At 34.1% G+C, this 259,929-nt stretch overlaps 7 protein-coding genes across 8 annotated transcripts; 5 read left to right on the top strand and 2 right to left on the bottom strand.

Annotated features, from left to right (window-relative positions):
- Window positions 1-23,509: 23,509 nt before the first annotated feature.
- LOC147072723 (uncharacterized) lies at window positions 23,510-35,563 on the top strand. Its single transcript, XM_085946156.1, has 8 exons — window positions 23,510-23,713; window positions 24,835-24,974; window positions 25,556-25,659; window positions 27,305-27,505; window positions 30,261-30,474; window positions 33,386-33,597; window positions 34,066-34,197; window positions 35,271-35,563. The coding sequence occupies exons 1-8, from the start codon at window positions 23,625-23,627 to the stop codon at window positions 35,439-35,441; spliced, it is 1,263 nt and encodes a 420-aa protein (XP_085802282.1). The 5' UTR covers window positions 23,510-23,624; the 3' UTR covers window positions 35,442-35,563.
- Window positions 35,564-54,341: 18,778 nt separating this feature from the next.
- Idh3a (isocitrate dehydrogenase [NAD] subunit alpha, mitochondrial) lies at window positions 54,342-67,086 on the bottom strand. The gene is made up of 7 exons (XM_085945787.1): window positions 67,016-67,086; window positions 66,425-66,592; window positions 63,443-63,621; window positions 60,754-60,969; window positions 59,695-59,830; window positions 57,824-57,937; window positions 54,342-57,257 (listed from the first exon to the last, which is right to left on the bottom strand). Exons 1-7 carry the CDS (start codon window positions 67,040-67,042, stop codon window positions 57,021-57,023), a joined length of 1,077 nt encoding a protein of 358 aa, XP_085801913.1. The 5' UTR covers window positions 67,043-67,086; the 3' UTR covers window positions 54,342-57,020.
- A 387-nt stretch (window positions 67,087-67,473) lies between these two features.
- Vps33B (vacuolar protein sorting 33B) lies at window positions 67,474-72,107 on the top strand. Its single transcript, XM_085946150.1, has 2 exons — window positions 67,474-67,706; window positions 69,059-72,107. The coding sequence occupies exons 1-2, from the start codon at window positions 67,549-67,551 to the stop codon at window positions 70,884-70,886; spliced, it is 1,986 nt and encodes a 661-aa protein (XP_085802276.1). The 5' UTR covers window positions 67,474-67,548; the 3' UTR covers window positions 70,887-72,107.
- Window positions 72,102-109,227, bottom strand: Pi3K59F (phosphatidylinositol 3-kinase 59F). 2 transcript variants are annotated; one of them, XM_085946148.1, is made up of 16 exons: window positions 109,053-109,227; window positions 108,780-108,968; window positions 104,997-105,153; window positions 98,831-98,968; window positions 97,806-97,928; window positions 95,868-95,963; window positions 92,279-92,519; window positions 89,753-89,858; window positions 87,970-88,076; window positions 87,412-87,546; window positions 85,424-85,550; window positions 83,485-83,693; window positions 81,074-81,706; window positions 77,164-77,377; window positions 76,061-76,168; window positions 72,102-74,047 (listed from the first exon to the last, which is right to left on the bottom strand). In XM_085946148.1, the coding sequence occupies exons 1-16, from the start codon at window positions 109,121-109,123 to the stop codon at window positions 73,924-73,926; spliced, it is 2,778 nt and encodes a 925-aa protein (XP_085802274.1). In that variant the 5' UTR covers window positions 109,124-109,227; the 3' UTR covers window positions 72,102-73,923. The 2 variants fall into 2 exon arrangements, with proteins under 2 accessions (XP_085802274.1, XP_085802275.1); XM_085946149.1 differs by lacking the exons at window positions 104,997-105,153; window positions 108,780-108,968; window positions 109,053-109,227 and adding an exon at window positions 102,083-102,252.
- Window positions 109,228-110,239: 1,012 nt separating this feature from the next.
- On the top strand, window positions 110,240-141,203 carry LOC147072719 (ubiquitin-conjugating enzyme E2 Q2). Its single transcript, XM_085946159.1, has 8 exons — window positions 110,240-110,501; window positions 118,036-118,152; window positions 119,082-119,182; window positions 120,177-120,315; window positions 120,937-121,111; window positions 123,619-123,810; window positions 125,738-125,965; window positions 138,733-141,203. The coding sequence occupies exons 1-8, from the start codon at window positions 110,340-110,342 to the stop codon at window positions 138,762-138,764; spliced, it is 1,146 nt and encodes a 381-aa protein (XP_085802285.1). The 5' UTR covers window positions 110,240-110,339; the 3' UTR covers window positions 138,765-141,203.
- Window positions 141,204-148,452: 7,249 nt separating this feature from the next.
- RpS17 (ribosomal protein S17) lies at window positions 148,453-149,309 on the top strand. The gene is made up of 3 exons (XM_085946144.1): window positions 148,453-148,482; window positions 148,678-148,829; window positions 149,018-149,309. Exons 1-3 carry the CDS (start codon window positions 148,480-148,482, stop codon window positions 149,256-149,258), a joined length of 396 nt encoding a protein of 131 aa, XP_085802270.1. The 5' UTR covers window positions 148,453-148,479; the 3' UTR covers window positions 149,259-149,309.
- Window positions 149,310-153,644: 4,335 nt separating this feature from the next.
- Window positions 153,645-174,218, top strand: LOC147072717 (ubiquitin carboxyl-terminal hydrolase 3-like). Its single transcript, XM_085946230.1, has 10 exons — window positions 153,645-153,902; window positions 159,672-159,816; window positions 161,900-162,284; window positions 163,495-163,899; window positions 165,114-165,262; window positions 167,244-167,373; window positions 168,442-168,693; window positions 169,634-169,776; window positions 170,653-170,799; window positions 171,774-174,218. Exons 1-10 carry the CDS (start codon window positions 153,812-153,814, stop codon window positions 171,940-171,942), a joined length of 2,016 nt encoding a protein of 671 aa, XP_085802356.1. The 5' UTR covers window positions 153,645-153,811; the 3' UTR covers window positions 171,943-174,218.
- The last annotated feature ends 85,711 nt before the right edge of the window (window positions 174,219-259,929 follow it).

Here is a 259,929-nt window from a genome sequence, read left to right as displayed (position 1 = left end):
AGGATGATTCGACGATGAAGACGGTGATAAAGTTTTATTTTATACTACAAAATTCAGTGTATTACTGTGTTTTGAATGTGGATAAATTATCTCATATTGTACCGAAATCATTCGTCAGTACTTTAAATACTATATTTAACTTTAAAAGCATTTATTAAATTGTCTAGTGTTCCGATTGAAGTTGAAAATTGTTGTGTGATCATTCCCGAGTTTGACGTTTCTTCAAAAATCAAAAATTATCAAAGCTTGACCTTCCAAGGGTTCATCTAGATTTGAATTCCAAGGGTTCATCTAGATTTGAAAAAAAAAAAAAAAAGTTATATTAGACATTTTCACAACAGTTTATATGATAAATATTCGTTTTTAACTGGCAGTTATACATTAAACAAACTTTTTTGTTGGCCATGCGTATTGTTTGCTAAAGAAAAGTCTGCGTGGAGATCTACTGTCATAAGTGATTTAAATAATTTGACAAATTCAGCGGTGAAACATATGACCAGTGTGTCGTTGTCATTAGTGTGCACCTATTCATCTGTAGTAATATCGTAAGTATTATCTTCTTATTTCCCGTAAGTTACGTGACAAGTGTGCTCTTTTTCTTTGATCTCCACAGCTTACCTCTTTCCAAAAGTCCCGCTTCAGGATGTGGGGGCCATGTATTGAGCATAATAATTCAACAGAAATTTTAAAAATGTTGTATATAAAAAGTTCTTTTTATCTTGTAATTATGTATATATTATATTTATTTCCATAATATATTATGTTTGTATTGATTGACTTAGTTAGGCAAATGTCTATAATCCTTTTTAAATGTTATCATTTTTTCTGATAATGTATCAACCGAAAAGCAGCTGGTGCCGGTATAATTTATGTCACAGCTATAGCTATACAGAAAAATCGATAAAAACTAGTCAATATTTATTTACAGGCAAGGTACCTGGCGATCGAAGATTACGTTTTAACCCTATCTGTACCAAAAATCTTTGATAACACAATATATATTTAAATTTGCATTGTTAATAATTTATTAATGATTAGAAGCTATTACTTGCATAATTATATTGCAAATGTCAGCTACTTTCCAGTTTCTCCTGTAATCTTTTTTATGTATCAGATAATCTCTCATGTTTTCCAAATAATCTCTTTCGCCAAGACACAGAATAACATTAATATATTATAATGATATCTAAAGCCAGGATTATCTCTTAGGTTTGCTTAAATACTGTAGTTTAATTACTAGACCAGTGGTTCTCATGTGCGGCCCTGGTGGATTTTGCTGCGGCCACCAGCGCTTTACAGAAGAATATTTCAAAAATGTATTTATAAAATTGGTTAAATACACACGACTTGTCTTAAATTTCTTTCCACGCTCAAATCATCCATTATATCAATCGATTTTTCCTACTACTGTATACTGCGAAAGATCATTCAGTTTAATGCCTTCATAAAAAACAAATATGAAAGCCAGTTGACAGATGTAAACTTTGAAGGAGTAGGTATTGAGGAATTTCCATTTGCATTATTTTTAAATACCTAAATATATTGTACAAAAATGTTCAAATGTCTTTTATTAAATGTACTTGTTTATAAAAAAATTGATCCATTTATTAGTAAATAAAATTTAGCTTTAATTTTTTTAATCACAACAAAAGTTAAATTGGTACTGTTCGGTTATACCGGAGGCAGCGGAAAACGCATTTTGAAAATAGTCGATAAACTGGATTATTTGTTAGTTTGGGTTAGTTTAGGTTCGGTTAGGTTGGGTTAGGTTAGGTTAGGTTAGGTTTGGTTAGGTTAACCTAACAAATAATCCAGTTTATCGGCTATTTTCGAAATGCGTTTTCCGCTGCCTCCGGTATAACCGAACAGTACCGTTAAATTTTGTGCGGCCACCAGACGTTTCCATCTACTGTCAATGTAAATTGTGCGGCCACAGTTAAATTTCCCGTGAGAACCACTGGTCTAGGCTCTCTCAGCTATCAGTTCATCAAGGATTCTGTGTTTCGAAATATTATACGTAACATACATAATATTATATTGATTAACAATGACAACCAGCAGGATTAAAACACGGTAGTCTGAAATGACACTGTCAAGTTACATGACTAGTGTTTTGCTGGCTTAAACGCATGGGCAGGTCGGTACTGAAACAATACGGTACGGAAGTGTGTAAATATACCAACCATGTTGTTTGTGATTAATGACTGAGTAGGATTAAACCGGGTCGCATATACCTATAAACTCATCCGATTGCATTGCAAATGTCGCAAGACATTTATTTTACCTAGCCGCGTGACGTCACTATACATACCGGTACGGCCTCACCTATGCGCAAGAAAGAAAGTTGCAACATTGTGCTTAGCCGGCTCTCACATCAAAACTCGTCTCGCCTTAAAACGTGTCGAATACGTCGATGTGACGTTATCGTTATTTAATATAAATAACAAAATACACGTCGCCAAATGTAGGTCCGTAGATTGGTCGAATGTGATTGTTTCGTTTGAAAAAAACATCTGGCTGTTGCAATCGACAAGTTGCATCCTTCTCGGGGTCCGAGTCAAAGAGTCGAAGTCACATGCAAACACCTACGAATTGGTCATTCCTATACCGGCTCGCCGATTACTGCATTCAAATATTATATACGTTTCGAAGGCTACGGGCGACTGTCGCTGGGTAGATGTGCGCGGTATTCACAAGCAACATTGGATCTCAGTTCTCGGAAGGTTTGTTCGGCACACGGACGAGTTTTGATGTGAGCGCATCGATTTCCAATGTGCGACTAAGCTTAGCGTTACAGAGTTACTACTGCGATGTGCTAATTTCTGATACACATGGTTTGGAGCTGTAGTCTGTATGGGCGACGTTGAAATGCGAAAGCTACATCGATGTACTCTATGACAACATCTTCTTCGCCACGTGTGACTGTGAACTAACATGCTCTTCTCATTTTTAACCGCACTTCCATTAGAAACTGACAAGCTCCTCCCATTTAGTCGACAACAGCGCCTTCCTCCATGTAGCCAAGAAGATGTTGTCGTACAATAGTTGCGAAAATTGCCTCTGCCTTGATTTTTAATAAGTAGGCTTTGGCAAGACGTGACCCGGTGTATTTCGGCCCCATTACTACACTGCAAACTGCATCACGCCCGTACTTTGGCCACATCAACAAACAAGATTAATTTATTACCGCAAGCAGCAGCTTTATCGAGCGAATGTCCAGTGCGTGTTCGCTCGGTCGACCAAGGGTTAATGTTGATTTCGCGGAGTTATCGCACTTTATTTTTGTATTATGGATTCGATCGGGGCAAGGCGGGCCCACAGAATGTGCAATCGAATTACTCAGACCGATCCACGTTACGTCAGTCAGTCAGTCTCAGTTAGTGAACGGACGTCGTGCCGGTGGCGTTCGGCTTTATAATAATAGCTTCGTTCGATTAGTACACGAATTTAATTTCGCATCTCGCCGGTATTACCGTAATGCATTACTTAACCTCACTTTTATCAAATCCTGCCATAAACTTCATAACATAAACGTCAGAAACAATAAAAAGTGTACTGTGAGGTTAGCTACAAATGAGTGGTGCAGTTTTATATTTTTTTTTATCGCCGTTGAGTTGGTACCTATTCATTTGTTCGATTTTTGAAAAAGTATTTGACGTAAAACGATGATGTTTTCAATATGTATCTGAAACAATTGAAAATTTTAATCTTTTACAACAAACTGTGTGATTGCTTTAATTTGATGATCAAATATTAAAATACAACTGTCATCGATTGACATATTATATGTTATAGTAATTATTGGTAGGTACATTAATTATGTATATAAGTGATTGAACCTTGAGCTGGAAATATCTCTGGCGAACCTAAAATTTTGGTGAACCTATCTATCATAATACCAAATACACATTTAATAATTGAGTTGTATAATATGATATAATCAATAATGAGATGTTGAAAACAAGAAATGTGTTGTTTTTGTAATACATATTTTATTTTTGCAATACCTGCATGTTTCCAAGCACCCAGATCAGAGCTCGAAATGAACCGGAGCACAGCTCCGTTTAGTAAAATCCTCCATAATAGCGCTACGTTTTGTTAATAAATTTAAAATTGTATTTTCTTGGCATTGGTGCCTGCCTAGTCAAGACCGAGATTAATCGATTCGAAAAATAAACATTGTAGATATATTATACTCGCACACTATTCAAAAGTGTTTCCGAACATTTATATCCGATAATTAGCATACATTTTAGAACATCTAAAACAGTAGGTAGGCTTTGTGCATTACGAAAATCCAACTCGCTTATATATTATATTTTATTTTATTATATATTAGATATTTTGAAAAATTGTCTAGTATTCCGGTTCGTTAAATTTTCTATTTCACGGAATTACCCAATAAAGGAATAATTTTTAATTTTAAATACATGTTATCGTCACAATAATTAATTACTTAAAAGATAAATAAAATTATCCATTGAATGCTCATGGATTATTAACCTTTTCCGTACCCCGCACCACTACTAAGGAAATGTTTGATTCATCTTCGCATCCCCAACAAAAATAATATCAAATGTAAAATAATATAAAAAAGAATATAAAATGGATCACCAAAAAATCTTTGTGATATAACAAAATTTTATTATAGAGGACTACATGTCATAAAAATGTATTCTTAACCATACATCCGATATAATATCCGATATAAATGAAAATTTAAGATGAAATAGAAGAAATAAATGTAATTATTTTCCCAATTCTTTACTACGAACTGAAACGGAAACGTAGCTGTAGTCTTGAGATATTCATGAACCGGAGCTGCGTTCCGGTGCGCTCCGGTTCATTTCGAGCGCTGAGCCACAGGTTTCATTCGATTCTTAAATTTTGTTTTTAATTGACTTAATTAATAACCAACTAGAATTAATTCTGAAGAGAACTGAATCCGGGTTCACACAAGTATGTCGTCGCAAATGGAATGATGACACTCAACTATCATGAAAGCCAGCTATTGATCAGTTATGATTATTATGGATTGAGCACACTTCAACGATTTATAATGTACTTAATATCAATTCACTTTAATTCAATTCGCACACTCTCGGCAATTTCCTATATTATGCATAAATTACATACTTAATAATTTATAATGTACATTTCCTCCTTGCACCCTCTGAGAGGCCTTTTCGCACCGGATCTTTGGGAACCCTTGCTCTAAATATTGAAGTATGGATAGTTATACTTGTAATTCCATACATCTATTGATTTTCCTTCGAATATGATTTAATAATTAATTGACGCATTGTGACTAATAATTAATTGACACACACGTGAAATTTAACTGTGACAGCACAATTGTCATTGACAATTCTATGGAGACGTCTGGTGGCCGCACCAAATTGCACAGTGATTGAAAAATATAAAGCTAAATTTTATTTATGTACTAAAAAAATCGATCAATTTATTTATAGGCAAGTCCATTTAATAAATACATTTGAACATTTTAGTACATATCTATTTAGGTATTTAAAAATAATGTAAATTTAAATTCCTCAATACTTCTCCTTTCCAATACGATCCGCATGGCTGCTTCTAAGTTTACATCTGTCATCTGGCTTCGATATTTGTTTTTTATGAAGTGTATTACACTGAATGATCTTTCACAGTACACAGTTGTAGGAAAAATCGACAAAATAAATAAAGAAATTGTTGCCAATTCTTTGAATTGCTTGATTCTTGGTCGACGTATAACTTCGACTAAAATTTTTCTGCCGTGGAATTATTAAAATGATTTTTAAGTATTTGGTCATGACTCATTTCCAATAACGCATATTTAACGTTAGCCCAGTTAATTAAATTAAATACCTACGGAAAATGATGCTGGTGGCCGCAGCAAAATCCTCTAGTGGCCGCATATGAGAACCACTGTTGTAGAATCGACATGTTTATTAAATTCGCCTTCTTGTTGATCGTTTCCTCGTGGCTTATGGACCGTGACCACCTTGGATTTTTGTCTTTCTTTTTTGGATTTTGAGATACCTAAACTTTGCATCCTTCTCGAACCTCTGCTTCTCTCAGTGCAGAGTGAACGATGCCCCCCCCCACAGTCAGCTCCTTCGCTTCAGCAGGCCGACGCTCTCATTTACTTCGCTTTCTGGAGGCCACCACTAGTGGATATCAGTGGCGTGAAGTCCATAGATGTTGTATATCCTTAAATCCTTAGCATCCCCTAAAATACTCGATGACATTTTATGTATTGATAATAATAATATTGATGTTTGTGCAATTACCTACACCCAATTGGGTGGTGAAACGGAATAAAGAATAAAACTAACTCTTTTCAAGTTGCATGTACCTACAAGATAATTATGTAGCAGGTATAAATGTCAAATTTAAAAATAAGTAAATTGAAAAGCATACACACCATCAAAAGTCACCGCATGTCATATGTAGGTATCAATCAGGGAACTCATGGAAATAATGGAAACTGAAATAATTAACGGGTGTGAAGAAGCAAGCAACCGACCTCGAGTGCGGAAGAATACGGGATGAACTTAATCACGTGTCAAGAATACGTCATACGTTGAATACTGACAACAGCTCTCGGTTTGTACAATGACGCTCATTTAATATTGTTGTATTGAAGGTTGCAACACACTATTGCTCGTCTATAATGCGTGGTTCATTTTCGTAGGCCACTCACACATTCAAACCCCTGCGACAAAATATACTGTATTGGGATATAATACCTATAGCCTATCGGAATTCTATTTATTAATCTGTTCTGTTATACCAATATTTTGTAAAATCTAATTGAAATTTATGTCTATGCTAATATTGTTAATTATTATCAAATTAATGTACATCTTTTAAGTAAGGCCCGTTTCAGACGGGACACCAGTGTCGCGCTCGATATAATATAGGAGGCCTTTGTATTCGAATAAAGGGGCATTTGTATTATGTTTAGGGACGCCTAGAGCTAATGAGTAACGCATAATTTCGCGTTATAGATTAGAACATAAAACTGGCTGCGGTAATAAAAACAAGTGTATCGGCGGCTTGAGAATGTAGCGGCTGACGAAAAAGTGTACCGGACACGCGTTGACTCATTAGCTCTGGGGCGTTCATAAACATAATACAAAGGCCCACTTATTCGAATACAAAAGCCTCCAATAGTATATCGAGCGCGACACCGGTGTCCCGTCTGAAACGGGCCTAATTCTAATAAATAATAATGCACGTAACAAATTTAACGTCATTTATTAGATCATGATAACGCAAATGTATTTATTATCAATATCACTAATAATTGAATCAGCGTCCGCGGTTGTCGTGTGGTCCGGTAAGGGAATACAAAAATAATGAGAAGTGGGTTGTGTTCTGGGTGAGGCAGTAGCAAGGTTTAATAATCGAGGTGTCAAAAATAATATGTTACTTTCAATAGTTATAACCATGGCCCCCACACCCTGAACCGGGCCCCCAGGCTAGGATGTTTGGCGGGGACCCCCCTACCTATCGCTAAAGGTAAAGGCAGTGCGACGCACTACAGTAGCGTTTTCCATGGTGTACGCGGTAAAATTAAGGTGTATTTGTAGCGATTTTTTGTATTTTTAATATGTACATCCATTTGAATTATGGAGTTGTCGAGTATCGGCACACAGTTAAGAAGTGCATCTTACAATCAAATATTTTAATTAATAATAATTATCTAACTAAAATAGCGCCCTTTTTTTACTATTAGAGCAAATTTGTGGTCTGAGTTTATCCCACTTATCGGTCGACTCATCACGCCGGGCCCTTCCTGAGCCCGGGCCCCTAGGCTAGAGCCTTGTCAGCCCCCCCCCTTGTGGGGGCCATGGTTTTAACTGTATCATAATATGCATTAACATTAAAGTTTGCCACGTTAACGAAATGCGTATTCAATATTGGTAAAATTTGATGATATTCAGGCGCGTTTTTTGGTCTGACGGTCAGATAAAGTAATAAACCTAATTCGACTTTAAACCCTTGGTGCATGGCATCCGGCTTTTACGTTTCGACAGTTTTGTATTAGCTTTTGTTAGTTAATTACTACAATTTTTCGTCCTCTTTCCCATGGGCATTTTAAAGTTATGTACATTAAGCCAAAGCACATTTGAATGTACGGCGACCTCAGTTTTGGGTAACTGCTCCTGAGACATTCCCAGTCTTAAAATAATGATGCTTCACATTCAAACGTATGGTCCGAATAATCGAAATAGAATTCAGATATACTCCAATACACTACATTTTGACGCAAGGTTTTGATGTGTGAGTGTCCTACGAAAATGAAACAAACATCATAGACTTGCAATAGTGTGTGTTGCAAACTTCAAATACACCAATATTAAATGAGCGTCAGTGCATAAACCGAGAGCAGTTGCCAGAACGAAGGAAAAGTTTAAAATTACGTATTCTTGATCCGTGTTTAAGTTTATCCTATATTCTTCCACACTCAAGATCGGTTGCCTGTTACTCCACACCCGTAAGGTATTTAAATTCCCATTAATTATGTGTTCTCTGTGGTGTTGTTTGATGGGGTCATTGACTTCAATGCTCGATTGGTTGGATTCTGAGGGTGCATGTAAATTGTACGTAAAACATTTCACCGTGGCACAGTTCGCCTAGAGCTTTCTTGTCGGAAAGAGATGACCGTATACTATACGGTCTCCAATTTTATTAGATTAAATATGAATATTAATTCAATTTCCATAGCTTCTTTTGGCAAAATTCATGAATTCAAGAATGAAAACCTAACCTAACAAATAATCCAGTCTATCGGCTATGTTCAAAATTTGTTTGATGCCGGCTTCCTGTAAAGTTTAAACCGATAAGAACCGTGTTTTATTTAGACATGAATTTTATATCAGTAGGTACTATACGACCCAAAGAGGTTGGACTGTCTTTAATATACGACATTAATTATATTTCCCATACAACATTTCACTGTGAAGTGTGATACCGTGAACTGCATAACGTACAAGCATAGAGGTATTAAATAAAAGGAGGGGCAACGAATCGGCTTTCTCATACAACTGAATGAAACAGGCCAACAAAAGCCGACAACTTAAGAGAAATAGCGACGTGATAAAAAAAAATGCAGGGCATCGCGGAGGATTTACTTTGGTCATTATAACGTACCCATATAATATATTGTTAACGTGGAAAATTTGCCACAAAATGATTACCAGCCTGCCTCACCATACTTTTTCACCATACTTGCCGGCTTCACCATACTTTCATATAACCTCCCGCCCCTAGCGTACAAGTGTACACGGGATTCTGAAGCCGAAAATGGAATTACATAATGGAATACGGAAATGGATGGAATTACATAAAACACTATCACGAATTTATATTGTTAATTGATAGATTAATCTGCCCAGAGTATCTACGTATTTCCTAACAGGCAGGTATACAATTATGTATTATAATAATATACTGTTAAAAGTTGTTTTAGTAGTTAATATTACATGACAAACGGCCATATTTTCAATCACATAACACCATGATGTAACAATGACATTACTCCACTAGAGAAACTGGTTTACGTAAAGTAACTTTGTAAGAATGCAACTTTCTATCAATAATTCCTTTATCGTTTATAAATATGCACTTGAGACATTAATACTTTCTGTTAATCTTGTTTTAAATATTCACTGAGCCGATAAAAATAATAATACATTGTCGTAATCAAATTCTGTCATTCCATTCTTATAAATACCATATTACATCACAATCAGCTGTGGTAGATCCACCGTTGGATGAAGGCATCCCCAAGCTCCCTCCACTCTTCTTGATCCCTAGTTATTTGCTGCCCCGTACATCCACCAACCTGAGTTCATCTATCCAGTGGGTTTTAGCAGTGACGTCCCGTGGGGGTAGGCAGATCGAGCGTCGCTGGGGGGCGGCAGTTACTCGAAGGGTGGCAAATCGAGGAAAGTCATTTGGAATATATAGAAATAGCTAACTACCTAAACTGAGTTACAACGAAAATATCTTTCCACTAAAAATCAGCTCACTGGTTTTGTCGGGTTCGCGATATCTAGTTTACTTCCGTTTCTCTTCGACGTCCTTGGTGACCAGGAACGACACGTGCAGATTTGCGAATAATAAAATTAGTCTGATATTTGGTTATTAATGTATCCATACAACACATTCGTTAGATATTGGACTCATAAAAGGATGATAAAAATAATGTATAAACAAATGAGGCGGCATTTTGGCGCTGCCTACGGGCGGCATTTTATCTAGGGGCGTCCCTGTGGGCGTTTAGTGACCTCTATCACATCGCTTACTCTTGTCTGCTTTCTAATCCATCGGTTTCTTTTGTTAATTTTTCGCGTTATGCCCAACATGCACCTTTCCATGACACGTTCATTGCTACTTGTAATTTTTGAATTTCTCTTACATTAACAGTCCATTTTTCACATGCATACGTGAACGTTGGTACCACACATTGATTGAATACGTTATGCCTATGACACAATGGGGGGTCACTTTTGAAGATTCAGGCGCCCAAATGCATTCCATGCCAGTTTGGTTCTGCGTGCAATCTCCAGTCATGCATACCACCGTCAATTGGTATCTGTTGTTCAAGATAAACGTAGTTGTTGACTCGCTCGATTTGAGTGTCACTGTTGAGGAATAATTGCTTTGCGTGCCGAATGCTTTCTCACTTGCACTTGTGGTTCGTTTTTGTTCAGGCCTTTCTTGTAGGTATTTATATAATATGAGATGGTCATCTTATAGATAAATACCATTATAATTATAAGTATCTAATATTTGAAGTTATCTATAGAACCTTACTATCTAGTTATAATATTACATAGTTTAATTATTTATTCAAGATTATACTGACTATCATAGTATTAGGAATTATGATAATAATTCTGAAGATAAGAAGGTATTTAGATTGTTCAATGAGTATAGTCATAGCAACGTACCCTGATATTGTGTTAACTGAAATTCTAAAACAAAATAAAAAGACTATTATCGTTTTATCTGACGACCATATTAATTATATTACCAACAATTCATTGTTTTTCAATCTCACATGGCACACCAGTGACGTCCCGTGGGGGTAGGCAGATTGAGCGTCGCTAGGGGGCTAGTATCTATATATAAATAGGTACCTAAACTTATATCTTTCCATTAAAATGTATTAATTAACATATAAGGTTTAAGAGGACTGTATTTTTTGTTGGGGTTACGATGTCCAGTTTACTTTCGTTGTCCTTAGACGACACGTGCAGATTTGCGAATTATATTTGAATTATAGAAATATATTTTTGACAGTCACTTGCGTGTTTTGAAAGCTGTCAGGTGTATTTTTTAAATTTATCTGTAACCGTGGACTTGCAATATTGTCTATTCAAGTAGAGATGGCATTTAAATTAGGTTTAGTGGTAGGTATATATGTTATTAGTAAAGTACCTATCTATATAAACATTTATTAGATATTGAAGTCATGCAAGGATGATTAAAAAATACTGTATAAAACAATGGGGTGATTTTGTCTAGGAACGTCACTGCGGCACGCCATTCATCGACATAATAACAATTAAGTGTATCTCATCCCTATCGACCGGGACACGGTGCGGTTGCGCGGGAAAGAATTCAGACGTGAGAGACACTAGTTTGATCGTCGTGATAAACTAATATACCTGTAAATGAGGTGCCAATGATCATATAAATATCCATACCTAATTGCATGCCTGCCGATCGTTGCCATGGGTGTGAGTTGTTCGGTGCTGTGTTACGTTATTCTGGAAATTTGGCTTCACGCTAGCAGGAAGTATATGAAAGTGAAGCTGGAGAAAGGATTAGTGAAACGTGAAACTAATGAATAAATTTGCTGCAAATCTTTTCACATTACAGATTAATTTGCATTAAACTTCTTGTATATGCTCAGAGATTGATTTTGACAGGACCGCACTGATATAAATCATATTTTCAGTAGTGGTAGAAGCTTTAAAAACATTTTTATGCAAATAAACATCATTATTTAAATCATAAATCACGTAAAAATCGCTAATAATAGTGAATAATTAGATTAAACAATGTAAAACGTCAACGTTACTTGTTACCTACTATTCAACCATACTAAGAACGGCCCACGATGGCTGAGCAGCTTACGCGTCGGCTTATAACGTCGTAGGGTTCCAGGTTTGAATCTTGTGCCTGCCAAATACACATATTGTTTTAATATTGTCTTAAGATCGGAAAATAACGTTTTGGAAAAGCTGGTAAATCTTATAGTAATACAAAACGTTTATTATATTATAAATTATAGCCTCGTGGTATATATAGTCCGAACACCTTAGTTTTGCCTGTGTGTCACGTTCTTTTCAATAAATACGTAAAACTTACTTTCATTCCCAAATGACTGATTCCTAAGTAAACACGTTGTACGTTGTACTTGTTTATAATGAAACTTTAATTCCTTTGCCCTGCTTAAAAATTCTGTTCTTTCGGTCCTTTTTTCAGTTTTACTTATGTTTATTTATTCATCAAGGGGATTTTCAAAGAATATAATATGTACCTACCAGTGGCGTGCGGTCACTTTTATCTGTATGGATGCTAAGTATTGAAACGAAATTATTTAACGTATTTTTTTGTTTTTAGCGGTTGGCACTATGTAATTTCTATAAGAATGTTGTCTATTATCTATGGTCTGCAGGTTGGGTTCTGTTCAAAATATTATATATGGATATAAATATCGTAATTTTAACGTAGGTACGCACACGTAGTAACTTAAAAATTATAAAAAATAATTAATTCATTGAATTTACAGAGGTGGTGATCGTTAAAAATATTCTGCAAAATGACGAAACCATCGACTAAATTTGTCGCCGTGATAGTACGCGACGTGCATCTCAATATAATCACAACTTAAGTGGCATGTGATGTTGATTTAGCGACATACATTTTCACGCGCCGATTAGCAATTTAAAATAGAAAATTACTAAAATATACCCATTGAAATTAAATCATTCCAATGTATATTTATCACAGTTAGAAAATAATTATAAAAAACCACAATATGTTTCGATTTAGTCGTTGAAAAATTGAGATTTAAGAAATCATAATATCTTAAGTAATATTGTGTATTTTTGTAGGGGCGCTGGATTACTTTGTTACTAATTTACCTACAACGTTTACTAAAATTCACCAAACAATTGAAGGGGTTATCGCAAGACAATGATATGCCACATAATTATTATGAATTTGTTGATTTTTAATAAAACCAATTCCCAGGGCATACACTCACGTTTTACTTAAGACACTTTAAAAAAAAAACTACACATGTCTCAATAACTATGATCAATGTGTAGTTCTTACAAATGCCATGCCAGTCAAAATTGATATCGGTCAGTCATTCACGCCTTCTGCTCCAAACAGAATAATTAGATGTGAGATATATCGAACATTTTAATAAGGATAGTAATTTTTTCTGTTACAATAGTGAACGAACAAGAACATTAAATTGCTCATATCTCTAAACTATGTTTCTGTGGCATATCATTGTCTTGCAATCCCCTTCAATTGCGCAATACATACTATTTCATACCTAATATGTACTTTTATTGATCTATCAATAATTTGTGGAGATGCTACATGTCTATAGCATTTTTTTGTGGACCGCACGCCACTGGTACCTACCCTATTATTAAATAGTCGAGTTCACACTAAGCTAGCATGATTGATTCGAAGCTTCAAACTGTTTGCCTTCTTTCTTTTTGAGACAGTATAATATTAATTTTATTTGGTAAAAACAGAGCAGTGACAAAACAGAACAACGATAAATATAACTATGACCTTTCAGGAAAAATATAAATTTAATATTGAAATTGTCCTATCTCTATTATGTTGCATGTTTTAAATTGCACAGATTTTCAATACGCCACAATAAATCAAATTATATACAGTTTTGCCCTACAGTATATATAGTGTTGCCGGCAAGCTTAGGATATCTGTGACTAGGTACAACAAAATAATGACGTAACCTAACCTAACCTAACCTAAATAGATTCCACACAAATTAATGTTTCATTTTTCCCTGGCTGTTCTGTTTTGTCACTGTTCTGTTTTGTCATTTTCTGTTTTGTCCGGTTACCAAAAATAAGCAATTTGGCACGATTTTGTGAAAATACAATTGCATGTAAATTTACTAATATTCTATCAAGAACGAATTCAATACCTTTGCTTTCGCGTATCGAAAAAATGTAGATACGTCTAAAAATCACACATTTTAAGAGAAATATTTTCAAAATTGACAACAAGTACCTACCTATATTGTGTCAGCGCCGTTCAAATTTCGTTTCATGTTTCAATACGATAGCTTCTTTTTTTGTAGGCAGACATAGAAAATTAAAAAAACATACATTTTAAATGAATAATTGTTAAATTATTATTTTATATACGCGGAGATTCAGAATAATATACAAAAACATTAAATAATGCATGAAATTGTTTCATTGTGTTTTATTTCTCACTAAAAATAGGTACCGGCCTACCTGCATGAAGTATCTGATAGTCAGAAATTTGATGCGCATAAAAATACATAAATTAAATATCTAGCATTTTTTCAACACAACGGGAAAAACTCGGCGATACATCGCAGTTCTCAGTTTCCAATGAATACGACAAAATATTCATCAGAATCACCACCGCATTGCGTTACAAAGATTTTTCCAGTGTTTTTGCAAGGCGGTTTCATATGCCCTGGCCGAATTCAAATTAGCAATACCCGATGCGGGTAGAAGAATAGTTTTCAATAAGGCATATTTCTCAGCCGGCACAATTTTCATTTGACTAGCATCAAGTAGAGTAGTTTTCGTGCCAAAGTTCTGAAAGAAACCTCGATAAAAAATGCGAGGTATCCATAAAGGCATCTAGGAAAAAAAACACATTTAAAGCGATTGGAGGCATCAAAAAACGCCACAAACCAGGCGCGTTTTTTGCAAGCTAGATATGCCTATCGAAACATGCTAGTCTGGCAAGAAGAACGCTAAATTGGCAACGTTTGTTATATGATGTGTAGGTAATACACAATGTTCTATAAATCAGGGTTTCCCAAACTTTTCCGACAATGGAACACTTCGCAAACCTGGAAATGGAAAAAGAGTTGCATATTCCAAATGGTGTTCGAGGTAAAATTAAGGGTATTTTTAGCGATTTTTCGTATTTTTAATACACCCACTATTATGTTGATATGCACAATTATGGACATGTTAAATATCGACAATAATCAAAAATTGTAAATACGGCAAAACCACGTACTATTAAATGTTAGTAAGCTTGAAGAGAAACAGCGAAACATTTTTTTACTATTAGCGCATGTTTGTGATGTGTGTTTATCTCACTTGGCTGGTCGATCTCTCACGCCGGGCCCCCCGTAAGCCCAGCCCCCCAGGCTAGAGACCTGTCAGCCTCCCCCCCCTTGTGGGAGCCATGACCTATCTAGATACTTTACGTCATAAACATCAGTAGAGATTGATCATCACTCGCCTTTCAATATGAAGTAGATCTTTAATTATTTTAGTTTTACTTATTTTACTTCTACTCAGTAGAAGATCTTTAAATGTGCAGTGTATAAAAACTTTCCAAATGGTCGAGGGACACCTATTCAGGTTCGGCGGAACACTAGTGTTCCGCGGAACATAGTTTGGGAAACCCTGCTATAGATGATGATAACGACGAAATGAGTCTCTGTCCGGAAAAGTAGCGTTATCCACAAATCTTAATTTTAAGATAATAGCGTTTAAATTACACCCACTAGTTCAACCCTCGTATTCCATCTACGTAGGGCGCTGGCCTTTCATCCGGGGGCTCCGGTAAGCATCTTGCCAAACCCTACGTTTTCTGATGCAGGGGCAATCTTAACGTCCATGTCGATATAGATTTTGGCAACAGCAATTCAACGTCGCACATCGCACTCTATCCTGAGAGTAGCAGATGATCGAAAGGGGTGGAAAATCTTGGTCGCTCAAAATATGAAAAAATTCCAAGGTGGTCACGATCATCAGCCATGAGAGAACGACCAAGAAGAAGAAATACTGCCAAAACATGGCTTAAAAGTCTAAAAATTAAGTCTTAAAAGTTAGTCGCAAATTGCCGATAAACCACTCGAATATCCGAAATCCTATTGGTCAAATATCCAATAAGTATCACTTTGGCCATTAGATAAATATTAATATCCGACATAGATAATGATAACAGTTATCATTGATAGTGTAACCGATGAACGCACCAGATTAAATTGTTTATTTATCATTATCAGTTTTCCGCCATGTTTAAACAGGTGGTTCTCTGAAACATATAACATATAACTTACATTTGTATTTTATTACCTGTGATATTATCTATTTAACGTTATCTGTACATACATTATTTACATTCTATAGCATATAAGTCAAATTTTCGATCGTTCTTAGAATACGATGGATATATTATGAGGGTGTGCAAAATATGCTAATAGTAAGTAAAAATTTCGGCTTCATACTTTGGACGCGGAAGACGCACACTGTGCGTAATGACCAGGCGGCCGATCGATGTAATTAACGTGCATTTTAAAGGGGGCAATTAAAATCTCATTATCTCTTCAGCAGCGAAAGCAAGCAGTTCATCAATCATTTCTTGATCCAATAAATACGTAATAATCATAGCTTACCAACAATTAACGTCGCCCACTCAGGGTTCGAAATTGACCGGAACGCACCGGAACATCGTTCCGGTTCATAAGGTCCCCAAAATTTTCGCCCCGTCTCGTGGAAAAATAATTTGACCGTCTGCGCTGGATCGGCAATATAACAAAAGAATCTTACACACTTTTTTTTATAAAATACGCATAAAATTAGATAAGTATGTTAATATTTTCGTAAAATTATCGAGCGCTCCGGTTCGTAATTTTTTTCCAATTCGAGCGCTGCGCCCACTTTAATAACTCAGAAGTTATTTATGTTCAGATTTGCGTCATATAATATAATATCTATATTACATCTGCATAATACGATAAATTACATAAATGCATCTTTATATTAAGGGTAAATATTATTATCTAAACAAAATAAGTATATTGTAAGACTTGGCATCCACTGGCACCCCGAGATAACCGCCCGGACATTGCCGCCAAACCAAATGCGCCCGTACCAGTGCTAGTCAATACCGTCCGGACAAATCCGCCAAGACAAACCCGCCCGCAAAAAGTAAAGAAAATATACCTATAAAACAAGTGCTTTTAATATGGTTTTTCGAATTGCGTATCAATAGAAAACTACATACTTACGATAATCAGTGTAATTTGAGATTTAATCCGTTGCAGCTGTTAACAGAGTAATAACAATAACTTTAAATCATCAGCTTTTAACACTTTTAGCACGCCGATAATACGTGTTTAATCCGATGCAGCTACATAGCTTATACATATTGTGTTCCCTAACGGAATACCTAGAATATCAACGAAATCCCGCGAGAAATGCTGATAACGAATAATAAAGTCTACTTGTAGTCTGTTTTCTATAAGCTGGCGTGCGGTTCCCCCCCCCCCCCTACCGGCTTCAGCATCCGTCTCGTTCCCTCCCATTGAAAACTTGCAACAGTTGAACGCGATGGCACAATGCTTTCCGTGTGACGTGTACGCCAGTTTATAGAATATAGACTACGAATGAAAATGATTTATATATCTTTATTTTTATATAAGTAAGTATCTTTTTTTGTATGTTTTTTTATTTGCGTATCTAAAATAATTACTTACAAGATAAAAAATATTTTTATATACAACCTTTTTAAATTTTCTGTTGAATCATATAAACCTGACTAGCTTAAACGATCAAAAAAAATTGTACTTGATAGAAATAATACTGCTTTGTCATATTGATTTCCATAGTAACGCACGTATATATTAATATTAATAATTTAGTTGCTAGGACCCACTTAGCAACCAATAATAGTTTTACTTTTTACGGATTTTTTCCGAAGTAACTTTTCATACAAAACAGAATTAACTGAAAATGAAATCAATTCTACTTAAAGATGGCTAAAAGTATTTAAAAAATGCATTGGCATCTTGTTCTGATATATTCTAAAAGTTTCAAATGTCTAGCTAGTCGGGAAGTTAGTTAAAAATCGATTGCAAGATTTGTACTGGACAAATAAGAATACGATCTAAGAAAAACGTTGTAAAAATAAAAATTGTTTCATTTCTAAATTGTTTTGGCGGTTTTTCCCGGGCGGTTTCGATTCGGGCGGTTTTGTCGGGACCGAGCATTCACTTTTGTACGGATACTTGTAGGCAATTTTTTTTTGATTCGAATGAATCCTTTATTCATGAAAACCGCCAAATCAAAGGGCGGACGATACTGAGAGATTATTTCAAGGAGCAGTCCGCCATTGTCCGGGTCTAATTCTAGAACTCCACATGACTATGTAAAACTGAGTAGTTAACTTGAAATGGTCATGTAGTTACTTATCTAACTAACTATACCTGCAATGAATCCATTTTCTGCGCTTGATGTAGCTATACATGTCCTGAAACTTTTACGTATGCAGTTCGCCGTATCACACTTCAGCGTGAAATGTTGTATCGGAAATATATGGCCGTATATTAAAGATCGTCCAACCTCTTTGGGCTGTATAGTACTGGCATAAAATTCATGTCTAAATATAACACGGTTCTTATCGGTTTACATGAAGCCAGCAGCAAACCATTTTTTATATACCGATTAACCGGATTATTTGTTAGGTTAGGTTAGGTTTTCATTCTTGAATTTTTCCAAAATCAGCTATGAAAAGTGAATAAATGTTCATATTAAATCTAATAAAATTGGAGACCGTATAGTATACGGTCATCTCTTTCCGATAGAAAGCTCACGGCGAACTGTGGAATGGTGAAATAAAAATGTTTTACGTACAATTTACATGTAACCGTAGCTATAAGTTTTCTTGTCTTATTGGCCTGTCTTAAAACTTTCTTAATTGGTAATTTGATCAGCCCAGGATATCTTCATGGTAAGCCGATGTCACATCTCGATAGCCTCCAAACGTCTTTTATTGTCCGTGATGGTGTGGTATATCAAATTATCAACTGCAAATATTATTGAAACTATTAAGATTAATATAATATTAAGTCAAAACATAATAATGATTAAAACAAAAAATCACTCTCATCCAGAACCTCTTAATGTAAATTATAATGTCAATATTATTATAATTAGTCAGTGATGTGTAACAGACGTGGACCATGCTCGCATAGGTCATTAAATTTATTATTTATTAGTATGAATATCCCGCGTTTTAGCTTGATCACGGCTACCTGCAACCCAGGCCATACGCATGGTTACAATACGTAGTCCTATTCGCAGCTGTCAAAATCAAAATTTACCTAAATTTGATAGAAAATAAATAATTTATCCAAAGTTTCTGCGTTAACAGCCGCATACTGACTGAGCAAGCAGCCTCACGAGACTACCTCGGGCATTTGCTTTGCGAAAATCGCTGCGCGAGGCAGCTCGCAACAAAATTAACGTCACGCGAGGCAGCCGCGCGCAGCACCTTTGAGCATCGATAAACCCACAACGATTGGATCGGTCGCGACAACACTTGGCCGAGGCGGCGCGTGCGTTTGCCTCGGGCGAGTCGCGTAATGACTGACTGAGCATTTTGCCTTGCGAGGATTTTACGTTTACGATTTTACGCCACCACGCGAGGGTGCTCGCTCAGTCAGTACGCGCCTATTACATAGATAGAACGAAATATAATTTGTCACAAAAATTCAACATGCCTCCTTTTAATGTTATGTTTATTATTATATTCGTAATAATAAGAGTATATTAATTGACATGTTTTCTTGTTCAAGTACATGCGGAACGTTTTTTAGTCATCTTTACACGGTTTAAGAATATATTCCTCCGACGCTATCACAAAACAAATTGACGTGCTCACACCTCGACTGTCAGTCTCCGATTGGCGACGACTGCGAAATTTCGTTCCACCTACTGTTGAAAATTATTTGCCGTTCCACTTATGTATGCTCTTAAGTAAATAATTTTAAAAGGCTAACAACGCATTAAAATTAATTTAAAAATCGTGTTTAAAGTTAGTTATAAAATGTAACAAATTTATAGCGGCTAGTGAATATAAACGACTTCGCAATCAACCTCCGGTTTTATACTACAGCGGAACTAGATTTGATATTTCATGGAAAAATACTGACAAGCAGAATCAAGAAAAATATCAAAACAATTAAACATGGAGATTACCGACTTTGAAACTAATAACCTCAAATGCCTCATCAATCTTTTAACGAGATTTAAATTCTACAAAACAACAAGATATTATGTTTGTGAAACTTTTGAAATAAATGTCTTAAAACATCTGTACCTACTCGATCTATTAAGGATACATTGATACCATAGTATCGACACGTAGTTTTATAGTTAGGAAATTAAAATAAAATATCAATAGTATACCTATAGCTTGGGTAGGTAAATATATGGATATTTTAAAGAACCGGAACCGGGTATCCGATTTTTTATTTTATGGAAGCGAACCCCGAAACCGAATCTTTAATTTTTTAGAAAATAGAGCAGCTCTGGTCTTAATCCTAACCCATCTTTTTCTCAACCGGAACCGTATCTACCTTTAATAATTACAAGATAAAAAGAACTTTTTATATACTTACAACGTTTTTAAATTTTATGTTGAATCATATAAACTTGACTTGACTAGCTTAAACGATCAAAAAAATTGTATTTGATAGAAATAATACTGAAATGTCATTTTGACACTCATATTGATTTCCAGAGTAACGCACGTATATATTAATAATTTAGTTGTTAGGACCCTAGCAACCAATAATAGTTGATTGGATTACGGATTTCTTCCGAAATAACTTTTCATACAAAACAGAATTAACTGAAAATGAATTCACTTCTGCTTAAATAAAGATGGCTAAAAGTATTAAAAGAATGCATTGGCATCGTGTTCTGATATATTCTAAAAGTTTCAAATGTCTAGCTAGTCGGGAAGTTAGTTAAAAATCGATTGCAATATTTGTACCGGACAAATAAGAATACATCCTAATAAAATCGTTGTAATAATAAAAAAAATGAGGGTTGTTACAGCCCTGCTTGTGATCCGATCAACCATATACCTAGCTTACTTTAATTGAGATATTATGTTTGGTCATCACTGTTTTTAATATATTAATATATTACATTATTCTGTTCACGATGCGATATCCTCGTAACCTCGGCGAGTCAAGGAACTGACCTTTCTTTGAGTACTACGTATGTACTTACAATATTATTATAGCATTAAAAGTGATTATAAGCATTGATCCGCTAAGCGGAGTGTTAAGACTGCGAAACACCCGGGCGGCATGCTTCAGGGGGCGGCAAAAGTTTGAAAATATATTTTTTAATGTTTTTATTTAAAAAATATATGCCATTCAATTACATCAACTGAATCTTATGATGCAATATATATTATAAAGTACTTACGTTCGTTGTCTGCTGCAGAAAGGTTTCAAATCGAATATTCACAGAATTGTATCAATATTCGACCTTGTCCGATCCTGATAGGATCATATGGGCCTCCACAGAGTGGAGGTTTGTATTGACAGATTTTGTTTTTTTACGAGAAATGGATGTCAGCCACTTGCTCAACTTATTAGGTCCATACCCTACACACACAAATTGAAAAACAATATGTGTACTTGCCACCTTGCCAGACCCAGGATTTGAACCTGGGACCCACGGCTTTATAGTCCAACGCTTAAGCTGCGCGGCCACCGTGGGTGTATCAATATAATGTATCAATAATACCTACATATATTCTTATTGAAGACTTTAAAATCTTCGATCTTATAACAATGTCGCTAGATTTCAAAATCAGCTAAGTCCATAATAGAAGAACAGGAGAAAAACAGCTTTTTGTTTTCTCAAGTACCTACACAGTCACAAGGATGAAAGTTTATATTAATTAGAGTATAGAATATTTAAAATTAATAAGTTCCACATTTCGATAATGCAGAAATGTTTTGCCGTGTCCACACTTTACGATAATTAGCGTAAAATCTAACGAGGTTGCCAGCAACTTGTTGCCAATGTGGACCCGGCATTAGAAAGCAGTAGTTCTTCAGGAATTCACAAAAAAGTAAAAAAACACCTAAAGGTGGACTTGGCTGATTTTGAAATGTAGCTACTTTAATGCATCAATTGTATACAACAAAAAAATAATGAAAAGTATTAATCGTATTTTATGTATAGTATAATCAATATGACAAAGGGCGCCAGAAAATGAGTTATAGAGGTACAATATTTCATGGGTTTATTTCACGGACCGTAAAAAAATCGCCTAGGTCGCAATTTTCTTCCATATATGTAAAATATGGTGTATTTTTTGTTATATTATGATGACAAAAATAATTTGGGGGGGCACAATTTCAGGCTGGTTCCCCAGCGGCAGCCACCCTTAGCGCGGCATTGATTATAAGCAGGGTCGTGTTTTGGGGAAAGGTGCTATTATATATAGCCTGGGCCCGAAAAATAAATGGAAAAGATTCATGAAATAGCTTTGAGATTTTTTCTATAGGTAATATACGCTCAATCAATAAATTGTCGAGACGAAATTCTATTTTTCAAAGTGCCTTAAATTAATATAAAATATATGTAATGCCTTTACCACCAGAGGCACCTAGCGGAAAAATACGAAGCTTACATTTTAAGACATTTTTTTGATAATAATTTACAATTTGAACTGTATTAATTAATAAATATGTAAGTAGGTACTTATCTGAAAACATTAAGAAGAAAAATATTTTTTATATCGAGCTTCAAATATTGGGACCAGTGGGTCTATTCTATACTTATCGAACACTAAATTGATAAATAGTATCAAACTTAGGGTAGGTTTGTATCAAAATATTAGCACTTATTGTAACAATTACACGAAGCCGGTTTTTATTGTTGCAATAAGTGCGATATTTTAACAGCAGCAAGATAGGTGCTGTTAAAATATAGCACTTATTGCAACAATAAAAACCGGCTTCGTGTAATTGTTACAATAAGTGCTAATATTTTGATACAAACCTACCCTAAGTGTGATAATATTTTTCACTTTATCACTTTAGCGGTCGATAAGCATAGAATAGACCCACATACCTAAATAAGATTTCATATATTATGTAAGTAATTAAAAACGATTTCAAGTCATACACATTTATATTTTTATAAAAATCGATGCTTTTTTTAAATAAACCAACATTTTTTTTTATTGAAAATCACTTCGAATAAATAATTATACCCCATCTACTTACTAAGGTTACTCTGATAAAATGAAACGCTGCTCAAAGAGATGTGTGCTAAAAATGTATTGATTAATACTAACAGTGGTGGAGCATTCTATGTTGATTGTTGATTACCCAAATAAAATAAATAACTTTAAGCAGTGACATCCCAAAGCAATATATTAACATGCTAAATGGCTATCAAAACTTTACATCATGTTGTCGATGTGATCAAGTGCGTTCGGTGAAATATAATATACTCATGTGAATTTAAAAAAAATATTTATACCATGTTATAAACAAGTGAACAGCTGAAATGAGTTTTAGCGAAGACAGTGGATCGTTCGGAGAATATTCGGAGACTTCGTCAGGATCTTCACAAAATGAAAACAGTTTTGCTTGCGAGTAAGAAGAATTTATTAAGTACTAATTCTTTTAAGGTGAAGTCTTTGGCTAAATTTATGATAAATTGTGACTTCAACGCCATCTAAAGGTATCTACCATGAATTTCTAAAAATGTTTTACTAAAAACTTTGGTTGATCGCAACCAGATGGCAATAAAATATAAAATAAAAAATTGAGTGTCGCCACATATTAAAAATCTTAAGCTTGAGAAAAATGCATTTACATTTATTATATATTTGCTTACCTATGTAAAAATATTTACAATTAATATTTTCTCCATAAAATATTTACATTTGTGACATGTCTATTCGATTTGATTTAAAGTGTTTATGATTTTTTCATTTTGTTTACTGTAGTTTTTTTCACACTGGCAATAAAAGGAAATATATCTAGTGGGTCTTGAATCAAACTATGTCTTATTATTGTTTTTAATTTTGGGTTAAAATCAAAAGATTTAGGTATAATATTATATCTTGCTTGCATAAAGAAGGGAAAGGAAGAAAGTAGAAAACACCAAATATACAACCACTCCATGAAAATGCAAATAGGTCTAATACTGTACAACCTATAGGAGACTGCGGGTCTCGTGGGTTGTTTCATTTATGCATGTTGCTAGAGGCTTGATTAAGGGGCGACGCATCTCATGCCGTTCGTTTACCTTTTTTGGTATCTATTGGTCCTATCGATCTGAATTTTTCACCAATCTTTTCTTCGTGATCAGTGTCTAGATAAAATGTAAAAAAGGATATATCGCTGATCTACTTATCGAGATAGCGTTTCACAGGTTGTCCAGTTTTACAAAGCTATATTTTTTGTTATCGATCTGAATTATTCGCCAATCCATTTTTCGTGGTCGGTTTTGAAATATTACTTAATGTAAAAAAAAAATATATATTGTTTATTTACTTTTCGAGATAACGACATGCAAAAGTTTCACTTCTTTATACTATCATGGGCAGCGTGGGAGTGTCTAATTTTTATTTGCTCCGAGTAGACCTTCGCGAATTTTACACCTCGCCTCACCGCCTCCTGTGGACTTCTCACTGAGAGACCTTTCCAGGGCTTGATGCTAAAGATGGTTATGGCTTCTTCTAATTGTGTGTGTTTTCTATTGTTTTCAGAGGCGGTAAGCAGGCGTCATGGTCAACCAGCGAGGGGGGCGGGGGGAGTCCGCCACCTGCCCCCTCCGGAAGCAAGGCACGACAGAAAAAGTTCCACAGACACTTTCCCCAGGCTGCTCAGGAAGAACGGGTACTCAATTGTAAGTGGGACACCCATCATTAATTATTATTGGGATATCATCAACTAAACTAATAACTCATTTAGACGAGTCACTGCAGATGATCATCCGCAGGGAATTGCATTCAGGCATTCACTTTTTGTTTACACGTGTCTCCGAAAGTGAAATACTCGATTCATTCCAAAATGGCGTTAAGTGAAATTGTGCTGTAGGTTAGAATTCAAAAAAATTGTGATTATTTGTTATATGAATGCAGAAATTTCATCGAGAGAAAGAGGGATAGGAAAAAGAGGCGTTAGTGAATAAAACCATGGGTAATGCGACATAATATCATGAGGAATATGATGACAGTACTCAGGGGCGCAGTGTGCATGTCATGCATGATCAAAAAGTAGAACCAGTTGAGCTTCATTCACTTTTGATTCCGGATGATCACTTTCGATGATTCATTGATGAATGTGCGTTTACACAATTCACTGGGGATGATTCCTCCACGATGATGTGGCTTAGAATAGTTCTGCATTCATGTTCTGATAGCACATGATAAGGAGCAGAATATTAATTTAGTTAATTCAACGATTATGTTTGGTTTATGTTCGTAGATTACTCCTGTGCACTGGTAGGGGACATCTTGCTTCAAGGTCATCTTTACATCACCAAAAACTACTTTGCATTCTATTCCAATGTCTTTGGCTATGTTACAAAGGTAAATATAATATTCTGTTCTAAATTATTAAGTGTCATACTTTTCTAATAGTAATAAGCTAGATTTCACTAATCCAGGATTCACTTTTGGGTAAATTTATGAGGTACAAGGCATGAAAAGCAATTCAGCAAGTAAAAAGCTTTTATAGAATAACAACATCGTAGTCAGTCTAGGCTAGGCTATCATGCTAGCATTCTTCGAGGAAAAGTCGGCAAGTTTTTCTAAATACAGTACTCTCTCAGTAATCCGCCACCCCAAAAACCAGACATGTGTCCAATTAGTGAAAGCGGCGGATTATAATACATACAAAATATGGTAAAAATTAAAACATGTACCTATTTCGTAAAAATAGTTTTTTTGAGAAATTTTCGAAAAAAGGCTCGAATCCTGAGTCTGGCAAGTACACATATTGTTTTTCAATTTGTGTATGAGTTAGAGTATGGACCTAATAGGTTGAGCAAGTGGCTGACATCCATTTCTCTTAAAAACAAAGTATTTTAATACAAACCTCCACTCTGTGGAGGCCCATAGGAAAAAAACTTTGTCAGTCATACAAATTTGTTTTCATTGAACTAAGAATATAAATTGCTTGGTTAGTTTTTAAGATTTTTAAGAATTTTCAATTAAACCCTGCCTAACCAAACCATAATAGTTTCGGTATGCGCTGAGCGATCTGACAAAAATAGTGCACACTTTTTCATTGAATTAAGAATACATATTACAGATGATAGTTAGTTTTATAAAACTCATTATGCCCTGCCTAAACCAAATCATATTAGATAAAAAATATTGTATAGATAAGTACCTACATGAATATTTTGTTGACTATTATCTACGGCTTGGATTAGGCAGGTTTTAATTGAATTTTAAAAACTAACACACTATCTGTACACATTGTTGCCTTAGTTCAATGAGTACAAATCGTCTCTGTTCTGGCAGAACACAGTAACTGGAGAATACTAGTTTTGAGTAATTTGACTTTGAAGTTGTTAAAATGTTTGAAATGGTCTATCATGTGAGTTTATTAAGTAGTCGTAAAAAGGATGACTTTAAAATAAAGACTTGTTTATTTATTAAGAAGGTTTCCAGACGGTAAAGTTTGAAATAAGGAACATTTTGGTATAACTAACTCAATATGTCATTTTTTCGAATTAGTGTCTTCTGCCAGAACAGTGACGAAATATGGTTGATTGACAAAGTTTAATGTGCACTATTTATGTCGGATAGCCACTGCTATAAAAATAAAGCACATACTATTATGCTGAAAGATGAATCCCATGTCGCTAATACCTACTGATGGAAATGTACAAAACTCTTATAATTCAAAATTTATTTTACCCTATGTTGATAGTATTAATTTATTGTGTGTTATTGTCATATTATATTAACTGTACAACTGATTTACAGGAACAATCACAAAAAATCACTTACAACGGTATGTCACATGAACCAAATGTTAAAATTGATCAAGATCTTATTTACAGTTGCCATTTTACTGCCATACGTAGAGAATATTTTTTATGGCTACCGATTGAAGCGACTAAAAATGTTTTAATACAAACAGTTAATATGACAATCCAAACTCTTTGCTTTCAATTCTTTTTAAAACACTTTTAAATTAATGACGAGAAATGCAAATTTACAGCTGCTCATTCCACTGTCATCCGTAAGCCGAGTAACGAAAGAAAAGATGGCCCGCATAATCCCTAACGCGGTCGGTGTGGCGACGTTGGAAGACAAACACGTGTTCGCCAGTCTTCTCTCCCGGGATACCACCTACAAGCTGATGACAGAAGTTTGGAAGGCGTCCCGTGTTCCGATTACTGAAGTCGTACCTATAGCTAAGGTAAACTACTCGTAGATCTCTGATATTATGGTTTTAAAAGATTCATCTCGACAATTAAAGAGTCAATTTTCAATATTTTTGATGTAAATAATCTTTTTGTTTGTCAAGGTTGGGTTTTAAAATTAGACCAATTTTAAAATTAGAACAAATGCCCATTTTTATTGGCTGATTAACTCTTTACTGCAATAAATATAAGCAAATAAAATTGGATGTATCGATAAACTTTTTCATTTTCATTGCCCCCAAAATTTGAAAAAAATAATCTCCGGCCCCCTCCTCCGCCGAAAATTTCTAACAGAAAAGCAAATCATCATATAGTTGTGTCGCTGAGTTTCAAAACCCGCTATAACACTTTATCATTATGTTGAAAAAATCAACAAAAACTTTTTGAACTAAAAAGGTTTTTGAATGTTTCAGTAGTGTTATAGCGGGATTTGATAGACACATTGATTTTGTTTCATAAATGACAGTTAATCATAGCGGCTTTTGAAAGAGGCGATAAATTTTCATGTAGAGATTTTAATAACGAATCCAACGATATATATATCTTAATTATTTCAAAAAAGTGTTATATCGGGTTTTGAAACTCAGCGACACAGTTATGAGTCATACTGATATCTTACAAAAACTATAAAATATATGCAATTTTTGTAATATCAGTAGATTCATGGAGTTGAATTGCAAAGAACTTGCTCCGTTTAATCCAAGATATTAATTGTCTTGGGTTCAATTCTTCGGTACTGTTCGGTTATACGGAATACAGCGGAAAACACATTTTGAAAATAGCCGATAAACTGGATTATTTGTTAGGTTAACCCAGCGGTCGGCAAACTGCGGCTCGCGAGCCACATGCGGCTCTTTGGCCCCTTGAGTGCGGCTCTGCCACAAATGCCCTTTGCACTAATTGACATAGTTACAAAGAAGAAGCAAAGAAAAACGGATGACGAAAACCGTGAATTTTAAGTTGAATGGACCGAGACTTTCGCGTTTATTCAAAACTTAAATGGCCTACCGACCTGTATTATTTGTCGCATAACATGAAATCGGCGCATAACAAGAAGTCAAATTTGGAGGGACACTTTACAACTAAACACGCGTCATTTAACACTAAATATCTTGTCGGTGATGCAAGGAAGAAAGCAGTTGAGGAACTTTAGAAGAGTCAAGAAAAATCAAGTTCTGTATTTAATTACTGAATAAAATCTTCCAATAATGTTAATATTGCATGTTTTGTGGTTAGTAAAGAGATTTATAAGAGAGGAAATCAAGATGAAAATGAGAAGTCGTCCTATTGATGAAAACCTGGAATCATCAATAAGACTTAAAAACATCAACAGACAAACCTGACTCACCCAAACATTCCAAGGAGATGCAAGGCCATAATTCACATTGAGTGTTTGTCAGTCATTGTCATGATTTAATTTTATGGATACCTTACTTACAATATAATTTGTATCGATACATAAGATCATTATTAAGTATGCTATCAAGTTTTATTCAGTATACCAATAGTTTAATTAAGACTTAAATCTTTAACTAAAGTTTATTAAGTTAATAAACAGTGTACCAACGTTGGTATATAATTTCAGTTTAAAAAATTTGGCTCTCTAAAGAAATCTCAATCGTTAAACTGTTGATATTTGGCTCTGTTGACTAATGAGTTTGCCGACCACTGGGTTAACCTAACCAAACCTAACCTAACCCAACCTAACCTTACCTAAACTAACCCAAACTAACAAATAATCCAGTATATCGGGTATTTTCAAAATGCGTTTTCCGCTGTATTCCGTAAAACCGAACAGTACCAATTCTTCTTTTGATAGTATTATTTTCGATCAATATAAATAGGTTGAGCAAGTGGCTGACTTTCTCGTCAAAAACAAAATCTGTTAATACAAACCTCTACTCTGTGGAGGCCCATATTATGATCCTATTAGGATCGGACATGTTCGGATAAATATTTTAATAAAAAGTTTGCTTAATGTCTTATCTGATAAATTTTAATATATACACAGAATTAATTGTAATAAATATTCATAAAAATAGGGCCCTCGACCCATGATTTTGGGAAGCACTATTTTAAATAATCGGTTTAAGTCTGTTAATATTGTAAACTTTTGACAGGTTACAAGTTACTAGGATTTGATTGGTTGAAAAGTTTGTTCAACAGATTCAGCAGAACATTCATGCAGCAGATATTGCCGAGATATTTAAATGAGCAATCACAAGTATGTCAAATTCATTAATATGGAAAAGTGAAAACAAAGAAGGCAGCAATAAACAAGCTACCTTGTTTCAATTCTGATCTTTCAATTAACAAAATATTATTTTTTTAACATCAAATCTACCACACTAAAAACATGCCAAAAATGCAAAAGTATTTTAATCGTAAGAACGATTTAGTGAGACAGAAATGCGAAAGCCACTCTCTGTAGCTTTGAAGCCAGTTTTGGTTTATGACATAATGACGGTAAGGCCTTAAATTACAAGAAATACAAAGCCCGCTGAATGCGCATTTCGTTTGTCGTGATAAACTTTAATGCATATGACACATACATAAATATTAAAAATAACAACTATAGGTATCCCATATTTCTCCACACTCGATAATTATACCTTCTTCCAGCCTCGCCCAGAAGGTAACCCACTTCCCTTATTTTCGTGTTCGCTAGTTTTAATAGTAACATTTATAAGATCAGGTGAATCTTTTTGCATATCAGCTTATTTACTATGGCATATTATCTCTTTATTGTAGGAGTTACGCCAATGTAAGACAGATGTGGAAGCATCAGAGGTGTCAGTGGACGATGAGTCGTCCATCTGCAGCCAATCAGGGGGCGAGGAGGCGCCCACCGTGGCCGAGGCTGTTTCCTCTCCCTCCCCCCAACTCAAGTTGCCATTCGAAGAAGTTGTCCGGATAAGAACTCCAAAGATAAATGAACCCGAAGTCATATCTAATAACATTTGTGGTAAGCCATCCTTTTGTTATATTACTCCATTAATTAGCTGCATACGATGACAGAAAGGAGTTGAAATATTATTGACATTTTGGATCATTTGTTATACCTATTAAGAGCTTTATTGACATACCAGGGTTTGGTATGTCAATAAAGCTACTAATTAGCTTTCATATGCTTTTAATCTAAAAAAAAGTTTGTGTGTGTACTTATGTACGCGCGTTAGAAGTTAATCGTCGCTAATTTTCTACAAACACGTATCTCAAAAAACACAACTTTTCAGGCGAGGCAAATAACAACTTTATTCACTCAGTTTTTAATTTAGAAATAAATTTTCTTCTATGAAATATCCATTTCGTATAGTTACACATATTTTCATGAAAAATGTTATCTTTCTTTAATTTATCGCACTATACTTTCGACCGATCAGTCATATTGTCGGAGATACGAGAATGCGTTGCAACTTTACTGTGAATATTACTGCATTAAACACGTATCTTGACTTACGAGAAAGAGCTTCAGTATAATAGTCATCTGTCGGAGTTCAGTATTCTGTATACTTACAAACACGTAACTCAAGATACAAGTTTATAATATTTATAAAAGTCTTTTATTGTGATACGAGTTTTTTGTAATTGCTTAAATCTATTATGTTATAACGTTTATTTTGAGATATGTGTTAGTGGAATATGTACTGTGACACCCCCCCCGTATGGTCCCCATTTGGGGATGTCTTTGTGTATCTGAAGAGGCCCGAATCGGTATCGAAGCCAACAAATAATAAAGCGCTGATTACGAAAATAAATAATAATAACAGAGCCGAGCCGGCAATGCCGTAGAGTAGATTATAATATAACCGTTGGAGATTTGCAACGTCGCTTTCTTTTCGACGACGGTTTCGTTGGAAAAAATCACAAGATGGCGCGCAGATCGCGACAAACAGAAAAATCGCGAGCACGCCGATTTCGTACGGATAAAATAAATTATTCAAAATGTAACCATATAGTATAATAATAACTTAAATAAACTCGCCGTTTTCCATCACAATTCCGGTGCCTTAATTATCCACCTTCATCCCAAATACAGACGATAAAAAAGAAACCAAAACACAAAGTCACAGTTGAGAAAATCTTTCACTACCAAAATGGAGGGAAGTGATAGTACGTATTCAAATTCTGAATTCATTACATCAAACAACTCAAAATGACAAAAATTGAGATACGTGTTTGTAGAAAATTACTGACGTTATACTTCTTTGGAGTAACAAAAGAAAAACAAAACTTGCGATAACCTAGATTCTTCGACTAGCTCTTAATTATATTGTTAAATTACACACTCCAGAAAAAGGACCGCTTATTGGAACGCCGTTGGTTTATTTCTATACACTTTAACTTATATTACAAAATTATATAATTATTTATCGTTTTTATTTTTAAAGTAACAAGTGCCACTATGACATTTAATAGTTTCTGTACGTAAGGACTTTGCAAATGGCCTACAATAATAAATTCGCTGCCTAGGCAACGGAACAATTCTAAACTATAATATTATACTGTATAATTGTCACGATTGGAGTATCATACTGTGGCGTAATGGTAGTGCGTTCGGCTGATAACCGAACAATCGGTGGTTCGAATCCAATCGAGTTCGTTTATTTTTGTGTGAAAAAATAAATTATGTGTTACATGTCATACGCCAAAAATACACTCTGATCTGATTTTCCAAACGCGCCTAAAGAAGTATAACTTCAATAAGCTTTTTTAGTACCTATAGGTAGTACTATAAAAGGACATGAAAATATATCATGTTGAAAAGCCTTAGCAACATTACTATTTTGAATGACCTTATATCCCATGTGTCCCTACGTTAACTCCAATATTGCTTTCCATAAAAATCGTTTTTCTTGCCCTGGAGCACCAGTGGGAGAATCCGAGAATCTGGCGGTTCTCTTCTCTCTCTCTCTCTCTCAGTCTCCCGGCGCGTTGTTACACCCCTGGTTAAGCGCTTCAACATATCGCACGCTTAATAATAAAGTGACCTAATCCAAAAAATGCGATTTTTCAGGACATCCAAAAGACAGATTTACACATTTCTCTCAATTAAATATTGATTTTAGGATGATTTTAAATGTTACCTCAGTTTATTTTGCTTATAATGATAATTTGTTAAATTGAGATATATACTGAAGTAATTTTAATAATGGTAATTGTTGATTAAATATTATTTTTAGGGATTTAAAAAAAAAGCTATTATTTTATGTCAATTTATTACAAAATATCCCAAATTGTTTTGAACGTTGTAAATTGTAAAACGACCCATAAAACATAAATGTATATCTCATATTTTGTATTAAATCGACTTATGTCTTAATTACTGTGCGAAAACATCTTCTTGGCTACGCTTCTAGGCGCTGTTGTTTACTAAATGGGAGGAGCTTGTTAGTTTATAATGGAAGTGCGGTTAAAAATGGACGGAGCATGTTAGTTCACAGTTTTAACACTTAGTCAAGAAGATGTTTTCGCACTATAGTCATAATACATTTAAACATTTTTTTGTCAAAAAGGGACATAAGTACAAATAAGTCACTTTAGCATGAAATATTCATGTTAAATTTACCTTATTTTTTTTAGAAAAACTCCAAGAACAGTAGTCAAGTCAGTATGAAAGAGACCCATGTATTGGTATCTCACTCTTTCGTTGAAAGAATCCATGTTTTTGCATTTTAGCCCAATAGATGGTGTTGTATTAAGTCGTGTTATCATTATAACCCAAAAACTGAAATTTTGAGTTAGATCACTTTATTATTGAGCGTGCGATGTATCTATTATCCATCCTTTTTTTGTGTCCCACCCAGTGGAGTGAACCTCAGTAGTCAGTGTTCATTATTACAGCTGATTCATAGATACAATCGGTTTTTTTGTAGAAAACCTTACACCGCGGATCAGAGCACCCGCCAGTCCTTCTAGTAATGCAATGGGCCGGCGGAAAGTGCGGCCGAGCAAGCCGGAGATGGAGACGGAAACCTCTCACCACTATCTGCTGATTGTCGCCCTTGCCCTCACCATACTCCTCACTGTCTCTGCATCAATTCTCTATTACAGATTCAAAGGGAAAGCTGCTAGTGATACATTGGAGGTAAGAAAGGGCTATTAAAATTTGAAGGAACTAGGGCCTGATGCATAGAAAATCGATATTATGTTAAATTATACATAGGCATAGATGTCATTTTACCAAAACAATTAATAACATGGCGACATTGTTTTCTACTATCAAAATTGTTGCCATTTTTTAATTGATATACCTACAATGAAAACGAATGAATGATAGAAGAATGAAATGTCCCGGTAGGTTGTTCCATGCCTCGACACCGACGGACAGCTGATATAGGCATAGGCACGCAGCGGACTACTGAATTTTACATACGAATACCGGCGAATTATAGAACTTGATTTTGTGATATTAACTAGTAAAAATAACAGCGGATTATAGTAGTTGCCAGATAATCGAGCGGCGGATTACTGAGAGAGTACTATATAATATGTTATTTGTACTTCTTTAATCCTCAGCGCTTCATTGTTATATCTATTATGCTTTTGTTTTCAGGAGAATTTATTACTTCTGAAAAGAGGTGATGATGTGTATAGTGAAATTCTTAAATGGCATTCACAGCTCCACTCCAAGTCGGCGATGCAAGTTCATGAATTTCTGCATTCCAATCTAGATCAAATATCGAAGGTAATTAATAAATAAAATAACCCAGTATATCGGCTATTTTCAAAATTTGTTTGCTGCTGGCTTCCTGTAAAATGTAAACCGACTAGAACCATGTTTTATTTAGACATGAATTTTATGTCAGTACTATACGACCCGAAGATGTAGGATGGTCTTTAATATATGGCCATATACAATGACGTTCCTGACAAAATGCCGCCCCTAGACAGCGCCAAAATGCCGCCCCATTTTTTTATTAAGTATTTTTTATTATCCTTTCATGTGTTGTATGGATACCATGGCCCCCAAATCCTAAAGCAGGCCCCCAGGTCAGAATCTTTGGCGGGCCCTCCTACCTATCGCTAAGGTCAAAGGCAGTCTGATGTTCTACAGTGGCGTTTTCCGAATGGTTTTCAAGGTCAAATAAAATTCAGTGCAGATTTTTTAACACACAACCAAAAATTGCGTCACACAACCATATATTTTAAAATGTGAATAAGCCTAAAGTAAAATAGCGCCGTAGGCGACTTTTTTACTACTTATTAGAGCAAATTTAAGATGTATGTTTATCTACTTTATCTGGTCGACTGCTACACCAGGCCCCCCTTCTGCCCGGGCCCCTAGGCTAGAGCCCTGTCAGCCCCCCCCCTTGTGGGGGCCATGATGAACACATTACCAACAAAATATATACTTACCACTAAAACATATAAAATTAAATTTAGATACATATAAAAAGTGATTAAATAATAAAAATTTTGAGACACTTTTGGTTGTACCATTTAACAATACACAGATTTATTATTTTCACAGCATTTTTACTATGGTATTATTGTAATACACGTAAACAAAATAATTTTAGCTATTTCTATATATACCAAATAATTCTCCTCGATTTGCCGCCCTTCGAGTAAATGCCGCCCCCAAGCCTCAATTTGCCTATTCCCACGGGAGGTCACTGGCCATATATTTCCGATACAACACTTCACGGTGAAGTATGATACGGCGAATTGCATACGTACAAGTTTCCGGACACGGTATAAATTATGGCAACGTCAGCGAAAAATACTGTAATATTTTTCTTTGTGTATTATATCCAGGTGCGGCAGTCTTTGGAGACGCTCTCGACGTTAATCGGCGGTATTATAACGGACAAGATGAAGTCTCCCATGGACTCTAACCAGGGGTTTATCCCGAGGAGTCCAGAAGACGAGGCAGGATCCAGAGATAACCCGGGATCCGGGAGACCTCCCCCCAAAGGCAAAAGTTAGCCCGCAGAGATGCATCGGCTGGGATTTACATTCACGCTCTCTGCGCTTGTACTAGTGATGTGGCTTAACTGCGAGCCACTGTATTCTTGCCAAATTTTCTGTTAGTTCAATATATATATAATTAATGCCATTCGGTTGTCTTTGACAATATATACTATGAATGCGTTATTCGTTCAAAATAAGGCACGATTTGTTAGTATGTATAAATATTATATATTATACTATTCATCGTTGTTTTTTTTTTATTATTTATTTTTATCTTTGTTATTGAACAACTGTGTGCAATATGTTTTTAGATTAAATCGATAATGTACCTACATTTAATGTTATAATTATATATTAATTAGTATTAAAAAGTGTTAAAAATAAAATATCGCATTGAGGAAACAATATAATATAACAGATAATTTCTGTTATTTTAAATAAAAAAAATTAAGTGGCTGGACCTCTGATTTATACCTCTCTACCGATAACGTAATCATTTACATAAATCATATCTCCGTTTGTTAATTTTTTAGTAAATATCTATTTCATAATATTGAAAATACAGTAGAACCTCGATATAACGCACTAATGCGGATGAGGGGGTGTCCATAAATAGTGCACACTAAACTTTCTTAATCATACGTATTTGTTTTCATTGAAATAAGTCTACAATTTACAGATGGTGTTGGTTAGTTTTTAAAATTCAATTAAACCCTGCGAAAACTAAGCCGTAATAGATAATAGTCAAAAAATACTTGTCAATCTATAAAATATCTAAAATTATGCCATTAAATCATACATAACTTTGAATATTTTATGGATAGAATGATGTTTTTATCTATTATGATGAATTGATGAATTTAAAAAATGAACCAACAACATAATTGTGTAATATGTATAATCCAACGAAAACAAATAAAGTGTGCACAATTTTATCGTATCGTCCAAAATATACCAGAACTATTGTGGTTTGGTTAGGCATTGTTTAAGTGATATTTAAAAACTAACCAACACCATCTGTAAATTGTAGTCTTTGTTCAATAAAAACAAATACGTATGACTGACAAAGTTTAATCTGCACTATTTATGGCGGATCTTAACAGCCTATCTCTACCCTTAACTACTGGTGTCCGTTAAACCATTGGAGACAAGGTTGATTTGCAGTATCACTTATTGTCGACCAATAACTTTTTGTCCACGTGTTAGTACTTTTCAATGGAATCGAGAAAACATGTCAAATATAGGTTTTTGTGTTTTTTAGTAAAAACCTTTTTTTTATACAAAATGACAAAGGTTAAACGTCTATGATAGAAGTAAATGATAAAAAAAGATGTACTAAAACGAGAGCTAAATATAATACTCATTATTTTAACAAATTAAAAAATATATTTTATAAATCAAATGATTCTTAAAAATCATATCGGACTCTATATAACTAACGCCACAAAATGATAGCTACATCTATTATTAAGTAATTTCAACTTTAAAATGTTTCATTTTCACCATGTCCTGCATCTTATAACAGCGGCGCCTAATCGTGTCCAGTGGGTTAAAGCCGAACGACCGTTATACAAAAACAAAATCCTGTTTATTCATCTTTGGATGATATATCCAGACACACCCGTTGTAGAGTGACGATAATGTTCAATGTCGACACGCTTGCTTTCGGTAATCCTGCTTTGAAAAAAGAATCAAGCACTTTTGAAGTCTGCTGTTTTTCTTATAATCAACTCTCTAAAATTACGCAAATGCGTGTAATACAGTTAATTATCGTAATCTGTCGAATAGTCAATAAATATTATTAGATTATCATGCGCAGAACATTGTTTACAAGCGGTGACACTTGGATTTAAACATGACAATAACTGAATGTTTATAACAATTTTCACATTTGACCGGATATTTTGCCTGTTATATCCGAAGTCTGTTATATCGAGGTTCTACTGTCCTAATAATTCACTTTCCGTTACCAATGAAATGATGAATCGATAACATTTTAACATCAGTACGTAATGTAGAACGAAAAGATAGATGTCAAACAAACGATGTCTGGGTGATCTAGTTTCAGTTACAACTTAGACAGTGCTGCGTCAATATACAGGTATCTGGCTTGATGCCGATTGGATACATTTGGAATCAAATTAGACTTACATTGACACAGCACCGTCTGCATTGTTGTGTATCTCAGCCCTTACTGGAAGTGAGAAAAAACATGCAACGTGTTACAAATTTTATATCTTTTCTATTTATACTTCTAATTAATGTGGTTCTACATTGCGCTGTCAATTTTTTATTATTAACACAATAAATTTTACTTTAAAACTGTGTATCGTTGACATAAACGTTTGCTCATTACGTGTACCTATTCTTAAAATATAACATAGGTGTTAAAAAAATGTTAACCTTAATAAAAATGGCAAACCCGGCATTTGACATGGTTATTTCAGTTTATGACAATTTTGCATTTTGTTATTTGAGTTTGATTCGAATGTATTATATTATGTGTTATGATTTTAATTTTATCAATTTCTTTAATCCTTAAATGCATGATGGCATCACTTTAATATAAATATTATTTTTCTGATCGACCAAATTTAACGTTTAATATTATTACAAATTAACAGTGGCACCTATGAATAAAAACTATAACTATTTTGTCATCACACTTTGTCCACTGACTGCAGATAACTGCAAATTCTTAAAAATAAAATTTCATTCACACAAAGAAATATAAACGATAATACAGAGCGCCATGCAATTAAGGGTTAAAGTTACAGTTATTAATATGAATCTAAAATACACATAAGGGGTTGTCCATATATGACATCACATCTTAAGGGGGGGTCTGGTGTAATTCAGAAATCTTGTTAGTTTCGAAGTCAGTAACCTCCATATTCCGCACATTTTGAGATAACCGCAAAAAACCGTCGAGCAAATTTATAAAACATATTAATTAACAATTAGAATAACGAAGTAAAATGTCCCTAACGTCATTCAAATTGATAAAAAATTAAAATATCACAAGCAGAGTGATGTAAGTCATGAACGACTCCTTATGTGTAATTTTGAAGACACTTTCAATTGGCGGCTTGGCAAAGCTAAAAAAATAACATCTCAGATCAGATTTTTAAACTGGCAGCTAAGTATACTTATTTGGCAAAACATTTAAAAACCACTGCTATAGTGCATTATTTACTAATTATTTTATCGATGACCCTTAATGACACTTAATTAGTGGCCTGACAAAATTTTAAATTAACATTTCATATCAGATTCTGATAGTATTTTTTTTAACCGGCAGCTGAGTAAACTTGTTTGGCAGCACCGCGAAAGGAAAACATTTGATAACCACTGCTGTTGTATATTATTTACTAATCAATGGATCATTCCGTATAATATTTAAAAAAAAAATGTTTAATTTAATTTATTTATTTTCTGTTGTTACAAGTCAAAGACTATCTTTAAGAATTGGCATTAAAATCCTCAATTATTTTTTAAGATTGTCTATAGTGCCAATATATTTTTAAGTGTTCTATAAATTCCTCAGATGACTGTTTCAAATATAATTATTAGGAATTACATTTAGTTACTGTCAACGTAATATATGGATAATTGTAATAATTATATTATAGATAGCGTTGTAAATGTTGGTAGGACGTTTCTGTTTTCTAGTGATGTTATTTAGTAAAAGTTCTGTTTCAATTGACTTATTGAAGTGCTGAGAAATAAATAAATACAAGTACACTGGTAACTAAGTAAATTCAATTGTAAATTTCACAATACTGTTTTCAGCATTCTGTAAATGAAGTCTTAATAAGAAATATCACTTGTTCACTAGCGCAGTAAACTTCGCAGTGTATTGACATAGAACGTTTGTCTGAAGACAGTTCTGGGCGAATGGAAACGCAGTCAACAAGGTCTGTTTTTCCAAGGGAATACAGAATTAATAAGAACTGAAACACCTAACGGGTGTGGAGTAACCGGCAACCGATCTCGAGTGTGGAAGAATATGGGATAACCTTAACACATGTCAAAAATACGTTTATTGTTCGTTCTGACAACTGCTCTCGGTTTATGTACTGAAGTTCATTCAATATTGGTGTATTTGAAGTTTGCAACACACCTTATTGCACGTCTATAATGTGTTTCATTTTCATAGGACACTCACACATTCAAAACCCTTCTTCAAAATGTAGTGTATTGGGGTATAGCCTATCTGAATTCTATTTATTTCCACCATCCGACTTGACCCGACTGGTTTAAACCTGATATTTACAATCAGGAAACTCATTTCTCTAACAGTTGTATAATTTTGCCTGATCAGGTTTGATTTTTTGCTGGCTCATGGAGACATTCTTACAAATGATAATCGTACATTGCCCATATTCAGTTTAGGCAAATCCGATATAAAATCTCATTGGCTGATAACCACTCCATACTAATTAGTCGATACCCCATTGGCTGCATATCATTTAATACAACTACGCCAACCAATGAATGGCTCCGAATGCGCTTTGAACTGATAGAAATTGTGTATGCATCAAATATATGTGAATTTATCCAAAGGCCTATCCTGTATGGTAAATCAATGGGCGAATCCTAGACCGATAAAAACAATTCAAATATAATAGTTTAAATGTTGATCAATTCGAATTTAAATTCAAATTACATCAAGTATGTACCCTTAGTAGATAATATTAATACTGTTTAAATTATATAAAAATGTACCCTACAAATTTAAAAAGATAATAATTTTATTATTCAATAACTAAACATTTTTTTTAATATTGAAAAATAACATAATATAATAAACAAGTTGTAGCAGTTTTAGTACTCCTATCAACACTGCACACGAGCGGCTTAAGCGTCAGCCTATAACATTGTGGGTCCCAGGTTCGAATCCTGGGTCTGGGAAATACACACATTATATGATGGGCAAGTGGCTAACATCCATTTTTAGTAAAAACAAATCTGTTAAACAGACCTTCAGTCTGTGGTGGCCCATATGATTCTATTAGGATCGGACATGGTCAAAAGATGAATCAAATTTACTTCTTCTTCTTCGATGGCGCTACAGCTAAAGGCGAGCCCTGGCCTCCTCCACCGCCGTCCTCCAGCCAAAACGGTCCTCCGCACGTCTTTTCCAGTTCCTGATTTTTAGCAGCTGGTTGGCATCTTTTGTAATGTTATCACCGAATCAAATTTACTACAAAATTTAATCTGTCTTCAATGGGTTAAGAATAAAATTTTGATTCCCTGTTTCACTCATAAAATATGTGGTGATGTGAAAACTGTTCCTAACTATTTTTTTTACATATATGTGACTTGTATTCATTTAATCCTCAGCACTTTAATTATTATGACCTTTTATTCAAATTGAAAAAATGGTTTTTCTGTGTTTTTGGTGTAGCTTCTAGATTTTGCTGTGACGTCATTTATAAAATATGTTAATTAATTTTCATCGAGTACCTCTTATAATATAATTGTACTTCAGATTTTAGATTTATTTACAAGCATTTTTTATTATTAATGACATACAATCTGTGTTGTATTTATTTAAAATATGTTTGTTTCCTTGTCGAGGACGATTTTTGTCAATCTGTTAATTTTATTTAGAGAAATTTTATAATAATATAATATTTTACTAATTACTGACTAAGAATATTTCGTTTTATAATTGTTATTATTGTGAAACTATGAAAATGTAATTTATAAGCAACCATTTTTATAGAGTTTTTTTAAGTAATCATTCATTATGACTAATTCATCATACATTTTGATTTTGTGCTGATTTATTTCGACTCCCTTATAGACAGGTAGCACATAGAAAGCGGTGTGGCATTTGTAGGCCTCTCGCAGGGTAGTTGCGTGGCAATCAGTTACAATATGAAGGGCAGGCGGAAAAAAAGACCAATGTCCACAAAGATTGCAAATTGAGTTAATGATGCCATTTTGTGGAGAATTTTGTAAACTATTAGATGGCACACTTAAAATCATTGTTCAAATATTTGACAAAGAATATTTATATATTTTTGTCTTTCTTTCCAAAACTAAATATTTAACTAGAGTGAATTGTGAGAATTTTTAATTTTGAGTTTAATAAATAATATAACAAGTATGTAAGCAATTAAATTGTTTCAGTGTATCTCAAAACTGAATTAATGTTACAATGATCTTTCTTCATATGGTCACCAAAGGACACAGACAATCTTACAATCTTTTCGGATTCATCTGTAACGAAATTTAAACAAGAAAAATAATATATTTGTCAAATTTTAAGATTAAAATTTGTCGTTCAATGAGCGAATACAATTAATAATTATAAATGCATAGCTTATTATTATTCAATTAAATCGATTTAAATTCAGTATCGCCATTAGTTTTGTAATTTTGATTCTTGCCATTATGTTTATATCGTATCTTGAGTGAGTGCTTATACCACTAGGTGGAGCCACACCCGCCCCGCGCCACTCCGATGCCACTTTCTGTTACTCTGTTTTCTGAATTATGTTTCCTTTAAAACTATTTTTCACAAAACGTACCTGCACTGTTATGCCTTTAACCTACATAAATAGTTACTCATGTCTGTCTGTCATGTTGTGCCCTAATAATATGACATTGAAGTTATTTTAATAAATGGTATGCGATATTGTCACAGTTTATAAATAATACATTCAACAGTTTAACAATGCCCTGAATAGCTGAGTTGTATAAGAAAGCTACATCTGAATAATATGAGAAAAAATATTTTGTTTGTTCAGACCTTGTTCATATGGATATTTTCCATTCAGACTGTTCTATGGAAATTAACTATTCAGACAGAGTCCATATGGATACAATATATTGTCTATTCTAACCGTGTTCATATGGATAATGATTATTCGGACCGTGTTCATATGTATACAATATCATATTGTCTATTCAGATCACATTCATATGAGTCCAGTTACAATACGTTCTTATGGATACATATTGTTCTTTCAGACCACATTCATATGGATATTGATCTTTCAGATTGTGTTCATTTGGATACAATATTCAGACCACATTCATATGGGTCCAGTCACACTATGTTCATATGGATACACATTATCCTCTCGGACCGCATTCACATGGATATTGATCATTCGGACCGTGTTCATATGCATGTAATATATTTTCTATACAGACCCACATTCAAATGGATATTGTCCAATCATACTGTGTTCATATGGATACATATTGTCCTTTCAGACTTAGGACCATGTTCATATGGATACAATAATATATTATTGTCTATTCAGGCCATGTTCATATGGATATTGTCCAGTCACATATTGTATTGTACAGGATACATAATATTGTCTATAGAACGTGGTCTTATAAAAATCAGTTTTATTATACTGTAAATTTCTCCACGCCATAGTAAATAGACGTCAATTCTATCACCCACGGAATGACACCGCTCTATTTAGATACGTGTACTGTCAAATTTAGTTTCTTTACGCCAAATTTGGTAAGGTTTCGTGACTGCTTAGCTGACGAAGGAAGTGTACGATAATATTTTCCATATCAGATTGTCTTGTGTATTGTTATAATTCATTGAATGTTTATGAAACTTTGAAAATATACCTATTTTATGATTACAATAGTGTTCCACGGAGGTCTAAATTTAAAAAAAAATCTGTTTTTATTATGTTTGTTACATGCTTTATTTATTGAAAAATATTAAGTACATTACGAATTTTTATTTTGTGACTGAAAAATTATAAAGAAACAAATTTCCTAGTTTGTGAAAATCAATTGAAGGAAATGTTATCGTTATTGTATGGAATATGGTTACACCAAAATGTTGATTCATCTTACACATAGAGCCTTATAGTTCCCATTTTTTTATGGAAGAAAGAAACAACAAGCAAGGTAATCCTGAGAGTTTTTATGAAAGTTAGTGTAGTATTCCCAGTTCTTCCTAATTGTTTTTTTTTGTCATCACTTTCATACCATTAGGCTCCGTGTTTATTTATAAAGGAAAGTTTTTTTGAACATCTCTGGTTTACACATAAACATTATCACCATTTTTAAAATTCTTGATAGATTCTATAAATTGAATTGATTTTGGATCTGCTAAGCATCACGCATAAAAAAAAAGAAGTAATGTACTAAATATTCTGTTATCAAATGGTTTTAATTGCAAGATATCATTGGTTCAACACTCGTCTACTCACTATTATGACGTTAGCTATCAATTCTTCATGAAAATACATTGTATGAATTAAAATAAAATACAATGTACTTATTTCAATAATAATCAGGACCAGTTTCGACCACTTCAATAAAATTATTGAGAATGTCATATTGAAGCAGACAAAACTGGACCTCATTTATATTAAATTATATGCTGACGATAATATGTATTATCCAATCTGTTCTGTTTTATATAATACAAAGTGTAAGATTTATGACCAACGATATCAAGTAAAAAAAACCTTTCTTTTTTATTGTTAAGATTTAATTTTAAACTATTCCTGATGAATTATTATGTTTCAAATTATGTATAATAAAGACCTTCGATTATCTTGTAGTAACTTAGTTAGTATCATTCCTATTTATTCTAACCCATAAATGGATGGTGTTGCCGTTCGGCAACAAACTGTACATTGGTTTTTTGTGAATAAAATTTTATTTAAAAATTGCAGTTTTCTGCAGTAGATAGTGTGCTTACAAAATAGTTATAGTTTTTATTCACAGGTGCCACCGTTAATTTATAATATTTAATTAGTATTCAATCGAATATAATGTTTTATGTTATTTTAAATTAACAGTGGCGTTTATTTTGTAAGCTTACTTTGTCCACTGTAGACAACTGTTAGTTTTTAAATAAAATTTCATTCAGTTAAAAATATGTAATGAATATCAATATTATGGTTAGATGCAAAAATACAACACCATACATTTAAGGGTTGACAAAACAAACCCTGTGATAATTATTGTTGTTTTCATACCTACCATAGAAATAATAACACACATGTCCATAGCTACTTCGGGAAATTCATTTCAATCCGTGTAATCCTTCCGGAGAAAGAATAGTCGGCTTATTCATGTGTTTTGACCATGTTTCGGAATATTAATTTATTACAGTTGATTATCCCATCCTTGATTATTCGGATATTCGATTGTCATAATATCATTATGACCTGTGTCATGAATGTTTATTTCGGAAGCTTTCTTTAGATACATATATTTTTTATTCAATACTAAATATACACAAGTTTTATGGATGTACCATTTTTATTGAGACCTCATAGAGTGAGAAAACTCACTGAAGGCATAGAACCAGTCAAACGACTTATCTAAATGTTCTTCTGTGAATAAATACTGATGGAATTTAAATCGTTAAATACATGATCTGCGAGAAGTATACATACACGGCAAGCGAAAGTTGCATATTGAAAGTGAAACCCATCCGGTCCAAGATGCTTTCTAAGGTTTTTCTATTATCTTTCTCGTGTTGAAGTCTGTTTCTAGATTTATATTTTTATTTAGATATTTTGGCTATCTGGATTTATCATTCATTACCCAGAATACCTTCATCCCCAAATTGTCCAGACAATCGAGGTTCTACCATATTTATTAATTCGGAAATTCCAGTTCCCTTCAAACGAATTAAGTAAGAATAATAAAAAAAAGGTCTAATTTACCTTTTAAACACACGACAATCTGTCACCAGATACAGTAAGTCGAACCCATAATAGTTAATTTAATATTTGAAATAAGTGCGTTGATTTCCTTTGGATATTCTTTTGTAGGGTTCCATACACTTTTCTGGTACACGATAAAAAAAAAATATCATACACCTAATTAAATGGTTCTCCATTTTTGTGACATGAATATTAGAAACCAATTGTTAATACATTATAGTTAATAAATACATTTTTAATGCAGTTTTTATAAAAATATTACATAATATGTGGTTGATTATTTAATATAAGATAATTTTGATATGTCCTAAATTATCACATTTTTTTATCATATAAAATCTACAGGTTATTGCACAGATATTGTATGTCCAGTTAGTACCAAAATTAAGTACCTACACAAAATGCTAGTCCTAACTATAACTTAACTTTATAGCACCTGTACAAGTGCATGGATTTACTTACACCAATAGTGTACATTTTAAACTATCGTGACAAAAACTCAACTTTGGTTTTATCAAACATACGAGAACTAGACATACAACAACTGTGCACTAACCTATGGCGATATATTATATTTTTTAATTAAGTGTGGCGAAGAATTGTGGTAAACTATTGACTTTTTGGGCTTAGATTAAAGTTGATATGGCTTGGATTCTCGTGTTGACCTTAACGAAAAAAATCTGATCAGCCCTACGTTGAAAGTAAAAATACTTACATAACCATTGAATTTATACTAAACGAAAGTTTGTTCATGTCATGCATCCATATTTCAGTAAGTTATTCCCTTCATTTCCTCTCATATCAGTTATAAAATTCCAAAGTATTATTAAGAATTAAAAAATTATACATAATTATTGAATAAGCCTGTTTTGTAAATATATATTATACTGTTGGTATTTTCGTTTATAAAGATATATTTTCTAGATATCTTTTTCATTATTCAGTCTATAGTTTTTGTAAAGTTGAACACCGTTACCAAAATATCCACAATGGAGGACTGTGTGCTCGGTGTGAAGATATTTCTGTCACCGGTACACGATGAAGTGCCAACATACATTTTTAATTCACCATTGTATCATTACTTATCTCAATTGAATATTATGAACACCATAAAATACGTCATATTTTCCATAACATACTTCCAAGAGAAAAACACTGAAGTAGTAAGCAACTGAATCGTGTGAAAGATTTATTAAATTATATGTGCATACGTTTTAAATAAATTACTAAGTGTTGACTTGGTAAAACTTAAATTACAATGGATCTGGAACAAAATTTTTGTTAATTCCACAATTCCAAAAATTGTAGAAGTAACAAAAGATTTGTTTCAAAACCTTGATTATGTTGCCAGCTCCGTTGATTATCTGATTTATAGGATTCAATTTTGAAGGTTTGATTTGATTAGTGGCATAGACTGTGTGATGTATTGTGACATAAATAAAACGGATAAGTTCGTTATAATTATATTAATGGTGGTATTATCAGTGGAGTGATAATTAGACACCTGGGGGCCTATTCTAGCAGTCAAGTTGTATGTTAAAGCGGAATTTAGGACATGCATGCACATACTAGTAAAGTGTACGCCCAGCAGTGGCGAAGGGTGGAGGTAGGCTGTTAAGATCTGCCATAAATAGTGCACATTAAACTTTGTCAGTCAAACATATTCGTTTTCATTGAAATAAGACTAGAATTTACCGATGGTGCTGATTATTTTTTAAAATTCAATTAAACACTGCGAAAACGAAGCCATAATAGATAATAGTAAAAAAATACTCGTCTATCTATAAAATATCTAAAATTATGCAATTAAATCATAAATATTTTATAGATAGAATAATATTTTTATCTATTATAGTTTGGTTTAGGCAGGGCTTGATGAATTTAAAAAATTAACCAACAATATATTGTGTAATATATTATATAATATTAATCCAACGAAAACAAATAAGTATGAATGAAAAAGTGTACACAATTTTGTCATATCGCCCAAAATATATCAAAACTATTATGGTTTGGTTAGGCAGGGTTTAATTGATTTAAAAAAACTGACCAATACCATTTGTAAATTGCAAGAGTTCAATAAAAACAAATACGTCTGCCAAACAATGTTTAATGTGCACTATTTATGGCGTATCTTAACAGCCTATCTCCACCCTTCGTCGCTGACGCCCAATTTATATTACAATGGCAATGTTGCATGGTAGACTATTGATAACTATTCGATAGAGGGAAAACAATGTGGGCCATGTCGAATGTTGTTTGAGATATGAACAGAATATATAAGAGACATTGTTTCGATGTGCTGATTTTTTAAAAAAAACCCATTTTTGCCTATCAACAATCGATATCGTACTAGAATAGGCTCACCAATGCTATACGAGTAAAGTTGGTGGAATTACGATAGTGTTCAATCATTGTCGTTCCAATATTGTATTGATAAAAAGGGCTCTAGTTATATCTATTTGATGGTTCATTTTTTTTATTTAATTTGAAGAGATGATGTGATTATCGGTTACATGTATAGTATACGGTCTCCAAATTTTATTACATTCAATATGAACATTAATTCAATTTTCATACTTGATTTTGGCAAAATTCATGAATTCAAGAATGAAAACCTAACCTGACGTAACCTAAAAAATAATCCAGTATATCGGCTATTTTCAAAATTTGTTTGCTGCTGGCTTACTGTAATATCGTCTCTGTTCTGGCAGAACACACTAACTGGAGAATACTAGTTTTGAATAATTTGACTTTGAAGTTGTTAAAATGTTTGAAATGGTCTATTATGTGAGTTTATTAAGTAATCGTAAAAAGGATGACTTTAAAATAAAGACTGTTTATTTATTAAGATGGTTTCCAGACGGTAAAGTTTGAAATAAGGAACATTTTGGTATAACTAACTCAATATGTCATTTTTTCGAATTAGTGTCTTCTGCCAGAACAGTGACGATATATAAACTGACAAGAACCATGTTTTATTTAGACATGAATTTTATATCAGTACTACACGACCCAAAGAGGTTGGACGGTCTTTAATATACGGCCATATATTTTCGATACAACATTTCACGCTGAAGTGTGATACGGAGAACTGCATACATACAAGTTTCCGGACACGGTGATTATCATCTTTTCAATGATAGACTATTACAACATATTGTATACTTAAACCTGTCAAAATTGTATTGACAGGTAATTTTATTTGTGAAAGTATGGAAGTGGTAAATACAAATTAAATGAATAAACCCCAACAGGTACTGTTTTATAAATACTACGGATTGAGGAAAGAGGCTATATTATTATGTATTGTGGTATTCGTAAATAAAGCAAAATAAAAACAGTTATGGCGGCTTATATACTCACGATAATTTGCGCAAATCATACAGTTATTCACACACTTAGTTTGGTTGGAACTATTTTTCAATCGTTTTTCGAACTCTCTTATGGATTGCTATTACATATTGTTAGCTCTTGCAAATGTGTCATTTTGTTTTATATTTATATTGTTAAGTTGTTACAACTTATAATGTGATAAAATTTACAAAAAACTGTTCCATGAGATCAAACATAAACCATTTCAATAACAGGTAGGTAATAAAAGGTTTCTATTATCAACAAATGTTTGTAATACCTCCGATGTAATTACTCCGTTACCTAAACACCTTCAATATACAGTCTTATTAAAATGAGACGTTAAATCAGAGGTTTTAAGTACAAAATTAAAATATGGTTATAAAATGACTGAATAGTATCTTCAAAAGTGACCTCTCATTGTGTCTTAAGTGTAAAGTGTTCAATCAATGTGTGCTGCCAGCGATCACGTATGCGTATGAAACATGGACTCTTAATGTAAGAGAAATTAAAAAATTGCAAGTAATGCAACGTGGCATGGAAGGGTGCATGTTAGGCACGACGCAGAAAGACCACATAAGAAGCCAATGTATAAGGAAGCAGACAAGAGTACGCAATGTGATAGAAGTCATTAAGCAGATGAATTTGCAATGGGCTGGACATGTCGCATGATAGACCACAAGGACGGCCTAAAACCGCTCAATAGACAAACTCATAAAGTTCGTTGGATGAACAAGGCAATGAAGAACTAGGGACTGGGAAGCGTAGAAGGAGTCATCCAGTAGTGGATCAACTCCGGCTGACATTTTAATATAAACGGAACAAAAATTATAAAAATAAACATCTTTACAAAATTGTCACATTATATGGTTTTAACAGTTTGACAACAGTATTCTGGGAGCATTGGTTAATTTTTCTACTGGAATCTTGTTTCGTTTGCAGTACTCTTTTCATTTTTCTTACCAAAGACACTGAAATGAATCAGAAATCAGAAGAGAATCAAGAACTGTTTCTCTGTTTGTAGTAATGAATTTTTTTCAAAACTATCATTGGTAATTGACTAAGATTGGTCCACATTATAACAGCAAACAAGTGTCACTAAGAAGAACTAAGAGAACAGATTTTACGTAAACCAGACTTTGTGCTTGTGCAAACTGTAGATTTTCGTTTAGATGTATTTGTGTTTTACTCAAGTATCACAGCCTGATTGCGCAAATTATCTGAACATGTGTAAACTCACTATTAGAGACAGTTTGGCATACATATTATATGATGATAATTTATTAATTCTTTTCAAAAAGCCTGCCAACATTCTTATGAAAATATTGAACAAATCTTTTAGGTGGTGTGTATTCAAATTACGATTTTGTGTTACTATTATATAAAATATTGTTTAGATTAATATATGGAAATGTACAAGTTACATTTATTGATCGTAGGTGAATTTTCACTAAATCTAGCCAGGCAGAAATGGTATTGTACAAAGCCTGGTAGAGATTAAATTAAGGATTCCTCATTGCACTATTAAATAAAAATATATTGAAATCACAATGTCTTTCATTTTTTTTATTTTAATTTTTAACATTACGCGAGTAGAGAACTACAAGGTTCTAAATGTTTGTCCCTTGGCGAAACAAAAGCAACAATGAAGCAGCTTAGAATAGTACTTCATTGTTGGGTTTGTTTTCTCAAGGACGAACACTTAGAACCTTGTAGTATTAGGTTCGCGATTAGAGGTAGTCAAACTAGGTACCATACAGCACAATTTCATTTAACATTTTTTCTATTGTATATTGTGTCCGAAAAATTGTACGTATGCAGTTAGGCTGCAGACACATTGCATTGCAGTCGACGTGCATCGACGCAGGTCTTATTTGATTAAACAAATCCAATTTATGATTATTATCGGATGCAATTGGAATCAAATAAGACCTGCGTCGACTGCAATGCCGTGCATCTTCACCCTTAGCTGTATTACAATTCATGGTACGATATTGTATTGGAAACTGATGTCCATATAGCATTGAGATCAAATTCGTGTCTAAATAAAAGACTTAAAAATATGAAATACAATGACGAGACAGAAGAAAATTGGTAAGTAAATTATAAATATACAGTCATATTTATATAAAATTCTGAATGATTCAAAAGTAGGTTAGAACGCAATCTCAATGCTATATGGCCATCTGTTTCCGGTAGAACAGCACACGGCAGTGGCGAAGGGTGAAGGCAGGCTGTTAAGATCTGACATAAATAGTGCACACTAAACTTTGTCAGTCAAATGTATTTGTGACTACAACGTGGAGATTAGTTTTAAAATTCAATTAAACCCTGCCTAATCCAAGCCATAGTAGATAATAGTCAAAAAATATTTGTTTATAAAATATCTTAAATTATGCCATTATACCTACCATACATAATTTTAAATAGCAGAATATTTTTTATCGGTTATGGTTTGGGTAGGGCTTAATGATTTAAAAAAAATTAACCAATACCATCAGCTGTAATATGTATTTTTAATTGAATGAATAACATTAGGATGACTGAAAAAGTGTGCTCTATTTTGTCGGATCACCTGAACCATTATGGTTTGGTTAGGCAGGGTTTAATTGAATTAAACTAACTAATTAAACACATAAGCGTCAATTACATTGAGCTTTTTTATGAGCTGATTATTGGCAAATTTAAAAGCGGGCGGTTCAGCTACTGCGATTTCATGATTACACACAAAATTTTCCATTCGCTGATAAGCCACAAGCCAGCGAGCGATTTTGACGGAACGTAGTTCGTTTTTTTGCCGGGAGGTCGCTACGCTCCATAATAATGTTTCCATTAAACGTCAAAAAGGTAAATTTCAAAATGAGTAGTTCGTTTTTCCACCACCACGCTCTACTGCACAGACGCGATACGCCCACAAGCCGGCGTGTAGCTTATAAAGTTAACCGGCTTTCAACTTTTCTCGGTGGAGTGTTTACAACCTGCTTATTAGCTTGTTCGATGATTATACTGGGCGAATTTACAGGCAGATTATAAATTTGCCAATAATCAGCTCGTAAAAAAGCTCAATGTAATTGACGCTTAACCAGCACCATTGCACATTGTATTCTTAATTCAATGAAAACAAATAAATATAACTGACAAAGTTTAGTGTGCACTATTTATAACGAATCTTAACAGCCTATGTCCACCCCTCGCCACCGGCTCACGGTGAACACTTTCATATATTTTGGCTTCATATCGATAAAAGAAGGTTTCCTCAAAATCTTTGGTTGTAGTCCATGGTTCAATAGATGCTTTTTTTACAACAGAACAATCAGAGATTATTCACTCTATGGTTCATATGACGACACCAGCCAGTGGACTAGATTCGAACAAGATTGAAAGACTGCATTATTAAGTTTATGCTTACAAGTGGAAGCGGAAACATTAAATACAGCGAAAAACAGGTTTACGTAGACATGTAATATTGTTTGACTTTAAGCTTTCGAAATAGGGAAGATTAGTATCACACTAAAGCAGGCCTACCACGCTACTAAACACATATGGTATTTTTCTTAGTGTTTGCACTAAAATGATTTAATTCTTACTAAACAGTTTCAATTGGCATTCCCCAGAGCCCAATACTTTTTCCATGTCTGCTTTTTAAGTAGAACATTTGGACACCATGCGGCATCTTGAAGAATTGTCATCGGTGTACTCCAGGTTGCACAACTTCATGTGGGGGTGATAGTAATGCTTCAGTCAGGTGATATTGACTTCTGTGGTATGAAGTTGAAAAGCAACCCTGTCTGACTCTGGTCCCTAATAACTACATCATTATTTTTATTTATGTAGTATGGTTTTCTGAAATTCGTTTTATCAATATCGATTATTCAGAATCAGTGTTTACTTAGTGGTTAGTAATCCACGACTATTTTCTAAAATTTATTTACCACCATAGAACATTCAATAATTATTGTAACTTGAAAATTTTATCAGCTGTCCCTTTCTTATGTTATACAAACAGATTTTATCTAACCATAATTTTTTCATGCTAATGACAATAATAAGTATTATAAATAGAGTCGAACTCGGTTATTACGATCACGGATATAGCAAGATCTCGGATGTAATGAGGAAACATTCGTTGACATTTTAGTTTATGATTTTCTCCATACACTGCTACAACGAGCAACTTATCGGATACACCGAGCTAAACTATCGTCAAAAATTTATTAAAACTGTTAATGTGTCAATCGTTTAAAAACATTTTGACCCTAAGCAATAAAATCCGACCAGACAGGATGCCGCCGGGATCACATTACGTTTATGACACTAGTTAAGTGACTAAGTACCTACCTAATTGGTGTTTTCGGTGACATTATTGAAAAATTATCCACGCATATGGTTGACATAAGTAAAAAATCCAAGGTTTGTGAAGTCAGTAGGTACCTACCACAGCGTTCATTACAATAAACACCTTCTTTTGTAGTTTATGAATGCCATGCTTGTTTCGGGGATTTTTACGATGGTTTGCAGATTTTTTATTTTCGACTTTTTGTGTTAAGGACCGTTCATTTAAAAATACCTATTTTCAGATATAACGAGTAACGCTTATAACGAGCAAATTCAGTCGGTCCCATCATCCTCATAATGACCTAGTTCGACTGTATACTTTAATCGATGGTTTCTCTGCGCAACCCGTTACCATATTAACAGACTCCAAAAGCGCTTTAAAACACCTTGGCACAGCTACTCGCTCACATAACTGTAAAAGTATAGCATACCACATCCTTGACCAGATCGAGGCCAAAAAAAATATGCCTATGCCTCCGATGGATCTCATCGTACATCGGCATTGAGGGCAATGAAAGGGCGGATGATCTGGCAAAGGAAGCTTGCCATATCAGTGGATACCAGAATACCTGGACACCAGGGCATAAAAAAAATATGCCAGAGCATGTCGATAGATTTTCACTGCAGGGCATCCCTAGAAAAGGGGAAATGGAGTATGTCCATTCTACCATCCCCACATTCTGTGCCCTGGTTTGTCTTCTTTGAAGAAAAATGAGCTTAAGCTGATACTGAGGCTAAGAACAGGACACACAATGGGTAAAAGATTTGATGTCCTCATGGGAAGAAGCGATTCGCAGCTCTGCGATGAATGTGATGTTTTGGAGGACATTATACATATAGCAGCCGTAAATATGAACGACAGAGTACAGCTGTGAATTGCGGATATCTTTGAGAATGTTGAATTGAAAGGCGGAAAAGAAAATTGGCGGTGGGTAGGACGGAAGAGCTTGGCAGAATTGTAAAGTTCTTTAACAGAATTGGAGTGAGGGCCTGATTGGCGGATCCTCTTCTACATGAGAAGAGGCGATATGACAGCGAGTCGCAGTCAAAGCCTCAGTAAAATCATAAAAAAAAGTATTATAATACATATTATTACCTACAGTGCCAGTTGGTGGTCCTCGAAATAGCATTTTGTGAGAGTGTTCCAATAGTTTACCTTCTACAGACCTGGAATACGCCGATGACAATGTAAAATTATGTCGAAACCACCAATGTAAAAATCTGAATTGGCAACAAGTTCGCGCTCTTTTCACACTATACGGTTTTTTTCCGTCACAAGTTAAGTTTGTGGTTTAGTGTTGTGCTGTGCCGTACGATTTAAAACTGTCTAATGTGAGAGTGGCCGTCCTGACGCCGTAAATACAGTGGCAATGGACAGCTGCTATATGGTGCCATTTAGGTTTTCAACCGTCACTGTGTAATGTAAAAACGGCCATGCTTTTTTTCACGCCACTAAAAGAGTGTCGCCGTATGGTCAAAACCGTATAATGTGAAAGGAGCGTTACTGTTCAAAACAATACAAAATTAGGTGTTAGAAATGAAACATAAGTTATTATAAATCAACAGTTTATTGATTCAACAGATTCCTATACATGTTATTATGCATTTTGAACACAAAATACTCATCAATGCGTTAGTTACAAACAAAAAAAAACATTTCGTTTCCATAGTGGGTACAGAATCCATTTGGATTCATTACCAATTAATTTTTATTAATATAACATACATTGTCAATATCAGTTTATTGTCATCGAGTAATAATGATGACAGATAAATAACAAAAAAATTATATAAAACAAAATGGTAACATTAAGCGCCAATTATTATTAACAACAAAAATGCTTCGCAATATTATTACTAAATCACATATCTCTGTAAGGGGGTCTAGGACGAATTGGCACCGGCACAACAGGGCGCCACGCAATCCAATGAAATTCGAAAACTTTATAATACTTTATAAAAAAATTATAGGTTATTTATATTTCAATTATATTATTATTCAATACTTGGTGAGAATTTAAATATGCACACGTAAATAATGGTTTAATTGTGCATATGTTTAAGTTTCAACAAGAAGACAGCTCTTTTATTATATGAAGCCTCAGTAAAAGGCATATGTTAAAAACAAAATTCCTCGTCTACTTTCTGTATAAAATCGGAACGAACGTCTTATTTATTTCATTCGACAGTGCGACGGCGCCCAATTATCCTGGCGCCCAGTTGTTCCATTCCCCTGTAGGGGGTAACTACTATGTAGGTAGGATTCGGTTGATTTTATATTAAATATTGTTTTTATAATATACAATGCCATTAAAATCTATGAAATTGATAATCATATTATTAAGAATCTATATTTATTATCGCTCATTTATAATAATCTCATAGATAATTTTTTAAACTTGTTTAAAGTCATCCAAATAATTTAATTATATTCACAAAAATGGTTGTTGTATACTTGTAATCGTTTTTCTTCATCGTCGTAATAAATAATAAATAATAAATAAATTTGCTATGTATATTTTCACTAGTGGAGATACATTCTAATTATATCTCTCGAAATATTAATGTACTTTGATGTTTTGGCCATTTGTCTAAGCCTAATTAATCGAGTAGTTAACCATTTTGAAGGCGGAAAAGAAAGATAAACCTTCGATATAAGAAGCCGGTGAGCGGAACTTGACGTAAAGTGTTTTAACTAATTAAAATATTGTCTTGTGCATAATGATTGATAAAAAGGCATGTTCGTGTATACAAAACTTAACCTAGCGTTAAAATAACTTTGGCAACGCGGTTCTGACCGTGTTTTTAAACAATAATTTCGACTGTTCAAAGATGAAATTATTCATTTTATTACATGCACAAAGTTAACGAGTTTTGTCCAGTAAAACTGATCATTTTTAATAGTACATTTTATAAGAGAATACTGAAAATGCTAATAAGATAACATATATTATATATATATCAACAGTTAAAAGAAACGTGTACCATACTCGGCGAAGGTCACTAATGTCAATCATGTTTGTACTGATGTTTTTATCCGTCTGCAGACTGTCTTACGGAAACGCTTAAAATTTAAAACAATTTATTGTTGACTTCTCTCGACTTAATTTTTATTACAAATCAATGTAATACATAAAAAAGTAATGCAAAATTAAATTGTAAACAATTACATTTCAAAGCAATATAAAATTTAATTTACTCGTACCTATAATGTTAGTCGAATATAATAACAATAATTGTACAGATTGCATGTCATTAAATTTTAATGCCATAACAGTTTAAAAGTACACCGCAACTAAAATACGTTAAATATATTATATTTACCGATTAGCACACTGATATTGAATGTCCAGTTTTTTACCGAAATTTATGTATTATACACAAAACACTGTAAAAATATTGTACCTACTTGTAAATAAGGTATTTGAGAAAATATTGTCTCATTCAAATTCTTCATATTAATAATATTTAATTAATTAATAATAAATAAATATTTATGTATAAACATTTGAATCTTTCAAATTCATACAAAACTGGACATAAAAGATCCATGCATTAACCTATCGATTATGTGATGTTTTCTTTTGTTTAACACACGGCGACGATTATTTTATCATACGTCATGAATGAAAACTAGACGATACACCAGCATATTAATCGTGGGGTCACTGCCAAAAGTTGATACGTCCAGAAATCATGTTATGGAGTAATAGCAATTTGAAGTTTGACATGGCCTCTAAAATTAGGCATAATGCTAATTTCATTTTGCTTTATGTGCATGTTCTATTTATATTGGATGACCTTAATTTTTTTTCCAGCATACATATTATTTATAATATATAGGACACATAATCCGTTGTTAACTCTAAATACCTAAATTATTGACTTACCAACTTTTGGCAGCAACCACACGATTTTAGTTGTTCAATTTTGATTGTGGCATACTCTTTAAATTAATGTTTGCACTAGTCATAGGCACAAAATCGAGCAGACGAGAAGTCCAAGACGACATACAAAGTACATGGGATTTATATGAAATGTTACAACATGACGTCTGCGCGACTACGTGCCAATGACTCTTATCATTCTTATCACAAATTGTCCAATAAATATGAAGTAGTAAAACGTTTAAATATTGTATCTACATACAACCTTTTGGCGACTAGCATTCGAGTAACACAATCTACAGACTGCTTTGCAGCGTGTGACGCAGGGTGGGGTGGGGTTCTTATGGCGACGCGTCGATCTTCTTGATGATCTCGTTGGTGAACTCGGAGCACTTGGCCTTGCCGCCCAAGTCTCCTGTCAGGTATTTTCCGTCCTTGATGGTGGCGAAGCAGGCTTTCTCGATTTTGTCGGCGTGAGAGTTGAGCTTCATGTGGCGGAGCATCATGACGGCGGACAGGAGAAGGGCTGTCGGGTTGGCTAGATCCTTGCCGGCGATGTCTGGCGCTGTTCCGTGGACCTATGACGAAATTAGTTGTCAGTTATTTATATTCTTCTAAGGAAATGAAGCGTTTATATTATCATGTACATATACGAAAAAGGGTGAAGATATTATTTCTGAATTTGTTTAAAATGTGCAAACAATAGAATACGTAAATTAGCCAGAAAAAGATAATATCGACTACCTCATGGAATAACACACCAACTCGAAATAGTGTGTTTTATGTTTTTTGAGTTATTGTTGCATAGAAAAAAATTCCACACCAGGATTGGATTTTTTTCTCGAAAAACAGCCAAAATATTAAAATAATACTCGTAAGTAGAGTTATGATTATATAACATTTTTTGTATTATCTTAAATAACATGGAACAATAATCCACATGTAGTTGGTATCACAAGTTATTGTTATTATTTTTTAAGATATAAATTATAATTTAAATAATATTTGCATAAAATAAACGGATTTCGCTACACATTTTTTGATTGGTTTTTTTGCTCTCCTGAAAAGTTGATAATTTAGAGTTAGTGTGTTATTCCATGAGTTAGTCGATATGTATTCATGAAATATTGATCTTTGAACTTACAGATTCGAATAGGGCTCCGTTCAGTCCGATATTACCAGATGGCGTAAGTCCTAAACCACCGACTAAACCAGCGCACATATCAGACATGATGTCTCCATAAAGATTAGGCATCACCTAGTAAAGAAATATACATGATTAATAATCTTAGAATTTAAATAATATTGTTGCCATTGAATTTCTCTATAAAAAAAAACAGTGTGTGTACTTATGTACGCACGTTAGAAGTTATACTTCTTTGGCGTAACAAAACAAAAACAAAACTTGTGATAACCTAGATTCTTTGACTAGCTCTTAATTATCTTGTTAAATTACACACTCAAGAAAAGGGGTCGCTTATTGGAGCGCTGTTGGTTTATTTCTATACACTTTAACTTATATAATTATTTCTCATTGTTTTTATTTTTAAAGTAACTATCATTCCGACATTTAATCATTTATTTACGTAAGGAATTGCAAATGGCCGACAATAATAAATTAATAAACAATAATAAAAACGGAACAATAATTCTACTATCAAACATGCGTTTGTATGCATTGTACAGCTGACTGATTCGAAGCTAACTTCATACTTTCGTAACGGTGTGCGCGAGCAGTTCTCAATTTCACTCTCTACCAAACGCCCCAAAAGAAGTATAACTTCAAAAATGTTATCAATTTTCATTTCACCACCTATATAAGTCGCTTGCATGTGTACATTGTCTAATAGGGGCTTTACACATGCATAGATTTGCTGGCAACAATACTATTGTCATGACAAAAATGGATACGAGTAAACACTTGTCGTGTCATGTTACAGCCAAACACAAAGCATTTGGAACGCCAGCCTGTTTACATATTTTTGCCATTTGCAACTTTGAAATACGATACGAAATACGACATGTGTTTTTTGTTTTAAAAATTTATCAACTTAAACACATACTCAAAATATGAATTTGTATATAAAATGAAAAATGACATTAATCCATGAATAGGCTTGTGTTTTAAAATCTTTCAAGTTTTGTTTTCATTATATTACAATTACAGTAATATAACCCCGTGTGATAGATTAATCGCGAGCCCAATACTACAAGGTTCCAAGTGTTTATTTTTGACAAAACAAATCTAACAATGAAGTAGTATAAGCTGCCTCATTGTTACTTATGTTTCTCCAAAAATCCACACGCGTAGTGACGATTAAAATGTGATTGAAATATATTGGTGTAGCGCCTGTACACGTGAATGGATTTACTGGCAGCAATAGTGACAATAAATGTCTACATGTAAAAGTGCTGACTGTCTCTTCAATGCATTCTTTAAGAGTGAGCGAGACGCGATGTTATCATTTTATGGTACCATTGTCTGAATCTGTCAAATAGCACTATACGATGACAACATCGCGTCTCACTGACGCTTGAAGAATGAGATCGGAGACAGACAGCACTTGTACGTGTAAACAGTTATCGTCACAATAGTTTAAATACACACTTTTTTTGATGCAAGTAAATCTATGCATGTGCACAGGCACTATTAGAATAAGCGTGTTTTAATTTTCTTGAAACATGAAACCTTTAAACATTCAAAGAGTATTTACTCTAAACTATGTTTCTGCTGATAATGATTTTTGTCTGATTTGTGACACCATGAAAGCTTGACATAGGCGTGTTGATTAACAAAAAAAATGTCACATTACTTTTGCAACGACTGATTATACTGTCTACAAAAAATTTCCAGACGGAAGGTTATCTCACGTAATGATAATAAAATGAAAAATAAACATAAAAATTGACAAACACTTTAAAACAGCTGATTACGTAATTATTGTTGTGCTATTTACTACGAAGATATGATATGACATTTTCAGGGACATAATAATAGGCCTTGAAGATACTTACGAGGACATCGTATTTGCTGGGATCCTGGACCATGTTAAGGCATACGGTGTCGAGGTACTTCTCTTCAAACTTTACATCGGGATATTTCTCAGCCATGTCACGGCAGCATCTCAAAAAGAGACCGTCTGACATTCTCCTGGAATTTTATAATCAAATAACGCATTAATATTATTATGTAAAATGCAGTTTGATAAAACAATATTTATGAATCAATTCAGATCAACGATGGTTTTTTAAATTCAAGCAGAGAAAGAGAAAAAGATGAGAGAGGATAGTGATACTAGACAAAGGAAGAGAGATAATATAAAGAAGAGATGGAAGACAGAGGGAGAGAGGCTCTGAGGGAGCAAAGAATAGAGGAGATATGAGCGAATGGAGGGGACAAGACATAGTGAGAAAAGTGAGGAGAGACGATAGGTCAAGCATGTATGAAACTGAATTATACAAGTTCTTGGAAACATTTGTTTGAAACTCAATGCAAATATGTATTGCTATCAAATTAAATGAATTTTTTGATTGTTAACATTGTAAAAATTTGCATGCTTAAATCGAAACTGCATCTAAAGTTGGAAGAGTAAACCTCTTCCCGGAAACATGTCCACACTCGTTTGTAAATTTGCACATGTTTTCTATCCATGGGTATTTATTTGTATACAGTTTTTATACTAGGTATGTTTACTTTTTTGCGGACAGATATATATATCTAGGTCTATACTAAGCTTTATAGAGAAGAGGGGACTCATTGCAAATATAATTTAAGGAACGGGGCATAAATAGAGAAAATATGGGAAGAGAGTTAGCAGACAGTATGTGATTGAACAGACATGAGGGAACAGATAAGGGAGAGTAAAGAAGGAGAGTTTTAAGAGAGAGAGAGGAACGTATTTTTTTCTCAACATGATTTTATTATAATATTAATTGCAGGTTATAAACAACATTCCTGCACTTTGTGATATTATGAATATAAATAAATGTTCGAGAAGGTTTCTGGCATACAATAATTCTACAACCACGTCATTACACGCACCGACCATGAAATTCGTAATGAAAGAGACTCACATAATGTTGGCCTTGTGTACGGCAGTGACCTTGGATCGTCCGACGGCCCTGGTGTATTCGAATGCGAACTCAGCGACACGCTTACTGGCATCCTCCGTGATGAGCTTGATGGACTGCACCACTCCGTCCACGATCTCGTGCTCAATACCCGAATACTCTCCTTCTGTGTTCTCGCGGATCGTGACCACGTCTACGTTATCATAGAGGGTCTTGTATCTAAACAAACAAATACCATTATATTAATATAGACACTAAATGTGTGTAACTGCACACATTGTTAAGATATAATTACATGTAATAACAACAACTAAAAACAATTACCGAACAGGTTGGTTGCATGCGTATGCGCCCCACTTATAACATGCAATGTAGTAACCCACTTTTTAAGACAAATAATAAATTATGATTGCTGTTCTAAGCAATCAATGTTACATCTTTTGATGGATTCATTTAGCTTACTATATATACTTCAGTAGCGAAGGGTGGAGGTCGGCTGTTAAGATCCGCCATAAATAGTGCACATTAAACTTTGATAGTCATACGTAAGTATCAGTGGCGAAGGGTGGAGGTAGGCTGTTAAGATCCGCCATAAATAGTGCACATTGAACTTTTTCAGACATACATATTTGTTTTCATTGAAATAAGACTACAATTTACAGATAGTGTTGGTTAGATTTTAAAATTCAATTAAACCCTGAGAAACCAAGCCATAATAGATAGTAGTCAAAAAATACATGTCTATCTATAAAATATCTAAAATTATGCAATTAAGTCATACATAACATTGAGTATTTTATAGATAGAATAATATTTTTTATTTATTATAGTTTGGTTTACGCAGGGCTTAATGAATTAAAAAAATGAACCAACAATATGTGTAATATGTATTCTTAATCCAACGAAAACAAATAACTATGAATGAAAAAGTGTGCACAATTTTGTCGTATCGCCCAAATTAGACCAAATCTATTATGGTTTCGTTTAGGCAGGGTTTAATTGATTTTTAAAAACTAATTAACACCATCTGTAAATTGTAGTCTTAGTTCAATAAAAACAAATACATATGACTAACAAAGTTTAGTGTGCACTATTCATAGCGAATCTTAACAGCCTACCTACACCCTTCGCCACTGGTAAGTATTTGATTTTATTGAACTAACACTACAATTTACAGATAGTGTTGGTTAGTTTTTAAAAAATCAATTAAACCCTGCCTAAACCAAACCATAATGCTTCTGGTACACTTTGGGCGATGTGACTAAATTGTGCACACTTTTTCATTCATACTCATTTGTTTTCGTTGGATAAAGAATGCATATTACGCATATTGTTTGTTCATTTTTTTAAATTCATTAAGCACTGCCTAACCAAACTATAATAGATAACAAATATTATTCAATCTGTAAAATATCCAAAGTTATGAATGATTTAATTGCAAAATTTTAGATATTTTATAGATAGAAGAGTATTTTCTGACTATTATCTATTTATTATGGCTTGGTTTCACAGGGTTTCATTGAATTCTAAAAACCAACTAACACAATCTGTAAATTGTAGTCTTATTTCAATGAAAACAATTACGTATCACTGACAAAGTTTAGTGTGCACTATGTATGACGGATAATAACAGCCTACCTCCACCCATCGCCACTGATATACGTACTATCGTATATCATAGTACAAATACTATAAAAAATACAATCATAGTCAAGGATGTTTGAAAAAACCTTCTTCTATTATAGAGATCTAAATGTAAATGAAATTGAAGCAAAAAAAGAACCTCTCTCCCACTGATTAAGTTAGTCACAAGTGACTTAGCACACCAGGTTCATTTGCGGAGAACTTAACACTACTGCTATGACATTTATTTGTCAATTTGCAGTCCGTACAAAAAGACAATCTGTCATTATGAGTGAATAATACTACACTTTGGCATTATTATTTAGTTGAAAAATCCTTTAATATTTGTGTAAAACCGTTTATAACTACAGTCGAGTAAGTAATCACAATAAACATAAAAGAAAATCGGAATGCCAACTGAGCGATATTAATATTTGTGGAAATTACCAACTTAACCATGCTTTATGTGTTTGCTAAATAATTTCAAATGTCATAAAAGAAATAAAGTATAGGGTTCCTTCTATTTATAGATGAAATTCTTTGATAGTACAGTTTGGTAATAAGTAAAATATTTTTTATGAAAAAATGAGTTGACCACATAGTACCCCTTTCTAATTTTTCACATACCTACTACAGTTTGGGTAACACTTCTCTAACATATCTGGTTCTGAGAATTAAAGTGGGTTATAAAACGTGACTTGAGATGATAATGATCGTAGTCACTATCAGTATTAATAAAAAAAAAAAAGGTTTTTTCACTCAATACAAAAAACCAATGTCTCTCTCCTTTTTGACAATTTGTTTATTTCTATTTATGTTACCATTCTTCCATCTTCATACCATCTTCACTCCGAAGCAGAACATACGGGCCTTCGCAAAGTGGAAGATATATCAATAGCCTTTTTTTATAGGGAATGGTTGGATAGAAAAACACTTTGAAAAACAGGTATTTTTAGTCTAATTACGGGTGAACATTAGTACGTAACTTGTTTCAGAATAAAAATCGTATCCATATTAAATCTACTTCTTCCAAATACCTAATTATAACATAGGATGTTTAAAAACTCACCCTTCTATGCTCCTGCAGGGCCTGACATTGGCATATAAGCTGAACTCTTTCCTCAGGGCGAGATTCAAGGATCGATGGCCTTTGCCGACAGGTGTCATCAAAGGTCCTTTGAGGCCAATTTTGTTTCTGTTTACTGAGTCTATGGCTTCTTGGGGAATGCCAAACTTTCCATCGGCACCCTGAGAAATAAAATGAATATAGAAATGTTATGTTACATAATAATTGTCACTGCAATGAAATAATTTGTGGAAGCTCACATAGCCTCAGATCGCTAGAAATAACAGCTAGGGAGCCAACATCATGTGTTAAAACAGATGCCCCAGTTTTTAGTCTTAAGACTTTGAAGAAGGAGAGAAACAGCTCTTACAACAAATTTCAACAATAATTATCGTGAGGTAACTGTCAAAAGTTGGTAAGTCTCGAAATCATGTTATGGAGTAATTCCAATTTGAAGTTTGACATGCCCTCTAAAATCAGGCATAATGTGAATGAATTTCTTTGTACTTTATGTACGTTCTATATTATATCGGATGACCGTGATTTTTTTTCTAGCATACTTATTTATATAAATAGACACATAACCCGTTGTTTACTGTAAATACCTAAATTATCGGTATACCAACTTTTGGCAGCAACCCCATGAATTATAAAACAAAATGTTGTTGACAAGCAAACATATAAGAGTGTATCACAAATCGTCGAATTAAAAACGCGTGTGTCACAACTTCTGTCTCCCTTCTGCCTAAATGACTCCTCACCGAGTCAACGTTGCCTAAGTTTTTGCTCGTCGAACGTCAACACTACGTAGAGAATCGGGGTCTTAACTCTTCCCTACTGCATCGACCGTTGCACCACGTAAAGGTCGAGCCGTAACTTCTCTTTACATCATGAAAACTAAATCGGCCTCCGCCGGTTGAAGTTCGGTATTTAGAAAATATTGCATTAACTTGATTTGAGTCATAAAATTACTCGGAAATGTAAATGTAATCAAGATATAAATCCTTGTGAATGATAATATTTTGTTTTAATTTATGTCTACCCAGTTATGAATTAATTGATAATTTATATACTAAATAATTGCATTGAATCATAAACATCAATAAACAATATGGAAATTATTATTGCTATAGAATAAATAAGCACAGTCTATAAAACAAAAATTACTACAGTAGGTATAGGAGTATGTTTGTGTACAAAATATTGATAATTCATAGTAGGTAGTAATAATGATTATAAATTAAAAAAAGTGACTAACATGAACTGATAAGGTTCATATTAGTAAGTTAAGGCACACCTACAATAATGCCAGAGCTGTTAGTACCCACAATTTTTTTAAAGTTGGTTTCTGTGAAAAAATCGAATGGGTTCTCGGTTCCATCAAATGAAAAATCTGATTCGAGATCCGGTTCTCAAAAAAAACATTAGCCTTGTATTCCAGTGCGTAATGCACTGATCTTTCATCCGGGGACCCGAATTCGATCTCGGAGGTCACAATATATTAATGTTATTTTCTTTAAGTCTGGGTGTGATTGTTTATCTTCTATTACTAAATACACCACTGTCATTGGGACTCATGGCCTATAGTAGTATATAACCTATGTATCGTCGGTCCCTATTAAGAAAGTCGGATCTGAAATTTTGTCATTTTCGGATTATTACATAAAAGTTATTTAAACACTTTAAACATTTATACCACAATCACAATTTATTTTGTTTGTTTGAAAAATTTCGAGATACTCAAGTTAAAAATGACGGATCTACCGAGAGTGTCCGAATAACAATGTCGGTTCTTACCAACCGACATTGTTGGCTGGGCGTGGGTGAGCAAGATGCGTCGGATCTGACAGTTGCTGCTATGTTCACCGGACAGAGTGATGTTTTTATAAACGTTTAGAAAAGTTTCTATAAACCATATTTTTATTCATTATGGCAAGCAATAGGTCACAAAGGATATTTGATGAAACATCTTTGATTGCTCGTACTGAAAAATAGCATTTTGCAGATCCGACTTTTTTAATAGGGACCAACGGTATAACACTATAAGTATCGTAAGAATATTTTATTTTATTTTATTTTAAAAACTCAAAATGTAGGTGGCTATCAAAGATGTTGGAAAAACTTTCTTTTATAAAGATGAAGCCCAAATGTATGAAATTGAAACAAAAATGGACCTCGGGTCCAAAGTAAAGTTAGCTACAAATGAGTGCAGGATCATTTACAAAGAACTTCACACTGCTGCCATGACATATATTTGCTAATTTGCAGGGCATATGAAAAGACAATCTGTCACGATGAGTAGATAAGCAGCCCAAAATACTACACTGCACACGAGTAAGTAATCAAAGGAATACAAAAAATAGCAAAATAATGTGAGTAAATAATAATGTAAAATGTTAAACAGAAATAATGTATTGGCAACTTCTCAAATTCTTTGGTGTCTACACAATTTTTTCAAGATATCCTTACCAGGTGAACATTTGGACAACACTATTTGTAGATATTTAATCACACTAGTGAAAAAGTTTTATAACATTACTACGCCGGGCGGCTCTCGTGGCGCAGTGCGTAAGGCGCTGGCCTTCCATCCAGGAACTCCGGGTTCGATCCCAGTAAGGACATATATTTATGTGATTTTCTCAAAGCCTGGGTGTTTGTGATTATTCAAATAATTGTAACATCAAACATGTACAAAAAAGCAAGGGCATGGTTAAGTAATGAAAAAAAAAAAAAACATTTTGCCAAAATAGCACCAAATAATAGCATAATAGAATGACAAGAACCCTTCAATTTTAAGGGGTTTTGGTTTGGGAATCCCACGATTCAGAATCATGGGTTCAAAATTATTAAAGGGTTCAAAGAGTTCTGGGGTTCGGTTCCGGTTCCGTTTCCAGCACTGGATAAAACATTTAACTCTATAAATAAATAATCAACGAGTTTAGTTGTGAAAATTTAAAATGTGTAATAGATTCAAGTAATATTTACCCTGACTGGAGTCACATCCACCGATTCCCATTCAATGGGAACATTGGCAGATGCGAATATCTTCTGCACAGCAGCTGATATTTCTGGCCCAATTCCATCTCCAGGAATTAGGGTGCATTTTGTCAATCCAGAGCTGTACGCTCTCGCCGCAACGGGCCGTGAAAGGGGCTAAAAATGAATATCAAAACAAAATTTAAACCTTATCACAGAATGATCTACAATCATTTGAGAATTGCGAAGGCTACAAATAATACGTAGCATAGTACTTGTTAAAAGACCTTCATAATTCATTAAGATTTCATAGAAGATAACGATTGGCGTGTTTATATTTACAATGAATTAAGATAAACAGTGTATTTCAAAGAAATAAAGATGATTATATATTCACACTTAACTTAAAATAACACACTTAAAATAGAATAAAAATTTTCAAAGGTATTTGAAGTTGACTTTTTGAAGGAGAAAAAAGCCGAGGTGAGTCCGAGAGAGGTATGATTAGTCTGCATACAAACATTGTGCAACCGTTGCGTTATATGCATTCTCTTGACAAAGTAACTCATGATATTTTATGATAAGGATGACATAACTTACCAGCTTTGCGATAAACCTAGCAGCCATGTCTAAACGAGCGAGAGAGATGCTGCGAAATCGCGACAAATTGCGAAACTAAAAGAGCGCATGACCGGATATTATTGAATTTGGAAATGTTGCTATTATTATCAATTAGGGTATAACAAATTAGGTCGTTTCCGATTCAAATTTTTGTAGAATTCTTCTTACTAAATAATAACAAGAAAACAAATGTGATTTTTATTTTTTTATTTGACCTCTCCATTCTGTGTACCTACCTATGTTATCTGTAGTTCCGTCATTTATTTTTTTGTACATGTTTTATTTTATAATACAAAAATACAATGCAGATTAAATATTAAATTATTATTGTCAGTATTTATTTTAATTTTATCAGTTAATGGTTTGTACAGGGCATTGTAATGATACTTTATTACCGTGGTAACTGAAGCTTGAAATAATGGAGTGGTAACATCGTCAACATTGTTTTGACGTTTAAATTCTGACAGTTCTGTGGACGTCACAATAAATAAAAATATTGCATATTGCGTGCGATGGAGATCTCGTTATCAAAAAAGTTATCATCGCTCTGTGTAATTTCACAAAAGAAATTAGAAAACATACTATCAACATGTGGCGACAAAAAAGATTTGATCATAGAGCCTAGTATTTTAGAGGCATTTGAACGTATTGGAGGAGCGTCATGGTTACGGTATGAATTTAAAAAAAAATAGATTTACTTTCATAAACGGATTCTCATTAAGTTTCATATTTTCTTCTTCTTGTGATATCCCCTATTACAGATCGGCCACTACCAGGGCGATCTTTTCTTCGTTGTCTGCTACCCAGAACAGTTTGTTGAGCTACACTCCTATCAATCACAGAGATATGAGCTGGAGAATGCTGTATCTTTGTCGTCTCACATCTTGGTTGGCCTCGTGAAAAATTTACATGAAACGAATTCACAAAGTGTCACAGCCAACTTGAAAAGCGAAAAACGCCTCCAGCTATTCTAAATAGTACTTAACACGTTTCCGTTATTTTTATCGGTCCAAAATAACATGGATATCACTTGAAGCAATTCCATAAACAATGCGGTTATTTATAATAATTTTAATAACACAATTAGTACATCTTACTTGATTCCAAATGCATCCCATTAGAATCTACAATTGGATAAAAAAGACCAATAATTAGAGATTCTAATAGGATACATTTGGAATCAAGTAATATGTGTTAACTGTGGTACTCAACGACATTTGACAGCGCGAGTCCAAGGACGGTATTTTAAAATATATCCCGCCTGACAGGTTAACTTCCCGGTTTAATTAAGTGACTGAATACGACATATCATATTTATCACTTTTTTTTATTGCTTTTGGAGTTAAGTGATATGTTAGAATAGCCTTGTAGGTGGGCTTGGTTCACCAACCTGTCGAATGTTCTACCTAGTGTTGAGATTGACAATAATGTGAAAAACCAATGATACTTAATAATAATTAGATTAGTAGCCTTCAAGTGGTGGTATTGATATATTCTCTAGATCTACTCAACAGATCTACTGAAATTTCAGTTAACTTGGCAACACTGGTTCCATCACTGAGCTATATCCCCAGGCTTAGATTGGTGAAAATATCTCCTGTTATACATAACTTGAAATAGTGAAAAAAATTAACTATAAATTACACAAGTGCTTTACAAGTTTCTTCAATTTCTTGCCTTTTTTGAGTCGGCCATCCAACACTCGGCACTCAAAGCAGATAAGGAAGTTTCAACAGTAACAAAACAGAAGTCACCAGTTTAAACTTATTTTTCTTCTTCCGATGGAGCTATAGCTCAATTCTAGTCTCATCCTTCTCCAGCTGATACAACCTCTGCGGCACCTTTCCAGTCTTTGATGTTGAGAAGGGCTCATGTGCCGCTCTTCACCCCCTCCTCGAATTAATTCCACAATGTTTCATTCATTTATCAGAGTCAAAATAACAATAATTTGTTCATTTGACCACCCAATTTCATTTATATTTTTGCGTGCTCTGTTTACACTCATTTGTTTTTTTATTGCAGACAAAATGGCGTTGACAAAATTTACAAATTGGACCCAAAAATTGGATCAACGGCAAACACAAACAGAGTGTACTTAATTCCATCGTCTCTCATCAAATATAAATATGTCCTCGATCAAATCAACAGCCTCCTAAGCCAGAATGCTATTGACGAAAAAACAATTATAACAATCATCATAATTCCTAAAGTCTTAGCAATTTACGAAACTCTACTAGAAGAAGAAGGGCTATCGGAAATTGCCACATTGAAATCATTTCAATGGGAGCTTATTAATATTGATGAAGGTGTACTTAGTCTAGAGTTGCCATTTTTATATAAAGCAGTTTTTGTTGATAAAAATACATCTCTTTTAAATAGCATTTCAAATTCTCTATGGACTCTCTTTCAAGCTGTTGGGAAACCAAATATTTTCATCTCTGTTGGAAAACAATCGTCTTATATCCTTGAAATGTACGATATTTATTGTGAAACATTTAATCAAGACAGTAAAACGAAAGACGAAAGTGATTTTGGTGCGTTGCTCATCATGGACCGAGATCAGGATTACGCTTCAAGTCTCCTCACACCTTCCAGTTACACCGGATTGTTGTATGAAATATTCAACGTGAAATGCGGGAAGCTGGATTTGGATCTCAATAATATAAAACATAAACAGGGACAATTAAATCTCGACTTGAAGTTAGATAATCCAGAAAAGTCGGAAACCAAGCCGACTTCAATGGTTCTTGACGGGTTTACAGATCCTATCTATTCCGAAATCAGGTATCGACATTTTTCAACAGTATTTTCAACATTGAGTGCCAAAGCAAAAGAGTTAAACACAGAAGGTCATAGTATCGGAGACTTGGGAATAAATCAAATGAAAGAATACGTCGCTTCTAAGTTGCAACAAGTCGTCGCTACGAAACGTTGTCTCTCCAACCACGTACTTGCGTGCGAAACAATTGTCGCTGCACTCGGAGACAAATTTGAAGATATTCAAACTGTCGAACGTTCTATGTTGTACAACAGGAATAAAAAATCAAATTATTCTTATGTTGATGAACACTTTTGTACAGACATTGGTATGTATTCGTCGCTACGATTAATGTGTCTCTTGACTCTCACACAAGGAATTACTTACGACGAGTACAACAGCTTAGTTACAAAGTATCTCCATGCATTCGGATACAAATATTTGTATGTTTTCCAAAATCTGGCGTCTGCTGGATTGTTGATACTTCCTACGATTGGTAAACCACAATTGGGTCTCCCGAATCTATCGTCAATCAGCGACAGGTTACCTAGATGGCAAAACAACTTCCAAACGGCTGTTAACAAACTTAAACAGCTGCCAAACGAAAGCGTTGACACACCAGTCAATGACCCGATATGTCCGAGTTATGTGTTTAACAGATCTTACATACCTTTAGTAGCCGCTTTATCAAATATACTATTAAAGGCTGATAACCTTAATGAAGTGAACACAAAACTCTCGCTTATTAATGATGTGAAAATAGGTGGCGCTGCTTTCGACAATAGTTCAAAAGTCGACGAATTAGGAGAAAAACTGATGCGTGCAAATTTAATCAAGGAATCCAGCCCATTAAATGATATTGATGTTGGATGCAAGGACTTGGAGACGGCTACAAACTTTTTGAAGAGTTTAAAATATTCTCACTTCCCTCTTCGGCCTCGTAGTTTATTAGTTTTTGTAGTTGGGGGTATTACGCAAGCTGAAATAGCCGCTTGTCACTTGGTGGAAAAAATAACTGGTGGAAAATTAGTTATATCAAGTGATTCAATAATTTCCAGTGATAATTTAATACAGTCGGCAATAATTCAATAAGCATTGGAAACCTGGACGTATTTGATATCATCAGCACCTTCTTTCATTTTAAACACATTCCAGGACAGTCCGATTTGGTTGACGCAACATATGAGGCGTCTAATTCCAAAAAGCGATAAGTCCACATTTGGTCAAAATCGAGAAAAAAATACGCACGTATTCTTTATATAATTTTACACAATATGTATTGATCTATAATTTCCAAAACGCGACATAACCCTACGAAAAAAAAATATGTTAAGTCTCGATTTATTACAAAAAGCGCCAAGTCCGTGTTTCATATTATTTAAAGCTTGGTTGATTTCGCGCGTATTTAAGTCAACCAATAAGGGAACGTTCAATAGTGAAAAGGGCGTCTCCCATGCTGTAGCATCTGGTAAACTCATGACAGTGCCACGGAAATATGTGCCTTATGCGGAGTAAATTAAAAAGTGAGGTACAAATAGCGCTATGTCCAATTTTATTTTGCCTATATTTATTACATTTAAGAGTTTATCGGCTGAAACAAATTGTCATTTGGTTCTAATTTCGACATAGAATACAACGGAAAAAATAATCTCACGTTAAAACAAATAATTGAAGCTTGAAACATAAAAACGTTGTTTCCCGAAAATGTTGAATTGTGGACTTGTCGCTTTTTGTAATTAGACGCCTCATATATTATATTATTTTAGTCTATGGTTAGCCCAACCAAATCAGATATCGCCTCCCTCCAGATGGTTCGATTTCATCAGGTAATTCTACTTTTCTGGTTCGAATGTACATTATTTATAAAATATGGGATTACCATCTTTGTTAAAATTGTTTAAAAAAGTCCATCAAAAAGCCTATACATATCGCCTCTTGGTATTTTTGACAAAGTATGCAAAGCCGATATATTAGATCTGTGCTTGCCTGTCTTGCCAGAAAAAATGCGGTATTTAATTATGTGTGCGTTAAGCAATAAAAACATACCCAGACCTGCCGGGGCGCTTTCTTTATTGCGCATAAGTAAGGTGTGTATACATCTCATATAAATATATCAAAATAAGGAACACGCTACTTAGCGATACCATGCTTCTAAGTGGCATGAAAAACATTATTGTGTAAGGGCTCTTAGGTGTACTTGAAAGTCTTTAAATTCCACAAGCATTTATATAATTTTATTTGTTAGAATAGTGTATTTAGGATATTTTTTTAATTGACCCGTGTATAATATGAAAATAAATAAAACAATTTTATGTAACAAAAAAGTTTTATTATTAAAAACTATAAATTGTCTGACATAACAAAATGCATAAAGTATCTACATTACACCGTCACACATCATTTCACTATTGTGAACCTTAACAACATCCAAGGAAAGCATAGATTCTTTTTTGTGACTGTATTATACCGCCGTTCTAGAACCAGACTGTTGTATGTGAAAAAACATGGTTTTGAGATAACTGAATCCAAAGATTTTAGCTTCACTAAACCAAGTTATAAGACAATGAGCTTAGACACTACACTTATAGAACAATCTGACAGTTGTGTAGATGTAGGAAATTAAAAATACTAAGTTTCGAGCCACAGTTAAACTGTATTAAGTATTTTACAACAGTTTACTCCAGTGCGTACGCATAATTTCATTAGAAGAATGTATTTTGTGAATAACCCCATAATAAAATTGCATTTCCTCGATTATAATACGCATGTTTTTTCCTATTTTGGTGTCTCTGAATTCGGGGTCCATTTTATAATCGATGGGGTCTGACAATCGCTGTAAACTTCCACAGTTGTGATGAATCTTCACTGATTACTAGTAGTTGGGAGGAAGGTAGTCGAGTTACAGTAGCCGCTGCCTGAACATGGTTGAGATGGCAGAGGATATTTTGTGGGAAGACGCAGACAATGACACAAAGTGATTCAGAAAAACCGGACACTGAATCTGAAGAAATTTCAGACTCTGATGGTGAAAGTACATAAATAATATGCCTATTTTTATATCCTTTTTGTTGTGATTGTATGACTTTGTCTGTTATAATATTACATGTTTTTATTTTTTATTATTGGTATATAAAAATAAGGGTGCGTCTTATAATTGAGAAAATACGGTAGATATGACAGTTTTACTATTGAATACAGGTGTAGTGATAAAAGATGTATTATAGTTAACTCAAAACTGTATTTTTTCGAGATATTACAGTCTAGTTCTAGGACAGCGAATTATTATATTTTTCAAATTTCAGAAGTTCAATTTATTTTCTTTTAATATAGTATTACATACATATATCAATGTATCCATCATTTATTTATGACATTGTTTAATTAAAACAAATTTTAAAACGACCTTTATTACATATTATACAATAGAAAGTCAATTATCCGGACTAATTGGGATTAAAGTAGCCTAGTATCTACGCCAGAGGTCAACATGCGTAAATTACTCCTAATGAGGTACATGTGAAAATTTTAGAGTCAAGTCCGAAAAAATAAATATAAATAAACCTTTTAAATTCGTACGTGTGAATGCAACAAAGATGCCGCTGTCTTTTAACAAGCCACCATTGTAAACAGAGATTTTCTATCCTTATGACCTTGAAAACAAAGTACAGACCCTTACGACAGGATCTGAGTATCTATGACAGAAAATAAACTCTGATATCAATGTTGTTTTACCATAAATGAAACAAAACCAATTATCCAAGTGGAGACATATAAAATGAAACAGTTTTTTGATATTTTTATTACAGCACAGATGCTTTTTGTGTTTTATTAATTCTGGACCTTAGGAGAAGTTTATTATTCATTTTAAGTGCAATTAGCTTGTTTTTGTTAACTTGAAAGTCTGGAAAGGGTAATATTATTTAATACAAATAGACGTTAGGTAAACCCGATCCACGACTATGTCTTTTTCTGATGCATATACAAAATTGGTGGTAATAAAAATTAAATCCAGATAATTGAGTTTTTGACTATATCGTTAATATTTTACTTCCAATGTCACCAAACAGTCGACCGTGTGAAGTTAATACATATTCTATTTCTCTAGTTGCAATGATCTTGTACAAACAAATTACTTTCTCCAATATTGAGCAAATTTGTGGAAATGTTCTACAAGAGCGGCCATCACAGCTGTCACCGACATGTCCAATAAATTCTGTAAATAATGGACGGCCTCTTCGTCGCCTAAATCCAACCTGAAAAAAATAACAAAACCGTTATCCAGTAACTTCTAAATTAGATGGATATGAAATTGGAGATTCTATAACAATAACAACTTTTTATAGATATATAAAATTGAAGCTGAGCAAAAGATTCTTCTTCTTTTCTGGCGCTACAACCAACGTTCCCTCTAATCTTATTTTTCTATTGTGTGTGCGGATCATCAACGCATCTGAGCAGTGGCGTAACTAGGGTTGGTGTCACCAGGTGTGGCAAATTTACAACCACCTCACCCCACACCCCCACAAACATACAATTTTTCATTAAAACTTATATTTGTACTGCTTTTTTGGCACAAACACTTACGGTTTCAAAAATATTGTAAGAACTGTAATGTTTTCATAATCAGGACAACTAGGAGACTGTACTGACAATGTTTATTGCAAACTGAAACATGTCAAAGACTAAGAAATATAGAGGACCCGAGACATAGGTGGTCATTGATACACACTAAAATACGTATCTTCTTTTCGTATACTTCGGCACGCGATAGAACGGGACGGATATAGTGATCCCGCTTAACGTAAAATGTCACTTGTGCCTTGTCGCCTTTGTGCATTCGAGCAAAACTAAAATCTGGCAAAGGAAACTTTCGTTTACAATATTTTGTGTGAGGACTGCGGGGATGAAAACATGTGTGCGGACACATTTTGGTAACCTTACAGGGAACATTGGCTACAATCCTGGGTGAACCTTAACTGCGGTAAACAGACTTCTCCGTTCTATTTTCCTTCTCTTCCACTAAAAAAAAGGCACTTTATCGATGCTTGATCATCCAAACGTATTACGTGATCGATCCATTGCAAGTGCTGGGTTTTGATTAAACTGACGACGTTGGGCTCATCAAAGAGTTTATAGACCTCATGATTATAGCGACATAGCCAGATGCCATCTTTGCAGTTGGTCGCAGAGATTTTTCCCAAGATTCTACACTCAAATACTCGTAGCTTCTGGGAATCACTAACATTTAATGTCTGAATCTCTGAACTGTAGCAATGGTCTTAACAACGTTTATACAGGCAAAATCAAAAGATTACTAGACTAGAAACTTGATATTCATTTGTAGCAAACTCACACGATTGTGTTTGAGATTTATTTGCTAGGGTCGCACCGAGATAGAAATGCCAAACTGAGATTTTTAAAAATTGTTCTTTCGACAAATATCTATTCTAGCCACCTAGGTTTTAATTTTCGGCATCTTCAGGCTTTATGTACTTAAGTAACTAAAGAAATGATTGTAAAATGACACTATTTGAGACTATTAGTTTCAAAGTCGGTAACCTCCATTTTTAATTTTTTTCATATTATTCTTGATCCTGGTTATGTAAATACTTTTTCATATCCAGCTTTGTTTAAGTAAATACAATTAAACCAGAGGTTGATGACAAAGTTGTTTACATTCATCGGCCGCCATTTTTCTTATTTTCCGACTTAAGTTTTTTTTTTTTTCGACCATGTCCGATTCTAATAGGATCATATGGGCCTCCACAGAGTAGAGGTTTGTATTAACAGATTTTGTTTTTTACGAGAAATGGATGTCGGCCAACTGCTCAACAAATTGAAAAACAATGTGTACTTGCCAGACCCAGGATTCGAACCTGAGACCCACGGCGTGATAGTCCCAACGCTTAAGCCGTGCGGCCACCGTGGGTGTTTAAACATGACTTTTTATTCATTTTAATAACGATAAGGAAAATTTATTTTGCTATTCGCTTTTTCTAATTGTTCATTAATATTTATGCAAAAACAAAATATTCTATTTGCATTCACTAAATGTGTTTTGATGGTATTTTGCGATTATTTCAAAATAGCAGAATATGAAGGTTACCGACTTTGAAACTTACAGCCTCATTTATAAGTACAAAAGGAGTAACCCATCACTTATGGACCAAAACACTTAATATGTGAAAGCTATTTAAATTCAATTTCTATCAAACACCCTCAGATGTCAGTGTTAACATATTATTTTCATTTATAAAGAATCTTACCTCAGTTTGTCTTGGACTTTCTTCACAGCTTTGTCCGGTTCGAGAGCTATATCGGGAACTGTTGCATCGACCATCAGTGAAAATAGATTCAGCATAAGATTGGCGTGTCTAAAAGAAAACCAAATAAATACCTTATTAATTTTTTAGTCTATTGATGTAATTATCCCGGTAGAGAATGTTGAGAAAATGCCCAACAACTGAAAGTAATAAATTCCATTTGCTCTTCCACTATACGGCCGGTTATTATAAGGCTATTTGCTTTAATGGACTTTCTTAATTATGGCGGAATTTCGACTTCCAATCCACCTTTTTTAATAATAAGGCAATAAAATAAATAGAGAATTATTTGAACTGGATGGAAAATGGTCTTCTGCATCATAAAATTCAATATATGGCACGTCATGACAAGTAGCACTCGGCAGACAGTTAACCTAGAAGTATGTGTCAAAAGCGATTTCTCATTTCAAACAAGTAATGAATATCCAAATTTAAATTGGTCATGATGAATGCATTTAATTTTATAATGTAAATGTGTTTTTGAAATAAATTTAAACTAAGTAAGATTTTTTCTAATATTGGGACCGAAATTACAAAATTTCTCTGTGTTTTTATGAAAATAAACAATTTGTTACAAGCAACAGAACGGATCACTAAGATAAAAATGTGAAAGCCGGTCGCCGTAGGCCATAAAACGCAAGAAATACAAAGCCCGCTACATTTACTTAAATATTACAATTAATATTGAATGTGCATCTCTTGACAAACTTTAAATGCATATGTATTATGACATATATGAACTACTATTGAAAATACATGATTTTTTAACAAGTGTTTAAGTTTGTTTCATATTATTCCACACTCCAGAATAATTGTACCTTCTTACAGCCACACTCAGCAGGTTATCCACTTCTTACATTATTTCTCTTTATTTGCAAGTTTAGCAAATTTTTCTATTCTTTTCATGTTTTGTTATTGGTTCAAGAATTTTACACACAGATGTAAATATTGAATACTAGTGTATTCTTAATATAATTTAAAATTATATTGTTTGCAAAGGGAGTTTTACAAAATAGACTGAATAATAATATTATGTATATGCTAACCTTCTGAGATGGAAAAATGCTGTATAGCATTGTTTACGAAACTCTTGGAAGTGTTCAGAGTGGACTCCACCCATTGCTTCCACCATTTCTTTACTGAGTTTCATGGGTGGGGGTAGAGGCTTTGGATCCCTGCCCAATATATATCCAAAGTCAATGTGGAACAGTGCACCGGATGTCGTCAAAAGTAAATTATCCAAATGCCTATCACCGACACCTTTAAATAAAACAAACGCTATCAAAACAATATCAAAATATAAAGTCAGAAAACAAACAGCTGCTAAAATAGTCTTGCACTAATACCCTTTTTTTAATTGGCTCTATCCAATGTGGATCTTGGCCCAATCACGAAGAGGGTTCGTAACGTTTGTTTTACGAGAAATGGATGTTAACCACTTGCTCGACCCATTAGCTCCAAACGCACATTGAAAAACAACATGTGATTTTGTCAGATTCAGGATTCGAACCTGAGATCCACGACATATTAAGTCGACACGTTACCGCTCGGCCATCGCAGGCTCTGCATCAGTACACTTATATAGTTATAACAATAAGAAACAAATGCATGAAGAACTTACAAGAGTAAACAAATAAAATGGCAATGGACCGGACGTATTACTTGAAACAAAGATAACCGCTGGAAAAATTCAGTTATTTATCATTTGTTCATCTAAATAATAATATTAAAAAAACATACAGTAAATCGCAATACATTTTTGTCAGTTGGTATGTAAATCTCATACCGCAAGTGCAAAAAATATTCATTGTAAAACTTTGCAAAATTACTTGCAGCTAATTTAGTCATTAGCCTTAGTAACCATGTTATCAGCTTAGGGCCGTATGTATGAGATTACCAAATTCTTTATAAGCTATTTAACCGATTTTCTACCATATAGTGTATATCACTGTTTGTGATGTAAGCAATCTGACGTCACACGTGATTCAAAATGGCTGCTTTATATGTCACTTTCAAATGTCATTGTAATAATGCGTTCATTACAACAAACGTTTGCTTGAGGCCCTCGTTCATTTTGTAGACTCTGTAAAACATTTGCGAACTTTAAAAACAGTTCCTAGTCGTGTTGTTTACAAAATACATATAATTTTGATCCAGTCTATAATCTAGATCAGGGGAGGGCAAACTGCGGCCCGCGGGCCGCATGTGGCCCGCCGGGTATTTTTTTGCGGCCCACCATCATTAATTGTACTTCTGATTACGAATAACTTTTTTATAATTTTTTAAAAAATATTGACAAAAGATTAAAATTTGAAGAATTTGTTGTTTCGTAATTGTATTATCTCAGTACGTCTTCCTTGCGTCTCGTCTCACACTATGTAACCACTATTTTCTACGTTGAACATCGTGACACATTTAAATACTTTTAACTCCGCGTTGCAAGGAAAAAAATATATGCCCATGATATGGTACAAAGTTTGAATGGATTTCAATTAAAACTCAAGTTATTCCTTCGACAAATATCGAATAACAACGTGGACCACTTTCCAACTTTGAAGTTGCTGAATACACCAGAATATAAATTTGAAGAGTATGGTAAAATTATTAAAGCTCTGAATGACGATTTTTCACAAAGATTTGGTGACTTCCGAAAAATTGAGACAAGTTTAGCAATAGTACGCGATCCATTTTCAATAGATATTGATAGTGTACCGGCAGAGCTACAACTTGAGATTATTGATCTGCAGTGTGACACTGATTTAAGAGAATTGCATCGTCGTGAAGAAATCTCCAAATTTTACAATGCCCTTAATTCAGACAAATTCGACCAACTTAAAGATTTATTTTTGGATAAACCTATATATGTGAACAAACATTTTCGATCATGAACCTCAATCAAAATTCTTTACGATCAAATATCTCCGATGCCCAATTACAAGCAATTTTGAGAATATCAACTACAAAATTAACACCTGAATTTAAAAAAAAATGTACAACAGTTTCATTCTTCTCATTATTTTTCGTGATAATAAATAGTGTATATCTAAAAATGGTATTTTACTTGCGGCCCGCCGCTCATTTTGAATTCTTGAATTTGGCCCTCCACCCAAAAAGTTTGCCCCCCCCTGATCTAGATAGTAGGTAACTGAATAAATTTTTAAAAGTTTGCCATTATATGGACACCTTGACACATTATGATGTCACATCGTGACGTCGCTAAACAACGGATTACATTTGCACTCATGCATACAAATGAGCAGTATTTAGCCTATAAAGTATTTGGGAATCTCATGCATACGACCCTTAATTTTCATATTATATAAACTGTAAGGATCCATTTCCTTTTTCTTCAACATCTTTTATATAAAGAAGCAAGTTGCAATTTTCGCTCCTAAGCAGAGCAAATTAGAGAGCACACACATAGTGGAGATTATTATAATAACAGACTGTATATATTGAAGAAGGAATGGTTGTAAACCATTCACACACAGCCCGCGGGCCGCATGTGGCCCGCCGGGTATTTTTTTGCGGCCCACCATCATTAATTGTACTTCTGATTACGAATAACTTTTTTATAATTTTTTAAAAAATATTGACAAAAGATTAAAATTTGAAGAATTTGTTGTTTCGTAATTGTATTATCTCAGTACGTCTTCCTTGCGTCTCGTCTCACACTATGTAACCACTATTTTCTACGTTGAACATCGTGACACATTTAAATACTTTTAACTCCGCGTTGCAAGGAAAAAAATATATGCCCATGATATGGTACAAAGTTTGAATGGATTTCAATTAAAACTCAAGTTATTCCTTCGACAAATATCGAATAACAACGTGGACCACTTTCCAACTTTGAAGTTGCTGAATACACCAGAATATAAATTTGAAGAGTATGGTAAAATTATTAAAGCTCTGAATGACGATTTTTCACAAAGATTTGGTGACTTCCGAAAAATTGAGACAAGTTTAGCAATAGTACGCGATCCATTTTCAATAGATATTGATAGTGTACCGGCAGAGCTACAACTTGAGATTATTGATCTGCAGTGTGACACTGATTTAAGAGAATTGCATCGTCGTGAAGAAATCTCCAAATTTTACAATGCCCTTAATTCAGACAAATTCGACCAACTTAAAGATTTATTTTTGGATAAACCTATATATGTGAACAAACATTTTCGATCATGAACCTCAATCAAAATTCTTTACGATCAAATATCTCCGATGCCCAATTACAAGCAATTTTGAGAATATCAACTACAAAATTAACACCTGAATTTAAAAAAAAATGTACAACAGTTTCATTCTTCTCATTATTTTTCGTGATAATAAATAGTGTATATCTAAAAATGGTATTTTACTTGCGGCCCGCCGCTCATTTTGAATTCTTGAATTTGGCCCTCCACCCAAAAAGTTTGCCCCCCCCTGATCTAGATAGTAGGTAACTGAATAAATTTTTAAAAGTTTGCCATTATATGGACACCTTGACACATTATGATGTCACATCGTGACGTCGCTAAACAACGGATTACATTTGCACTCATGCATACAAATGAGCAGTATTTAGCCTATAAAGTATTTGGGAATCTCATGCATACGACCCTTAATTTTCATATTATATAAACTGTAAGGATCCATTTCCTTTTTCTTCAACATCTTTTATATAAAGAAGCAAGTTGCAATTTTCGCTCCTAAGCAGAGCAAATTAGAGAGCACACACATAGTGGAGATTATTATAATAACAGACTGTATATATTGAAGAAGGAATGGTTGTAAACCATTCACACAACCTATTGTATTCTCACTCTGGATAAAACATGCATTGAAAAACAGTGATAGATCCAGGATTCGAACCCACACTGACAGCTTTAGAAACCTGGAGTATATCACTGATCTACCGTAGAGCATTAGACTTTGTATAACAATATAAAATAAATTATCAACAATGTTCATTACCTAGTAGATATGTAATTATGCAATAGCCGGCACAGCTCTTTATGTAAGTATCCATTATCTCTGCCTTGATGCCATACGGTGAACCTTCAGACGGATGATGCTTCCTGAAAAAGTTATGAATACTTCCTTCAGACGCCACGGCTTCAGCCACGGTCACCGACTCAACAAACTGCAGGAAACCGTGCTTAGAGCTTGTGGCCAGAACTCTATAAGGTGTCAACTTCAAATCTAGATTCTCTCTCCTCAGCAGCTTGTCCATAAGTGTAATCATTTGTAGTATTAGCTGGTCCTGTCTCAGATCGTCTCCGTGCTTAAATATCGCCTCGTATTCTTTTCCATCTGACGTCAGGAATGTCAATTTCGATGGCATGAGAGCCGATTTAAAAAGGCTGGCTTTCTCGGGCACGATTCCCTTGATGGAGACTTCTGGGTCGAGAGGAAACGGAATCGGGTCGAAGTTAGAGAAGTTGAATTTGAAGGTTTCAGAGTCGGCCAGGAGTTTCCGGAGGCGTTCTGATTTTTTATTTCGGTTTCCGCTCTCGCCTGCAACTGTTTTCATCAGTCTCACGAGTTTATCGATAAATATTTGCTGCCTTGTGAGGAATTGACGGCGTTTTTGAAGTTCGGCATTTCCTAAAAAACAATAAAATCAATTATTATGAGACAGAAAAATGAAAGAGACTGTTTTTAACCGGATGGCTGCCAATAGCTTCTTAAACCGCGCACTTTTCCATGAACGAAACGCCGCATATACAAAAATGACGTCTTTGGACGTACCGCTTTAAACGGATTTTACTAACCTAGATCAATTATTTTAAACATACAAATATGTTGAACACACAACGACATCTATTGGGAATATCGTCACATACTCAGAATTCGTTCTTAACACTTGAAACGTAAATTGAAGAGCTTTGTCACCGAAATAAATGGCGGCGCCAACAGGGCTGTGCAATACATTATCACAGCTTATACTACGGGTTTCCCCGAATTCCTGGTAAATTCATAATTATTGTTAATGTTTGGCGTTTATAATTTTTCGTCTTCAGTTTTAATTCGTGTTCCATGTTTGGAGGTTTCGGATTATTTACATTCAATTTAGTTTGCGTATTTTCTATGACAAATTGTGTGACAACCCTGATGTGTCATACGCACTCTTCATTTATTTGATAAGTTTTTATAAATAAACTTTAATACATTTTCAAAAACGATACATTTAGGTTTTATTTTAGCAATAAAATTCACGGCGTGCAAGGTACCGCCATACATACAACTACCGGCAGTTAAAAGGAGTATAGAATGTATTATTTGAACATAATACATAATTTGACAACACATGATGCCTAGCAGGTTTCGAATCTGCACCCACTGGATTTGTGCCAATGTGCTATACCAACTAAGCTATGTATGTCTTGTGCAATTTCGTGCAATTTGTGAAGCGAGGTGTAAAAAAACTGCTAGTTTATTTCGTCACAATTAGATAGGACGCACATTGCTTAGTAGGTAGAGCACATTTTTTCAAAAAGATTTTTTTATAGTGGTTATATAATATTTCTTTGAGGTGTGTTCAAATTATGTATGTTCAATAAAAGAATGTTACATTTTCAAATCTTGTGAATTATTCGTTGAATAAAAAAATACCTGATTACATTATCAATGATTTTTGCTTTAATTCCTTATTGTTTATAATAAGGTTGGGTTGGGATCGGAGAGGAAAAGGAGCGTCGGGTGACAAAACCGAGTTGACTGTGTAGAAACAGACTAAGCATCCCTGAGGCTAAGACAATGAAGTAAGCTTTGCAGCATATAGAGGATAGGGGTGACGTTTCCTGGATGAGGATGAATAATATAGAGTCGAAGGGCTTAACGTCGACAGAACAGAGGAGATGATAACTTTACTCCATTGGCTGGACGGAGTAGAAAAGGTTCTCCAGACTATCAGCGCGTAACTAACGTTCCAGAACAAGAAGGGGAGATGGTTGAAAGAAATCTTGCCAATGGCCCACACTAGGCTGCAATGCCATTAATTATAATATTATATGAGTGTTTCGTCGATTACATTAGGTAAACCCACAATAGACAGCATCATGAACACAGTGGTGGGGGAGTGGGTTTAAATTATTTAATATTATATTAATCTGCAGATCATGTGGAATATGAAAATAAGACTGCGGTGGACCGGCCACATGCATAGAACGCCGGGTGAGTTACCAGTAAGGAGGGTTTTGTACGCATCTTTTGATGGCAAGAAAAGACTTGGACAGTTGGAGTGCGCCACGAAAGATTTAGGGATGCTCAATCAATAGTGCTGATGACGCAGGATTGTTCATGATGGAAAACAGAGCCAGAGACTCACTGAGGATTTGCAATGCTAGAAATGATGATGACGATTAAACTAATAAAGTCCATACCTTTGGCTAAAGTCTGCGAGAAAGTTTTCATGACAGTCAAGTACATGTCCCGGACTACACCATCTTGTTTCACCGGAGTGTCCTGATCTTCGCATTCTATCAGGAGATACCAATATAGATAATTAGCTAGCGATGAATTCCCGCATGCCCTCTGTATGAGAAATGATGCTAGATTTAAATTTGTGTTTTTCGGATTGTCTATTTCATCACTGAAATAAAAATAAAACATTATTAATAAAATTAAGTGAAAGTTATTTCTAATTACTCACATTTTAAATGACAGTAATCATAATATCCTCATTCTTTATCTACGTATAAATCAGTGCAATATCTTAATCATTATTGTATTGATAAATGCAATCTTAACACTATGTGATTCTTCGTTAACACTGATCGCCATGTCGGTTACCGGTGACCAATAAGGAAGATTTACCTTTGAGTTGTTATTTGCACAGTAGAACCCTGATATAATGGACAAAATATCCGATCAATTGTGAAAATTGTTAAAAACATCTTGTTAATGTTATACATGTTTAAATCCAAGTGTCATCACTAATTGTAAACAATGCTCTGCGCTTAACCATAACTCTCGCAATTTGAGTCATCGTTATAGCGCCTGTGCACGTGCATGGAATTACTGTCGGCAATCATGCTTATTTTAAACTATCATAACAATAACTTTTACACGTAAAAGTGCTGACGTGATGTTGTCATTTTATACTACTATTTTGACAAGACGTATTGAAAATCAGTTAACTTCAAATAAGTAGTTTGTTTTTTTACCGGCAGGTTCGCCAATATCGTTCTACTGCACAGGGGCAGATCTCACAATTTGGAAGCTTCCAAACTTGTTTGATTTATGCACGCACAGGATAATACATGTTTCCCCATACATTTTCTTTCTGTGCGCAGTAAATCTATGCACGTGTAAACGGGGTATAATGACGTCGTGCTCGTAGACTGAGCGTAGCACTGACGTTTGCAACGCTGGCCGCTAATTCACACAGTTGCACAGCAGTTTAATTTGTTTACTCAAAGTGAATGGATGCATTTATTACTCTATTCAATAAGTTTACAATCGTTTAAGTAGATGAAGGTAACCCTGGGTATCCACATCATGACTGAAAGTGAAATAATAGCAGACGAAGTTAAGATCTTAGAAAATGAGGACGGAAGTGAAGATAGCGAGGAAGAAGAGACAACCCGCCCAAAAATAAAGTTATCAGCGATAATATTGCATCTCAACTATTCGTCAGATATTGAAATTCAACTATATTACACGCATTTTCATAATTTTGATTATAAAAAGAGTTGATTATAAAAAAAACAGCAGACTTCAAAGGTGCAAACAAAACTTCACTCTTTTTTCAAAGCAGGATTACCGAAAGCTAGCGGGTCGATATCGAACATTATCGTCACTCCACAAGGGGTGTTTCTGGATATATCATCCGAAGACGAATAAATATTATATACTGATTGTGTTTTTATATAACAGACTTTAGGCTTCAATTGACATCGTCACTCCACAAGGGGTGTTTCTGGATATATCATCCGAAGACGAATAAATATTATATTGATTGTGTTTTTCTATAACAGACTTTAGGCTTCAATGGACACTCCCTCACCTGCATTACTCCGTTATATCGAGTTTCTACTGTACCTACTATAATAATACTTAAAAAAAATAATCATTTTATGTAAAACTTGCTAATACAATTTACTATTGTATTAGCAAGTTATGTTATCGATGTCATTTTTAACGTCAGAATTACTCTATGACAACATCTTCTTGCCTACGTGTTAAAACTGTGAACTAACATGCTCCTCCCATTTTTAATCGCACTCCCATTATAAACTAACAAGCTCCTCCCATTTAGTGGACAGCAACTTCACATAGCCAAGAAGATGTTGTCGTACAATAAATGTGAGCGTAATTTACCAGTTCAAATCACTACCGTCGACATTATTATTCGATTGGCTTATGTTAAAGCTGTTTAAAGATTGCGTTTCCACTGCGTTGGTCGCATCAGCGTATGGCACCGACAATGAAAAGTTCTGAGGAGGATCTGAAAACAGAAACATAATCATTATTAAAATAACATTTAACAGTTCAACTTGATGGAATAATTTCAATACACAAAACGTAATGTCAACATACACTTCAACTGTGGCGAGGGGTGGAGGTAGGCTATTAAGATTTGATATAAATAGTGCACACTAAACTTTGTCAGTCATACTTACTTGTTTTCAATGAACTAATAGTTTTTAAAATTCAATTAAACCCTGCCTACCCAAACCATTATAGTTTAGGTATGGTATGGGTGATACAACAAAAATAGTGCACACTTTTTCTTACATTATTATTTATTTTATTTTTATATATATATATTTATATATTTTTCATTGAATTAAGAATACATATTACAGCTGATAATGTTGGTCAGTTTTTAAAATTCATTAATCCCTGCCTAAACCAAACCATAATCGATAAAAAATATTCTTGGATCTTCAAAATATCTAAAATTATGTATGGTTTAACGGCATAATTTTAGATAGTTTATTTATAAACAAATATCTTCTGACTATTATCTATTCTTTCTTTTGACCATGTCCGATCCTGATAGGATCATATGGGCCTCCACAGAGTGGAGGTTTGTATTAACAGATTTTATTTTTACGAGAAATGGATGTCAGCCACTTGCTTAACCTATTAGGTCCATACTCTGACTCATACACAAATTGAAAAACAATTTGTGTACTTGCCAAACCCAGGATTCGAGCCCGGGACCCTCGACACTATAGACCGGCGCTTAAGCCACGCGGCTATCGTGGGTGTTATGTATGTCTATTAGGCAAGGTTTAATTGAATTTCAAAAACTATAACACTATATACACATTTCTTAGTTCAATGAAAACAAATACGTTTGACCGACAAAGTTTAGTGTGCACGATTTATGTCATATCTTAACAGTCTATCTACACCTTTCGCCAATGCGACACAATGATGCCAAATGGCAACGCACAATGCAATGGTGCCAAGTGGCAACACAAAAAATGAGTATACGTGGTGAGCATAAACGACACTAAACATTATTATTTTGTTTTGCTCTCCATTTTCATAATCTTCATCATCAATATCTGGCAAATGTGTAAAGAATTCTTGTCTTCACTGTGATCCGTTCCATGTTCACTTCCACTAGGGTTCTCTGCACACTCACAAAGTTACGTTATAGTCTTCATGACATATTTCAATAAGTAATTACCAAAGTAGGTAATATATATTACCTACTTTAAAGCTTCTTCTATGTAGATGGAGACTAAACATATGCGTAAAGTGAAGCAAATAAACTGACCTCTGGTCTAATGATTAAGTTAGCTACAAGTGATTTTACATTGCAGGTTCATTTGGAGAGAACTTCACACTTCCACTATGATTTATTTACCAATTTGCAAGACGTATGAAAAGAGAATCCGGCATTACTACTTAGTTGGAAAATCCTGTAAAATCATTTATAAATGTGTAATTTATAAAAGTAAATAGTGTAAGAACTAGCCATTGCTTGAGTTAAGAAATCGACAATACCAATTTAACAATTTTAATGATATCCGTGCAGTTTACCAACCAAAATGTCATAATAGAAATAGTGTATAAGACTCCATCTATAGAATCTAAATTCTTTGGTTTTATGGCGTATCTTTGATGCTTCGAATGCATGATATACTAAATTGAAGTGCCAACCCACAATTTCTGGCTTGTTATGGTTCAAATTTCCATATTCGCGTGAGCATCGAGCGATTTACTTGGTTAGCCAGTTGATTCGAAATCAAAGTGATTCACCTTATCTACCCTATCCACCTTTTCCAATTTCATTTGTAAAATACTTCATAGAATATTTTGAAGGAATTTTAATACAAGTTTTCTTTTACCTGTGGTAGACAAAACATTTCCTAGAGAATCTCTATTTTCCGTTAGCGAATTGTGATTGACAACACTTTGGGATTGTTTAGAATCTGTTAGGCTCGATCCGGAAGAATCCACACTTCGATGAAGTTGTTTATAAACTAGAAAGCAAAAAGGTTTCATATAAATATAGACACAATATGGCAACATTTTCTATTAAATTTTCTAGCTGGCGGTATGTACTCATAAAAACTTATCAACCCTAAACGCTTTATGTCACTTTTGAATATCCACCGGCGGCATTATTCCAATGTACTCATAGCGACGTTCGAGATTATCGAATTGTTATTACCTTGGTAACTCTAGGCAATTGCCTAGTAACCAAGATAATAACAATTTGTACATTCTACTTGCGGTGGGTACATTGGAATAAAGGCACAGTAATTGCAATCCCAGGCAGAATTTTTAATCCCTGGATTACAGAATTGATATTTAATATTAGAAAAAATGAGACGCCTCATTTAATAAATGAGATACTTTAAATCCAAATCGACCTATAATAGTCAATACAAAAAATAACATACCTTCTTTGATGACATCAAAATTTTCATATTTTAAAGCTTGGACCAATTGCAATAAGTACAACATGAGATCTTCGTCAGGGGCTTGTTTCAGTCTTGATATGGCATACCTGAAAACATATTCTTAACGCATATTTTGACTCCTCTAATCAATGTGTCGACATAAAAAATAATAATTACAAGATAAAAAGACCTTTTTATGCACCACGTTTTTAAATTTTCTGTTGAATCATATAAACTTGACAATTCTATGTATTAATAAAAACTTTTTATTGCACTTGATAGAGATACTGAATAAATATTATAGAATACAGAAATGTTATTTTGACAATTCATATTGATTTCCATAGTAACGCACGTATATATTAATAATTTAGTTGCTAGGACCCACTTAGCAACCAATAATAGTGAGTAGTAAAATTATTACTTTTAACAATTTTTTTCCCAAACATACAAAACAGAATTAACTGAAAATGAATTCAATTCTGCTTAAAGATGGCCAAAAGTATTAAAAGAATGCATAGTCGTTGTGTTCTGATATATTCTAAAAGTTTCAAATGTCTAGCTAGTCGGGAAGTTGGTTAAAAATCTTGGACAAACAAGAAAAAATCTGTACCGGACAAACAAGAATACGAGTTAATAAAAACGTGGTAAAAAAGAGTGTTGCCAACATTGTTATTGACAAAAATAAGGCACAGCGCACACTGAAATTTGGCTTGACATAAACATAGCATCGTTGCAAGTCTCTCCCTCGCACACAGTCGTGACAATAATGCAACGTGATCTCCGGTCAAAATTAATAAACGCCATTGTATATCGGATAAAGAAGCATCGATTTTGTATTAGCGTTTAAGAAAATAAGAAGGTGGAAATATTGGGTATATTAATCGTCAATTAAAATGCACGGTGTTCCTATTGTTTGAACAATATTTCATTTGGTATTTTTTCTGTCTTTCGAACTGCGAATTTTCTGTCTTTTGAACGATCGCTATCTCTATAAATTCAATGATGGAGAGTGCCAACTCTAATGTATTAGGATTTTGAATTATTATTCATGCTAATTTCAATTAATTTTAACGGTTTCTACGTGTGCGTCCGTTAACATTACTTGCGATATTGCATCCATAGATAATATTTTGAACAGAACTTAACCAGCAGACCATATTTAATAGACAACATTCTTATAGAAAATACATAGTGCCGACCGTTAAAACAAAAAACACGCAACTTTGACATGAGTCGAAAATGTGTAGGCGTGTAGAAGATGATAAAAAACGTTTATTGAGTGATGCGGATGTCGATGCAGTGCGGTACGCGTGAGGTTACCTCATTGTTGTTCTGGTGATTTCGGCAACTGACAATGTTTGTTTAAAAATTCAAAATGTGCTACGGGATGGGAGCATCAGGCTGATAACATTTTAAACACCAAGAAAAACGACATTACACACTTTTTTCCCATAGCAGCAATTTATCACTACAGCCAATAATAGTACACTTCTGCATTATTATTTAATTGAAAAATCCTGCAAAATTTCTATAAAACCGTTTATAACTGCACTTGAGTAAGTAATCACAATGACATTTTACGTGCGTAAGAAAATCGTATTCGCAACTGAGCGATGTTAATATTTGTGGAGTTCATCGAATTAACCATGCGTCATGCGTTTGCCGAATAATTTAAAATAACAAATCAGAAATAACGTATAAGGCTCCTTCTATTTATAGTCCAAATAATTTGATATTGCAATGATATATGCATGACTGCAAAATCGGTTAGGTACTATACCTTCGGACAGCTGGATGAGTGAAATTTGGAGTGAGTAGTTCTAAAGCGTCTTCCACGTCCATCGGCGCCCATTGCTGCATCATGGCAAGAGCCTGACGTACTTCCCCTGCATTAGTAAGCATTTATGAAGACATCTTATACATGGTATGTGCATTTTTAGCGAATTTTTAATATATATATTTATATTTGCACTTAGTAATAATTTAAATAAGCTATTTTTTTTATTCAATAAAGAATAATATACTCTTATGAGACTTTCACTGTTGTTCTTCTTCCTTCTTTCCTCAACGTTCCAGGCTCGTTACCGTGACCATTCTCAAGAGACAATGTGTTGATGAAGTGTACTGTAATTCATTGACACGCATTCCCAAACCTTACAGTATACTTCATCAATACTCATTATCTCGTGAAAATGGCCTCTACAACGAGCCCTAAACATCGAGGAAAGAAGCAAGAAGAACACGCGGTGGAAACCCAAAAATCTATTATATCGATTAATAAAGAATGTTACATTCTTAAATCTTGTGAATTACAGTACACTCTCAGTAATCCGCCGCTCGATTATCCGACAACTACTATAATCCGCCGTTATTTTTACTAGTTGAAAGCATAAAATCAAGCTCTATAATTCGCCGGTATTTGATTGTCAAATTCAGTAGTCTGCCGCGTACAAGTGTACAACGCAGATGGGACGGGTTTATTTTGGAAAATTCACCTTCGTAAAACTTACGTTCATCGCGATGAAAGTTATATACCAGAAAGAAAAGTTCCCAAGGACCGCATCACAATTATGCCGTGCTCCAATGCAACCGGGACACACAAACTGAAGCTTTTGGTCATAGTTCCCTATGACCAAAAGCTTTCCAGCCAGGAATCCTAAGCCATTCCAGAATATCTGCCTCACTGCACAACTGGTTTTGTCAAGTGATTTACTGTTTAATATTTAGTTTATAAATATGTATAATTTAGTAAATACTGATTATAAATAAAACCTTCAAAATCGAATCAGGTGTGAGACAAGGGGATGCGCTATCCACTATGGTATTTAACCTTGTGGTGGAAACCATAGCTCGTGAAACCAACATAAAAGGATGGGTAGATATCAGTACAACGCAGATGTGCGCTTATGCTGACGACATAGTAATTACAAGCAGATCCAAACAGAGGATGATCGACCATGGTGGCACTATGAAAATAAAAGCAGAAAACGCTGGGCTGCAAATAAACCAGTCAAAAACTAAATATATGGTCAGCACATGCGATCAGGTACCGCTGCAGAATATAGACATAGGACAGCATGCATATGAAGGGGTGGACAAGTTCACGTATCTCGGATCCAGCCTAAATACCCAAAATAAGACAGCAGAGGAGATAAAAATCCACCTTATCTCCGGGAATAAATGCCGGCTTACCTGCAAGCGACTGGTGGGGTCGAAAATTCTAGGCCGAAGAAGTAAACTTCTAATTTATAAAACAATTATAAGGCCAGTGGTCACTTATGGCTGTGAGACTTGGTGCTTAACTCAAAACGAGGAAAACAAATTAGCTGTCTTCGAGCGCAAAATACTCCGCAAAATCTTTGGACCCACGTTGGAAAATGGGAACTACAGAATAAAAATGAACCACGAGTTGGAAGAGCTGATTGAACAGCAAACAATCATAAGATACTGTAAGTCCCAAAGACTATGATGGGCGGGACATGTGGAGAGAATGCCTGAAGTTAGAGCGCCAAGGATCATGACAAAGTGGCTACCCCAACGGAAGAGACCCAGAGGCCGTCCAAGAAGGAGATGGGCTGACGCCGTAGAAGTGGACTGGCTTCATATAGGAAGACCCGGTAACTGGAGAAGTGTGGCGAGAGACCGGAGTGAGTGGAGAGCGGTTGTGGAGGAGGCCAAATCCCACCCCGGGATGTAGCGCCGTGGAAGAAGAGAAGAAGAACCTGTTTTAATTTTTACCATATTTGGTATGTAATACTATAATCCGTCGCTTTCACTAATTGGACACTTGTCTGGTTTTTGGGGTGGCGGATTACTGAGAGAGTACTGTATGTACATAGTCAAATAGCATATTGTTATCGTCTATATTATATGATATCAATCATGTACCTATTTGGGATTGCCAACATATTTTAATAACATTAAAAACACAACCTGCCATCTATAGGTAATTGTCTTTTATATGAACATACATAATTTGGAAACATCTCAGAAACATACTTATTAGAAAAAATCTTGAAAAAAGATCACCTGACAGGACTTGAATCTGCATCCATCGGATTAATGCCAATGTGCATTACAAGAGAACAATGGTAAGTATGCAATTTAAAAGTTTTGCTAAGAATCCTTAAATAAAAATGAGCAGTACATCAGCTTGAAGAAGAGAATAATTTAGTCACTACGTAGTACAAAACGTTGCGTACAAAGTTGGACGTAACAGGTTGGAGAGGCCTTTATCCAGATGATAATAATAAAAGAGAAATTGCACTTCTCATAGTAATGAAATAGGTATATATATTTGTCTCACCGTTCAAGCTCCAGTTGACGCATTTAAGGAACTTCGTGAGCGCCTTCTTCTGACTGCTGAGGTAGAACCTGAACTTCCAAACAAGATCCTGCTCCTCGCTGCTCAGGTTCTTGGTGGGTGGATACGACACGATGGCGTTCAGCAAATCCCTCACGTTGGCGTTGGGCTTGGCGTCCCGGTCCGACATCCCGTTGCGCAGAGACCTCGCCAGTTTGTGATGCTTGCTCTCCACCAGATTCTCCTGCACACGAGAGCACGTGAACAAGCGCTTTGCACGCTTCAATAGAACCTTCACCATATTCCCCGCGATGGATGTTCTTTTGTAGAATATCATTGCGAACGTTTTATTAAAAGATTTATTTTTGTTTGTCAATTAATTAGGCATACATAAGGAATGGTGCATTGTCAATAAGGATGGTAAAAAATGTTGTGTGGAAATTAATTTCATAATTGTGACGATTCTTAAGGGGGGACATGCTCGTCGAAGGTCAAAATTGAGTTTTTATTGTATTTTCAAACCATGATTCTGGACACTCCTTAAACGTTGTAGATAATCTATTTATATAATTTTGAAGCCTTATTATCCTTTATAGTTATTTTGAACATTTGATGACTGCATAAAGTATTTTTGTTACATAAAATAGTATTCTTTTAAACCTCTCGCTCTAATGTTTTAGAATATAGTCATATTTCGGTACATATCTGTACAGCGGTGTTAAGATTTTTTACATTTATTAATTTTTAAACGCATTTATGAAACCATTAGTATAATTTATTACGAGATAATTTTTGTGAAATATTCACGATAAAAAATTATATTGATAATCTCTGTGATCCCAAATTTGACAAGAATTAGGCATTTTATTATTCAAAAAATCGGCAAGATTAACACATTTGAAGATGATTTTAAAGATATTTATTATAAGCTATGTCTTTGATCATTCAAGTGTGATAAACATTTTATGAATTATGATTGCTTTATAATAATTATTGACCTAAGAATAAGGTAGTGTTTTTTTGAAATACGCCATTTCTTTTGTCATTCCCCAGTGGTTAAGCTACAACACACGGCCGTAGCCATATATTGACAAACTATAATTAAAGTAAAGAGTAAAATTATGTTAACGCGCGTGTTTGAACATGTACCTAACTGAATTTTTTTTAATTTTTTTTTAAACGGTACATGTTCAAACACGCGCGTCAATATTATTTTACTCCCTACTTCAATTATAGTTTGTCAATTTATGGCTACGGCCGTATGTTGTAGCTTAACCACTGGGGAATGACAAAAGAAATGGCGTATTTCAAAAAAACACTACCTTATTCTTAGGTCAATAATTATTATAAAGCAATCATTATTCATAAGATGTTTATCACACTTGAATGATCAAAGACATAGCTTATTATAAATATCTTTAAAATCATCTTCAAATGTGTTAATCTTGCCGATTTTTTGAATAATAAAATGCCTAATTCTTGTCAAATTTGGGATCACAGAGATTATCAATATAATTTTTTATCGTGAATATTTTACAAAAATTATCTCGTAATAAATTATACTAATGGTTTTATAAATGCGTTTAAAAATTAATAAATGTAAAAAATTTTAACACCGCTGCACAGTTATGTACCGAAATATGACTATATTCTAAAACATTAGAGCGAGAGGTTTAAAAGAATACTATTTTATGTAACAAAAATACTTTATGCAGTCATCAAATGTTCAAAATAACTATAAAGGATAATAAGGCTTCAAAATTATATAAATAGATTATCTACAACGTTTAAGGAGTGTCCAGAGTCATGGTTTGAAAATACAATAAAAACTCAATTTTGACCTTCGACGAGCATGTCCCCCCTTAAGTTATTAATAAAAATTTTGAATATTTTTTTGATTAATTTCAAAGCATATATTTCGTGTCATATTATAAATAAATAATATTATTCAAATTGTCATATTATTTTATTGATAAATACCTGAACGTCATTATAAATGGACAATGTTTTGAGTCAAGATAAGAAAAATAAATAAATGAATTCTTCGGCTGTATAAAATACAATGAATGACTTACAACAACAGGCAAAATATACAAATTGTGCAAACATCGCAATACGTCATTTTAATTATTTACTCGATCAAATTACGCGTGTGTTAAATTATTGATATTACGTAAGTTATACTAAAATTAACGTAATCACTCTTATTCACGAATCGACTCAAATGTCTTCCAGTTCCAAACGGTTCTGTATCATGAATTTACAATAGCCTTCCCCGGATCTTCTCATTTCGATTGAGAATATCAACAAATGAGCTGCCATTCCACACAAAAATATCATCACAAACGCACTTAGGGATGAATTAAAACTGATATGTAAATGGAGAATGGGGAAAAAGAAACAGGGAAGCCTATGTATTGTGACCGCTATGTGGAAGGGTTTAACACGCGGGTCATTCAACTGCCAGTGCACTCTGATGCATGTCAGGTTAAATACTGCTAATTGACTTATGTGTTACAAAAAGAAAGTAACAGGTAAACAGATTAGCATGACTACAACATGGCTACAAAGTGGGTAGGTTTTATATAAATAATGGCATGACCATTATGTACTGAAATGATTATTCATTAAATTATTTTCACTTGATGTATATAGGTACTTAATTAATTTTAATTGGTCCAAATTATTTATACAGTAATATACCAAATAATGGTAGGTAATCATTTTTATCAAGTTAATACAATATGAATAATGGTGTTCACTATTCCGGTAATTTATTTCCAGATTTTAATCTAGAAATTCCTTAAATATTGGGATTGAAAATATTTTCATTCTGGGATTAGTTTTGACAAAAATTAGACCTTCTTGTCAATTAATGAAGTATAATTAAATTTTTATAAAAATACACGGAGACCTCAGAAAAATACAATTAATTTTCTAACTTCTATGGTAGAATAACAGGATCGGAAAAAATGTCCATTAATATAAAAAACAATCAAGGTACCTACTATGTTTTTTATTTGCTAAATATTTAACGAATACGATGGCCAAACGGCTTACGCGTCGGCTTATAATGTTGTGGGTCCCAGCTTCATATCCTGGGTCTGGCACATACACTGTATTGTTTTTCAATGTGTGTTCGGAGTCAGAGTATGGACCTAATAGGTTGAACAAGTGGCTAACACCCATTTCTCGTAAAAATGACAAATCTGTTAATACAAACCTACACTCTGTGGAGGCCCATACGATCTTCTTAGGATCGGACATGGTCAAAAATATATATATATATCAAAAATGATATTTTTTTATAAATTGGGTAGATCATTTATATGAGAAAAGGAAAATCCTAAAATTTTCAATTTCCAGCTAAAAGGGCATAAAAATGTTAGCACATGAATTTTGGAATTGTATGTGGAAATCTAAAAACTGTCCTGTAATTCTGGTACCTATTAAAAATTATGTCTGGGATTTTTAAAAGAAAAATGTTCAAAATATGGCAAAATGCAAGGGAAAACTATTTGTGTCGTACAGATATCCCTCACAATATGTAAAAGTGGAATGACTCCATCAAAAACAATGTTCAATGTCTTACTTGCAATATTTCATGGTCCGGAACTCTCACAATGTCTGCCTGCGCTCTAAATTGATACATCTCATCACCATCTTGTTCGTAGTAAACTACGGCGTGCTAAATTAACATCAATCGGTTAGATTGTTTTTAATGTTGAAGTTCTCACATAACATTTTATATTACTATAATATTAAATCCCTCGAACCCTTTTAGGTGGGAAAGGAATTTCCTGAGCGAAATAAAGGTAGTATGGGCTCAATGAAAATACTACAAGAAAGGTTATGTATCTTTTAAATTATAATAATATGTTCATCAACATAATAATATAATAATTACATTATCTTATAAGTATATAAAATTTGTAAGGCGTATTTTTCGATACATATTGTTTATATCTTTATAATATGTAACCAACTATTTCAAATTCAAAATGCATTATTTTGATATCCAGTCATTTTATACAGAATTTAAAAAAAAACAAAAGAAAGTCGCAAATACTGTCATTTGCATACTATCCACTCATTTTATAGGAGATTTAAAAAAAAACAAACGAATACCTATTCCATCTGTCACTTGCATACAAACTATGTTTATTGCGTCGATGACATTGTGCTACCTTATGCGTCAATGACATTGAGCTACTTTACGAGCTGCTTGTTGGAGAATTTACAATCTGCCTGGAAAGTCGCCCAGTGTCATCATCGAACAAGCAGATTGTAAACAATCTACCGAGAAAAGTTGAAAGCCGGTCAACTTTACACGCTACACGCCGGCATGTGGGCCTACTCCGTCTACGCAGTAGAGCGTAGTAGCGACCTCCGGGTAAAAAACGAGCTACGTTCTGTCAAAATAGTCGCTAGCTTGTTGGCTTCTCAGCGAATGGAAAGTTTGCGTGTCATCATCACAATCGCAGTAGCTGAATCGCCCGCTTTTAAATTCGCCAACAAATAGCTCGTAAAGTAGCTCAATGTAATTGACGCATTACAAGCTACAAGCCAGCGAATTTACAATCTGCTTGTAAACTCGCCCAGTGTCATCATCGAACTAGCTAACAAGCAGATTGTAAACAATCTACCGAGAAAAGTTGACAGCCGGATTACTTTACACGCTACACGCTGGCGTGTGGTCCAATATACGTCTGTGCAGTAGAGCGATAGTGGCGATCTCCCGGTAAAAAAACGAACTGCTCAATACGTCCTGTCAAAAAGGTACCAAAAATGACGGTTTCAACTCGCTAGCTTGATGGCTTCTGAGCGAGTGGAAAGTTCTGTGTGTCATCATCACAATCGCACTAGCTGACTCGCTCGCTTTTAAGCTCTCCGATAAGCAGCTTGTAAAGTAGCTCAATGCCTTATATGACAATTCACTCTCTAATGTCAGAAAGTTTCATTTTCAAAATGTATTTCTGTTTATTGATTGCTACGTGTTTACATGTAATATTAAAACCAATTTTTTCTAATTACCACTAGATATAGATAGGCCGAGCGGCTTACGCATCGATTTATAATTTCATGGATCTGGCAAATCCACATATTGTTTTTCAATTTGTGTTTGAAGTGAGAGTATGGAGTTGAACAGGTTGAACCAGTGGCCAACATCCATTTGTCGTCAAAACAAAATCTGTTTATACAAACCTTTACTCTGTGGAGGCCTATATGATCTTATTAATATTGGACATGGTCAAAAGAAAAAATTGGTTAGTACCTACTAATTTTATTTTTTATTACCAAATAGAAAATCTCACACCACATCATATTTGCTCCCGTAGGTTCCGGCAGCTAGTGTTATATTAAACATTATTAGTCTATAACAACGAACCATCTATCTATATTATATGTTTAAAATTATAATACATCTCAATTTTACTTGAATATTACCGACGACATATTGCAGGTTGTCAAAACGATTTCCTGGTAATTCGATGCAATATTGCTTAATATGAAAACAAAAAATACTCACGTTAACTCCTTCAACTTGCACCGTTGGGAATTCAATCATCAAGTAGAGATACTCTGAGTTTCTTTTTTCGCTTTCATTGATCATTTCGATCTCTCTGAAAGTGAGGCGATCCAACCAGTCCACCTAGAAAACAATCAGGAAATCAATAGATTGGTGCAGGAATGATAAAAATCTCATCAGTAAATATAATAATAATATTCACCTCACGTGTTAGAGATAAGCAAAATAATGTATGTTAATTTTTATCTTTCACGTCTATGCAACTTTGTGTTATTTGTTTTGTCTATGGTATTTTAAATAATAGTTATAATTTTCTTTCTGCATAAGCAATTATTTTAATTAAATCTGCATTTTTCAGATTAATTACAAATTAACCTTTTTGAGATGTGACCCAGATTTGTTGACAAAACAGTTTTCATTTCACAACCCAAGAAAAGATCAGTAATATAACACAAACAGATGACAATAAATTAAACGATGTTTATATTCTAATAATACAAATTACAGTAGATGAATATTTATACTGGTAACAACATTAAATCTTATTAATGTAAACTAATTCATAAGTATTTCATGGAAGAACTAATAGTTAAAATCGTCGTAATTAAGTAGTATGCCCAAATTGCCTTAATTGGAAAAGCACACTGGCGCGAATCCAGCAATTACAGGTTCAAATGTTATATTTTTAACTAAATTTTTTTTTTCTAATGGGTATATGCACGAGATGTTATCAAATTATGGATGTTCAATATATAGAATGTTACATTCTCAAATCTTGTGAATTATTCGATGAATAAAATAATTAATTAATAGGTTATTACACCATATTATTTATTGTTAATGTTAAAATGTAGTTTGATAAGTTCTTTAAAAGGTAATAAAACTATTTTTTAAATTGTCATAGTTTAAAAAAAAATTGATTTTTACAAATAAATAATATTTCCAGATGCCATGTTCACAAAATACACCTCTACCAACATGCAGAATTAATGCAAAAATATAACTGAGTAATATTGAAATCTAACCTTGCTCATGTGGCCGTTTCTGTGCTTCTTGGCCAGCTTGGCAAGCCTCTGCATCTGCTCTTTGCCTTTGTCGGGGGCTTTCCCGGGAGTGTCCTCGCTGCCTTCTATACCGGGCCACACCCGCAAATCAAACATGCCCTGAAATACAACATATCATAGACTGTACATTTTTTTAAAAGGAACGTTTGCAATATCAGGAATTGAAAATGCTCAAATTCCGGAATTGAAATATACAAATCCCGGGATAAGAGCTAATTGCAAGATTGACAATACACAAATCTCGGGATTAGTTTTTATACGATCGTTTTCACAGAAATAATGTAATTTTGTAAACTAAACAATAGTAACTTAAAGAGAGTTACACGTTTCAAAAAGGAAATAACCTACTCTTTATTAGTTTCATCATAATAATGGTGATAAAAATTGTAGCGTGTGATTGTTGAAAGAATGAATAAGCATGATGTTTACTTTCTCGGAATTATTTGGTGCAACAGAACATATCGTCGGTGTTTTGTAAAAAGGGCGAATTAGCCAAAATGGTATTTTACAGAAGGAGGATTTTTAACTTTTGACATTTATTTGTTAATTACCTGTGGATGATTATAAATATCTAACAAGTTTATAATAAAGCTTAGAAAGAATAGTCATTATAATAGGCATTATTATATAATATTTTAAAAGGCCTAATATGTCACATTCGCTTTTTATTCGTAACACTAAATGGATATTCGCCCTTAGCGATGGTGCCCACAGAACGCGTCAGGCGCCGCACTCGCGCAAAATTTCTACAAGTGGCGCATAAATCATTGAAAATACAACGTAATCAAATACGCCAGCGCCCACTGGATATGGCGACGCATTATACGCGCGCGCCGCATGAATCATCGTTTTTTCGCGAATCACCGCTTCTCGGCGATACGAATGAAAGAAAATACAATGGAGTCCATTCATTGACCAAAACACGCTGCGGGAGGCATTGTCGATCGACGGGCGGAAAGCAATTATTTAATTACAGAGAAGTCATTGTTTTATTTTATTGCGTGTTCAGTTTATCGCTGGTTGAAGAATGTCGTCGTAAATTTTAATTACAAGCCCCGAAATAATATAATATTTTTATTGCTTTGTTATGAGAGGCGCTGTAATAATATTTATTTTGTGCTGCTTGGGCCGCTTATAACATAGGTGAAGGGTAATGCGCGGGAAGAGACGTGTGATTATGGTTATGAATAAACACTGCATTCGCCGACTTCGCGCGCCCGACGCGTCTGTGGGCACCATCGCTTACGATTATCGTTTTTAAGTACTTTCCTGTAGAGATACAAATTCGCCCTTTTTACGCAACAAAGCTAGTGGGGTAAATATTGTATTTTCATTAAAATCTCGATTTCGCCAAAATGGTTGATTCGCCCTTTTTACAAAACACCGACGATATCATCAGCTCGTAACGCTCGTAATATATCATTAGCAAAATAAGTAAAACATTAATTATATTATTCCAGTAAAAATACTGATACAAAAAAATGGCGAACGTTTCAATTTTTTTCTTCCAATCCCGGGATTGAAAAAATACTTAACATGCAATTCCGGGATTGACAATGTATCCTTAAATTTTGCATAAGTTGACCAGTACTGATTGTTATTAAATTACGTGGATAAAGTACTCTATTATACTGTGTTTTATTATAATTAATTTAAATATTATGTCGTATTTCATTTTCAATTGAGACTATCTCAAAGTTGACACATTTTCCTGAGTAAAAAGACTATATAATATTACTGCCATTTTGTGGTTCATTAAATAACCTTTCATTTAATGTGTTTCTATAAAACTGATAAAACCAGGGTTAATGATAATAGCAGTAAGTAACATACAGATTTAAATAATAGTATATTCACTAAAATTTTATTCCCATTTTCTAATATCTTTCCTAATAAGAATACCCGACACTTAACAGAAACATCAAAGGAATTTTCTTTCCCTCGGAATAAACGAGGTACTGAGGATTGAACAGCGACCAAATTGAGTAAATAGATTTCATAAAATAATTCAATTGTAAATTCTACATTACAATTTTTAACTCTCTGTAAATGATGTTTTGTCACTAAACACATTAAACATAAAACAATGTACATGAATCAAAAAAGTTCAGCGGCTTCTGAATTTTCACGTGATAGTTGGAACTTGTGCAATATCTGCACCTGCGCAGTAGGACAATACCGCACAGAGCATTTTGACGTTTACCAATATCAGAACCTATCAAAAATAGTACCATACAATGACAACAACGCATCTCGCTTAAGCTTGAAGAATTAGATTGGCGAGACAGTAAGCACTTTTGCGTGTAAACATATATTATCGTGATAGTTTAATTTACACGCTATTGTTAACAGTAAATCCATGCATGTTTACAGGCGCTATTACTCAAAATGTTACAAGTAGTCCAAATTATTTGACACTTAAAATAACATATTATAATCATAATTTTAAAACACAAAGTATTAATACACATTACATTTAGAAGGGTTAGAGCACAGATGTTGTACATATATCCAATTTTCACTAGAATTTTGTTACATTACCTAACTGAATACACAAAATTAAATGTTGGTTTTCATTACTCTTTTATACAGTGAAAATATTGTATGTGCTAAAAAGGTATCTAAGAAAATATTACTGTCTCGTTCAAATACATTCTAATATGTCCATTTCGCCTTAGATTTTCCACCGTTCTTAATCGTGTCCGGAAACTTGTACGTATGCAGTTCGCCGTATTACACTTCACCATGAAATGTTGTATCGGAAATATATGGCCGTATACTAAAGACGTCCAACCTCTTCGGTTTGTATAGTACTGACATAAAATTCATGTCAAAATAAAACACGGTTCTTGTCGGTTTACACTTTATAGGAAGACAGCAGCAAACAAATATTGAAAATAGCCAATATAGTGGATTATTTGTTATTAGGTTAGGTTTTCATTCTTGAATTCATGAATTTTGCCAAAATCAGCTATGAAAATTGAATTATATTATATTGAATCTAATAAAATTGGAAACCGTATAGTATTCGGTCATCGCTTTCCGATAAGAAAGCTCATGGCGAATTGTGCCACGATGAAATGTTTTACGTACAATTTACATATCATAATATTTCAAATACGTTTTCTAAAAAAAACTTACAACAGCCGTCGTGAACACAGGATTGATTTAATATTTTTTGATAATAATAAAACATATATAAATTTGACTCACATAACTTCTATGGCAATAGTTAACGAAATTCACTAGATGTCATGACTACTGCATATCTCACAATACTATTTGCATCTCAGAATATTGCTCCATATGTTGTTACAGAGATTGTTGACGATCATACGAGTAAATCAGAGGTCAGCTGTTTATCTCATTAATATTATTGAAGTGAGATAACTACCTAGTACTTATTATTTTCACCGTTTGCAGGGGCAGCACTATCTTATATGTTTATGGGGATCCTGCGAGTATTAATTTTTATTAAACCATTTGTTTTAAACAATGAATTCCATGGTTTATTAAAAATTGTTAGCAAGTTCAAGTAGACGTTATAGCTAAAATAATTGGCGAGAGCGCCGGGGTGGTGTGTCAGTTAGTAATTAAGGTAATTAATATTCCTTGATTAAATACACAAAAATCGATAGACAATAATAACGCAATTTGATAAGCATTTCATGTATGACCTACTGGTTTAAATTGTTGCAATTAGATAGGAGGCTCGTAGCATAATTGGCACATTCAAATCCCGTCGAGCATCATATTTTTTTTTCAAATATGATTTTTTCTAGTGGGTATTTATATCTGAGGTGTTTTCAAGTTATGTATGATTAATTTTTATGTTCGCACTAAAGTTACTTCTATAGAGATGGAGCATAGATGTATGAAATCTATTAAGTTAGCTACACCACATTACAGATTCACTTTACGATAATTTCACATGTCTACAATGACATTCTAGGGATTGCAACGCCAAATGAAAATACCAATACCAGTAGAATACCATACTTGAAGAGGCCTTCATCCAGCAGTGGATAGATTCAAGCTGATGATGATGATGATGATATATAAATCTCTGATACATCTAAAAACACACCTGCCAACTTCTAAAACCCGCAAGCAACTGGAGGAAACATTTGGATAAATTTTAAATTACGGAAGTACCTACAATAATGTATTTCGCAATTCTGCACGTGTCATTGGCGGTCACCAATTGCCGTGATGTTCAATAATTAGAATGTTACATTCTCAAATCTTGTGAATTATTCGTTGAATAAAAAAATAGTTAATTAAACTTATAATAGTAGACCCCACGTGAAATGACTTTGAGCCGCCACTGACAATTATTTGTGTGTGATATAAATTAAAACCAGCCGACATTAATTTCACTTTCAAAGCGCGCAAACATTAAACAAACGTGAAATAATATGTATTATTTTTTTGTTGTTAATAATTCAACAGAAAGACATCAAGGTCATCAACTATTACCTTACGCTAGTGATTGCATTAAGATAGCTGTGTTTAATATTTTGTCAATTTTTAGCCTGATTTTTGAACTTCTCAAATACAGTCTAACTTGGTTATTACAATCACGGTAATAGCGAGATCTCGGATGTAATGACGAAACTTTCGTTGACATTTTAGTTTATGATTTTCTCCATACATTTATTCACGTTTATAACGAGCTACTTCTCGGGTATACCAAGCAAACTGTTAATGTGTCGATTGTTTAAAAACAACATTTTCGACCCTAAGCAATAAAATCCGACCGGGCAGTTAACTAGACCGATGGCGCCAGGATCGGATTACGTTTATGACACTAGTTAAGTGTCCAAGTACCTAATTGGTGTTTTCGCCGACAACATTGAAAAAGTATCCATGCATATGGTTGAAATTGCATGTAAAAAATTCAAGCTTTGTGATGTCAGTAGGTACTTACCAGCACCGGCGACTCAGCACTTCATGACAATAAACAACTTCTTTTGTAGTTTATGAATGCTATGCTTGTTTCGGGGATTTTTACGATGGTTTTTAGATTTTTTATGTTATATGCAAACAACTAGTAATGCTTATAACGAGCAAATTCAGTCGGTCCCATCTTCCTCGTAATAACCAAGTTCGACTGTACTTCATATGTTATCAAAACATACGCAAGGAACAATATGTATTCAAGAATGTGAGTAAACATTGAAGTCAGTGGTTTTAGTTATAAAGTTAACCATTTTTTTTTAAATTGTCTATACGTAAAATGGTATAAAAACATTTTTTTTCTTTTGACACTGGCGTCCACATAGTGAAGGTTTGTATTAAAAGATTTTTTTACGAGAAATGGATGTTAGCCAACTGCTCAAACATGGTAGATAAATATTTCAATGTACAGTTTAAACGTGAACAGGAAATAGTTTACCAATTATTATTATTACTAGGTGGAAAGCCCATCCAAACATGTACAAAAAAATATCTAAATTCTTGCTAATTATTAGAGTATGACTCATGTAAACTAACATAAAAGGTTTACCTAAAGTCTCCCTACAAAGGTGGTACATAATCCCATTATCATGATTAATGAACATTAATTCAATTTTCATAGCTGGTTTTGGCAAAATTTACGAATTCAAGAGTGAAAACCTAACCTAACCTAACAAATAATCCAGTATATCGGCTCTTTTCAAAATTTTTTTGCTGCTGGCTTCCTGTAAAGTCTAAACCAACAAGAACAGTGTTTTATTTACACATGAATATTATGTCAGTACTACACAACCTAAAGGGGTTGGACGGTCTTTAATAATAAATTATAATTTAATTAAATTATAGTCAACGCAACGCACAGAACTGAGAGAAGTGGAATCAGCTTGGAGAGACCTTCATCCAGCAGTTGATAGATACAGCTGATGATGATGACGATGACTATACAACCCAAAGAGGTTTGACGGTCTTTAATATACGGCCTTATATTTCCGATACAACATTTCACGATGAAGTGTGATACGGTGAACTGCATACGTACAAGTTTCCGGACACGAAAATGACAGCTATTAACTTTTTTCATTCTTTCTATGTCCCTTACCTTACTCGCGCAGTAATCGCTAACATTCAACTAAGCTTCAACACTAAGATTTTTTTGTAAATGACTAACCTGTCGAAACATGCCATGTTTTCCAAACAAGGATATGGTGGTACCGCCTACAACCATCAGCTTGCCTGGTCCGGCGCAATCGTAGATTGTCATGGCGAGCATCGCGTTCCGCGGTAGATCGCTGTAGTAGACGGGAAGCGTGATCCATTCGTTCCAACTAAAACAGTATTTAAATTTAATTCGGATGCAGACCAAATCTTCTGAGAGTGCCCCCCATATGTCAGCTAAAAGCATAGAGCTTCTCAAGTCGGACCGACCCTCGGTTATCGATCAGTTAGCCATTGCGACATTGTTTCTCTGTAGTAACCCTGTGGTTATCCAAAAAATCGTACAATCATACTAGGAATAATTACAAGATAAAAAGAACTTTTTATATACCATGTTTTTAAATTTTCTGTTGAATCATATAAACTTGACAAGTCTATGTATTAATAAATACTTTTTTTTGTACTTGATAGAAATACTGAATAAGTATAGAATACTGAAATGTCATTTTGACATTTGAATTATTGAATTGTCGGCACTACGCATCACATTATGAACCACTGATTGCGACCCCCTTTTATGGTAGGCAAGTAACATATTGGATTAATAGCCATTTTTATTAGTCAGGGGACAGACTACAAATAATTATAAAATAAAATTTCAAATGTGAATTATCATTAAATTTAGATAATATAATATTAATCATCATATCACATCAAATTGCATCACCCAGACACATGGGTATATTATAAAATGTTAATATTCTTTACGCAAAATGGCGTCGCAGGCAAGGCCTGAACAAAAACGATGCATGAGTGCGAGTGAGAAAGTATTCGGCACCCTTACAATCTCTGCGACACGCGCTATAGTAAGATAAAAGGTCTACATAAGTGTGAGCTAGTTACCAAAAGTATCGCCATCAAATCGAGGCGAAACGCTTCACATAGCGTCGATAACTTGCGAGCTCGTGTTGCTAAAATTGCTATTTTTTGTGTTAAACATAAAGTCAGTGGTAAATATTTTTAGTTAATTAAGTAGAATAGATGGTTCTGTGTGTTGTCTTAAAATGTGGTAGCCGTACTGATAAGAAGAAGATGGTATTACGTTTCATAGGTAAGTTGATACATGTTCGTGATAATTTATTTGTATTTTATTATATATTTTAATATCAGTGACCTAATGTTTCTTTAAAATAACTTAAATTATGGATATCTTTATCTAATGGTTGCATTTTGACAGCTTAAAAATACTATATAACGTAAAAAAATAGAAAATTATATTTTAATTCTGAGCATCTAGTGCGAGCACTTTGGGCGAGCACTAGCGAAATGGTCTATGGTCTCGAACATTTGTAGACGAATGCGTTCGCTCGCCCACAAACCAAACGCAAGGCACGCGGCTTCATTTAGCAATGCAACGGGTGGCGTCTAGATGTATCTATAGTCTAAGGTCGCAGGCAACTTTTTTACTAATAAAACGAATATGTGGTGTGTTTATCTGACTTAACTGGGCCCACAGGCTGAAGCAGTATCAGCCCCCCCCCCACCCTTGTAGGGGCCATGACCACAGGTTCAATTACAGTGGCAAAATACATCACAGAAACAATCAGAATTAAGAAAATCACATGTATGTACTGTAAAATTACCGGGAATCGAACCCGGAGACCCTGTAAGGCACTGGACTATGCGACAGCTGGTGATTATGAAATATGTCCTCTTTTCCTATCATCGTCAAATATGGGAACCCTAGACAAGTAAGATGGTCTTTTCTCACCAAGGCTTGACCTTAGTTTGGTTTGAATTAATTGTTATAAGTATTTTTTGTCCATAGCCATTTCGGTTGCTTTTAACTGATGTGAAAACTAATGTTCCCTGTAAGGTGTGCGCGCGCACACCTGCCAAAATGTGTCCGCACACATGTTTTCATCCCCCGCACAGTCCTCAAGCAAAAATATTGTAAAAGAAAATTTCCTTTGCCAGATTTTAGTTTTGCTAGAATGCACGAAACCATCACATGCACAATTCTTCGACTCATTTTTCAGAAGGCGAAGGTCAAGTGTGACTAACGCGAGCACGCAAGAGAAATTTTACGTCGAGAGGGATCACGATATCCGTCTGTTCTATCGTGTGCCAACGTATATGAAAAGATAATACGTATTGATTACCAACTATGTTCAGGGTCCTCTACATTTCTTAGTCTTAGTTTCAACTTGCAAGAAACATTGTCAGTACCGTCAAATGGGGTTATTCCGCCTTCCAAGTATAATTCTGCCTAGTAAAAAATATTTTGTTTGTATGGCCACTACTTATTTTTACACTAGGGTAGACAAAATATTTCTTTATAACCTTATTCTCAATTGTCAGTTAGTCATATTGTACATTTTAAACATTTATAACTTTACGTTAGTTAATATAAAACTTGATTTTTGTAAATGGTGTGTGCATAGTATGCAGTTCCGTCAACTGTCGAAAAATCATCATTTATCTACCAGAAATACAAAAGGTACGATATTGATATTTTTACTCTACATTCCATTATATGTTAGCAATTAGAATGCATAGCTATATTTATATAAATTGAATTTCAAAGACTTAAAATACGCCAGGCGGACTTGTACCGAAGAGCGTCATGAAGTTTTGGGGTTATTCCGCCTGGGGTAGGGTCGTCAAAACACTTTTTAATAGTATTATTTTTTTATTGTCTATTATTTATTAGTGGTACGCCAAAATAGGTATTACAACACGATTATTACTATTTGTTCATTAATAAACCAATTTGATAGAAGCATGATGAAATTGATATTGGTGTCTTATAAAATTATGTAAAAAGTACTAAAATATAAAAATACACATAAGCATAATAATTGTATTGGTATCTATTTGTCATTAGATGTAAGAGGCTTCATTAAATCAGTTTTTGTATTCAGTTACAAAGATACTTTTTGTTATATTTCTTTCAAAAAAACAAAAATAAGCATAAAAAACCACGTCTCATACATTATATTTCTACCTAATTAATATGCAGGTTAATTTGTTAGAACATAAATCATAATATTATGAACGTAGTTTATGTACAAAAAATAATTAAGTATATTTTTTGCACAACCCTGAATTCAATCTACAAAATGTATGCACGTATCAGTGAAACAATGGTGATTCCGCCTAGAAAATTTTGACTATGCAAAAACACACAAAAAAGAAGAATGTAGATGGGTATGGTATTAACATGTTTGCGGCACGTGTTATGAGTATTATTCTAGTACACTGCTGTTCCCTCGTAACAGTGATAATGACTTAGATGGATTTTTTTTAAAGTAGGCGGAATAACCCCGAGTCAATGTAATTACGCCTACATATTTCATCATCAGTAAAATCAATGTATTAGAATGTAGATAAATAATATTAACTATGTTTAATAATTGCAGTTAATTATATATAACCATAAAAACCACATAACAATGGATACGTAGTACAAAAAAAAATCAGAAAATACAAATTAACAAGACGCCGTAGAAAAACTAGGCGGAATAACCCCGTTTGACAGAACAGTCTCATAGTAGTCATTATTGTGAAAACATCACAGTTCTTACAATATTTTGAAAAATTGTATGTGTGTGTTTGTGGAGGGGGGTGTAAATTTACCGCACTGGGTGAAACCAACCCTAGTTACGCCACTGCTCAGATGCGTTGATGATCCACACACACAATAGAAAAATTAGAGGGAACGTTGGTGACAACGTAATAGTACTACTAGCGGCGCCAACATCAACTGTGAATAAGTTCAGTTGGTGTCACTTACTTCCAGCGAGTTGTGAAGGGCTTATACGACGTAGTCACTGGCAGGGCAAGTGGGATCTTATTTTGAAGAATATTGCAACTGACATATAAATCGGAACAACCGTCTTGATATAGGCCAGAAAACTTCAACATCGGTTCCAGTAACAACTTGTCGTATTCAGGTTTCGGTCGTCGTCCTTCGAGGGTCCCTCTGAAACAAACGATTACCAATATCAAGTCCGAGAACGAAGCTTTGTTTACTTCTGTTTAATACACGAAATAAAATGTCGCATACATTTTTATTTGAATACGGTGCTCTAACGATGAGCTATATACGTAGAAAAATTTATTATCTAAGTCGTCCATTATAAATCTTTATCTCTATTATATTATTATTTACACAATTTGTTTTGCTTTATTATGAACACACAATATGGCAGTAATCGCTGTCAAAATTGTAAATGTCAGATGATTAAAAAAAAACTATATAGCTATTCTATATAATATTTTTCAGGGACATAAAAGTTGTATTGATTTTATTATTAATCGTAATCTAAATAATCTCGGGTAACTATTTTCAACTTAAAATACCTAGACTTTTTTACGTTAATTAAATATATTGCTGATATAATAATTCAGAATTTTATATGTTTTATGTATTTTTAATGTTTCAAGAAAAATGTAGTAGGTACCTAAAGAATATAATATAGGTAGGTAGGTAGCTGGTAGAGAAGGACTCTTTTGGCTTTGCGGCCACGACGAAATCACGTTGCAACGGTTTCGTGTCATTTGAAAGTAACGAGACCAACACCTAAATGAGTCGCCTACATTGCCAGAAGAATCTGAAACCATTCTACATTTTTAACGATTTTATAAGCGTCGAGGTTATGTAGGCAGTCATATAATATTTTAATTTCTTCTTTTTCAGCCTATGCTTCACTGCTGGACACAGGCCTTTCATATTTCCTTCAATTGCATATGCTTCTGTATACCCGTGACATTATAGAGTAAGATATTAAGTTATTATAACTGAAGTAAATCTTTACATAAGACAAGTTTAGTATTAAAAAACGATATGAACTTTTAAATTAATTCAAATATAAAATATTACTATAACAATATAATGTCATGTTGTAGCACTACGTGAGGATAGAGGAAATCGGAAAAATCAATAGTTTAACGTATTCTGTACACTTGGAGAACACTCAACATTTCCACTAACCCATGAACTATTAATACTAATCACTGCAATGTAACTAATTTATAGATCGGTTGATGTCCGGATAGCATGAAAACTTTATTTCAAATATTTTAGGAAATAATGATGGCCGTCTAAGGGTTACTTGACGAATGTGGCAGCAATTCTTTATTATTATTGAATATTTAAATAATATTTTATTTCTTATAGCAACACGTTTAAACGAAGAACAACGAAATTTTCCGAACCAACAAAATTTTGTGTAAATTGTCGAGCGCCATTTTACTTGGGGAGTGAACGGGAAAGTGATTCGTTGTGTATTTGTCATAAATTCAATCTGGCTTCGAGTGTAAAGAAAAACAATAGTAGCTCATCAAACTACTGATGGCTTGTCTTAATACTCTAAAGATAGAAATTAAGACTTTAGAGCAAGTATTTCCCAAACACCATGAACGATTCCAGATAATGTCAGCTAGTGTCGACGAGCTGAGTTGTAGATTCGTCGGCAAGAATGGCAAGAAATACGAAATACACGCGAACATTACGGTAAGCCTAACATATTTTTCGAATTCATGCAGTATTCATGTCGCGAATTGTCCAAATGTCAGATCTGGGGCAATAACCTTTACTAAAGACAAAGGCGGTTCTTTATTATTGGTTTCATATTAACAACAAAATGCCCTAAACAATGCCTGCCGTATGAGCGTTTATTGTGTGCCATATTAAAAAAAAACTTTTATTTTCTCCGTCTTTGTGTTGATTTCGTATTGCGTCTCAAAAAGGTTTCCACGGTTGCCCTTTTGGACGTCGCCAAAATCAACACGAAGGTTTTCAGGCATATTGTAGCGTGCTCATATTGCGATGTGAAAGTTTCAATTCGTTGCTATTTTCGATGTCATTTTCGTCAACAATAATCGCTGCAAACGGGAGATAAACATGTACACTGCTGATTAAATCGTATGTTTCGTTGCAAAACATGACTGCGGAAGACCACATGTAACATTATTGCATCGCTATTATGCTCTTCAAAGTCCGATCCTTTTCAAAAATAGTTTTTGTGTTATTTACACCCACCTAGTCCCGATGTGTTACGAATGAATGTAAACTGGAATAAATTATTTATTTTAATGATACATACTTAACAGTTGCCGTGAAAATAATGATAACATTGTAGGTAGGTAAGTAGGTACATACTGCATAATAATAATACATTGGAAAATATCTCTATTTTGCACGTTTGTATCCCGATGGTTCGAGTGTCCCATTATACCCACTACCCAAATATTTCCCTAATGATTGCTATGATAACATTATTATCTCTAACTGTTATCAGAATTAATATTCATTATGTGCCAAGTACATTGACCACTATTTGTTTTGGTTACAGTAAAGCTATTGATATGTCAAACATACATAATAGTGATATAATCAGTAACTAGGGGTTGATAATACTGGCTTTCTTTGAGAAATATGTACTTATACATGTGTACTAATAATCGGTATTGATTAAAAATACAAAAAAGTGACTTACATTCCATCTTAAAAAGAAAATAATGTAATAACCGCCTCATAGTCACTTATCATCATCATCATTAACCTGTTCCTTTCCTCGATGAAGGCATCCTCAAGCTCTACATCCTTTTTGGTATATCATTCTTCACTGCCATCTCTTTCCGTTGAATGTTAATATTTCATCATTCCAGTGTACCTGGGCTGCCCTTCGGTCTCATAATGGATGCACTCGTTCAGTGGCCATCCTGTCTATTTCCATTTAAGGGTTTTGGCATACTTATTTACATTGCATGCTCATGTGTGACGCCTAAAACTGCATATCGACTATGCGCAGCAAACCCTCGACAATTGACACGTGTGGCAGCCAGCCGTTTTACCTTGCGAATGTTGTGATAGGGTGTCCCCCAAGCACCAACTGATAATGATACGTCTTTCAGTGTGTTCGACTGCTGCTTGACATACATCTCATTATATTTGTTGTTTTTGCAATTTCTTCTTCAGCTGTGTTCCTATTACAAATGTGTTTAAAATTATCTCATCCGCACCTTGACCACTGTTGTCCAATACCAACCCGCAATTCGTATTAAGACTGCCTATGAAAAGGATTCGCAACATGTTGTACATAACCTTTATGGCAACAGCCACACCATAACCGTATATCCAAAGAGTATAGATGTACGCACCCGCATATAAACTTTTAAGGATTTAGTAAAATGAGCAAGGCCAGCAGAATGCCTTCCCTAGGTACAGAACATGGAAAACCCTCAATAGATTGAGAACCTTACAAGGCATGGTTATGGTCTACCGTGCAACTTCAACAAAATCCTACAATCGTAGGAAAATGGTTTCGTCTTTGCCAATTTCTGGAGTATCACCTTATAACCAGTAAATTACTGACATGAACAAGAAGAAGAACATTGTTATGGCTGCACTATTGGCTTTCAACATGTTGTCAAAGGTACAGCTGTAGTCTGGGCACTTCAAGTGAACATATCATAACGTGTCCTGTGGTTCCTTCAGTGCAACATTCGTAAGTTTGTGGGGCTGTCACCATGCCAATTTTTTCCACTGCAGACAATCGAATTTGCAATGAAAGCTTTCAATACTACTATGTAACCTTCATAGATTCTCAGGAAATTGAACCCGAACCAAACTTTGGCCCTGAGAACACCTTAATTATTTTGGAACAATAACCGGGACACTTTAAAATTTCCAGGGTTACGGAGGTTCCATTGTTTTATAGGCCTGTCTATATTCATGCATTCTTTCGTTCTTAGTACGTAGTACTTTTTGTACGTTAGTACTTAGTTCGTAGCGTGTGTACAGGCTGCTTCAAAACAGTTTCAAAATGGCCGTTTTTCGTGATGAAAGTGCTAGCGCACGTTGCTCTACCGGCATCAGAATACTGTTTAACATCATATCACGCCAGTGTTGACAACCAAATGATTCTCCAAAAAATATATAATAGTAAATTATACTAGAATTTATGGCCAATAATTAAGGATTCAAAAAATATTCTGTGTACTATTGTTTTTTCAAAATACTATTGTTTTACATTTTTGTATTAAAATCGGCATATAAAAAGATGACAACATTTTCGCTGGCCGTCTCTGTCTTTCAGCAACCGACATGAACGCGTTGTCTTATTCAAATTTATGTGACACATTTCTCAAGGGTATCCCAGTCTTGCCATGAGACGCTCCCAGGTCTCCTTCATCTTGTTGTTTTCTCCCACCATGATCTCCATGTTGGATCCAGAAATTTATACCTATTACTTGCATAATTATTTGCTGTGAAAAATGTCTTGGAGAAATTTAATAAGTGACTCATATGAATTTCTTTTATTTAACAACACAACTGCGAAAAAATTAAATGATTAATAAGTAAAATGCTCATTTTAAATAATGCTTATCTATTAATTTGTATTGACAGACTTCTTCTTGTCATATGGAACGTTATACTTTTGTTTTAAAATGCAACTTCAGCCATATTACCTACAGCCAGTATTTTTCAACCTGCCTTACACTCGCCTTTGAAGGGCCACCCACATTGAGGTACATGTCACGGTGTTTGTCGCCTGCTGTCACGAGCTGCCGCTATGGGAAAAAAGTGTGTAATGTCGTTGTTCTTGGTGTTTAAAATCTTGAAAGATTCAGATTGAGATAAAGACTGATGCTCCCATCCCGTAGCACATTTTGAACCTTTAAACGAACATTGTCAGTTGGAAAAATCTGCCATAATCACTAAAACAACAATGAGGGCACTTCACGTTGAACTTCACTGCATCGGTACCTGCATTTTTCAATGAACGACTATTGAACGTTTTTATCATATTCCACATGCCAGCAATTTTCGTCTGTCACATAAAACTGACAAACTGACAGTTATTTTTTGTTTTTAGCAGTTGGCACTATGTATTTTCTATGAGAATGTTGTCTATTATCTATGGTCTGCAGGTTTTGTTCTATTATATTTGAATGTCATTCCGCATGTATTTTAACGTACGCACACGTAGAAACTGTTAAAATTAATTGAAATTCGAGTGCTTAAAGTCAGACAACGTTATCTACAAAAAAGTGTTTTTTTTTTTTTTTTGAGATAACGTTATTTTACATTTACGGCTACATGATAGTCAAACAACGTTATGTCAATCTTTTCTAATTTCTTATTAAATCGTCAGTAAAGTTTAACGCTAATTACATAAGTTACCCTTGTTTTCATATTTTTTAAAAACTATCCCTATAAATTTTAACATCATCATAAGCAAGATAAATGTACAATACTCAATAAATTATAAAATATTAACATTAGGTTTTAAATAAACATTTCCCTTGTAAAGTTACAAGAATCTAAAATAACGATTTTTGGATCTCCTGTAAAGTTGCACTTTTGTAGATAGTGTTGTTTGACACTAAGCCCTCGAATTAGCATTTATAATTAATAATAATTCAAATTACTAATACATTATAGTAGGCACTCTTCATCAGTGTCATTATTCAGTGAATTTACGAGATGGTGCACGTTCAAAATGACGAAACGATAGACATTTTTATCGCCGTGAGTTCACGTGATAGTTCGCGACATGCACCTCAATGTGGGTCGCCCTTGAGTGCATTTTTTTTTAATTCATCCTATGAAGAGCATGATCACAATAACATTTGATCAAACCTTCTGACAATCCCACACCCATGACAGCTATCAACAGATATGTGAAGACGCAATAGACACAATTAAGAGATCATTTTTCGCAGCTCATGTTTATTTGTTTAGCACGATGATTGATCAGCAAACTGAATGTTCTCAGGTTTCTAGTGTCATCAGTAATTGTTTGGCGGAATTCACATTGAAATTTGACTCAACATGGATATGGTCATAAATCATAACCGTCCGTAATGTTACAAGTCTCTCCCGCGCACACAGCCCCTATAGTGATGCGACGCGACCTTCTGTCATAACAGATAACTGTCATTGTACATATTATTCTGACAAATATTGGGTACATTCATTATCAGTTTGAAATATGCAAATTCGTAATCTAGAAAAGTCATCTGACACTGACAAGCCCTCTGCAGTCGTGCGTGGCCATCATGTTTACTACTGTACTCGCATAGAAGGCGACTCGTGCGCTGTAAAATAGTATGGACTCTGCGTCAAAGCGGCGCGGCGTCTTTTTGAACCAAACACAAACAGCATTCAGTGTACTTAGCAGTAAGACGAGTTTGTATGTGCGACCTGGCTTTTGTTACTATGCAACTGTGCCATGCTGGTCGACCGGTGTGAGTTACATTTTGTTTATAGGTAGCGTTTAATTATGATCTCAGTGCTAGGCATGTCATGGGAGTTCGGTAGAGGTTCAAGTGAGCCGCTTTGGTAAATTGTTACCATTATAATATGCAATTGCTCTTACATGAAGTATATTGCATCATTTTTTACCACTCTCGGCCAATGGAACATCGGCGAAGTTCAATTTTAGTGTCCTGACGTTTCTCAATTCAACAAATTCTTCTCGAATTTATAGGGAAAGCGCTTCTATAGAATTTTCGGCATTGGTTGCCAAAGGGTTTCAAATCCAGTCATATTGATTGTATGAAAGTAATGATGAAGTTTCCTTTGCAGCAAAGTTAATTGTTTTTGAGACGTATTCAAAATTAATTGCTTGTTTTCAATGGTGTTCTGGTAGGTCCTTTGGTTCATTTGTAGAGATCCTTGTCTTAACTCCTTCTAATTTATCAGAGCGCGTCAATATATTTTCATTCTGATCTTGCACTGTTTTATTAAGTTCATGCAGGTGCTCAATTATTATATTACTAGCCATGTACGCAAATTTGGCTATTAAGTAAGTATAGTATAATATACAAAATTTTTTTGAAGCAATACACTACGGCATACCTAGCATCGTCTTGCGGCACACCGGTTGCGGAGCGCTGATCTATAACATACACACTTTCCGTTTTCTTTAGTCTTCAAAATTTAATTCAGTAATGGAGTGTCGAGTTACTGCATATTCAGCAGTTTTTTTAGTGATGAACATGCTTCTTGTTACCATATAATCATTTCGTCATCTTTACAAGAGTCAATACAAAAATACATTGAATGAAACATTACATAGCTATAAAATATGAATTGGTAGTGTTTATGTAAAGGGTCAAGAAATATATTGTTTGACAGATAACAGCCAACAGCTATCTGTGTTATCACTGATGACAAACATAATATACACGTTTACGAACAATGTAACCGTTTCAGTAGTGACAGACTAAAAGTTCACATAGCAAACGATAATAAATACAGGTGGCTTTAGACTTTCATACGTAATTAGCTCCCGAAAACGTGTACGAATAATTGAATGTACAAAAGTAGAACAATTAAAAAACACATCAAAAAGTGTACTTTCAAATATTTATTTATCAATAGGTATAATAAAGTAAATGAGGCGAATTAGCAATCAGGTGTTTTCTCTATAAACTTGTCAAGAGATAGTTGAATACCACCCTTTTTTTTCTTTTCTCGATACTAAGTTTTATAACATACTTTTTATCAAATTACATACTCTTTATCAAATTGCTCTACCTACTTGAGATATACGCCCTCCATTGGGATCACATTCTTCAATGATAGTTAAAAATTTGTCAACATTCATGGAGGCTTCATTCATATTTTTGATTGTCAGAGTCTTGACGATGAGTTTCCAATCTCCGTGCAAACTAAGAGCCTTAGTTTGAATAATTGAAAAACTGAAAGACATCCTATTGATGTTGATCATCAATCCATGATGACCGTAAGCCGTCTATGCTGTATATCTTTCGTAAACCGCCTCTTAATGCCATTAAATCATACATAATTTTGGATATTTTATAGATAGATACCCGTGGTATATGGATAGTGGCCGCGCGGCATAAGCGTTGGACTACAAAGCCGTGGGTCCCAGGTTCGAATCCTGGGTCTGGCAAGTACAAAAATTGTTTTTCAATTTGTGTGTGTCAGGGTATGGACCTAATAGGTTGAGCAAGTGGCTGACATCCATTTCTCGTAAAAAACAAAATCTGTCAATACAAACCTCCACTCTGTGGAGGCCCATATGATCCTATCAGGATCGGACATGGTCGAAAAAAAAAAAAAAATGTTTTTTATCCATTATGGTTTGGTTTAACCACGGCTTTCAACGAAAACAAACATGTATGACTGAAAAAGTGTGCACTATTTTTGTCAGATCGCCCATAGCATACCAACACTATTATGCTTTGGCTTAGGCAGGGTTTAATGGATTTTTAAAAAACTAACCAACACTGCAATTTGTAGTCTTAGTTCAATGAAAACAAATACGTCTGACTGACAAAGTTTAGTATGCAATATTTATGCCGGATCTTAACAGCCTACCTCCACCCTTCGTCTCTGGAGTTCCGTACAATGAACACGTGGTTGCTTTACTGCAATGTAGGTATAATTCATTTTCAATAACATTCCAAATGTATTGTATTATGCGAACAACTGCATATCCGTAGTGCATGCTATAAAGAGTATGAAGACATTATGAATGCAACTTTGCAATAATTATCCTTATTGCAATGTAGGTAGTGTTCATTGTTCAACCATAATCTGTTTACAAGGTTCCTTTTATTTTTCACATATTTTGTCTACTAGAGTAAATCAATGTTTAAAACTCATCCGCCATTATTTTATATTCATATCTCGTATACCTACCCCCCTAACCAACTCTTGTACCAATACTTATTGCCAAATATACTATTAGCCAATAAAAATAGTGACGGTAGAGTTACAGAAAAAAATCTGTTCTATCTATAAAACATACTACTTTAGAATAATAATTAAATTGCTCCTACAATCATATCGAAATATATGAGCATCTGAATAGCATCTCAAATCGAATTTGTAACGCAGGTGTCGGCAATGGTGTCAGGAAAAACTATTGTCAAACTGGACTACTTAGGTTTTTGACAGGATGTGTAATTTATAATAACATAAAGTTTGCTACAAATAAATCTGTAGTGCGATTTACTTACTCCCAATTTAATTGTTAATAGTAATATTTAATAATTTTTCATTTCAGGAGACATACCCCTCCACTCCTCCAGTTTGGTTTGCCGAGAGTGAAGAGACAAGCGTCACAAATGCTGTTCAGATTTTAACAAACACTCAGGGACTAGACAACCACATCATTAACCAGGTCATTATTTCTTTTTAATTGTATTTCAGCCATTTCCACCAGTTCGGTATTATAATTGTTTATTTACTTGCAATATGATATTATATATGACTGAAGCGTAGCTGTTTTCGCGATGAAGTTATACACCCTGGAGTACACCAATGATGCTATCTTATTCGTCAACTCAATTGGACGCATTCAAGAGACCATTGACTGGCTGCAAACAATTCGTCCCATGTTGGCCTGAAAATTAACCCAGCATTATCTAATGCATAACAGCCCTCTGATCGGTAACAAACAGAATATCGAGTGTTGACAGCTTTCAATATCTGTGGTTTCATATCACAGAGACGGCACTTCGCAAAGAGAGGTCACTATCTAAATGGGATGGCTGGAGCAGCATTCAACTTAATGCGGAACGTCTGGAACTGCCATTCAGTTTAAATCAAGAAATATGCTTGTATTTTGATAATGCTGCACAGTAGTGCTACTATATGCTGATGTTCGAGAACTAATGCTAGCGGTGGCATGACTTTGTCAGAAATGACATCAGAGAGCGAACTATGCAGCCTCTCCTCACATACAAAGTGAAGATGCGACATTGAACCTGGCTCAGTCACTTGCTACAGTACGTGATGAGTGTGGATTCTGGTGTCCTGGATGCTCGACCGCTAAATACAACCCACACAGTGTATACAGCAGTACCCTGCGTAGCTATTCAGATTCTATTCGCTGGCCTGGCCACTCCAATCCACCCGACAGAAATAATAATAATATACACGCAATGTTTAAACTTTCTTTGGATGTGTTACATTACATGGCTGAACAAGGTCCAACATCACATCTTCTTAATTCCTGTTGCCTCTGCTTAATTGAACATCACGAAACATAACTAACCAATAGATAAAATCGTCATAATGTTCTAACAATTATATTATCTGATTTTTTAGGTTGGAATTCTCCTCAGGGAACTGTGCAAACTTCACGGCGTACCAGAGCCCCCCGATTTAGATGACCTTAAAATACGTATGCATATGGCAGTCAGACACAGGTAGGCAAATATTATCTTTTTCTCTTTGGTTTCTACCTTCTACACTCGAGTGTGATTAATTTCTTTTTTTCAACCAATAGAATTACGCACATTCTACGCCTATTAAGGGTAAAGACAAATAAGCTGAAGTCTATATTTTTTCATACATAATTTGGGAACACCTCAGAAACATTTCTTATATGGAACGCAAAATGTTCTCCGGTATTATGCGTCAATTACAAACACCATTGAAGAATTTACCGACTATATTTATAATAATGTTAAATTAGGCGATGCTTGAAGATATAATGATCCGCATGTCGAAAAAACAATAATTTGTCAAAAGCGCTGTAACCACGGACATCTGATGTGATACATAATCTTGTCCACTTTTTCTAGGTTTCGGAGTATATCTGATGGTAGAAGGTTAGCCCGATCGATAACCATTAACTTGGTCTTACTCCTATTAATATGGAGACCGTATTTGAGACTCTCTTCCTCTACCCTGTGCAGCAGTTGTTATCGTTTCCAATAGAGTCCCGTCTCATCCACATTAAAAATTAAATTTGGTGGATAATTTCCTCTTTCCACAATTTCCAGTTTTAAAAAAAGATTGTTGTTTAACCATTTTGAATATTTTTATCTTTCAACTCAATGGATTAAGCCACATCTGTATGTGAGTAGGAGTGAATACGGCTTTGGTGGCATTTCTCAGTTTGGATTATGTTAGTGTCGAGTTGAGTATTGGCGCAGGTTTCCCAACAGTTGCTGATTGTATACATTTGTTCCTTTTCTCGTTTGACAACTGATAAATCGACATACAATTTTTTTCGCATTTGCCACAAACCACAATGCAAACAAACCACAGATAATTTTCCAATCACATGTGTGAATTCCACAAACTGGCAATTTTTATTGTTATTAATCTCTGGTGAGATATTCAGTCTTATGACAAAAAAATAATATTATCATTTATCAGCATCGTTGACAGCTGTGTGTTTAATTTCATTGGCAGGTATTCAAAAGAATGCGGCGGGGGAGAATCGGGAACGGAAGAAGACGAGGAGATGGGAGGTGAGGGAGAGTCAGATGCCGACACAGATGGAGACGAAGACCTTCCGCTAGAGATGGATGAGGCTCCCAGAGCTCCAAAGGTTCGGCCGATCACGTCTTTCACTAACCTTTATCCCACTATCTATCATATATTCTATAGCAGGGTTGCCGAACCTATGGCCGCACGAAAAATTTGGTTAGCAACGATTTACAAATTCAATTTTTTTGTATATAGTATTTCCGAACTCTTCATTCATCCTTTCATTAAATTTGTTTTCATTGTAGGTTATGTTTGTTATTGGTTGCAATAATTATTAGATTCAGCTGATGTTCGCCCTAATACGTGTCAGTGAAGACAAGTGCATGCATGTTATTTAATTTAATAAACTTTACTTAACATGGCTAGTGGTAATAAAAAAAAAAACATTAGAATCAAGTAGCAGAGACTTGCAAAGTGTGTGGACTGAGGAGATGACATGATTAACGAAGGCAATAAAGTAGTATGTATTTTGTATTCTGGGAAAGTTTTGCCAAAATATGATGTTGGGCCTGTACTACTTATTGTGTATTATTTTAATTAATACAAAGCATTTACACCAAAAATTGACAGTTAACACCATAAAAGAGATTATTACGTAGTATCTATGGTCAATTTACATGACACACATAAGAAAACGTCTGTTTTTGCTACCTTTTGTAATTAGTTGTAATGGTGTTTGCAGAAGGAGGAAATGGAAGTAGAGCATCTGGCAACCTTGGAAAGACTTCGCCAGAGCCAGCGGCAGGATTATTTGGCTGGGTCCGTGTCTGGCTCCGTGCAAGCCACTGACCGACTCATGAAGGAACTTCGAGACATCTACCGCTCGGACTCTTTCAAAACAAATATGTATTCCATTGGTAAGTCAATAATTCATTTATTCTTGGTGTCTCAGAATTATTTCACTTTTACTGTGTGACCTGTCAAATTGCAGCAAATTTTAATTGTAGGATTTATTGAGCGAATATATTCAATAAGTCATTGTAATTAATAGCTGTTTATACTCTTATTTGTTTGGTGAAAGTGGATCTAAATGTCCATCGATTAGTGCAGGGGAGGGCAAACTGCGGCCCGCCGGGTGTTTTTTTGCGGCCCGCCATCATTAATTGTACTTCTGATAACGAATAACTTTTTTTATATTTTTTTAAAAAATATTGACAATAGATTAAAATTTGAAGAATTTGTTGTTTCGTTAATATATTATCTCAGTACGTCTTCCTTGCGTCTCGTCTCACACTATGTAACCACTATTTTCTATGTTGAACATCGTGACACGATATGGTGAAGAGTTTGAATGGATTTTAATTAAAACTCAAGTTGTTCCTTCGACAAATATCGAATAAGAACGTGGACCACTTTCCAACTTTGAAGTTGCTGAATATACCAGAATATAAATTTGATGAATATGGTAAAATTATTAAAGCTCTGAATGACGATTTTTTACAAAGATTTGGTGACTTCCGAAAAACTGAGACAAGCTTAGCAACAGTACGCGATCCATTTTCAATAGATATTGATAGTGTACTGACAGAGCTACAACTTGAGATTATTGGTCTGCAGTGTGACACTGATTTAAGAGAATTGCATCGTCGTGAAGATATATCCAAATTTTACAATGCCCTTAATTCAGACAAATTCGAACAACTTAAAGATTATGCAAGAAAAATGTTCGTTGTTTTTTGATCAACCAATATATGTGAACAAACATTTTCGATCATGATCCTCAATAAAAATTCTTTACGATCAAAAATATCTCCGATACCCATTTACAAGCAGTTTTTAAAATATCAACCACAAAATTAACACCTGAATTTGAAAAAATGTACAACACTTTCATTCTTCTCATTAATTTTTTTGTAATGTTTATTTTTCGTGATAATAAATAGTGTATATCTAAAAATGGTATTTTACTTGCGGCCCGCCGCTCATTTTGAATTCTTGAATTTGGCCCTCCATCCAAAAAGTTTGCCCGCCCCTGGATTAGTGCATAGTTGTATGCCCAGTTTTGTATGTTTTGAGAAAATCTAATTTGAAAGATTCAAATTGATTGAAAACTACGAAATGTACATAAGTATTATGTATTTATGTAATTGCATGAAAGTATGATGCATACAGGCGATTTGTGTTTAAATATTCAATTTCAGTTAAAACTGGACATATAATATTAATTGTCCACTAATGTAAAAATGTGTCTGTACAGTTTGGATTTGCATCGAGTTGGCAGTATTGAAATTATTCATCAACCAACCAATAAAACAAACCTGTAGACAAATGATAACTTCTCTTATAATCTCATAGAGTAATGATTTTTGTTGAAAAAGTCAGATCTAATAACACGTCATGCTAAATTTGTGTACATTTAAAATCTGGATGTCATGATCGGAAATCAAATCTCATATAATGTATGAACAGTGACGGCTCGTCCATATGCACTGTGGAACTGCAGCACCTCCAAGCAAATTGAGAAAAATGTAATATTATAATATACATAAATTTATGTATATTATATGAAAATATCAATATTATTTAACTCGTTCAGTGCGCTCACTGCACCTGGCCCAAGGCCTTTAGAGGTCATTAGCATGTTATCCAATTGGGGTAATTAGTAGCTTAGCGGTGAATGTATTAAGCGTGTTAAACTTGCCCACGCAGCGATACATCCAATAGTAATTATGAAAATGTAGCATCGCGTAATTTCATGCAGTACCATTTTTCAATAGAACATGCTCGAAGTGGCTACGGCGGGGAGCGGGGCTCGCCTCTCAGAGCTTAGTCTGGTACTGCCGCTTACACAGTAATACTAATACGAAAATACTATTTTCGTGTTGCGAACATTGTCGGGACAAAGACTGAGCTACTAGCGACGCGCGGTGCGAGTCGCGACAGATGTCGAGAGCAACTAAAAGGTGATAGACCTTCTTTCAAGGAAAAAAGACAGAAGAATCAATTTTATAATGAAATAAAAACAATTATAATATTTAATTTTGATGTTAATAGTAAAATATAATCCAAATAATCATTTATTTTTATTTTTAATCAACCGCAGCACCCCCAGATATAATATCCACGAACCGCCACTGTGTACGAACCATAACCGATTCTGCCTTATTTTATGACTGGTTAACGACCATACAAATAATAACATTAACCCATTGATATGTTCATTTTATAAACAAAATACAAAATAATCCATACAGCTTAGGGCACCGGGTATCGATTTGTATCCTTAGCTCTTTATAGTGACCACTTTGGAATCAACATGGAACCTAACGAATTCATTAATTCAAATTAATATAGGTACATTTAGCCTGTCTTTTATTAACGTTTTATGTTGTTTGTAAATGATGCCTTTATTGGTTGTGTTTAGAGCTCGTCAACGACTCCATATACGAGTGGAACATTCGGTTGAAGTGCGTCGACCCGGACAGCCCCCTCCACAATGATCTAGTGCTACTGAAAGAAAAGGAAGGAAAGGATTCCATCCTGCTCAACATTATGTTCAAGGAGACATATCCATTTGAACCGCCATTTGTCAGAGTCGTCTATCCTATTATATCCGGTAAGCACAGTCCGCAATTAAAAGTGAAGATGTTTTTTTTAAGCCTGATTGAACTTGAAATTGTAAAAAATAAACGCTTAAAATTAACATTTGCTTAATTTTGGCCCACTTTTTCGAGCACTGATATCTGTATATCACAAATAACATGAACGATGTTGGCTTCTAAAGCATCAATAACAGCATATACCTGTGACTTCACGTCGCCCCACATGAAATAATCCACAGGTGTCAAATCACAAGTCCAGACCAATTTATTGATATCAACTTATGGCTATTGTGTTGAACCACATCTCGTTCGGATCAATGTCATCCATATTTTCATAATAAAATCATTGATCATGATCCAGTAGCCATCGCCATTGACCGTAACATGAGCTCCGGTCTCATTTTTGAAGAAATTAGGTCCAATGATGTTACTAGCGTGTAAACTGCACTTTTGTGGATGTCTGTAGAGTCACTTCTGGGTTGGTCTTACTCCATATGCGCTAATTTTGCTTATTAATAACTCCGTTAAGCCAAATGAGCCTCATCACTAGGGGGCGGATTTATATGCAACAAAAAACATGATTATATGCATGCATGTATGCACTTAAAATCAATAAAATATGCACTAAAACCGAAGAAATATGCAGTTAAAAGTTAAATAGGTAAATACCCACTTTACTCAATATTACTGACAAAAAATCGAACAAGTAGTTAGTAAATTTTCAACATAATACGATGGCAGAAAAACACAAACAATGAATATAAAGTTAATCAATTACAATTTTCAAAATAGCTTTTCCACAAGTACAAATTATTGAATAATAAATGCAATATAAACCAAACATAACTTAAAAACACAAAAACGACACAGTTAACTATTCCTAAATACTGTTTTTTTGTTTTTTGCCCGAAAAAAAAATTACCTACATTTTTCTTTCATTATTATGCTCTGGCATTAAATTTTTCCGTATAGGTATCTTATCAGTATTTTGTTTATATGCGGAAAACGACCTCTCAACGTCCACAGAGGTGATTGGTCAAACTTTAAATAAAAGTGCCTGAGTTGACTTCACTTTGTCTGATAAACCCATGGCTCGGAGATGGCATTAACAATGCAAGTGCATCTAAACTATCTACCTTCCTAACTTAGTTATATTTCGATAAAATAATTTAAAAAAACTAAAATTATACTTAAATTCAAAAGCTCTAAAATATGCATTTATTTACGAAATATGCACTATTGTCTCAAATATGCATTTACATGCACAATAAAATTTTATTTTTGGATTCTGTGTCTTTCAAAACAGACTTCTGTGCAACTCTCATAGCTGTGCATACACCCTAACAAAACATGCACTAGCATATAAATCCGGGCCCTACTCATCACTGAAAGAACGTCTAAAAGTTGTGTGAATCGATGTCTGGTTTTCAAAGTAAATTTGGATAATTTGGTAACATTGTTCAAGTGTGATTCATGATGATTTGCCAGACTATATTGTTGTAAATATCAAAAAGTGAGTGCCGTATCATAGCTCGGTTTGACAGTTAACTTTTTTGTATGTTCTATCTAATTATATTCAATTGTCATTTTGCTCAAAGTCAATTCTTCAGCTACCTAATATACTAATACCTACATAACTTTGAAAAGCTAAGGAATATACTAACAGTAAAACCTCATTAATACGTTGTGTGTAAATCTGAAGGCTCTTCTTAATATCGTCCTTTCAACGGTATCTATCTCTCATTTTTTTCCATCCATGCCCAGTACTTTGATCCATAGCTCAATATGGACCCGATGGGGGTTGTGTAGAGTTTTCTCTGATGAAAATCTTGATTTGAAGTATCTCTGTAAACCAAACTATTGTAGGATTCCTTCACCAGATTCTTCTGTTTCTTCTATGTTTAGTGAGAAATTGTAGCAAATTGATAATTTTGTTTGCAGGCGGGTACGTATTGGTGGGCGGCGCCATCTGCATGGAGTTGCTGACGAAACAGGGCTGGTCGTCAGCGTACACGGTGGAAGCGGTCATCATGCAGATCGCCGCCACGCTGGTCAAGGGGAAGGCCCGGATACAGTTCGGAGCGCCCAAAGTGGTGGCCGCAGGACAATACAGCCTGGCACGCGCGCAACAGAGCTTCAAGTCACTCGTGCAAATACACGAGAAAAATGGTACGCTACACTACAATTGTTATGTTAATATTTTTTCTAGTCTTTTGTCTATGAATTATGTAACAGTGTGATGATACTCCAGGGTTTTCTAAATGATTATTTGAGTTTCAGGATTGAAGAAATAAAAGCGACTATTGTATGTTACCTACTATATCATAATAATATATAATAGCCAACGATAAATGTACCTATTTTGTCTTTTGATTTAATTCAAAATTAGACTGATACATAAATTATTGCAATATTCGGGAACTATTTACTCATAAGTCACAAAGCTATTCTCATTTTCGGCAGTGCCATTTGGTGCAACAGTCTGCAACAGATTTTTTCACGTATTTAATTGTAGTACTAAAACATGACTTTGAAACTCTATACTTGCACTTGAAAAAGAAAACATTCTGATGATTATTTGTCCTAGCACAAAGATAAAAAAAGCAAAAACAGCTGTACGTTTTGGTTGCTGGATTTCGAATCATTTCGCGACTGTGTAGAGGAGGGTGTCATAAACATGTCTGTAAGTCAGTTGCTTACCTTCCAATTTACTGATGTCGTCGTGGTTGAAGATCAGCTGCCTATAATGTACAAAGGAGCGAGGGCAGGCTGAAGATCAACCGCAGGTTTTGGGAGAGAAGCTCCTTAAAAATACAAATGCTCAGACACAATTTGGTTTACCCGTTTACGGTTTCCGAGGGCCTAGGTATATGACAACTTTGCACCCCCTGTGGGAAGGTCGGGAAAGGAATATAATCTTGGTCATACCAGCCCCATTTAGATGGGACATCTGGAACATGAGATGGTAATAAATAAACTGTGAGGAAAGAGAAAAAGCCGTCTGTAGTGATCAGGTCTATGTGTCAACTGAGAATGGATGACAGTTCATTTCTGTTCACTATTCTGTGGTGTCTATAGACAACGAACAGTAATATGGCTATACAGACAGGTACTATTAACTACAAAAATACATACAGTCGAACTCGGTCATTACGATCACGGATATAGCCAGAGCTCGGATGTTATGAGGAAACATTTGTTGACATTTTAGTTTATGATTTTCTCCATACATTTATTCACTTTTATAACAAGCTACTTAACGGGTATACCGAGCTAAAATATCGTCAAATTTTTTTTAAAACTTAATTGTCGATCGTTTATAAACATTTCGACCCTAAGCAATAAAATCTGACCGGACAGGATGCTGCCGAGATTGGATTACGTTTATGACACTATTTAAGTGTCTAAGTACCTACCTAATTGGTGTTTTCGGCAACAATATTGAAAAAGTATCCACGCATATGGTTAAAATTATTATTATTATTATTATTATTAAACTGGCGCTAGGGGCCGTTCAGGTCCATGGCCGACTGCACAACGTTTCTCCAGGAATCTCTGTCCAGCGCTCTCTCTTCCCAGTTGACTATCCCCAGCCTTTCCGCATCCCTTTGAATGTTGTCCGCCCATCTCCGTCGAGGGCGGCCAAGAGGTCGAGTGCCAGCTGGTGTGCCTTTGTAAATCCTATAGAGAGTTCTAGATCTTTCAGATCGTACAACGTGGCCCGCCCATCTGAGCCTTCTTGACCTCAGAATCGTACAACGTGGCCCGCCCATCTGAGCCTTCTTGACCTTAAAATTGCATGTAAAAAATCCAATGTTTGTGAAGTCAGTAGGTACCTACAAGCGTTCATTACAATAAACTTCTTTTGTAGTTTATGAATGCCATGCTTGTTTCGTCGAAAAATTCTAATTATGTATTTTTGTTTGAATTGCGACTTTTTGTGTTATGTGACCGCTCATTTAAAAATACCCATTCTGTGATATAACGAGTAACGCTTATATTGAGGGAATTCAGTCGGTCCCATCTTCCTCGTAATAAGCAAGTTCGACTGTTCATACATATTATTCCAACAGAAACAAATATTAAGATCGATTAAGTCCTTGTTTATTAAGTTATAAACAAAAATTTAACAAATATTATGAATGTACAGCAGATGTCGCGATGGGCGCCACTATGCAGGGAAGCTGCTGACAAGAGATAACTATGATTAGAGATCCTTATATGTTTACACGTCTCGAATGACATTAGAGTTAATTAAATGTAACTTTGTAAGTCTGGAATGAGGTTATAATCCCTCTAAATTGAGTTCACATACACTTGTACAAAAGAGGTATAAAGGTTCAGTTATTGAAGCAAGGAGAGAATTGACCACATACGGCAAATAAAAAAATGCTTTACCTTATTACCCAGGCGGGTGTGCAAACTTGCGCCTCCTCCCAGCACATCTGAAAATTTAACTTTTGAAGCTCGAGCCGAAAACCGATGCCCAGAAGAGAAACTGGGGGGCGAGCGCATGGCCCATCTATATTCCTCCTTCCACCACACAGGACGTGGCGTGTTTTTGTTTAGGGTGACACTGGCCACATACTGCTTCATTTCTTTTATTTCGAAAGGAGTATTAATCGTACTGTACAGTAGAACCTCGATATAACGGACAAAATATCCGGTCAAATTAATGTGAAATTGTTTAAAACGAAAGTGTCACTGCTTGTAAGCAATTTTCTGCTCATTATAATCACGTTATACCTCGTACATGCTAACATGCTACATCATAATGCTGTCATGCTTGTAGCACCAACGTTTGCAACGCTGGCCGCTAATTTGCACGGCTGCACAGCAGTTTAATTTGTTTATTTTAACCACTTGACTGTTTATCCCGAGTGTGACTCGGGCACATGTTTTCTTCGCACACTGACTAGCCCGATATCAACTTGACAGGAATGTTTATCACGAGCTACATTCGGGAAGATCGTATTTCAACTTGTCACACAGTTTATTATTTGTTTTGACTGGTATTTGAGTGATATATGAGCCATATGACATAATAAAAGCTTTATTTACTGCCGATTAGTCAATGACTTCATTGTTCATTTATAGTTATTTTTGTGTTAGGTATGTCGCATGTTATTGTAATTTGAATTTAGTTACTATTGTTATTTTTGAGCACATTTTAGAAGTAAGTTCGTAAAAAATAAGTATATATTATTTATACTTATTAACTTCATTTTAGTTACCAACCAATACCATCTACGGCGAATAAAGAAAGGCCTACTAGACGTGCAAAGTATGCTGCTCACATATTAATGAAAACGACGAAACGAATACAGAATGAGACGAGATTGTGATGTAGGGTTGTGTATTGAATTTTTCAAAATTTACCATACCAAAAAGACTTTATTATTTCCGTAAAATTTAAAACATAAACCTACATATCTGTTGTGATAAAAAGTAAAAAAAACATGTAAACAATTTATAATAAAACGTTAAAAGAAAATTTGACATTTTTCATAAAATTTTAAATATTGTAAAAAAGTGTTAATTTAATGTGAAAAAAAGTAAAACAAACGTAAGAATAAAATTTTTAATAAATTGTTTATAAAATGTTTAAAAAAATATCTGACAATTTTTAGACACTCTTTCTCACCAAAATATAACTGGGAAGTGGTTAACCCTTTTACTCCCGCCGGGCCGATATTTCGGCCCACACTACCTATGCGAAAACTCCATGGGGGCCGATCTCATCGGCCGGGAGTTTGGAATCAAATTTACGATTTGTTATAATTTGTTCTGCTCATTGTTCGTCTGGTGTGGATAAATCATACTATTTGCTCTGTATTAGGCATGACTAATTTATTTTAATGAGTTGCCTTCTATATTTTGAGTCATGTCATAAACTCATAAGTGTATGGTGTCAAGCATTTTTATGTCTACAGATTAAAAATAATGATAGTCATAAAAATCATAAAACACTATTATTTATTACTTATTACTATTACAAAGGAAGTTCTTATATTCCTTTTGGTTGTTTTATATTTCATATATCAACATAATTTATGATATGATTGATATGAATATCAATGGAATATTGTGATTTCTTATGAACTTGCACATGGGTATGATGATCTAACAAAGAATGTCCTCTATTCATTTAGTTTAGTAGTATGTGAAATAATATAATATAGCTTTTAACATTTTGCGATAGTATTTGGTGGTGCTATGAAACATATTTATATAAATTCTACTTTAGTCTATTATCAGTAGTTCTCGTTAGATTACCAAATTATTTTGAAGAATTCTCGCGCGATTACATACATATAATACTAAAGTGATATTTGAAAAAAATGAATGTTGACGATTTATTAGAAAGTGAAAACGAATCAACGCAGCGCGATCAAAGCAGTGGGGAATCTTCTTCGGATAGTGATGTCTCCGATATCACTCCTAGTTCACTTAGATCTCGCAGACGAATTGTTTCTTCATCCGAAGCAATCGATCATGAAAATACTGAAGACGTAGAAAACTCTGAAAATGATGATTGGGAGGAAGTTTTTGAGGATCGTGACAGTCTACCTGAATTTATGGAATACCAAGAATTATGCGGGCCAAAACGTGCACCCCCACCCACCGCGTCACCCATTGCATATTTTTATTTGTTTTTCAATGACGCTCTGCTAAATAATTTTGTCAAGGAGACGAATGATTACGCAAGTAATCATTTTTCACAACCAAGCACATCTTCAACAAGTTACACGTCAGGATGGACAAATATTTCTATGGCAGAATTGAAAGGATTTCTCGCGTGTATAATAAATATGGGCATAACTAAACGACCTACAATAGAATCATACTGGTTCACTAAAAAATCACAATATCTTCCGTGGTTTCATGAAATGTTTTCCAGAAATCGATTTCAACTGATCCTAAAATTTTTTCATATCGCCAACACTAAAAATCACCCCCGTTCTGGTACACCCGGATATGATCCATGTGCTAATATTCAACCTCTCATTGATAGTACAAATAATTTATTTCGACATCATTACACTCCTCGTGAACAATTGAGTATAGACGAAAGCTTGGTTGGAACTAAAAATCAAACCCAGCTCATGCAGTATCTACCTAACAAGCGCCATCATCGTTGGGGGATAAAATTTTGGATGCTTTGTGATTCAATAACGAATTACTGTTTGGCTTTTTATATTTATAGAGGGGCAAAAAGTCCGGTTGATAAAATGGAAATAGTACAAAATGGAATTGGGTCACACAGTGGTAACCAAGTTACTAGCAATGGGTAATTATTTATCGAAGGGTTATCATATTTTCATTGATAATTTTTTTACTTCAGTACCACTGGCGAAATATTTGTATAGTGTTGGCACGTATATAACGGGAACAATTAGGAGAAATAGAAAATTTATACCGAAGCAATTTTCGAAAAAATTCGATGTCGGGGAAAAGCGATATTTCCGTCAAGGTCCCATGCTTGCTGCAGCATTTCGGGAAAAACGATCTCAACGGTTTCCAGTATTGTTATTATCGACGAAGTGTAAAGCTGAAAGTACCATTCGTACCATTACTCGCCGGAGTCGAACAAGAGAAGTGGTAAAACCATCCATAATACAATCGTACAATGATTATATGGGTGGTATAGATACTTCGGACATGATGCTGTATACTTACTTGGATGAACGACGGACAGTTAAATACTGGAAAAAAATATGCTTCAACATTTTTTCAAGAATGATCCTAAATAGCTATATAATTTATAAAGATAATTTGCCTGAAACAACAAAGCCTTTAACCAGACTAAAATTTATTATTTCAATTATTGGTGATCTCAGTGAGGAGTGGCTTCAAGTGAAAAATGGCTTACCAGCTGTAGAAAGGTCAAACACTGTTCGAAAATTGGAGACACTTCCGAATAGAAAGGAGAAAGACTGCTGCGTATGTAGCAACAGGGAGAAAAATAGGGGTGTTGGAAAGCGACGAAGAAGTCGTACAATATGCACAAAATGTCAAAAAGGAATCCATGGCTTATGTTTCACTAATCATAAGTGCTAGTAATCCATATTAGTAATAAGTTATGCAAAAAAAACTTTTTTATCTAAGAACATTTTTTTGCAAAAGTGCGATTTTTTTTATAAAAATTCTATTTCATAGAGAAAAATTTTTTTTTAAATTTTTTTTTCTGTTAGTAAGTAAGAATAGATTATACTAGAGAACTAGATACCTCAATTATAAATAAAAAAATGTTTTCACATGTATTTTGTAGTTCAAACTTAGTTTTATCTTTTTATTTCTAAATAAATATGTATACATTATTTTTTTTCTTTTGTTTATGTAAGTAAACTCTCAATATTATTACTTATTATTACTTTATACACTATTGAGCATACACAACAAAAGTTTCAAATTTTTTAAACATGTATAGAATTATTTATTAAAAAAAAACTAAACGAGTGATTTTTATGCAAAAAGTGCTTGGGAGTTTTCACATATGCTAGGCTAAATCTGGCGGGAGCAAAAGGGTTAAGGTGACGCATCAGTGAAACGCCAAATAATTTTCAACTGTACGCGCGACGAAATTTTGTACTCGCTTCGCATTCATTGAGAGAACGTCGAGTCAGACATACGTCACTTTGCTGCGTGATGGCGACAGGCCAATTAATTCTAAAATCGTGTAAAGATGACTAAAAACGTTACCCATTTACTTTAAAAAGAAAACATGTCAATGAATATATTATTATTGTTACTAATAGAATAATAAACAGAACATAAAATGGACGTATGTTGGATTTATATGAGAAATAATATTTCGTTTGACAGGCGTCTTTTGCACCCGCGACCCGCACATCGCCTAGCAACGATCTTTTTAGATCGTGCCTCAACTAATGCATGGCCTTAAGTGAATGGATGCATTTATTACTCCATTCAATAAGTTTACAATGGTTAGAAGTAGATGATGGTAACCCTGGGTATCACATAATGACTGAAAGTGAAATAGCAGATGAAGTTATGATCTTGGAAAATGAGGATGGAAGTGAAGATAGGGAAGAAGACACATGCCCAAAAACAAAGTTATCAATGATTAGACCGCATCTCGACAATCTAATAACAATTATTAACTATTTGTCAGATAACGAAATTCAAGTATATTGCATGCACTTATGATTGACATGATTTAAAACAATACATAGCAGACTTCAAAAGTGCAAACAAAACTTGATTATTATTTCAAAGTAGGATTATCAAAAGCAAACGCATCAATATCGAACATTAACATCACCCCACAACGAGTGTATCTAGATTACGGATTGCAATACCGGTATTTTAAAACCGGTATCTCAGTATTTTTCGATACCGAAATACCGGTTTTAAAAATCAGATAATACCGATATATTCGGTATTGAAAGTGGATATAAAATGTATTAATTAACATAAAAGGTTTAGCAACACTGTATATTGGTGACCGAACATGTGCAGATGCAAAATACATTATTACATTATAGGTAGGTTTGCCTACCTACTTCCCTGATTTTAATTTTATTAAAATATTTTCACCAGTTTCCGGTGGAACTTATAAATTGTCAGGTCTATTTTTAGATGTATCTGAAATTGCATTTAAATACCTACCTACAGTTTGTTTGTATAATCATTAAAAACCTCGGCCCTAGTGACGAATATTTATATTATAATAAATAGTAAGTCTAATTATAATGGACTTGCCTGTGCCTAATAGTTTGATGTTTATCTACTCAATGGTAGCTTATTGAATATAGGGAGATATATTTTTTTGAACAAAAAAGTGAGCAATATTGTGTTTGGTTTTATTTATTATCCCTCGATTCAGACAGCGTGGATTCAACCGCACGATTTGTACTAGCTCTGCCGCGGACGAATGAATGAGAGTGAACGAATATATAGAAGCTAGTACAAATTGACTCCGAGCGGACGCAAACCGCGCGGAATCCGCCGTGTCTGAACTGAGGCTATGGGATAAAAGTAAAAAAGTTGTTTAGTGTAAAAAGTGTAATGAAACAGGTGGAATTACCAGTGGGGTGCATCCAAGAACACTTCGTAAAATAAATTTATTAACCCGGCGCCCGCTTCTGTCACGAAAGTAGTACGCGAAATTGCGCAAAACCTCGGGGCTACAGCGCTTCTGTCGCCAATGTTGTACGCAAAAATGCGCCGGTCGATTATGTAGAATATACATGACGCATGATTTTGAAATCTCTACCATAATTTGCCTTATTTCATTACCAACGGTGACATATATATAATATTGTCAAATAAATTATGTTACAGTACTAAAACTTCGATGTTTGACATGCCTTCGACAGGCCGTCAATCTACGCTCATTTAATTTTGGCTTGAAACATCGCGCCACTTTACTGCGTTTGCGCAGTATGCGTAATATCACTGTTGTGAGAGGACTGTGCAAGGAATCGCTCTTGTCGTTTTTCCGTACAAAATATTACGTATTTTACGCGATCTATTGTATTGTGTGAATACTATTATAATATTTATAAATATTTTGTCTGTGTTATTGTTTATGTGTTTTTAACTATTCCATTCATGTGTATTAAACTGTTATAAGGTGTTTTGACTATATTTTTTTGGACTATTTTACCTTTGTTATCGTGTGAGTGTTTGGTTGAAAACTTTTTTCAAACTTCAATATGGCTGGTTTAAGTGAGGAATTGGACTCCGATTACGAAATATCTGAAGAAGAATTGGAACCATCTGACCTCAGTGATGTAGATATATCAGAAGAGCCAATTGAACACTTGAGAACATGGACATCCGGACCCCATGTCCCGATCGTGTATGAGTTTGATGATTTTCAATCCGGCATAGCAAACAGCGATTTGACTGAGACTTCGCCTGAGTGTCTTTTTTTTGAACATTTTTTAAACCGTGATATAATGTTGAAGGTAGTCCAACAAACAAACATTTTTTTTCACTATCAATATAATACTCAAGAACTTGGACCAAAATCACGTTCTCATAATTGGATCGATACAACTGTATCAGAATTATATGCATTTTTTGCGGTGTCAATGCTCATGACACGAAACAAACATTTGTCACTAGAAGAACACTGGAGTACGGATTGTTTTTTAAGTGCACCCATTTTCGGTCAGACAATGCCTAGAGACCGATATGAGTTATTGCTCCAAATGCTCCATTTTTCCGATCCAACAAGTGTTACCTCAGATAGACTAAATAAAATTAGGTTACTTTTAGAGCATACACGCAAAATTTTCAAAGACACGATGATTCCGCATCAAAATCTCTGTATCGATGAGAGCATTATTGTTTTTAAAGGGAGACTTATTTTTAAACAATTTATTCCATCGAAGCGTCATCGTTTCGGTATCAAAATGTTCGTGCTGTGTGACGTTATGACGGGTTATATTTTAGATTTTATTATTTATTGTGGTGACGGGACAGACATAGTGGATAGCCAAAATTTTGGAATTTCCGGAGCTGTTGTGACAACGCTGCTGACCGAGTATCTGGGCAAAGGGCATTCGTTGTGGTGCGATAACTGGTACACCGGTCCACAGTTATTCAAACACCTCCATGAAAATAAAACCAATGCTTGTGGGACTGTACGTAAGAATCGCAAAGAAATGCCATGCTTCAAAAAGCTGAAAAAGGGGGAGACAGAGGCAAAGTCAAAAAGCCCACTGTTGGCTCTCAAATGGTGTGACAGAAGAGATGTCCACATGCTTACAACCATGCACGATGACTCCTTCGGTCCAACCGGTAAAACTAATTTTAGAACCGGAGAACCCATTATGAAGCCAAAGTGCATCTTAGAGTATAATAAAAATATGGGGACTGTCGACAAGGCCGACATGATGCTCAGCAGCTTGTCGTGCATGAGGAAATCTGTGAAATGGTACAAAAAAGTAGCATTTCACATGATTGACCTCTATTTATTAAATTCATTCTATATGTATAAATCTGTTACTGGTAGTAAAAAAACTTTAGGAGAATTTCAGTTAGTCGTGATAAAACAATTAGTTGCTAAGTACGCTGTGAAAATCACGAAAACTCCACAACCCAGACCATCGACTAGTGAAAATCCATTGAGGTTGTTACCTAGAACTTTAACAGATCATTTGCCGGAACACATTCCGCCCACGGCAAATAATAAAAAGCCCAGAAGACGCTGTCATGTGTGCGGAAATTCAAAAATTAATAAAAAAAAAACATCTCTATCTAGATATATGTGTTGTATTTGCAATGTGGCTTTATGTCTCAGTCCGTGTTATAAAATCTACCACTCTTCAAAACAATTTTAAATGTGAAAAGTAAAAATAAATATGTAACTCAGTAATAATATTTAATAGCTGTTTAAGTGTCTGCCTAAAAGTTTGTTTAGTCTAAAATTATTGTGCTATATTTACGACCCTACTCAGGGAAAAAACATTATGTGTGATTTTATTACCATTTGTGAAGTGTTTCTATACTCGCGTCAAGCACGAGCGTGACGAATAACAAAATACAAGCCTTGCAGTGCTCCATATACATAAAACAAAATGGCGGAAATCTTCTAAATGGTGAGTCTTTGTATAGAATTAATTTCTTCGGATATTTTTGACATTATGACTGATTTATTACGGTTGTTTAATGTTGTAAAATAATCTGAACATGTCTAGGCGCCTAAAGAGCCATAAAACTCATTTTTTATTACCATTTTTATTATGAAACACAGAAGTTAAATTAAACAAAAACCGTCACCGCGGAGAGTGAATTCGTCATACTACAATAGCCCGCGAGTGCCAGGTTAAAAGATCATTCGAAGAAGAAAGTACCAATAGTTGAAGGTATTTGTACACATCAGTATCTCTACCATATCTTGCTCTTTACCTATCGTTACCTGTTTTTATATTATTACATATGTGTACTTATTTAGATATTTTTGCTATACAATATTAATATTTTAAAGAGATTTTTATGTAATACTAGCTGAAGTACCCGGCTTCGCACAGGGTCGCTTCGAGGTTATATTTATCTTAGATATTTAAAAAATAATAAGAGGTAATTATTTTTTTAATATTAAAATATCTGTGTAATACAATATGGCAATATGAAAATAATTCTAATAGGAGTAAAGGTCAAACAAAAGAACACTTAATTAAAATCGAATCCAAAATATGAAAACTTTATTAACGTTATTAATATTATGTAGTAAAAAAAAAAAACAAAATTGGATGGAACAAAGTATTTTACATAATACTAATTCAGAAACCTTCGTAGGTGTGCGCACAACAACTGACAAAAGTTTCATCGCATTCGGATGAATGGTATAGGAACACATACAAATAGAAGATGATTTTCTAATTCAGAAATCTTTGTGGGCATGCGCACGACAACTCACCAAAGTTTCATTGCAATCGGATTAATGGTATAGGAACGCATACGAATAGACGATGAAGAAGATGGTTGTACTAATTCAGAAACCTTCGCGGGCGTGCGCACAAGAACTGGTCAAAATTTCATCGCAATCGGATGAAGAAGATAGAATAGAAAAAAAGAAGAAGAAAATGGTTGTATCAATTCAGAAACCTTTGCGGTCGTGAGCACAACACTTGATCAAAATTTCATTGCAATCGGATGAATGGTATAGGAACGCATACGAATAGAAGAAGAAGATGGTTGTACTAATTCAGAAAGCTTTGCGGGCGAGAGCACAACACTTGATCCAAATTTCATTGCAATCGGATGAATGGTATAGGAACGCATACGAATAGAAGAAGATGGTTGTACTAATTCAGAAACCTTCGCGGGTGTTGGCTCAATTACTGACGTAAATTTTATTGCAATCGGATGAATGGAATAGGAACGCATACGAATAGAAGAAGAAGAAGAAGATAGTTGTACTAATTCAGAAACCTTTGCGGGTGTTACCACAACAATTGACGAAGGTTTCATCGCAATCGGATGAATGGTATAGGAACCATACGAATAACAGAAGATATAATGAAGAAGAAGAAAAGGAAGATGGTTTTTCTAATTCAGAAACCTTCGCGGGTGTGCATACAACCACTTACCAAAATTTCATCACAATCGGATGAATGGTATAGGAACGCATACGGGACAGACAGACAGACATTCATTTTTATATATAAGATATAGCCTATACTCTTCGCGCAAGTGCAAGCAATAAGTTGACAAAGTTTTATCGAAATCGGATGAACGGTATGGCAGCGCATAAAATACGAACAAACAAACAAACAAACAAATATTAATTTTTATATATTAGATATATTTTTTGGTTTCTGTTTTTTTATATTTTTCAAGAATACCGGTATTCAATTGGAAATACCGAAATACTGGTATTAGTATTTTCATTCGGTATTGCAATCCCTAGTCTAGATATATCATTCGACAATGAATAAACAGGTTTTAGTTTTTATATAACGGACTTTCGGCTTTAACGGACACACCCTCACCCGCATTGGTCCATTATATCGAGGTTCTACTGCACTATGCCATAAGCCATGTTTGAAAGAGTAAGTTAGGCAAAAACATTTGGTACAGTTCGGTTATGAGGAATACAGCGGAAAACACATTTTGAAAATATCCGATATACTGGATTATTTGTTAGTTTGGGTTAGTTTAGGTTAGTAGGTTTGGTTAGGTTAACCTAACAAATAATCCAGTATATCGGCTATTTTCAAAATGTGTTTGCCGCTGTATTCCTCATAACCGAACTGTACCAAACATTTCAATTATAGGGATCTATGCAAATAATGACAATATTCCATGTTCGTAGTAATCTTTAATGTTAGGAATAAAATGCTTATAACTTTTCATTCAATATATTATGTTTCATGCTACTAACTTTTTGTTAAAATTACTCATTACTTGTAATCCTCAGCACCTCAATTGTTCTAATTCACTGTTTTTTTTTCCAGGTTGGTTTACCCCTCCCAAAGAAGACGGTTAGAGGCAATCCTTCAATAGTTGTTTTTGTAAAATTTTAACTTGCCTCTTGATTTAGAGAAAACAAATGTGAAAAGCGAAATAAACTTATCGGTGAAATGAACGACTGTCGCATAATTACAATTGTGTCATTTTTTTGATTAAGTGCTGTTATACCGATAACGCGATTTATCGTAAGGTATTATTTAGACTGTCGGGGGTGATTTTATTTCCATTACCGGGGGCGCAATCCGATTTTTCATTTTGATCATTCTCCGCGGAGGATTTATTGCCTTGTGTAAAGAAAGTGAACTCTTATATGCGCCAAAAATATTCCAGCGTATATTAAGTATATATTATTATTAATGTAAGTTTCTCTTAAGATTACGAGGCATTAACCGCGCTACGTTGCGCCATTAATGAGGAGTCTGTCACACACTTCTAAACTTATTCCAATCTAAATCATTATTGTGAATACTTATTTTACGTCAATAAATAAGATGGACAGCTTTGAATTCTTTTAATTCACATCCAACCCACTACGTCATAGTGTGTGAGGGTGATATATAAAATATCATGGGTCAAATTGAATATGAATATTTTTTATACAATTTGGTATCAATTACTATATAATAATACATACAGAACATTCAGACTCAACATTTTTTGTCATTGATACTGGACATTGCTAAAAATATCATGTCCAGTTTGACACAATGTGTCCAAATGAGTAATTCTTGCTTTGTAATCGAGTAAATTTCCATTGGAAAATAATAGTGTTTTTTTGTTTTCTATTGGAATGTTTGAATGATTTGTAGAATTCATTGCATATTGGAGATACCCTAACCCTGGCAATATAGAGATTTTCCTAGTTTAAAAAAAACTATGTTAAAATTGCGTTTGAAATTGTTTTCATAGAAGCGTTTATCGGATTGTGTAAAAAAAAAACTATGCTTAATATTCTATTTAAAGTTATTTTAATTTTTAGATTATATGTTGTTTTGGATATATTTTATGAAATAGGTGATTGATTTTATCTGCTTTAAATTTATCGTTTGTTCTTCTTTCGACGTGTGCAAACTCTGGGCGCATTTTGATAAATATTTTGTGTTTAGTGACAATTCTGACTTTATGATATTTTTGTTATTTAACTTTGCTCTAGTTTTATGCCGACAGTCTCCGGATGCTCTGGATTAATAACCGACTGGAAATATGTACATGGAGATTATATACCACGTTTTAATAGGTTTAATGAAGGAAACGGTTAGGTGCATGATAGACTTTATCATTGACGGCAACTTTGGCGAATTATGGATACTGTTAGTGTATTTCATAGTTAGAATTGTGTAAATAAAAACTTTTTTTATAATGTATATTATCTTAAAAATTCTAGATTAATTTCGGATAGGGAGTATAAATAATAATGAATCCTCGTTTCGAAAATGAGAATGAAAATGATTTATCGATTCAGTAAAATTAAGCGAGACATAGACCTCATTCCTTTACCGATGTCGCACGATAAATGTGCAGTCACGGGCTAGAAAGCAAACATTCAATTTAATTTTTCTTTCGACAATAGCGTAGCATTTATTGATTTCCTCTAATATTACTTATTTAAAACGTAATGATAAAAAAAAACTTTTGGAAAGTATGAACTGAAAATTCAACTTTTTTTTTTATCGGTTACATTACTACACTAGCTATTATCACAGTAGTCTGGCAGTGTCGGCGAGGAGCACTGCCCCACGACACCCGCGATTGATGTGTCATGTTATCTATATTGCGTTGTAGTTTCACGGTGCGGGCGCTATTAATGCCCACGTGTGTCTGACACACAGGATGGAATTCTGGGTGGCCGAAAGTGATTCTGCAAAAATTAAATAAAGATTGCCTTATAATCTGATCGAAATTTTGGCATTATCAATACCTTGTGTCATAACGGTTGGTGTATTTTATAAAGGAGTGAACAGTATAATGTTTCCTCTGGCTAGTATATGTGTTTAAACTGATTAGATTCTTTGTAAGATGTAATTTTTATTCCCTTCTATGTTTTTATATTCGAATCTCAAATTAGACGATTACAAAATAATATTATTATAAATTTTTACTTATCCATTGTAAAATGTACCCTCTTCCTTGTAATGGATGTTTTATCTCATTATGTAATATTATTTTTATCGTTCATTTAATTACACTATATCAATTATTACTCAGTCATTCTCCATTGCAAAATATTTTTTTTTTTTTTTTTGATGCATCGTAAGGAGTATGTCGAAAAATAGACTGACAGGCTAGCCTTGTCAATGTCACGTATTAAGAGCAGGATTGAGTTTACGGCCGTGATTCTGGATTACTTGGCTGCAAAGTGAGATTTTGCCACATTTGATGTTTAGTGTTAAACTTTTATTTGACATGTATCAATTTGTTGATGTAATCTTATCAATTAAAAGAAGCTCAACCGTAAGTGTTTTTTTTTTTTTTTTAATTGATCTCCACCCCAAAGAAACAAAACAATCATTGAAACTATGGTTACATATAAATTGTATGTATTACATTTCACCGCAACACAGTTCGCCGTGAGCTTTCTTATCGGAAAGTTGTGACAGTAAAGTAAACGGTCACCTCTATAGCACTGAGATGAAAAAATTATGCGTTGTTCGTGGAGCATTGCAGACAATAATATTCTTTCAAGAATGAAAACCTAACCTAACCTAACAAATAAACCAGTATATTGGCTATTTTCAAAATTTGTTTGCCGCTGGCATCCTGTAAACCGACAAGAACCGTGTTTTATTTAGATAATAATTTTATCTCAGTACTATACGACCCAAAGAGGTTGGACAGTCTTTAATATACGACGTTATATTTCCGATACAACATTTCACAGTGAAGTGTGATACGGTGAACTGCATACATACAACTTTCTGGACATGTGAAACTATATCAACAGTAGAACCTCGATAATACAGACTTGGCAATAAAACAGCTATTGTATGATTATCAAAAAAAGAAATTGGCATTTGTAGAACGAGTTTATTATGTACTTGGTATTAACCACACATAAAGCTTGTTCTGCAACACATGGTAAGTTTTATCATACTTAGGGAAACACATGTCATAAAGAAATGTTTAAATGTGGCGAATACCAAGTTTCGGCTCCATACTCATTTTATAAATAATTATTATGAATTTCCACCTAGTTAACACGGAATCTGCCATCTTCACTCCTTAGCAGAATATAATGGAACTTTTACCAGAAGTAGTAAAAGTCATTTGGCCAACCCATTAGGTTCTTACGCTGGATCAAACACACATTGCATTTTTGTGTTCAGCCGTGAAATTGAGCCTGCGACGCCTGGCTTCAGAGACAGCCTACCAGGCCACTGTGGGTGCTATTATCAAAAAAGGCATGTATAAATGAATAATTTATCAAACACAAAATTCAACTATTGATTCAATGAATTATACAGAAGATTTAAGAATGTTGCATTCTTTATTGAACAATTAATTATGGTGGATGGAGGTTGTGATTGAGAAATAATGAGAATCAGACATTTTGTATTTTAAGTCCTCAAACAAACACATAATCATTTTTTTACAGAGATTAATTAAGTTTTAAAAACTTATTGCTAATACCTGTCTTTACCGCCAAAAAAAAACTTTTACAAGCCACCTCATTGGGGTTTGTATAGGGTCCATATCTGACGATGATAAAAAGAACATATTTCATAATCAGCAGCTGCCCCATAGTCCAATGCACACGGGGGTCTCCTGGCTTGATCTCATGATATATACATGTGATTTTCTCAATTCTAAGTATTTTTGCGACTAACTGAACCTGTGGTATGCCATTAATTGTTAGATCTCGATAATTTACCCCAAAATGTAATAATTTTATTTTGCAATCGTGTTTCATAATCATATTTATTAACAAACAAGAATTAGTATCGATTAATATTGCACTTAAGGCTATACTTCAGCTGAGGCACGGTCTAAAACGATTGTGACTACGTGACACGCAGATTGTGCAAACGACGTGTGACGAACAAAACATAATTTGTCATAAAAATTCAACATGCATCCATTTAATGTTATGTTTATTGTTATTTAAGTAATAATAATAATATATTCATTGACATGTTTTGTTTTTCGAGTAAATACGTAACATTTTTTAGTCATCTTTACACGATTTAAGAATTAATTCCTCCGACGCCATCACAAAACAAATTGACGTGCTCACATGTCGACTATCGCTCTCCGACTGGCAACGCATGCAAAATTACGTCAATATTGCTGAAAATTATTTGCTGTTCCACTGAAGTATGCTCTTAAGAAATATAATCGATTTTAGAAAATAGGAGCAAGAAATGTTCATAGCAGAAAAAGAGGACATTATGCATAATATTATTCGATAAAAATAAAAAACGATACCGGACACAGACATTGACCTAAAAAAAGAGAACGTTTGGTAACCCTGGGTTCGTAATCCCGTGGCCCTGTTCAATTTCTTGGTACCTAGTGAAAATACGAGAATTTTATAATGCCAGGATTAGAAATTCTGACTGGGACCTTGGTACGATCTCTAATGCAATGTTAAACAGAACAAAAACTGTCTTCCGGATATTCAGTCTTGTATTTCAAATCAAACACTAGATTTGTGACAGTCATAATAATTATTTTTACACCAATAACAAGCCTTGATTCTCAATTATTATAGTAGTGAAACACTCAAGCTTGATAAACCAATAGGTAACATATTATTATTAGACCTTCAGGGATCAAACCTTAAGAGGACGTTCTACAGAAATGGCCTTGAGAATTGAAAATATGATTTTTTAACATGTGGTCCATAATATCTGGTCTACTAGTTAATATAAAAAGGTCGTGTCAAAGTTGTTTGTGTTAATAAATTTGCTCTGTGACTGATCCAACTCATATTTCACATTTATTTCATCAGGGCTGTCGAAGACATAAATCATAATATATATTTATAATTTTAAATTTTTATTTATAATATATGTTATTTAAGTTTTGTGCATCTAATGCCGGGTCCACACTGGCAACAAGTTAATTTGCTGGCAACCTCGTTAGATTTTACGATAATTATTGTAAAATTTCTTAAGCAATTATGGTAAGTATCGTAAAATTTAATGAGGTTGCCAGCAACTTGTTGCCAGTGTAGAAATGGCTTAATATCCACTGTGGTTCACGTAGTGGCATGGACCTGGGGTTAGCTAATTCAGGAAGTCAACACCCATGATAGAATTTTTTCCAGTTTTGGTTGCATTATATTCCAAAACTCTTCTGTAAAAATCGTTTCCGAGTTTATAAATGGAAATTTCTCGGTGTACATAGTAAACAAACCTACGAATAAAAAAAGACAAAAAGGAACATACTGATTCATCGCAGTAAAATCTGGTAATCAAATTCGCCATTTTGAAAAGCGACGATTTTGCGTAAACAAATATCACGTGGTCTGTACGTGTGCGGCAAACTTCGAATGTGTTTGTAATTTTGTGCAAAGTGCGAATGTAATGTTTTCAAATAATTGATATGGATTAATTATACCATCGTATTATTTTCTCGAAATCATAAACATACTATAATAGTATTTGAGTATCAACCTATGTTCAATTTGAATTGGGTTATAATAATAATATACCAGTATATATATCAATAGTATGTTTGCTACAAAATCCACCCAAGTTATCAGTACGTACTTGCACAGGTTTGATTAAAAACCATGATGAAATTAACATTTAAAAAATATGAATGCTTAATATTATTTTGACAGCCCTGTTTTCTGATCGGCTTCATGTCGCAGGTGTTCATAAAATAATAATAATTCTCCGCGCGGCAGAAATTATCAGTAATAATAATAATATTTCTTGAAATAAAATCTCCGATGATTAGTGATTTTTGCGAAAAGATCGATTTAAATTGACGTAGTTACGACGCCGAGGTCCTTTTTATACTAAATTATATTTGAACGGCGGGCTCTTCAGCGGGCCCTTAAGAGGGGGCTCAAGAGAAGGAGATTGAAATATAATCTAGTATCAAAAGGACATCGGCGTCGTTAGGACGTTAATTTAAATCGATATTTTCGCAAAAATCACTAATCATCGGAGATTTTATTTAAAAAAAAAAAAAATATTATTGGCTTTGTCGGCCGTCTTACACATTATTATTTGATAAACAACTGCACGTGTCCGCCGATCAGACAACAGGGCTGTCAAAATATTATATGCATTAATATTTTTAAAATGTTAATTTCGTCATAGTTTTTAACCAAACCTGTATGTACATACTGATAACTTGGGTGGATATCGTAGTAAACATACTATTGATATATCTACGGGTATATTATTATTATTACCTAATTCAAATTGAGCTTAGGTTGATACTCAAATACCATTATAGTATGTTTATGATTTCGAGAAAATAATACGATGGTATATAATCCATATCAATTATTTGAAAACAATACATTTGCATGTAGGTACATGTATAATATAGTGAAAAGGTCAGATACCTATTTAATTTGCAAGATAACACCAAAATTTGTATATACTTACCTAAATGAAGAATGACATTCATGAGTGAGCACGGCTCAAAGCTAGGAAAATGTGTTTTTTTCAATTTGAAAATATTTTAATTGTGTATTATTTTATTACAGATTCATAATACATTATATAACTAATAGAACATACTGTTTTTTTCTATGAATAAAAAAGACTGGAAGGAACATATTGTGTCACGGCAATCAAGAAAGACCGGAAAATATGGCCAACAATGCATGATACACAAACATAAAATACACAAAATTACCTATTTAAGTTTACCGCACACGTGCAGACCACACGATATTTGTTTTCGCAAAGTCGTCGCTTTCCAAAATGGCGAATTTGGTTGCCAGTTTTTATGGCGATGAATCAGTATGTTCCTTCCTGTCTTTTTTTATTCGTAGGTTTGTTTACTATGTACACCAAGAAATTTCCATTTATAAAATCGGAAATGAGTTTTGGAATATAATGCAACTAAAACTAGAAAAATTCTATCATGGGTGTTTACTTCTTGAATTAGTTGACCCCAGAAACAACATGTCCATGCCACTACGTGAACCACAGTGGATATTATGCAGGGTCCACATTGGCAACATGTCGCCGGCAATCTCGTTAAATTTTACGATAAGTATGATAATTATCGTAAAATTTATCGAGGTTGTCGAGCGACATGTTGCCAGTGTGGACCCGGCATTAGATGCACAAAACTTGAATAAAATATATTATAAATAAAATTTTAAAAGTACAATACAATTAATTGCGTCGACAGCCCTGGCGTCGCCCGCCAGTCGGATGGATTAATAAAAAAATAATGTGTCTAGTGACTGTATGTTAATAATTATTTTTAGGCACACATGATATAAATTATTTCGCCCATTGCCTTTACATGCAATAATGGTTCTACCTACCACTTGTTTCACTAGTATAAAAGTGAAGTTGCGCAGTCAATAAAAAGTCACTTTCTTTTTATAATAGGCAGACACTAAATTCTACGTTTTAAAAAATATGCATTAGAATTAAACAATACCTATTATTCTTAATACGTAGGTCCTAAACATTACAAACAAACACTATTCATTAGTAATGTTTTTTGGATAGCACATGAAATAAAAATGTAGGTAGATATGTATGTCAACATCCTTCGTATATTTAGTTCTCGGACAATTTCAGGTTAAAAAGTTATTAATATATTATTAAGTTTATATCGTGGCTAACACATAATCAAAAAAGTTATCATATCCATCATATCAGTTGCAATACTTCACACCAAAGAACTGTAAACATATTGAATTTAGTAACATTTATTAGAAAGTACTATTTTTTGGTCACCCCATAGCTTCACTTGGAGGGAGTTTATTGAGACAACAAGCATTGGCGGCAACCTCTTTATATTAACTAGTAGACCAGTTATTATGGACCACATGTAAAAAAATCATATTTTCAATTCTCAAGGCCGATTCTGTAGAGCTGCCCCTTAAGCCCCAGTATGCAAAACTAAAAAGGGCAGTGGATATTTTTTGGATTCATTCACTTTTATTATGCTTTGAAATTAGTTTTATATTTTCAAATTAAATAAGTGTGTATCAAACTTATGATATACAGTTTATTTTAAAAAAATGTACGAAAAACTTTCATTTAGCGGCCTTTACCGCATGCTCAGGAGCGTACGCGCCGGAACCCGTTATTGACGGCGTAATATCACACGTGTCAGATGTCTGCTGCTACAATTTACATGTCAACTATATCCTGCGCGATAGCATAACGTTTTGCGCATGTTTTGAGGAGCGCGCGCCGGGATTGAGCATCTAAAGGCATATCACGCGTTCATTACGGCGTGATCGTGGAAGTCAATAGCGGCCTTTACACATACATTCTTTACCGCATGCTCAGGGGCGTACGCGCCGGTACCCGTTATTGAGCGCGTAATATCACACATGTCAGATGTAGCTGCTATAATTTACATGTCAACTATATCCTGCGCGATAGCATAACGTTTTGCGCATGTTTTGAGGAGCGCGCGCCGGGATTGAGCGTCTAAAGGCAATCGCGCGTTCATTACAGCGTGATCGTGGAAGTCGCTGGAGCGTACAATTCAACGGTTTTAGTAAGAGTGTGTGTGTTATTTTGACACATTGCATTTTGACATTTAGCTCAAACACAGTTACGTAAACAAATCATTCTTGAGATAAAACAATTCAATCATCTGTACACACTTAATTTGTACACTATAAATGGATATAGGTACAAAGAAGAAATATACTAGCTAAGCTTGTGCAGGCGCAAGTGTTTAAGTCAAAACAAAAAGTCTGGGTTAAAGACTATTGACGGTGTTTTGGTCACCTAGGTACCCTTAATTCGTGAGTTACGTCAAAACTATCCCAATGATTTAAAAAAATACTTAATAATGAACAGTAGTTCATCATTTGATTAGGTATTCTCAATATCCCCGACTTCTAATCCATATTTGACATGTTTGCCGTTGGAAGCTCTTGGTCCTTCGTGAAGAGCAGCAGATCGTAATACCACAATGATGGCTCATATACCTACTTCATCTCTTCCGCTACCGCTACGTCGACTTTCCTTAACTCTTTCTTTAGAAAATAACCCCTAAGGCTTTAATTTTTTTTACTACAAAGTCTCTATTTGCCATGGGAAATCCTCTCTCTTTGAAGAAATTAATTATTTTTGCATACGCTACATCGCGTAAATTTCGATTTTCATATGCCGCCGATTTGATTCTCCACAAACATGGGAATATTTATACATGTCCATAAGGTCCGTAATAAATTGGTGAGAGAAATTGCGAACGTCTATTTGTGATGAACGTAGTAAAACGATTTGACGTACGACACACGTGAAAGATTAAACGTGGTAAAATGTGTTAAAAAACGATTTGACGCACAGCACGCGTGAAAGATTGGACGCGACTAACGCCACTCTTTCCGCTGTTCGCTACGCGACTGACACACGATCATTCCCGTGCGACATCGCGCACACCGCTATTTACTCAACCATAAACAAAATAACTGTAAAATGGTCATAAGAATGAAAATTTATTTGCCATAAAAGTAAAAATTAAAAAGTTTAAGCACTATTTTTTCATGGTGCAGTTGGCAACATTTTCCGACGTATGTGACTTATTGCCTCTTCTCTCTTTCCGGTTAACAATCTGCCAAGATGGTTAGTATTTGCAGAAATCGTTATTTATCTTTATTTATGTCCGTAATCCGCCATCCATATCAGTTTAAACGTTTAATATATTCCATATTTGACGTCCAGTATCTCAAATTTATCAGCCATCGGCTTCCCAACGCCTACGAAGTCACTGTTTAATTTTGTTACAGTCATGTGTCAAAAAATTGTGTTTTCTTACAGGGTCGCGTTAGGACGAAGACTATCAAGAAGAATGCAAAGATCATTATTGAAAAATATTACTCTCGTCTGACGCTCGACTTCGACACAAATAAAAGAATATGTGAGGAGATCGCCAATATTCCCACGAAGCCCCTCAGAAATAAAATTGCCGGGTGAGTTACATACCATTCTAACCTATGATTTTTTTTATTCGTACTCTAATGATGACTTCTCTTCAACATGGTTTCGTTGTTTTCAGAATTTTATTGCTGACAACCTTGGCAGGCTGATTCACCGTTGATTGTATATTTTTTATTCATGTCAATAACCTGTCTACATTGATATTTTGTTGTGATTGTAGGTTTGTGACCCATTTGATGAGACGTCTTCGCCACTCCCAAGTGCGAGGAATCTCAGTCAAGTTACAAGAAGAAGAGCGTGAACGTCGTGACAACTATGTTCCTGAAGTATCCGCCCTGGAACACGACATCATTGAAGTGGATCCAGACACCAAGGAAATGTTGAAGATGCTCGACTTCAGCAATATCACAGGACTTCAATTGACACAGCCAGCGACGCAACAGTTCAACAGGCGGAATTAAATTTATTTTTATCTGTTCAGTATGATTATTTTATTAAATATTTCATATTGATATTTGTGTTTTATTTAATTGAAATCGTTACCCTCTAAAGTGAAAGTGATCATACCTACTTCAATTCTAATCAGTGACAGTTCTCTACGGCGTGTTTATTTTGCATGGGCTACTACCGAAAGTAGAACCAGTGTCAAGTGGATTATAGTGTCATGTTACAATGCCAGAATATTGACATTTTTGGTGTTTTGAGTTGCAAATTGGATTCATAATCCAATGATAAATGCCTTTACAGGTCATATAGCATTATTGGTGAATCGAGACAAATCGTTAGTTTTGTTCTTTTTTTAAATTTGGGTGTAATACTTATTATTTAATTTCAAAGCTCAAACTATCATTGATTTAAAGTTTTCATTTTGACCTTAAGCGCTTCACCGCTGAACATTTAGTGCTTGTGACTAGTTGTACGCCGTCTTTAGCTGTCAGTCGCCATTGTTGAATTCTGCTGTCTTTTTGTCATCGAATTATAGTACGCGGTGAATGGGTTTTAAAGAAAACTTTCTTCATATAGAAAGAGCCTAAAAACTATAATATGGAAGTGAAACTGGAAAAGGTAGCTGCATATCATCTCACATAGATTCATCTGTAGAAAGTTCACCCTGTTATTGTCTATATTTGTCAGACAGACAATTTTAGATTCACTCAGCATTTATCAATGGGTGGGTGAAACTGAAGGTTGGCTAACCCATTTTTTTACTACATGCATGCAGTGGCATTCTTCAATATCTTAGTCACGCAATCATTAAGCGGCATTATGGACTAATACTTATGGCGGAATAGTGGTTCTTTGTTTTCAAAACATATTTGGCAGCAGGTAGTCATACAGAATCAAAAACACCAAAGAATGTCACTAAAACATTGGATAATCGATAATACATTGAAAAACGGGATTAAAAAAGTGCAATCACCAAGGAGATCGTATAATACTAAATATTTTATAGTTTTATTCCAAATTTCAGAACAAGGTTTGTAATAAACTTTGACGACAGTTAATAGTTTTCAAGGGACTGACACAGTTCTTGATACTGGGCTGCTATGCTGTAATTCGGGAAATTGAAGGCACTCTCAAAATAATGTCATTTTGGCGTATGCGCAAACACGTATTGACGCGAGGCACCCAAGGCGCATGCCCACCATAGATATTATTATGCCCACACATTTATTTCTGTACGGGGAGAATTTTTAATGATACTATTAGAGTAGCGTAAATTTATCGAAGAGTATGACACTCCGGTTGGGTCGACAAATACATCACAATGATGTCATATGACTTCATTTTTCGAGTGCCTTCAATGCCCCGAGTTATTGCATTGCAGCCCTGATACAAGTCTGTTTTCTGGAAGCAAGGCGGGACAGCAGCAATTTTCTTAGCCGATTTTAGCAAAATCCAGTAATGATAACTAACCTCACAAATAATCCAGGATATTGGCTATTTTCAAATTTTGTTTGCCGCTGGCTTCTACTAAACAGACAAGAACCCAATTTTTTAAAATCACAAATCGGTTTGGCTATTTTGTATGAATCTATTTCGATAATAGGTATAGATTGATTTGAAGGTTTCGTCCTGTGAATAGCTAAATAGAATTTTAAACCCTCAGTGTACCTACTTCATAGCATCTTGTTTTATTCGAATTGAATTTGAGTTTTTTTCTAATTCTTTCAATACCATGTGCTCATCCATAAATGGCCAAATTAGAAGTCAATCATCAATCGCTTTTTATGTATCTATAAATAGAAATGCGAACTATTCATTGAATTTCTAATTTTAATGATTTTAAATTTTGAATATTTGGTACACAATTTGAAAATACCCGATACACTGGATTATTTGTTAGTTTGGGTTAGGTTGGGTTGGGTTAACCTAACAAATAATTCAGTAGGTATATCAGCTATTTTCAAAATGTGTTTTCCGCTGTATTCCTCAACCGAACTGTACCGAATATTTTAGACAAACTGGGTAGTGTAGATACTAAAATGAAATGTGACTTTAGAAACTATATACGAATTTGAATTCTGATGACTGTCAATTCTAGGTGGAAAGTCATTGTGTTATTTAAAATGAAACAACCCACCTATATAGTGTTTATTCCACATGGTTTAATAATCGGAACCGGTTTTGTCTGTTCAGTTGACAATGCCCCCCCATTGAAGTGGACAAAAATGGTCCTGATTATTATTAAACTACATATTATGTCAAATACATATTACATAATACTGTGTTTTATTTTAATTAATATGGATGGAATGTTTTAACATTTGAGCAATCAAATAATGTAGAGTAGTACCTATTATGTTTATTTACAAAGAATATTACCACATATATGGCTTCAGATCACTTAATTAATGAGGCATCGAAAGTGAAATATAGAGTATCTATGAGGTTCGCTTGAAAAGGTTTACTGCAATAGGAGATTAGCAAGAGTACAGACAGGCGTGAAATAATACAACCTCGCAGTGATTATTAATTATTGAATTAGGTACCTGCTGTGAGTATGCATAGCTGACTGTAACCCCTATTTACAAAACAGCATATAACGCACATGTAATGAAACAATAAGTTTAGTAGATTTGTAGATTTTATAATGTATGAGCAACGTAATATTAATCCAAACAGTTGAAAATAGGCCTTACTTTTACTTAGGTACTATTGGTAAAATTTTATATTATGGTTATGGTTTCTTTACATGTCACTACAGCAATGTTTTCAACTTTTTACTAAAGCGGCACACTTGACCCTTTGCCAAACTCCACAGACACACCAAGCTTCAGCGTAGCATTAAAGACATGCCGCTCCCCATAATGAATGGTCTGCATCTATATCTTTGAAAATTCTTGATTTTAGTCGGAGGCTTTTAATGAAAATGATTATTATTATGATTTGGTCTAACACAGTGTTTCAGTAATACACTTTGTAGATAAACTGGCAAACAATAATAATTTACACCTAATAGTTGCGTGTCTGCCGATCATTATAATGGGTATTGATTGTTGGAAGGTTTGATATTGTCATGTTATTATGGTTTTTAAATACAATTTTAAAAAAATTGGCAGCGCACTGCGCTCTAAACACCAGTTGAAAAACAACACCCATAGTTAATAGCATAAAAGAATTTTGTAGAGTTAAGTAACAAAAATAATATTAGGAAGACATCACATATTATGTTTCTCTCTCTCTCCTCTCTCTTCCACTTAGACGTTCCAATAAGAATAATTTTTCAATCAGTGAACTTAGTTTGTCAAAATTAGTTTAAAGTTTGGTGCGTATCTTAGGGTTCAAATAGACTATAATGACGATCGGGCACATATATGCTAAGAGCGTTTTAGTGTCTATGATCAAATCTATGCCATTCCGACATATTATACATACATATTGTATGAGAGCTATGACATCGTATTTACACTCTGTGACACAGGACGCCAACATAAGAAACGGGTTTTTCGACATATATATGACCGATCGTCATAGAGTGTATTTGAAGCATTAGGCACTGATACGTCAAAGTATGGTTCTGCATCGAGCTCTAACATTGGATCTCCAATTTAGGGGAAGCATACGCATTATGTATCATTAATTTACCGCAGTGGCACCCTTCGTCTTCAAATTACCATTGCACTTTATGCCAGTGGCGAAGGGTTGAGGTAGGCTGTGGACATCCGATATAAATAGTGCCCACAAAACTTTGTCAGTCGCACTTACTTATTTTCATTGAAATAAGAATACAAATTGCAGACGGTGTCAATTAGTTTTTAAAATTCAATTAAATCCTGCTTATCCAAACCATAATAGTGGAGATTCCACAAAAGTAATGCACACATTATTAATAATATAGTCATACTTATTTGTTTTCATTGAACTAAGAATACATTTTGCAGATTGTGTTGGTTAGATTTCTGTCATTGAGAGAAAAAGTATCAATGATGCTTGAAAAAAATATCAGTATTGTTACTTTTTGGGTACATGACTGAGAGGAATGGAACCAGCTTGGAGAGGTCTTCATCCAAATTGTTAAGATAGGTTTGTGACGCTAGTAAAGTAATGCACAGTCATGTGTGTTTAATTTGAAGATATTGGTTTTTGTGCCCGATCATAATTTGAGTGGAATGAATATTTCGCGGTTTTATCAGAACAAAGCTCCGCATTTAGGCTCGGACATAAAAATGATGATAAAATTACGAAATAACTAGTAATGTTACTAATTAAATTACATATCCGGGAAAATTAATGTCAACTTTATTACATACCATTCAAAATAATATAATTTCGTTCGCATCTGGCTTGCAGTATGGCTACATCCTGCTTTAATATTTGTCAAGTTGGCGGTTCTGTCGCCTGCATTTCGTGTTGTTATGTTTGCCTCGTTCTAGTGGCCATGGCTTGATGTTTGGGCACGCAGACGCAGGTTCGAATAAGGCAAAGGCTGTGTTTCAAATCTCCGATAAATCTACAGTAATTAGAGTGATGTCTTTCCGACGAAAATAGGTTTAATTATTTATTCGCCAAAATGGAGTGTCCTCACTTGGACGATAATATTATAATTAATAGTGAAGTTCTAACACATACATTTTCCACCACAAAGGACCTGAAGTGTTCAGGTAAATGTTTTATATAGGTGTAGTTCATATTTTTATGTAACCGAACGACTTCGCGATTATAATAATCGTGTTAAAATTACATTTTGACTTTTGAATATTATGCCGTGAGAAAATCAATACAGCGAACCCTAATCAGCTGTTATCTTATTCCTTGCGAGGGGGAGGGGAAAATAGGGGAATGGCCTGACCGTAATTTACTATTATTAATTTTGCTGTCGAAAATTAATTATTTTAATAAACATACGGCTAAATTCGGCAGCCTGCGTTGCGATATGAGCGAAAATGATTCCGAGTTTGACGTATGGGACCTTCGTCACGCCATTGACCCAGCGATTACACGGACTTTCCTTGAAATTTTTATGGCGTTTGCAAATGGAGACTCGTTATAATAGCACAAAGCTTCGTGACATCATCGTGCATAAATTTGAAGGGATGATTACTCTTTTCAGCCATTCATTCATTCTGCGCGGCTATCATTCGCGGCAGATTGAAAATTTCAGATCGATTTTGACAATTGACATGACGCACGATATGCTTAGGAATTACATCGATCATTTCTAAATAGGTAATTAATTGTCTTTCAATCTTTTGAATCTTCACTTTAATATATTTTTATTCTTCTAAATATATAAGTTTAATAAGGGGCGTATGTATTTAACCAGTCATAGTTTTTATTGCTGTAAGTTCACCAACGTAGTGGTTTTGACCAAGCCATAATATTAATTAATCATCCACTGATAATACCACGACAAAGTACAAAAATAATTAATACATAATGAGCTATAGTCTTTTAGATAGTTTAGGAGTCTTCAATATTACGAGTGAATTAAGTTTCTGACATATTGCAGAATTTATTTACGATAAGTAGGTACGTCATGTTTACAATATATTCATTCTATTTATAGAGAAATATAAAATAATAGAGATGGAGTCCGACGTCTTTATAATCCAATGAAATGAAGTTGAGTTTTGAAAACGTGCACAGATCGTTTATAACCTGGCGTGTACACAAGGGGGGGGTGTCGGGGTCCGGACCGCCCCCAGAAACGGAAAAATCATTTAGGTAAATGTCATATTAATTTCTTCGGTACAAGTCGGTTATTGGGAAGCTAGCGGTAAAGAAATTTTGAAAATAGTCATATACTGGATTATTTGTTAGTTTAGGTTAGGTTTTCATTCTTGAATTAATGAATTTTGCCAAAATCGGCTATGACAATTAGTGCGGTTCCCGCCTGGCTTCCTCATAACCAACTTGTACCGTTTCTTCTTCGCCAGGACGTAATGACTGGATCGTGTCCCTGAATTATTTGACTGTCAACATCCTTCTCAATGGTTTGGTCTCTACTCCACCCGGCAAATTGTTGCAACTATGGTATCCAATGTTTGCTTTAATATTCCGATGCGACATGTCTAAAAGATTAGACAGCACTGATGACACAAACGGCCATTATCAATCCTTGTAATTATGACTTATGTCATACGCATTCGATAGCCACTTTCGGATGTGACAGCTCGCAATAAGTTGCAAGTGAACACCCTTAGTTATACCTGCAGTCACTGGACTCAAAGTGTGGAGTGTCTGGGTATGAAGAATGTGTCTGGAAAAGTGCGCCATTTGGGGTAGTAGGCGGGGAAAATGTGGAGGTCAGTGGCACCTGCTAAATTTTGTTAACCCCAACCCCTCCCGTCGCATTACTTAAAATTTATAGCCCTATGTAGGTACAGAATTGACATAAATTGTGGGTGTTGAAAAGCGGAAACCACGTGTGGTGAAATTGGAGGGGTTAGCTAGTATGTCATTTTATGATAATGGGCTTATGGTTTCTAGACATTTTTTTTTGCCAACTATTTTATTTTCTTACCCTATCTGGCATAATTTTGTCAACGGCAGTTGGCAACACTGGGCTGGCTGCTTTCTGCATAATTACATTCAATCGTTAGATTAAGGCAGAGAACTCAGAAATAATGGGAATTGTAATACCTAACGGGTAAGGGTATTAGCAGGTAACCGATTTCGAGTAAGGTTAAACTTAAACACGTGTCAAGAATACATTATACGTTGAATACTGAAAACTGCTCTCGGTCTATGCATTTACGCTCGTTTAATATTGGTGTATTACACACACTTTTGCACATGCATAATGCGTGTTTCATTTTCGTAAGACACTCACACATTCAAAACCCTGCATCAACATGTGGCGTATTGAATATAGTCTGTCGGTATTCTATTTATTATCTGTTCTGTGGATTAAGGATTGAGGGGTACCAGTGACACATTAGTAAAAAATGAGTTAGGAGCAGTTTTTATATCACCACATATTTTAGGCACTTTGTAAACTGTAGGTACCTGTGTATAAGAGCCAATCTGAGCATGGGCAAGCGAACATATTAGGGGAGCATAAAGCACGGGAGTTATCCGTATAGTAGTCAACGTCGGGAAGATATTCAAGAAGTTCTGTGCATATGGGAAAAGAAATTCATAGTGGAAATACTCATTGCCAATGTACCAAATGATGTCTATGTGCATTTGATAAAGAGCATGAACCTAATGGGTTTGACCAGAGATTGGCAAACTTTTGACACTGGCTCAACGTCTAAGCCTAAGGCATTGGGGATCTGATAAGATTGGCGCAGGATAATAGGTAGGTGTACTGCAATTCGGTTGCGCCAACCTTGTTGAAGTTGACAGAAGACAGCATCAAAAGAAGAAGAAGAAAATCACATTCAATTAAATGAATGGCAATCATTTAATTGAATACTAAGGTGGAGGCCCATGTGTGCATTTCTATTTATAGTCACGCCTGCAGTGCCCAAGGTCCAGGTTCCATAATACGTTGGTAGGCGAACCTTTTTAACCAATTAGGGGTGGATACACTATTGTTTTTCATTGAGGGTCTAAAAAGCTATTTTGCTAGCATTGATGACTACCAAAACAAAACGGTCATAATAAAATATTTTAGTTAGGTAGGTACAGGAGGTATTAAATAAAAAGAGGGGCAAAGAATCGGCTTTCTCATACAACTGAATGAAGCAGGCCGACAACTTTTGAGAAATAGCGATGCGATAAAAAAAATGCAGGGCATCACAGAGGATTTACTTTGGTCATCATAACGTACCCATATATTTAATAATGTTAACGTTAATTTTGCCGAAAATTGATTACCAGCCTGCCTCACCATACTTTTTTTATATAACCTGCCAGCTTCACCATACTTCAATAACTTGCCACCCCTAGGGTAGGTAGGTACCTACTAGAAAAAAATCTTTTTGATAAAAGTACAACACCCGACGGTACCACTGCATTTGCGCTAATGTGCTTGACCAATTAAGCTACGGGCATCCTAATCAATTACGACAAATTTAACTGTAGTTCTTACATGAAATGCTTATCAAATTGCGTCAATTCGGTTTTTGTGTTTTAAATCAAGGTGTCAATTAAGTGCCCTAATTACTAACTCATGACGGGATCACTCCAAATTTTAGTTATAACGTACTTGCACTCGCTAATAATATAATCTTGTAAATTATTCATTGAATAAAACAAAATGGTTTATTTATTTCTACAGTCAATATTATATGGCTATTTAAAATAAGTACTTAAATAGTTGGCTCTTGTATTAATTATTATATGACATCATTATGACTACCGACCTAACTTGTTTTTGATTGTGAGATAAAATTATATTAAAACTTTATTATGTAATTAAATAATTTTAATTCTTGTGAAAAACCTCTAATCTTTGAACTTTTCTTGAATTTGATTTTACTTATATTGGGATAATAAAATTGTGCCCATCTGTTAATTATGTTGAATGGTTATGAGTTATGACTCTCTTCAATTGAAATGTTAGTACATCTTCATTGTCTATTGTCATGTGATTGTAAAATCTTTGAGTTTTACTTTTGAATTTATTTCTTAGTAAACTAGGTTGGAAAATATTAAGTAAGTGATTGCGTCTATTTCGATGGCCACTCGATACAACTTGACGCGTTGGTTGGTGGGCTAACCACCATACGTTTTTGACATACAATAGTGGCGAGGGGTGGACGTAAGCTGCTAAGATCCGACGTAAATAGAGCACACTAAACGTTATCAATCATACTTATTTGTTTTCATTGAACTAATTACAAATTGCAGATGGTGTTGGTTAGTTTTTAAAAATCAATTATACCCTGGCTTATCAAACCATAGTAGCTGAGGTATGCTATGGGCATCCGTCAAAAATACTGCACACTTTTTCAGTCATACTTATTTGTTTTCGTTGAATTAACTCATTTAATGCCAACACCGTGACTGGCGAGTTTGAAGTACTTGGCCATTAGATATAATTAACATGTTATTTAAATGTGGTAATTAAAAGGTCAGCAGTGATTGTGTGAATACATAATACAGATGGTGTTAGTTTTAAAAATCATTGAGCCCTGTCTAACTAAACCATAATAGATAAAAAATATTCTATCTATAAAATATCTGAAATGGCATAATTTTACATATTTTATTGGTAGATGAATATTTTTGGACTAATATCTATTATGGTTTGGTTTACGCAGGGTTTATTGAATTTTAAAAACTAACCAAAATAATCTGTAATTTGTATTCAGAGTTCAATGAAAACAAATACGTATGGCTGACAAAGTTTAGTTTACCCTATTTATGTTGGATCTGAACAGCCTACCTCCACCCTTCGCCACTACTAGACATGTAGTGTGATCATCCGGGCCTGCGCTAAAAACATCTCACCTGACAGTTCATATCCCGGGATAATTAACTTTTAGAATACGATAAAAAATTTTTATCATTTTTTTTAATTTATTGATTTTGGAGTTAAGTATTATCTTAAAATATTTGCTCGGAAACTTGTACGTATGCAGTTTGCCGTATCACACTTCACGATGAAATGTTGTATCGGAAATATATGGCCGTATATCAAAGACCGTCGAACCTCTTTGGGTCGTATAGTACTGATATAAAATTCATGTCTACATAAAACACGGTTCTTGTCGGTTTACACTTTACAGTTTTTTTTACAGCAAACAAATTTTGAAAATGGCCGATATACAGGATTATTTGTTAGGTTAGGTTAGGTTTTCATTCTTGAATTCATGAATTTTGCCAAAATCAACTATGAAAATTGAATTAATGTTCATATTGAATCTACTAAAATCTACTAATTTTCCGATAAGAAAGCTCACAGCGAACTGTGCCACGGTGAAATGTTTTACGTACAATTTACATGTAACCGTAAAAAATAGCCCTGTTGGGGTTTGATGTGGAGATTGCCACTGAGGGAGTCGTCGAGGTGTCGTACTTCAAGATGTTGAGGATGATGATGAAGAAGTCGAAAACGGATGCAGGAGCGAGTTTTATTTGCAGCGTAATGGTCGGTACAATAGTATGTTACAGTAGTTATGTTACAATACTAAACTTATGACAGGTACGGATACGAAGCGATATGGAGACTGCGATAGTAACAGACTGGAAACGTATATTCGAGTGACATCTCGATGAAATATTATTCGCTTATTTACACAGTCAAAATAATATCCTTTCCATTATAACTTAGTAAATAATTATATTGATCGAGTCAGCGACTAAAAAAATGGTATTTGCGTCAATGAACGTCCGAGTAGCTGGGAATTATTATTGCAGACGTATAATTTGATACTACGGAAAAATAGATATTTTAATTTCGCTGATCACTCTAATACCTACACTCAAAAATATATTTTTTTGTGCTTGAGAATTTAATACTTCTATTTTTCTTTCAGAATGTACTACGAAAGAGCAGGTATGGATATGTTTACAGTGCGGCATTGTGAATTGCGGGCGGTACATGAACGCGCACGCAAAATCACATGCAACCAACTCTGGACACCTTTTATGCATGAGCTGTGAAATATTTTCTGTTTATTGGTAAGATAATAATTTATATTCTAAAATACATTTTATATGATTATTCATCTAAATAATAATGTAATAACTAAACTATTTTTTTATTTAACAAATACAGTACTCTCTCAGTAATCTGCCCCTCCCAAAACCAGACAAGTGTCCAATTATTGAAAGCGGCGGATTATAGTGCATACATACAAAATATGGTAAAATGTGTACTAGCTAATTACGGTTTTATTTATAATCAAAATCAAGTATTTACTAAATTATATATATCTATTTATTAACTAAATATTAAACAGTAAATCACTTGACACAACCAGTTGTTCAGTGAGGCAGATATTCTTGAATGGCTTAGGATTCCTGGCTTTCCCTATGACCAAAAGCTTCAGTTTGTGTGTCCCGGTTCCATTGGAGCACGGCATAATTGTGATGCGGTCCTTCGGCACTTTCCTCCCTGGTACATTACTTTCTTCGCGATGAACGTACGTTTTACGAAGGAGAAGTTTCCAAAATAAACCTGTCTCATCTGCGTTGTATACTTTCTTGTACGCGGCAGACTATTGAATTGGACAATCGGATACTGGCGAATTATAGAGCTTGATTTTGTGCTTTCAACTAGTAAAAATAACGGCGGATTATAGTAGTTGTCGGATAATCGAGCGGCGGATTACTAAGAGTGTACTGTAATTCACAAGATTTAAGAATGTAACATTCTTTATTAATCGATATAATAGATTTTCGGGTTTCCACCACGTGTTCTTCTTGCTTTCCTTGATGATTCGGGCTCGTTGTGGAGGCCATTTTCACGAGATAATGAGTATTGATGAAGTATACTGTAAGGTTTACGAGTGAATGTCAATGAATTACAGTACACTCCATCAACACATTGTCTCTTGAGAATGGTCGCGGTAATGAGCCTGGAACATTGAGGAAAGAAGCAGGAAGAACAACAGTGAATGTCTCATAAGAGTATATTATTCTTTATTGAATAAAAAAAAATAGCTTATTTAAATTATTATTAAGTGCAAATACGTTTAGACTAAAATTTGGACAGATCCTGATGCCGTCTATGAATCAAGATAAGTAAGTGTTATTATTTACCTTGTTTCAAACCATAAAAGCAGGTAACCGATATCAATGAAACGGTGCAAGTAGCACATTGGCCACAATCTGATGTATGCAAGTTTGAGTCCTGTCCGGCATCATATTGTTTCAAGTTTCTTTCTATTAGGTATGTTTCTGAAGTGTTTTTAAATGACTATGTTAATCATCATCAGCTGGGGTCGATCCACTGTTGTATGCTGCCTAACTCTCTCCACTCTTCCCGGTCGCTAGTTCTTTGCACATGTACTGAACTTTACGAGATCATTTATCCGTCAGGTTTTAGGGAGTCCTTGTTGTCCTTTAGTGTCCTTTGGGTACCACTCCAGCAGTTGTCCACTCGCCGAGTGACATGTCCAACCTATGGTAATGTTAAACGTGTTAAATAATAATCGTTTATAAGAAATTGAAGTTTCCAGGTTTATCTTGCGGTTTTTGACAGATAATTTTGTAATAAATCACCGGATGGTGATATTAAGTTTTACTATGGCATTGGCATCATCATTATTCTTGGTGCAACCCGGGGTGGACCCTAGCCTCTTCAAACCGTCTTCCCCAGTCCGGCCTATAGCTCTCCAATCTGGAATTCCTAATAAACAAGATTTTAGAATGTTGGATAGGTACTTATTAATGAAAATAGATAATTTTGAAAATCCCCAGAAACATACCTGTTGTAAAAAAGTTTGGACCGGATTTGAACTTATATCTCTTACTTTCCGGGTTAGTGCTCTAATCCTATTGGCTACTGATCCGTCTATAAAGCCGCATTTAAACCAAGCGAGCGAATGTTTGTTCTTCCTCCACTCCAGCGAAATTCTTATGGTCGCTCAACAAAAAGCGTTTACGTCAAGAGAATTTGGCTGGAGTGGGGGAAGAACAAACATTCGCTCGCTTGGTCTAAATGCGGCTTTAGCTATGCGATGAAGGTTAAACAGTTTGAGCGTGGTGTGGTGTTTTTGGATTTTTAAAATAATATGTTTGTTTTGTTTTTATTTTACAGCTATAAATGTGAAGAGTATGCTGTGAATGATACAAACGACAATCGGGTAGACAAAATAAGGCAGTTTTTGTTCAAAGAACGCAACATCGAAGACCATGACATCCTCGGTCCGGACATCGGTAACATTCCAGAGATCGAGGGGGCTTCCATGGGCAAGAGTGAGAACCACCCGCCCTCGCCGTCGCTGTGTGAAGACACCCTGCACGCACACAACCGCAACACGCCCCCCGCTCACATAAACGCAGGTGGAGCTCTCAAGAATTCGCCGCGGAGAAGATCGCCCAATGACGTGTCGCCCAGGAATTTCTCCGCAGTCAGCGTCACAATCAGCAGGGTGTCCGACAATAATGAATCTGATTCAGAATTATGGAATACCGGTTTGAAGGTATTTATATACTTTTTTTTCCCCCCACCATCAATATTCATTATCGTCTTCTGGCATACAACCCAGTATGGGTTTTGGCATCTTTCAGAATCCATGTCCTGGGCAGCCTCTTTCGAGTTTTCTTTCCCCCGTGTCTTGAGTTTTCACTTAAAATTATCCATCAATCTTATAAAAAGAAATGCGGTTATGCATTTGGAATTTAAAATTTTAACGATTGCTGTGCTTTTATGTATGTAATTGAATGTATTAAAATAAATTTAATTTTCAATTTTAATTGAATTTTGAATAATATGTATTTCAGATGTAAAATGCGGGAAATGAAAACGTAAGCCGGCTCACGCATCTAAACTCATCTAAACTCGCCTCGCCATAAATCAAACCTTCTAGGAACGTCGCACTGATGTTGCATATGAAGACCGTGCACATAGGCGCCTAGCGACAGTCGCGCGCAATCTCTCGAAACGTGGATATGTATGGGATGCGGCGATCGGCAAGCCGGTATAGGAATGAACAATTTGTAGCGTGTGCTATGCCTACTGGCGCCTCTGACTCACGGCCCGAGATGTATGGGATTTGTTGCTAGCAGCACTTTTTTTTTAAACTAAAAAGTTGCATTCCACCAGTGTGCTCCATTTGGCAACGTGTGTTTTGTGAATAACCAGATGTTACATCGACGTATTCAACACGTTGTAGACGAGACAAGTTTAGATGTGCGAGCCGGCTAAAACCAGAGGTTCCACTGAATAATTTATACCTGCGAATTGAAAGTCGCTTGTGGCTACAATGTTGAATACAAATTTTTCCTGTGGAGATAGTGGCTTTATACATTATAAAAGTGAAGCCGATAATATGGTTTATGATTTAATTACCTGCAAATCGTTCTACATTGTAGGTTCAATTTGTAGCAAGCTTCGCGAGTGTGTTCCTTGTATTATATGTTAGGGGTGGACTAAGATAAAATCAATGCAATAAACTTGTAAGTAACCAAATTACGATGTCAACACCAGCTTCTTTAAGACTCCCTTTTTTAGTTACAAAACAATTTATTTACCGCTGCCAACGCAATTTTAATGTAATTCCTAATTCTAGCATACTAATCATCTGCGATGGATATCGAAGAGTTCAACAAACATGCTTTATTGTTACAAAATGTTTTCAGTCATATTGATTAACATATTTTGAGATATAGAATTGTTTTTATGGATTGCAGGCACCGGAAGACTCCGGACGTAGTTTAAGGCCGCGTTCTCGAAAACGTTCGCACTCAGAGGACAGCAGTTCGACGGAGAACTCTTCCACATCGTCCACGGGCAGCGCAGCCCCCGTAGCGTCCAACGCATCATGCAAGCGGCCCAACCCCCATTCGCACTCCCCCAACGGCAATGGCAACAGCAAGCCAGAGCGGCAGCGGGAGAAGAAAGTGGTGGGGCTGCGCAACCTGGGCAATACTTGTTTCATGAATGCCGTCCTGCAGAGTCTCAGCAACATCCAGGAGTTCAGCTGCTACTTCAACACGCTGCCATCCCTCGAGGGGAAGAGCAATGGCCGGAGGGTCTATCACTCGCGTAGTTACAAGGAAGTTCAGGATGTCGTCATGGCCGAGGAGCTTAGAAAGGTTTGTTTCTGAATAAGTAATCATCATAAGATAACCTTCGTAGTCAGATACTCATGGATTCTCATAATGGGGGATATAATATATCTATGTGATCTTCCTAAGCCTATGTTTCACTATTGTAATTGGGCCTTGTAGTTCACTAAGCTGTAATGATATATGTGACAATTTGATACTTTACCAGAGTGCGATAGGCTCTCACAGTACGTAAGGCACTGGCTCCGTATCTGAGGGCTCTGGGTTCGATGCCCGGTGATTCAAAGCCTGGGTGTTTCTGTGATGGGTTCATTGGCACCATGGGTACAGCAGAAGCGATTTGCCAGTGGCGAAGGGTGGAGGTAGGCTGTTAAGATTCGCTATAAATAGTGCACACTAAACTTTTTTAGTCATATGTATTTGTTTTTATTGAACTAAGACTACAATTTACAGATGGTGTTAGTTAGTTTTTAAAAATCAATTAAACCATGCCTAACCGAAACCATAATAGTTTTGGTCTAATTTGGGCAATACGACGAAATTGTGCACACTTTTTCATTCATAGTTATTTGTTTTCGTTGGATTAAAAATACATATTACACATATTGTTGGTTAATTTTTTTAATTCATTAAGCCCTGACTAAACAAAACTATAATAAATAAAAAATATTATTCAATTTATACAATATTCAAAGTTATGTATGATTTAATGGCATAATTTTAGATATTTTATAGATGGACATGTATTTTTTGACTATTATCTATTATGGCTTGGTTTCTCAGGGTTTAATTTAATTTTAAAAACTAACCAACACTATCTGTAAATTGTAGTCTTGTTTCAATGAAAACAAATATGTATGTCTGAAAAAGTTTAATGTGCACTATTTATGGCGGATCTTAACAGCTTACCTCCACCCTTCGCCACTGCGATTTGCAGTTGTAGTGATATTGTTTGCGTTGAAATGGGTACTGTAAGAGTGTATCAGTGCATGACTACATCTGTCCAATGATTATCTATTCACCGAGTGACCTCATCCAGCCTATTTTTATTTCATTAGTTTGGCGGCATCTATCACATTGTGTACTCTAGCATAAAGCCTGTAGACTGACCTACCTTGACTGCGAAATACGATCAATATAAAATTTAACGAGATTCAAAAAAACCATTTTGTTTTATTGCATAATTTATGGGAAACGGCTTACGTTTCCTTTCAAATAAGAGATGCCGTTGATTTGTTTAGGTATTGATAAACTTGAGTGCCGGCGGATGCGGATCCAAGAGTGCGATATCTCCCGAGTGTTTATTTCTGGTCATCTGGAAGGTGGTTCCTCGGTTTCGGGGCTACCAGCAGCAAGATGCTCATGAATTCCTAAGATACATGTTAGATAGGTAAGTCCACCCTATTAACATCTTCACAACTACTTCATTTTCAGATGTCATTGATTTCTACTTCCATTAAAATCGTGGGTATTTCTGTTTTCCCTGCAAGAAGAAAGTTTAAACCTTCAATTAATTGTTGAGTAAATTGATTTTAAAGTTAAATATGTGATTGCAAATTTTACGTAACTGTTTTTAACATTCTGTAAATGACGTCACGATTTTAAATGATCGTTTATTCCAAAAAATTAATATTGATATTTCTTTAGGTTTATTAATGTTTTTATTGTTTGAAGGAGGACAAATTAAGCCAAAACATTTGAAATATATATAGTTGCTACGAAGATAATAATGTCAGTTCAAAAGAAATTTTTGAGACCCCTTTACTTGAGGCCGTATGGATACTATCCGTGGCTTTACCTAACTGACTTTCTCTTAGGTATGCTCACATACTGTATTCTAAAAAAAAATTATATATGGTGTAAATGAGAACTACTAATTTGCCTTTGGGAGTGGAATAAATCTGTTAAAACAAGTCACTTTGGATATTGATATATTCCACCTATGTGAGAATGAGTACAGTTGGATGATGTTTTATAAATTCTTAAAATAGGGTCTACTTATCTCATTCAGTGTATTTCCATATACTATCTAGTTTGTAATTTTTATATTTATTCTTTTTATACTGCTTCAATTTGTTTATTTCTATTTGCTTTAATTCTATGCCTTCAGCAAGTGTTCTTGCTCGATGAGGCCGTGATCGACAGGCCGCACATACAAATTTTGCAAGTTATCTCGTTCGACTTTAAACTCAAATTACTAGCCACTGTCGATTGATTTGCATAATCTAAAAGATTAAACATACAGTGACATCTGTTTGAATAATTATGAAATACTAAGCCACAAATCATCGGTATTATAGTGATTTTAGTAAGAGCTTTGCTCTACATTCAACGTGTGTCGTTGAAAATCTGCGGCCTGTCAGATACTGCCATGGTGAGGCATAGAAAAGGTTTTTTTTTGTTTTATCATGTCATGTTGTGAACACCTTGAATTTGTAAAGTTCACTATATTATGTAAACTATAAATAAATAAATAATTTTAAATTTGACATTTTATACACCATGGGATATAAGTACCTACTTTAATGTTGAAAATAAATGCTTATATCTTTTCATATAAATAATTACGTGTTTGAATCCTGTTTCATGTATAAGTAGTTATGGGGTGATGTGTAAATTGCTCAATTAAATCAATCCATCTTTGGTACATGTAGAATGTTATTAAATTGGCATTGTATGAAACAGCTGATTAAATACACAATAACAATATTATGTCACATATGACACATGACACAATAAAAATGTGTAATAATATTTATGTAGTATGTACACTACAATATAATATTATCAAATTTGTTCTAATTTTTTTTTAACAATAGCAACATCAGAAAATTTATTTTGAAGTATGTGTGGGTTGATGGTTGATAGCTTGTTGACATCATTGTCTTTTATCTACACAATTTAGTATACAATCGTAACATCATTATTATATTCCTATTAAAACAAAGTATGTATATAATAATATTATTGGTTAAGCTGGTACCTACTCGTTAAGATGTATAGGAAAATTTAAGATATTAGTGTATTAAATCGATTAATCTGTAAAATATACAAATGCAATTCATAAAACTGTAACATCTTTAGAGATTTTTCATAGTCTAAGAGCTTGCGCCTTATTACGACAGCCAGTCGCTGTAAGACGACACAAAGGCTGGTGGGTGAGCTCTTACCCACGTGCGACCTCATGCATACCTTCCTTTTGCAGTGGTACGCACGGTCTATGCGGACTGTGTGTTGCTATGCCAATCCACCAGCCGTTGCGACGTGTTGCAGTGGCCATCTGTCATAATACTCAAACGTAATACCAAGATCTTCTCTGCCGTGGATTGAATCTGATATCTCTGGTATATGATTTGGTTTTTAATTTACAGGTTACACACCGAGTTATTACAACTTCTGCCATCGGACGTCAGTTTAAAGGACGCTGGGTATTTTTCTTTGGCGCAGAGAGGTCGAAGCTCCATTGTCACTACTGTCTTCGGAGGGACTCTTCAAAGCGAGGTTAGTTTAAAACGTTCCATTCGTCACAGTCAGGTCCCTAACTGTCCATTTTGTACTTACTAGATTAAATACACACGTTATAATACGAGGGTGGTCCGTAAAATAAGGTCTTCGAATTTTTTTTCTCAAGAAAAAACACGTTTATTTGCAATGAATTATACATTGTTGGAAAGCCTGGACTTTCTACTATTTTTCTACATAATCCCCGTTGCGATCGATGCATTTTTGCATGCGGGTAGTTTTTTTCGTATAAGTGTGTCAGAACTCTCCCGCCGCGGCGTGCAGTTAGCGTACAACCTCTTCTTTCAACTCCTCGTCGGTACTGAAAACACCAAGGATCAATTTGCACAGCTCCCGAATCGTCACCTGTCATCATCAAGCATTACCTTCTCCACTTTTGCAATCGTTTTGTCCGAAACCGATGGTCGTCCTGCGCGCTGTTCATCATATCAGAAATCATCATATCATCAGAAACGTCTACGTCCGTTTTTAAACTCTGCACCATTTTCGCACATTTTTATGTCCATACACTGTTGTCCATACACTTCATATAACTGTTGATAAATTTCTATAGGCGTAGTGTCCTTAGCACACAAAAAATGAATAAACAGATAACAGAACGTAACTCACACCTGGCGGTAGCGGCAAGTAGAAGGTACATCGCGAACGGCTACCAAACCAAGACTAAGCGTCGTAGACAGCTCGGAGTGGTGGGGATTTGTAGACGGGGAACCAAGCTACAAGCCAGTGTTGCCGGATCTTGCGTTTAAGCGTTCCTCGCGACTCAGCACCTTGGAGACCTTATTTTACGGACAACCCTCGTACATTAACAAAGAAATCTTACCTCGATTTGCTTCGTTCATTTTTATCTTGAGTTTTTATAACTTGAGTGAAATTCAAAAATTTGGAGGGTTTCGAAACATTATTCATAAAGCTCAAATTACATTGGCATAGTCTCACACCTATTGTCTGCCCCGACCGTCTGTGTTACATATCGGATTGTTTTTTTGGACAGAACAATCCGGTGCCTCTGTATTACTACGTAGTGATGACGTTTGTTGTTTACAGGTGCGGTGTTTAGCATGCGGCACAGACAGCAAAAAGCATGATCCGTTCCTGGATCTGTCGCTGGACATTCCAGAGAGGCTGAGCGGGGGAGGTTCCATGGGCACGTGCGGGGGCAGGAGGGCGTCTGCGGTGCAGTCTGCAGCCACCGTCGGCGGGGGAAATGCCAGCGCTACGGCCGCTGTTCCTGAAGAGGGCAACTGTTCCCCCACGCCCGCCTGTTCCATCGATGACTGTCTTACTAGTTTTGTTGAGGTATTTTTGTGCTATCAAAGTTTTACAATTAATATTTATATATTACATATATTATTGAACAGCTGTCGACATTAAGACATGACAGCCTGTCTTTTTGTACAAGATGCATTTTAAACACATTGACTGCTGACTAGATAATTACTTTTTAATTACCACATTTAAATAGCATGCTAATTATATCGAATGACCACCTAATCGTTACGCGCTAGGCGCATCTTTAACGTCCAATGTAATGCCTTATAACGTAGCATCATCATTAGACCGAACGGATATTTGTTGCCTAAAACAATTATTCTTCTATTCATTTTGATTTCTTGGATACTTTCACTGTCAATGGTACATGCAATTGTTAACCTTTTGTTTTTAAAATCACAATGCAATTTTTGTTTTATTATCCCGACCATATCCGATCCTAATAAGATCATATGGGCCTCCACAGGGTGGAGGTTTGTATTAACAAATTTTGTTTTTACGAGAAATGGATGTCAGCCACTTGCTCAACCTATTAGGTCCATGCTCTGACACATACACAAATTGAAAAACAATATGTGTACTTGTCAGACCCAGGATTAGAACCTGGGCTTAAGCCGCGCGGCCATCGCCACTATTATAGTGTTCCGAAAACTTGATTTACTTTCTAAAATGCTCTTTTCAGCCAATCAACTTATTTTTTACCATGTCATGCATATTTTTATCAATGGTTCATTATTTTAATTATTTAAGACTAAATTTAATTAACACTCTCTCTAATATCTCTTACCCTCATTATTTGACAATGCCCAAAGATGGTAAAGAAAACCTTCTGGGAAAAAAAGGATCTGGGAAAATGTACTGCACTAATTTTTATAGGGAGATTCAACATCTTTTATAATATCAGTGTTTTCGTAGCAAGTTGTTCTTCTTCATTGCGTGTTCAATATGTAATCAATTGTTGTTTCAGGTGGAAGAGCTTGCGGACACAGAGCTGTATCTGTGTGGCAGTTGCAAAAGTAAACAGCGCTCCACTAAACAGTTTTGGATCAGAAGACTTCCTAATGTACTCTGCCTACACATTAAGAGATTTAGATGGAATAACTTTTTTAGGTTGGTATTGTTAAATTTTCTTCCATAATGATTATTATCATCATCGTTGTTTCACAAACCAGATGTTGTATAGGTTGTTACAGAATTTTGAGATAGTAAAATCGTCACTTTTACCCATAGCATATGTAACAACATGCAAAGCTATTCTAACATAACACTTAGCTCCAAAATCAATAAAAATACTGATAAAAATGCTATGACGCATTCCAAGAGTTACCTATTTCGAAGTAAGAACTGTCAATAACGTTTCTTAGTGTGGCACCCCTGGCAGTCGCACTAATTAGGTAGAGCAATTTTATTACATCTTGGGTTGCAGCGATTTGGAAAATGAATACATACTCACATTGTAACACTAGCGCCAAATGTCATTGGTAACGCTGAATATTTTCAACATATTGCAAAGGCCTTAGACTGAAGCAACCTTTGTATAATGTAGAATATACTATGTAATATGTATAATATACAGAATTGTAAGATAACCAACCAACCAGCTTGTAGGTATAATAGACAGAATTGATCCGAATGTTGTCGAAGTTATCTTCATTCAAGACAAATAACAAAGACATTATTATGTTTAGTTGGAGTAGCCCTGCTGGTGCTATATAGCCTTCTGTATCTATCTGTTAGAAGACTCCGACGGGCAGGCCTTGCAACATGAATGGACAATTGTTGCCAATCCAGAGAATAGTAACTTTTCTATAGTTACCAATTCAAACATACTAAAATCATTATAAAATCACCATCAGACATTGTCTGAGAGTTATAGAGAGGTCCCTCTTTATTAGTCCAAACTCTTCGGATGTGACTGACTTCTTAACTAGGCTATGAATTATTTCTTGTTTTATATAATTATCATTCATATTTTCTCATTTCCAGAACTAAGATAGACACAAATATATCATTTCCTATAAACGCGTTGGACATGTCCCAGTTCGTACTGAGCAACCTGCCGGAGACGAGAAGGTCGGGCGCGGGGAACAATCTCTACGACCTGGCCGCCGTCATTGTCCACCATGGCTCTGGGTAACCACCTTCTTTTCTTCAGCATATGCTCTATAAAGACAGTATTCATTATGATTATGGCATGAAGGTAATCTATAAGGCTGCACAATCTTCTTAGCGGTGTCCAGTTGCTTCCACAGATCATGTCCTCGACTTCAATTGTTATAACAGTTTCAATTGGTTGTAAGTCGAGTGCTACGAACCGCACTCATTAAACTCAATATACATAAATTTAACAAAAAAAGAAAACACTTCTGAGAAAATATATAACCAATAGAAAAAATCTTTTTTGAAAAAAATACGGCACCCAGCAGGAATCGAACCTGCGTCTCGGGACACTCGGACCTCGGGTCTCGTCACACACATCGACCACAATGCTATATGCATCCTATCTAATTGCAACAAATTTTAACTAATGGCTCTCTGAAGCTTTCTAAATTGAGATATTATTGGCAATCAGCTTTTGTATTTTAAATTAAAGTAGGTATTAATTACCTTAATTACTAACCGATGTCGCGGATCACTCCAAGATTTTTATTGTAACTTGAACTTGCTAATAATAAAAAGAATGTTACATTCTTAAATTTTATGGATTATTCGTTGAATTAAAAAAGTCGTTAATTAAACTCAATATGTTTTGTTTGCTTGAAAGATTTATCAATGTTATGTTTGAATCTGGTGTACACTGGTAAAATCTATGTCTGTAAAGTCATACAGCATGTTAAGTGTGGGAAATACTGCATTCGATGTTTTCTACACATAAGGTGGTTCGACGTAGTCCTGTGTGTAAGACGCTGGCCTTTCATCCGGGGGCTCTGACTTCGATTCCTGGTGAGGTCACAATATGTGGTCTGTTTCACTACACTACTATCATTGAACCTCATGGCCTATGGTCGTGTTAAATAGAATATAATATATATATTATTAAATTCTGTGTTTTTTTATGTTTGTAGCTAATTTTTAACATGTATAAAGAAATATTTTTACGTTTGCAGAGCCGGTTCCGGCCATTATACGGCATTTGCCATCAACGATGGCCAGTGGTTTCACTTCAACGATTCGTCCGTGCGACCTACGGACGTGGGCACGGTCGCCTCCTGCAAACCATACATCCTCTTCTACATTCGCCGGGAGTTCTCCCTTCCCAATCATTTAGCTCAGTAGTGTCCCGCCTTCCACCCGTTAAGTATTTCCACACCCCATTCGTTCATCGTTCATCGTTTAGAACAATTTATTATTATATTTTTATAAATGTCTCATTACGACCTGTCACGCGAGAAAATGCTGAAGCTTTTTTATTTGCTAGTTTTTTTACTCTCAAAACTTATTTCTAATTTATTTCGGTTCTGTGGCTACGTTTATAAAATTAGATCATAATGGTTGTGAATTATAAATGCTGTTGAATTTTTAAACAAAATGTATCTTTCCTATTCCAGTGCGGTTATTGTAAACACGCTTTAAATTATTAATAATTGATAGTCTAGCTTGTGTACCTATTCATTATTCGCGCCAGCCACAGAATCGGACATCGAGTGAATAATGAGTGGCTGAGGATTAAGGGTATCCAAGTGCATAGGTAATCTATATAAATTGATTTCACAGTTAAATATTAGCATTAGTTTGTATGTTCAGTTCTTTATATTTTGAGATAATCTAATTTGAATGTTTCAAATGAATTGAAAATCGATGGCGAAATATGTATCATTAATACTATCGACTCAGGTTACTTTATGGAATTTGTATTTAAATTCTTATTGGCTTGAGCTTTGTATTATATTCGGGTTTTCCTTTTCGGCATTTTCAGTCACTATGGCGTACTCACCAATGGCAAATTCATAACTGACAGAATACAGTTAATTCTTGTTTATCTAACATATTATTACAATAAAATAACGTGAAAACATTATTACTAAGAAGACAAGCAACTTTAAAAATTAGTGTTGGAAATTTGAAGTGTTGGGAAATACTGTAGTACATCAGATGTCCACTGTTAATATATTCAGCAAGTCTATTAAAATGTCATTACTCATAAGCAATGGAACTTGGCAAAGTGTTGGGAACTTTATAAAATTTTATTTTGTATTTGGCTGAGACAATTATATCTTGTCAAATATCCTATATTTGGACGTACAATATTTTAGCAGCATAAAGGTATAATGCCGAAGGGTTTTTTGTGTATGACAACTCAATTTTGGTAAAAACTGGACTTGCAATATCTGTGCGTTAACCCATTGATATGTGTTCATAAATACTGCATTCCACAAACTTATCTGTAGACCAAACAAAAATGAAATTACAAGAATGTAGTAATGCATACATCATTCGTTAAGTTTTGATTGTGTAGTTTTTAGATACGGGCAACACTGTAATTTGTTTTGTAGCACTTGTCAATGTTTTAAACATTTTGTAAATGAGTGTAAAAACAAATGATACATTATTCCTATTCCAAGAGAAAATATTGACGTTTATTAGTGTTTGAATTTAAATTATTCAATTTAGGAATGCGAACGTAATGACATTTTATACAATATATCCAATGTTTGGAATAAACAATTAATGCTTATAACTTTTTGTACAGAGCAGTTTAATTCTTTTTCATGCATAAATCATGAAGATGAGAATGATGCTCGTATTTATGTTTTTACTTGTCACTTGTTTTAATCCTCAGCCTTTCAATTATACCCTCGTCGCATTGTACGGAATGATTTTTGTAATATTTCAATGTGTACCGATGTGGGGAGTGTAAGTTTTTCAGTGCTCTGAAGACAGTTACGTATTGTAAGCTTGGCACGACGGTGCTCCAGAATACTCGACACTTGTTCATCATTCAGCACTCATTATATTACTAATGCTTTGATATGTATATATCCAAGGACTGAAATTGAAAACTTGTTTAATCTTAGGGAATATTATAACAGGGTTTTGAATGCCGCCTGTGACGGAAGCTTTGAATTGGCCCCGAAAAAATATTGAGCGGCATCGCACATACAAACTCGACGCAACCACAACTCTATATAATTTGGTTGATATTCATAAAAAAATAATATGATACGTCTATTTACAAAAACATGTGAGAGAAAGAGAAGATATCGTCTTTGTTCTGGCAGAACACACTAACTGGATAATACTAGTTTTGAGTAATTTGACTTTGAAGTTTTTAAAATGTTTGAAATGGTCTATCATATGAGTTTATTAAGTAATCGTAAAAAGGATGACTTTAAAATAAAGACTGTTTATTTATTAAGAAGGTTTCCAGACGGTAAAGCTTGAAATAAGAAACATTTTGGTACAACTAACTCAATATGTCATTTTTTCGAATTAGTGTCTTCTGCCAGAACAGTGACGATATGAATCTTTGCGCTTTAAATTGAGGTGCAATTTTCCGTAACTGTCGTGCAGTAGGCTCTTTGCACAGTAGGAGAAGAGTGCAGTGAGTGTCTAAAAAAAAAAGATAAAAACCATCATTTTCATGAGTGAGAAATTGATTATTTCTTTGTAATGGTAAAAGATAATACTTATATCGTCACCGTTCAGGCAAAAGTCACCAACCCTGAAAATGGCAGTTTTGAGTTGAGTATGTCACCCGAAGCGTAAAATTATGTTCTTTAAGATGCAAAACTCACCACGGTACATTAGTTTTTGCTTAAATCCGAATTATTTGTTTTTCACTAAATGACTTTCGATAAAATCTTAACAAGCAAAAGTCATTATAGGTGAATAGACATTATTGACTATATAAAAAAAATAAATCCTTCGTTATAAATATACAAGCAAAAGTCACTATACTATGGATGGTGAGTTTTACTGATCCTTCTTTTGGCTAACATTGTTCAGATTATTAACAAGCAAAAGTCACCAAACCATAATTGAGCTACCTTGCCTCCTTCAAAACCTTCCTGTTGTTTTAATTAGCATCAAAAAGTAAAATTACCTTAAAGAAATTATTAAGAAGACATTAGAAAATAATTTAATGTAGATAAAACCTTAAAAACATTAAAATCTGATTTTTCCTGCATTTTCAAACTTTCAAATTGCGATAGCTCAAAACTATGTTTTTAGGGTTGGTGACTTTTGCCTGAACGGTGACGATATGTATAATCAAATATAATGAGTTCAAGTGGAGAGCGGTAGATTAATGTCAATTTTGATAGGTACTAGATCGATCACATTTGAATCCTATTTGAAGTGGACATACCTGATTTATAACCTGGCAAAACATTAAAAAAGCAGAAATGTTTGTTCATAAGTGTTGTACTAATTCAAAAATTCCTATTTGTAGTTGCATTGGTATGTAATCGATGTTTACATTAAACGGGTTCAAAACCATTTGTATTTTGCCGTTTTCTTTATCCGTAAATCGTATTGAAACTTTACCTTGCAAATCTTCAATAATATCAATGAAAGTGCCTTTGTGTTTGCCATTCAACTGCAAATAGAGATTTGCAACATATAAAATGTTTCCTCAATCATTCTTATTCATATGAAAATTATTATTGAAATAATTCAACATAGGGGCCGTTTGTTATCTAAGTTTGGTGAACCATCGACAGGTCGAAAAAAATGCATATTTTGGTTGCATGTGTTTGCTGAACACTGAAAGAAATTGATTAATTAATACGATTAAAATAAATACCGATATGTACAATTTTGTTTATGTTTATTGCAATATACAGCAATAAAATAGGCATATTGTTTTAATTTGAAAAAGTTGTAATATGAGTTACAACATTATCCTTTGGAAATATGCTGTTTTATGACAAAGTCGTAACTCATAACAAGTATACTTCCGGTTGTTTTACAGACATAAAAACATTAATATACTTGATTACCAGCACTAACTATGTCTTTTAACCCTATTACCAGATATTTTCTTCTTTGCGTTTCGATATGAGAATTTTTCAAACTTTTATTTTGCTCTCCTGAAAAATGACCAAAAGTGAGTTACTGCTTCGTTGTGGGTGTCGATATATTGAATTGTGGACTTCTGTTTTTGAAAATAAACCTCTCATAATATGTTACTTATGCAATGACACGCGCGGTATTGACTCGACATTATTGATTGGAGCTTGGACCTGTCAAAATGCATGACATGAATGGCTGGCTGGTTTTTTGTACAGGAGGTTGAGAAATATTCATAAAACAGATATAGATGCAGAGCGCATTGATATATTTCTAATAGATGGATGCATCCACTTGTTGCCCTCGTCTGAAGACATTTTATTCAATAGCATTTAACCAAAATGTGTGACATCGAGATAATGAAAGCAATTTTATTCTGCAAGTTCTGATTGAGTTGAGGTTGCGTTGATTATTTGTAAGCGGATCGCCTATAATATCAATTGGTATATTTGTATATAATTGATTTGTTATAATATTGGTTTCTCATTTAGTAAGCGGTGGACAATATTCAATAATAATTAACAATATTTTTAAAGGCCTGTCTGTCTATGGTATTTAAACGCTGTGATTACGCAGTGGCGGTGAATCATTAAGTCCGTTTGTCGAGCTGATATCTGTCAGATTTAAGCATTGTAACTTGGCCAATCCTTTATCCCATGGTTACACTTGCCTGGCAATACTCATTGATAATACATTTGTTCCGCTGCCAATCGCAATTGGTTTGAAATTTTCGTTTTATGCATGCAACAAGCCACAACAGTTTTTTGATGGTTTTAAAATGATGCTGTTGGAATGCGTAATTTTTGAATTAATTGCTTTTCGTGATTTTGTACGGTTTCCAACCGATGAGCTAGCAGGAACAAAATTCAAACCGACAGAAATGCTTGTGTCTATGGTATAATAACAATCAAACTATCATACTGGAACAAAAAAATATACTATACTTATTCTATTGGATTGGGAAATATTTCAATATTGATTGTTTGTGGTAAATGGACACTTTAACCAGATTGGCCAGAATGTAATTTATTTTATTTTATAAGCTATAGTGAGAAATCATAAACCGGCATGTATATTGCAGTGATTCCCGACCCGTTTTGTTGTCAAGAAAATATAACCAACTATTTGTAGTCCCACTCAATATGTTTTATTATTTTTGCGTGGCTATTTTAATCGGATATATGCAAAGGAAATATTTAAAATTCTGATATACATATCCACCAATAACATCAATCTAAACTTGAAAGTCGAACTACTCAAACGTTGTTTTATTTGCATTCTTTCTTTAAATTGCCACCTCTAAGTAAAACATGACCTACCTAACCGCACGGAATATGATTAGCAAGTAATAAATTTAGTAATAATTGTACATCTCTAAGACACAAGTTATTTCACTATATTTCCACATTATCCGAAACCAATATGGTGGCCAATTAAACACTCTTATACACAATACATAATAAAGCAATACTGAGCTGTCACTCTAACATTGTTCAAATTATAAACACTTTGACCAATAACACATTAAACAGTGCATAATAGGTGGCGACATTCGAATTTATTACTGACAATTGAATTCTTTCATTCCTTGCTGTGCCCCTCCCAAGTAAAACTTTCGCTACTTCAATAATAACCTATTATGCGATATTCTAAGCAAACTTACAAATAGTTAAGTGTAAAACATTTTTCATTTTATTGCAATAAGGTTTTGCGAACTCAACACATGGCTCAACGTTGGGAATCACTGTATAGAAGCATCCTTGATAGCAATCTGAAAATGACATAATTGATATTTAATTTAACATTTTTGTATCTGTAAGGTGTGTATATATTATTTTTCAGTGATTTCTACTGTATATTTCAATCATGTAATATATTCGGGACTTATTTTTAATGATTTTTTTTTATTCACTTGCAAATTGTGTGCATCGTTACACTTGCCGTGTACAATGTTGTATACTCCATCCAATTTTGTTCCTCTTTTTACACCGATATATTGCGAATAGATTTATTTATTTTAATTTGACCATTATGCAAGCCCAGTTTTGCAATAATTTCTGTACACATTCCAATTTTTATGTCAATGTCTCTATTTAATTGATAATAAAAAAAGGAGTAAATTGGCATTGTTGAATCGCTTCTAAGTGGAGGATTGGTTATTGGCCGTGAACTCATAACTGTTGGGTTCTCACTTTTTATTCCTCATATCGATGGCCTAATGTTAATATCCCGGAAGTGACTTTTTACAAATTGTGCAGGAAGCTAAAAAAACTAAATGTATAATATCCCGTATCTGACTTTTAATAGTTCACACATGTTGTAACTATATAGCATGCCAATAACCCGTAACAAAGGAAAGCACATAACGCCTAATACAATGATAACATCCAATAAAATGTGATATATATCCAAATTTGTTATATTACTTATTAAAATAACTACAGATAAGGAAATTTCGCAGTCGATGGGAAGTATATTTGATTCTAGTACGTTGAAAAGTCATTTTCGTCATATGGGTCAGATACGGGTTATTAACATTAGACCATCGATATCTAAATTTGTCAGATGCGGGTTTTTAACCTGTGACTCTCGGTTTATGAGGCAGATGCTCTGCCACTACGCCACTGCGGGTGTCTTATTAATATTCAAATACATCGAAGAAAAAGAAAAATTAACATATCACAGTATAATGAATGACAATTTTTTTTATTTGCAGTGTCCATTCTTTTGCTTTTATTTAAAAAATCGAACAGTCAAGCTTTTTGCGTACGATCATTCATTCCATCATTTTTTTCAAACAATTATGAAAATATGACTATTTTAAAAAACCTTTGTAGAACTTCTTTTTCGAAATCATTTATTATAGGTGAAAATCATTTTGAAAGTTTTAGAAATTATTTAATATTTTCCGATGAATCCTCATCCTGTGTGCATGTGTGTTGATTGATGCATAGCTCTTAATGAAAAAAATGTACATATTAAAATTTGAATAGTTTTGTATTTTTTTTTTTTTTTTACATATTTCTTATGCGTCTAAGAATTTATAAGATGGATGACTAAACTATGTATATATAATAATACTATTATAAGTAGTTACTCGGGTGAGTAAAAACAATCTTTGTGACCATATTATCTATGGATAAAAGCTGTTTCAACATTGTTCATTTTTAATAATATTCCTGTTTCAACATTATAAGATTATATTATGTAACATTTTTATGTTAAATACAAATTATATTGTATACTGAAGCAATATACCAATATTAACACTTACAATTATTAAATTATCGATTTTTGTTATTAATTAAGTGCCATATGCATAGTCATATTTATTTAAATAAGTGGGCTTCTGCGTTATTTGGAATGAGATAGTAAAACACGTTCCCATTAACACATAATTAAGCCGACATATTTACATAAGTATGACTATGCATATATGGGTCATAAGATGATTTTGGAATATATTGCCTCAACACCGCTGTAAAAGTAACCTTGTAGTATTAAAGCGGTGATGAGTATTATACACAAAGTATTGTGTGAGATCTCAATTCCACTTGCAAGGAGTCGTGTGACTTATAATCCTTTAGCTACAAATGGACACCGCATCTGAAGAATGAAAGAGCCCTCGTAAATGATTCTGTTCATAGACATTTGCATCTTGTCATACAATTTTCATTCTTTCATAGTTGACGCCACACGGTTAATTTTTAATGCTGAAATTGTAATTTTTTAGTTGATTGATATATTACTGTAAAACCTCGTTAATAAGAACACAGAATTTTCGCGAAAAAATGTCCCTTGAACAATATTTTCATATAAAACCATACCTTTAATTCAAATTTTGTATTTCGAAATTATTTCATAAAAATATTCAATAAATCGTAATGAAGTACACTATTTCATGAGCCAGTCATTGAAAATTGTGACAGAGCTTTCTTAAAACATCATAAAATACTTATTTTAAGAAGTTAATAAAAATAATCCTGACATTTTATCACATATTAACACACACGGAACCGGAAATTTGGTTGGCACATCGATGATCGTAAATGATATATATGAAAATCAAAATTTTTTTTTTTTCAAAATTTTAATATTTTCCCCCATACATTTCATAATTTGTAATTCGAAATTTTTTTCGATTTTCGGTCCATGGAATTCGTATTAACGAGGTTTTACTGATTGATTGAATTTTTGTTTTATTATCTTTAAAATTATTTAATAAAAGGTAATCAAGTCAAAATAGCCAAAAACGCAGTTCCAGCCTTTTACGTAGGAGGCGTCGACGTATTCTGCGAATGTGTCACTTTAATATTTAGATTTGATAATTTGTGTCCTTATGTAGCAAAAGAAATAACAGTCATCCAATTGTTCGCAAATGGGTTTGACCCGTTATATTGTGTGTTTAAATTCTTTCTGTATAATTCATATTATTCTTTATGTCACAAAAGAATGTTTATAAAAATGACACAAATTATTTTGTTCACTGATTTACCGCTTATTTGGAAACAGGATTTCAATATCTATTTAAGTGAATGATTATGTTTTCAATTCGGCGAATGTTCATAAGTGGTACTAACCTATTTAAAATAGGTTGTTTTAGTTGAATTTCTCATTTTTGGTGAATAATTTTTTATTTATTCACATTGTGACGAGAAAAAATCGTTACCTGAAGTAAAATCATTATAATCTATGAATAAGGTTTTTATTTTGATTTGAACAAAACTGATTGTAAGCTCAGCCCGTTCATTCAACTAAATACAAATGCTAATGATAATTATTACTGTAATGGGTTAGTCTTTCCGCATAATTGTTATCAAAGCATTTATGTAATGTAGAGAATCGTTTAAGTGCGGTTAATAAGACTTGACTATGTAAAGTTGCTTATTATGTTGGTCGAATGGAAAAGTAACATGGCTTAGAATAATGATTGTATTTTAGATTTTTCATAATAATTATGATTTAACACGATGCTCCCCGCAAGGCCTAGCAAAACCGCCGGCAATCTCCGGTTGTTCCTGCTAGTATTCGATTATTGTCCGATCCGTCTTCCTGTGTAATATAGTTAATGGCTGTAGGCCATAGCCTAGGGTCCTATGCTGAGTTGTATTTATATAAATAAGTTGGCTTATATTATGTTACGTAACCAATTTTCATTTTCACATAACGAGTGGCTCCCCTAGTGGCGAAATTGAAACATGAGTGATACAACATGTCAAATCAATATGTACCGTAAATATAGTATTAACTATCAATTTATAAAGACAAAATTTTTCTGCCTTGATTATTAACTCGACTAACAAATGATTATTCATATTATATTCGTGATTATTCTAATGGATTTAAGTTTTGTACTATTCCATTAGAATTTTAATTCAAATTCCATCAAGTACCCTCGGTTGATAGTGTTAATATCATGATTATTGTTTTAAAATCAACCATTTTGATACATATGGAAAATCTGAACAAAATATCAATATTTTTTCAACTATGCGATTATGCCATGTACTGTGTGACTTCCATATGGTGGCCGACACATCATCACTGCCAACTAGGGAACTAAAAATCCCTCCCACTCTTTCACATACATCTCTATGGCCCTCGCTTACTACAAACCGCTCCTCGATTTCACGTACATCTCTTCATCCTCGCCCCGCCATTTTTTTCATATTACAACATTTGTTTGTCAGTAACTATATAGAATTCTCATCGTAGAACAACATTTTCCCCATACGGACCCACTTTCTTCAAACAGAATGTTTCATTATTCATTACAATTAAAATTAATTCTGATTGTATGTTCCATAGTTATTACGAGAATTTCATTATTCATTACAATTAAAATTAATTCTGATTGTATGTTCCGTAATAATTACGGAATTGTGATCAATGATTGATTATTATTTTTATAATTGAATCATGTATTGATAATTGATTATTCTAAGCCATCTTAGAGGTATACTTAATGTATGCTCATATTATGTCCTTTATTTGTATTTTAGGTTTATCTGGGCGCTGAAATTTACCTACTGTGATTTAAACTGCATTGATGATAAATATAAAAAAAATGAATTACATGATTCCGTTTTTAATTTCAAAAGTACCCACTTGAAACTTTTTAGTGCTGCGGTTGATTAAAAATAAAAATAAATGATTATTTGGATTATATTTTACTATTAACATCAAAATTATTAAAATTAAATATTATAAGTGTTTTTATTTCATTATAAAATTGATTCTTCTGTCTTTTTTCCTTGAAAGAAGGTCTACCTCCTTTTAGTTGCTCTCGACATCTGTCGCGACTTGCGCCACGCGTCGCTACTAGCTCAGAGTCGCTGACCCGACAACGTTCACAACACGAAAATAGTATTTTCGTATTTGTATTACTGTCTAACTAAGTGGCAGTACCAAAATAAACTCTGAGCGGTTAGCCCCGCTCCCCGCGCCCCCCCTTCGCCAATTCGAGCATTTTCTGTCGAAAATGGTACTGCATGAAATCACGCGATGCATCACTTTCGTCGCGGTTATGATAATTATTATTGGATGTATTGGTGCGTGGGCAAGCTTAACACGCTTAAATAATATTGATATTTTCATATAATATACATAAATTTATGTAATTTTACATTTTTCTCAATTTGCTTGGGAGTGCTGCAGTTCCGCAGTGTGTATGGAAGAGCCACCACTGTATATACCTCTACGTCCCAAGGTAGAACCATTATTGTCCTAAGGTACGAGGGTGGGTCAATAATTCCTTAGAAAAAAGCATTAAAACAGTTTTTATTTTTGTATTTTTTTTTTATTTCTCAACATAATCTCCTTGGAGCTCAATACACTTGGTTAGACGTTTCTCAATTTTTTTTTAAACCGTCAGAAAAATAAGTTTTCGGAAGGTCCTCAAAATAAGCATTTGTCCGATCGATGACTTCTTCATTTGAAAAAAAACGTTGTCCACTTAGCCATTTTTTTAAGTTTGGGAAAAGGAAAAAGTCACTGGGGGCTAAATCTGGCGAATACGGTGGGTGGTCGACCAATTCGAACTTCAATTCTTCAATTTTAGCCATTGATCGTAAACATGTGTGAACACGGGCATTGTCCTGATAAAAGAGGATTTTTTTCCTGTTTAAATGAGGCCATTTTTCTTCAATTTCGTTTTTTAGCTGGTCCAATAAAGATGCATAATAATCCCCTGTTATTGTTTTTCCTTTTTCCAAATAGTCAACGAAAATAATTTCACGTGCATCCCAAAATACAGTAGCCATAACCTTACCAGCTGATTTTACGGTTTTCGCCTTCTTTGGACATGGTTTGTCTTCGCAATCCACTGCTTTGACTGTTCTTTCGTCTCGGGAGTATAGTGGTGTATCCATGTTTCATCTAAAGTCACAAAGCGACGAAAAAATTCATCCGGATTGCGTTGCATGAGCGACAACAGGGCTTTAGAGGCCACCACCCTATTGCGTTTATTGTCGACTGTGAGCAAACGCGGCACCCATCTTGCAGAAATATTTTTCATGCCCAATTTGTCATGTAAAATAGAAATGACGCTACCTTTTGAGATCCCTGTAACCTCAATTATCTCACTCAACTTTAATCTTCGGTCACTTAACACCATATCGTGGATTTTATTGATCATTTCTGGTGTAGTCACCTCTACAGGACGTCCTGAGCGTGGTTCATCCTTTGTTGATGTACGACCACGTTTAAATTCATTTAACCAGTTATAAATAGTTGCAAGTGAAGGAGCAGATATGCCGTGAACTAAATCCAACTCATTTTTTATTTCCTTTGCTGTTAACCCTTTTATATTAAAATGTTTAATAACAGCTCTAAACTCAATTTTCTCCATTTTCCATTTTTCCATTTTCCACAAGCAAATTTTTTTTTTAAATGTACGAAAAACACATAACAACCCGACCAATCTGATTGAAACTTCGCAGCATACTGAATCGGTAGTGCCGCTGCATGAAAACAAACCGCTTACAGTACTAGTCGCGCCACTTGTCGGCTTTTCTAAGGACTTATTGACCCACCCTCGTACAACCTAAAAATAACCAACTGTTTCAACGGTGAGTAGTGATGTACATGTTACGCCGAATGTACGAAATCGACTATTACATGAAATGGGCTAAATTTTGGCTAATTCATGTAATAGTCAAGCCTGTTGCCGTATTCATGAATTAGGTAAATATTCTGCCGAGTACGTGAATTCGCCAGGGCATGGAATTCTTAAACTGTCAACATGACAGTAGAAAAAGTAAATTTAATACGGATGGTTTTATTAGTTATAATTGGACATAATATTATTATTATTAGGTTAGGTTGGGTTAGGTTTTGTAATTCTGAATTATTCAACTGAATGTCCATTTTGAGGTTAGCTAACAAGTGTCAACAAACTATCACAAAACATACAATCGACCATTGCACGATTGATACCCAAGCACGAATCAAATCGCGAAAATACCTTTTAATAAAATTCTTCCGTTATCATATTATAGTTCTAGATTTTTTTGCGTATAGTAAATGGATATGAACGTCATTGTAGTTATTGATTGGTATATTTTTATATTATAATCAATGACATTTGACCAGTGGCGCACCCAGGATTTATTATTGGGGGGGGCCCAAGGAGGAGAATGTAAATTAGTCCCATAGGCTCTTTTTCTTCTTCATATAAATATTTTTACATATTTTCACAATACACGGCGATATATTTGTACAGTTTCTCCTAGTTTTTATTAAATTGGAGGCATAGTGGCGATAACCGTTGAGCGTGTCATCAGCGACTGGCGGATTGGAAGTGAACAGCGACCATGCTGGACATGTGTACCTAGTATGCTAAAACATTACTTAAATAATATCGGCTGTGCTACCCGCTTGGTCTAGAGCAGTGTTTCCCAAAGTGTGGTACGCGTACCCCCTGGGGTACGGGAAGAGTTTGGTGGGGGTAAGCATTGCACTGGGTTATGGCTACGCCTGGTGCAACAAGCATTAATAAAACATCTATGCTAGAAGGTTTATCGCATGCGGAAGAAGAGCAATTGTTGGAATTATTAGCTTCCGACGGATTCTTGCAAAATAAATATAAGGAGTACTTAAACATCATTTAGGTTGCAAATGCAACATGTGTATCCAGTTTTAACAGAGAAATTCCTGAAATACATCTTGCCTTTTTCAACATCATATCTATGTGAAGTTGCTTTTTCAGCATTTGTAGACATTAAGTCAAAAAAAGGAACAGCCTTTGGGTGTGGAACCGCATCCCAGATTAAAATTAATAACCAGGGAACCAAATTATGATGATCTGTCGTTTCAACATAAATAATTTCATCCATCTCATGGTTTATAATGAATGTTATTTTTTATAATATAACTTTTATTTATATTTTATTATGAATTTTATTTTTCGTTTATTATTATTTTGTTTATGTACTACAAAAGGAGTATATTTTGATTGTTATTAAAGTACTTATATGCATTTTTCTTTGACGAGGAGTACTCAGTGTTACGAAAATTATAGAAGGGGTACACAGATGTCGAAAGTTTGGGGAACATTGGTCTAGAGCAGTGGTTCCCAAAGTTTACTGGGTTCCGACCCATCTAACAAAAATTTCCAATCTTGGGACCCACCTCTTGGCTGTCTTAGAGAAAAGAGGGCATAAATATTGGTAATGCTCATATTCCCTAGTGGCGAGTCGTGGAACTACTTAATGCTGTCTTATTTGTTCTAATTGAAAAAAAAAAAAAAAATTTATAAGTGTTACCAATATGGATGAAAGACTGTTGAAATAAGAAACACAACTTAAACTAAAAATATTACTTAAATACCTACACCTGCAAGGTTTTTTACAAAGTTATTTCAATGGGAAGGATGTATTTGTTTTTTATTTTTCTTCATTACAGTTTTAGCATCAACTTCAACTTTAGTTACTTTTAATCGCAGTGAGTTTGATATATCCAATTTATTTCGGTATTTAGTTTTAATGTTAACCATAGCCGAAAATCTGACCTCACATAGATATGAGGTAGTAAAGAGGAGGAGGACTTTCATAGCTTCATCGAACAGGCAAGGATAATTATCAGCAGCTGAGAGCCAGAATTTCGTTAACTGTTTACGATTGAAACTATTTTTCAGTGACATATCTTCTGATAAATCAATGAGTTCTTCACTTGCTTTTGTTGACATACTAGTTGGTAAGTCGTCTTGAAATGGGTTACAAATCCAACGCAACGAATCAAACTTTTTCACCTCTTCCCCAAAATAGTCGTCAAAGTTATTTATTAACAGTGATAAATTACCGGAAATTTCAGATAGTATGTTCATCTTAGGCTGCACTTGGTTTTCAATAATAAAAGTTTCAAGTGTTTCAAAACAATCACACTGAATGAAATATCAAATTTATCACTTCCTATTTTTTTTAATTCATGTATACAGTGGCGAGGGCCCACTCAACATTCGCTCGCGACCCACTGGTGGGTCACGACCCATAGTTTGGGAAACCATGGTCTAGAGAGTTACAATATTTATGCCGAATTCCACTGAAAAAAATGTTCTTTTGATTTACACCACCACCGTAGTGGGTGTAGTCATTATTTTCGCCGAATGTTTTTCGCAGATTTTTGGTTTTTTAATATTGAGGTTTCAACATATTAATTGAAAATGGACAAAAAAAATATTATTGCATTTAAATTATACACAACCTACTCAATACAACACAGCCTAATATCTCGTTTATCGGTCTTTTGTCTATTGCACTCGGTGTACCTACACCATGGTCCCCACATCCTGAAACGGGCCCTCAGGCTAGGGCAGTGGTCGGCAAACTGCGGCTCTTTGGCCCCTTGAGTGCGGCTCTGCCACAGATGCTCTCTGTCATATTTGACATGGCTACAAAGAAGAATCAAAGAAAATGGAAGAGGAGAACCGTAAATGTAATGTTGAATAGACCGAGACTTCGCGTTTATTCAAAACTTAAATGGCTTACCGACCTGTATTTATGTGTCCGGAAAAATTGGCGCATTCAAATTTAGAGAGATACTACAACTAAAAACTCGTAATTTTGCGCTAAATATTCTGTCGATGATGCAAGGAAGAAAGCAGCTGAGGAGAAGAGTCAAGAAAAATAAAGTTCTGTATTTAATTAGGTACTGAATAAAATCTTTCAACAATGTTAATATTGCAAGTTTTGTGGTTAGTATAAAGATTTCCAAGAGAGGAAATCAAGAGTAAATTGAGAAATCGATTTATTGATGAGAACATGGAATCGTGCTTAAAATTAAATCAACAACATACGAACCTGACTTACCCAAACTTTACAAGGAGATGCAAGAAAATTATTCACATTGAGTTTGTCAGTCATTGTCATGATTCAATTTTATGGATACCTGACTTACAATTTAATTTTTATTAATAAATAAGATCATTATTACGTATGATATTCAGTTTTATTCAGTATACCTACCTATAATTTAATTAGGACTTAAAACTTTAACTAAAGTTTATTAAGTAATTTAGCAGTGTACCTACTTACTACCTACGCATATAATTTAAGTTTAAGAAATTTGGCTCTCAAAAGAAATCTCAATCGTTGTACTGCTAATATTTGGTTCTATTGACTAACGAGTTTGCCGACCACTGGGCTAGGGTATTTGACGGGCCCCCTATCCACCGCTTAGATTAAAGACAGTGTGAAATTGTGAAACAGTGTGAAAAGTGTGATTTTCAATACATCTACTTTAATAATGGAGCTGTCGAGTATCGACACATAATAATCAGAAAATATATTGGACAATTATATAATTTAAAATGTTCATAGTCATGAAGTGTAATAGCGCCGCATGCGACTTTTTTTACTATTAAAGATAATTTATGATGTGTGTTTATCTCACTTATCTGGTCAACTCGACACGCCGGGCGTGATGTCCAAAGACAACGGAAGTAAACTAGACATCGCGAAACCGACAAATAAATACAGTCATGTTAAACCTTTTATATTAATTAATACATTTTGTTTCCAACCAGTGAACTGATTTTTTAATGGAAAGATATTTCCGTCATTACTAAGTTAAGGTACCTATTTCTATAGGTAATGGTTCTCCTTAATTTGCCGCCCTTCGAGTAACTGCCGCACCCAACCGACACTCAATCTGTCTACCCCCACGGGACGCCACTGTGCATCTTTTCATACAGTGTTATATTGTAACTTCGTCGAACCAGCGGGTTATATGGCAGTTCTATGGTCATTTATCGCTCCTTTGTACCACAGTATGATAGATTTTTGGCAACCTCTATCACATTGCATACCGTCTATTTCCTTATATATTGGTTAGTTTGTGGTATTTTCGTGTTATTCACAACATACACTTTTCCATACTATGCTACGCTTCTCGCTCTTTTTGGAGTTTTCTTACAGTAAGGGTCCACGTTTAACATGCATACGTGAGCACTGATTACCACTGGCGGCTCCCTGCTTAGGTCATTCGGTCATTGACCTGCCAAAATAAATACCTTACAATCGACATAATAATATTAATAATATGTGCAATGTCATATATAATAATATTAATAATAATCGGTGGATTTGAAATTATAGGGCGCGCGATATTGTGTCGACCCAGTCTATTGGGCTTTTTTTTGTTTGGGCGATAATTCCCCGAACAAAAATATTGTGTTCGCCGGCAGTCTGAAAATTGACCCAAATTGAATATTTTTATAAAATTTTCTCTCTCGTTTCTCATACATAAGACAGAGATCGATATAACACAAAATACGAGATCGAAGCTTGTAACGGTGCGTGAATTACTGTAATATCGGCAATGCCCGAGTGTGAGACAAAAGATTTTTTCACCTAATTAAATGAAACAGAATGATAACACTGACTAGATAATTGGTCTCAAGACGCAACTGTGTATGCGGTTCGGATTCGTTGACAGGTTTTGACGAATGCCTTTGGTTATTTTAATCATATGTAAGGAGTTTTTGGTGCAGTTATTGCATATAAACACAACGTTTGGTTTTTAGTGATTTATAACATTTTTGTGAAGCAGCTAGTACGCACGCAGTAGCAATTGAAGTCTGTGATACAATTATAATGGAAATGGAAGCACTATTCGCATCCAACGATCATCTCATTATATCCGATTTGTTCAATAAAGAAAATTACACTGATTTTAAAAATAATTTTCCCACACGTCAAGTAAATTTGGTAAAACTGTTAGAAGAAATAAACATAATCAAGTTAAAAAATGAATTATTGGTGTTTTATCAACGAGATGATTTGCATGGCGCTAATAGTGCAGTTTCTCTTCTACATTTTTTACTCAGCAATAATTTCAACGAAACATTTTCCGAATCGATCAAAGTTCTCCAATTTATTTGCGTCATACCAATGACAACAGTTGAAAGTGAAAGATGTTTTTCCACTCTCAAAAGAATAAAAACCTTTCTACGCAATACGATGGGCCAAGATAGACTGACCGCTCTTGCAATGCTCAGTATTGAAAAAAAATATGTGGGATAAATAGACAATTTTTATAATCGTGTGATTGATGATTTTTCAAAAAGCAAAGAAAGAAAAGTGGACCTAATTTACAAAAAATTATAACGCGTTGTGTGCAATTTCGGTTAACGATGGGTTGGCGTTATGAAAAACGGACATTTTTTGAAGGGTAAGTAGGTACCTACCTATAACAATTTCTAGCACTTATTCTATAATGTATAAAAAGTCAATTTGCAATACGTCTTTTCAGTATACAACGAAAAGGCAAATTAAAATAATATATTCAAAATTGACCTGCTAGTTTTTTCCGGATTAAGCCGCCAATGCTGATTACACACATCGGTTGATACTGCGCTTTAGGTATAGCGGGAGGTCACTTTTGATGATACGAGTACTATTCAGACGCACAAAAATGTTCTCCATGACAGGTTTGGTCTGCAGTAATCTTGTCAAACATAAGCACCGACAATCGACAATATAGGTGTCAGAGATTTTTTACAACGTTTTTATTAGCTCGAATTCTTATTTGTCCGGTGGTTGTTTATCCAGTACAAATCTTACAATGGATTTTGAACTAACTTCCCGACTAGCTAGACATTTGAAACTTTTAGAATATATCAGAACACGATGCCAACGCATTCTTTTAATATTTTTAGCCATCTTTATGTAGAATTGAATTCATTTTCAGTTAATTCTGTTTTGTATGAAAAGTTATTTCGGAAGAAATCCGTAAACGAATCCACCATTTTTGGTTGCTAAGTAGGTGGTCCTAGCAACTAAATTATTAATATATACGTGCGTTACTTCTGAAATCAAAATGACATTTTAGTATTTCTATATTTGTTTGTTTTTATTTACTTTATATCAAGTACAAGTTTGAGCATATTGAGCATAATAATTCAACAGAAAATTTAATAACGTATTTGAAAAGTTCTTTTTATCTTGTGAATGATATTACATTTTTGTCATTGATGAATAACATCGTTAGAATGCTGAAAGTTCTTTGTTTTTGGGTGTAGATTACACTGATTACAGCACAGAAAATATCTAATTTGTCCAAATATTCAAATGTTTTAAATCTTCCCATCTCACATGACCCCTCCACAGCTTATCTAACCAATTTGAATACATTGTCACAAATACGTTATTCGAAAACGTTTTAATGTAAGCACACGTCCCTCTACTAGTATTTTACACATTACCACTCCACCACTGCTATCGACAACTTTCGCTAAATATTCGCAATAAATTGTTACATGTGGGTTTTTCGACATCGGTTAAGTATAGGCCCATGATCCTAATCTTCCAACTCACCTCATCATGCCACTGTTGCTATTTGACCGCTTTACCTAGTGCGCTATTTTCGATAAGCTGTATCGTCATATACTTTAATAACAATCAACATATTTTTTTCCCTGTTTAGTACATAAACCAAACAATAATAAACGAAGAATAAAATTCATTCATAATAAAATAACAATAAAAGTTATATTATAAATAACATTCATTATAATCAATGAGAAGGATGAAATTGTTTATGTTGATACGACAGATCATCATAATTTTGGTTCCATGGTTGTTAATATTAATCTGAGAAACCTGTTCTTTTTTGACTTTATGTCTACAAATGCTGAAAACCCAACTTCACATAGATAATATGAAGTTGGAAAAGGCAAGATGTATTTCAGGACTTTCTCTGCTAAAACTGGATACACATGTTGCATTTGCAACCAGAATAATGTTAAAGTACACTTCTTATCATTATTTTTCAAGAATTCGTCTGAAGCTAATTCCACCAATTATTGCGCTTCTTCACATGCGATAAACCTTGTAGCATGGATGTTGTATTAATGTTGAACGGATATCTTATCCATTCAATATTTTTGTTTAAATCGGAAGAATAGTTTTCCAGGCTCACTTGTAAATTCTCTAAATGCTGTGTTATACATTTCAGAGTATCAACAACAATAATTTTACCAGCCGACTTGTTATAAACTCATGAAGAGATGGAAACGAGTCCACTTCTCTCTTATCAACTCCCGGTGCAGCACGTACCCCCATCAAACCTGACATATTTTGTTGTTCTTGATTACATATTATAATACATGTCTGCTATTGTAATTATAAGTAAGTAGGTAACAAAATGCCAAGAAGGAAACCTTTCGGAAAAAGGACAAAACGACATACTGTTCGTAAGTGAAAATTTCGATTATTTCATAGTGTGAAATTAATACAAGAAATTTAAATTCATTTCATCATTTAAATACTATGTTATGGATTATTAATTAAAACAACATTAATTTATTTTATGTTGATTTATAATATTTTGTCACATCACAAGATCACACGTACAGTAAAGTTTATAATTATTGCACTAACATTAAACAGTCAAAATGTGGAGAAGTCTTGATATATTAATATTATGTGGATAGTCGGAACATCAGAATATTACTGCTCTCGATACTGGGGAGTATCAAGTTATTTAAATGAAATAATTACAAAGGGAAAGCTTAAGACATTGTACTTGTTATGCACGGATATAAAATGTTTATGATAAAAGTAATTTTTAAGGGATTTCATTGTTGATTGTTTATATTAGTAATATAAAGTACATAGTTAGATTAAATAATGTCGCGACTAGTAAATACTATAAGTTATAATTAATATATATCAGGTTTCAGGGGTAACAAATAATATAGTATAGCATTAAATAATGTATACGAGCGTATTATACATAACACCGATTTTTCTGTGTCTGTATTTTATTACTTTTGTAGGAGAAAATGATACACCATAACAATCTTATCTGACTGGCTGCCTAATGAAGTCCTCCAAATGGTGATTGAGAAGCTCCCATATCAAACCATAGTAGATGCCGGTGACGTGAAAACGCATTTTGGAGTAGTGGGGCGGCAAATTTTGAGCAAAGCACGCTCTACTATTCATCAGAGAGCCTCCAAACCGGTGATGGAGGCAATGGGACGATTTGGCACCGCGAACTGGCCTCCGGTAATTTGCCGCCGGTACAATCGGACGCCGGCCCAATTGGACGCCGACCCAATTCGACGCCGACCCAATTGGCCGCCGGGAGGATTGGACGCTGCACAGTTGAATTAAATGCGCAAAGGAATAGACGTACGTTACGATTTGTTGGAGTAAATAAGCAAGTCAATTTAATATGCTTCTATCTTCTCCGTAGTTGTACCTTATACATTTCGCGCTTGACACATTTTTAATATGGATTGAGAATAATTATTATGCCTTATGATGTTTATCAAAAGAAAATAATTCTTCCATCGTTAAAATTTAAAGATGTGCATAATCAAATAATTTATTGTGTATACATGGGTACTTATTTATATTTACAACAAATATTAAAAATAATGTTAGATGTTAGAATGAAAATAACATTATATTTCAGCGTTTTATCGACTTAATATTATAATAAAGCTTAAACATGTATATTAATATGCATAAATGCGTATTTTAAGATAGTATGAAATTACAAACAAAGTATTAAGTAAGTTATCTGCTAAGTATAAATGTTTCAGTAGTTTGATTGATAAACTACTTAGGTACTTACTTGACAGGTACCTACCTACCCAATTTTTATAATATTGATTTAGATTGAGAATTATTATGCCTTACGATGTTTATTAAAATAAAGGAAGTTTTTAGTCGTTAGGTATAATTAAATATATTTAACAAATCAATCAATATTTGCGTGTATTAACATAAATAAAAAATTATCTTCAATATAATATTTATTTATTTAAGAAAACAAAACATTGTAGACATAACAAATCTAAATTCAAGACGTTCACAACATGAGATTTATATAATAATAAACATAAGTATAGTTTTATACAGAAGAATAAAACTAAATATTATTAAATTACGAATAGTAAGTAATATATTGTACCTACTTTCAATGCATCAGTGGCTTGATTAATTATTAACATGTAAATATAAGAGCAAGTGGCTGACATCCATTTCTCGTAAAAAAAAAATCTGTTAATACAAACCTCTACTATGTGGAGGCCCATATGATCCTATTAGGATCGGACATGGTCGGGAAAAAAAATTAAATTCATTTAATATGTAAGATAGGTATCCAGGTACAATTTTATAATAATATCGGCATATTAATTTTTTTATTGGTAATAAAAATGTTAAATATTAATTTATGGTGGAAAGACATTGTATTAAATTTAATAAACTCAATAGGTATGTAGTACTTACGTCAAAATATTGAATAATTTCTGATTTTTAGGTTTTCTGCTGAAGTGAAGACAATATTCTTTTTCTTCGTTAGGACTTCGTGACTGAGGATCGTGACCCGAACGATTTAACCGTTTATTGTACCTATAGTTTTTAAAGAATAGATGATATTTTGTATTATACTTAACATTATTTTATACAGGTGAATACGTAGATACTTCGAAGTTCGTTTCATATTTTTATTCTAATGGGTATGTACTCATGAGCTCTCGTATGATACAATTTCGTTCAGCAATTAGGCAAGAAAATTTAATAAGTTTCTATTTACTTAGTAGTTGTAATACATTATGCACTTCTGGCGGAGCGAATAACGCGTCGGCTTATGATGTCGTGGATCGCGGGTTCGAATCCTGGGTCCGGTAAAATACACATGCTATTAATCAATGTGTGTTTAGAGATTAGTTCTAATATGTTTAGCAATACTTGAACTTAATTATGACTAGTTATTAGGCCTGACACTGTTTATAGAAATAAAAGTATTCATTTTTAATATAATATTATTAAATTAAGAATAAGTATATTGTACTTTGCATCAGTAACGCAAACATACATAAAAGTGTTACTAAGAAACTTCAATGTTTATAGGCAATTTAAAAACTCGGTCGAGAATTTTTTTTATGAATACATTTTTATGAAAAGTTGTATCAATAAATTATTTGATTAATTCTCTCATAGGCGTTGAAAATTATTTTGAGCAATTAAATTTGATAATGTACTTATTAAAAAAAAGCTTCAATATTATATAAGTAACAAAAAAATGTGTTGAAGTTGAAATTCTTGTTATTTATATTTAATTGTGTTTTGGTATTGTCACACATTGATAATGACGTAATTACATCATTATATATTATGTTCCAAGTAGTACTAACAGATCTTATGCACATACAATTTAATACTAACTTCGTTTACACGTGCATGGATTTACTGCTGACAGTACGTATTATAGCGGCCATAACAAGAAAATGCACGTGTAAACATGTATTATCATGCAAGTTGCAAGATTGCATGCATCAATCAAAAAAGTTCGGAAGCTTCTGAATTTACACGTGACAGTCGGGATTTGTTCTATATTAGCAAATGCGCAGAAGAACAAGAGTGGCGAACCTTCTGGTAAAAAAACGAACTACACCGCGCAGACACATTTTGGGGTTAACCGATTTTTACGACCTGTCGAATAGTATTATAAAATGACAAAACCCTGCTCACTTACTCTTGATGAATGAGATTGGCGAAACAGCAGTACTTTTACGTGTAAACAGTTATTAACGCGATAGTTTAAAATACACACTATTGCTGGAAGTAAACCAATCCATGCACGTGTACAGGCGCTATAAGATTATGCAGGCAAGTAAGTATGGGCATAAACTACACAGGCCGTATCAGCATATTGATCGGCGATATTAAATAGCTGACCGCAATTACGAATTCTTTAATATCCTCTAGTGGCAGAATAATAGCGAATCAAATATCTGTTGTTTAAGATATCAAATTGCTCTGCGATTATACATTCCCAAGCGAACCCAAGCGAACTCATTCCCAAGGCGACTCGCCCCAGATAAATTACAGATTGCGAAGAGGGAGTTTCAGAATATGATGAGACTTGGAATCGCTCGACCATCAGGTAGCAGTTGGGCATCACCGTTACACCTGGTCGCCAAATCGAACGAACAACGGCGTCCATGTGGTGACTACCGAAGTCTGAACGCCAGAACCATACCAGATCGGTATCCGGTACGTCACATCCAAGATTTTGCCCAAGCTTTCCGCGGGAGGAAGGTATTTTCCACCATCGACCTGGTCCGAGCATACAATCAAATCCCAGTCGCCGAAGAAGACATACCGAAGACTGCCATTACGACACCTTTTGGCCTCTTCAAGTTTCCATATATGTCGTTTGGTCTCCGTAACGCGGCGCAAACTTTTCAAAGATTCATCGACGAAGTACTACAAGGCATGGACTTCTGCTATGCCTACATTGACGACATCTTGATCGCTTCAAGCTCAAAAAATCCACTCGATTACGCAAGCCTGGCAGCTGATCAACAAAAAGATGAAGAGCTAAAGATATTCCTACGCGACGGATCCGCCTTACAACTGAAACAGGTGCAGATTCCGGAAGCTAACGTAGCTATCTTTTGCGACGTGTCTACTGCATATGCAAGACCTTTCAACACCAAGCCGTTCCGTGAAGCTGCATTCAATGCAATACACCGACTTTCACATCCTGGCATTACCGCAACCACGAAACTCGCAACACAGCGTTTTGTGTGGCCTTCTATCGAAAAGGACTGCAAGCGATGGGCTCGCAGTTGCATTCAATGTCAGAAAAATAAAGTAACACGCCATGTCTCAGCACCATTAGGCACGTTTGTGCCACCGTCAACTAGATTTGAGCACGTCCACATCGACATTGTCATCCTACCACCGTCGGAGGGATATCGATACTGTTTAACATGTGTAGACCGCTTTAGTAGATGGCCAGAAGCCTCCCCGTTGAAAGACCAAGAAGCAGAGACAGTAGCACGAGCATTTTACTCCGGATGGATCACACGATTTGGAACTCCAGTACGAATCACCACGGACCAAGGAAGACAGTTTGAGTCACAGCTGTTCAGACAACTAAATCGTCTGGCAGGTACAACTCACATCCACACCACCGCGTACCATCCCGCAGCAAATGGCATGGTCGAGAGATTACATCGTCAAATGAAAGCAGCCAACAAATGCCATCAAAACACGCGTTGGACAGAGACACTGCCCACAGTCTTGATGGGAATCAGGGCAGCTTGGCGAGAAGATCTCAAAACTACCTCAGCCGAGCTGGTCTATGGCAAAGCTCTACGGTTACCAGGCGAATTCTTAGGTTCAAAGCAACCGAACGACTGTGAACCAGCCAATTTTGTCAAATATCTCCGACAACATTTTTATGAGTTGCAACCCACCAAAACAACGCACCACGGCGAATCAAATATCTGTTGCTTAAGATATCAAATTGCTCTGCGATTATACATTCCCAAGCCAATCCATTTTCTAGTAAACAACTGAGCAAATCGGTTGGCGAAATCAGAGACGGTGTAGTATTACATATCACAATACTTTATACCATTACGGTGTATGAGCTGAATAATCACTTTTCATGTATTATATTTTTGTACAACTGTAATAACAAATAATATTTCATTTCACTACTCGATTTAAAACGCTGATTTTATAATTAGTTTAATATGATTATGTACCAGAATTTTATGTTAATGTATCATTTTTTATTGTATAAATAACGAAGAATAATTTACCTAAATGTCACTCGAATCAGAGTACTTAGCTAGTAACTATTATGTATAATATACTATTGTACCGATACGCTGCTAATAAATCTCACCCCGCTACATCGTAGACTTCGTCATTATCATCATCCTCTACCTACACATCGAACACCACACACGAGTGACCCCAACAATCCATTTCCCGTAGTGTCCAATTATTGCAAACTCAGTAAATAGCTGTCTGCAATTATAATATCCGTAATATCCGTTTTTCCATAATATAGTAAGCCATATCCAATTGTCGCAAACTCGATACAAAATAGCTGACTCAATTATAATAGTTATTTCCTAAATATTATTCTTTTCAAGATATTATTTTGATTGTGAGTATTTTGATAAATAGCGGGTCACAATTAATTGAAAATGCCATTCGATTATAGCTTCCATGTAAAAACACATCGCACCGTATTAATTATATTGTAGCGATTGTACCCTTGTAAACAAACCAACGCTCATCCATCATCACGAACAACTACTACCGCATTTCACCTGCAACACCTGTCCACCGCCGAAGTGGACTCCGACATATTATGTATTGACGGGGAACATTTATATTTTGTGTAACTACTCATTTTTTACTTACTGGTGATATTGTGTTTTGAGACAGAAGTGGAATAAACCCATTTACAAAGTTTGTGAGAAAGTTAAGAAATACCGTTGCAGGCGAAATTAATAACTGAAAGAAAAAAAATATAAACATTAATCACAATATTAAGGGGGAGAGGCATATAAATTCATTACCAAATTAAAGCTTTAAACATATTTTAATCGTTCAATACCTATCTAAATACAATTGGAAAATTAATATATATCTTTTATTTCAAAGAGAAAGCGACAAACTAGAAAAAAACGGCTAAGAATAAGGGTTCTACTCTCCATTTTGTTGAATTTTTCCAAGTAGTTTCTGTCTTTACCTACCACAGGCACCTAGCGAAATACCTAGAAAAATACAAAACTTGCAATTTGAGACATTTCTTTGATAATTTACGATTTCAACTGTGTTATTTATTAAATATGTATCTGAAAACATTAAAAAGAATAATATTTCTATTTTTAGTCAAAGATAAACTTACAATAATTGTAAAAAATGTAATAAAATGTGAATTTGTTGAATCGGACCCCACCTTATTATTACATATATTTTATGGTCATATGTATTATTAAAATTTAGTTTATTAAGTTTTCTTAGCATCACCTAAGAGATTTTTTTATTAATTCATGGTATTAATAATTCAAAAATATTTTTCTTATTTTTTAGATATACTTTACCTTATATTAAATGGGTATAGATTAGGGAACTCAGACATAATGGGAACTGAAATACCTCACGGGTAAAGCCACGTTAACACGGTCCAAGTACGATCCAAGTAGACTTGGCTAGGAATAATTAGTATGAAGATGTCTCATCCAAGTGACAGCTTCATACTATTTATTCCTATCCAAGTGCACTCGTATGTGACATCTTCATAATAATTAGGTATTCCTATCCAAGCTACTTGGACCGCGTCCTACTCATCCAAGTTAACTTGGATAGGAATAAATAGTATGTAGCTGTCACTTGGATAGGAATAAATAGTATGAAGCTGTCACTTGGATGAGACATCTTCATACTAATTATTCCTATCCAAGTCTACTTGGATCGTACTTGGACCGTGTCAACGCGGCTTAAGGCTATGCAAGCACCCGATTTTGAGTAAGGTATAATATGATATACCTAAACATAAACACGTGTCAATGAAACATCATTCTAAACGTATGCTTCGGCTTGACAACTGCTCTCGGTTTTATGTTCATTAAAAATTGAAAATGGCAATCTGATCAGTGAAAGGTTGTCGTAATGATTCGAATATGAAAATAATAACAAATATAGGTACATTTCATTTCACAAGTAAGCATATTTGTATTGTTATTTTGAATATTTATGTCAATATCGTAACATGATTACAATTTATTTTACGGATGGTATCTTTCAATTTATTTTTTAAAATATTGTGGATATTACAAATTATAAGTTTAAGACGTTCATAACTTGACATGAAACATATAAAGAAAAAAAGTAATGAAAACGATAAAAATGAAAATAGAAAAAGAGAAAATAATATAAACATGCAAAAGCAGTGAAAATACAATTATACATCTATAGAAGTTCAAAAAAGTAGATCGAGTTTGCTAAGAAGACCATATTTTTAGAATTTATAAAATAGCATCCACCTAAACTCACTCGCGCGCATGTGGAATATATCAACACCCGAAGAAATTTGGTTGAACATAGTTATCGCTCTGACAATTGGCATTACCAGTGGTAGGCTGGTTCTGCACCTTGGGAGAATAAACAACTAATGCTCTCTATTTCTAAGATAGTTATCAGGGACACATAGGTCAATACTGCCCAGAATTGCAGAGTTCTCATTTGTACTCGTATAAGTCGAAAAAAAATAAGTAGTTAATTAAAGATCTCATCTAACTTGCAGACGCAGTATGTAAGCATACATAAGAGAAAGTCAGTTCGATAAAGCCAAGGATGTATCCTTACAACCTCAAGTAAAGGAGTCTCAAGAATTATTTCTTCTGAACCCTCTCCACCATAAGGCCATACTTCAACTGGTGCGGTGCCCAAACAATAGACCCACTCTCAACTCGTATGTATATAATACGTGTATTTTGTTCGAATAATAGGACCGTATTTTATGACAATACGGGAATATATTAGACAATAGGTATTTGTATTTTTTTTTCGACCATATCCGATCCTAATAAGATCATATAGGCCTCCAGAGGGTGGAGGTTTGTATTAACAGCTTTTGGTTTTACGAGAAATGGATTTCAGCCACTTGCTCAACCTACAAATTGAAAAACTATATGTGTATTTGTCAGACCCAGGATTCGAACCCGGGACCCACGACGCCATAGGCCGACACTTAAGCCACGCGGCCATCGTGGGCGTGGTATTTATTATAATCTATTATAACTGTTTTCGTTTATCATAACGATGTATACAGTTTTTTCATATTCATATGATTGCATCGGTACATGTGTATGTTTTTACTATTAATATTAATATGTTTTTACTACTAATATTAATTTTAATAAAAAAAATGAAGAGATAAACACACTTAAGTATTATGTTACTACAATGTTTAACGAGTACATATTTTTTGTGAATAATTAATGGTATTATATAATTGACTTTTGCCATATCAGATTTCCACGGGACCAAGTACGCAGTGACGTCCCGTGGGGGTAGTCAGATTGAGCGTCGCTTGGGGACAGCAGTCACTTGAAGGACGGCAAATCGAGGAGAATCATTAGGTATATTATATAGAAATATGTACCTAAACTTAGTACCTAATAACGAAAATATCTTTCGATCAAAAAAAATCAGCTCACTGGTTGGAAACAAAATGTATTAAGAATTAACATAAAAGGTTTAACAGGACTGTATTGTTTTTGTCGGTTTCGCGATGTCTAGTTTACTTCTGTTGTCCTTGGACGTCACGTCCTTGATGGGAGCAATGACACGTGCAGATTTGCGAATAATATTTTGAATTATAGTTAGGTACCTACATAAGTACTTACCTAGCTCGCGTGTTTTGAAAGTTGTCAGGTGTATTTATAAATGTATCCGAAACCGTGGACTCGCAATATTGTTTATTGAAGTAGAGATGGCATTTAAATTGGATTTAGTGGTATATATTTTGATAGTAATGTATTCATACAACACATTTCTTAAATATTGAGGTCATGTAAGGATGATAAAAATACTGTATAAAAATGGGGCGGCATTTTTTCTAGGGACGTCACTGCGAGTACGGCGTATGACTTGGGCGGGGTCTAGGACGATTTGGCACCGGACTACTGGACGCCACGGAATTCGAAAATAAATAGATGTTAGGTACTTATATGTACTTTAATAAAAAATATTCAGTATTATTATTTATATATCAATGATTATATTATGATTTAATAGTTGGTGAGAATGTAAATATGCAGACGTAAACAATGATTTAATCGTGCATATGTTTAAGTTCCAACGAAAAAAGAGTTTTTTTATTTTATATAAAGCCTTAAGCATGGTAATTCCCAATCCGCGATAAAGAATACATTATGTTAAGAGTAAAATGAATTCAAACTACTAGGTATTAGATAGAAAATGATTAAAATACCTCGTCTACACGTGTCTACGACAGTGCGGCGTCCAATTGTCCGGAGGCCAGTCGTCCCATTCCCACTTGGACGACAGCAACTATTGGTCTAGTATTCTCAATTATTCTTAGTCCTAAACCTAAACAATATGTTTTCATTCATCACACGATTTCAGTGTGACTAACTGTGAATTATTGATTATTAAAATCCTAAACAATTTAAAAAGAGCAATTAGTAGGCAATGTTTATAACGACCGTAGTTGTGATCAACTATCCACTATTCAGTATCAAAATGCAGTGATCTACCACATTTGACATTCTTTAACTTTTATATGGCCTACCTAGTTTAGACAGTCAAATTAATTTGTCCACGAGACGTAACAATGGTCTCGAAGATCTCATGAACCGGAACTGCGCTCCAGTCTATTTCGAGCCCTGTATCTACGACATGGGCCCAGATCCCGAAGCGGGCCCCCAGGCTAGGATCTTTGATGGGCCCCTTTACCTATCGCTAAGGTTAAAGGCAGTGTGACGATCAACAGTTGTATATTCCAAATGGTGTTCCAGGCCAAATTATTTTTTTAATACACCCACTTTTATGTTGTTATGCACAATTATTATAATCAAAATTTGCATCGCAGAGCTACATATATTATTAAATCTTAGAACTGAAACAGGCAACATTTTTTTTTACTCAAGTGCAATTTTGTGATGTGTGTTAATATCATATCTTTGAGACTTGCGGTTGTTTTTTATCATAATTGATTTTTGGGTTTCCACCGTCATCATCATCCCTTGATTATGGCCTCTGCAAGCCCGAAACGTCGAGGAAAGAAGGAAGAAGTGCACATGGTGGAAACCCAAAAATTTATTAGGATATGCGTTAATCTCACTTACCTGGTCGATCTGCCACGCCGGGCCCCTCTTATGCCCGGGCCCCCAGGCCAGAGCCCAGTCAGCCCCCCCCCCCTTGTGGGAGCCATGATCTACGACATTGCCTACTGCTACGAATGCAATAAGTATAAAAAAAACTGTCGAAATTAATGAAAATTAACAAAAGTATATCTTACCAAAGTTTTATTGAGAGAATTTAATATATCAATATTCTCTGTAATTTTTCCGAAGGTCCAGAGTAACATTCGATTTTTTCTGTGTTGCCTTTCTCAAAAAATTCTTTCTGTTGTGTTTTGTCCAATGTCAAAGAGAATTTATTGTTTGCATTACGTAGAGTAAAGAAAATGTCATTGTAAGTGTCATCCCATATTTTTCAAGAGATTATTGGGGACATTCAGATCAAGCATTGCTATCACAAAGCTTGGAAGGCTGAGCATGGTCAACGCGACTATGAAATGTTTAGCCTTTATCGCTTGAGAGTGAGGCAAGCTGTTCGAATGGCCTATCGAACATATATGGAATCGGTAGAAGATTGCATTCGTGAAAATCCCAAATCGTTTTGGGACTATATTAAATCATTAAGAAGGGGTGGCGGGTATGCCGATTCGATGAGTTGGAAAGGCGAAGAGGTGACCGGACATGGAGTGGCAGAAGCATTTGCTGGTCACTTCAGGTCTGTCTACGCAAGTAGTATTCCTTATTTGGATGTTGCCTCTGCGTCGAGACAGCCATCATGCGGTGCCCAGTCCATTGATATTTTTCCAGTTGATGAGAGTGATGTGTTCTAATAATAATCTAAAAAATACTCACTCTTTGGTACCTGATAACGTCCCTACATTTTTTTTTAAAGGGGTGTGTTGATTTTGTCAAAGGCCCACTTGCATATAATATATATATAATCTTACAATGGAGACAGGTATCTTTCCGGAAACGTGGAAGATGTCGAAGGTTACTCCAATCCATAAGAGTGGTACAGAGTCATCAGTGGAAAATTACAGGCCGGTAGCTGTTCTCTCTGCACCAGCAAAAGTTCTTGAGATGATCATGCACAACATGATTTCTCCAAAAATTGAGTCATTTATAATAAATGAACAGCATGGATTTAGAGCAGGCCGATCAACGGAAACTAACCTGATGGTATTTACCAATTATGTGTCATCAGCCCTGGATAGAGGCCACCAGGTTGACTGTTCTTACAATGACTTCTCGAAAGCATTTGACAAAGTCGATCATGATGTCCTGATGGAAAAACTCCAACTTATTGGATTGTCTGATCGATTTTTGAAGCTATTCGGGAGTTATTTTAGGAACCGTCAACAATACGTATCGTACGGCTTTTATCAGTCACAGACCTTTTACACATTTTCTGGTGTCCCTCAGGGCTCAAACTTAGGGCCGTTGCTGTTCACGATTTTTATAAATGACATAGCATTGGTAATAAAAATGCTATGTTTTTGTTGTTCGCTGATGACTTGAAACTCTTTTTGGAAGTTGTCACCTTGGATGATTGTCGTCAGCTCCAACTTGATATAGATAATATATTAGATTGAGGCAGGCGTAACAAACTAGAATTCAATATTGATAAATGCAATCTTTTGACGTTTACCAGAGCCTCAAAAGTGTTGTTTTTCCAATACTCGATGCATGGCAGAGTTCTGTCACGAATATCATCTGTAAGGGATCTTGGCATCACGTTTGAGAGTAAACTGACATTTATTAGCCATATAGTTACCATTTGTAACAAGGCGCTTAAAATGTTGGGCTTCGTCATGGGTACTTCCCGGGTCTTTTCGGATGTTACGGTATTAAAACTTTTATTTAATTCTTTAGTTCGAAGCAGACTTGAAAGTGGGTCTATTGTTTGGGCACCGCATCAGTTGAAGTATGGCCTAATGGTGTAGAGGGTTCAGAAGAAATTCTTGAGATTCCTTTATTTGAGGTTGTACGGATACTATCCGTGGCTTTATCCAACTGACTTTCTCTTAGGCATGCTTACATACTGCAGTTTGCAATTTAGAAGAAATCTTTATTTAGCTATATATTTTTTTCGACTTATACGAGGTATAAATGAGAACTCTGCCATACTGGGCAGTGTTGACCTGTGTGTCCCTGATAACTATCTTAGAAATAGAGAACATCAGTTGTTTATTCTCCCAAGGTGCAGAACCAACCTGCCACTGGTAATGCCAATTGGGAGGGCGATATTTATGTTCAACGAAATTGCTTCGGGTGTTGATATATATTCCACCTACGTGAGGATGAGTATAGGTGGACGTTATTTTATAAATTTTTAAAATAGGGTCTGCTTAACTCATCCGGTGTATTTCCATGTACCTATATAATTAATATTTTTGTATGTAAATATTTCTACTGTTTAATATCATACTATCTATCTCTTTTTTATGTCATGTTGTGAACGTCTTAAACTTATAATTTGTAATGTCCACAATATGTAAAAATAAATGAATTGAAAAAATGTAGAAAATGAATTAGTTGAATAACTCTTTATATCTGATATTAAATACAGAATAGGTATCGGTTCAATTTTGTTAATAAACTGTTGATCGATAGGTATAATCCTGCAAGGTCGTTTTCGCCAGAATTTCATTTTAGAAGAAACATAGGAAAGTGTCGCTCATTACAAAAACGTTTCGTGTTTGAATGGAAATAACTAACCAGCCCACAGGTTTATTGATTAACGCGTCAACATTTTAGTGAAGTACAACGTTGGGTTGTGTGTACTCGGAGTGGGCGTTTATAAAGGCTTAATTACACCATCAGACGCGCAGATCCAACCAGATCCAACGATTCACGCCGACTGCCGTCGTGAGCAATCGTCATTACACTATGTAGTTACAGGTAACGGTTCGATCGTGTTGATTCTGTTTATTATTGGTTTACAACAGAAGTAGTGATGCTATTATTAAAAATATAGGTATACCAAAACCTATTTCTTCGTTAGATTGTGACTACACTGAATAGTTTTCCCTCGATTTTTTAACGTAAAAACTCAACTGTCATAGCTGTATGCTCTGTATGTTTATGTGTATATTATATCTGCAATTTCCTCAAAGATTCTATACTTAAAATTGTTTTTAGAATACTATAGATTATCAATGTTCCACACTATGTCTCTAGTGTGGACCAATTCACAGAGGAATGACGTGTCTGTGCAGTAGAGGTGAGTTGGAAATACTGACAACAGTTTGTGTACTCAAGTTTCGAATGAAACTATCCACACTCAGTATGTGTGGCCCAATAAACTTATTCCAAAAAACTTGTGACGATATCATCGCGAGTAGCTGTTCTGTGCACTCGCCAGTTGGTAGACTTTCAACACTATTGACATTAAATGCGCGCGAACGAGATAGCACTTGAATATAATTATATTTTAATTTATTAGTCTATTGCGTTAGAATGTATTAATAATAGGACATACATTTTGTGTCGCAGCACAGTGGTGAGATGACGCACTGGCTTAGGCTTGTTATATGACCGCTCAAAACATGTTTAAAATTTAAAGAATATTGTAACCTAACAGAAAAACAACTCATAAATTTAAAATGTGTTTAAAATTTTATAATAAATGATTTTTCGACAAGCTCAGCGTATTTTTGGCGATTCTATTGGAGCCGATACATAGTCTGAGTTCCCTGAGCCGATACGTATTTCAAATACTAATATGGAGTTGGTTTAGTTCCAGTTGAGTATGAAACTTTTGTGGCATACGCACGCCAAACGCTTTATATAGTATTCCAAATACTAGTATTTTGGAACAAGTTTCAATACTAAATATTTTTTTTATACTGTTAGTAAGTATACTTGGTCTTCAAAATCGACCAGTTTTCCCATCTCTACTGTGCAGAGAGATGTTGATGGCTGAATTGATGAAATTTGAATGGCCTCACTAACTTTACTACGGCGACGCGACTCACAAAGTGGGAGGTAACTTCGGATGTTTTACGTGAATCGTGCCCCTCAGGATGCTCACGACTTCAGAGAGCGACTCAAAAGTGACTTTTCAGATGGCTGGCCTGACAATCTGCCAATGTAATCTATATACGTATGATCTTGAGTTGTAGGTTGTGTGAAGATCTAACATCTATTAATTGTATGTAGAAGGTTGCGTCGTGTGTATTATATGTTCGGGGCATAATTGAAATGAGACACAGCTTTAATATTGTTTGTTTTATATTGTCGTAAAACATTTAAGATTAACACGGCACTAAAATAAGACAGTCACATTGTTTTTATAATTTGTTACTGAAGGTTACATTATGATTTTGAATATGATATCGAAACTTTATGCGGAGTTACTCGCATGATTGACTGTAGGTACTGTTGGAGGCCGGATTTGCAACTGAATTATTGACTCATTTCCGCTTAGTATTATTGTCTATCTTATACAAATGAACATAGACAATAATACCTCGGTTGTAGAGTTGGGTAAACCTCTACAAATCTGAGCTTAAGTTAATTTTTAACTAAAATAATTTATAATGTTCCTATATGCGTATTGATTATTTAAAAATTAATGGTAAGTATTGTAAAATGTATAAAATTATAGGTTTTCCTAAAACGTCACTTTCGTGCCTACACGTCCTTTATAAGAAACGTTTCAAAATATTATTTCATTTTGGTGGGCCACAAGAAATAGCATGGATGACCATAGGTTTTACACCACTTACGTAGAGAATATATTTATGTAAACAATAGATATCTAACAGTGGCAAAAACTCGATGTTATTAAAAGATTACAGTTATTTATTTAAGAGCATGCACTCAGGCGGAATTACATGACTGATACCTACTTACTTATTTGATTTGACAGACGTACTAAAAGATATTATGCATTCGTAGACATATTTATACAATTAATAATTAATGTCATCCATTCCCACAGCTAGTGTATTTGTGAAATAATTATGAAATTATTCGTCGTTCTTTGGCCATTTTGTGGGGTTCAGTCTTGAACAGTATCATGCAATTATAATGAAAAGTAATTTATTTGTCTGAATTTGTTCGGATGGAATTCCGTTATACATATTATTATGAATTGATCCAATGAACATGATGCTATTTGGTCGATAGGAGTGACCAGTTGGAGGTAGTTAATGATTGGACGATCCAGTCGGCATAAAGTTGAATAATTACAAGATAAAAAGAACCTTTTATATACAATGTTTTTAAATTTTCTGTTGAATCATTGTTAACAAGAATATATTTTGAATCATTGTTAACATTGACTTGATTAGCTTAAACGATCAAAAAATTTGTACTTGATAGAAACAATACTGAAATGTCATCTTGACATGTCATATTGATTTCCATAGTAACGCACGTATATATTAATAATTTAGTTGCTAGGACCCCAGACCCCTAACAACCAATAATGGTGTCGAAATAACTTTTCATACAAAACAGAATTAACTGAAAATGAATTCAATGCTACTTAAAGATGGCTAAAAGTATTAAAATAATGAATTGGCATCGTGTTCTGATATATTCTAAAAGTTTCAAATGTCTAGCTAGTCGGGAAGTTAGTTGAAAATCGATTGCAAGATTTGTACTGGACAAATAACCACCGGACAAATAAGAATACGAGCTAAGAAAAGCGTTGTAAAAATTAATTTAATCTACATTGCAATTAGAGTGCAATGCCTCCATGTGTATAGTCTCCGCCAATGATAAAAATACAAATGTTGGGAACCCACGTTATGTACATGATCAATAAGTTATGTAAGTATTAATATGTTGTTTATTACTTACATATTTATCTACCTATATGTAAAAAGAGGTTTTGATTAAATATATATTATGTAAACACTATTTTTTATTAGGAATTATTGATTCATAATAATATGTCAAAATTTGAGATCCTTCATGGCACAATAGGTTTACTTTTAGTGTGTTCAGTGGTAAGTATGTATTTAATTATTATCAAACTGCTATGTTGTTTTTTTAATATTCGATGGTCTGGGATAATGACTTTCTTCTTCTTATATGACACTGCAACCTGGAAAGGAACTTAGCCTCATTAAGCAGACTCCACTCTGTCCGGTCCTCCGCTCTCTTGTTCCTGTCGACAAGTGGTCATAGCCTTAAAATAATAATAAAGCTCCAACGCATACGTTTATATGATCCGAATTAAAGCAGATCTGGTGGTGTACCTTCTTATTCTTCAATCACCTTCTCGTCATCACCCTCATGGGCGAGGATCATGATAATTTTAGAATAGGTAGAGTATACTGCATACCAGTGGCGAAGTGTAGAAGTAGGCTGTTAAGATCCGACATAAATAGTGAACACTAAACATTTTCAGTCATACGTATTTTTTTCGTTGAACTAAAACTACACTATGCAGATAGTGTTGGTTAGTTTAAAAAATCAATTATACCCTGCCTAACCAAACCATAATAATTTAGGTATGCTATGGGCGATTCGACAAAAATAGTGTACACTTAGTCACACTTATTTGTTTTTCTTGAATTTAGAATACGTATCAAAGATAGTGTTGGTTGATTTTTAAGTCATTAAGTCCTGTCTAAACCGAGCCATAATTGTAAAAAAATATTCTTCTATCTACAAAATTTCTAAAATTATTTATGATTTAATGGCATAATTTTGGATATTTTGTAGATAAAGGAATATTTTTAACTATTATCTGCTATGGCTTGGATATGCAGGTTCTAATTGATTTTTAAAAACTATCAAACACTTTCTCCACATTGTAGTATTAATTCAATGAAAACAAATACGTTTGACTGACAAAGTTCAGTATGCACTTTTTATGTCAGATATTAACAGCCTACCTCCACTCTTCGCCAGTGCTGTATACGGGGGTCTAGGACGATTTGGCACCGCGAAGTGGCCTCCGGCGATTGGCCTCCGGTAATTGGCCGCCGGTACAATCGGACGCCGGCCCAATTGGACGCCGACCCAATTCGAAGGCCAGTTCGCGGTGCCAAATCGTCCCATTCCCGTATACGGAGTATATACTTAATAACTCTGCAATTTTTTGCACCTTAATACACCGATACACCGCTTTGCTTGATTACCTCGCATAAAATTAGATCAAATGATATTCATTTGTATTAATATAATAATGTAGTAATGAATAAATAAATATAGAAGATATGTAAAAAAAAAACTATTTTTAGAATATCGTGGGTTCCTGTCAAAAGTTCGTAAGTCTCGATATCATGTTATGGAATAATTTAAATTTGAAAGTTTGACTTACCCTCTAAAATCAGGCATAATGCTAATAATTTATTTGTGATTTATGTGCATGTTCTATATCGGATGACCTTGAACTTTTTTTTAGCATAAATATTTATATATACACACTCTGTTGTTGACTCTAAATAACTAAATTACCGACTTACCAACTTTTGGCAGCAACTCCACTACTAATAATAAAAATTTTACATCATTGTCATCCTAGAGTCGGAGTGCAAAGTTATGAAGTGGCATCTCTACTTCCAAATTATGTGAAAGCTTTCTTCATCTTTCACAACCTTCAGCAAGCCTTGTACATTTTGCTAAGTAGGTATGGGTTTTTGGGGTATTGGGCACTCTATTTACGTTAGGACTCACGTGCCATGTAAAGGTAAAAAAAAATAATTTGGGTATCTTTGCGAGCTAAGCCTAACTTAAGCTTTGTAGGAAGACAAGAATTGACAATGAAAAATACTAATAAATTAAATATATGTACATCATTAGCTTTTAGAGCGATATATACAATTTTGACAGTTTAGACGGTTTACTTATTGTAACAATTAACCGACTCAATACATAAATATGATAAATTACCGTCGATAGCCGCCAATAGCTGCCTTGTGTATAGAATAGACCCACTAAGATAGGTAGGTAATATAACAAAACATCTGATATACTTATATTGATAAAATATACAAAAAGTTAGATAAAAAAGTACGGAAAATTATCGAGCGCTTTGATTATAATATATTATAATATTATAGTTGGTCTTAGGTATAACGGCAAATAGAGGTTCATGGTTAATTCAGAAATTAAAAGTGAACAATGTCTATTGTACTCAGCGCCGGCCCGAGGTTATTTGGTGCCATAGGCAACGTTTATTTGCGTGCCTCCTTTTTAACAAATTGTCTCATTTTATTCGAAATAATGATAAAAACATTTAGGGATCATTAGACATAATATAATAGACACTTATTAATAAAATAATTTTAGTCTCTTCCAAAAATTTTAATTTGATATTTTTTTATAAAATACGCACACATACACACACACACACATAAGAGAAAAATCAGAAGAAAATTATAAACTCTTTATTTTTCAGTTTCAAATATACATTTTAATTTAAATAAAAAAAAGAATTTGTAACCAAATAATAAACAACAATGTACATTTAACAAAAAAATAGACATGATTACAGAATTACAATTTTATTTTTCTCACCTTTTTTGCAAAAAAATTAACCAACCCCTTTAAATCGAATGTCGTGGTCATACTCAATTCAAATTGTTGCTAAATCTACTAACTAGTCTGTTTTGTGACATCGTTGAGCGCATGTACGTTTTAATAAGCTTCAGTTTTGAGAAACTACGATCATCACTTGTCACTGTTACAGGAAGTGTTATTAAGATTCTTAGAGCTACAAAAAAGAGCAGTACTTGGTGGTGGCATAGACTATGAAAGTCTTCGAGCTACTGCTTGAAGCTCACTGCATAGATCGTTAGCATCAATATCTTTGTTAGCATTATGAGTCAAAGCATGCTCTATTTATGTGCCCCCTTATGTATTGTGCCCTAGGCGGTTGCCTAGTTCACCTGTATGGACGCGCCGGCCCTGATTGTACTGTTGTAAAAATATTGTCTTTATTAAAAAAACAAATACATGTGCGTATGAAAGTATGAATAAATTGTAGGGTTAATAATAATTGAGGCGTCTAATTACAAAAAGCGACAAGTCCACAATTCATTATTTTCGGGAAACAACGTTTCTATGTTTCAAGCTTCAATTATTTGTTTTAACGTGAGATTATTTTTTCCGTTGTATTGTATGTCGGAATTAGAACCAAATGGCAACTTGTTTCAGCCAATAAACTCTTAAATGTAATAAATATAGGCAAAATAAAATTGGACGTAGCGCTACATGTACCTCACTTAAGGTACATATTTCCGTGGCACTGTCGTGAGTTTACCAGATGCTACAGCATGGGAGACGCCCTTTTCAATATTGAACGTTCCCTTATTGGTTAACTTAAACACGCGGAAATCAAACAAGCTTTAAATAATATGAAACACGGCGCTTTTTGTAATAAATCGAGACTTAAATTTTTTTTTTCGTAGGGTTATGTCGCGTTTTGGAATTTATAGATCAATAAATATTGTGTAAAATTATACAAAGAATACGTGCGTATTTTTTTTATCGATTTGGACCAAATGTGGACTGATCGATTTTTGGAATTAGACGCTTCAATTGTTAGGTAATGAATAATTATGTACTACAATACCCAACCGATCCAATTTATTTAAAACCACGTGTCAATTGTATCAGAATGTTAAGGTACGTGATTGTTGTTCCAAGAAAAGCAAAAACGAAAGTAAAATCCACGGAAAATACGTTGCATGCCACCACATCCATCGTCCGAGTTTTACAGAGCTGTAAAAATAACTCCAGCTGTTTCTTGTGGTTAGAATCTGAAACCCAATATTATTATGATTAAAGTTTTTGTAACGATTGTTCAACACTGACATCTATGAACATACAATAAGGTTACGTTTAAATAAAACATATGCCTATACGGGTCGATAACGAACATGATTTGAGCAACCCATTGCGAACTCAAATAGAAAGCCGATACATTCACAACGACTGGTCCTACTTTTTCCGCCCTTCCCATTGTTGTCTAAGGATGGCCTGTCATTGTTCTATAGAGTGTTCATACTGACGCGTCTGTCGTGTTCACACAGGGAATGGTTTGATTTGATTATATAAGTTACGTCATGATAAATAATACACTAGAATTAACACACCTTCTACAAATGTAATGCATAGAGCAATGCTACATATTTTTTGGAAATCGATATTACCATCGGTTTTTGTGTGAAGTACTAGTTTGACTTTGAAAGCTGATGAATAACAGGAATGTACTTATATTATTTATTAATTACACTGATAATTAATAATATTTGATTTGAGATTTTTTTATAATTCAATTTGAAACGAGAAAGGGCGAATCAATATGTCAAGCAATCTGGGATCTGATTTTGACAGCTGAAAAGTGGACCACTCATTACTTGTGCAAAAAGTTATGCTCAGGCTTTATTAATCTAAAGATGGCGGTGAGTAACCCCATCCCCACCCGCCTTGTATATGCAGCCGCGGTTTGTGCACGGCCGCCTTCCATGACGCTATAAACGTGTCAGAATGAAAAGATTTTAGTGGCACACTTCCTTGTGCCGAAGCGATGCTGCACGGGACTGATGTAGCAACCATGCACCTTAGTGCTTAAAGAAAGATTTTTAGAAAATAAAAAGAATCTTGCTCTGCCGTCATTTTATCTTTAATGACAGGAAGTGTCCTCTGTACCCGTGTCCTGAAACTCTGCCGAAACATAGGAGTCAGGAGTTGAAAGTGATGAATCTATGGAGGGATCAGAATTATTCCGTCCTCCATATGACCCAGCAATTTTTTCAAATGCCTCAAAGTTAGCCTTGGTTGATATCAAGTTGGCGTGGCTAATCGAGCCCGTGTGTAGACGGACCCTGGAAAACAGCTTGGATCCCATCAGCGGGCAGTCCCAGAGGACATGTTCAGCGTCTTGATGGTCGTGCCTGCTGTGCATTCCGGCCCGTGTCCTATCAAACGAAAACCTTGCAGCTCGGCTGCGAAGTCACCATGGCCGGTCAGGATCTGGCTTACAATACTATTTCATGAAATTAAATTCGCCGTATTCACCGAGAGATATAGTATCGGACACCGATATCCTTATATACGTGTCTAAACACTTAAAAATACGTAATAAAGAGCACCGGAATTCAAGGGAATGACAGAAGAAAAATGTGATACATTAGAGATACATTCATATCTTATATATTATTTATATATAATTCTGAATGATTTAAACGTAGGTTCGGAAGTAGGTGTTCGTAAGTATCAATTTGTACATATTGGTGGAGGAGATAGAAGGTCGTCTCATCTTGCTTGAAATTGTTTGGATGAGATTTTATTTGTGGGTACAATAAAACGATAAAAAATACAATACTAAAGATGCGAGCGTGAGATTATAATCGCGGATACGGATGTACTGGTGAGCTCAATGAGATTGATTATTTTAATGTACTGAGAGACTTGATTCGAGTGGAATGACGGTTGACTATGTTTAGTGAAGGACTCGTGACGATAGTAGTGCGTCGCGTGATGGAGTCGATGAGTGAGTGAGGATTCATGGACTGTCCTTCCAATTTATATAAATGCAAATATTACATGAGATATTGTCGCAATTAATTAATAATCATAACAGACCCTACTGATCTAGTTATGCTTGAGGAAATACTGACAATCATTATCGCTTTATTGCTTTGTTTTAATTACAAAACATACACATTAAAGTGTGTCATTCATTTAAGGCTGAGTGGTATGATTGCTACACACATACAATTAATGTTCTTACTGAATTCAACAAAATTGGAACATTACTGTCTACAAACAATACAAACTCTCTATATGGCGAATTAATACGAACAGTTTACATGTAACCCTCGTGGCACACTTCTCAAATTGTGTTACACTGGAAAAGCGACATAAAAGTACTTACATTTTCCTGAATGAAGTATAAGTTTCGTAAGTGTTGTCTGTGTTATTTTCCTTTCGTATTTCAGCAATTCACAAACGCAAGCAGGGACGAAGAGCAAAATGGCGTCATGGAGTGCCCAGACCAAGCGAATGACGAATGCTACGTCAATATGCTACGGCAATAAAATGAAAATATTGACACTGCAGCAGAGATGGAAACACTGTCGACAGGCGGAAAATAGGAGAGCAGGAAACCATGGCAACCAAAAACAATAACACGAAAGAAAAACACCGGCATTTTACAGACCTACAAACTTATCTGAAGAATGGGATGAGGGAGCCACTATCGAAAACTACAAAATCAAGACTCGTAACTGGACAAATCTGACATTCTAAGGAAATTCCAAAATGGCATCCTTTTGTAGTTCGTAGTTCCATTTTTGCCATTCTACAGATAAGTTTGTAGGTCTGTACGCCAGATATTTTATTCATTGTTACTGTTATTACTTATATATATAATAGATAAATAAAACATTAAACTATTATTCTAAAACATCTTGAAAGTTTAAAAAAATGTACATTTGATAAACGTTAAACATTAATTGCATAGTATTTCAGCAAAAACTGTATTATTCTATATATTTTTTGTGCAAATGAAATCATATTTAAAAACTTGCAGTTCTCTGTAGTTGGGTCATTGATATACTACTAGATGAGCAGTTCCCATACAAGTGTCATTTTAAAAGTGTACCACAAAATATATGGCTTCTAATTATTTGGTAAGTATAAATATTCAAAAATAGGAAGTATCTTAATAAAAGTATTTTATTAATCTTTGGGAATAATTTAAAATCAGCAGGAAGTATAAAATGCTCAATGGTAAGTATTCAAATAATATATGAGAAAGTATTTAAATAAGCACAGGGAATTATTAAAATCTTTAATGACAAGTATACATATTTGTGTGTCAGAATAGATTAAAATTTTGGCAGTAATAATTTAATTGGCCGCTTTTTTAAATTTTCTAGGATAGTATTCTTCTCTGTCATTCCAACCAGGGTTATAACATAGACTAATATTCGAGTTAGTTGTATCATAGACTAATACCATAATCGTCTATGGTTATGCTGTACCTTGACAGATGACAGTTGACTTCTCAGCACTAGAAATCCAGAATAGTATTTTTTCTTTCTATTATAATGAATGTATCTAAAAAAATGGCTTCACAATTCAATGTGGATCTTCTGAGCAGGTTCCTTAAGAAATTCGTTCTAGCCATCAGCTGTAACTGTTGGTTCTATGCTCTGGGTACAACAGAATTAGTTTGTAATCAATTATTAATGTTTATTAGAAACTGTTTTCAGTAGGTATCTACACTGGGCTAATGACCATTGAAAATACATGCTCCTTTATAGAATTATGTTGTATGCCTAGTGTGTATTAATATATATTTTTAACATTTAAAAAAAATAAGAAGACAGGTAGGTAGGTAAACCAGATGTGTCTATTATAGGTTTATTTTTTACATAAAAATGAAGGATAAGGCAGGCAAGTTGTTTACAAAAAAAAATACATGGCAACTTGAAGGGTCGCTTGGTTTGTCATGTCAACGGTGAACGGTGTGACCAGGTTATTGTAAATTTTATAAAAATATATCAATATTTTCCCCACAGCAAAAAATGCCTAGCCATTGTTGATCAATGAACATTCCTTTTATTTTATAAATAAAATTATTTAGTATAATTTATCGATATGCATAATTTTGATATATGGAATAAGTAATAGGTATATTTCAATTGTCTCGACATTAAAAGGTTCGTTATCTAAAAGATTTATACTAATATAGATTGTTTTATAATCGACATGCAAACCAGAAAGTAGGTAGCTATTTTATTTGAATTAATACTAATATCACATAAACTCATTCGATTATCGATTTATTAGTTCGATCAATCATATTAGGTATTTTAATTCCATTCAAAATGTATGAAAAATTTGGTTGAATTAATAATATTTCACAATATAACATTTTTAATCAAATTTAACCTTAAAATGAGGTATTATTTTTCATTATTACTTTCTTTAAAAATATTTAAGTAAGTATATTAGATATAGGTTGAAATAGTCCATTAACTATCACTTAACTTTAAGCTACTTAGTTATTTTGCACGTAATTTCAATTGAAGACAAATTATTCATAATCGTTTCAATAGAATTAATTTATGAAACAGGTTATTTCAATTAGATAATAATAGTTTAATAGTTATATTTTTAATTTCCATAATATTTATAAACCGTCAAATACCACTAAATTATTATAATTTGGGTTTAAAGTTACGGAATTGAGGTTATCTTCTGTCATCTGTGTGATGTGCTCATATAATTATCGCTCTTTTGGTGCACCTTCGATTACTTCTTAGTTGGCGTTCTTTTAATAATCACAATAATGGTTATTTGTACCGAATATTCATAAATTTGGTGTGCGAGCATAGACAAATATCCCTTACGTGCGAGATGGTAACCCTAAATTGCTATGCGTCCCATATAAAATTGTTTACTTGTCAAATTATGATAATAATAATGGATATATGTTTTAACTACTGACACGCGTAATTTAAATAATGATTATTTAGTTTTACAACCGATTTTTTAATATTATTACTTCCTCAAACATTATTTTACCCTCCACACTAAAACTGGCGTCCTTATTCTGACACTTCGAAATAAATACTTACCAATGATTAAAAATTCTGACACTTGGGATTTAAAAACTTTTCAAAATTGTCTATTAATACTTCCTTCAAAAATACACGCCAAAATATATTATGAATATCGTCTTATAATATTTCCTTGTATGTATAATGCGTTAAGACCGATAACATGGATTCCCGAATTTCACCCGTATTGCCCTGGCTGTAAAACTAAATTTGCGTTCTTGGAATAGTGAACCTAAGGGGGGTGCTGCAACGCAAAACAGACAGAGCAAGTCGTCATGCGCTGACTATTAGTTAGAGTAAGATGCAAGCTAGATCGGGCTTTCCCAGTAAGTTTTAACAAAGGCCGAGTCGCTAAAAATCGGGCGTCATTTTAAGAAGCATATGATTCATCCAGTAGTATATCAATGAGTTGGGTACTAAATTACTTACTGTAGTACTTGTTGGTAGGTGTTTGAACATGTACCGTTAAAAAAAAAACGATTTTTTTCGGTTAGGTTAGGTTAGGCACATGGATGTACTGGAATATGACTATATTCTAAAACATTTATGTAATAAAAATACTTTATGCAGTCATCAAATGTTTAAAATAAATATAAAGGATAGTGAGGCTTCAAAATTATATAAATAGATTATCTACAACGTTTAAGGAATGTCCAGGGTTATGCTCTTTTGACCTACGTTGGGCATGTGGGCCCAAGGGATAAAATGATATGCCATTGATACTAGTGGAGGCTACATACCGCGGGGGTAGGCAGATCATGCACCGCATATGGGCGGTAGTTATTCTACGGGCGACAAAATCTAAGAAGGTTAAAAATATTACTGGTTGAGTCTCTCTTAGTATTTTTAAATGATAAAATTTAATAATTGTTCAGATATTCTCAAATCTTTAAATAACTTTTAATTATAAATAAATCAGTACTGCGTCCATTTTATTACTCCACTCATTTTTTTACTGATAAAAAAGGTTAATTGACAATAAAATTACTCACTAAATATGTTCCTTCGTTCAAAGCATCCACAAATGGTGTTATAAAATTGAGAAGCAAGACACCAGGAGACAATAAAAGCTGAAATTAAAAATGTATAATTTATTAAGGCGCATCCATATACCAGCAGAGGCACCTAGCGGGAAAATACGAAGCTTGCAATTTGAGACATTTTCTTGATAATTTACAATTTCTTATTACATCTGTATTAATTAATAAATATGTATCTGAAAACATTAAAAAGAAAAAAAAATAAGTCAAAGATAAACTTACAATTGTAAAGAAATCATAATTTGTAACATATTTATCTCCCCAGTTTCGTAATTAGTACATTATATTTTAGTCATATTTATTATTAAAATTTAATTTAATAAGTTTTTAATTTTTCCTTGTGTAGATTTTTGACTAATTCATCGTTTTAATATTTTTTATATTTATTTAAAAAACATCGATTTCTATAAAAATATAAATGTGTATAACTTGAAATCCTTTTTATTTATATCAAATTTTATTTTAGGGTCCCAATATTGAAGCTCGGTTTGATATAAATAAAAAGGATTTCAAGTTATTCGCATTCATATTTTTATAAAAATCGATGTTTTTTTTAAATAAATAAGTAATTATAAAAAATATTAAAACGATGAATTAGTCAAAAATACACGAGAAAAAATTGAAAACTTAATAAACTAAATTTTAATTATAAAAATGACGACGAAATATAATGTAATACTAAAGTAACTGGGGAGATAAATATGTTACAAATTCTGATTTCTTTACAATTGTAAATTTATCTTTGACTTATTTTTTTTCTTTTTAATGTCTTCAGATACATATATATTAATTACGAGTAATACAGTTGAAATTTTAAATTATCAAAACAAAATGTCTCAAATTGCAAGCTTCGTATTTTCCGCTAGGTGCCTCTGCTGGTATAAGGATCCCCCTTCAGCATTATATTGATAGATTATAATAGTGTAAAGTCGCACATATATAATACTTCAACAAAAAAACAAATATACTCCTACATAGGGATGGCGGCAACTGATGAGCCATTCCAGTATGCATCAGAAGATTCTAGATCAGGGCTCGAAATGGACCGGAGCGCACCGGATCGCTATTCCGGGTCGTAAAATCGGCAACATTGTCGTTCCTTCTTGAGGAAAAAATAATTTTACCGTTTGAGCTAGAATGGATATACCTAGATAATAAAAATCTCACACACTTATTTTTATAAAACACGCATAAAATTAAATACATATTATTTAGAGCGCCTTTCTCGATGGATTCCCAGGAAGAAAAAGGTCCATAGGTAGTCTTAGGTTTCGTTGGAATGACAGTGTGCGGAGGGACGTCAGGGGTAGGTCACTGAATGAGTGTCGCCGTTGATGTCAAGGTGCAAGTTGGTATGTAGTATCATTAAAGAGGAAGACAAATGCATATTTTGTAATTCAATCAGTAGATGTCTCTCATGTATGTAATCTACACATAATTACTTGCTCCAAAATAGAGGTTGTGATCGAAATTTCTCGTCTCGAGTATTCTCTATAAATTTGATTCTCGTTTCAAGAAATGTTTTATTCAGACATTTTCATAGATTTTTTTTTACCAGGAATGTATATTGCAAATATTGAGATTCGGAGTAAACGATCCCAATTTAGCTTTTTTCTGGTCTAAATTAATTTGCCAATGTACGCTTTCGCCTGAAGAGGTAAAGATATAAAAAAGCTGTCAATTTTAATTCTAATATTCATAAGACGTCAAATTTCATTTTGAAATGAAATTGTGGCTGAAAAAAGCTCTCGCCTTAGACGATTTTTTTAAAAAGGGAATTCAAAAAACTCTACATAAAAAAGTCTCGAGAATCAAAATAAATATCATTTAATTAGAAAATAATTCTCTAATCTCAACATCGAAATAATAAGCTCTACTCCTAACTGAGTAGCTTTTAAATGATTAAGTATGTAGGTATATCAATAAAATTGTATTTTTACCAAAGTGTTGAAAGTTGATTTGACTAAATCCAAACTTTCTGACAGTTTATAATATACTGTCATAAGATTTACAATTTCATCTTCTGTCACTGGTGTGATACTTTTCAACGTTTCCATTTTATTTTTTGGTATTATTATTCTGTCAATTATGAACGATAGTATAGGATCACTTTGTAGATATTCAATGTCTTGAATATCAAATGCGACACTTAGTTTTTTGTTGATTATATTTAAATACGTTAATAATGTAAGTATACTTATACAGAATTTATAATAAGCCAAGTCAATGACAGACACTGTAAAATACATCCATACAACTGAAACGGTTTGATATGAACCAACATGAAATTCAATCTCTAAATAACTAATAGAGATTATCACAAATAAGGTTAAGCAGAAATGTACAACATAACTGATTCTGTTATCGGAATAAAATGCATTTGTAACATTTAAACTTTCGTCAATTAATTTAATATTTTTTACAAGTTTATTTACTAATTTATTATGTGTAAACGTGCAAAACACCCAAATGAAAACTGCGTCTAACGTCTTTAAGATGTATGTAGAAACCAAACAAACACTAATTATATTACTGATTTTAAAATATATATGTATTGTCGTTGTTGTTAAAACAAACGTCAGTATAATAGACACACTGATTAATAGTATAACATATATTTTAAACAAATATCGTGTAAACAAAGTGTCGTTTGAACAATAATATGTTAGGCCTAAAATAGAGTATACAATCCTGAATGGTTCGATTTTTTTTATAAAATTATTTTCAATTAACGATTTTTTATACTTTATTTTGTTGTGAAAATTCATAATATTATTATTATGTTGTATTATGAAAACAATTATTGTAGGTATCGGAAATAGTAAAAGGTAGTGATAACTATTAATTCATGTAAACAGTGTGAAGCCAGCAATCCATTGTACCAATAATTAAATTAAAACACTTATAGTCTACCTATAATTGTTTCTATCATTAATGCGTATTGGGGAATATTTGTTACGTTTTATTTTAATTAATTTATTCTATTTTTAAATATAAGTTAATATTAAACTACCAAATCAATAAATTAAATAAGTGTTTCTCAATTTAAATAGTTGTGAAATGATATTATTACATAATTAACGTTTAAAGTTATATGTTATTAACGGATGATAGTATTTTAACATATTGTTTCACTGAAAAACTAGTCTAAATACGCATTTTTTGCATTTTTACAGTGGCGTATAATATCTTTTGGAAGAAGGATAAATATTATCAATCACATCATTATATTTTTAAAAATAAAGTGTAAAAAGAAACTTAACATATAGGTAGATGTAGTATAAATTTGCTTTTAGAAAAAATAAAAAGTTTTTAATTCAATTCAATCCATTTTTTTTTTTTATTTTTTTTTTTTTTTACATATTGTGGACATTACAAATTATAAGTTTAAGACGTTCACAACATGACATGAAACATTATTATAAAGATGAAAGATAAAGAAGCGTGATAAAAGGGATTAAAATGAAAATATAAAAAGAGAATATAATATAAACATACAAAAGCAGTAAAAATACAATTATAATATATTATAGAAGTTCAAAGAAGTACACCGTGTTTGCTAAATAGACCCTATTTTAAGAATTTATAAAATAGTGCCCACCTAAACTCACCTCACGCCAGTGTAATATTTCAACACCCGAAGCAATTTGGTTGAACATAGTTATCCCTCTCCCAATTATTGGCATTACCAGTGGCAGGTTGGTTCTGCACCTTGGGAGAATAAACAACGTGTGCTCCCTATTTCTAAGATACTTATCAGAGACACACAGGTCAACACTACCCAGAATGGCAGAGTTCTTATTTATACCTCGTATAAGTCGGAAAAAAGTAGCTAAATAAAGATCTCTTCTAAATTGTAGACGTATGTAAACATACCTAAGAGAAAGTCAGTTGGATAAAGCCACGGATAGTACCTATCCATACAACCTCAAGTAAAGGAGTCTCAAGAATTTCTTCTGAACCCTCTCGACCATAAGGCCATACTTCAACTTATTAACTTACAAATTGAAATTTTGAACATTTCGGGAAATCCCGGATTTTGAGAATTTTCTCGGGAATCGAAATTTCTTTATTATCAAATATTAATCGAAAAACGATTTTTATATATGAAAAAAGTAGACAGAAAACATAAAACGTTCACAGACTGGTCGGCGAATTTAACACAATTAAGCTACTTTCGACACAAAATAAGCGCAATTTTTCAACGTCAAGGAATTTTGTGTCTCAAAAACGTAAGCGATTGTCAGACGCAGCGATTGATAGTCTGTGTTTTTTGAAATCCTGTTTTAATAAGTAATGTTTTGAGTTATTTTTGTTCCCCAACTTCTATTTTGTTTGTCTTCTTACATAAATAAAAAAAATGATATTTTTTGAAATTTGTCTGTTTTCACACTGATTTTAGGATTTTTTACAGGTTTTTTTAAATTTCTCGATATATCGAGAATTCTTTTCTGGAAATCCCGAATCTCGAGATTAAGATTTTCTCGGGAAATACCAAACTCACCCCGTATGGAATTTATAATGAGACTCGAGAATTAAATTACGCCGTTCACGATGGCCAAACTGTAACAAGTCTTGACTCGCTCGTTGTCTTGGGTGTAACTGACACTTTATAAGGTCTTGCGTGAGGAAAAACTATGTACTACTTATTTGCGACAGATAAAGGATGAAGGTCTAAGTGTAAGAAATTGAAGCAAAAAAGGACCATTGGACCACTGGTTAAGTTATCAACAAATGAGTTTACATTGCAGGTTAGTTTACAGAGAACTTCACACTACTGTTATGATATTTATTTGTTAATTTGCATAAAAAAATAACTTGGAACGATTAGTCGAATAGCAGCCAATACTTACTATTAGATACACTATACGCAATATTATTTAAGTTATTGAAAATTTTTGTTAAGCCCTTCATCATGCACTCGAGTAAGTAATCATCAGTGACGAAGGGTGACTTTTAGAAATAGGTAGGCTGTGGAGATCTGATAAAAAGAACACAGTTTTCAGGTATACTTACGATAAATAAGAAGATAATACGATGAATGGATAATGAAAACGACACACTAATTTAATGAAACTTCAAAAACTCAATGATGACATAAAATTAAGCGATCAGTTTAAATTAAGTACGTATTTTTTCAAAACATTTATACACATCAAAAATCATTAGATAAAAGTTCTTTTTATTTAAAAAAAAAACATAAACACAGTCTATAGATATTTATTAATATTCGATTAAACACCACAGAAATTATTTTTTTAAATTATCTAATTATTAATTATTTAGTTTTAGGCTCTGCGTTTGAAGCTTACCTTAGTTCATACCATTCGATAGACTGGGCGGGGCTACGTGACGTAAAGTCCATATGAAAAAAATTGAGAATTATTTGAAACATAATCCGACCTTTATTTACGTCAAGACCCTTCTGTCTATACATTTTTTAAAACCTTTGCAGATTATTTCATAATAATTATTATCTGTGTAATACATTCCTACACATACGGTATCGGTAAGTAATTATATAAATAAGTCAATATGCAATTAAAAAATATTTTTCATAACAAGGTAGGCTTGAAATAGTCTAGTGAACTAGTCTTTGCCACTGGTAATCATAGTGCACATAAAAATTGGCCGCCATTGTGTGAGTAAGAAAATCGGAACGGAAACTGAGCGATGTTAATATTTGTAAAGTTTACCAACTGAAACAAGCTTTACGCGTTTGCTAAATAAATTAAAATATCATAACAGGAATAACGTAAAAGGCTTCTTATATTTATAGTAAAATTCTTTGATTTGTTTGTCATTCAACCTATTGTCTTAACGTGTTAATTTTAATATTGAGATTTGAGGGAGTGTCCTGGGAATTAATGTTTGCGACATGATCGTACATGTTGAGAGCCAATGATTAGGCGACCCAATATATTAGACGTACTATGTACTTATTGTTATTGTGTATTACGAAAAGGCTTAAGTGAATATGTATACTTAACTATAATGACACATTTATTATTATTGATTCATGTACAAAATTTAGAACATTTCATTAGATATACCTACTATCAATGCAGGATCGGATTCTCGACAGATATTTTGGGCAGGGGCGTAGCAAGGTATTTTAGCGTTCAAGGCGTTCAAGGTCCCAGAATCATAGAATTATTCATATACGTAAGTATATGAAATTGAGACAGGGAATTTTCAACATCACAAATAATTAACCAGGCGAAAGACTAAACAATCAATAAACAATATTCGACAACCTAATATTTAGTATTATATAATAAAAATATTATTCAAAGATTAAACCAAAACACTGGCGATTTTTATTCAATAAAACAATACTTTTTATCATAGTCATAATAATTACAAGATAAAAATAACTTTTTATATACCACGTTTTTAAATTTTCTGTTGAATCATTTAAACTTGACAATTATATGTATTTTTAATAATTTACGACAAATAAGACAATTGTCAACAAATCATTTTTTTGCTATTTTGCAACAAAAAATATAGAATACTGAAATGTCATTTTGCTTTCCATAGTAACTCACGTATATATTAATAATTTAGTTGCTTGGACCACCCCCTTAGCAACCAATAATAGTGGATTGGATTACGGATTTCTTCCGAAATAACTTTTCATACAAAACAGAATTAACTGAAAATGAATTCAATTCTACTTAAAGGTGGCTAAAAGTATTGGTATCGTGTTCTGATATATTCTAAAAGTTTCAAATGTTTAGCTTGTCGGGAAGTTAGCTAAAAATCGACGGCAAGATTTGTACTGGATAAACAACCACCGGACAAACAAGAATACAAGTTAGGAAAAACGTGGTTAAAATGTTCGTTTCGCCATAATTTAGTCATTTTAGGATGAAGTTTTCCGTTTACTTTTTATTCTTGCACGTTAGACGAAGATTCACTTCTGAGACCCTACCTGTGTACCAGTAAAAACCACTTTTAAAACATACACACATTATTTAATTATTATGTAAAGTAACAACAAAGAGTGAAATAGTTGCTTTTGCACAATGCGTTGAAAACTAATTAAAGGCAGATTAATTCAAAACTGATAAATCGCAACAAGTTAGAATTGGAATGACGGTATTTTTCGACCTGTAGCAAAAATTATAATTTACCTAAACCAGATAGGTACACATAGAGGTTGGTAATAGATTCAGAAAATCATCATTATTTAGTTAGAGGTTGATAGAGGTTAAAAACTGGGGAATGGGACGATTTGGCACCGCGAACTGGCCTCCGGTAATTGGCCGCCGGTACAATCGGACGCCAGCCCAATTGGACGCCGACCCAATTCGACGCTGACCCAATTGGCCTCTGGGAGGATTGGACGCCGCACAGTTGAATTAAATGCGCAAAGGAATAGACGTACGTTACGATTTGTTGGAGTAAATAATCAAGTCAGTTTAATATGCTTCTATCTTCTCAGTAGTTGTACCTTATACATTTCGCGCTTGACACATTTTTAATATAGATTGAGAATAATTATTATGCCTTATGATGTTTATTAAAAGAAAATAATTCTTCCCTCGCTAAAACTTAAAGATGTGCATAATCAATTAATTTATTGTCTATACATGAGTACTTATTTATATTTACAACAAATATTAAAAATAATGTTAGATGTTAGAATGAAAATAACATTATATTTCAGCGTTTTATCGACTTAATATTATAATAAAACTTAAACATGTATATTATTATGCATAAATGCGTATTTTAAGATAGTATGAAATTACAAACAAAATATTATCCCAAAAAATAAAAAAAATACAAACATCAATAATTGCGCAATCTTTGCAAGAGAGACAAAAACCCATTTTTTGTGGAAATATAAAAAAATGTAAAATACAAACACCAATAATTGCGCAATCGTGATTTGCGCAATTTTTGTAAGAGAGACAAATCCCATTTTTTGCAGAAAATGGGTTTTTCCGATTGCGCAATTTTTTTTTCAGGAGAGACTGTTTTGTAGAACGAATGGATTTTGTGTCTCTTACAAAATTGCGCAATTCGCGATTGCGCAATTATTGATGTTTGTATTTTTTATTTTTCGGGATTCCGGCCATTCGGGATTTCAGCGTTCGGGATTTCGGTATTTGGGATTTCGGTATTCGGGATTTCGGCTTTCGGGACTTAGGCTTTCGGGATTTCGGCCTTCGGGATTTCGTCCGGCACCCAGTACCTAAGTACTTTATCAATCAAACTACTGAAACATTTATACTTAGCAGATAACTTACTTAATATTTTGTTTGTAATTTAATACTATCTTAAAATACGCATTTATGTATAATAATATACGTGTTTAAGTTTTATTATAATATTAAGTCGATAAAATGCTGAAATATAATGTTATTTTCATTCTAACATCTAAAAATATTTTTAATATTTGTTGTAAATATAAATAAGTACCCATGTATAGACAATAAATTAATTGATTATGCACATTTTTAAGTTTTAACGAGGGAAGAATTATTTTCTTTGAATAAACATCATAAGGCATAATAATTATTCTCAATCTATATTAAAAATGTGTCAAGCGCGAAATGTATAAGGTAGAACTACTGAGAAGATAGAAGCATATTAAACTGATTTGCTTATTTACTCCAACAAATCGTAACGTACGTCTATTCCTTTGCGCATTTAATTCAACTGTGCAGCGTCCAATCCTCCCGGAGGCCAATTGGGTCGGCGTCCAATTGGGCCGGCGTCCGATTGTACTGGCGGCCAGTTACCGGAGGCCAATCGCCGGAGGCCAGTTCACGGTGCCAAATCGTCCTAGACCCTTCTTTTAATACTGTTGGCCATCTTTAACCAGAATTGAATTAATTTTCAGTTAATTCTGTTTTGTATGTTTCGAAAAAAAATCGTAAAAAATAAAACACTATTATTGGTTGCTAAGGGGGTCCTAGCAACTAAATTATTAATATATACTTGCGTTACTATATAAATTAATATGAAATGTCAAAATGACATTACAGTATTCTATTTTTATTCAGTATTTCTATCAAGTACAAAAAAAAATATTTATTAATACATAGAATTGTCAAGTTTATATGATTCAACAGAAAATTTAAAAACGTGGTATATAAAAAGTTCTTTTTATCTTGTGATTGTTTTATATAAAGTTAGGTGGGTAGTGAAAAACAATTGTATATGTTGTAAAATATTTTATTTGTTAAGATTTTTTAATAAATTTACAACGGTACATATTTTGACAGTATCTTGAAAAACAAACATAAATAAATTACTTAGGTAGGTATACCTATTCAAAGTTATGTGCTAATTGTATCAATATGATAAGATACGTGAGTGTTGTTCCAAGAAAAGCGTAAACAAAAGTAAAATCAAGATAAAATGTATTACAAGCCACCACGTCCATTGTACAACTTTTACAAAGCTTCAAAAATTGTTTCAGCCATTTCTTATGTTTGGAATCTGAAATTCAAAGTAATAATAATATCATAGTATGTAACGATTGTCCAATATTGACATATTATATGAACACACAATTAAGTAATAATTATTAAATACAAGAGATTCCTGTAATAATAAATTCCTATTATTACAGGAATAAACGGGTTAACCGGGTATATCGCGTGATTATAAACTTACCGAAAACCGATTAATTTTACACAGTTAACCGACCGAATTCTTAATATGTATTTTTTACGAACAAAAACACAATTATATAAAAGACACATCAAATGCATAGTGTGGCATGACAACAAATAAAATATTACAAACAAAAATTTGTTAAGTATCCTGCAATAACCCTGATAATAGGTACGTAATATTATTATTGCTAGAAGTTAGTTACTTAACTAATAAAACATCTTTGAAAGATAAGCCTAGTTATTTATCTTCGTAGAAAGTATGTACATTCAGATGGATAGCCAAGTAAGTATTATGATAACTATTATACTATGGATCGAAATAAAATTGAAAGTATGAATATTTAGACATGCAACATATTATCTCCTATATATTATTATCCTAAGAGATTTTGGAAAACGCACCATTTTTGTAATTTAAATACCGTTTTGTTGATTATTAAAAGAATTCACTTCAATTTTTTGAGCCCCGAATCTACTTCCATTTGAATCCGGCTCAATCTGATAAAACTCGACACAATCAGAGATAATATCGTTTTTTTTTTTTTTTTTTGTGATTTTACCGAGGCTTTGACTGCGACTCGCTGTCATATCGCCTCTTCTCTTCTAGAAGGGGATCCGTCGATCAGGTCCTCACTCCTATTCTGTTAAATAACTTTACAATTTTGCCTAGCTCTTCCGTCTTACCCACCGCCAGGACACCCTTCAATTCGTCGACATTCTCATAGATATCTGCAATTCGCAGCTGTACTCTGTGAATTTCATATTTGGGGCATTGCAGTGCTATATGTACAATGTCCTCTAAAACATGACATTCATCGCAGAGCTGCGATTCGCTTCTTCCCATGAGGACATCAAATCTTTTGCCCATGGTGTGCCCTGTTCTTAGCCTCAGAATTAACTTAAGCTCATTCCTCGTCAAAGAAGACTCTACAAACCAGGGCACCTCTCGTGGTGATGGTAGAATTGACTTACTCCATTTCCCCTTTTCTAATGATGCCATATGGTGAAAATCTATCCACATACTATGGCACATTTTTTTTATAGCCTCATTCCAGTCCAGGTTTTCTGGTATCCACTGATGTGGTACCCCTGAATGGCCGGCTTCCTTTGCCAGATCATCTGCCCTTTCATTTCCCTCAATGCCCATGTGCGATGGGATCCATTGAAGGCATAGATCTCCTCCTCTATTTTTCTTGGCGTCGATCTGGTCAAGGATGTGGTATGCTATGGTTTTACTGTTATGTGAGCGAGTTGCTGCGGCAAGATGTTGTAAAGCGCTTTTGGAGTCTGTTAAAATGACAGCGGATTGCGCCGAGAAATCATCGCTTAAAGTGTATTTAATTGCTTCGTTTATCGCGATGAGTTCCGCCGTCATTATTGGTATCGCTGGGTTTAGCTTCCAGCTCTTGTTTATACCTACTTCTGGTATCACAAGAGCTGCTCCTGCTCTATTCTGATCTTTGGATCCATCTGTATAAAGGTGGCTCCATCCTGCGTACCTCTCTGTCAGCATTTTTTCGACACGCTCTCTTGCTTTATCGGATACTATGCTCCGTTTTGGTTTGTCTATTCCTTTGACCTCTAGTTGGATAACAGAGCTGAGGTCGTAGGTACCAACTGGCCTCCTCAGCGAATACATACCTAGGCATTTTGTATTTAATACCTCCCAACTTTCTGTGGCTTTAAGGATTCCTACCAGTAGTGGGAGCTTTCTTTTCTCATAGTATGTATTGCTTTCAACGAGCTCGTATAGGAGTTTCACCTTTGCCAATATGGGGTTATCTATAATAGATTTCCACTTCATCCATGTCTTGGTAGCCAGTGCCCATCTCCTGACATTCAGTGGAGGTACGCTGAGTTCCGCTTGTAGCACGTGAATGGGCGTTGTCCTGATAAATCCTCCACATATTCTTAATGCTTTGGACTGGATGCGATCTAGCCTCACCGAATTAGTTTCTGCAGCGGAGTGGTAAAACATGCTCCCGTAATCTAATCGGCTTCTAATGAGTGCCGTGTATAACCTTCTCATATGAATGGGGTGTACGCCCCACCCACCTCCCGCCAGTACTTTGAGTATGTTCAGAGGTTGTGTCAGGCTATTCGCGCAATGACTAATATGATGCTTCCACGTTAGTCTATAGTCCAGGTTCATACCTAAAAATTTATAAGTGTCTACTCTTTCTATTATAGTGCCGTCGATTTTTAAGTTAAGCTGGTTTTGTCTCTTGCCTCTGGCAAAAAGTACCACCTTAGTTTTGCTGGGAGCTACTTTGAGGCCTCGCGTTTCCAATAATAATTTTATTTCGTCAAGACTCTTCTGCATTAACCTTTGACATTCATCTACTCTTTTTCCCGAACAAAAAAGTGCAAAATCATCTGCATATTGTACAATGTTGACCCTTGTTATTAACTTTAATATGTCAGTTGTAAGAATGTTGAATAGTAATGGGGATAGGGGGTCTCCTTGCGGAAGGCCTCTAGAGCATACCGTACTCTTCTTTTCATTATTAATGCACATGGTGATTTTTCTTTCATTTAAATACTGCTTAAGATATTTAGTGATCTTCCCACCGATTCCCCATTCATTCAACACCCTTGACACTTCTTTCACATGCACATTATTATACGCATCCTGGATGTCCAGGAATGTTGTCAGAGTTACTTCGTTTTTGACCTGTGCTGCATTGATGTCTAGTACTAGGTTGCCTATGTTCTCCAGAGTCGACTTTTGCCTTCTGAATCCCGTAGTATTGTGATGAAATAGTTGTTTTTTCTCTGCAAACCATTCGATTCTTCTTGCAATCATCTGGTTGAACGTTTTGCACATGCATGATATGAGTGCAATTGGTCTGACTGACGACACTAGGGTAGGGTCTCGCCCTGGTTTTAAGATTGGGATAATCATCGTTTCCTTCCATTGCCTAGGGACTTTTCCGGTTTCCATGATTAAGTTGAATATCTCCACTAGTTTATTTTTTCCGGTCTCTGGCAGCTGAGCGATCATGGAATATGAAACTTCGTCCATGCCGGGGGCAGTGTCTTTATTTTTGGTTACTGATCTTAGTTCCGCCACTGTAAGAATTTCATTCATTGTATCATTAGGATTATATGTTTCCTGTTCTGCAATTTCTTCCTTCGTTTCGTCACTTTTACTTGCTAGTTGTTCAAGGAGGAGTGACGCCATGCTTTCATCCAATTGATTTTTGAATTTGTTTCCCGATTTGCCCTTCATCCAACTCATTTTTCTCCACATTTCTGAGTAGGAAGTCTCCGAGTTGACGGAGTCACAAAATGCTTTCCAACTTTCTCTTTTGGCTTTTAGGATTACTTTTCGAGTTGTGGCTTGCTTTTTCTTTAGTTCTAGGTAGTTTTCTGTTGAACTGATTTTTTTGAAGCGAGTATAGGCAAGCCTTCTCTCAGCGATTGCCTTTGATACTTCGGAGTTCCACCATGGTTTTGGTCTAAAGTTTGGGTGACTGCATACTTTGAGTCTCGGAATGCTTGAATTTGCCCCATTATTCAATATTGCCTCCAATTTATCATACTCTACTTGTACATCTCTGGTAGGTTCTGTAAGTCTGTCTATGTCATTTGAGATGATTTTTCGATATTGTTCCCAGTTTGCTTTAGGGTAATTTCTTCTTGGGATCATTTCTGTTTGGCATTGATTTTCCACAAACTCGATGATAATGGGTAAATGGTCACTGCCCATAGTATCGGAGTCTATTTTCCAATCAGTTTCCAGTACCAGCTCATTGGAGATAAATGTTATATCCGGTGCCGCTCCTCTCTGATTTGGAGGGGCGACCCTGGTACTTTGTCCATTGTTAATCGCTACTAAGTCAGAGTCAAGACATACGTCAGCGACATCCTCTCCTCTTGCGTCTCGAAGTATATGATCCCACATTGGGTGGTGTGCATTGAAATCCCCACCCATAATTGATCCCTCTCCCATTTGATCGAAGAGCCTGCTCCATGCGTTTTTCCGAATGGTAACATTGGGTTTACAATATATTGCTGTCACTGATTTTAGTTTTTGTGTCCCTCTGATTTCGACTTGACATGCCTCCAGTTCAGTTGGAAGGCCTTGTAGGGTCTTTTCTTTAGACGCCAGTGTTTTATGCACCAGTATCGCTATTCCTCCGTAACCATCCCCTCTGTCTTTTCTATACATCGTGTAATCATTGAATTTCAGATAGTCTAATTCAGACCTCAGCCAAGTCTCTGAGATTAATGCTATTGAAATTTTTTGTCTTATTAAGTAGAGTTCTATATCATCCTTCTTTTGCTTCATACTTCTGGCATTTCATTGTAAAATCCTAATTTGTTTTTTACTATCCATTTTGCTGCAGAACCTCCCCTAGAATTTCCCCTAAGTTTCCTTCTTTGAAGTGTTTGCATACCCAGTCCACTGCTTTAATTATTAGTTGTTTAATGATCTGCTGCCAATCTCCCCCTTTCAGCAAGACTTTCATAATTTCTCCCATCGCGTTAACCTCTGTCTTCCCTTTTGAATTTTTCTTATTTTTTGTAGGCTTTACGCTACTACCTGTAGCTATTATTGTTGAGCCTGAAGCTTCTACCACCGCTTCTTCTTTCTTTTTGATTTCCTTAGTTTTTTGAATTGTTTCGCTTTCATCTCTTCCTACGATTTTTTTTTGTTTTAATATGTCAGCATAGCTATTATTTAACATTTTTTTTTTTGCTTCCTTGAAAGGTATGTTCATTTTTTTCATTGCTTCTTTGCAATTCTTTTCCTCTTGCCACTTTGGGCATTTTTGGCTATTTGCCGCGTGGTTGCCTTTGCAATTGATGCACGTAATTTCCTCATTTTTTTCGCAGGTTTTGTGGTTTTCACCACACTTAGGGCACGTTTCTACTGTACGTCCGCAATTGTTCGCGATATGCCCATATCGCCAGCATTTGTAGCATTGCATAACCCTGAATACATACGGTTCTACAGCAAAAGAGACTCCATATATGTAAATTGTTCTCGGCAATATTTTCTCCCCAAATTTAATACTGACTGACGAGGTCTTTGTCAGCTCTCCTGTATCACCTTTTCTTGTCAACCTCTTAAGGTTGATTACTTTTGCATCACTTTTGATTTCCATTTGCAGTTCTTGGAGGTCCATATCAATATCGACTTTTCTTATTACTCCATAAGAGCAGGAGTCATTCTCTTTGGTCACAAAACCGAGATCTTTGAGTTCTCCAGCTTGTTTCACTTTATCTGCTTCTTTTTCGTCTTCTACTTGGATGTACGTCTTTAAATTTTTATTGTAAATTTTCTGTACTTTTACTCCTGCCTTATGCAGCATCTGCGCTATTTTCAGCTTTAATGGAATTTTACTTCCCGTCGCTATCATGACGATGTTTTGGTTTCCCTTTGGAGTGACCCCAGAGTCTCTTCTGGGTTTTTTTCCAGAGGTCACCGTCTGCCATTCTTCTTCTTTTTCTCCAACCACTTCCTCTTCATCATCGTTTCTTTTCTTCTTCGTTTTTTTCGTTTCATTCACTTCCATTGTGGTGTTTTCCATTTTATTGTTTTTGCCGTTCACGCGGTCTTGGAATTCGCGCAACAGTGTGAACAAAAAACAGTGTGGACAACCCCTCGCTTCACAGCGTTTGACGCACTCCCCGCACAAAGTGCACTATCCGTGCAACAATAAATATTTTTCACTTTTTCTCAAGCACTGGCACTGATTGTCAAAATCACATGGGACCACACATGTTGAGTTTATTGTCAAATTCATTTACAAACAATATTATTTTTGTTGTATCACGTATTTATAAACGTTCGCGAGTAACCAGGCGAATGCGACACGAATACGCAAGCGAAGTTGTACAACCTCACTCCACCGAATATCGTTTTTAAATAGCGTTTTATATCCGTCACCATACATTTTGGCATCTTGCTGGCCATCTACGGCAAATTGATTATAATGTCGCTTAATACTATCTATATAATCGATATTTCACAAATCTAAATTAATATTCCACAAAACTATTCAAATCTTTAAGCGGCACATTGGCGTACTACGTAGTTTTAACAAGAAATAAATGCATATTTCCTCACTAATTACTACGAAAATATAATCTAAGAACAAGACACTGCTTTTTATCTCTCAAACTAATAGACTAATGATTGTCAATTGTTTTAGCATATTACAAGTTCATTTGAGAATTCATATTTAGAATTTGCAGGAATAATCTAAAAAATATGAAATTTCTATTAGCACCCATAAATAATCAATTTCAATCAAGATATTTATTGTAAAATGCAGATAATTTTAATACTTCTATCAATAAATTGAATAATTTAGACTTAATAAATAAGAAACTACATTATATAGGTATATATTATTTTCTTCTCAATATTATAGTAAGTCGACTTATTAGTTAGTATTGGTATATTTTGTACAAAATGGTGATGGATCGAATGGAAATATTATTGTTCTACGAAAAAAATCCTAAAATGCTCAAATTTGACGTGAAAAATGGTGTCCATCTGCATCGAAGTGTCTAAAAACTAAAAAGAAATATTATCTATCTGCTTGATTTATTTTATTATGACATTACAATTTCCATACATCTTTAAATGACTGTTTTAGTACTAATATTAAATCATTTCACTTGAAAAATAAAAATAATACTGATACCGACAAAAACAGTTTTTTGAAACCCCTGAAAAATTGACTATAAATGTCAGATAGATACTATTGTCAGATCAACGTCGAAGTATCACATACTTCCATATATAATAGATAGGTAGTTATCGTGATTCAGTAATAATTGTATTATTTTTACATTTATCTAGGTAAATAAAATTGATGTGACGTTTAATACAAGTAGGTAATTAAAAATTAATAATGTTTGTATATTTTATAATAATAATTATTGTATATAAAATTACGTAACTTTTCTTCTTCTTTTATGTCATTAGTAACTATTAATTAATATTTACTCAATAAAAATAAAATTCCAATAATGCTTCTTATTATGCATGTCGTTTGCTATTTTATCATTCATCACTTATAAGTGAAATATAATATACTTATAGTGAAATATAGTCAATTATGACATTTTTATTACACAATTAGGTACAATATGTAATACCTGCTACTTTTTCCACTTTTGTACATGATAACAATAATACTTTTTTTATTTCCCCACCCAGATAATTTGTTAAATAATAAATTTAGCATGTTGGAATTTATTCATTAGTAAATTAAGTACTTTAAAGAATTTTAAAATAAAATACCATTTTTGTTCCTAAGCAAAGCATATGGACACACCGCTTCAGGGTGGTAATTAAGAGTATCTTAAAAGACATTATGAGAAATAGTTTTTACATTTTTTCAATCTAATGGGATCTTCCCCCATTGAATGAATAATACGTATAATAACGCAATAATCTAAATGTATGAAAAATTAGACTATCCTGCAGTGGCGATGGGTGGAGGTAGGGTGGATCCACCATAGATAGTATAGACTAAACTTTGTCAGTTATACGTATTTGTTTACATTGAACTAAGACTACAATTTACAGATGGTGTTGGTCAGTTTTTAAAATTCAAATTAACCCTGGGAAAGCCAAGCCATAATACGTATCTGTCCATAAAATATTTAAAATTATGCTATTAAATCATAAATTATTTTGGATATTAATAGATAGAATAATATTTTAACTACTATTGTTTGGTTTAGGCAGGGTTTAATGAATTATAACCAATAACGTTAGTTCAACAAAAACAAATAAGTATGAATGAAAATGTGCAATATATATAAACATATTATATTCTATTAAAATATCAGTGGTGGCAATCGGCGATTGCCAGGAGTTCTGCTAGGCCTATCAGTCTGAAGTGGTGTCAGACGATATTGTGAAGGCCAGACTCCAGAATAGACTACGCATATGACCCCAAATTTATATTGGCAGTGACGACTTGCAAATCGTAAAATTGACAAATCAGCGAAATGTCAGACTGTCTGTGGTGAATTAAAATCCATCCCGAAGGGAAAACTATGGTGCCGTCCATGCATACTTCACAATTATACTAAACCGTCAAGCCGTCTGCAAGACTTAGCGAGACAGACTGGCGTCCGCCAGCTGGCTCAGCTAGTTTCTTGTTAATCTGACAGTTTAAACCGGTTAGTTATTAGTAAAAATATGTTAACCGGGTTAATTGGATGCCCTAAATTATCTAGTAAGTCCAAAATAGAATTTAAGAATTTTATTACTACAGCAGACGTCATATGCCTTTATTTTATGTACCTATATAGCTAATTATATCAGTAAATAATAATATATTATATTGTATCACAATATCAGGCATGTCCAACTTCAAGTTGGCTACGGTTTATTATTCAGTATCAAAGCTTGTCATTAACTTGAACAAACGTGTTTTATTTGGCTTTACCATTCGTCATGAAAATGATAAGTTTTACTCTACTTTTGGGCATTTAGTGCACTCACCATCAAACTATTCTCATACTGTGCAAAGATTCTACTGCGCGACGGTTAGGGGAATCTATTCCTGAGGCATTCAGTGAGTGATGCAATATGAATTAAGTGATATGATGAGGTGACGTGATCTGTTGAGGTCTGTGCTACCCGTTACTTTACCGTGATAGCTTTAATGTAGGTAGATACTTACATATTTCTGTATAAAGTAGCGATTTTGTGAGTATTGCTTGTGTTATTTTTCTCTCGTACTTCAACAATTCACAAATGCAGGCAGGAACCAGGAGTAAAATGGCGTCATGGATTGGCCAGCAAATGCAAATGATAAAATTCATGTCAACCATCTACGGCAGTAAAGAGAAAATAACTTTGAATCGTTAATAGCTTTGTGAAGAACTAAGAAGTGAAGAAGAAATACGTATTTGATATTAGTGCAAATTTTATTATTGAATATTTGATATCAATCAATGTCAAATAATCTTATTGAATATAATTGGATCATTATGATCAAAATGAGCGTTCCATCTAAAATTATCGCTGGACGTTTTTGTAAAATCAGCGCTCGAAATGGACGAAACGTACTGGAGAGCAGCTCCTGTTCATTAAATCCCCGAGATCATCACCCCGTCTAGTGGAAAAAATAAATATTGCATTCCGGTTTGAGAGTATTGTTGAAAAGTAATAAAATATATTTTTATTAAAGTTTATACTTGTCAGAATCATAACCTAAATCTCGATTTTCGTCTACGGCACTGAGAACATTTTATTATTAAAGATTTACTTATACAGATAATGACAATGAACAATAAAATGACTCACTAAATATCTTTTTTGGTTCCAAGAATCCACAAAGATTATTATAAAATTCAGAATAAAAATACCAGGGGACAATAAAAGCTAGAATCAAAAAAAAAATACATGTAGTGTTTAGCTATTAGTGATATTCTGTGCATGCGGGCCATAGCTTATAGTTTTAATGATTATTTTGTTTATTTACCACAGTATTGAAAGTTGACTTGACTAAATCCAAACTTTCGAATAGTTTCAAGTATATTGTCATAAGATTTACTATTTCATCTTCTGTTACTAATATGGCATTAATTTTCAATGACTTTCTTTTATTTTTCGGTATTGTTATTCTGGCAATTATAAACGAGAGAATTGGATCAATTTGTAATGATTCAATGTCTTCTATAGCAAATGCGGCACACATTTTCTTATTGAGTACATATAAATACGTCAACAAAATGAGGATATTTAGACAGAATTTATAATACGCGAAGTCAACCACCAATATTGTAAAATAAAGCCACCCAGTTGAAATGTTTTGAAATGTATTGAACTGAAATTTACCTTCTCGATAGATTACACAGATAAAAATAAATAAAAGTATACAAAAATGTACAGTATAACCGAATATTTTACCGGAATAAAACGCATTTGTAACATTTAAATGTCTGTCAATGACTTCGATATTTTTTACAAGTTTAATTATTGATTTATAATGTGTGAATGAGAAAAATACCCAAACAAAAACCGCGTTTAATGTATGTAAAATGTAATTAGACATTAGAGAAACGCTGATTATATTGTTGATTTTAAAATAAAGATTTACTGTTGTTATTACTAAACCATACGTCGGTATAACTGAATATATACTTAATAGTAAAACATATATTTTAAAGAAATATCGTATAAATACGACGTCATGTGAAAAATTGTATGTTACGCCTAAAACTGAGTATAAAATTCTGAATGGCTCGACTTTGTTTATATAGGTATTTTCCATCAAAGATTTCTTATACTCTGTTTTCTTGGGATAAGCCATAGTTATTATAAGTATGCCTTCAAATACATGTCCTGTGAGTATTAATTATAGCAATTAAAATAAAACACAATTAATATAATATAGTTTGGTAGGTACCTAATATCTAATACATTAGCAAGAATTTGTGGATTTAGTACCATTGTGTTTTTTTTTTAAATTTTAATTAATATAATGTCTTTTCATTCAGAATTGACAGGTGATCATCACGTATTTGACAAGTAAATCAATCATTTTTATGGAAGTGTTATCAACGTGAGTCGGAAAATGATATTATTTATATTACGTGTGTATTATAATAGTAGATATAATTATTGTATTGGATTCAGGTGTGGCTCTACCTTAAGGGTTCATAGTGACCATCGGCCGTCGATTGTTTGGTTACACGTAAATTGTACGTAAAACATTTCACCGTGAGCTTTATTAACGGAAAGAGATGACTGTATACTATACGGTCAATGACATTATTAATGGACAACGCACTCAATACAGTAGCTAGCAAGTAATTCGCGCATAGCTACATTTGCACATGTATAGGTAGACGTCATGCAATTTCCATTATACGATATCACGCATCGGGAATTTATAGCAATATTGCGAGGAGGTGTGAGGATGATGAGGTAGGTAGATGGACTTCAATGGATCGAAGGTAGATGCGTGTTTGAGTAAATATCAGTTTATTCTCCTCAACAATACTTGAACAATTCTTACAGACAATATATTTAGAATTAAGGTTAAATTGATAAAGTTAAATTATAAAGGCGTGTTGCTATGAGAAAAGTTGAACTGAATGCGACGAGCAGAGATTCGACTATATGTTTCAAAGATTTGACGACGTGTGTTATCAGATTCGCTCCGCTTTGAGCTTTTATAGAAGTTTGAACAAAGAAAGGTTATCTGAGGTCAGGACGTTGACCCGATGACCACATGTTACTTGTTTACTGTGAGTTTACTAAGTACGAGCAAATCTGATAAGTTGGCACATTTCCTGATTGCTTTATAAGGCCATGGAAATGCTGCTAAAGCATACTCGTTACAATGTTGCTCAATAATTCTTATGAATAATTATATTTTATCAAGAAAGCAAATGTGTTTATGATGAAATTTGATGTCTTGCAAATTGCTGCGAAAGTTGGTTGACCTGACAGCGTGTGCCGTCAGTCAGATTATGAATCATGCCAACACGCTTTTCTTATCAACTAGTTTACATAGTAACAAATATTATTAGATACTTAAATATATTATGATTATTTATATGTAATGATGAGTTTCCATGCTAGTCCTGACAGCAATATCACCTTTATTGTATTGGCGTTAGAACAGTGTTTCTAGTATCAATGTTCATTTGAGCGAACTCATTCGAATCGAACCATTCGGCGGACCCGACAAAAGGCATCGGGAATTTATAGCAATAATACCTTTATTTTAATAGCGTTAGAACAGATTATGCCATTCGGCAGACCCGACAAAGAAGTGAGTGTAATTTTTTTCCCCAGATACTTCGTCCATATTAATGTCATTGTATACGGTCTCCAATTAATTCAATTAATTTTCATAGCTGTTTTTGGCAAAATTCATGAATTCAAGAATGAAAACCTAACATAACAAATAATCCAGTATATCAGCTATTTTCAAAATTTGTTTGCTGCTGGCTTCCTGTAAAGTGTAAACCGACAAGAACCGTGTTTTATTTAGATACGAATTTTATGTCAGTACCATACGACCTAAAGAGGTTGGACAGTCTTTAATACACGGCCATATATTTCCGATACAACATTTCACGGTAAAGTATAATACGGCAAACTGCATACGTACAAGTCTCCGGACACGTGATTGTTTGGGTCACGCGTCAGTTGAAATACGACCTTATGATAGAGTGAGTTCAAAAGATTTTTTTGAGCCTCCTTTACCTGAGGTTGTATGGATACTATCCGTGGCTTTATCTAACTGGTTTCCTCTTAGGTATGCTTATACACAGTTATTTAAACAATAGAAAATATGTATATTTGGCCACGTTTTCTTTCCGACGCATACGCGGTGTAAATGAGAGCTTTCCCAGTCTCGGTATTATTGACCTGTGTGTCGGTTGTTTCTTCTCCCAAGGTTAATTATAATAGGTTGGTATTGTTTATACCTACATATATCGTCGGTGTTTTGTAAAAATGGCGAATCAACCAAAATGCTACTTTACAGGAGGAGGGTTTTTAACTTTTGACATTTATTTGTTTTTTACCTGTAGACAGTGGCGGCCGGTGATAATAAAATTAGGGAGTGCAAATAAAGACATGCATTTTTCTTTTCGTGGTATTGAAAAAAAATCTGCAATAGCCTTCGTGGTGGAGGTAGGCGTATGCTAAACGACGCTTACATTCACGAACAGCATTTATTTGTTGTCAAAGTTACAAAGTTCAAGTCTCTGGTATGATAAGTATGCAAAAGGCAATAGGTACACACATTTTTAGATTTTTATTGTACCTAATTACACTTCATATGTGCTGACATAGTTACCATGTTTGTCACTCGTAACTTCCATAAATCGTAACTGATGTAAGTATTTTAGACGTGTGTCATTGAGAAAAAGCCGTAAAATCTTCATTTGTCATCCCACATCATTCTCATATGCGCGTTGTATCATTTTTATAAATACTGGGCATGGATCATTAATTTTCCAACGGGATATCACTTATATTAAAAATTTGCCACTTTTGTACACACCTCCACTCCAAAATTGCACTCCAAATGGGACTGATTTGAAAGACATTCAACATCAAAAATAATAGTAAGTATAAGTAGGTATATTGTATGTATTATGTTACCGACTTACTTTTCTGTAGATTTATTTATATTAAAATTATTTAGTGTTTAATTTTGAAATGTAAAATAATTATAAAATCGTATTTGTATGGTGAGATGGCTGTACCTAACTTAATTATCACAATATTACTCTAATCGATATGTTGATTGATTCAATATTATTAATATGGCACATCAAACAACAGAGCATTTACCTCATAACGTCATAACGTATGAAATAATAATATACCTGGTATTTTTAAATACTGCGCGGGAACCTTTTACCTACTTCATACGTACGTACAATAATATTATTAGAAACGCGCTAGTAAATCGCGACATCTATCAGTTATACTTGAAGCACTAGGAGGGAGAACATTGCTCAAAGCAAGGTAAAAATTGTACGTTCAGTGAGGTTACATTTCGGCAGCATGCAAAAAAATCGTCTACGGTCGGGCACTCGGGCAGTACAGGTCGTCTTTCGAACATTCAACAAATACTATGAAAGACATACATGTATACACATCTCCAGCTCAGCGGCTGGTTAAAAATACGCCAGAAATACTTAGGCTGCGCGCACACGGCAAAGCGAAGTTTCGGATTCATCCGCCAAACGTCGTTTTCGGGTCGAATGCGTTTTGTTTGCGTTTCGTTTGCGTTTCGTTTACGGCGATATATCGACGATGCTGTCCAAACATCTGGACAGAGAAAACACAGTTTTCAAGGAGATTCATAAACGCCTTTTTTTGAAACTGCACCCTGCTGCGAGAGTATTTATCTCTCATTACAGTGGTGTACAAGGGTAAATAAATCAATATAAAATCAGTACATAATATTGCATTATACCTACATTTATTTTCCCACTATTGCTTCTTTTGGAGCTGGACTGTTTTATATCGATAGCGTTTTGAAAATTACCTATTATTGTGCCTATTATGTATCATCATAAACTTTGTCTGATCAATACTATCGACCGAGGGTACTTGATGGAGTTTGAATTTAAATTCTAATTGATTTAAGTTTTGTACTATTATTATTTATTAATACAATAAAAAAAAAGATTATATGTTAATACACGAAGAAAGGGTAAAAACCTTATTACCTAGATACCCACTAAGTAAAGGATGAAGTATAAAAACATAATATTGTGAATAATTTGAATACTTGCATTGTTTCTAAAAAATTGTTGTAAATACTATTAATACATTCGGTAGGTAAGCAGTTTTACAAAATAAAATAAAAAGTTTTGACACAGCACAGCTATGAGAAGAAGTATTTCATCAGAAGAAAGGCTCGCCATAACTAGAAGGTAAACTAAACTAAACTAAAAAACATACATATACCTATACAAGTACATAGGCACATACCTATCAATAGTAGTAGGTAGGTATTCATTATTCTCACTACGATATATTATTATTGGTACCCGTTTACATTTTAGTGTATATATATAGATCATCTAGATGAACAGATTTTAAGGGAGATATTTCAAATGTTTATTTATAATATGTGACAAAACAGAACACCCGGAAAAAACCTGGCTGTTCTGTTTTATCATGTTCTGTATTGTTGTTGTTTTGTTTTGTCATGTTCTGTTTTGTCATGTTCTATTTTGTCATGTTCTGTTTTGTCATGTCCTGTTTGCCTGCATTTGAAATATCTCCATTAAAATCTGTTCATCTAGATGATCTATATATATATACACTAAAATGTAAACGGGTACCAATAATAATATATTGTAGTGAGAATAATGAATACCTACCTACTACTATTGATAGGTATGTGCCTATGTACTTGTATAGGTATATATATATTTTTTAGTTTAGTTTAGTTTACCTTTTAGTTATGGCGAGCCTTTCTTCTGATGAAATACTTCTTCTCATAGCTGTGCTGTGTCAAAACTTTTTATTTTATTTTGTAAAACTGCTTACCTACCGAATGTACGAGGGTGGGTCAATAATTCCTTAGAAAAAAGCACAGTTTTTATTTTTGTATTTTTTTTTTATTTCTCAACATAATCTCCTTGGAGCTCAATACACTTGGTTAGACGTTTCTCAATTATTTTTAAACCGTCAGAAAAATAAGTTTTCGGAAGGTCCTCAAAATAAGCATTTGTCCGATCGATGACTTCTTCATTTGAAAAAAAACGTTGTCCACTTAGCCATTTTTTTAAGTTTGGGAAAAGGAAAAAGTCACTGGGGGCTAAATCTGGCGAATACGGTGGGTGGTCGACCAATTCGAACTTCAATTCTTCAATTTTAGCCATTGATCGTAAACATGTGTGAACACGGGCATTGTCCTGATGAAAGAGGATTTTTTTCCTGTTTAAATGAGGCCATTTTTCTTCAATTTCGTTTTTTAGCTGGTCCAATAAAGATGCATAATAATCCCCTGTTATTGTTTTTCCTTTTTCCAAATAGTCAACGAAAATAATTTCACGTGCATCCCAAAATACAGTAGCCATAACCTTACCAGCTGATTTTACGGTTTTTGCCTTCTTTGGACATGGTTTGTCTTCGCAATCCACTGCTTTGACTGTTCTTTCGTCTCGGGAGTATAGTCGTGTATCCATGTTTCATCTACAGTCACAAAGCGACGAAAAAATTCATCCGGATTGCGTTGCATGAGCGACAACAGGGCTTTAGAGGCCACCACCCTATTGCGTTTATTGTCGACTGTGAGAAAACGCGGCACCCATCTTGCAGAAATATTTTCCATGCCCAATTTGTCATGTAAAATAGAAATGACGCTACTTTTTGAGATCCCTGTAACCTCAATTATCTCACTCAACTTTAATCTTCGGTCACTTAACACCATATCGTGGATTTTATTGATCATTTCTGGTGTAGTCACCTCTACAGGACGTCCTGAGCGTGGTTCATCCTTTGTTGATGTACGACCACGTTTAAATTCATTTAACCAGTTATAAATAGTTGCGAGTGAAGGAGCAGATATGCCGTGAACTAAATCCAACTCATTTTTTATTTCCTTTGCTGTTAACCCTTTTATATTAAAATGTTTAATAACAGCTCTAAACTCAATTTTCTCCATTTTCCATTTTTCCATTTTCCACAAGCAAATTTTTTTTTTAAATGTACGAAAAACACACAACAACCCGACCAATCTGATTGAAACTTCGCAGCATACTGAATCGGTAGTGCCGCTGCATGAAAACAAACCGCTTACAGTACTAGTCGCGCCACTTGTCGGCTTTTCTAAGGACTTATTGACCCACCCTCGTATTAATAGTATTTACAACAAGTTTTTAGAAACAATGCAAGTATTCAAATTATTCACAATATTATGTTTTTATACTTCATCCTTTACTTAGTGGGTATCTAGGTAATAAGGTTTTTACCATTTCTTCGTGTATTAACTTATAATCTTTTTTTTTATTGTATTAATAAATAATAATAGTACAAAACTTAAATCAATTAGAATTTAAATTCAAACTCCATCAAGTACCCTCGGTCGATAGTATTGATCAGACAAAGTTTATGATGATACATAATAGGCACAATAATAGGTAATTTTCAAAACGCTATCGATATAAAACAGTCCAGCTCCAAAAGAAGCAATAGTGGGAAAATAAATGTAGGTATAATGCAATATTATGTACTGATTTTATATTGATTTATTTACCCTTGTACACCACTGTAATGAGAGATAAATACTCTCGCAGCAGGGTGCAGTTTCAAAAAAAGGCGTTTATGAATCTCCTTGAAAACTGTGTTTTCTCTGTCCAGATGTTTGGACAGCATCGTCGATATATCGCCGTAAACATAATAATAATATACAATAGGTATAATAATATAATACATTGTTCTAACAAATTATATACAAAACATCTATAAAATATTTTAATTAAATTATATCTGTTTTTTTCCCCATTGCATAAACGCCACTGTGAAATTCTTGATGACACTAATTATTAAGAAAGAAAGATTTTTTCAAATTTTTCGGACTAAAGTAATAAATTATGTCATACAATATGTGCCTTATTGTGTTCTGCAAACTGATAGTAGTAGTCTTTGTTTTCACCCCTAGTGTTATTATGGAAGAATTTATTTATTGCACTATCCGAAGAATTAAAAAAAAACCTTTTTTTTGTCCCAGAGGCCAGTGGCGAACTAAGATGTAAACATTACCTACATATTATTAAGTATTTCTTTTTTACCGTTTTACCTAGATATTTTCATAGTGTAGAAATTATTTCAAATGACTTTCATGCGGATTTTTGTTAGCTATATGCAAATGCAGACATAGTCCAAATAAGCATTAAGCATTCAAGTGAATCTTTCTGGTTGCAAACAATTCATCATGATTGGGTTTTATTTTTACACTGCCCAGACACGTGGTATGACTTAGATGGTAACCGGACAAAACAGGACATGACAAAACAGAACATGACAAAATAGAACATGACAAAACAGAACATGACAAAACAAAACAATAACAATACAGAACATGATAAAACAGAACAGCCAGGTTTTTTCCGGGTGTTCTGTTTTGTCACATATTATAAATAAACATTTGAAATATCTCCCTTAAAATCTGTTCATCTAGATGATCTATATATATACACTAAAATGTAAACGGGTACCAATAATAATATATCGTAGTGAGAATAATGAATACCTACCTACTACTATTGATAGGTATGTGCCTATGTACTTGTATAGGTATATGTATGTTTTTTAGTTTAGTTTAGTTTACCTTCTAGTTATGGCGAGCCTTTCTTCTGATGAAATACTTCTTCTCATAGCTGTGCTGTGTCAAAACTTTTTATTTTATTTTGTAAAACTGCTTACCTACCGAATGTATTAATAGTATTTACAACAAGTTTTTAGAAACAATGCAAGTATACAAATTCACAATATTATGTTTTTATACTTCATCCTTTACTTAGTGGGTATCTAGGTAATAAGGTTTTTACCCTTTCTTCGTGTATTAACATATAATCTTTTTTTTTATTGTATTAATAAATAATAATAGTACAAAACTTAAATCAATTAGAATTTAAATTCAAACTCCATCAAGTACCCTCGGTCGATAGTATTGATCAGACAAAGTTTATGATGATACATAATAGGCACAATAATAGGTAATTTTCAAAACGCTATCGATATAAAACAGTCCAGCTCCAAAAGAAGCAATAGTGGGAAAATAAATGTAGGTATAATGCAATATTATGTACTGATTTTATATTGATTTATTTACCCTTGTACACCACTGTAATGAGAGATAAATACTCTCGCAGCAGGGTGCAGTTTCAAAAAAAGGCGTTTATGAATCTCCTTGAAAACTGTGTTTTCTCTGTCCAGATGTTTGGACAGCATCGTCGATATATCGCCGTAAACGAAACGCATTCGACCCGAAAACGACGTTTGGCGGATGAATCCGAAACTTCGCTTTGCCGTGTGCGCGCAGACGTGGATGCGCTTAGCGGACGGGCGACAAATTAAAGATATTTTACAATAATTAATTATTACAATAAATGTAGTTATTTGAATACGTACATATTATTAAATAATAATTTGGGAGATCAGTGCACATTTGCTCCTATACAAGAGCCGTCCCTGCCTGTAGATGATTATAAATAATTAACAAGTTTATAATAAAGCTTAGAAAGAATACTGTCATTATAATAGGTATTATTATATAATATTTTAAATGGCCTAAAATGTCACATTTACTTTTTATTTCGTAATTTTAATTAATTTAATTTTAGTCGATTATCGTTTTTAAGTACTTTCCTGTGAAGATAAAAATTCGCCGTTTTTACACAACAAAGCTAGTGGGGTACATATTGTATTTTCATCAAAAACTCGATTTCGCCAAAATGGTTGATTCGCCCTTTTTACAAAACAACGACGATATATATATATATATATATATATATTTATATAATATATAAAGCACTCGATAATTTTCCGTATATTGTTATCTAACTTTGTGTGTATTTTATCAAATATACCTAAGTGTATCTGATGTTTTGTTATATTGCCTACCTAGCTCAGTGGGTCTATTCTATACACAAGGCAGCTATCGGCGGCTATCGACGGTAATTTATCATATTAATGTATTGGAGTCGGTTAATTGTTACAATAAATAAACCGTCTAAACTGTCAAAACTGTATATATCGCTCTAAAAGCTAATGATGTACCTACCTATATTTAATTTATTAGTATTTTTCATTGTCAATTCTTGTCTTCCTACAAAGCTTAGGTTAAGCTTAGCTCCCAAAGATACCCAAATTCATTTGTTTTACCTTTACATGGCACGCGAGCCCTAATGTACATAAAGTGCAAAACCCATACTCCACAAAATCCACAAGGCCTGCTGAAGGTTGTGAAAGGTGAAGAAAACTAACACATTGTTTGGCAGTAGAGTTGCCACTTCATAACTTTGCACTCCGACTCTAGGATGACAATGACGTAAATTAGGTATTATTATAGTTGCTGCCAAAAGTCGGTAAGTCGGTAATTTAGGTATTTAGAGGCAACAACAGTGTGTATATATATAAATATGTAGAAAAAAATTCAAGGTCATCCGATATAGAACATGCACACAAATCACAAAGAAAATAGCATCATGCCTGATTTTAGAGGGTAAGTCAAACTTTCAAATTGAAATTATTCCATAACATGATATCGAGATTTACCAACTTTTGACAAGAACCCACGATATTCTAAAAATAGTTTTTTTTCTTCTTCTTCTATATTTATTTATTTATTACTAAATTATTATATTAATACAAATGAATATCATTTGATCTAATTTTATGCGAGGTAATCAAGCAAAGCGGTGTATCAGTGTATTAAGGTGCAAAAATTTTCAGAGTTATTAAGTATAATATACTCCGTATACAGCACTGGCGAAGAGTGGAGGTAGGCTGTTAATATCTGATATAAAAAGTGCATACTGAACTTTGTCAGTCAAACGTATTTGTTTTCATTGAATTAATACTACAATGTGGACAAAGTGTTTAAAACTAAAAAGAAATTTTTAAAACTAACCTACACTATCTGCATAGTGTAGTTTTAGCTCGATGAAAAAATTACGTATGACTGAAAATGTTTAGTGTTCACTATTTATGTCGGATCTTAACAGCCTACCTCTACCCTTCGCCACTGGTATGCAGTATACTCTATTTATTCTAAAATTATCATGATCCTCGCCCATGAGGGTGATGACGAGAAGGTGATTGAAGAATAAGAAGGTACACCACCAGATCTGCTTTAATTCGGATCATATAAACGTAAGCATTGGAGCTTTATTATTATTTTAAGGCTATGACCACTTGTCGACAGGATCAAGAGAGCGGAGGACCGGACAGAGTGGAGTCTGTTTAATGAGGCTAAGTTCCACCTCAGGTTGCAGTGTCATATAAGAAGAAGAAAGTCATTATCCCAGACCATCGAATGTTAAAAAAACAAGATAGCAGTTTGAGAATAATAAAATACATACTTAACACTGAACACACTAAAAGTAAACCTATTGTGCCATGACGTATCTCAAATTTTGACATATCATTATAAATCAATAATTCCTAATAAAAATGAGTGTTTACATATATATTTACTCAAAGCCTCTTTTTTACATATAGGTACATAAATATGTAGGTAATAATCAACATATTAATACTTACATAATTAACTTATTGATCATGTACATAACGTGGGTTCTCAACATTTGTATTTTTATCATTGGCGCAGACTATACACAATATGCAAAATTTCAATATTAAACTGGAGATCAACGACATGGAGGCATTGCACTCTAATTGCAATGTAGATTGAATTAATTTTTACATCGTTTTTCTTAGCTCGTATTCTTATTTGTCCGTGGCTCTTTGTCCGGTATAAATCTTGCAATCGATTTTCAAGTAACTTCCCGACTAGCTAGACATTTAAATTTTTTAGAATATGTCAGAAAACGATGCCAATACATTGTTTTAACACTTTTAGCCATCTTTAAGTAGAATTGAATTCATTTTAAGTTAATTCTGTTTTGTATGAAAAGTTATTTCGACACCATTATTGGTCCTAGCAACTAAATTATTAATATATACGTGCGTTACTATGGAAATCAATATGACATGTCAAGATGACATTTCAGTATTTTTTCTATCAAGTACAAATTTTTTTGATCGTTTAAGCTAGTCAAGTCAAGTTTATATGATTCAACAGAAAATTTAAAAACATTGTATATAAAAGGTTATTTTTATCTTGTAATTATTCAACTTAATGCCGACTGGATCATCCAATCATTAACTACCTCCAACTGGTCACTCCTATCGACCAAATAGCATCATGTCCATTGGATCAATTCCTAATAATATGTATAACGGAATTCCATCCGAAAAAATTCAGACAAATAAATTACTTGTCATTATAATTGCATGATACTGTTCAGGACTGAAGCCTACAAAATGGTCAAAGGACGACGAATAATTTCATAAATATTTCACAAATACACTAGCTGTGGGGATGGTTGACATTAATTATTAATTGTATAAGTATGTCTACGAATGCATAATAATTTTTAGTACGTCTGTCAAATCAAATTAGTAAGTAAGTATCAGTCATGTGATTCCGCCTGAGTGCATGCTCTTAAATAAATAATTGTAATATTTTAATAATATCGAGTTTTTACCACTGTTAGATATCTATTTTTTACATTATTTATATATTACTAGCTGAAGTATCCGGCTTCGCACAGGGTCGCTTCGTGGTTATATTTATCTTAGATATTTAAAAAATTATAAGAGGTAATTTTTTTTAAATATTTAAATATATGTGTAATACAATATGGCAATATGAAAATAATTCTTTTAGGAGTAAAGGTCAAACAAAAGACCACTAAATTAAAATCGAATCCAAAATATGCAAACGTTATTAGTGTTATTAATATGTAGTAAAAAAAATCAAAATTCGATGGAACAAACAAACTTTGTATTTTATATAATACTAATTTACAAACCTTTGCAGGTGTGCGCACAACAACTGACAAAAGTTTCATTGCAATCGGATGAATGGTATAGGAACGCAAACGAATAGAAAAAGAAGAAGATTGTAGTACTAACTCAGAAACCTTCGTGGGCGTGCGCACAACATCTGGTCAAAAGTTTCATCGCAATCGGATGAATGGTATAGGAACGCATACGAATAGAAGAAGAAGATTATTTTTTAATTCTTCGTGGGTATGCGCACGACAACTCACCAAAGTTTCATTGCGAATAGAAGAAGAAGAAGAAGATGGTTGTACTAATTCAGAAACCTTCGAGGGCGTTGGCACAATTACTGACGAAAGTTTTATTGCAATCGGATGAATGGAATAGGAACGCATACGAATCGAAGCCAGGGCTCGAAATGGACCAGAGCGCACCGGAGCGCCGCTCCGGTTCGTGAAATCGGTAAAATTATACCTGTCTCGTGGAAAAAATATTTTGACTGTCTGAGCTAGATAGGTTAAAAAACAAATACACTTGTTTAAAAAAAAAATCACATAAAATTTGATAACTATGTTAATATCTTCAGAAAATTGTCGAACGCTCCGGTTCGTTAATTTTTCCATTTCGAGCGGTGATCGAAGCATATATAATAAGAAAAGAAGATGGTTGTACTAATTCAGAAACCTTTGCGGGTGTTACCACAACAACTGACGAAGGTTTCATCGGAATCGGATGAATGGTATAGGAACCATACGAATAAAAGAAGATATAATGAAGGAGAAGATGGTTTTTCTTATTTAGAAACACTTGCGGGTGTGCATAAAACCACTTACCCAAATTTCATCGTAATCGGATGAATGTTATAGGAACGCATACGGACAGACAGAAAGACAGGCGTACAGACAGACAGACAGACATTCATTTTTATATATTAGATAATATAGCCTATACTCTTTGCGCAAGTGCAAGCAATAAGTTCACAAAATTTTATCGCAATCGCATGAACGGTATGGCAGCGCATAAAATACGAACAAACAAACAAACAAATATTGATTTTTATATATTAGATAATTATTATACTCTACGTAAGTGGTGTAAAACCTGTGGTCCTCCATGCTATTTATTGCGGCCCACCAAAATGTAATAATATTTTTAAACTTTTCTTATAGAGGAAAGTGACGTTTTAGGAAAACCTATAATTTGATACATTTTACTGATAACATCAATTTTTAAATAATCAATACGCACATAGTAACCTTAAAAATATTATTTTAGATAAAAATTAACTTAAGCTCAGTTTACCCAACTCTACAACCGGGGTATTATTTGTATCCCACTTTGTGAGTCGCGTCGCCGTAGTAAAGTTAGTGAGGCCATTCAGTATTCATCAATTCAGCCATCAACATCTATCCGCACATAGAGATAGTAAACCTGTCGATTTTGAACTACCTGTATAAAAAATACTTAGTATAGAAACTTGTTCCAAAATACTTACTGTTATTTGGAATACTATATAGAGCGTTTGGCGTGCGTATGCGACAAAAGTTTCATACTCAACTGAAACTAAAACCAACTCCATATTAGTATTAGACATACGTATCGGCTCAGGGAACTCAGACCATGAATCGGCTTCAATAGAATCACTAAAAATACACTGAGCTTGTCAAAAAGTCTCATTTAATATAAAATTTTAAACACATTTTAAACTTATGAGTTGTTTTCCTGTTAGGTTACAATATTCTTGTTAACAAAAATGAATAAGTGATTTTTTTTAAATTTTAAATATCTTTTGAGCGGTCATATAACAAGCCTTAGCCAGTGCGTCGACTCACCACTGTGCTGCGACACAAAATTTATGACCTATTATTCATACATTCGAACGCAATAGACTAATAAATTAAAATATACCTATATTCAAGTGCTATCTCGTTCGCGTGGATTAAATGTCAATAGCGTTAAAAGTCTACAAATTGGCGAGTACACAGAACAGCGACTCGCGATGATATCGTCACAAGTTTTTTGGAATAAGTTTATTGGGCCACACATACTGAGTATGGATAGTTTCATCCGAAACCTGAGTACACAAACTGTTGTCAGTATTTCCAACTCACCTCTACTGCACAGACACGTCATTCCTCTGTGAATTGGTCCACACTAGAGACATAGTGTGGAACATTGATAATCCATCGTATTCTAAAAACAATTTTAAGTATAGAATCTTTGAGTAAATTGCAGATATAATATACACATAAACATACGGAACATACAGCTATGACAGTTGAGTTTTTACGTTAAAAAATCGAGGGAAAACTATTCAGTGTAGTCACAATCTAACGAAGAAATAGCTTTTGGTATACCTATATTTTTAATAATAGCATCACTACTTTTGTTGTAAACCAATCATAAACAGAATCAACACGATCGAACCGTTACCTGTAATTACATAGTGTAATGACGAGTGCTCACGACGGCAGTCGGCGTGAATCGTGGATCTGGTTGGATCTGCGCGTCGGATGGTGTAATTAAGCCTTTATAAACGCCCACTCCGAGTACACACAATCCAAGGTTGTACTTCACTAAAATGTTGACGCGTTAATCAATAAACCTGTGGGCTGGTTAGTTATTTCCATTCAAACACGAAACGTTTCTGTACTGAGCGACACTTTCCTATTTTTCTTCTAAAATGAAATTCTGGCGAAAACGACCTTGCAGGATTATACCTATCGATCAACAGTTTATTAACAAAATTGAACCGATACATATTCTGTATTTAATATTAGGTATAAAGAGTTATTCAACTAACAACAATTCAAAACTGAAAAAATACTTTTTCATATTCTACATTTTGATGCATTGCATGACATCTTTTATATGTACGTATATTTTCCTTATTGAAATTTATTCGAAAATTGAAAAATATGGGATGACAATTACAATGACATTTTCTTTACTCTACGTATTGCAAACAATAAATTCTCTCTGTCATTGGATATCGAGCATTGTTTATGGTAATTTGGCAAACAAAATCATGCAAAATATAAAAGAAATTGAAAATACAAATTATTATAAAAATACTTTTTATAATAGTAACAAAATTAGTATATTTTTCGTATTAATCATGCTTTCTTTTACAATTATTTCATTGAAGAGTAGAGAGTATAGTGTTGTCGAGTTTTTAATGTATATTTCTTTTTATTCGGTAATTTTAAATCAAGATTTGGCTTTGTACAGATTTTGTTTAGTTGCAAATGTTCTAGTATCATATTTAAATATCTTAAATAAATTTTTATGCCGATCCTTCGAGGTTAACGGATATGAAGAAGTATCTCTGCGTATTGATCCATTGTTTGATCACATAATAAATTCATGGATAATCCAGGATGACAAAACACAACAGAAAGAATTTTTTGAGAAAAGTAACGAAGAAAAAATGGAATGTTACTTATGGACCTTCGGAAAAATTACAGAGAATATTGATATATTAAATTCTCTCAATAAGACTTTGGTAAGATATACGTTTGTTAATTTTCATGAAGTTTGATGTTTTTTTCATATTACATTCGTAGCAGTAGGTAGTATCGTAAATACAGGGCTCGATATAGACTGGAGCGCAGTTCCGGTTCATGAAATCCTCGAGATCATCGCTACGTCTCGTGGACAAATTATACGTTGAAGAATATCAAATGTAGAGTATGGTAGATCACTGCATTTTGATACTGAATAGTGGACAGTGGATCACAACCTACTTCAGATTAGACATGCCTGGTTTATGGTAAATTAGGTCGTTATAAATATTGCCTACTAATTATTGCTCTTTTTAAATTGTTTAGGATTTTAATAATCAATAATTTACAGTTAGTCACAATGAAATCGTGTGATGAATCAAAACATATTGTTTAGGTTTATGACTCAGGTTAAGTAGTGAAATTATTAATACTAGAAAGAATAATTGAGAATACTAGAACAATAGTTGCTGTCGCCCAAGTCGTACGCCGTAGGTGTGGTCCCGATAAATCTGTTATGCCAAACGTCAATTATATAATACCATTAATTATTCACAAAAAATATGAAATCGTTAAACTTTGTAGTAACATAATACTTTAGTGGGTTTATCTCTTAATTTTTTGATTTTCAATTAATATTGACAGTAAATACATACACATTTGCCGAGGCAATCATATTGATATGAAAAAACTGTATACATCATTATGAAAACTGATTAAAGTTATAATTAGAGTTGGGTATTTCCCGAGAAAATCTCAATCTCGAGATTCAGGATTTCCTGAAATGATGAAATTTTGAATTCTTGAAATTTGAGACTTCCAGAAAAGAATTCTCGAGAATTCTCGAGATATCGGGAGATTTAAAAAAAAACCTGTAAAAATCCTAAAATCAGTGTAAAAACAGACAAATTCTTTTAATTGGTCATTGTAATCGCTTGATACATTTATTCAAAAATAACCGAATAAAATGCATTTATATTTTCGTAAAAATCGATATTTTTAGATTGAAAAAAAAAACATTAAAACTATATTTAATTAACAGAAGAAACACGATGCAACATTAAATTGATAATTTTTGTTTCAAGAAACTACTTGGAAAAATTCAAAAAAACGGACGGTGGAACCCTTATTTTTAGCCGTTTTTTTGTAGCTTGTCGCTTTCTCTTTGAAATAAAAAAAGATATTTTATTTTTCCCATTGTATTTAGATAGGTATTGATCGTTTAAAATATGTTTAAAGCTTTAATTTGGCAATGAATTTATATGCCTCTCCCCCTTAACATTGTGTTTAATGTATGTTTTTTTCTTTCAGTTACTAATTTCGCCTGCAACGGTATTTCTTAACTTTCTCACCAACTTTGTAAATGGGTTTATTCCACTTCTGTCTCAAAACACATCACCAGTAAGTAAAAAAATGAGTAGTTACACAAAATATAAATGTTCCCCGTCAATACTTATGTAGGAGTCCACTTCGGCGGTGGACAGGTGTTGCAGGTGAAATACGGTAGTAGTTGTTCGTGATGACGGATGAGCGAAGGTTTGTTTACAAGGGTACAATCGCTACAATAATTAATACGGTGCGATGTGTTTTTACCGGGAAGTTATAATCGAATGGCATTTTCAATTAATTGTCACCCGCTATTTATCGACATACTCACAATCAAAATAATATCTTCAAAAGAATAATATTTAGGAAATAACTATTATAATTGAGTCAGCTATTTTGTATCGAGTTTACGACAATTGGATATGGCTGACTATATTACGGAAAAAACGGATATTACGGAAATTATAATTGCAGACAGCTATTTACTGAGTTTGCAATAATTGGACACTACGGGAAATGGATATTAAAGAATTCGTAATTGCGGTCAGCTATTTAATATCGCCGATCAATATGCTGATACGGCCTGTGTAGTTTATCCCCATACTTACTTGCCTGCACAATCTTATAGCGCATGTACACGTGCGTGGATTGGTTTACTTCCAGCAATAGTATGTATTTTAAACAATCGCGTTAATAACTGTTTACACGTAAAAATGCTGCTGTTTCGCCAATCTCATTCATCAAGAGTAAGCGAGCAGGGTTTTGTCATTTTATAATACTATTCGACAGGTCGTAAAAATCGGTTAACCTCAAAATATGTTGCGCGGTGTAGTTCGTTTTTTTACCCAAAGGTTTGCCACTCTTGTTCTACTGCGCAGTTGCTGATAGAACAAATCCCGACTGTCGCGTGAAAATTCAGAAGCTTCCGAACTTTTTTGATTGATGCATGCAATCTTGCAACTTGCATGATAATACATATTTACACGTGCATTTTCTTGTTATGGCCGCTATAATACGTACTGTCAGCAATAAATCCATGCACGTGTAAACGGACTAAGTATTATATTGTAGATATCTAGAAGCTATCACAGAGAAATAGGGGTAGTTTTGTATGCTTTGTTTAGCAATCATTTAAATTAAAATTAGTTGGGACTATTTTATAATACTTGAGTATTTTCCAATTTCTTTTTAAAAAGTAGAGATATTTGATTTCAAAGATAAAACTACAGATGATAAGGAAAACTTTAATAATAATAAAAATATATATATATAAGTATGTTAGTTTTAAGTCATGACCAGGGCTTCAAACCGTTATTTTCTTCGTTTCAGTTTTCGTTCCGGTTCAAGTAAAAATATATATCGATTCGGTTCCGGTTTTTTTTCTGAAAAAAATAACGGTTTTCCGATTCTCGGTTCAGCTCCGAGTGATTAATTTTTAAATGTTTTTTTTATGATTTTACCGAGGCTTTGACTGCGACTCGCTGTCATATCACCTCTTCTCTTCTAGAAGGGTATCCGCCGATCAGGTCCTCAATCCTATTCTGTTAAAGAGCTTTACAATTATTTTGACAAGCTCTTCCGTCTTACCTTACCTTACCAGGGCACCTTTCAATTCATCGATATTCTCAAAGATATCCGCAATTCGCAGCTGTACTCTGTGACATTCATATTTAGGGCATTGTACTGCTATAAGTACAACGTCATCTAAAACATAAAATTCATCGCAGAGCAATCGCTTCTTCCCATGAGAATATCAAATCTTTTACGCATTGTATGCCCTGTTCTTAGCCTCAGTATTAGCTTAAGATCGTTCATCTTCAAAGGAGACTCTACAAACCAGGGCACCAACCGTGGTGATGGTAGAATAGACTTACTTCATTTCCCCTTTTCTAGTGATGCCTATGGTTTGTTTGTATTAAAATATATATTTTCTACCACATTTTAGAACATTTTATGGTACTAGTATGATAGCTCCGTGCCACGCTCCGAAACCAATAGTTGTGCTGCACCCCGAGGCCGTAGCCATATTTTTTTAAAATAATATATTATAAATTATGTCGAGATGCGTCACACGATCATGAATGATTTCTTTACGCCTTGAATTTAACACACAATATGACCTACCTACGAAAACTGAAGAGGGAGTAAAATGTGTGTTTACCATGATTGATTCGCTGCGTCCAACGCAACTGATGCGTTGCCCATCAGGTGGCCATTAGATATAATTAGCATGTTATTTAAATGTGGTAATTAAATAGTAGTTAAAAGGTCCACAGCGAATGGGAATTATCCTAGAAAAAATTTTGTTGCGTTTCCACATAAAAATACTCCATCTAATAATACAACTTAATCTGTGAAATAAATCTATGATTTTTTTAAAATTGTAATTCATTTTGTGTTTTGTAATAATAACATAGTATTATAATTTCTTTTTAGAACGTCGATCTTTTCATAATACTCACCATCTATTGGACTTTACACGACGTAATCATGGTGTTAGGTCCAACACTAGTCTGCGAGTTGCTAAAGTATGAAGGGAAAATAACACGGATGGCACTTTGCAAAATGCTACTTGATCCAAGACTTGGTAAAAATATAATAATATACAAAAATTATAGTAATATAAACATTCTTATGTAACCTAATGTATGAATTGAAGCAAATAATTACAAGATAAAAAGAACTTTTTATATACCACGTATTTAAAATTTCTGTTGAATCATATAAACTTGAAAATTATTCTATGTCTTAATAATATCTTTTTTTTTGTACTTGATAGAAATACTGAATAAATATTATATAATACAGAAATGTAATTTTGACATTTCATATTGATTTCCATAGTAACGCACGTATATATAAATAATTTAGTTGCTAGGACCCCCTTAGCAATCAATGATAATGTTTTACTTTTTACGATTTTTTTCCGAAATAACTTTCCATACAAAACAGAATTATCTGAAAATGAATTCAATTCTGCTTAAAGATTGCTAAAAGTATTAAAAGAATGCATTGTCGTCGTGTTTTGATATATTTTTAAAGTTTCAAATTTTTAGCTAGTTGGGAAGTTAGTTTAAAATCTTCAATCGTCCAATACAAATCTTGGACAAATAAGAAAAAAATTGTACCGGACAAACAAGAATACGCGCTAATAAAAACTTAGCTGAGCTAATAAAAGACTAAAAGAATAAAAGACCAAAATACCACCTGTTGACGAGGCGTATGCAGCAGTAGCGAAGGCTCCATACTGGTCGATTATTTAAACCTTTCCTTTTAAGAAAAATAGACTAAAGACATTATACAGTTTAAAAAATAAACAGATCTGACCCAATTATCGTCAGAATCGTCAAGTATTGAATTTTAAATTATTCGTATCAGGGGTAAAAAAATATGCGACAGCGCCATCTGTCTTCAACTATTTATACAATTATTTTGTTATGAATTCAGAATTATTTTGTATGACCGTCAGGTCACAGACCCGTCTACCGAAATTTATCCAACACAGTAGACTCCAAAGGCAAAGACTATAACCTTTGCGCATAATATTATTGTCTATGGCTGCAGCTTTGTCCAAAATAATAAATAAGTGTAAATGTATTTATACAATTATTTTGTTAGGAATTCAGATTTATTTTGTATGACCTTCAGGCAATAACGTTAATATGGACGAAGCATCTGGAAAAAAAATGACACTCACTTTTTTGTCGGGTCTGCCGAATGGCATAATCTGTTCTAACGCCATTACAATAAAGGTGATATTGCTATAAATTCCCGATGCGTGATATCGCATAATGGAATTTGTCACGTGATGTCTACATATGCATGTGCGAATGTCGTTATGTGCGATTTTACTTGCTAGCTACTGTACTGAGTGCGTTATTTTTATATACTGTACTGAGTGCGTTAAATAATGTCATTGCCTTCAGGTCACGTGACCTCATCCCAGTCTACCGAAATATATGCAATACAGTAGAATCAAAAGGAAAAGCTTAACCTATGCGCATAATATTTGTCTATGGCTGTAGCTTTGTCCAAAATAATAAATAAGATCATTAAAAATAATTTATCTAATGTTTTTGATGTGTATAAATGTTAAGGAAAATACGTCATAATTTAAACTCATCGCTCCATTTTATATCGTCAGTGAGCTATTGAAATTTCATCAATTTAGTGTATCGTTGTCATTAGTGTGCAGTGACGTCCCGTGGGGGTAGGCAGATTGAGCGTCGCTTGGGGGCGGTAGTTACTCGGAGGGCGGCAAATCGAGGAGAATCATTTGGAATAAATAGAAATGGCTACCTAAACTAAGTAATAACGAAAATATATTTCCATTAAAAAATCAGCTCTCTGTTTATATCGGGTCTGCGATATCTAGTTTATTTTCGTTGCCCTTCGACGTCCTTGGTCTGAACTGGTTGGAACTGACACGTGTAGATTTTCGAATAATTACTCTGATATTTTGTTAGTAATTTATCCATACAACACATTTCTTAGATATTGGACTCATGAAAGGATGATAAAAATACTGTATAAAAAATGAGGCGGCTTTTTGGCGCTGCCATGGGGTGGCATTTTATCTAGGATAGTTACTGTTAGTGTGTACCTATTCATCAGTAGTTATACCGCATTATCTTCATATTTCCTGTAAGTACCTATTTTTCCTGACAAGTGAGTACTCTTTTTCTCTGATCTCCACAGCCTACCTCTGTCCAAAAGTCACCCTTCTCCACTGGTATGTAGTATAATATTTTAATAATTAAGCTTATAATTGTATTGATTTATTTCAGATGCCAAAACGAAGAAACAAATAAGTAAATTCATACAGCTGCTTGCAAAGCGGCCATTAGATATTACGGCTTGCAACACATTCAAAGTCAACTTTTCATTTATTTTCTCATTTTTGGGGGCTGTGATTTATTATGCCGTACTTTTAATACAGTTACTACAAGCCAACGAGAATCACGTGTGAAACTAATATTTTCTAAGAATTTTCATTAAATACACACAAAGAGATTGGACTCCTCCCACTGAGGGAGCACACAAATGTCAGTGCGTACTCGCTATCTGAGCCAAAGTTATATCTCTATGAAATTTGGTACACTTTTCTGCAAATGGGCCATACTCGGACATGAAAACACCCCACTGAAATTTTTTTTATCAATAATTTCAGCTTACAACCAATTTATGATAAGCGTATTTTCATTATAAAAAGTTTATTAGGATTCAGGGTATGAAAGAATAATGCAAATGGAAATATTTTATTTTTAATAACAACACAAAAAACACAATATTTTGAATAATTAAACACAAATCACTTAATAGCAAATGCGTAAATCTTAGACTAAAAATATGATCTTGTTTTTACATATTGTTCTATATAAAATAACATAGTATTATTGTTTAGATAAAATAGTTAAATGAAATTACACAGTTAATTACAAACCAAAAAAAAGGTTTATTATATTACTTAAGTGTATTTTGAAAATATTTTATGAAATAAAAATATAGCATAGGTTCGTTTTTGACATATTGTTTATAAAATGACTTGTTTATATAAACCTATTAGACACAAAATACAGGTAGGTATATTGAAAATTTGATTATATAGTTAATTATAATATTTTATCTATTTAACATTATATTATCAGAGAAGCCCTGCATATATAATATGAATATATTCATACAAAAAATGGAATATTGATGGTATTGAAGACCCTTTCAGTCGGAAAACGTGTCCACCTCTGATGAAGTCATTTTCCAAGAAATGCTTCCCACGCAGTAAAGAATATTGAGATGGCACCCAGCTCTCCCACCCGACTGCATCAATTCACAATTTCCGAAGAACTTCATTCTTCAGAAATCTGAAATAATTTAATTTATATAAGATTACAAAATTGCTACATATGCTCCATTATATACTTCATATAAATACATTTTTTTTTTGTATTCTTAAAAATATATTTAACTCTGAAATGAAATATAAAATCTATGTAAATAATGAATGTCATTAACTAGCACCGACAGTTTTTACTTTGAAAAACACATCAAATATTTTGGGTTTAAAA

The sequence above is a fragment of the Rhyacophila brunnea genome, unplaced genomic scaffold (assembly GCF_057557595.1).
Source record: "Rhyacophila brunnea isolate RB1 unplaced genomic scaffold, BYU_Rbru_1.0 scaffold_19, whole genome shotgun sequence".
NCBI lineage: Eukaryota > Metazoa > Arthropoda > Insecta > Trichoptera > Rhyacophilidae > Rhyacophila > Rhyacophila brunnea.
This window is presented reverse-complemented; position numbering and strand designations above follow the sequence as displayed.

Bases quoted from the DNA above. Each gene is read 5' to 3' on its own strand.
- LOC147072723 (XM_085946156.1), top strand. From the start codon at position 23,625: ATGAGTTTTAGCGAAGACAGTGGATCGTTCGGAGAATATTCGGAGACT. The intron at 27,506-30,260 runs GTAAACTACTCG...TCTTTATTGTAG, and splicing joins AAGTCGTACCTATAGCTAAG to GAGTTACGCCAATGTAAGAC. The intron at 34,198-35,270 runs GTAATTAATAAA...TATTATATCCAG, and splicing joins ATCTAGATCAAATATCGAAG to GTGCGGCAGTCTTTGGAGAC.
- Idh3a (XM_085945787.1), bottom strand. From the start codon at position 67,042: ATGGCTGCTAGGTTTATCGCAAAGCTG. The intron at 59,831-60,753 runs GTGAGTCTCTTT...ATAAAATTCCAG, and splicing joins GTACACAAGGCCAACATTAT to GAGAATGTCAGACGGTCTCT. The intron at 57,258-57,823 runs GTAAGTTCAAAG...ATTTCGTCATAG, and splicing joins ACGGAGCCCTATTCGAATCT to GTCCACGGAACAGCGCCAGA.
- Vps33B (XM_085946150.1), top strand. From the start codon at position 67,549: ATGGAGATCTCGTTATCAAAAAAGTTATCATCGCTCTGTGTAATTTCA. The intron at 67,707-69,058 runs GTATGAATTTAA...TTTTTATTGCAG, and splicing joins GGAGGAGCGTCATGGTTACG to ACAAAATGGCGTTGACAAAA.
- Pi3K59F (XM_085946148.1), bottom strand. From the start codon at position 109,123: ATGGACGACTTAGATAATAAATTTTTCTACGTATATAGCTCATCGTTA. The intron at 105,154-108,779 runs GTAAGTGACACC...ATACTGTTTTAG, and splicing joins CCCTTCACAACTCGCTGGAA to TTGGAACGAATGGATCACGC. The intron at 88,077-89,752 runs GTATAGTACCTA...ATATGTTTTCAG, and splicing joins ACTCATCCAGCTGTCCGAAG to GTATGCCATATCAAGACTGA.
- LOC147072719 (XM_085946159.1), top strand. From the start codon at position 110,340: ATGGCTTGTCTTAATACTCTAAAGATAGAAATTAAGACTTTAGAGCAA. The intron at 110,502-118,035 runs GTAAGCCTAACA...TTTTCATTTCAG, and splicing joins AAATACACGCGAACATTACG to GAGACATACCCCTCCACTCC. The intron at 123,811-125,737 runs GTAAGCACAGTC...TTTTGTTTGCAG, and splicing joins CGTCTATCCTATTATATCCG to GCGGGTACGTATTGGTGGGC.
- RpS17 (XM_085946144.1), top strand. The intron at 148,830-149,017 runs GTGAGTTACATA...TTGTGATTGTAG, and splicing joins CTCAGAAATAAAATTGCCGG to GTTTGTGACCCATTTGATGA.
- LOC147072717 (XM_085946230.1), top strand. From the start codon at position 153,812: ATGGAGTGTCCTCACTTGGACGATAATATTATAATTAATAGTGAAGTT. The intron at 153,903-159,671 runs GTAAATGTTTTA...TTTTTCTTTCAG, and splicing joins AAAGGACCTGAAGTGTTCAG to AATGTACTACGAAAGAGCAG. The intron at 169,777-170,652 runs GTTGGTATTGTT...TCTCATTTCCAG, and splicing joins AGATGGAATAACTTTTTTAG to AACTAAGATAGACACAAATA.